The following is a 288358-nucleotide window of genomic DNA, read 5'->3' as shown; positions in this document are numbered from 1 at the left end:
AGAAGCAGGAAAATTGAAGTGTTTCTTTTCTTTCTCTGCCCTCCATGATATAAACTTCAAATTCATTCATGCAAAATATGAAAATCTGCAAAAGTAGGACCTTGTATCTCAGCTTATCCACATTTTGACTTTTGAACTGCATTGTTCTTTTCATCTTGCTGGCAACCTAAACATAAAAAAAATGATAAACACATAATTCTGGATAAACTTCTTGTATTTTTTTTTGTTGGTACAAACAATTTTTTCCAACTTTAAACGAAAACATCATCATTAGAAAGGACGTCATACTAACCTCCGAAATATTTAAACAAACCAAAATTAATACTTGATTAAGATCTTGTCATAAATGTATAGCATGGATACCTCTTATTTTTGAAGACCATATGTCTATTGCATACTTATATTCCTTTGTACAAGAGTATGCATATTAATATTAAAGATTGATTCTGAGGACTTTAAAATCAAAGACGTAGTGCCATTATCCCCTGAATTCATTACACTATACAATGCCATAAGGCTACTCCAAGTTGTATGCCAATCTTTAACATGTTTAATTAGCATGATTAATTTAAGTTTCATAACTCCATGTGTACACTTTGAGAATATTACAATACTTTTTATTCTGATTTTCAGAACTTATTGTGAGGTTTTTATTAATGCGACTGAGAGCTGTATTGCATTCTTATATCTAATACATATTTATGAGCTCCGGGTGCGTGACTTTCTCGCCGCGTTGAAGACCCGCAAGTGGCCTTCCGCTGTTGTCTGCTCTTTGGTTGGGTTGTTGTCTCTTTGACATATTCCCTATTTCCATTTTCAATTTCATGTATGCAGATTTTGCTTAAATCACAATAATCAATCTCACATTTTTGTCCATTATTCAAAATTAGCAAAAATTAATGCACACAAAAATTAACATTGTTAAAGCTTTTTTTTTAAATTCAAAACAGTTGCCCAAAACCATTAAATTCCTTGTTTGATTTATTTTATATTATTCAAAGCCTTTTATAGCTAGCTAGATGGTATAGCTTTTGCTCATTGTTGCATTTATATTGTTACCTATACCTAACTTGTGCATCATTTGGTCTCTGGTGGGGATAGGCCTACTGAAGAAGGTTCAACTTGGAATTTGCCGGATAATGAGTATTTATCCAAAAATGTAGAAGAAAGATATTCATAACCAAAACCAAAATTATGCTGAAATTAAAGATGTAAATTGTCTGTAACATGTTGTTTCATTTTTATAAGTGAGGTACTGGTGACCTGACGAAATTTATAAACATGAACTTTTGAACTATAGGAGTTACCCTACTGGAGTTTGGATCTAGGTCCATTCGCCCTGATTCACATTCAACCTTAATTACTTGTTAGCCTGAATAAGTTAATATCTGTTTGCCCTGGGTCCATCCGCCCTGATTTTAAATTTTATTTTGTTATCTTGATGTATAATGTTTATTTTTGAATAGAGTATGGTAAAGTTTGTAGAAATTTTGCTCAATATTTATATTGTATTGCTACTACCAGATAATTTACATTATTTTCCTGTGATTTGTACTATAGAATACAGGTATAAAATTTTTAATATAATACAACTGAAGACGATTTTACAGTGGCGGATCCAGAAATTTTCATAAGTGATTGCCTAAGAGGGGGCCGGCTCCTGTCATGCTTCAGTGATTCCCTATATAATCAACCAAATTTTTTCAAGAAAAGGGGGGCCCCGAACTCCTGTCCCCCCCACCGCCCACTAAATCCGCCTCTCCTTTAAAAAACAACTGAAAACCATTATAAACTGCATGTATTTATCTTAATTGAAAACAATTTCTTGAGTTTCTCATTTAGCGGATCCAGAACTTTTCATAAGGGAGGGCCGGCTCCAGTCATGCTTTAGTGATTCCCTAAATAATCAACCAAATTTTTCCAAAGAAAGGGGGGCCCGGGCCCCCAACCTCCCCCCCCGGATCAGCCTATGATATATGTGTTTATATATCTCTCTGATATCCCATTTCAAATCAAATGTGTATTAATAAAACTTTACACTAGAAAAGTAAGGGATATTTACTCATTTGGGAAACTTTCAAATTCACAGCATGCCGGTGCCCGTGTTTTCATCACCCTCGTTGTATTGCGGAATAACGATTTAGGCAAATTGAGAAAAACATCATGTCTGTGGTTGATAGTAGTGTGTGTGCATTAATTTTCTATACCTTCTTATTTAATATTTTTCCAATTCTGAGTACTGACGGCAAGTGTTGTAACGTATAGTGTACGTGCTATTTACAAGTGCGATCGAGGAATGCAGGGGAAAGAAACTTATCAATTATGTTTATTCTTAAGACAAAAATGAGCCGCCGTAAAATGTACCGTGTCGAGGAGGTTACTGACACGTAATAGGGCAGAGACATATATACACATATGTGTATATATGTCTCTGTAATAGGGTCATCTCTCGAGAACATTAACTAGTACATTGATAATTTACTATGCAGTCAGTATCCCGAAAAAAAAAACGTATGGATGCAAAACGCTTCAGTAGTGGTTTCGGCTGACTACTAATACGTGCACTTTGTCTCAAAATATCCCGGCAGCGTTAAAGTTGAAGTCAGGATCTTGGGAGGGGGGTCTTCTTTTTCTGTGTTCTTTATTTTTTTTAGCTATATTTCTACAAACTTACACTTTTTGATCATTACTCTATTTCCTCATATTTTAGCATTTCATTATTCTTTAATCTTTATTGTTTGCCCGTTATTCTCTATTCTGTTATCCCCCATCCATACCCTCTTATGTGGACTTAAGCTTTCGGTAGTTTATTTTATCCTATTTCTGTCTATGTGAATGTAAATACTTTATTTATCACAAAACAAAAACTTACTAAATATTTTTTTATGAAGTCCTCACCAGTTGCGGATCCAAAAAATGTCATAAGGAGGCACTAACTGTCATGCATGAAGAGGGGGCCCGCTTTAGTGATTCTCCAAATAATAAACCAATTTTTTCCAAAAAAGGGACGGGCCCCCATGTCCTCACCTTAATCCACCTCTACCCCTTCCCACTTCGTATCATTGAATTCAGATTCAAGATCTCTCTGATTAAAGTAAGTAAGTAAGTCACATTTGCTTATATCAGGTTTTTGAATTGAACTGGCGGATAGTTGTTTCATTACCAATCATACCACATCTCCTTATTTTTTATATATACGAAAGCTTTAATCATATTTTTAGGTGTATTGATGAATGTGTAAAGATGCAGCAGTTGTGTAGATACATTTTAACATACAGCACAAGAGATGCAGATTATATAAAACTTATAAGTCGAAGACATACTGACAACGCCATGACAAAAACTTAAAAACGACCAAATGACGTACAACAGTCTATAAAACTTAACTATAGCATACAAAACGCAAACATTTAAAACACATAAGAAGCACCCAGACAGTCAAATAGAATTTAAAGAATAAATAATTTGTAAAGATTTTCAACTAGGCCTACAGCTATATTTTCTTATCATCTAACAGTAAACATAGGTTCTGGTACTATGTGATAAGTCATTTTTCATGCAGACCCAGTTTCATTGATACCTTGAACTTAAAGTGGTTTTATGCATATCAGCCCAGATTGTGTGTGTAATTTTATTAAACAATTCTACAATACACGTTCTAAACTGGTTAAATTCAATTTACAAATTTACAAATTCAGATCTACTGGCATTCAACACCCAATTACTTACTTGCTGTATATTGTCAATCCCTCAACATCGTGAATACGCCATGCGAGGTGTTGGCTATGTTTGATACAGGGTGGCGGCTTCGAAGCGTAGAAAAAAATCCAGGTAAATGAAAGTGTAAAATTTTGTTGTTGAAAATTTTAAGTACTAAATTCCTAAATTTGTACTTAACTCCGGTAACTTTACTGGTAACATGGTTGTTTGATATGAAAATAGGATAAAAAGCATCCGGAAAAATTATCACATTATAAGTATTCGTAAATGGATATGAAAAAACTTAACAAGGAATAAGTATCGGTAAACGGACAGAAAGTGGCAGTACAAAAGTTTAAATTAATTATTTTACAATTGTTTAAATATATGAGAGAAAGTTCTTGACGAATTGACTTTATTTATAGATGGTATTTAGTTGAGGAAATGATTAATTCGCTTTCAAATAGTTTTTTTTTTTATCATTAACTTATAAAAAGGAGACATTTTTGACAGCATGAAGCCAGTTAATTACCAAACCACTTTGGCAGATTGTTTTCTTAACAATCATTGTTCAATATTAATATTCAAAAATAAATTTTGTTTACAAGTCCGTTTCCTTTTAAAAAATTTTCAGAAAAATACTGAAACGTTTTTAAAACTAAGTTTATTCAAAGAAAAAAATATCCCAAAACTAAATCGTGACTCAAAATTTCCTAATGAAATTGTTAGATTCCAAATATTTAGGAGAAGATTGTATTTGTACTTTATGTAATGGTGGTGATATTGGAGACGCGATTCATTATATTATAGCAAGGATTTGTACAAATCCTTGATTATAGAATGTTCGGCATTGACGAAAGTAGACAAACCCTATTTAAACGGGGTTTTGATCTCCAAGGACCCCACATTTTACATCGAATAAGATCTATATTTTTTAACGTTTTCAAATGAAATAACTTGAATTGAAAATTTTGTGACTATGTGAAGATTTCTTATATTTCTAAATGGCTTCAATTATTACATACAAAACGAAAATTTTTTTTTTGTAAAAACAATATTCACATGTATTATTATAATTTTTCCAAGGAAACACTTTCTTTTTTTTTTTTTTTTGCAAAGTTTACTTGTATGTGTTTATAACCATCACCAATCAGTCCTAATTATTAAAGATCACAAGACCTAATCAAAATGATGATTGGTATTGAATATGATCATCGGTTATGCATGACGTATCCCAAATAACTTCTTTAATGTTGGTTTGATTTTATCAAAACCAAAATTATAAGATCAACAAACAGCATGCGCCATGATCGCATGATACGCCCGTCGTCTTGTGTGTGAATTTTCATGCAATAAGCATAAATAGTTTCTGACATACGGCGTGACATGCGAAAACCCCCCTTTTTTTTACAAAAAACTCAATATCTCTAAAATAAAACAACGCTCACTAAAACCAGAAGTCCATTACTAGACGTAAAACATATATACATGTCCTGAGTGACTTTTTATGTCCTGTCTGCACTCAGGAGATCCTGAGCGGTTTTTAGACGTACCGTTAATTTATAGGCATATATTTGAAGCTGTTCTTAATTATGTACATTATCTATAGGTATACATGTATCAGACAAAAAACTTTCCAAAGAACTTAGTTCTAGTTATCTTAGGTCCTAGTCACAGGCACTTGTCTCAGAAAAAAAATTTCCTATATACTTTTAATGTTATATTAAGGTATATAGGAAACAAAATTCTGAGATAAGTGCCTGTGGTCCTAGTGTGAAATAAATCCACTGGGAATTGGCCTTTTTAAACACAACTATATACACGATTTCGCAAGGGTTTGTACATGAAAAGTGAAATTATGTTTACTAAATGCGTAGTTACATAAGTTTATTTGCTACCTTTTTCTTCTTTATTTTATATAAATGATTTTTTTTTTTTAATTTTAACATTTTTTTCTACGAAAAATTTGTAGTGTTGCAATAGGGAATGGACACAGATACTTAACTACATTTAATGAAAGAACTTTTGTGTAATGTCATCAATCTGTATTACACATAGACAGGATGTTCTCTAGATAACTATGGTATTTCTAATACGTTATACACACCCCAGGGTACACGCACTGTCGTAATGGAAAATTACTGCATGCTTTAATTACCTGTAATCAGCCATGTAACAAATCAGTTGACTGACCATGTCATTACAGTCAGAGACATATAATACATGTATTATATGTCTCTGTTACAGTTTAAAAAGTTTTTCCTCAGATCAAAACGGAATATTCATTTTAACTTTAAAATTAAAACTTTAAAAGTATACTTTGACATAATTATGAAGTAAAAGAATTTAACAATTGACCAATCGGATTTTTCCAAAGATTAAGATACAATTATATTTAATATTCTGGGACTGACAGATATATCACAGGCACTTGTCTCAGAATTTTATTTCCTATATACCTTTATTAAAGTATATAGGATTTTTTTTCTGAGACAAGTGCCTGTGAGACATATACATGCATAAGTCCAAGACATATATAATTGTAAATCAAAATGATTTACCTAATTACTGGGAAATAATATAATGTTTCAGTTATGTTTATGTCACAAATACACATGAATTATTTGATGATGCATGCTGGAATTTCTTATCTAAATGCATGACGGTGACCACAGACATATATATATATATATATATACATTTACTGATTCTATAATTTCTTGAGAAAAAAATATCAGGAGGGAAGTCAGAGGGAAGTGAAACAAACATTTTAAGCTTTTATTAAAAATTGTTGGGAAGACAATAAAATACGACACTGAGTTTTGAAAAAAAAGTTTATGATTGGTCTTGGGTTTTTTTTTAATAAAGATGCCCCCTTTTTAGCCACACCGACGAATGGAGAATTCCAAATAGGGTCACAAGGTCACATTTTAAAACTTTTTCAGTCGCCCAGTCTCAAAAAGCAATTTTGACTGGCATTGTTTTTAGTCGAATTATATTTTTGCAGGTCAGGTTGCAAAGTGGCAGGTAGGATTTGACTATGTTGACAACGGTCCTAAAAAATATCCGAAAAAACGTTGAATCAAACGATATGAACCTACGCACTTCAATATTTTTAAAATTGATATAGGGGGTGTCGCTGGGGTTCTGTTACCCCACCCTTTTCATATAATTTAAATCTTAAAAATGTATACCTTTTCATATATTGCGTGGGTAAAATTGTAACCTTCTCCCATATTGATTGGGTTTCGTGGTTGTGTTGGAAAAGTGGAATATTTAAGGCTAAGATTCTGTGTGTAATGTTTACTTACGGCGAGACTTTCGGCTGTGAAAAAATGGCAGGGCTTTTCATATACAAGTAATTGGAACTTTATCGACCTTATCATATATTTCTGATAGTTTTCCCCTGCACCTATTCCCATATTTTCAAGCAGGAAAAAGTGACCTATTCCAGCGGCACGTCCTATCATCTTGTATATAGGAAGTGCCCCCCCCCCCCCCCCCCCCCCCCCCGAGTAAAATACACAAATGTATAATACCTTATTTCAGGAGCACAGTCTCTCTTTACCGTAAATAACTTCGAGATTAATATGTAAGTTTACTTTGCTAATCGATGTTCCTGTAATTCAGATTTATATTTATTTGTGAGACCCCCGTCACTATTTATATTCACTCAAAGAAAGGGGTTCTCCGTTACTGGGAAAATCTTATCTGATTCAGGATCAATTTATCGGTTACACTCCCCTATCACCAGTGATTCTTTGTTGTGTAAGCTGACATTCTGAAAAAAGGTATACTGTTGACTATCAATTTGCACGATTAGTTACAGATGTCGACTCGGACTACTGCAAAAGACAATAATTCAGTTCACTAATTTAGATTGAATAGTGGTTCGGTTAATCCCCTCTTCCCCAAACAAGTAAGAATTAGGTTACATCTTTTGGTAGTCCAAATAATTATGACGTCTTGCAAGGCTATTTTAATTTTTTTTTCTATCTATCTATCTTCATATTTCCGCACTCAGTCACAACTTTGACTATCACATGCCCAGAAAAAAGTTAAAATAGCCTTGCAAGACGTCATAATTATTTGGACTAATCTTTTGGCAAATATTTTGTTTATTTTCTTTGGTTACATCTTCTGACAACAGACTCGGACTTCTCTTGAACTGAATTTTAATGTGCATATTGTTATGCGTTTACTTTTCTACATTGGCTAGAGGTATAGGGGGAGGGTTGAGATCTCATAAACATGTTTAAAGCCGCCGCATTTTTGCGCCTGTCCCAAGTCAGGATTATTTTTAATTTTAGTTTCTTGTGTACAATTTGGAGTTTAGTATGGCGTTCATTATCACTGAACTAGTATATATATTTGTTTAGGGGCCAGCTGAAGGACACCTCCGGGTGCGGGAATTTCTCACTGCATTGAAGACCTGTTGGTGACCTTCTGCTGTTGTCTGTTCTATGGTCGGGTTGTTGTCTCTTTGACACATTCCCCATTTCCATTCTCAATTTTATGGTCGTACCACAGGGGTTTGTTACAATTTACCAGGTTTTCTATCCTTACGAATCCGGAAAAACTAACCAGGCCAGGTTTAAAAAAATCTGTCTCCCCTTTTTATCCCACCAGAATATCAAAAGGTTGTCTCCTTACACCTACATGACAAAATATATACAAATATGGTATCATGACAATGTGACGGCTCCAACAGAAACTAAAGACGTAGAAGTTAACAACTACATAGGTCACCGTACAGATTTCAACAATGGGCTAAAAAGGCAAACTGCGTAATAAGCTACAAAAGGCCAAAATAGATAGACAATATCTGACAAGGGTAGAAATGTCCAGAATGTTGAAAAAAAAAAATCTACTGTCCATTTTAGATCTTGGGTAAACTCCTTATATTATACTGCCTGGTCTGGTGGTAGCGTGTTCACCTCAAGTGCAGAAGGTTGTTTATTTTGAACCCAACCAGGTAAAACCAAAGACTTTAAAGTTGGTATTTGCTGCTTCTCCCTTAAGCACGCTGTATTATTAAGGTGTAAGAGCAAATACTGGTTTGTTCAGAGTCGGAATAATGTGTCAAGGTAAGGTGACATGTCTCTCAGAGAACTAGTGTAAGAGATAAATTAGTCCTGGTAAAAATAATGAAAATTGTCTGGTCAGACAAATATAACTAGTATTAAAAGTCCATGGATACAGAATTTACTAGTATATTTAGTCCGATGTCAGTAATTTATGTCCCCAGACTAATTTTCCTAGTCCATGACATCACTATTCCGAGGTAAAAATGTCCAGTTTTTCTAATACTGTATGCATCATGTCAAGTATATTTGGTGTATGAAAATTTTTAAGGATGTATGTTTGTCATGTTTGCATGTCTGGCATGTTTTATTCAACCTTGACCTCATTTTTATGGTTCATTGCTCAATGTTATTTTTTTTGTTTGTTTTTTGGTCACTTTTTCTATTTCCTTATTTTCAAATTAGCAATAGGTCAACTATATTTGGTGTATGGAATGATTGTAAGGTGCATATGTCTGACTGAGAAGTTTCATCTTACCTTGACTTTATTTTCATAGTACATTGGACAATGTTTAGTTTTTGTGGGTTGATCTATTTTTTCGGATACTGTTAGCAATAAGGCCCCTATATTTGGTGAATGGAATGATTGTAAGATGCACATGTCTGTCTGGCATGTTTTATATGACCTTGACCTCATTTTCATGGTTCATTGGTCAATGAAAAGTTTGCATTGTTTTGTCAGTTTATCATATGCTTTAAGCAACTGGTAAATTATATTTGGTGGATGTAACGATTGTAAGGTATGCATGTCTGTCTGGCAGATTCATATAACCATGACCGCATTTTATGGTTCTTTGGTCAATGCTAAGTTTTTTTGGTTTTTTCATTTTATCAGATATTATAAGCATATGTCTACTTGTTGGTGTATGGAATGACTGCAAGGTGTCATATAAAAATAACAAGATGTCTGTCTGCCAAGGTTAATATTGCTGTGACCTCATTTTCATAGAATATTGATAATATTAAACAGCAAAAATGATGAGCAAGACAAGATATACAAATGATCCAAAATTGTCAGTTGCCTACTAGGACTAATTATGTGATAGTAGTTATTGTCATTAAATGATAATGTTTACCCTTTTATGTGTAAGGCAAGGACATTAAAGATAAAGGGAAACTATAAACAAAAGAAATTATCAACAAAAATAGATTTACAGATGTCAACAAAGCCTAAATGGTAAGTCCACTTCTTTAAAAGTTATTGCCCTTGAATAATGATTATTATGAAAATAAGATGTGGTATGATAAATAAGAAAACTATCCACCAGAGTTCAATTAAGTGGATGTAAGCAATGCAATTACTTATTAGAGGCCAATGATGACCTGTAAATAATGAGAAAACCCATACCCTATACATGATATAGTCATCTATAAAAGACACCACAAACAAAATTTGGAACAAAACATCAATTCAAACTTCAAATATACCAGACTAATTTATAAAAAAAAACAAGTTATGAAAAAACAAATATGACGGACTTGAACCAACATCAACCACTGAACTATGTACAGGCTCCTCATTTTGGACAGGCAAAATATGGCAGGGTTGATATAAAAATAAGAAGCGGTATGATTGCCAATGAGACTTTTCTCCAACAGAGATCAAATGACATTAAATTTAACAAAATTAGTTCACTGTACAGCCTTCGACAATGAGCAAACCCTATACTGCATAGTAATCTATAAAAGGCCATGAAATAACAAATGTAAAACAATTTAAAAAGGGCATGGTGTCTATCCATGCTAAACATGCTTGGGGGAAACACCACAAAGGCGAAAGCTAAGTGCCTGATTTTTGCACAAAACAAAAAATAAAAAACAAATATGATATATAGCAACAATTGACAACCACTGAATAACAGGCCCCTGACTTGGGACAGCCACTTACAAAATGTGGCATGGTTTAACATGTTTGCTGGCGCCAAATCCTCCTCTAATTATGGACAGTGGTGTAAGTGTCAGTTCATTTAAATATAAAAACTATAAAATCAGTTAAAAAGGGCTATTTTCTGCTCTTTGGTCAGGTTATTTTGATACATTCCCATTTTCATTTTCAATTTTATTAACTCGTTAGAATGCAACAAAGCAGAAAAACAGCTACCAAAAACACAGACCGGATGTGGCTGGAAATTTATTCTTTCCCTTTAACAAAAACGACTCAACATACAGATCTTTTAGTACTGACAGTTACTGACAGCTAATTCAAAGCAAATATCAACTAATAAAATAAACATTTTGTGAGCACCCAACCCACCCCTAACCTGGGACAGTGGTTTTAATAACAGCACAACATTTGAACAAACTGTAAACATTTGTTGCAATTGGCTTAACTCAAAAGACTGCAACAAGGCACAAAAAACAACTAATATGAAAACCATAGACACAAAGCACTGAAATAAGAGTTCTTACAATTTTAAATATTCAAATGAAAGTTTTATCAAAATGTACATAAACATGATAAAATAGCCATTTTATTGCTGTATTTCGCTTCATTTATAATTTTTGAGTTTTGTGTATTTGTAGGTCAGACATCTTGGTTTTCATGATCATCATTCAACAAGTCAATACTGAACAGAAAACTTAAAGTTGATATTTTTCTACATAGTGTGACTTTTTTATTAATTTGAAATGGAATGTGTTTTTTTCCTACATAAGAAAGAGGAAATTTCATCATAATGACTATAAACAAAAAGGCGTCATATTATCATGATCATAGATGCACAAGAACTTAATCATGTAAATGCAACAACGTAATTATCAATTGAAAGAAGGGAGGAATGAAAAAATATATTAGTATTTTGTTGTCCAAATGAACTTGCTTTGTCCACTCATTTAAATCGCTCCATTCAATAAAGATGTACGGTGGAAGATTTTTGAAGAACAGATTGCAAAAGAGGTTTTGTCTTCGAATTGTAGGAATATTCTAGTGGATGAAATAATTTATTTACTTGACTCTTATATAGTGGACTGAATAATTGTACATAGCAAGCTGAAACAAGAAAAACTAAAACTTAACAGGAAAAGTGTTTATTTTATAAATTTGCAAATATAAACGTAATATTATGAACACCACAAAGGTATAAGATTCAAATCGTTTGCATATTCATGTATTGCAATGGAACTATAACAAAGAAACTTTAACTCATGAAAAGAGTAAACTATTAACTGTGCTTTGTCAATTTATTCAGTCAGAATATGAAATATTTTTTTCAGGTCTATTTTTCATAATAAAACAAACAAGACAAAGATTTCAAATCAATATTTTTTTCTTTTATTAAGACATGTCATCATTTTATTTCAGTTAAAAGGATTTTATTTTTTGACTTTAAATAGTATTATAATTTCCAAAATAATAATAATCTTTATTGTCATATAAACAAATTAAAAACATGTTTGTGACAAAATGAAAAAAACCAAAAAAAACTCATACATGTCATATATATATTATAAACTTTTTACTACCAAACAGAATTCATTGTAACATACACATTACTGTATATTTATAATTGAAATCCATAGGATTTTATTTTGTCCCATGGGATATTAAAAATCCCATGGGATAATTATAGTCCCATGGGATTTTTTTTGTCCCATGGGACAACAAATATCCCATGGGACTACAATTATCCCATGGGACCCAAAAAAATCCTATGGGATTTAACCAAAATCCCATGGGATAATGGTCAATCCCATGGGATTTGCCTTATCCCATGGGATATTGAAAATCCCATGTTTTTCTAAATCAAATTACAGAATATATATAATAATAACAGTAGAAAAGCAATGAAATTATTGAATCCCATGTAATTCCGCACATTTTGGTTATATACACGACATTGTAGGTCTAAGGAGAGGCGGCGGCGGATTTGCAAATGAGTGTTTTGCAAATTAAAAGTGTCCAGTGTTTCAGTATTTTCAGAAGAAAAGAAGATCTTTGAAAAAGTTTACGATGGACCACGGATAACGGACAACGGACACAGGACGACGGACGACAAATAAACGCAAAATCTCATATGGCTTTTAGGCATAGTGAATCAAAAAGTTAAGCAGAAATTACCAAAAATATTGAACAGTATAAAAGACCACACCACGCACTCGCAACTGATTCCTGCAGGAAAATAGACGCACAAACAAACACAACGAACATCACAAAACACGTCAGTGTATGATGGGAATAGTTTACGGAATAAGATCAAATTTTGAGAAAATGCATGCGCCTGATCAAAAAGTGCATATGTAACTTGAAAAATTATTGAGGTTGAATGAAAATTTTTGTATGAAAACTGTCAAATAATCAATACTATAGTAGTATTTGTAATGTATTTTAGCTATTTGCATGATACCGAAAATAACATCAAGCAAACCTTGTGCTTTACTAATTATGACAAAGAACTGAACAGGAAAATTTATATTGTGTTTTTAATAATTCAAGTTATATAGGGCTCGGCAGGTTGGTGTTAAACTTGGTGTGGTGATTTTTATTACATTATACACTAGTAGGCATTAATGTTATAATTTGTTTTTACAATTTCACAAAAATGAAGAATCTTAAACATCAAAATAAGAAGATGTGGTATGATTGCCAATGAGACAGCTCTCGACCAGAGACCAAATGATGCAAAAATTAACAAGTTTAGGTCACCGTACGGCCTTAAATGTTTGTCAAAAAATTCAAATGCAGTGTCTCAAGGTTCTTTTTAATTCCAAGGACGGAGAGGACGGATATAGCAGGACTTTATCCCTTTGAACATGACTCTTGACCAGCTTGAGACTGCAATTTGTAGAATAATATGGCACGTTAAATTCATTGGTACATTAGTGACACAATCATATATATGTATCTTTTTTTAATGTACAAATACATAAATTTCGTTTACGGATGAGTGTTTTCTCACAGAACATGTTTTATTGTCAAATTACAGAATTTCTTACAGATCGAATCTTTTGCAAATATAAAAAAAAGATGTTTTTTCTTTCAAAAACTAAGAAAACATAACAAGTATTTTATAATATTTTCGAATATAACTTTTTAAACTATATGGTATGAAATTATGAAAGGAAAAGTAGGGGTTAGCAGGCAAAATTTTTAATGGCACTACATGGATAAAACCAGAGGATTCCGAATATCTGGCATAAATTCAAAAACAAGAGGAGCGAACATACTAAACAGTCCCTCTTGATCTGCTTACCCTTTCTGAGCACATGAGATCACCTCCAGTATTGTTTTTTTTTGGGGGGGGGGGGGGGGGAGGGAGGGGGGGGGAGTCATTTTCAGTCTTTAGTTTTTAATGTAAGGATAATTATGCACACTTGTTTTTCCTTTTGACGTTTTCGTTTCTCTTCTACTAAAGAGATTTGAATGTCCGATTGGTATCTTCACCTCTCCTCTATTAATAAAACTATCATCATGGGTTTTTGTATCCTTAAATAAGAATAATGTATTAAAAATCAAAGAAGAAAATGGTTAACTACAGAGAAAAATACACTATTGATCAAGATCAATATGTTTATTACAGAACATTTAGTGAGCTCAACAATAGCAAAGCGCTCCATTTAAAAAAAATAATAAACGAGTCTGTATATATTTACGGGAAAACGTTCCTTCTTTTTTATCCAAAGCAATTTGTGAGCAGGGTTGTTTATTGTTATGAAAAGTGTGATTAATGTTTATACTTACCATTGTGAAGACTTTGTAGATCACTCCTTGTACTGAATGATTTTGATAAGAAGGTTAAACCAAATCTTAGACAATGTAGATATACTAAAATCATGAAGTTCATGACCATGTGTGGTGCATTGGAGATATCGTTTATATGAATGAATTAAATGAAGAGCTATATTTTCCCAAGAAATATATATATTTTGTTGTTGTTGAATAAAGTGCTATTAGTTATTGTTTAGGGCGTATTAATCAAGGTTCGTTTTAAATAATTTTCAAGGCTTTGGCAAATATATGAATAAGCTTCAGTCATGTGTGTTACTTTGGGCGCTTTCCAATACTTTTTTAAACTAGAAAACAAGTTATAGTTTTCCCCTGAAATATACCCACTTTCAAATATAAGTGTGCTACTCGTAGACTCAACGCATCTTTATTCTTAGATAAATCATCACATTTTCCATATTTATACTTGGGGAAAGGAACAGCTTTTTTTAGCCAGCCTCCCCCTATTTTTCAAAATCCGTTATTGTTTTTCTTTGAATTTCAATTATTTTCGCGTTTTTCTGTGATATATTAACATACATATACTAGAAATAACATGTATTTACGATTTACCATCAATTCCTAGTTCACTTTCCATAGCGGTCACTGATACTCTCTCTAGATATTATCAGTGACCGCTGTGATAGTTAACTAAGTAACTTCCAGGTACCTATGGGTTCGGCATGATTAGATTGATATTTTTACCTTCAAAAAGGTTCTGCAAATTTCTCCTCAATTTATTATTTTCAAACAAGGGGCATTTAAAGACTAAAATACTTGTGCGAGTTTGTTTTCCTGTCTGCGCAATAGAAATCAGTATTATCATTGCGGTTTGAAAAAGGATCAGACTGAGTCATTAAATCTTCAAAAATCTTTCAAATTGCAGTTTGGAGCTATCCTTAGACATTGATAATTTGTTTATGACATTTTGTAAACAATAAACGCTAGCACGTCACAGACAAACAGTTGAGTAATCTACGTTTTAAAATTGATAATGAAAATCTCTGTGATAAAGTCTGTGAACAAAAATTGTGGTTTTATTTGCCACAAAATCCCCGTTTTTCTATTAAATGCAATGAAACAATAAATAGTATTGCGTTGATCTACTTTTCCCATTGGTATATGCACAAAAAAGCATGTCACTTTTATTCTGCATTTTTGCTGTATTGATGTTATAGCACTTTGAAAATTTGGTAATACACAGGCCTACATAAGAGTCATAAACCTTAAGTACTTGTTTGTAACTGAGCTATTTTTGAGTTTATGTCATATAAATGAGGGTCTAGATGGGGTCCTCCATTTCTGTATTCTTTAATTTTTAGGCCATTTTTCTCTTTTCTTTATACTTTTTAATAATTTTTCATTATCTTTTATATTTTAGCACCTCGTTATTCTCTATTCTTTATTTTTTGGTCCATTTTCTGTATCCTTTTTATTTTTTATCCATTATTCTCTATTCTGTAAATGAGGATCCACACCCTCATAAATAGGTAAATAACTTAATTCATAATAATATTATTATAATCATTTTTATTCAATATAAAGTTTCTTCCATAAATATTCATAATAAATACCACGTTTTAATATCTAGTTTTATGTACACTTAGCCTACACAAGGTCAACATTAACTATCGAATGCATGTCAAATCGGATTTAAACTACTGTAACATATAAACATTGATTTTTATCAATGGGAACGTAGCAGAGTTTAGTTTAATACATAACACCGTGTTAAGCTCAATGGGAACACGGCCTTAATCTGTACACCCTCACCAGATAACAAACATAAAGTAAACATATGCACTAAATGGTGCGCCTACCGTTGATGCAAGACAATAGGATTGATTGTTGTTTAACGCCACTTTCAGCACTATTCAAGACGATAGAAAGAGGTATGATAAGTGCCATTATTTGGCTTTTGAAATTGAAAAAAATAATAATAAAGATGTCCTTAATTATTCCAAATTTTGTTAGTTTATTGATAAATGAATAGGATTATACAAATTGGTCACTTTAGTCCAGAAATGTCAAAGAAAATGTCAGGAAAACTGACAATCCTTGTGAATTAAGATTGGAGTCGAGCCACGTGCGGGGTTCGAACTTACAACCTCGGTGTTGACAGGCTAGTGATACAATAGTTGAACTAGTATTACTTAGACCTCTCAGCCACTGAGGCCACTATAAATCGTATACTTTCGGCTTTTTATAAAATTTGTTGTGTTGTACACAAAATTATCTTTAGTTACCGAGTGCTAGTATTCTAACGTATAAAAATAAGAAGAGGTGGTATGATTGCCAATGAGAAAACTCGCCAACATAGACCAAGTGACTCAGACGTAATTAACTAGGTCAACGTAAGGTCTTCAACGATGAACACCAATTCATACTGTACCTGACTACGCAATATATGACTGATTTCACATTGCGTAATTCTTATCTTATTCAATATTCAATATGACCAAATAGGTTCAATCTCGCTCGATTTATTGCGTGTTCTCATTCAATATAACCTCGAGGTACTGAAGAATCTAAATCGCTAACCTTGGACTGTAGAGAATAATAAAACAAAATTTCTTTGGTTTACGAATCTTTTCAATCATGATTGATTGAATGTTGCTTGCTTAATGTCCGTTGTCCGGTGGCAATAATTATTTTATGCATATTCATGAAGGTATTAACGATTTTAATTTTAATTTTAATACAATATAGGTAAGTTCTGCCAAGTGCGCACGACACTTTTACTACCGGAAACACATATGGACTCATCAAAGAGTTGCTGCAAGGGTTCTTTAACGTGCAGAGACCGTGGTCATCTTTCTACACGAGGCATCGTATATAATGTTCCAATTCTGACCGGCCGTGGCTTCGAATTTATACATCTCATACTGCCTTTCTTTGGTAAGGGTTTACTGCCGGTCGAAGAAGACTTTGGTTACCATATTTCTATACCCCAGTCATTTCGAAGTCTTTTTCTAGCGAAAAAAAGATCTACAAAGGTCTGCTCATTTTCACAAATAATTTTTTCTCTTGAATATCATACTTTTCAAGATAATAGCTTATAATGTAAAATGGGTAAAATTCGTGATTTAACAGCAAATCTATAAACATTTTAGTCAAATTCACCTATTTGTAAATCTTGCTTGTTGATCATTATTGCTTATCAAATATAAAGATAAGAAGATGTGGTAAGATTGCCAATGAGACAACTCTCCACCAGAGAACAAATGACATAGAAACTAACAACAAAGTTCATATCTATCTATCATACTTTTCAAGATAAACATCGAAAGACAACATAAAAACACTTCATGTTATTTATCGTTTTTTTTTTTTTTTTTTGTGTTTTTTTTAATTTCTCTGTATCAACTATAGATTCTGCCAGAAACGCAAAATATTTTTAACAATAGATAATAATGGAAAAAATTATCATTCAGTAATTGTTATTGGTGGATGTCTGTCATATTAGATTTTCGTTTATTGATTTGCCATTTATTTTATCATTTGAATTACGGAAAGAAATTTGCTCATGGTTGATGGTAATACGCGTACGGTGACCTATAGCTGCTTACACGTACTTCATGTTGGATCCTCGTGCAAAGTTTTCTCATTTGCAATCATAAAACATCTCCTTTAACAATTTTAAATAACTCATATATGGAGTCGATAGAACGTTTCCGTCTTGACTTATTTTCAGATATTATTTGGTTGATATTTTAACTGTTTAAAGGTTCTTTTAATCTGTTACAGTATTTGATGAATATTGATAAAAACGCAAATAGGCTGAAAAGGGCAACTACTCGTATTACTCATAGTTAAATGACAATTACGGCCAATATAACTTATTTGTAGACATTGTATTCATAATTTTGATGATAATGTTTTTTTCTTTTTCTAATATAATTTTCGATAAAACACAAAACAGTAAAACACATCATTGAAGGGCAACAATTCCTAATAGAGTCGACTTAAAATTTCGGTCAATTCCATATACTTCGTAGATCTTATTTTACAGGTCTTCACCTTTTATGTTGCAATTTTCCCTTGCTTCCTTTGTACTTCTCCCTATTTGTCGTGAGTATAACTACTAGTCAAACTGTAAAATGTCTAAAATACCCATTGAGAGTTAAACCTCGATATGGTGTCGACTGACAATTTCAACCAGGCTGATTTGAAGATCCTATTTTTTAAGTTTAACGTTTATCTCTCTCTGATATAGTTTTCTTTGAGATTATAGCTAGCCAAAACACCCAAAAATGAAACGTCTTCTAACCAGTCGACTGACAATTGTTATGTTATTTTGACTTATTTGTAAATTTTATTTGTACTGGTCATTTTTGTAGTTAATATTTTCTCTCTGCATGGTTAATATTTATTCAATAATGTCTTTTAGAACAAACGACAGCCTATGAAATACATGGAATACAGACACGTGACTAGAGATATACACATGTGAACATGGTGGTGACTAAATGTATCAAACGAAAGCCTATAAAATACATGGAATACAGGTACCTGACTAGAAAGATACAAATTTACGCATGGCGATGTGTTAATGTATCAAACGACAGCCTATGAAATACTCAAAATACGGGCATGTGACTAGAGATATTCACACGTGAGCATAGTGATATCTAATAGTTTCTTTATTTTCAATATTGTGGTCTGTGGTCTCATTACCCTTTATATCATATTTCACTTCGTTCACATTTACATCCCTTCCTCCTGTGCCGAAAAGTAGGGTACATAAAATGAATCACTTTCTTGTAATCTTAGGACACGATGACATGATTGACGTTTGCAAAACTGAAAAAAAAAGATATGTAAAAATAAAATGTTAAAATCATTACACTTGGTATAAACAAGACAATAAACAATGCAAAAGTTTTTAAACTAGCTCATCATGAGTTGATTAAGAAGTGAGAACTATTGAAACTGATTTTTAAAACTTTGTGAATTCTTCCCATGTGGCGATTAAAGACTCTCCATCATATCCATGAGCACTAAGATAGTATTTCATTTGACTAGCGGAACGAGATTGTTTTGAAAACCTTCTTTCGTCAATCAATTCAATTCCTAAAAGATGAGCAGCTATTCCTACATACGTATCATCAATGCTGATTCTTTTAATATATGGAATTGCACTTGATATTCCTTTAACCACATCCATTGTGGTTAATATTGTTCCGCCTAATAAATAGTCCGGCCAATAATCGTACTGATATTCATCCAGTGAAATGTAAGTTTTTTCATGAAAACATAATCGGATAGGTTTCCAGCATTGACCTCGATATCCATACATCTTATTTGAAATGTTAAATTTTGATAACATTCGTACATAAGATAATATTCCTTTCATATTGAGGAAATAGTCATCGTCGATGAATAAAACGTATTGAAGATGAGAACAATGAACATGTACCCATCTGAAGTTCAAAGATGTTTTATATATATTATTTCTGTACACGTCATCAAATGATCCTTGAATGATGTCATTATGCGCATGAATTTCTTCATTAATCTCATCTTGTACTTCTGGTAGGTACCCAAGTGAAAAGTAAACATAAATATCTGAATTTTCGCCATTTCCCCAGGTTCTTCTTATTGCTGATCTATGGCCATGGTTACTACATTTCGATTTTACAATTACCAACAAAGAAACAGGTTTATTGCAGGCATTTATAGGCGAATTTATTATTCTATGTAATCGATAGACATCATTGATTTCTTTTGTATGTGTAGTACCTTTCTGTTTTAGTTCTTGAACAATACTACTGACATTTCCGAAAGGATACAGGTATAAAAATGAATCTTTGAATTCTTCGCATTTAAGATAATCAAAGTAAAGGTATGTTCCAACAAATGTTATAACTACACATGTACACAACGTCAAATTTTTCACCAATCGAAAAAGACGCAAGAAACTAATATCGATCCTTTTCATCCTGTACACACCGCGTGATACAAACATCAGATGTTGCGTAGATAACCTGTAAAGTTAATAAGGAATCATAAAAAGTAATGTTTATTCACCGTTTATATATGTATGACTCTAAAGCGCGATGGTACTCTAAAGTGCGATGGTCACGCTAAAGTGCGATGGTCTACGGTAAAGTACGATGGTGTCTCACGCTACAGTGCAATGGTTGTTTGTTTGCAAAAGTACGATGGTATATCACGCTAAAATGCAATTGACCAATAGGATAAGGTTTGAGGGATTCATGTATTTAAAAAAAAAATAGTCTTTTTGCAAAAGCTAGTATGCTAATGTATAGCATATGTGTGATAGGCTTTATAATTTACCGGTAGGCTTGAGTGATTGTTTCTAAATTTATATGACCGACCACGTAATAATTGCTAAAAAGATAATTTAGGTGTCACAAAATACTGTATTTCCTGTTAATTGAAAGAAATTTTAACAATTTGGGCGTATTAAATATTTGGATAATTGGTGTAGCTTGCCGTTCACACAGTCTATCAAGAATCTGAACACCCCTTACAGTCGTTATTGTAAATTACAAATACAAAATGCGTTCATTGTCGGAATAAGTAAAATTTATTTGTACAAGGCTTGAAGCTTTAATCTAAATGCGAGAAAAATGCGATATTCGCCGAGCTTTCTCCTTTTTTGTAACGAGTACAAATACATGTTATATTTTCCTACACTGTACAAACTATGTTTTAGCCGACTATTTATAATTTACGCTTAAAAACATGTACCTTTGTTTTACCGACGTTATTTTCAATAAAATCGACAATATTTAAACGGGGACCGCAAAGTAAACTGCAACGTAAACAATGATTAAAATGTTTCCGTTCGCTTCTAATAGAAGCAGGATACAGGATACCTATGCGTATACAATTTTGTATCTATATAGTAAAAATGTCGACTGTAGGACACAAGTCCTTCTTCCAGCACCCAAAAACACATTTGCTTCAGCCGACAAAGCAGGGATTAGGTCTGAAATTAAGTCATGGACATTTGGTTTAAAAGTTGTTAATCAAATATTCTTAATTTATCTGCCGGCATATTCATTTTTGGTCTGTATTATAAATGACTGTTAACGTCATAATCCAACTACGTTTCTTACGTCTATACTTTCCCGGACCATCGGACTTTAGCGTATGGAGACATCGCACTTTAGCGCAGACCATCACACTTTAGCGTGACCATCGTACTTTAGCATCGGATTATCCCCATCGCACTTTACAGTCCTTCATATATATATGCAAGACAAAATAAATGTGGGTTTTTGCTATGATGTTGTCTGTTCTTTATCTGTGAGTGAGTTTTACCATGGTTGTTGGCCTTATTTGAATTTGGATAATCTTTTTATGGCTCTTTTGATGAATACGGTTTTTTTTACACTACTGACTTTCAAATGTTTAGGCTTGCCCATTCCTGATGAAGTATAAGCATAAGCGCTTGCGACGCACGAAATTTATTAAATGTTATTGTCATTGTCTATTTTATCATCTCTTTCTATATTTATGTATATGAGTTGTTCAGTTCGGGGCAAAGGCATATCTATATATATATATATATATATACATTTCAAAAAGTTTATTTGTGATTACTTTTGATTATTTACGTTGTAGGGGAATGCAAATGGTGATGCCAATAAATGGTGGTATGCCATTAATCAGTGGCCAAAAAATGGTGATATGCCATTAATCAGTTGCCAATAAGTGGTGGTATGCCATTAATCAGTGGCCAATAAATGGTGGTATGCCATTAATCAGTTGCCAATAAGTGGTGGTATGCCATTAATCAGTGGCCAATAAGTGGTTGTGTGCCATTAATTAGTGGCCAATAAATGGTGGTATGCCATTAATCAGTGGCCAATAAGTGGTGGTATGCCATCAATCAGTGGCCAATAAATGGTGGTATGCCATCAATCAGTGGCCAATAAATAGTGGTATGCCATTAATCAGTGGCCAATAAATGGTGGTATGCCATTAATCAGTGGCCAATAAATGGTGGTATGCCATTAATCAGTGGCCAATAAATGGTAGTATGCCATTAATCAGTGGCCAATAAATGGTGATATGCCATTAATCAGTGGCCAATAAATGGTGGTATGCCATTAATCAGTGGCCAATAAGTGGTGGTATGCCATTAATCAGTGGCCAAAAAATGGTGGTATGCCATTAATCAGTGGCCAAAAAATGGTGGTATGCCATTAATCAGTGGCCAATAAGTGGTGGTATGCCATTAATCAGTGGCCAATAAGTGGTGGTATGCCATTAATCAGTGGCCAATAAATGGTGATAGGCCATAAATCAGTGGCCAATAAGTGGTGGTAGGCCATAAATCAGTGGTCCATAAATGGTGGTATGCCATTAATCAGTGGCCAATAAGTGGTGGCATGCCATTAATCAGTGGCCAATAAATGGTGATAGGCCATTAATCAGTGGCCAATAAGTGGTGGTAGGCCATAAATCAGTGGTCAATAAATGGTGGTAGGCCATAAATCAGTAGCCAATAAGTGGTGTTCGGCGGATGCCACATGTGGAGTAGAATCTGCTTACCCTTCAGGAGCACCTGAGATCCCCGGTTTTTGGTGGGGTTCCGGTTGCTCAGTCTTTAGTTTTATATGTTGTGTTTTGTGAACTGTTGTTTGTCTTTCCGTGGTTTTTCGCCAGATTGACATTTTCAGTTTGTTTTTCGACTTTTGAGTTTGCATCTCCCTTTGGTATCTCTCGCCTCTCTTTGATATTTTATCATATTGTACGCAATTCGTAAATTTTACTGTTTAGTCATAGCAACACGTTTCCAAATTAAATTTCCTTGATGGTTAGTCCAGTCATAAAAACAGCTATGCTCTTCGAATAAAGATAGGTATTGATTGTAAATAATGCATTCTAAACATATTGACTTGTAATCAGTTTGTTTTCAGGTTGAACCTTTACCAATTGGTATAATTGCATTTGCGCTAATGTAATTTGAAAAAAAAAATATAAATTCAAAATTAAGATGATTTTCTATGATCGCCATTGAGACAACTGTATATATATTCATCACAGACCAAATGACGTGGATGTAATCAACAATAAGTCATCGTGCAGCCTTCAACAATAAGCAAAACCCATACCGCATAGTACTTTATAACAGCCCCCGAAATGACAAATTGTAAAACAATTCAAGCGAGAAAAAAAACAACGGTTAGTCAGATTTATGCACAAATCAATACGTGAACAAAATAGACAGCGACCGACGACAACCACTGATTTACAGGCTCCGGACTGAAAACTGGTACATACAGAATCAGTCAGGAGCCTGTTATTCAGTGGTTGTCGTTTATTGTTGTACATAAAAATTTGTTTTTCGTTCATCAATTTATACATAAATCAGGCCGTTAGTTTTCTCGTTTGAATTGTTTTACATTTGTCATTTTGGAGGCTTTTTGTAGCTGATTCTGCGGTATGGGTTTTTGTTCATTGTTGAAGGCCGTACGGTGATCTATAGTAGTTATTTCTATGTCATTCGGTCCCTTGCGGAGAGTTGTCACATTGGCAATCATACCACATTTTCTTATTTTTATAAATACAGAATGTGGCGGTTATTGTCAATAAAGTTTCATACTCTGTGCTTAATTTCCAAATCCTTCTGACACCCCTTTGAAAACTTCAACAAACATTTCATTGTATATTAGGAAATATTAGAAAATAACTTACCCGGAAGTTGGTTGAACGAAGTTTTCCTTCTTCTATTTTAATTTTGTGGCAAAAGTGGAACTGTAACTTCAAAAGACACATAGTTTGTGTACAACTGATAAATACAAATAGAAATATGTCTTCCTATGTCCAAAACCATATCCTTCACATGGAATACTTTCTTTTGATTAGAAGTGTTTGGTCAATTGTACACAACTGCAGTGTGCAATGTTCGGATTTCATAGTTTAACACCTACCATCAAAATCCTTGGTTGTTAATAATGTACAAGAGAAGGTACTGCTATATTGATCTGGTAACTATGTAATATGTACATTTTTGACTGTTCATGATCCTACCCTACTCTCAACCTCAAACTATAAAACTATGTGTTTCTTTGATCGTTTACCCTTATTCAGTTGATAAATATAAAGTACCTTGATTTATTATACCTCATAAAAGCTGGTCGATAACTGTTTATGATACATAATTGTGTTTACACTGTACACCATTGACGATTGGAAGATGTCTTTTATCGTGAGAGTTCATTGAAAATAAGACAGAAAACCATACAATTTTAAGAATGACAAATGTTTTCAATTACTAAATTAATATGTCACCGTAAAAGACCATATGGATTGACAAAAAATGTGAGCAATTACAAAGAGAAAATCAACGGCCTAATGGGCTAAAAGCAATATGAAAAAAAAATTGTTGGCAGACAGCAACAAAAGATAACAAACCTTTTTTGGGGTAATGCAAAATTGAGTGGCAGTAGGTGGGATATTGGTAAAAGAAAGTTTTGAAAAATTGAAAAGCTGAAGTCCTCTCTTTGTCGTTAAGGTTTGTTCTCAACTGACCCTCATTGTCAAATACTAGATGTAAGTCTATATAGAAGGCAGACTTAACTATGTCTTAGTACTTTTTATTTCTAATTCGATGGGATATGCATTAGTGATTCCCTTTAAACCGACATAATCACAAACTTTTTAAAAATTTAATTAAACTATGCAAATTACAGTTTCAAAGTCAATAGATCATTATCAAGGGAACGGGGCCAAATAATCGATACATGGTAATCAGATGTGTCAACGCCAATTCAACTGCTCTCAGAAATGCAAGACAACAGCATACATTTTGCTAGTAAGTTCTGTAATAGGTTGTGGGGCGACATTATAGGACTTCTACAACACTGAAAAAATTTAACAAATATATCATTTTATTGATACTCGTTCTACATAATATAACAGATTCAATACACTTGACTCTCTGTCATCCATTTTATTGATACTCATTCTACATAATATAACAGATTCAATACACTTGACTCTCTGTCATCTATTTTATTGATACTCATTCTACATAATATGACAGATTCCGTACACTTGACTCTCTGTCATCTATTTTATTGATACTCATTCTATATAATATGACAGATTCCGTACACTTGACTCTCTGTCATCTATTTTATTGATACTCATTCTACATAATATGACAGATTCCGTACACTTGACTCTCTGTCATCAATTTTATTGATACTCATTCTACATAATATGACAGATTCCGTACACTTGACTCTCTGTCATCAATTTTATTGATACTCATTCTACATAATATAAAAGATTCCGAACACTTGAATCTCTGATATCAATTTTATTGATACTGATTCTACATAATATGACAGATTCCGTACACTTGACTCTCTGACATCAATTTTATTGATACTCATTCTACATAATATAAAAGATTCCGAACACTTGAATCTCTGATATCAATTTTATTGATACTCATTCTACATAATTTGACAGATTCCGTACACTTGACTCTCTGACATCCATTTTATTGATACTCATTCTACATAATATGAAAGATTCCGTAAACTTGACTCTCTGACATCCATTTTATTGATACTCATTCTACATAATATAACAGATTCCGTACACTTGACTCTCTGACATCCATTTTATTGATAATCATTCTACATAATATGACAGATTCCGTACACTTGACTCTCTGACATCCATTTTATTGCTAATCATTCTACATAATATGACAGATTCCGTACTCTTGACTCTCTGACATCCATTTTATTGATACTCATTCTACATAATATAACAGATTCCGTACACTAGACTCTCTGATATCCATTTTGTTGATACTCATTCTACATAATATGACAGATTCCGTACACTTGACTCTCTGACATCTATTTTATTGATCCTCATTCTACATCATATAACAGATTTCGTACACTTGACTCTCTGACATCCATTTTATTGATACTCATTCTACATAATACGACAGATTCCGTACACTTGAATCTCTGACATCAATTTTATTGATACTCATTCTACATGATATGACAGATTCCAGTCACTTGACTCTCTGACATCCAATTTTATTGATACTCATTCTACATAATATGACAGATTCCGTACACTTGACTCTCTGTCATCTATTTTATTGATACTCATTCTACATAATATGACAGATTCCGTACACTTGACTCTCTGTCATCAATTTTATTGATACTCATTCTACATAATATGACAGATTCCGTACACTTGACTCTCTGTCATCAATTTTATTGATACTCATTCTACATAATATAAAAGATTCCGAACACTTGAATCTCTGATATCAATTTTATTGATACTGATTCTACATAATATGACAGATTCCGTACACTTGACTCTCTGTCATCAATTTTATTGATACTCATTCTACATAATTTGACAGATTCCGTACACTTGACTCTCTGACATCCATTTTATTGATACTCATTCTACATAATATGAAAGATTCCGTAAACTTGACTCTCTGACATCCATTTTATTGATACTCATTCTACATAATATAACAGATTCCGTACACTTGACTCTCTGACATCCATTTTATTGATAATCATTCTACATAATATGACAGATTCCGTACACTTAACTCTCTGACATCCATTTTATTGCTAATCATTCTACATAATATGACAGATTCCGTACACTTGACTCTCTGACATCCATTTTATTGATACTCATTCTACATAATATAACAGATTCCGTACACTTGACTCTCTGACATCCATTTTATTGATACTCATTCTAAATAATATGACAGATTCCTTACACTTGACTCTCTGACATCCATTTTATTGATCCTCATTCTACATCATATAACAGATTCAATACAGTTGACTCTCTGACATCCATTTTATTGAAAATCATTCTACATAATATAACATATTCAATACACTTGACTCTCTGACATCCATTTTATTGATACTCATTCTACATAATCTAACAGATTCAATACACTTGACTCTCTGACATCCATTTTATTGATACTCATTCTACATAATATGAGAGATTCAATACACATGACTCTGTGACATCCATTTTATTGATACTCATTCTACATAATATGAGAGATTCCGTACACTTGACTCTCTGACATCCATTTTATTGATACTCATTCTACATAATATGAAAGATTCCGTACACTTGAATCTCTGACATCAATTTTATTGATACTCATTCTATATGATATGACAGATTCCGTTCACTTGACTCTCTGACATCCATTTTATTGATACTCATTCTACATAATATAACAGATTCCATACACTTGACTCTCTGACATCCATTTTATTGATACTCATTCTACATAATATGACAGATTCCGTACACTTGACTCTCTGACATCCATTTTATTGATACTCATTCTACATGATATGACAGATTCCGTACACTTGACTCTCTGACATCCATTTTATTGATACTCATTCTATATAATATAACAGATTCCGTACACTTTAATCTCTGATATCCATTTTATTGATACTCATTCTACATAATATGACAGATTCCGTACACTTAACTCTCTGACATCCAATTTTATTGATACTCATTCTACATAATATGACAGATTCCGTACACTTGACTCTCTGACAACCATTTTATTGAAACTCATTCTACATAATATGACAGACTCCGTACACTTGACTCTCTGACATCCATTTTATTGATACTCATTCTACATAATATGACAGATTCCGTACACTTGAATTTCTGACATCAATTTTATTGACACTCATTTTACATGATATGACAGATTCCGTACACTTGACTCTCTGACATCAATTTTATTGATACTCATTCTACATGATATGACAGATTCCGTACACTTGAATCTCTGACAACCATTTTATTGATACTCATTCTACAAAATATAACTGATTCCGTACACTTGACTCTCTGACATCTATTTTATTGATACTCATTCTACATAATATAACTGATTCAATACACTGGACTCTCTGACATCCATTTTATTGATAATCTTTCTACATAATATGACAGATTCCGTACACTTGACTCTCTGACATCCATTTTATTGATACTCATTCTACATAATATAACAGATTCAATACACTTGACTCTCTGACATCAATTTTATTGATACTCATTCTACATTATATGACAGTTTCCGTACACTTGACTCTCTGACATCCATTTTATTGATAATCATTCTACATAATATGACATATTCCGTACACTTGACTCTCTGACATCCATTTCATTGATACTGATTCTACATAATATGACAGATTCCGTACACTTGACTCTCTGACATCCATTTCATTGATACTTTTCTACATAATAAAACAGATTTAATTCACTTGTCTCTGACATCCATTTTATTGATACTCATTCTACATAATATAACAGATTCAATTCATTTGACTCTCTGACATCTATTTTCTTGATACTCATTCTACACAATATAACGGATTCAATACACTTGACTCTCTGACATCCATTTTATTGATACTCAATCTACATAATATAACAAATTCAATTCACTTGACTCTCTGACATCTTTTTTCTTGATACTCATTCTACATACTATAACAGATTCAATACACTTGACTATCTGACATCCATTTTATTCATACTCATTTTACATAATATAACAGATTCAATACACTTGACTCTCTGACATCCATTTTATTGATACTCATTCTACATAATATAACAGAAGCCGTACACTTGACTCTCTGACATCCGTTTTATTTATACTCATTCTACATTATATGACAAATTCAGTACACTTGACTCTCTGACATCCATTTTATTGAAACTCATTCTACATAATATAACAGATTCAATTCACTTGACTCTCTGACATCCATTTTATTGATACTCATTCTACATAATATAACAGATTCCGTACACTTGACTCTCTGACACCCATTTTCTTGATACTCATTCTACATCATATAACAGATTCAATACACTTGATTCTCTTACATCCATTATATTGATACTCATTCTACATCATATAACAGTTTCAATACATTTGACTCTCTGACATCAATTTTCTTGATACTCATTCTATATAATATTACTAATTCCGTACACTTGACTCTCTGACATCCATTTTATTGATACTCATTGTACATAATATAACAGATTCAATACACTTGACTCTCTGACATCCATTTTCTGGACACTCATTCTACATAATATAGCAGACTCCGTACACTTGACTCTCCGACATCTATTTCGTGTTTTCTAGTATAAGTCACATTTAAAATATTTGATGTATTAATGTATTTGATACATTCATACGCTGACGTACATCCGACTTTTTTTTATACGTTATTACCTTTCGTGAATGTGTTTGCTTTTTTTTAATTGTTTTTTATTACTAAAATGTAATCTCTTATTTAAACAGTAATTGTACATTGTAAAATTAACAGTAAGTAGATGTGATTATAACAAATTAAAAGGTTATCAGGTCAAAATTAAGCAGTATATTTATCAGAACATGTTATGTGGTTCCTGCTTATTACGAAGACTTTAATCTAAGTACTGGTTACACATTTGTGCTTTACTGAATAGTTATCAAGAATGGATAAAATTCCATCAATCAGATTTTGGTTTCTATGTGCGATATTGTTGAACGCCGTTCGTTGTCAGAGTAAATCAAATATAAAACAGTTATATAGTGATGTGTTTTCAAATTACCAAAAATCTATAGTTCCAAATTCTGATTTTTCCTCGCCTTTAAATATTACTTTGAATATATATTTGGTTACCATAATTAGATTTCAAGAAGTGGACCAGACTCTTGAAATATCAGCTGGATTAGGTGCGACATGGACAGATGAGGACTTAACGTGGACTCCGTCGTCATATGGTAATGCACAAGACATAGTAGTACCTGTTACCGATATTTGGACCCCAAAGTTTGCACTTGTAAATTCAGTTGAAACATATGAACCATTGGGAGGAGATAACTTTGCAACAATCAATTATACTGGTGGGGTGAATATATTCACTGCCGACGTATTGGCATCCAAATGTACAACAAATATATATAAGTTTCCGTTTGATTCTCAGACGTGTTATCTGATATTTAATGTGTTGGGAATGGCAGCAAATAAAGTAACAATGAATTCAGTTTCTGATCCTGTTGACCTATCCTTTTTCTCACCAAATTCGGACTGGTCATTACAATCATATAAAGGTGAAACGTCAGTTTGGAATGGATATTCAGTTTTTACACTCACAATAACAATACAACGTGCACCTTTATATTACACAGTATTAGTAGGTGTACCAACAATATTATTTGGATTACTCAATCCCTTGGTTTTTCTTCTTCCCGTAGATTCTGGAGAACGTATAGGACTTTCAATAACTGTATTATTATCCTATGCAATATTTTTGTCTATGGTCCAAACGGCTATACCAGCAACGTCCAATCCAATGAGTCTTCTCTTAATCATAATGATTGTTACCATAGCATTAAGTGGAATAATTCTGGCTGTAACAATTTACATATCGTCGCTTTATCATAGAGATCCACAGACTAAAATGAACGTTCTCTGGAAGTATATTGGAACAAGGAGAAAAACAACCGTGCAGCCATTTACAAAAGATTGTGAAGGAGAGAAAACATGGACAGAGATAAGTCCATCTTGGAAAGATGTCTGTGACGGATTAGATACAATTGTGATGGTTATATCATACTGTGTCTTAATCATTGTCAACTGTGCATATTTCATAGTTATATTGGTGTGATATCATTTCAGAAAAGAGAATGATATTCGGATAAATTTTCTTTGGTTCAACCATTTTTATATGAGCCACATTTTAAGCTTTATAACAAAGTTAAAAGATACTAAAATAAATTTGACGCAACGTATGAGCTTTTCGAAACATTATTTTTTTTTCACAATTAAAACTCTAGACTATGCATGTCATTGAAAATCCAAAAGCTAAATAAAAAAAAAATCAAATACATTTTTGATAATCCAAAAGTTTGTTTTCAGTATATCATACCGACTATTTTTCCGAATAAATTCATCGGGTATGCTGTAAGTTGGAAAACTGAAAAGCGAAAAGGCGAAAACAGAAAAGTCAAAACCAAAATCAAGCCAATCGAGCTAAAAAATTATCGAACTTTAAACTTATTGCAATCAAAGGTTTCGTTGCTATTATTTGATTTACTGACACATCCTATTGGTCATTAAAAGTTGACAGAAATCAATAAGCTGATTTCTGTTAATTTCTGGGTTAAAATATGGAATTTTTGCACAAAAATCGCTGAAAATATTAAATTTGTAGATTTATTATTGCGACAAAGCAGTAAGAATTGAGTTTAAATATAGGACACGGTAAAGTTAACTTTCTATAAAGGAGACAATATTAGAATAGCTGTTATTATTGGGATAAAAACTGCATTTTGTGACAAAAATCGACAAAAACTGACAATCAATCATTATTGATAGCCAACGTATTAACATCGATTTTCCACTCTTTTAGACATTATACAATTATAGCCTTTGTATGAGGTCGATATGAGGATGGATATCGACCTGAAAAAAACGTATATCGATTGAAGAATAATTCTGAGTTCGATATACTTCTTTGTGTGCAGATATCCTCAGATCGACCTTATACAAAGGCTATGATTGTTACAATATTATTGTGTACAGAAAGAAAAAAGGGTGTCTTCTTTCATGAGATAGATTATGCTTTTCTAAGAGCCTGATATTATTTTAGCAAAATATAAAGGAAGTAATTCATAAGTTGTATTAAATTATGAAATTTAAAAGGTTATTTATTCAAGGCCACACGTTATAAATCTCTTTTGAAAAAGATTTAATGTATGATTAAAAAGTGAACATGGTAAAGCGAAGGCAATCATGAATACTTCAAGGGTCAGATCAAGTGATTAACATGAAATATGCTACAAATAAATATTGATTATTAAAATAATAACATTAGAAAGAATTAATATATACACCAAATGTTATGTACCAGATTCAGGATAAATGTTTTACTATAGTCTTTCCACGTTATATATTTAGTATTTCCACGTTATACATTCAATCTTTCCACGTTATACATTCAGTCTTTCCACGTTGTACATTCAGTCTTTCCACGTTATACATTCAGTCTTTCCACGTTATATATTTAGTCTTTCCACGTTATACATTCAGTCTTTCCACGCTATAAGTCTTTCCACGTTATACATTCAGTCTTTCCACGTTATACATTCAGTCATTCCACGTTATACATTTACAAAACAACACAAACAATTAAAACAATAACAATGCATGTACCAATCTCAAATGATTTATTATAGACTTGTAAGACATACATGTAAAATACAGCTGACTGTCATTATATAAAACTCTTTGATTAAAAAAAATGTATCCGCTCTTTTGAGTAGTGACTAGTCTTGAAAGAATTCACTGAAAAATATATGAGCAAAAAAATAACATTGATGTGGTATGATTACCAATGAGACAACTATCTACCAGCGACCAAGTGAAGTGGATATAAGGAATCATATGCCACCGTATAGCCTTCAACAATTAGAAAATCCAATACCGTAAAGTCGGCTTTGAAGTTGATATAAACAAATATATAGGTCACCGTATGGCCTTCAACAATGAGAATCAAAGCGTGAATGCGTTGTAAAGGCAGTCACCTTCAGGTTTTGTGATTTTATAATCAAGATTGATTATATTTAAACATATTACTTTGATGAAAGGCTAACAATATCAGATATAGACATTTTCTATTATTATGATAAAATTCAGAATGGAAACAGGGAATGTGTCAAAGAGATAACAACCCGACCCAAGAGCAAAAAACAGCCAAGGACACCAATGGGTCTTCAACAACCCCGCACCCGGAACCAGGCTTCAGCTTGGCCCTAAACAATAATGTATACTATTTCAGCGAAATGGACATCACACTAAACTCCAAAACATATAAATGAATCCAAATTAAAAAACATACAAGACAAAGGCCAGAGGTTCATGACCTGGTACAAGCGCAAAAAAGCGGCGGCGTTAAACATGTTTTGTAAGATCTCAACCCTCCCCTATTATGGCATGGAAATGGCAATGCTACATTGTATTTTCAAAGAACATATTATTGCATGTGTATATTAATGCACTAATATCTTTTAAATTAAAATATTACTGGCTACAGAGCAACTTAGAATTGACATTTCCAGAAACAAATTTTTTTTATTCATATTTAACAAAGTGCAATTGAATATTTAGGGTCAATTTTGGTTTTCACTGTTAGTGGTTATGTATATAAGTCAGGTAACTTCAGAAGGATGTAATCTTACTAATGATGTGTGGATGCAATATAATGTGTCCCCGAGCATGTAGTTTATGCCCTTATATTTTACAGTTAGGGTTTGTTTGCTTGTGAGAGAGCTGTCTACATATTCAGGTAACTTTAGAAGGATGTAAACTTACTACTGCTGTGTGTGGATGCAGTATAATGTGTCCCCGTGCATGTAGTGTATGCCCTTATATTTTACAGTTAGGGTGTTTTTGCTTGTGAGAGAACTGTCTACATATTCCATTTTTTTATGTTCTAATTTCTTTCATTTGGTCTCTTGTGGAGAGTTGTCTCATTGGCAATCATACCACATCTTCTTATTTTTATATTGCTTCAAATAGTTATTCAAACTACAGTTGGATTATGAGAAGTTCTATATTTGTACTAGTGGTTGTATTACTTAGGATTTTACCGTGTACGTAGGTTTATTTAGAAATATATGAATATCAACTTCAATGTTCCAGCCAAATTACAGTGATGTATTTTTGGTGGATTAGATAAAATTAAACAATTTCAGCTAAATGTATACAAGGTTTGAGCATGTTTTCAGAAATATTTACTTTATTTGAAAGATGGTTCAAATATCCGTAATTTGAATAACGGATACATGCATGTACCTGCTAACTTGATATGCAAATTAATACCTAGTAAAACACTTCAATTTGCCTTTGAGATATTTGTGTCTATTTGATTTATGTTCTATTATGAAAATGCAATTACAGAAGTACTGACTAATGGGCTTGTGATACCCTTGGGGACAAACAGTCCACCTGCAGAGGTTTCTACCAAGTGATAGTAATAACATGAACGGTACAAATTTTACTGTATCAGAATTTCGAAATTTAATGACCCTTCAGTTATTTTCGAGGCCTACATATTTGAAAATCAAAGACCTATTTATAATACAATCGTTTAAGATAGGAACGTAAAATCAGCTTTGTTTTATCGACATATTGCACAAGATTTTAAAGGAACATTGTTACAGTCTACAACAGTATTTGAGCAAACTGTTGAATCGACAAGTGATCAAACCCATGACCTCTAACATTCGAAGCGAGCATGTTTCCATGGCGTGGGGTGATTCAATCTATGTGAAGTTCAGCCTAAACGGATCTTTAATATTACGGAAGTTTAACCTTCTTCGTACATTAGATGATTATAATCGAGTGATTGTGTTACATACGCCACCTATATATTCAGACGTGTTATACTTTTATCTTTTTCTTATCGGACACATTACCTTTTTCGAGTAATATTATGCGTGTATTCAGACCACAAGTATTTGCTTAACACTCCATGGCGGAAATCTCTACTTGATTTAACGGGAATTCATATTGCTGTATAAGTTTAACATTTTTTTTAGGTCAATATAGGTCTGAATTCTTTTTATTTGTTTGATGTATAATTCTCTGCTTTATTGAATATTGAGTCAAAATGTCTGTATTAAAACTTGTTAGTAAATTATATGGCCTTCCAAATACCGTTTCGATTCTTAACATCACTGAAGAGACATTAATTGTCGAAATCCGGATATGGTGTACTAATTTTTTGCACCTTTTGTTTGCGGTATACCACCTTTTCCGCAAGTTTATTGCTTTCTGTTTGGTCTTTTTGGTCTTTTAGAAAATGTTGTTTGTGCTGTATTTAGACCCCTTTACCAAGAAATTCGTTTTGCATGCACACGTATAAAAATTGCGGTTTTTATCCAACGCAATCATAGGTTTGAACGTTGTTTTCAATTTAGACTTATATATATATATATTAATATTATCAATGAAATTTCATGAAAATATTTTTTTTTTTAAGAACATTTATTTGTAATCAACCTGTTTTGTCTAGAGAAATATATATCAGTAAAAAAATCATGAATATCATTATAAAGAACAGGTACCTAGAAAGCGATAATAGATCATCTAAGTACCCATAATGCAGGCGGATGAATTATAAGAATTGTATGGATGTTCCTTGTATAATAATATGACGGACGTAATTATAGAGTTATATACCTTTTGAATTATATCACTACTTTTGTTACATCATCAATCGATCCGGTTTCACTTCTTATCAACATAACTGGTAACGCTTAACTATTATGGTTAACACGGGATTAAAACATGAGACTGAATGCATTTATTTGTGCAATAGCTCTAGACTTATAGAATATTTGTTTCAAAGGCATTATTATGTGTGCGTCCGTATTTTTAAGTTATCATTGTAAGCCTATATGAAAAACAAAGAATACAGGCACCTGACTAGAGAAAAACACATGTTAGCATGGCGATGACTAAATGTATCTAACAGCAGGTCCTGAAATACAAAGAATACAGGCATCTGACTACAGATCTGCACATGTCAGCATGGCGATGACCAAATGTATCAAACGGCAGTCTATGAAATACAGGGATACAGACACATGACTAAAGATATACACATGTAAGTAGGATGATAACTATATGTATCAAACGACAGCCTATGAAATTTATGAGATACAGGCATCTGACTAGAGATATACACATGCCAGCATGGCGATGACTAAATGTATCAAACGACATCCTATGAAATACATGGAATACAGGCATCTGTCTAGAGATACACGCATGTTATCATGGAGATGACTAAATGTATCAAACGTCAGTCTATGAAATACGTGGAATACAGGCATCTGTCTAGAGATATACACATGTGAGCATGGTGAAGACTAAATGTATCAAACGACAGCCTATGAAATACGTGGAATATAGGCATCTGTCTGGAGATATATCCATGTGAGCATGGAGATGACTTAATGTATCAAACGAGTCTATGAAATACGTCGAATAAAGGCATCTGTCTAGAGATACACCCATGTGATCATGGAGATGACTAAATATATCAAGCGACAGTCTATGAAATACGTGGAATATTGCCAAATGTCTAGAGATACACCCATGTGAGCATGGAGATGACTAAATGTATCAAACGACAGCCTATGAAATACACGAAATACGGGCACGTGACTAGAGATATACACATGTGAGCATAATGATGTTCTAACGTATTAAACGACAGCCTATGAAATGCACGAAATACGAGCACGTTAGTAGAGATATACATACGTGAGTATGGTGATGTCTAAGAGTTTCTTTATTTTCAATATTGTGGTCTTTTATCTCATTACCGTTTACATTATATTTTACTTCGTTCACATTTACATCCCTCAATACTGTGCTGAAACGAAGAGTCCATAAAAGGAATAACTTTCTTGTAATCCTTGGACATGATTGAAGTTTGCAAAACTGAGAAAAAAAAGATATGTAAAAATAAAATATACAAATCATTACACATGGTAAATGCAAAAGTGTTTAAATTAGCTCATTATGTTTCGATTAAACAGTGAGAACAATTGAAACTGTGTTTTTAAAACTTTGTGAATTCTTCCCATGTGGCGATAAAAGATTCTTCATCATATCCATGAGCACTTAGATAATATTTCATTTGACTAGCGGAACGAGATTGTTTTGAAAACATTCTTTCATCAATCAATTTAATTCCTTAAAGATGAGCAGCAATTCCTACATACGTATCATCGATGCTGATCATTTTAATATATGGAATTGCACTTGATATTCTTATAACCACATCCATTGTGGTAAATATTGTTCCGCCTAATAAATAGTCCGGCCAATAATCGTACTGATATTTATCCAGGGAAATGTAAGTTTTTTCATGAAAACATAATCGGATAGGATTCCAGCATTGACCTCGATATCCATACATTTTATTAGAAATGTTAAATTTTGATAACATTCGTACATAAGATAATATTTCTTTCACATTGAGGAAATAATCATCGTCGATGAATAAAACGTATTGAAGATGAGAACAATGAACATGTACCCATCTGATGTTCAAAGTTGTTTTATATATATTATTTCTGTACACTTCATCGAATGATCCTTGGATTATGTCATTATGCACATGAATTTCTTCATTAATCTCATCTTGTACCTCCGGTTCGTACCCAAGTGAAAAGTAAACATAAATATCCGGATTTCCGCCATTTCCCCAGGTTCTTCTTATTGCTGATCTATGACTATGGTTACTACATTTTGATTTTACAATTACCAACAAAGAAAAAGGTTTATTGCAGGCATTTATAGGTACAATTGAGAATGGAAATGGGGAATGTGTCAAAGAGACAACAACCCGACCATAGAGCAGACAACAGCCGAAGGCCACCAATGGGTCTTCAATGCAGCGAGAAACTCCCGCACCCGGAGGCGTCCTTCAGCTGGCCCCTAAACAAATATGTATACTAGTTCAGTGATAATGGACGTCATACTAAACTCCACATTAATTGATTATACACAAGAAACTAAAATTAAAAATAATACAAGACTAACAAAGGCCAGAGGCTCCTGACTTGGGACAGGCGCAAAAGTGCGGCGGGGTTAAACATGTTTTTTGAGATCTCAACCATCCCCTATACCTCTAGCCAATGTAGAAAAAACAAACGTACAACAGTACGCACAGTAAAACTCAGTTATGGAGAAGTCCGTGTCCGATATCAGAATAGGAAACTTGGTGAATTCATTATTTTATATAACCGATAGACATCATTGATTTCTTTTGTATGTGTAATACCTTTCAGTTTCAGTACTTGAACAATACTACTGACATTGCCGAAAGGATACTGGTATAAAAATATATCTTTAAATTCTTCGCATTTAAGAAAATCAAATAAAAAGTATGTTCAAACAAATGTCATTACTACACATGTAAACAAGGTTAAGGTTTTCACCAATCGAAAAAGACGCAAGAAACTAATATCGATTCTTTTTATCATAATTTACAAACACAGACCTGTAAAGTAAAAAAAATAATAATTTAAGGAATTATAAAAAGTTATATTTATTCACCGGTTTATATATATATATATACAAGATAACATAAATGTGGGTTTTTTGCTATGTTGTTGTCTGTTCTTTATCTAGGAGGGAGATGTTACCATGATTGGTGACCTTAAATAAATTTGGCTATTCTTTTTATGTCTGTTTTGGTCGTATAGCGCATAAAGTAACTACGTTTGTTTACATCACTGGCTTCTTTATGATTGATTATTCCTGATGGAGGTTAATACAGAAAAGCGCTTCAGACTCACAGGTAAATACAGACAATCGCTTCAGACTCACAGGTAAATACAGACAAGCGCTTCAGACTCACAGGTAAATACAGACAAGCGCTTCAGACTCACAGGTAAATACAGACAAGCGCTTCAGACTCACATGTAAATACAGACAAGCGCTTCAGACTCACATGTAAATACAGACAAGCGCTTCAGACTCACATGTAAATACAGACAAGCGCTTCAGACTCACATGTAAATACAGACAAGCGCTTCAGACTCACAGGTAAATACAGACAAGCGCTTCAGACTCACAGGTAAATACAGACAAGCGCTTCAGACTCACAGGTAAATACAGACAAGCGCTTCAGACTCACATGTAAATACAGACAAGCGCTTAGACTCACAGGTAAATACAGACAATCGCTTCAGACTCACAGGTAAATACAGACAAGCGCTTCAGACTCATAGGTAAATACAGACAAGCGCTTCAGACTCACATGTAAATACAGACAAGCGCTTCAGACTCACATGTAAATACAGACAAGCGCTTCAGACTCGCAGGTAAATACAGACAATCGCTTCAGACTCACAGGTAAATACAGACAAGCGCTTCAGACTCACAGGTAAATACAGACAAGCGCTTCAGACTCACGACATTTATAAAGTGTTATTTTCATTTTCTAGTTTAACCTTTTTTTTTCTATATTGACGTGCATGAGTCGATCAATTCAGTGCAATGGCAAAGATATTTTTTAAAGTTTATTTGTGAATACTTTTAATTATTTATGTTGTAAGGGAATGTCCATTGTGATGCCAATAAGTGGTGTTAGGCCATTCATCAGTGGCAAATAAGTGGTGGTCGGCAATAAACCAGGGGCCAATAAGTGGTGGTGGTTGGAAATCAGTGGTCAATAAGTGGTGGTCGGCCATAAATTAGTGGCCAATAAGTGGTTGTAAGAGTTCAAACAACGTGTATGGAATCAACTATAGGTCAACAATGAAGGCCATACGGTGACCTAGTAACAACTATCCACCAGAGTCCGAATGACGTGGATGGAAGCCACTATAGGTCAACAATGAAGGCCATACGATGACCTAGTGACAACTACCCATCAAAATCCAAATGAAATGGATGGTATAGACTACAATGATGACCATACGGTGACCTAGTGACAACTATCCACCAAAGTCCAGATGACTTGGTTGGAAGCAACTAAAGGTCAACAATGATGGCTATACGGTGACCTAGTGACAACTATTATCCAGAGTCCAGATGACTTGGTTGGTAGCAACTATAGGTCAACAATGATGGCTATACGGTGACCTAGTGACAACAATTATCCAGAGTCCAGATGACTTGGTTGGAAGCAACTATAGGTCAACAATGACGATCGAACGGAGACCTAATGAAACATGAAATTTTTCCTTGTCTGTATGATCAACATGTGTTTTTATAAACTTTTTACAAAATATTTAAGTATGAGGAGGGGATTATGAGGTCCTTTATTTCTGTATTCTTTAAATGATTAGGCATTTTTTATTTATCTCTAAAATTTCTCTTTATTCTGTACATTCATTTTTGTAATCGGTATTGTTTTACCTAATTTGTTTTCATTTTCCACAGTTATTCTTTATACGTTTGCACCCCATTATTCTAAATTGTTAATATTTTTGCTCATGTTTCTCTATTAATTATTTTTTGCCATTATTTCTTATTCTGTAAACCCCAATTTGACCCTCATGAGTGCATTTTTACAGAGGTCAATGTATGATTTCATTTAAATTGTATGCCTTGGTGGGTTTTAAATTCATTATTTTTTGTACAGCCTTTAACAATTTACCATAAAATCTTGCCCATGCTATCTATTTGACCTATATGTAATAGGCATTGATACATATATATATATAATATAATTATAAATAAGTCTAAATTGAAAACAACGTTCAAACCTATGATTGCGTTGGATAAAAACCGCAATTTTTATACGTGTGCATGCAAAACAAATTTCTTGGTAGAGGGGTTTAAATACAGCACAAACAACATTTTCCAAAAGACCGAAAAATTGATAAAGTATATTTAAACAAAACGCATTTAACTAACAAGTAGAACAACGGATTTTCTTAAACCTTGCTGACTGCCATTGGCGATTGCCAAATAAACGGATCACAAGATGTAATAAAATGGATCTTTATTATTAATTTAATACCAAACAGAAAATAATAAACTTGGGGAAAAGATGGTATACTGCAAACATGAGGTGCAAAATTTTGTACACCATATCCGGATATCGACAATTTATGTCTCTTCAGTGGAGTGAGGAATCGAAACGGTATTTGGAAGGCCATATGATTTACCTCAATTTAGGATAGACTCTTGAATTTTGAAAGAGTCGAAATAGGATGAACGGATCATAGAAACCCGAAGGAAAATATAATACAAGCCCAAAGGAAAAAATATAAATAAGTCTCAATTGAAAACAACGTTCAAACCTATCATTGCGTCGGATAAAACCGCAATTTTTATACGTGTGCCTGCAAAACAAATTGTTTTGTAGAGGGGTCTATATACAGCACAAACAACATTTCCCAAAAGACCAAAAAGTGAAAAAGTATATTTAAACAAAACGCATTTGACTAACAGGTCGAACAACGGATGTTCTTAAACCCTGCTGACTGCCATTGGCGATTACCAAATAAACGGATCGCCAGATGTAACAAAATGAATCTTAACTATTAATTTAATACCAAACAGAAAATAATAAACTTGCTGAAAAGATGGTAAACCGCAAACAAGAGGTGCAAAAATTAGTACACCATATCCGGATTTCGACAATTAATGTCTCTTCTCCCCATCCTGCTGTTTTAGTAGACTTTTAAAAAAATGAAGATGTAAGAGCATATTTCCACTATTAGTTTTTTTCAGCAGCAATGGAATGATCTCATCTGGGTTGGATGTTTTTGTTTTTTTTTTTTTTTAGTTCTGCAATAATATTTGTATGTTCTCAGTATTTATAATCATTGATTTTCAAGACTAATCCAATTAATCTTGTAAATTATACTGTTTAGTCATAGCAGCATATTCCCAAATAAAACGTATCAAAATTTCCTAAGGGGTTAGCCCTTTCACAAAAAAAGCGGAAATCTTCGATTCTTTTTTCTAATTTAAAAAAGACGATTTTCTATGATCGCCAATGAGGCTACATGTATATAGTCATCAGACACCAAATGACGTGGATGTAATCATTAATAGGTCATCGAACGGCTTTCAACAATGAGCAAAACCCATACCACACATTACGTTATAACAGTCCCCGAAATGACAAATTGTAAAACAATTCATGCAAGAAAACCAACTGATTTATGTACGAATCAATAAGCGAAAAACAAAAAAGGCAGCGACCAATAACAACCAGTGATTTACAAGCTCCGGACTCAGAACAGGCACATACAGAGTTTGGCGGTTATTGTCAATAAAGTTACATAATCCTTGCATTTATTGCAAATCCTCCTGACACCCCTGTAAAAATTTCTACAAATATTTTATGGCATATTAGGAAATATTAGGAAGTAACTTACCCGAGAGTTGTTTGAACAAAATTTTCCTCCTGTTTTAATTTTCTGTGGCAAAAATAGAACTTTAACCTCAAAATACACAAAGTTTGTATACAAATAAGATATTGAAAATAGAAAGACGTCTTTCCATGTCCAAAACGTCAGTCTTCACACGGAATACTTTCTTTTGATTTGAAATGTATGGTCAAATGTACACAACTGCAGTATGCAATGATTGCAGATGGAATTGGAATTTCATATTTTTACATCTACCATCAAAATCCTTGGTAATTGACAATATGCAATAGAAGGCATTGCCTTATTGATCTGGTAACTATGTCAAAAAGACGGTTTGTACATTATTGACTGTTCATGATTTCATTATCTTACCCCACACTCAAGCTCAAACTATAAAATTATGTGCTTCTTTGATTGTTTACCTAATATTTATTTTACTGATAACCACCCATTTGTCCAACTTCAATATAAAAGATGCAAGAATTTTGTTTGGTGTAAATGTATCAATATTGAGTGGCAGGAGGTGGGATATTCGTCAAAGAAAGGTATCAAATGTTCAAAATTGAAAAGCTGAAATCCTCTCTTTGCCGTTAAGGTTTGTTCTCAACCGACCCTCATTATCAAATACTAGATGTAAGTCAAGATATAAGGCAGACTTAACTGTGTCTTAGTATCCTTTATTTCTAATTCGATGGGATATCCATTAGGGATTCCAGTTCAAACCGACATAATCTAAAACTTTAACATTTATTTAAACTGTGCAAATTTAAGTTTCAAAGTCAATAGATCATCATTTAGGGGACGGGGCCAAATAATCGATACATGATAATGTGATGTGTCAACGCCGATTCAACTGCCCTCATAAATGCAAAACAAGAGCATACATTTTGCTAGTAAGATCTGTAGTTGATTGTGGGGCGACAGAATGGCACTCCTTCAACACTAGTAAAATGTAACAGATACCAACAAACTGGATATCGTTTACGGAAAGCAGTACTAATCATCACAATATTTTTTTTTAATTTTTACCACCGTTGTTGATGAATGATTTATGTTGTAGGTCAGACGGATTTTAAAATACCAATGACGTCACAAGCTCTATAGCTGCCGTATCGTAATCAATCGTTTCATAGTTTGCATAGGTTGAAAGGTTCGCATAAAACGTCCACACCAATTTGAATTTTCAAATATTTAGGCCTCGACATCACTGAAGAAACATTTTTTATCGAAATGTTGAACTGGTGCAGTCAAATTGGTACCGTTTATGTTATATAAATAACATTTATGTCATAAACCTTGGATATATATTATAGATTGTGTTTGAAAGAGAATCAAGAGTTTCTAGTGTAGATATAGACACATGTACGTCTGATTTGTCATTGCAATTATTGAAACATTAATGTAAATTGTATGGAAAATTTGAGGATATTTGATTTGTATTTTTCTATTGATACTCATTCTAGATAATATAACACTGATTCCGTACAATTGACACTCTGACGTCCATTACTTGTTTTCTAGTATAAGTCACTGATTCCGTACAATTGACACTCTGACGTCCATTACTTGTTTTCTAGTATAAGTCACTGATTCCGTACAATTGACACTCTGACGTCCATTACTTGTTTTTCTAGTATAAGTCACTGATTCCGTACAATTGACACTCTGACGTCCATTACTTGTTTTTCTAGTATAAGTCACTGATTCCGTACAATTGACACTCGGACGTCCATTACTTGTTTTCTAGTATAAGTCACATTTTAATATATTTGTTGTATTAATGAATTTGATACATTCATACGCTGACGCTCATCCGGCTTTTCCTTTTATTCGTTATTACCTTTCGGTTATGTATTTCCTTATATTTTTATTATTGTTTGTCAATTACTTAAATATAATCTCTAATTAAAACAATAATTGTACATTGTTGATTTAACAGTAAGTAGATGTGATTAAAACAAATTAAAAGGTTATAAGGTTATAATTAAGAACAGTATATTTATCAGAACATGTTATGTGCTTCCTGCTCATTACGAAGACTTTAATCTAAGTACTGGTTATACATTTGTGCTCTACTGAATAGTTACCTAGAATGGATAAAATTCCATCAATCAGATTTTGGTTTCTATGTGCGATATTGTTGAACGCCGTTCGTTGTCAGAGTAAATCAAATATAAAACAGTTATATAGTGATGTGTTTTCAAATTACCAAAAATCTATAGTTCCAAATTCTGATTTTTCGTCACCTTTAAATATTACTTTGACTATATATTTGGTTACCATAATTAGATTTCAAGAAGTGGACCAGACTCTTGAATTAACAGCTGGATTAGGTGCGACATGGACAGATGAAGACTTAACGTGGACTCCGTCGTCATATGGTAATGCACAAGACATAGTAGTACCTGTTACCGATATTTGGACCCCAAAGTTTGCACTTGTAAATTCAGTTGAAACATATGAACCATTGGGAGGAGACAACGCTAACTTTGCAACAATCAATTATACTGGTGGGGTGAATATATTCACTGCCGACGTATTGGCATCCAAATGTACAACAAATATATATAAGTTTCCGTTTGATTCTCAGACGTGTTATCTGATATTTAATGTGGTGGGAATGCCAGTGAATATAGTAACATTGAATTCAGTTTCTGATCCTGTTGAACTATCCTTTTTCACACCAAATTCGGACTGGTCATTACAATCATATAAAGGTGAAACGTCAAATTGGAATGGCTATTCCATTTTTACCTTCACACTAACAATACAACGTGCACCTTTATATTACACAGTATTAGTGTGTGTACCTACTATATTGTTTGGATTACTCAATCCCTTGGTTTTTCTTCTTCCCGTAGAATCCGGAGAACGTATAGGACTTTCAATAACTGTATTATTATCCTATGCAATATTTTTGTCTATGGTCCAAACTGCTATACCAGCAACGTCCAATCCAATGAGTCTTCTCTTAATCATAATGATTGTTACCATAGCAATAAGTGGAATGATTCTTGCTGTAACAATTTACATATCTTTGCTTTATAATAAAGATCCACAGACTAAAATGAACGTTCTCTGGAGGTATATTGGAACAAGGAGAAATACAGTAACAAGAGTGCATCCGTTTACAAACGATTGTGAAGGAGAGAAAACTTGGACAGAGATAAGTCCATCTTGGAAGGATGTCTGCGACGGATTAGATACTATTGTGATGGTTATATCATATTGTGTCTTATTCATTATCAACTGTGCATATTTCATAGCTGTATTGACATGATATCATTTCATTTAGGTTATATTATACTGTGTCTTAATCATTGTCAACTGTGCATATTTTATAGCTATATTGGTGGGATATCATTTCAATGATTATTTCCTTTAGTTCGTGTTTTCTTTTCTTTGGTGTTATTTTTCATACCACTCCCTAAACTTGTAGTATCATAGACGTATACTGTGGTTGCAATGTAACCCCTCTCCCCCTAGGAAAATATTAAAGTCCAATGTAGTTTGAAGATTTTATTAAGTCTCCCTTTAGCGTAAAAAATAGTTTTTTGTTGTTTGAAGTCTACAAAGCCCTTTTCTCATTAACCTACGAAATATTCCAGTTTTCTTTTCACAGAAATAAATCCGGATATATTGTCTTTGAATCAACCATTTTTATAAAAGTCACATTTTAAGCTTTATAACAAAATTAAAAGTTATTGAAATAAATTTGATGTTACATGTTTTTTTTACAGTTGAAATCAAGACCATGCAAATCATTGAAAATCCAAAAGATAAATAAAAAAAAAGTATCAAATAGATGTCTTTGTGATCGAAATGTATATTTTCTTACATTTTTGATCATCCTAAAGTTTGTTTTCAGTATATTATACTGGTTTCTGTGACTTTCAAGAATAAAATTCATCAGGTATGCTGTAAGTTGGAAAAAATGAAAAACGAAAAATGTCAAAACCAAATAGTTCAGTCATTCTAGTTAAAGAATTATCCAACAAAAGGTTTCTTGGTATTATTTGATTTACTGGCACAACCTATTGGTCATTAAAAAGTTGAAAGAATTCAATAAGCTGATTTCTGTTAATTTCTGGGTCAAAATATGGATTTTTGCACAAAAATCGCTGAAAATATTAAAATTCGTAATTCATCATTGCGACAAAGCAGTAAAATATAGGATACAGTAAGCTCAACGTTCTATAAAGGAGACAATATTAAAATATTTAAAGGCTATAATTGTTATAATATTATTATGTACACGAAAAAAAAGTGAGTCTTCTTTCATGTCAATTGTGTAGTGGAACATAACGTTGATTGCTGGAGAGTAAATACGATTTTCTAAGAGCCAGACATTATTTTAGCAAAAGATAAAAGAAGTAATTTATTAGGTTGTATTAAATTATTAAATTTGGAAGGTAATTAATTGAAGGCCACTTGTTATAAACCTCTTTTGAAAAAAGTTTAATGCAGGAATAAAGAGTAAAAATACCTAAAGGGTCCGGTCAGGGGATTAACATGCAATTTGCTACAAATAAATATTAATTATTAAGATAACAATGACATTAGAAAGAATTAATATACACCAAATGGTATGTACCAGATTCAGGATAAATGTTTTATTATAGTCTTTCCACGTTATACATTCACAAAACAACAATTAAAGCAGTTACTACGTATGTACCAATCTAAAATGATTAAGTTTACCCTCTTGCTGCCGCTTATTTAATATGGTTGCATTTCGTGTGCCAGAAAATACTGCAGCTTGACGTCTGTAGCTGCACATGCCCAACTACGACGTCATTTGATATATATATATATATATATATATGACGTCACGCACTAATGACATTACATTAGAGACCCATCGAAGAAACATATTACGCTGTATAATCGTCGATGTTTTTTTGAAAGTGATACATTGATGAACAGATGCTTGCATATATAAAACGTATTGACATATGTGTCTCTCCGGCAGCAAGAGAGTTAATGATCGACTAGTCTGTTTGGGTTGCTCACCCAATTTTGTCAATATAACGAACTATAAACAACTGTCAAACAAGGGAGAGTTTTAGCTAGCTATAAAACCAGGTTTATCCCACCCCTTTCTTCGGAAAATGCCAGTACCAAGTTTGGAATATGGCAGTTGTTTTTCACTTGTTCTGTTGATTAATAGCGTTCGATTTTGTCAGTTTTATGGACTTCCCATTTTTGAATTTGCCTTGGAGTTCGGTATTTTTCTTATACTTTTTTCTAGTAAGACATATTGCAATATAACGCCATTCAAACGCTTTGGATCTACATTTAACTACGTCCAAACCAGTCTAAGTATGTTATTGTAAATCGTTTAAGCATGTCACTAATTCAGTTTTCTTTGTCTTTTACGTTAATATTAATAGTGTGTTTAATTACGGGAACAGCAAATATTTGCCTTCACCTAGAGCGCTTCGATCCAAAAGAATTGCCGTATTTTTCCTATTAGAATAGAAATAATTCATGGGGACTTGAATTTATACTGATTTTACCACGGTTTGCCCTTGATGCCAATATTTTACCCCTCGCTATTGCTCGAGGTAAAATAATAAGCATAAAGGACCAACTCAAGTTGAAATCAGTATAAATTCAAGCCCCAGCCCACATGAATTATTTCTGATATTATTACGTGACTATTTCTGTATTGGGCTGGCCTTGTCCAATGCAACTGGTCGATGACAAATAACAAGGTCAATACAGAAATAATCATGTAAGGATATATTTATTAATTAACTACAATGTTACCTGTTTTTTTTTTTTTTTTTTTTTTTTGGTGTTTTATTTCATTTCACAAGAATTTACCATTTTTTTACCTTGAAAATGAAACTCTCCAAATCTGAATTTCCTTTTATAAGCTGCAATGTCAAATGATTTGGTGCTGTTTCGATGTGTCTTATAAATTTTCTGATGATTTGTTCACCCTTTTCAGTCACTATAAAGTGTTGCAATTCATATTTAGACACAACGCATAAATTGTAATTGGACAGGTACTGCCATTGCATGAGAGATGCAGAAACAAAGGATTAAATAAAACTAGGAGTTGAATATAATTGACAATGAGACAACTATCCATACACCAATTAATCAAAGAACAAAGACTTGATCTGTTGCAGGTCACCCTTCAACAATTCATATGCCTGGTTCGGGTTGAAAAATAAATGACACTTACAAAAAAAAAAAACCACTAGGATAGAAAATAAATAGAAAATCGATTTGTACCTATTAAATTGATAAAAAAAATTTAATAGTTGTGAGGTCGACAAGAAATGAGATTTGTGATATAATCTACAGATTCGTTGCCCAAATCTGAAATAATTAAATTTTCTGCTTACAAACACTTTTAATTGAATGTGGTCGTCTTCAGCCTGAAATATTTGCCAAACTGAAAGTTTCGGTATGTTTATTGCGTATAAAAAAAAAGAAAACAGCGTCTTCCAAACGACAGTTAAATTTACATTAAGTTGGTGTTCATCATGACGTTTGATCTAAAAGTCAAAGACGTTCCGAAATCCTGTATTAGCCGGATCAGAACTCGGCCAATACGAAAAAAAGTCAATATTAGCCAAGTTATTCTTATTGGCCGAGTTGACACTTTTGTATAGTGTCACACATTATTGTTATACTAAATTTTATATTCAAAACTTTTTAATTATGTTGATTTTTATTACAGTTTATTAACGTGTACATTTCGTATGCACCAGGCATATTAAATTTATTCAATAGTAATGATCTCGAAATTCATAATGAGTTTAAATGTCCGAAATATGTGATTACACCTGAAACATGTTAGATTGTAAATTTATATTTGTCAATACTTATGGTCAAGATTGCACTTACATCTTACGGTTATTCAATATTTCTATTTGATCAATTATGTTTAATTCAATACACAAGCGTGTAAATAATTTCTCTTTGATAAACGGAATCAATCTGTTATCTAATTTCTGTTGACAAAATGACCATTACAAACTTTGTTGTTAGCAACGCTATATTTGGTATTTAAAGAAAGATAATTTGTATGATGGGACTCCGTTTGGATATGCCAACGACAGCACATGAACTGCGTTAGGATTTTCCAATGTAATCAGATATGTTGTTTTTGGTTTAAATTACTGATTTGTATAACACTGTTATTTTATATTTGGACTCTATCAAATGAATTTGGACTTTACCAATTTGTTTATGTTTATTGAATTGGACTGCCGATTTAGATGTGAATGAACTGTGATATATTCGAATCCATTATTTAAAAACCCAATATCTCATATATTGGTACCAAAACATTTAACCTGATATTACAGACTACGTATACAAAAGCTAGTTTCACCAGCTTTAACACCATCCCACAGATGGGATCCCACTCAAAGCCATTCCGGCAAGTTTTATCTGGAAACGTATTAAATTCTTTCCTGATAAAAGCACAGGCAGTTATCATCATATTAAGTCCAATAACAGAGTAGTTAATAAATAATGTACAGCTGACTATCATTTGATCGACGATTTGTACATTTCTCCATTGATCTTACTGTCATATTTTTTAAGATCATGGACAGGACCTGATACTCGAAAATATTAGGCAATGACGATATGTATCAGTGCAGCAACGTCACGTGTTCATGTCCATCCGCGTCAATTCATTAATGAAACCCACGCGACTTCATTCATACAACCGAACAATTATCACGACGTGTAGTATGCGTGAACATAGTTTTACTTACTATTTCTTGTAACTTGGCCAAATGGAATTAAACTTAGCCACTTAGCTTTCAGCATACTTATATATGGTGAATGCCCCCCAAACCCCTGCCCAAATTTTTATTGAAAGGTGTTCCAAAAAAGATTTAAATATTTCCAGCATAATACAGGCCCTGGGTGGAACAACTTTATTTCTCATTTTAAGGAAATTACCTTAATACATGTATCTTTATAGATTAAAATATACTGTAAACGGCAAAAATATCAAGAAAAAAAGATCTACACATAAGTCAACATAAGCAAAATTGTCAATTGACATCTTGTTGGAGTTATTGTCCGTATAAAGTCATTTCTACAATTTCAATGAATTTATTGGTAATTTCTGTAAACTTTACAAAAGTGGTCTGCTTTTGATTAAATTACGGGGCCAATATTAAACCAAATTTGGCCTCAATCATTATTAGGTATCTGTTATGATTTTAATCTATTTTTACATGATTTCCAAAACCAAAGTAGAATCAGGTGAGCGACACAGGCTCTTGAGAGCCTCTGGTTCTTTTTATCGTCAATTTATCTTTTACTGTAAAAGAAAAGAAATATTTTGATTCGGCACAAGTTAAGATACAAACACAAGCTCTAAGGAGCTTTTGACCGAAAAATGTATGTTTTAATTGGGTTGAGAATACGAAATAAAAAAAAAACTGCCCCCCCCCCCCCTTTTCTCAAAAAAAATTCTTTCCCTCAAGATATGGTTATAATCTCAATTCAAATTACCAATGAAGTTTGCAACCATAATTACCCATTTAAATACATCATAAAAGTCTTAAATAGATAATTTAAAAGCAGTTTAAGGGAGGTATTCCAACATTGTACAATTTTGTTTTTAGATTACCTCCCTTACACTGCTTTTACATTGTCCATTAACCAGAAAACCCTTGTTTCCCCCTTTTTTGCCCCTAATTCCTAAACGGTTTGAGCCATTACCCCCCAAAGTCAATCCTAACCATCCCTTTGTGGTATGGAAACTTGTGGTATAATTTCAGAGAGATCCATACACTTAAACACAAGTTATTGTCCTGAAAATAGAAAAATGCTTATTTTCGGCCCCTTTTTGGCCCCTAATTCCTTAACTGTTGGTACCATTCAAAAATTTTGAAGAAAAAAAAATGACACCCCTTTCCCAAAAAAAATATTGGAAAAAAAAATCCCCCCAACTTTTTGAACCCCCACCACCCCTTTTGGAGTAATTACCCCCAAACGCAATTGCAGCCTTCTTTTTATGGTATGGAACCTTGAAGTACAATTTTAGAGAGATCCATATACTTAAACACAAGTTGTTGTCTGGAAACTAGAAACATGCTTGTTTTTGGCCCCTTTTTTTCCCCTAATTCCTGAACGTCTGGGGCAATTAACCCCAAACTCAATCCCAGCTTTCCATTTGTGATCTGGAACCTTGTGGTACAATTTCAGAGAGATCCATACACTTGCACCCAAATTGATGTCTGGAAACTACAAAAATGCTTGTTTATGCCCCTTTTTGGCCCCTAATTCCTAAACTGTTGGTACCATCACCCCCAAAATCAATCCCAACCTTCCTTTTTGTGGTATTGAAAAAAAATTTGTGGTCGTATAAAAACTGCAAAATTTCCATAAAATTACCAATTCAGGGGCAGCAACCCAATAACGGGTTTTCTGATTAGTCTGAAAATTGCAGGGCAGATAAATTTTGACCCGATTAACATTTTTACCCAATGTCAGATTTTCTGTTAATGCTTTAGTTTCAGTGATATAAGCCAAAATCTGTATTTAACTCGTTAGTTCTATTTCTAACCATGGCGGCCATATTAGTTGGTTAGCAGGGTCTTTGGATACAATTTTTAAACAAGGCACTCCAATGATGATTTAGGCCAAGTTAGTTCAATTTGGCCCAGTAGTTATAGAGAATTTTGTAAAAGTTAACAGACGACAACGCCAAGTGATGAGAAACAGGTTAACTAAAAACTGCAAAATTTCCTTCAAATTGCCAATTTAGCGGCAGCAACCCAACAATGGGTTATTTGATTCATCTGAAAGATAGATCTTGATTTAATAAACATTTCTTCCCCATGTCAGATTTGCTCTAAATGCTTTAGTTTTTAAAATATAAGCCAAAAACTGCATTTTACCCACAGGCACTTGTCTCAGAAAAAAAATGTCCTATATACCTTAATATAACATGAAGGTATATAGGAAATTTTGTCTCAGAAAAAAAATTTCCTATATACCTTAATATAACATAAAGGTATGGAGTTTAGTATGGCGTTCATTATCACTGAACTAGTATATATATTTGTTTAGGGGCCAGCTGAAGGACGCCTCCGGGTGCGGGAATTTCTCGCTGCATTGAAGACCTGTTGGTGACCTTCTGCTGTTGTCTGTTCTATGGTCGGGTTGTTGTCTCTTTGACACATTCCCCATTTCCATTCTCAATTTTATATAGGAAAATTTTTTCTGAGACAAGTGCCTGAGATTTTACCACTATGTTCTATTTTAAGCCATGGCAGCCATGTTTTGTGACAAAAATAAAATAAAACACAAAACTTTAATCTGGATAGCCTAAGGATCATTCAGCTTAAATTTGCGTGGAATTGGTTCAGTAGTTTCAGAGAAGATCTTTGAAATGGGTACACCAGACAACAGACAACGACAAAGCGATGGACGCCAAGTGATGGCAAAAGCTCACATTTCCTAAAAATTGCGGAAAACCTCATTTGCGTGAATTTTCTGTTAATGGACCATAACTCTGCAAAACAAAATCAGACAAACAAAATTCAAACATGATATGTATCTGCTCATGACCAAGTTATATACCAAATATCCAATCAAGATCTTCAAGCATAACTTAAAGCACCTGATTTCACTCCCGGTTTTTAGTGGAGTTCGTGTTGTTTCTTATTTATTTTTTACTGTTGTTGTAAATGTCTTTTGGTTTTATGAGTTTTTGTTTACTCCTTGGTTTTGATTGTTATTTTCTTAAACAAGTATGACAAGTATGGAAAAGTGATTTATGTGAATCTTTCATGTTCAATGATAATGTGGCAAAAAATCATCAGATGGAACAAAATTCAAAAATTGAATTTAAACTGGTCATGATAAAGTTATATTAAAATCACTGCAAAGTCGAACTCTCAAATAAATGTTGGACTCCGGCTTCTCTTGAACTGGTTTTTAATTGTATCTATCACTAGGCGTTTATTTATTCTACATTGTACAGTGAAGGGGGAGGTTGAGATCTCACGAAACATGTTTAACCCTGCAGCATTTTTGCACCTGTCCTAAGTCAGTAACCTATAGCCTTTGTTAGTCGTGTTGTTTTCACTTTTGGTTCATCTCTGTGTTTCAAAGTGTAGGTTTGTGTCCTTCTAGGATAACAAATCGTCAACAGAGTAACAACACTAATTGGTTCGCACCTAATAATGAACATTCATGCCATATTTGATTTCATTCGATTCAGTGGTTCATATAAGAAAAAATGTTTATGTAATTCCTATAACCAGGTCTCCTGTTGGTTGACATCTTGGGTGACAAATCAGTAACAAAGTTACAAAACTTGGTAAGTACCAGGTAAGCACTTCATAAGGAAGATTAATACCATGTTTGGTTTCAATTCATTCAAAGGTTCTTTAGAAGAAGACATTGGTTACATATTTCCCCATAGTGTTCTATTTTTAAACTAAGGTCTCCCTGTTGGCCATCTTGAACAGTAAATCGGCAACAAAGTAGCAACACTTCATCAGCACCTTCATCAGGAACATTTATGCCATGTTTGGTTTCATTCCATTCAGTGCTCCTCTAGAAGAGGCATTTGTATGTATTTTCCATATGGTCTTATGTGAAACTAAGTCCCCTGCTGGCGGTCACCTTGGATGATGGTTTGGCTACGAAATTACAACACTTGGTCAGCACCTCAATAGGAACATTCATGCCATGTTTGGTTTCATTCTGTTCAGTGGTTCTCTAGAAGAAAACATTTGTATGTATTTCCCATAGGGACCTATGTTAAACTTACTCCCTGTACTGGCAGCCATCTTGGATTACAAATCAGCTACAAAGTAACAACACTTGGTCAGCACCTCAAAAGAAACATTCAGACCGTGTTTGGTTTCAATCCATTAAGCAGTTTTCTAGAAGAAGACCTTTGTATATATTTCCCATAGGGTCCTTTGTTAAACTAAGTCCCCCGTTGGCAGCCATCTTGGTTGATGGATTTGCTACAAAGTAAAAACACTTGGTCAGCACCTCATAAGGAACATTCATGCCATGTTTGGTTTCATTGCATTTAGTGGTTCTTCAAAAGAAGACTTTTGTATGTATTTCACAAAGGGTCCTTTGTTAGACTAATTTCCCCCTTGGCAGTCACCATGGATGATTGATTGGCTACAACGAAACAACACTTGGTCAGCACCTCGATAGGAACATTCATGCCATGTTTGGTTTAATTCCATTCAGCGGTTCTCTAAAAGAAAACATTTGTATGTATTTCTCATAGGGTCCTATGTTAAACTAGGTCCCCGCTGGCGGCCATCTTGGATGATTGATCGCCTACAAAGTTACAACACTTGGTCAGCACCTCATAAGTAACATTCATGCTAAGTTTTATTTCATTCTATTTAGTTGTTCTCTAAAAGAAGACATTAGTATGTATTTCCTATAGGGTCCTATGTTAAACTAAGTCCCTCTCTGGCGGCCATCTTGGATGATGGATCGGCTTCAAAGTAACAGCTCTTGGTCAGCACCTCATAAGGAACATTCGTGCCATGTTTGTTTTCATTCCATTCAGTGGTTCTCTAAAAGAACACATTTGTATGTATTGTTCATAGGTCCTATGTTAAAGGAAGTCCCCAACTGGTGGCCATCTTGGATGATAGATCCGCTACAAAATAACAACACTTGGTCAGCACCTCATTAGGAATATTCATGCAATGTTTGGTTTCATTCCATTCAGTGGTTCTCTAGGAGAAGTTAAAAATGTAAAAAGTTAACTGACAACAGATGACGGACACCAAGTGATGAGAAAATCTCACTTGACCAAAGGTCAGGTACACTAAAAATGGCATTTTGTTTTTTGATACTGACATCATCAGCTTGATTATTGGCTCGTCCTAGCAGGCTCGCTTGATATTCTTGCTGATAAAGTCAGTATCAACTAGCATTCTGTGAGTATTGCCTACCGGTTAAAAATTCATTGTTCTGGAACAAAATGCTAACTTGATTTATAACTTGTCATGGTGTAAACTATATAACAAATATCAAGTCAATATCTTCAAGCATGACGGAAAATAATATATGGAAAATTGATTATTTGAGTGAATTTTCTAAGTCCAAGGACCATAACTCTGCACAAAATCATTAGACAGGGAAAAAAATTGAACATGATCTGTAACGTGTCATGATAAATCTATATACCAATTATCAAATCAATATCTTCAAGCATGACAAAAAAAGTGAGGAAAACTGATTATTTGAGTGAATTTTTTAAGTTAAAGGACCATAACTCTGCACAAAATCGTCAGATCGGAACAAAATTCGAACTTGATCTGTAACTTGTCATGATAAAACTATACACTAAATATAAAATCAATATTTCGAAGTATAAAGAAAAGTGTGGAAAACTGATTTGCCGGACTGACGGATGGACAGACAGACAGACTGATGGAGTGCAAACCTAAAGTCCCCTTCCACTTCGTCGGTAGGAGACTAAAACAAAAGTGTCATTATTCCATATACATCCAACTCTTTGATTCAAAAAATTGTCCACACTTTGGAGCAGCGGTTCGCCAGTCTTGATAGAAATCACTGCAAAATATATTTAAAAATAACAAGCTTTTTAAAAGACTGTTATAAATTGATAGTATATAAATAACGGAACTTAAAAACTAGAACGAACAGAACGAGCTGATATTCAAGCTAATGATTGCAAAGACCAATCCGAATTTGGTGAGAAAAAAGATAGGTCAACAAGATCAGAAACTGTGCTATTGCCCAATATTTCTTGCTATTGCAAAAGACTGTACAATTGAAGATTTCTTGCTATTGTGCAATACTGTGCTATTGCCCAATATTGTACAATTGAAGATTTCTTGCTATTGCGCAATACTGTGATATTGCACAATACTGTGCTATTGCGCAATACTGTGCAATTGAAGATTTCTTGCTATTGCGCAATACTGTGCTATTGTGCAATTGAAGATTTCTTGCTTTTGCCAATACTGTGCTATTGCGCAATACTGTGCTATTGAAGATTTCAAAAATTTGAAATTTCAAAAATTTTGAAGAAAAAAAAATGACCCCCCCCAAAAAAAATTGGAAAAAAAAATCCCACCAATTTTTTGAACCCACACCACCACTTTTGGAGTAATTACCCCCAAACTCAATCGCAGCCTTCCCTTTATGGTATGGAACCTTGAAGTACAATTTTAGAGAGATCCATATACTTAAACACAAGTTATTGTCTGGAAACTAGAAAAATGCTTGTTTTTGGCCCCTTTTTTGCCCCTAATTCCTAAACTGTTGGTACCATCACCCCAAAAATCAATCCCAACCTTCCTTTTGTGGTATTGAACCATCTAGTAATAAAAAATTGGGAATGTGGCCATGGGACACAGATGATGCCACTGCTAGCATATAACGTTATAAAGGGATATAACTCAAGATCTGCAATAGCCTTTTGTGGTATTGAACCTTCTGGTAATAAAAAATGGGGAATGTGTCCATGGGACACAGATGATGCCACCGCTTGCATATAACGTTATAAATGGATATAACTCAAGATAAGTAATAGTGACCCTACCCAAATTTGTACTTGATCTGAGTTTTGTGGTAATAAGCATTGTGTGTAAGTCTCATAACATTTGGTTGAGGCTAACTTAAGTAGAGAACAGAAACAAATATTTCAGGAATTTTTCCATTTTTAAAGGGGCATAACTCTAGAATGGTATAAGTGACGCCACCAAAATTCAAACTTCATCTGTGTTTTGTGGTAATAAGCATTGTGTATAAGTTTCATAACATTTGGTTGAGGCAAACTAAAGTTAGAGAATGGAACCGAAAAATTAATCAATTTTTCCATTTGCAAAGGGGCATAACTCTAGAACGGTAAAAGTGACACCACCAAAATTGAAATTGATCTGTGTTTTGTGGTAATAAGCATTGTGTATAAGTTTCATAACATTTGGTTGAGGCAAACTTAAGTTAGAGAACAGAAACGAAAAATTCAGCAATTTTTCCATTTGTATAGGGGAATTACTCTTGAACGGTTAAAGTGACGCCACCAAAATTCAAAGTTGATCTGTGTTTTGTGGTAATAAGCATTGTGTATAAGTTTCAGAACATTTGGTTGAAGCAAACTAAAGTAAGAGAATGGAAATGAAAAATTCAGCACTTTTTCCATTTGTAAAGGGGCATAACTCTAGAACGGTAAAAGTGACACCACCAAACTTAAATCTTGATCTGTCTTTTGTGGTAATATGCATTTTGTATAAGTTTCATAACATTTGGTTGAGGCAAACTAAAGTTAGAAAAGGAAACCAAATTTGGGACGTACGTATGTACGCTACGGTAGGGGCATAAAAATACCTTATATGTTGCTTTTGACCAATTTATATGAAACATGGTAAATAATAAGCTTCAATCAGGAAAACATGTGAAATTAAAATTGATAAACAGTTGCACAAAAATTACCATTTACCATTGCTTTGAAAAATAAACAATAGCTTGGCGTTGTTAAGTCCATGTGGCAACATCATGCAATTTCAACTTTGTTTTAGTCAGCAATACTTTATTGAAGGCCGATATAAAACAAAGGAGTTTGGTAACCCCATAAAAATTATACACCAATAGAAAGGAAATTTCCTTCATAACAACATTTCCTTTTTATAGAAAAATCGTAGGAATGTTTTTTACAGCAGAATAAATTAACCATTAAATTTTTGAGGTACATTTGACATTATGTCTATGTACTTGATAGTGGTTTCCTCATATTTTCAAATGGCTGTAACTCCAAAAGTAGATCAGTTAGACACATAAATTTTACAATTTTTCATTGTATTTTTTAAAGTTCCAATTGTATATATATATTTTTTTTAAATCACTGCACAAGCCATTTATGTACCTGTTACCTTAAAGTTCTGAAAATCTGGAAAAATTAGAAAAATATTTCTATTAATTTCTTATACCAGGTGCACAATTTCAAAATGTGTGAAATCTTCTGGAGAAGTTTCAAGCATCTGGTTTGAAAAATGTAGGAGTTGATTACACAAATATTTAATAAGATATCCACTTTCCTCACCCACCCATTATCACAATAATGTTATTAGCAGGTTTTGGACTTCGTCAAACCCTGTCAAAAATGTAAAATATTTCAAACAGAATGAGTATGCCAACTTGTCATTTTTGGTTTATAGCTCTTCAACTTTTTAAGCTTTGAATTTTCAAATATTTTGGCCTTGAGCATCACGGAAGAGACATTGATTGTCGAAATGCGCATCTGGTGCAGAAAAATTGGTACAGTTCATGTTATTAAACCTTTTTTTTTTTTGACCCAAAGGTCTGGTGAGAGAATTTTTTTTTGTGTTGGTAAAAATTGGTGGAGTTTTCTTGATATACTAAATAATGTATGACTTTCTCATCATAAGAGAACTGGGGAAATAAATGCACAAGAAAATCTTTAATAAAATGAGGCGATACAAAAATAAAATTCAGACACAAATCTCAATGCGGTCTTTTCCACTGTATTTTAATATTTATGTTCATTTCATACATAACAAAGTTTTTAATACTAAAACTATAAAACATTTTGGCACAGTGACTGACCAAACAATACTATTACTTTCTTTTCTTTCCTTTCTTGGTCATTTTCTTAATTGTTCGATCTAATCCATCTTTCTCTTGTTCAATTTGAGCTGCTATTAATGTCAAGGTCGTCTTATGTCTCTCCTGAAACATAAATGAAATTACTGTGGATTCATTATTATTCGTAGGATATCAATGTTCTTGGATATTGTGAGTACAGTGGAACCACGATTCTAAATGTTCAAATGAATTAAATATTTTCTATAGGAATGAACGCAAGACTTTGTCAAAAGCACAAAATGAAAGTTTTTCTCAATCCACGAAAAATTAGTACACATGAAAATATATGAATCTACAAAATAGTCAATATGCACAGTGTAAAATTTTGAAGCTTTAACAGACTACATGAGTAGGTAGAACTAAGTACTATTACTCACACAATATGTGATTGATTGATTGTCACTTTTGGCTATAACATGGCAGCTATTTTTTATTGGTGGAGGATCGATCCTGGAGGCAATAGTAACCTTAAGGAACCATGACATTCAGCAAGAGCAATCCTATTCAATTATGATGAGGGTTGATCACACCTGCTTCAAGCAGGGTTTGAATTCACAACCTGAGTGTTGACAGGCTAGTAATTACTGGAGGTGACCTACTTAGACCACTCTTCACCTACGCCCTCCTCTCACACATTATATTCTTAATGATATGCATAATGAGATTTAAAAAGAACTTATTATTATAATATATAGGAGTTGGTATATAAGAAGCTCTAACAATGAGGCAAAAAACGAACTGTTCAGGTAAGCAGTTGAATTCTTTAATTTTATCATTTCCTCTCTTTTTATTGCAGAAGTATTCCTCAACAGAACTCAATAAACTCTTTCCAGTAAACCATCCAACTGACATACAACAGGTAGAGAATCAGTACATGTGAATCATTTCCAAATAGTCTGTTCAGACTGGCTATAACTATCTCTTTGGAACAATGTTTAACATATTTTACCGCTGTGTATTCATTATTATTCGTGGGATACCAATTTTTATGGATATCTTTGGTATAGGTAAACCATGAATATAAATGTTCAACGAAGTACACATTTTCTTAAGGATGTTCGCTCCTCATGTTTTTGAATTTTTGCCAGATATTCTGATTCCTCTGGTTTCATCCATATAGTGCCATTAAAAATTTAGCCCGCTAACCCCAATTTTTCTTTTCATAATTTTATTAGATATAGTTTATAAAGCCATATTTGAAAATCTTATAAAATCCTTTTTATTTTTTTAAAGTTTTTGATAGGAAAAAGGTGCCAATGTTAAATGTATGAAAAATCTAGAGAGAATCGTTTCCTGCCAAATTTTCAATCGCTTACATCTCAAAAACAAGCAGATGGACCCTTTATTTTTTTCTGCTTTTTTAGTTTCTTTATTTACGTACTATCAATTTATAAAAGTCTTTTAAAAAGCTTGTTATTTTGAAATAGAGTAGCGAAACATCCTTAAGGCTTGTGTACAGCTTTTAGCAAAACCATGAAATCAAATATCCATAAATATTAAAGTTTTTCTCAATCCTTGAAAATTAGTATCCAACGAAAATATATGATTCTACATTAAGACTTTTTTTAATATCAGACAGATAGTCATGTACTCCTAGAATATCATTAAAAATTTATTTTTAAAAAGCAAAATTCCAAAATGGTTTTAAAATTCAGTATATGACAAACCATGTAATCAAATTACACTAAAACTTCAACACAAATTATTTGCAATATACTATTTTTATCAAACATTAAACTGATAAGACAGGCTTTGTGAAAATTATAGGGACCCACATTTTGATAGTTACATATAACTCCAATACTTACCAATTCATCCCTGGTTTGTTGTTCTCTATGCTGCTCATCTTCAATTCTCTTCTTTTTATCGTCTTCTTGTTTCTGTAAAAAAGACTTTCTAAGTATAACAGATCTATAGCACACATTCAACAGATTTAGTGTAAAGACTTCACAGTCTGAAAAAAATCATGACTATGTGCCATATAAATGAATTAGTCTCTGTCAGTTAACAGAACCAACATCAAAATATGAAGTAACCATTATCTGGTGTTGTGTTCCTGGCCCTTGATTCCCTTTATAGTTACCTTGATTCCCTTTATAGTTACCTTGATTCCCTTTATAGTTACCTTGATTCCCTTTATAGTTATTTATAGTTACCTTGATTTCCTTTATAGTTACCTTGATTCCCTTTATAGTTAACTTGATTCCCTTTATAGTTACCTTGATTCCCTTTATAGTTACTGTGATTCACTTTATAGTTACCTTGATTCCCTTTATAGTTAATTTGATTCCCTTTATAGTTAACTTGATTTCCTTTATAGTTATTTATAGTTACCTTGATTTCCTTTATAGTTATTTATAGTTACCTTGATTTCCTTTATAGTTACCTTAATTCCCTTTATAGTTACTGTGATTCCCTTTATAGTTACCTTGATTCCCTTTATAGTTACCTTGATTCCCTTTAAAGTTACCTTGATTCCCTTTATAGTTACTGTGATTCCCTTTATAGTTACCTTGATTCCCTTTAAAGTTACCTTGATTCCCTTTAAAGTTACCTTGATTCCCTTTATAGTTACTGTGATTCACTTTATAGTTACCTTGATTCCCTTTATAGTTAATTTGATTCCCTTTATAGTTACCTTGATTCCCTTTATAGTTACTGTGATTCACTTTATAGTTACCTTGATTCCCTTTATAGTTAATTTGATTCCCTTTATAGTTAACTTGATTTCCTTTATAGTTATTTATAGTTACCTTGATTTCCTTTATAGTTATTTATAGTTACCTTGATTTCCTTTATAGTTACCTTAATTCCCTTTATAGTTACTGTGATTCCCTTTATAGTTACCTTGATTCCCTTTATAGTTACCTTGATTCCCTTTAAAGTTACCTTGATTCCCTTTATAGTTACTGTGATTCCCTTTATAGTTACCTTGATTCCCTTTAAAGTTACCTTGATTCCCTTTATAGTTACCTTGATTTCCTTTATAGTTACCTTAATTCCCTTTATAGTTACTGTGATTCCCTTTATAGTTACCTTGATTCCCTTTATAGTTACCTTGATTCCCTTTAAAGTTACCTTGATTCCCTTTATAGTTACTGTGATTCCCTTTATAGTTACCTTGATTCCCTTTATAGTTACTGTGATTCCCTTTATAGTTACTGTGATTCCCTTTATAGTTACCTTGATTCCCTTTATAGTTACCTTGATTCCCTTTATAGTTACTGTGATTCCCTTTATAGTTACCTTGATTCCCTTTAAAGTTACCGTGATTCACTTTATAGTTACTGTGATTCCCTTTATAGTTACCTTGGTTCACTTTATAGTTACTGTGATTCCCTTTATAGTTACCTTGATTCCCTTTATAGTTAACTTGATTCCCTTTATAGTTATTTATAGTTACCTTGATTTCCTTTATAGTTATTTATAGTTACCTTGATTTCCTTTATAGTTATTTATAGTTACCTTGATTCCCTTTATAGTTACCTTGATTTCCTTTATAGTTATTTATAGTTACCTTGATTCCCTTTATAGTTACCTTGATTTCCTTTATAGTTACCTTGATTCCCTTTATAGTTACTGTGATTCCCTTTATAGTTACCTTGATTCCCTTTATAGTTACTGTGATTCCCTTTATAGTTACTGTGATTCCCTTTATAGTTACCTTGATTCCCTTTATAGTTACCTTGCTTCCCTTTATAGTTACTGTGATTCCCTTTATAGTTACCTTGATTCCCTTTATAGTTACCTTGATTCCCTTTATAGTTACTGTGATTCCCTTTATAGTTACCTTGATTCCCTTTATAGTTACCTTGATTTCCTTTATAGTTACCTTGATTCCCTTTATAGTTACTGTGATTTCCTTTATAGTTACTGTGATTCCCTTTATAGTTACCTTAATTCCCTTTATAGTTACTGTGATTCCCTTTATAGTTACTGTGATTCCCTTTATAGTTACCTTGATTCCCTTTATAGTTACTGTGATTCCCTTTATAGTTACCTTGATTCCCTTTATAGTTACCTTGATTGGCCCTTATATCTTAAGAAAGGCAAGCAAAAGATATTAATATCAGATTGAAAATAAAAGAAGAATGTGTCCATGTCTGCTTGTAAACATATGTCAATTTCAGCAATTGTTTATAAAGGGACATAACTTAAGAAAGATGTAAGTGACACCACCCAAATTATAGCTTGATCTGTGTTTAGTGGTAATAAGCATTGTGTATCAGTTTCATAACATTTGGTTGGGGAAAACTAAAGTTACAGTGTGGAAACAACAAATTTAGCAATTTTTAATTTATAAAGGGACATAACTCTAGAACAGTGATGCCACCTAAATTAGAACTTGATATGTGTTTGGTGGTAATAAGCATTGCGTATAAGTTTCATAACATTTGTTTGAGGCAAAGTAAAGGTAGATTGCAGAAACAGCAAATTTGCCAGTTTTTTTCATTTATAAAGGGACATAACTCGAGAATGGTGAAAATGATGCCACCCATATTCGAAATTGAACTGTGTTTGATGGTAATAAGCATTGTGTATAAGTACATAACATTTGTTTGATGGAAACTAAAGTTAGAGAACAGACTCTAACTTTGGGAGATATAGACAGACTCACAGACAGACAAGGGTAAAGCTTAATGACCAATTTGCAGCAGCTGGGGCATAAAAATGTCATGACTGATTCGTAATTGTTCAATTCTGTTACCGACGTACCTGTCTGCGTTGAGTCTCTTCATACGAGTGATAGTTTGGACATTGTGGCCACTTCCTGTTGTGACCCTTTTGATGACAGTTTCCGCATGTAACATTTGCCATATTGCCACTGATCTGACTAGAAGAAGTTGATGACGAAATACTCGGACTAGAATCGAAAGCTGAATGTTTAAATGGTGATGATGTATTTTGGTTGATATATGATGTTCCTGCTATAGGCTGACTGCTGTGTGGATTTCCTGCTGCAGAAGAGGATGATGGGAAGGAAAAAGGCTTCTTCTTCTCTACAGGACTGTGTGGTGGTGATATAGTAATGGCATTATTATCACTCAAGCTTGGCAGAGAATCTAAAAATGATTGAAATAAATGTTAAGTAATGGCATCATTATCACTCACACACACAAAAAAATATTACTGAGTAATTATATTTTACTTAAATTAAGTATTCTTTTTTATTACTTATTACTAGGAATTACTTACCAATTACTCACAATTACAACAATTACTTATATTTTACTAGATATGAACATAGTTACTTGAAACAAGTAATTGTTTTATTGAAAATGTGTGTGTATTAAAAAAAATACTTAAATAAAAAAAAAATACTTATAAAATGTTTTACTAACTTGAGTAAATAAATTGCTTAGTCCTTATTTAAGTAATAACTTACTGTTTTAAATAAAAAGAAATTACTTGAATTTAGTAAAATATTTAAAGGACTACACATATTTATTTTTTCTTACTAAAATGCAGTATGAAAGTTACTGGAATTACTTCTGATAACTTGGAAATAAAACTTCTTATTACTAAGTAGGCTTAAGCACTACATAATGGCGTTTACTTGTATAAGGTTTAATAATTTTTAATAATAAATGCTTCCTATGACATTTGACTTCATAATTTTACAATTTCAACATATGTAGGTTTCACAGTCTGAAAATTGCATAAGTTTGGATAACTAGCAATTTTAATACTTTGAAATACTTAAAAATTTGCTTTGAATTACTTGGTATTACTTAGCATTTTACTTTAAATTACTAAAAATAATAACTTTAAATCACTAGCCATTACTTAAATTATTTTCATATCAAAATATCATCAAGCTATCATTTGTCATTTTTGATATAATTTTTATAATGTTAACTTGGTCTTACTAAAATTGAAGCCTATTGACTATCTATTATAAATGTACAAAATTGTATCATATTTCCAGTATTTAATAAGTAGTTTTTGATTTGAGACTGAAACATTTTTCAGCCAATCAGAATTAAGCTTTCATTGGACGTTGGTAAGCTATTTTTGAAAATGTCTGGAACACATTCAGATTTGAATTTGAACAAAAAATACACTGAGTTTGTTGAAATACTTGCATGATTTACAAGCATTAAAGGAAAGGAGAAATTTACATAAAGGACAATTTGTGGGTATTAATGTTTCTGGCTACTCTCTGTGTACTATTTCAATTAAATGAAAATGTAGCACAAAGAGTTGCTGGGGAGGTAGCCCATGTTAACTTACAACAAACAAGCAAGAATAGAAATGGATTAATACAAAGGATATACAATGTAGTATATGATCATTCTTTGAAAGTTATGTTACTTTTTAAAATTATATGCATTTATAATAAAACAGTGTAGAATTTTTATTCTAATCTGTATATATCGATATATGTAAAAGAATTACTCAAAACCTACAAATAAATTTACTGATTCAAGTAATAATTTTTTCCAGAAATTACTTGCCATAAGTAAAAGAATGGCTTACAAGTGATAAAAGAATTACTGAGAATATTAAAATAAATACTCCATATATATTAGAAGAATTACTTACTATTATTAAAAGAAATACTTAATGTGTATTTATAAAAGATTTACTTACCATAATTAAAAGAAATACTTAATGTGTATTAAAAGAATTACTTACTATAAAAAAGGAATACTTAATGTGTATTAAAAGAATTACTTATTATATATGAAAAAAAATACTTAGTATTTATTAAAAGAATTACTTCAGAAACATTGAAAAATTACTTGCATTTAATTACTAGCGAATTACTTACAATTACTTGGAATAACTAGTAATTAATCATTTTTTGACAAACATTTTTACTTGTTTTTTTACTTGATTTGAGTAAAAACAATACTTGTTTTAAGTAAAATCTAGTAATTTATTTTTTTGAGAGCAAGCTTGGCAGAGAATCTAAAAATGATAGAAATAAATGTAGAATAAAACAATGCAGTTTAATTTTGAACAAAGATGTTTGTCAATAAAAATGCCCAACCTAAGGAATATTTATCAAAGATGATTTATAAAATTAGTCTAATATATTGTGGAACCCTAAGTTCATCTGACCAGCTGTTTTGGAGACTGGTTGCGGACAAGTTCAAATTTTAAAGTGGCGGAAGAAGAAGAAGAATAATAATAATACTAATAGCTGATCAAATCCAATAAGTCTCCAAACTTCGCTTTGGAGACTTAACAAGAATGCATGCCTTGTTGAGCTAAGCATTCCACACCTTGTTGTGCTAAGCATGTCTCTGCTTATATTCAAAGTATCTGAATACAGGAAGTAGGTATCTGACAGATCAGACAAGTAATCACATTATAAAATTGAGAATGGAAATGGGGAATATGTCAAAAAGACAACAACCCGACCATAGAGCAGACAACAGCCATATAGCTTCTTACCAAATATAAAGCCATTCTGTTTAATAGCAGTGGACAGAAAAGTTGATTGCAATATGAGCTGGGTATAATAAAAAATTTGTAAGGGTTCCGCGGAACCCAGTGTCTCACCTACTTTTGCTGTTATCTATGTTTTCAGTGTGATAGGGGAATGCACATAATAGATTTACAGTTAATGAAATAAAACTTTTGAAATGTATGAAAAAAGTTATGCTCGTAAAAATGAATACAGTATGCAATCAAATCTATAGATTTATAAAAGAGTTGAAACATAAATTCATTGAATGAACAAATGATAAAGAAGATAATTTTTATATTGTTTGATGATTTATCCCTTAATTCAGATGACGGAATGTAGGATCGCTATGTCAACAAAAATGGGGAAAAAATTATTAAAAATTTTCCTCTTGCATGATACTATCTTTTGATTGAAAGAAGCTTCTGTCCAAGTTTGGTAAAAATCCAGGATGGTTTATGAATCTAATAAATGTTTTAAAAACTTTAACTGCAGACTGTATGTAATGTTAACTGGAAGAAAAACTAAGTCCATTTATAAGTAATATACGGAAAAACAGGAATAAATTTTTACAAAATTTCCTTCTAGATACTAGCTTTTGATCATAAACAAGCTTCTGCCCAAGTTTGGTAAAATTCCTGGATAGTTTAAGAAAGTTATTAAAATTTTAAAAACTTTAACCACTTAGAGAATGTAATGTTAACTGGCAGAAAAACAAAGTCCATTTAAAAGTAAAATACGGAAAAACAGGATTTTTTTTTTACAAAATTTACTTCTGGATACTATCTTATGATCATAAACAAGCCTCGGTCCAAGTTTGGTAGAAATCCAGGATAGTTTAAGAAAGTTATTAAAATTTCAAAAACTTTAACCACAGAGTGAATATTTGTGGACGCCGCTGCCGACGGAATGTAGGATCGCTATGTCTCGCTTTTTCTACAAAAGTCGAAGGCTTGACAAAAACAAAACAAGAATGTGTCCATAGTAAACAGATGCCCCACTCTCACTATCATTTCCTATATTTAGTGGACCGTGAAATTGGGGTCAAAACTCAAGTTCATGTTTTGCCCTGAACAACTCCAAAAATAAATTTAAGGATATTCCCTACTCTGTTCAAAATAACAAGCTTTTTTAAAGACTGTTATTGATTGATAGTATAGAAATAAAGGAACTAAAAAAGCAGAAAAAAATTAATGGTTCATGTGCTTGTTTTCGAGCTATTTGCCATTGAAAATTTGGTGGGAAATGATTCTCTCTAGATTTTTCATACATTTAACATTGGCACCTTTTTTCTTTCAAAAACTATGAAAAAATAACAAGGCTTTTATAAGATTTTCAAATATGGCTTTTTAAAACTATATGTAATAATATTATGAAAAGAAAAATTAGGGTTAGTGGGCAAAATTTTTTAATGGCACTACATGGATAAAACCAGAGGCTTCCGAATATCTGGCAAAAAATCAAAAACAAGAGGAGCGAACATCCTTAAGCAGACCTAAACTTGCAATTCAAAGCATTTACTAACAGGAAGTACATGTTTGACAAATCTTAAAAGTATTCACACATTACAACTCATCACTGTCAAGTTTATGACTAAATATGAAATCATTCTGTTCAGAAGTATGGAGGAAAGTGCAAAAGAAACAATGCAATTTCCAAGGGGCATAACTCGAACTTGTCTGAAACATTGCTGATATAAACCTATGATATAAGTTTATAAAAATCTGGAAAGAATTGTAAACATGAGAGCGCTAACAAGACAGGATGGACGCCCGGTATTTCTATGTCCTCTGCAACGCATCATGAGGGAGACAATTAAAAAGAGTCAAAGCCTCAATGACCTGATTGGAACTCATAAATTTCTAAAATTAGTTGAAATTGAGTGGAACAGACTTAATCATTTAACTTATACAAGGATTGAGTATGACAACATATATTTTGAATGCATGAAATACAGAATGAAGTTTGTGTAAACTAGATATTTTAAACAGTGTGCCTTTTTTCAATATGACAATTTATGATTGTGTATTCAAGCTCCATATTTTTGTGTGTATCATCTCTCTGCAAATAAAAATGTGAACTAATTTAACGTAGTATGACCCCATGCCTTCACTAGTTTTTTTAATTTAACATTGTGAAATATAAGAATGAACTCTTGTGGTCATGCAACCCCTTTAATAACACATTAAGATTATTTTCATAACTAATTTTTATTTTCACAGATTAAAAAGACCAACTCATAATTATTGTAAAGTTGTCATAATTGTCTTAATCCTTTTCATTATTATAATAAACGAATTTTAATTCTAACATTTCATTTAATCTTGGCTTTGGTCATTTAAATTTGTAATCAGGTGAAATTTGTTCACCACACTTAAGTTCCAATTCGTCGATCAACAAAGGTGTTAATGATCTGACACCATAAACATGTTCTATCTGTTTTGCAAACAAGTGTGTCTACACCACTTAAATCACTTATGAAAATGATAAGGTTACACAAGAAAAACATCTGATATGAATTATTATTTCACAGTCTTTATTTCTTTTAATTTCTTACTTCGATTGGAGACTTCAGGGTTAATTTATATTTATCTATATCAACAGGACTATTAAATTTACTCCACTTAACCAAGAATTTAAATCAACCAAGTTCAACTAATCAAAGATTAAAATGCAATTATCAAAATAGAATTTTTGCACAAATGGTTAACAATCTAATATTATAGCAATTTGTTTTACGTAAAAGATTACCATCATCAACGGAGAAAACAGACTTCTGCAAAGATGAACTACCAGTTTTGAGAGCTTTTTTCGTTGAATTGTGAAATGTTCCTGTGACTGAAGTTATTCCTAAAGACTTAGTTGCTTCAGAGAAGGATGCATTGCTTGATGATTGTGCCAAGAGCGTTTTTTGTGATGGTGTATTATATGAGCCTTCAAATCTTTCTACTGTTTCTGCAGCTGCTCTGACAGGCGTTTTGACATATGACGTTTCTGGGATGGACTGTTCTGTTGGCATGGTATAGCTTGACCCTGTATGACCTCTGTACCTGACATTTTGACTTTGCCTAACTTCCTGTAACTATAAAACAGATAGATTTTAAAATACCATGGCAGATTATTTTTAAAAATGCAACTTGAAAATAAAAATTAAACATGATAAGTTTCCAGATTTAATATTTTGTAAAAGATTTGATTATTGCCATGTATGTGAGTTTCAAAGTGCCAAAACTACAGCTACTGAATTAGTTCTTAACCAGTCTTTGTGAGACTCTCTGTAAGTACTAATTGATTTATCTATATATGACAAAAATTTCTTGATAAACTACCTTAAACCAAAACTTTAACCTGAGAGTTTTTAGTATCATGCTATTACATTTTTATGTTCATTGAACTATGAAATTGGGTCCAAAACAATAATTTAGCATAAAATTTTAAATGTTCACATCATAATGAACAGGTGTATTTACTTGTTACTGGATCCTTATAATTATTCAATTGTATTAATATGCATTTGAATGTATGTATGGTGGATCAAACCAGCAGGGCCTAATCTAGGATTTTGAAGAGGGAGGAGTGACTTCTCCTTCCAAGAGAGAGAAGGGAGAAGTGGTCAATTTCTTGGAGAAGTGAGATTCCATTACCGTTTCGGTTGCATCGTGTTTTCGTGCTTATCACTAAGGAAATTGTTTTATATTCAATAAAAGATATACTTGCAGTTTTTTCATATGTTATTGTACACAATGTATATATAGAAAGTTCTTAATAAAAAGGTTTAGACAATATATAGTTGTTATTTATTTATTTATTGATACCATTGTGTTCTATAAAATAAAATTTGTTGATTGGGACATGAGGGAGTAGCCTAGTAATATTATCATGATTATGATGCATTAAATTCATGTGCATCTGCCTCAATTTATTTTTAAAATTCCAGAAAAAATATAACTCCCAGTTTTCCTGTTGAATTGCACATGACTGGGAATTTAATTTATATCACCACTTGTCATTATTTTGTAAAACATTATTGAATGTCCAGGACATTATGTTAGTTGTAAATTGAGATTATCGTTAAAGATTGTAAGTCTATAAATGAAAATATTTTTCAATCGCATATTAATTATCCGACAAAGAGCTAATTACTATCATTTTTTAAAAATATCATCCATATCAACGAAATGGTCGTGAGAAACAATCCACTGCTGATCATAACCTGGTCGAGTGTCGTACGTTTGCCATCACATTATCCATCAGCAGTCTTTCTACCTTTTATATTTCAATTTTTATTCAATCAATATAATAAATCTACCGTTAATTCCAACCTTTTACCTACCGAATAGTAAAATTGATCGATTCGTGTAAATTGTAAAAATAAAACAAATCAGCTGAGTGATTACGCAACATCCTCAGATGAAAATTATCGTAATATGATAACTTAAACAGACGGTCAGTTTTCCGTTTGAACAGTTTTGAAAGTTATATCCGAGGATGTTCAAAGTCGCCGTTGTATTTATTTAATTTGATCGTTGACAGTATTAGTCCTGGGTCGTTTCGAAAATCTCGAGTTTCCTTGTCAGCCGCCATTTTTTTTACCTGTGAGACTTGTCAATCACAAGTTGTCTCCCTTTTACCGATTTTGATAGCGATTTGACTTCGCTATGAAGTCAGTCGGCCGGCGAGATTTAGCGATTTTCAAAATTCTTTGGCGACTTAAATCGTCATTTCGCCGGCAAGATTATGGCCTGAACCAGAAACACATAATGTCATTATACAAGTATAATTCCATACCATATTATATATATATACATGACATTCATTGAGGAAGAGCAAACTTAAATACTTTTAATAACCTGTGTCTGAAGATCTGTCTTTGACCTTTGTATGGCCTTTAACCTTCTATCCCAAATCTGTTCCACAGCAGCCTGTGTATTAAGCAATGGATAATTTTCTTGCTCATGCTGGGAAAATTGTGGTTGGCTGCTCACTGAAAAAAAAGCTTCAAATAATTTTTCGTAGGAGGCACTGCAGTAGCTGTTGCAAACCACTGTAAACTTCTTCCTTGTTTCTTTTAAAAGCATATTTAATGAAACATCTAAACCAATACCATGTGCAAAACAAAATCCTCCATCAATTATATTTATCAATTACCAAAATGAATTATGCAAAAGTGAATTGGCTCAAGTAGTTCAACTTGAGTAAAGCAAGCACCTGTCTAATTTGAACAAAATTTTTAGTCCTAACAAATAAATGGAAAAGAGATGGGTATGAAATGCATCACAAATTTTAAACTTACTTGGTATCAAGAACCTTTAATTTTCTATGGTTGTAGTTGTTGAGTAAAACACAGTGAAAAAGCATGATGGACACATACAAACACTTTATATATCATTTTGTGAAGAAAAAAAATTTATATTTCATACTGACCTGAGTTAGTAGCTATTTCTTTCTTATCATTGTCTGCTAGTTTACGAGCCAGTTCCTCATCAGCTTTCTCCTGTTGAATTCTCCATTCATCATTATCATCACTGTTTACTAAATCTGAACAAAACTTATCCCTGCCATTCTTGTGTATTTTCTGAGCAAGTTCAAGATCTCTCTTTTCTTGAATTTCTTTATCAGTAAAAGTTCCAATCTGATCCTGATCTTGCTCCTGCATATTTTGAGCAAGTTCAAGATCTTCCTGCTCCCTCCTCAACTTTATCCTGATATTTTCTTCCACGTCATGCTGACTAATGACCTCTTGAAGTGAGATTAATGTTTCTAATGGCTCATGTGTTTCATTATTAGAAGTGCTAATCACGTTGTGTTTTCTTTTTCTTAAGTTTCTTTTCTCTGTTATTTCATCCAGATCTGCAGAGTAATCTCCCTTGTTTAGTCTTTCCTGGAGTTGCCTTGCCATTTCTTCATCTATTTGTTCAAATGACTGAGCATTGTCAGACTGTGTTTCAACATTTAATATTTCATTCTCAATCTGTTTTGGCACAAAAACTGAGTCTGGATTTTGATTGTCCCACTTATTAACCCTCTTTTCTATTTTCTGACCCAATGAAGTCTGACACCTTCTTAATTCATGTTTCAAAACCTCTTCTTGCTCTAGTTCTCTGTTAATTTGTTCTTGTATCTTCCTTGCAAACTCTTCATCATCAATGTGTGAAACAATGGCTGCAGATTTAATTTCACCACTGTCCACACTTGGATGATCATTAAATATTTTCTCAGACTTTATTCTCCCACTGAGAGAACTTTTTAGTAGTTTATTTTTATCACCATGTACAAAATCTACATTATGATTACAAAGTTCTTTTTCTACTTTCACTTTTGTTTCACATGCTTCGCCAGAATTATTATTTGGCTCTTTTTTAACATTAACAATTTCATCATCATTTTTAACCTTGAGCTCGCAGGCATTCACATTTTCACTGAAATAATCCCCATCCGGAGGTTCATTTTCTGATTTACAACCACTCTGAATTCTATATTGTGATTCACAACCCTCACCCTCATTTGAGTGTTCTGTTTCCATGGCATCAACAAAGCCTAAAAGCAAGCTCACAGACTGACTTGGTTGTATACGTTCTTCAAATGTAGCAGTTTGAAGGTCACTAGCATGACTAGTGTCAAGGTCACTATCATGACGAATATCTTTTTGCTTACTGTTTCCATAATTCATATTTTTGCCTATCATTTTCAAACTTTGTTTTGGTGTTATTCCTGTTGAAAGTCTTTTTGATGTCATCGGACATTCATTATCGGGAGAAGGCGGTATAACATCAATATCATCATCTTCCGTACAGATGTCATTTAATCCTATAGATTCAGGTACATCTGTATAAGGAAACAAGTCCTCATTATCAGAGTCTTCCTGAGAATCTTCAACAAGAACATTACCATGCTGCAAGTCATTAACCTGAACATTGTCAAGTCCTTTCAATTCACAGCCATACAGATTATCCTTTTTACATTCCTGTAAGATTGTCTCCCCTGGTTCCTCATTGCTGACATTGGTTTCTGTAAGCTGCGAACTGTTTTCAGTCTGAATTGTACCTTGATGATTAACATTTTCATCTTCATTACAAGAAATACTTTCAACTTGACAACCTTCACTTTGAATTTCCTGTGACACATCTTCATATTGTTCATGACTTGGTGACTGATGTATTGGCACCCCATCATCACAGTACGATTCCAGCTGACTATCAGTTTCCAATATCTCTACACAACTGTCACTATAGTCTGTACCTTGTGAATCTATTAAAATCACATCTTCCTTTATCTTGTTGTCCGATACACAATCAGATCCTAAATTTGTCTGCTTTGTTTTCTTACTCTCTATACTATTTGTGTTAAGCAGATATTTCAATTTTGCTCTGTTCAATTGCTAATTGTAGTTGTTCTTCCTCTGACAAAGCCTCCACATTTATGCCTATTCTATGGCATTGACTACTTGGAAAACTCTGTGTCAAAGCCAATCTCATTTCCTCAGCACCATCTAATACATGTTGATTAACTTTACCTTCAAAAGTTTCATTCCTGACTGTTTTATCAACATTATACCTAGTATCAAACTCATATTGGTCTGAAGGATTATTAACAAATGACTGTTCAAGACTGCTCAATTTTAAAATATTCTGCAGTTCCTCATTTTTACAATCATTTGTCACAGATGTTCTATTGATACCTTGATTACATATTGGCACATTATTTCCATGACTGATAGATGATTGTTCAAGTGTACTTAATTCTAAAGCCCTTTGAAGTTCTCCATCTTGACTGTCACTGGATAAAATAGTCTGCTTTTCTTTTAAGTCCTTTTTACTCATTTCAAGAATTTTCTGCAGTTCTTCATCTTGACTGTCAGACATTCCTACATTTGTTGAAATGATTGTGTTAGTGTTGGGTTCATTACCTGAATGTATTGTAGTACATGGGTTCATATTTTTATCGGATCTAGAACCTCTAGGCTGATCAAGTTCAAGATCATAGGCACACTGTCTACTAAGCTCCAGAGCTCTTTTCAAATCTTCATCTTCACTATCTTCCCTCTCTGTCTCTCCTCTAATACTACTTCCTGTATTTACATGCTTTGAATTCTGTTTTGATGTCTTCGGTGATCTTTTTCTAGAAGTTGTTGCACTAGGAACACCTTTCTTTGGAGTTTTCCTTAAAGAACCACCTGTACAAGTAGAAAGACCAGGCTCTTCTTGTCTACTTTTAGCTAATGCCTGAAAATTATTTCTTTGAAAGTTAACAAGTTGGAATGTGGCCTATAGCTCATTAATGATACCCCCGCTATAAGTATTTGATAAACAGGAAGTTGATAAGTGACGGATGTGAAAACACACCTCACAGTAAGGCATGCTCACATAAAGCTTGATTCCAAATATCAGAAAGCCTTGATTATTTTTTCCTGAGAAAAATGCGATTGAAATTTCATACATTGCCATTATGTGTAAGAATACACAAGTATTCGGTAAAAAAAAGTTGATAAGCAACGAATCTGAAAATGTACCTCAACGTATAGCAGCTTAATACCAAATTTTAAGAAGCTCTAATGTGTGGTTCCTTACAAAAGGTGACCAAAATTTAATAGGATACTTGCTCTTTCATGATATTGGTCTTGTATCTCTTTTTGTCTTTATGAAATAAGGTCTTATGGTAATATATAATAACCTGTTGCATCATGAATTCTTCTGTATCAACATCAGCAGGCTGATGATCAGTCTCGTCTGCTCTTCTACTGATATTCACATCTGTAATTTTCATAGAAATTTAGTAATCATCTTTAAGGCTTATATTATACAAAATAATTTTTACTCAATCATCTCATATAATAAACCTTTATTTACAGGAACTGAATCAAATCATGAGGGTGACGATTACTTTAAAGTAGTAGATTTTTGCAGCATCAACATTTTGTAACAGTGTTACAAATTTCTACCTTCTATATATGGTATTGTGCATAGCATTTGTGGTGTTGCCTACACTTGAACTTTCCGACTTTTGAAAAAAACATTAAGGTTATCATCTTTCCAATTCATACATGTAATTTCTAAAATAGGAATAAAATGCCAATTGTGTTATGAGGTTGCTACTTGTATGTACCAGTAATTTCAATAATAGACGAAAACTGTCCTCAATACACATGAAATATTTGAAACTGGCAGTTAAGCACCCAAAGCTATAACAGTATATTTGATCATCAGGGTGATGTGTCCCTATAAAGGACTAATTGCAGATAATTAGTGACATACCATTATTATTGTTCATTTGGTCCCTGATTTTCTTTGTATCTTGGTTATTTTCTGTCCTAACTATGTAAACATGTGCAAATACCTATAATAAAAGAAAGCATAGCCATAAAATAAATATTAAAATTTGAAAAGCTTTGGATGAACTGTTCATGAGTAAATGCACTGACACTGTTTGGCAGCCGCCTGCCCAGATGGCAGCCCGCCCACAGTACATCCCCAAACCAATAACCAATGTTTCCTTTGTAAATTCGGTTAAAAACATCAAGCTTTTAAAAAAACTTAAAATAAAAAGAGAAAAGAATACAGATTCAGAGTCAAGGCTAAAAAGTGCACACACTTTACAACTCAGTACTGTCAAGCTGCTCACCAAATAGGAAGTCATTCTGTTCAGTAGTTTCTGAGAAAAATGTAACGAGAATTTTTGTTGGTTGACAAGGTAATTGCAATATAGCCCTGACTTTTAGAATGAGGGTACACTAATCGCTATCCTACCTGTATCTGTAGCTGTCTGTAGCACATTATGTCATAATGAACCATATTGTATGCATTAGTTGTAAATCTATCTTGTACCAAATCTGTAAAATATAATTGTTATAATGAACCATATTGTATGCATAATTGTTAACTTTTTATACATTGTGACTTGGATGGAGAGTTGTCTCATTGGCATTCATACCACATCTTCTTATTTCTATGACATCTTGGATGGAGAGTTGTCTCATTGGCACTCATACCACATCTTCTTATTTATATTAGTTGTAAATCTAAGTCTGTAAAATATAAACAGCCGTCTAAACATTCAGTCCTAGATATCAAAACCTAAACTGATAAAAGAAGTTTTTTTTTCTTTCCAAACAGTAAATTTACATAATGTTTACAACATACAACAGCATTTTTGAATCTGCAGTCAGAAGCACTGTTCAGTCACCTTTTATTTCCTTTAAGTTACCACAAGTAACTGTCTATGATTTGTTAGAAGTAAATCTACGATTCTTGGAAATCTTACACTGCTTATTTGTTGAAACTTGGTGAAAGTGTAGGATATATTTATTTTCAATTTTGACTACCTATATGTCAATAATAAACCTTGTATTGCCAACTACAGTGACATGAAAGTTCTGAAAAAAATAATCATTTCTGCTGATATCATGCTGAGAACTCTTCTGTAAATCATGAAATGGAAGTTTGTATTCCACTATAATTGGATACTACCACTGTATTTTCCTCAGACACTGGTTCTGTCGGTGTATATTTGTTCCACCTAACAAAAGTTCCTCATGAGACTTTGTTATAAATAATGCCATAATATCTGTTCCTGCTGGTACAAATATTCTATACCCTTTATTCAGTAAGGAAATAAATGTGGTTAGTGTCCACATGTGGACACAGATGATGCCCCCGCTTGCATATCATATAGTTATAAAGGGACATAACTGAAGAACGGTAAAAGTGACGCTACCCAAATTTGAACTTGATCTGAGTTTTGTGGTAATAAGCTTTGTGTGTAAGTCTCATAACATTTGGTTGAGGCTAACTTAAGTAGAGAACAGAAACTCAAAATTCAGCAGTTTTTCTATTTGTAAACACGCAAAACTCTAGAACGGTTGTGTATAAGTTTTATAACATTTGGTTGAGACAAACTAAAGTTAGAGAATGGAAACGAAAAATTCAGCAATTTTTATGTTTATAAAGGGACATAACTAAAGAATGGTAAAAGTGTCGCCACCAAATTTTGTACTAAATCTGTATTATGTAGTAATAAGCATTGTGTATAAGTTTCATAACATTTGGTTGAGGCAAACTAAAGTTAGAAAACGGAAACAAAAAAATTGTACTTGATCTTTGTTTTGTGGTAATGAATATTGTGTATAGGTTTCATAATGTTTGGTTGGGGCAAACTTTAGTTACAGAATGGAAACTAAAAATTTTCGCTACGGCGGGGGCATAAAAATACTGTAATATTACAGAATATTTCTTCCACTTGGAACTTAGATTATGTAGGAACTTCTATTTCATGACAGTTCTACACTGTCAACATTTCAGTTCTCATATACATGTGTGTGTGGTAAACTGGCATTTAAAAATTAAGAAAATTTAGTGAACTCAGGTGTAAAAATGTCACATACTAATTGATTCCGTCAGTGTTAGTGTCTACATTTCAGGCTTATAAATCAAATATCAGCTTACCTTCTGTATTTTTGAGATCATCACACGTATCTACCAAACATTTATTCTGTAAAGTCTGTCTTTTCTGTAATGATATATCAATTATTTAAAAAATAACATTCATAAATCATTAAAAATCTGGAAACCAGTGTCTATAAAATATGATAAGATTGTTTTGACTCAAGCTTTATCTACACACGCCATGATAGTGTATGCTTATTGTAAGCATGTCTTTACTTTGGAACTATGTAGATTAGATGAATATACATTTTACCTACATAGTTCAAGTGATGTAGCATATTCTTAGGAATCTCTGCCTATACGTTCTATATTCTTAGGAAGCATGGAAATACCTCTTGCTCAATATTGTTACATCGTTTACTTTCTTATTGCTTAAAATAAAAACATAACCAACCAACCAGCTTGGCTTTCGAAATAACAGAAAATTAAAGAGCAAGCTTATATTCCAAACTTCCAATATATCAATGGAAGATTAAAGTCTATCCCCTCTAAGGGATCATAGATTTATTCTGACGAGGAAGCTCCAAGCATGCTCGGAGGATGCTCGGAGCTTTTTTAGTAGGCTCTTCTCTGCAGTTTATGTGACAATAATTATCATGATCCATTAAGATGTCAATCAAATCTACACAACTTCTATAATAAGGAAAGTAGAGCATTATAGAGGAAGCTCAATTAATACCTGTGTAAACATCTGGTCTATTCAAATACATTTTGCATGAAATTTTACAAAACTATAAAATTATAAGATTAGAAATTCTTCAACAGTACTGCGTATTAATGCTTGGAAAGAAATCTCATGTCTCCACTAAAAGTGAAAGTCATATAAATATATAAATATTATATTTAATAATCACTCCTTTTTTATGATAAAAAATTCTCAAATTTTATAATAAGATGATATGATTTAAATAAAGTAAATATTATATAATATGCTACACAAAAGTTATCAAGACACAAACAACAGTGAGGGGGCGATACTAAACAAGTTATTTTTTTTAGTTACTTATATTAACAGGTTTTTTTGTTTTTATAAATTATTTAATAAAAACTCAATAGTTATTTTAAATGTCAAAAGTGGACTAAATGTATACATAGTTTTTAATAATTTTTATATCATTTCATTATGTAAAATTAAGTATTTATCCAACTTGAGATGAGTATTGAAAGGTAACTGTAAAAATAATGACAAAAATATTACTTTTATAAACTATTTCATACATCTTTGAAAAACTTAGTACTTACAATTATTTAAGGAACATATGTAATTGTTTTTGATAAAGATTACAAATTATAAATAACTTCAAGTCTTAATTAAATCACAAGGTTCTATCTATTTAGATTTGTCTATCTCTAAGATTTTAAGGGAAAGTGATATTTTGATAGCCCCAAGAGACCAATCTTTGACCAAGAAGTGTGGCATCAGAAAGGCAATTAGTGTTTCAGGAGGGTTTAAATAGTTTTATATTGCATGGAAAAAATAACCAGATGTCTGTGAAAATTTGTTAAAGCTAGTAAAACCTGTATGAATGGACACCTATACAAATAATATTAACAGAATTTACTTATTCATGATATAGAAGTAATATTTGAAACAACCTCGTTTTCAACATAATTTGTATAGGTGATTTTGAAAATTACTTGTTCAAGAAATGCCCCTAACTAAACAATGGTAATATGTTTTTTTTTTTATATAAAATAGCAAACTTTGTTCTTTTATAGAAAATTATGGCTACTTTATGAAAATTTGAGGGGTAATACCACCATTGTTTTCCCTCTAGTACGCCTCTCTTTAATTGACATTTTTTTTTTAAATTGTGCTGATTTGGCTTTGTTTTAAATAAGAAAATACTTGGCATGAGTAAAGTTTTATCCTGTCCTGTACTTCAGTGAAAATCTAACATAAAATTGTTTTCCCCCTATCAGTCTTTGTTTAATTGGTATTTAAAAAAAAAAAGCATAGAATTTATCAATGATTTAAATAAAGAAATACTTGACAAGAGTAAAGTTTTTTCCTGTTCTGTACTATAGTATTAATACAACATAACTTTTCAGTACATATAAGAAAGTAAACATCACCAGAAGTAAGCCAATCAAATTATCCCCCCCTTTTTTCCCGTTTTCAAGTTTTAGTAGCCATGTCCCCTAAAATTACCAAAATATTTTATAGAACACCAAATATTTTTTTTGTATTGCTTTGAAACACCCAAGATACATCAGGTCTCAAAAACACTTTTCTGCAATGAAATGGAGGGTCAATTTCCAACAACTGTCAAATTAAATGGAATATAAACAAAAATCAACACTTTTTTGCATGAAACTGAATGTACTATGTTTTGGTAGTATGGTTATTAATTAATAACCATAGTTTGTGTCTTTGATGACTTTTATATTTCATTTTATATAGTATAAATTTTAAATTTATTTATATTTTAAGTATAAAATTTGAGTATTTTTTTGTATTTTTGAAAAAGGATAATTATTAAGAAAATGAAAAACATTTTCTTTCTGTGTAGACTTGATATTTCTTTCCAAGCATTGTACAGTACTATTGCAGAATTTCTCATCTATTTTAAAGTTTTGTAAAATTTCATGCAAAATGTATTTGAATAGACCAGATGTTTACACAGGTGTTAATTGAGCTTCCTCTATAATGCTCTACTTTCCTTATCATAGAAGTGGTGTAGATTTGATTGACATCTTAATGGATCATGATAATCATTGTCACATAAACTGCAGAGATGAGCCTACTTAAAAAGCTCTGAGCATCCTCCGAGCATGCTCGGAGCTTCCTCGTAAGAATAAATCTATGATCCCTAACATTAACCTTATTTGTTTTTTTAAATAATCAAATTTAAAAAATATAAGTTAATGCATTAAACTTGAAGAAACAATAAATGTGGTATCCATGCAACACAATAATCAGTCAGTATTCAAAGGAAGAGAAAGGATATAAATCATACGAAAATCCCCAAAAAATCTTATGAAAAACAATAAGGCAACAAAAACAAGAAGGCACGGCATGATGCATTTTCTTGCTAAGCATACCCCATCTCGTAATTCTGATTGTCTGAAAGCAGGAAGAAGGTGTCAGACAGGTCCAAAAGCACATACAATAGGCCACTTGTTATTGCAGCCATATTGAATAAGGGGCATACTTTATGGATGGAGTGTGAAATAGTAAGAAAGGAAGAGAAAACCTATGCATGTTTCCAAGCAACTGTTCTGTATAAATGTTTTCCTTTGTTTTTCAAAGCATTTTCACTTCCATTATGAAAATCTGCACCTATTCAATATGGCTGCAATAACCGTGAAAGGGCCTATTTATCTCATCACTATTGAGGTACGTAGCTTATATGAATTCATTCTGCTAAGAAGTTTTGGAGAATGTTTGGCAAAAAGATAAATGAATATATTGAATAATTCAACATATTGGCAAGCAGGCAGTATCTGACAGATTTCAAAAATGCAATAGGTCTGTAATGATTAAACACTTACCTTGTTAAAAGCAATTTAACCCCTGCAATATTAACAGTTTTTTCCATGTTGGTGTGTGTATGTTGGTGTGTACACTCACCTTGTTATACAACTCTAACCCCTGCAGTATTAACAGTTGTTTACATGTTGGTGTGTACACTCACCTTGTTATAGGCCTCTAACCCCTGCAGTATTAACAGTTGTTTATATGTTGGTGTGTACACTCACCTTGTTATAGGCCTCTAATCTCTGCAGTATTAACAGTTGGTTAAATGTTGGGTTGTATATCTTGGTGTGTATATGTTGATGTGTACACTCACCTTGTTATACACCTCTAACCCCTGCAGTATTAACAGTTGTTTACATGTTGGTCTGTACACTCACCTTGTTATAGGCCTCTAACCCCTGCAGTATTAACAGTTGTTTATATGCTGGTGTGTACACTCACCTTGTTATAGGCCTCTAACCCCTGCAGTATTAACAGTTGTTTACATGTTGGTGTGTACACTCACCTTGTTATAGGCTTCCAACCCCTGCAGTATTAACAGTTGTTTATATGTTGGTGCGGACACTCACCTTGTTATAGGCCTCCAACCCCTGCAGTATTAACAGTTGTTTATATGTTGGTGTGTACTCACCTTGTTATAGGCCTCTAACCCCTGCAGTATTAACAGTTGTTTACATGTTGGTGTGTGTATGTTTGTGTGTATATGTTGGTGTGTACACTCACCTTGTTATACGCCTCTAACCCCTGCAGTATTAACAGTTGTTTACATGTTGATGTGTGGAGTTCTTCTTTCACACTATCCACTGTTGTCTGTAAACCTCTACTTTCTCTATAATGTACAATATGCAAGAGGAACTTTATGGTTCATATTCCATTCTTTCTTATAAGTTTTAATGTTAATTGAAATGCTGAAGCAAAAATCCAAATAAATTTGAAAGGAAAACTGACCAAAATTAAACTGACCACATTTCAGAGGAATTGGAGCTGAAGTTGTAAATACAACAATGGTGAACAAATACTACAGGTTAAAATAATTGACAAAAAAAAACAAGGTATCCACTTCAGGGTCTTATCTAAATGATTCACACAAGCGTTGGTTCACCAAAAAAAATGATGATTAGATAATCAAATTGATTTTTACCCTTTACAGCCATGAATAAAAATCATATGGACTGTACTTTTTCACCCTTTTATAAACTTTTCTGGAATAGCCTTTGGCTAAAACTTTTTCTTTCTTATAAGTTAACAATATATATAAACTGTTATCACAGAGATATGTCTCGCCTTTTTGTAATTTTGATAATGCAAATGTTCAAATTAAAATAGCAATACTTTAACATGTAAGTTATGCAAATATTCAAAGTCGATGAACCATGACTGAAGGTACATGGCTAAACAATCTCCATGGAAATGAAATGTGCCAATGCTAATACAACTGCATACCAAATACCATTGACTTATTATAAGTCGTTCCCTTTAAACAGACCTAAACACAAACATTAACTTGTAAACTATGTAAAAGTTTCAAAGTCAATGAACCATGATGAGAGGGTGGGGCTATATAATATCCATGGAAACAATACTTGCAAATGCCAATAAATTTGCATACCAAATATCATTGACTTAACATAAGCAGTTCATCTTAAACTGATCTAATCAAAAACTAATACATGTAAACTAAGCAAAAGTTTCAAAGTCATTAGGCCATGACTGAGGAGGCCGGGCCAACTATTCTTCATGGAAATGAGATGTGCTAATGCTTATACAACTGAACACCAATTATCATTGGCCTACCACTAATGGTTCCCCTTGAACTGACTTAATCACAAACTAATACATGTAAACTAAGCAAAATTTTCAAAGTCAATAGACCATGATTAAGGGGGCGGAGCCAAATATCTCCATGGAAATGAGATATACCAATGCTTATACAACTGCACACCAAATATCATTGACCTACCACTAGTGGTTCCCTATAAACTGACCTAATCACAAACTAATACATGTAAACTAAGCAAATGTTTCAAAGTCAATAGACCATGACTGAGGGGGCAGGGCCAAATCATCTCCATGGAAATGAGATGTGCCAATGCTAATACAACTGCATACCAAATATCATTGACCTACCACTAGTGGTCCACTATAAACTGACCTAATCACAAACTAATACATGTAAACTAAGCAAAAGTTTCACAGTCAATAGACCATGACTGAGGGGGCAGGGCCAAATCATCTCCATGGAAATAAGATGTGCCAATGCTAATACAACTGCATACCAAATATCATTGACCTACCACTTGTGGTTCACCATAAACTAGACCTAATCACATTTTGACTCCGTCAAGGCGAGACAAAAATTGATTTGAAAACACAACAAATACCTGAATATGTTGTCAATAAATTGTTGATCAGACCACACTGTATTTGTTGTCTGTCTGAAGTCGGTCTGTGTTATAACTGTTGATTTAGGTTGTACATTAGCTCTTCTTACAAACTCATTATACATCTGGAAATGATCTCTGAACAATCCTAAGAAAAGAAGGTAACTATAATATTTCACTACAACACTTTCAAAGGCAATGAATAAATTGGCATGGTGTGAGGTTACTAATTTGTTTTATCCATTCCTATGTTCTGTATACATGGTATAGGGAGAGCTCCAATGAAAAGTTCCCCATATGTAGAAATGGTCAACTTTTGCTATGGGAAATACAAAAAATTAATATTGATGGAAAAAATAGTGGTGCGAAAGAACATACATGGGTACTATCAAGTGTCAATCCATCCATCCAACTAGACACACACACAGACTGACAGACATACAGAGTAAATTGTTCAATCAATATTCTCTTTAAATCTTTGAACTTGAAAATTAAGTAACCATTACCTTTATTCACTGCAGCAGATAACAGTACTGTAAACCATTTAAGCCAAGTTGCTGACTTAAACCAGGACGCTGTGTAGTTAATGTAAAATCCATTGTGCAGAAAAATATTCTCAAGCTCATCCTAAAACAGATCAAATGTTAAAACTCAATCAGTCTATAATAAAAATATATGTCCATTGGACACCATGACCTGCTTGCAATATCATATTTCCATATAAAGTAAATTGCAAAATTAAAATTTTGTACATACTTGAGAATTCACATCATAATGTACAAGTTTATTTGGATATTATTTTTTATTTCTTGATTTTCCTTGTTTTACATCAACTTTTAGGTATATTTGACACTTGCATTAATGAAAGTTTTATAATTGTTTACATTGACATTTAGTTTTCAGAAGTCATCTGTATGTATTATATCAACAAGACTGTTGAAAATTATTTCAGTTCCAATGTCGTGTATCATATATATTTGTGTCAGACCTATCAAAATTTTGTTTACAACAGAATATAATATCAATACTTGTGAACCTCCCAACGCAAGTACAATACTCTCGTTTCCAGGGGTCTCCTATTGCGGACATTAAAGGACCTTCAGCATGCTCAAGAAGATCACTAGTTTAGGTACAAAATAAGCTAAAAATAATGATAGGTTATGGAACTCCTTTTCAAGATATTTAATTTTTAAACAAGAGTGCACACGCTGAAATGTCTCACCTTCTTTACTAACCATTGATATTATGTTGATAGTCCTAAATGAAAGCTTTACTACAACTATGACATAAACTTAACATGATCCAAGAAAATGAAGTCAAGGTCATATAAACCAAACGAGAAATACATGTACACCTTACAATCATTCAATACACTAAATATAGTTGACCTATTGCTTATAGTTTCTAAGAAACAGACTTCGTGAAAATGAGGTCAACAGACGGAAACTTCGTCACATAAGGCATCTATATACAAAGTATGAAGCATCCAGGTCTTCCACCTTCTAAAACAAGGGCGGATCCAGGATTTTGGAAAGAGGGGGCGTAGTATTAAAGAATTTTTTTTTGACCTTTTTTTGGCTAAAAAACATGAAATATGTAAAATGCATTTTGTAGCTAAAGTGTAGGGGTTGGACATTTTTGGTGCCGTATTCTCTCCATCAATTGTCTATTATGAAATGATTGGATGGATCCAAAGCTATGTACTAATTAATATATTTGATGTGGGATTTGTCAGTAAAAAATGGACATGGAAAATTATCGTTTGTTGTATGGTTAGTTAGCATAACCTCACAGATTTCTTGTTGTAAACAAGATATACGGCTATTCAATGAAATTTACAATACGACCGACACGAAGAAAGACAAGCAATTTTCATCCAAATGTTTGGTTGAAATGTTTTACCCAACAAGGGAAGTGAGGGGTTCCAAATCAACCAAAGGCTACGAATTAGTCGGAAATGACAATGAAGTTGTGAATGACGGTCGACACATGGAGACATATAGGCCACACCCAGCAGGCAGGTTGCAGTCGGGCCTTGAAAAAAGTATTCAGTATATCAGTTCGGCGAAACAGACATTCCGGTCAGATATGGGATTTACATGCAACCCACCCTCCCCCCCCCCCCCCCCCAAAAAAAAAAAAAATACGCCCGTTTTTTATTCATCATGTTCATTTAATGCTAAATAATTCTGTTGAAAATATTTTTTTCTAATAGCAAAAAAGTGGACAAGATTATTGTTTTCAATTCAGATACGGCCAGAATTTTTGTTTAAGGCAAAAATCAGGGTAAGAATTTTTTCTCTAAAATATCTCAGACTGCCCCCTCAGATCAAATGGTCTGTACCTTAGCTTTAAATCTATATCTAGAGCTTACTGACTGGGGATCACTATTCAGCCAGGTTATTAATGGGCTGGGGCCTGTGGGGTTAAACATGTTTTCGTAGGTAAATAATATTGCTGTGGAACTTTTTTTTTCATGAGAGTGTAATAGAGTATTACTTTCTGTTGGGTGGAATTGTGAAATAGAAGTCAATACATTCTTGCTCAATACTTTGTCGCTTTGAAGGCGTCATGCTTGTCATCCTCAGCCTAAGCAATGTGTTACTGTAATATGAATTTCAAAATGACTGAGTGACGCTTTTTTCGACGAACTGGTCAACTCCACCGTAGAGAATCACATGACTTTGACATAATCAATAATATATTACAGTAAATACGAGCGAAAAATATCTTTATAAGTAAAGAATTGTCGCATAAAAATTAAATACACGGGAAATGGCAAATTTCACGAAGTCTAGTCTGATTAATCATTTAACAAAAAAAAAAAAAAGTGCAAGCAAAGGGGGGCGTACGCCCTCTACGCCCCCCTCTGGATCCGCCACTGTAAAATATAAAGCTTTTAAGAAGTTAGCAAACGCCGCTGCCGGATCACTATCCCTATGTCGAGCTTTCTGCGACAAAAGTCGCAGGATCGACAAAAATGGCAGGAAAAGGCTGACACAGACTTTTCCTGTGTATATTTAGCATTGGCATTGTTTGGGTCTCAAATCATAAGAAAGAAAATCTAGAATCTACTTAAATTTTGGAAAATGACCTTTTATGAGCTATTTAAGTATTATATGAAAAGAAAAGGGGGGTGATATGGGTGATATGGGGCAAAATATTTTACCCTGTATCGTAGGAAAAAACCCAAGGAGTCTGAACATCTGACAAAAATTCCTAAACCTGACATGACATCCTTAAAAGACAATTTTTACACCAGATGGTTACATTTATGACAAAACTTATGTAGATAAAAAACCTCCTGATCTGAGGTCTAAACTCCTGACCAAAACTTTCCATTCTCCTGATCTGAGTTTCACAGTCCATCACATGTATAATTGAGAATGGAAATGGGGAATGTGTCAAAGAGACAACAACCCGACCATAGAACAGACAACAGCAGAAGGTCACCAACAGGTCTTCAATGCAGCGAGAAATTCCCGCACCCGGAGGCATCCTTCAGCTGGCCCCAAAACAAATATATATACTAGTTCAGTGATAATGAACGCCATACTAAACTCCAAATTGTACACAAAAAAACTAAAATTAAAAATAATACAAGACTAACAAAGGCTAGAGGCTCCTGACTTGGGACAGGCGCAAAAATGTGGCGGGGTTAAACATGTTGATGAGATCTCAACCCTCCCCCTATACCTCTAGCCAATGTAGAAAAGTAAACGCATAACAATACGCACATTAAAATTCAGTTCAAGAGAAGTCTGAGTCTGATGTCAGAAGATGTAACTTATGTATGTATATCATCCAAAAAAGCAGGCGTACAGACTTATATTTCAAAATGTAATTACCACCATCCACTAGAATTAATAAGAGTATCAATACCTACCTTTAATTTTTGTTGTTGTTGGTCTGTTCTGTACCTCAGTGATGATATACTTCCCTCCATCAGATAAAAACAATATGGTAAACCACAACCCTGAAACATTCATAGATTAATATTCTATTGCAATTCAGTAGTACTGTATAGAAATATGTGATGAAAACATTTTAGGTTACATATTGAAAAATTCAAAGTATCTACAAACAGGTATTTGGCATATTTTTAAAGTGCCCACATGTTACAACTCGTCACTATTAAGCTACTGACCAATTGTGAAGTCATTCTGTTATTAAGTAGTTTCTGAGAAAAGTTCCAGGAAAATATTTGTAGGCTAAACAGATGGACACTATCTTGCAGACATAAAGACAAGGTTATTGTAATATAACCTCAACTTCTATTAAGGTAATAAAACTTCATGAATTATATTCTGAGAGTTAAAGTCAATTCTTACCAACATTCTCAAAACTTGTTTATGAAATCTTTTAGTTCTAACACTGTCATCTAAATCTTCCCATCCTTTTCTTTCAACAATAAATGGAAGTACCTGGGGAAAAAATCATATACACGATTGCTGCTATGTATGTAGAAATTTCATAAACAAAGTAATTTAGTTTTCATTTCATATTTGTCAATGTAAAAAATGCATTGATATGAATTATTTTTGTTGTCAAGAGGATAAAATTGTTATTTCATGGTTCTCCTTCTTAGTTCAATCAAAGTTGTTCCACTATTTTAATTCTTAAAATCATACTTCAAAGATAACCATGAATTTATCAAACACCATAACACATAAAGAATTCACATTATATTCATAATTTAAGTTGAAACTGATGAACTTATAGCAGCCCAATAAATTAGTTCCATGTTCAACTGTTTGATTATTGTTTGGTAGCTGTCTCAAATGAAGAATACCCCCACACGCCTTTTTTAATTCCTATAAATAGAACTGGCCACTATGTAATTATATACTGTGGATTCGTTATTATTGTGAAAACAAATCAAATTCATTTCAACTAGTGGCAGTACATGAATATTTGACACTATGAATCTAAAAACAATTTAACTTGATTTCAAAAATACCTAATACCTTTTCTAATGAAGGTTTTCTTTGATCATATTTTACATCTGGTCCTTGTAAAGGAGGGGTCAATATCCAAATGTAGTCCCCAGCAGGCAGGGACCTTACTTGAGCATCTATTCCCCATTGGTCTGCTAGCTGTAGAAACCTGCCTTTGTCTCTCTCCTGCTCATCTATAATCAAACATACTTTTCTTGTGCCACAAACTGTACTAAAAATTTAAGATTAAAACTCTGGTTATTTCTAATTAATCTTCACCTTTTTACTGACATACAATGTAGAAACATATTGTTGTAAATTCCTTTAGATCTGATGAAAGCAGGACCAGTTTGGAAATTAAAACAAGATTATAAAGTTAATACCATGAATAAATGGAGAATGTGTCCATGGGACACAGATGGTGCTTCCCCTTGCATATAACATTATAAAGGGATATAACTCAAGAATGGTAAAAGTGACGCCATCCAAATTTGAACTTAATCTGAGTTTTGTGGTGATAAGCATTGTGTATAAGTTTCATAACATTTAGTCGATGCAAACTTAAGTTAGAAAACAGGAACAAATAATTCAGCAAGTTTTCCATTTGTAAAGGGGCATAACTCTAGAACGGTAAAAGTGACACCACCCAAATTCAAACTTGATCTGTGTTTTGTGGTAATAAGCATTTTGTATAAGTTTCATAACATTTGGTCGAGGAAAACAAAAGTTAAAGAACAGAAACCAATTTGGGATTTACATACATACAGACGGACAAGACGTACAGACCGATATAGAAACATGTTGTTGTAACACTTAGTGCCCTCTCCACTGCAGCAGGGGCATAAAAACTATATGTTCAGTGAATCATGAGCTTACGAATGGCACCAATGTAGTTTCAGCAGAGCTATGTAACACATGGTGTTAGCCTATCTAATAGAATGATAGAAACTTATAAATGGATATGAACCAAAATCAAATATCCCTTTGTAGAACTGCAGGCAGAAACAAATTAGTGCTTAACTGCAATAATTATAGGTTATAACTTGTTGTTTTTCATATTGGACCATACCATTAAACTGTTTATTCAATAAAAAATTAAGTAAATATCGTTACCGAATGAAATCAATACCATAACTAAATGTATACATAGAAATAAGAAGATGTGGTATGAGTGCCAATGAGACAACTCTCCATCCAAGTCACAATGTATAAGATAATGTTTATATATATGAGTGATTAAAAGTGAGTGTTACACAAGATCTGAATAATACCTAGCATCATGTGGAACTGTTGGGAAGTCATGTGACCTTAAGAATCTCTGTACAGACTGTTGATATCTAAACAACTTTGTAGCCAACTGATGTCCTGATTCTGTTAAAGCATATCTTAAATAAAATAAAAAAATATTCAATATATTTACATTGCAGGAAAATGTATTATTTATTTGTTCAAGTTTCAGAAACAGAACGAAAAGTGAGGCACACCGAGAACAAATACAATTTTATATTATCTGGCAAATTGCATACACCCATTTTATCCTGCAATTTAATTTTGACACTTTTAAGTTTAGTTTTTTTACTTCGCAACCTTTGGACCCAAAAATTAACTATGATGCAAATATTATAAAATTGTCGCACACTTAACATGGAGGCAGGTTAACAGATTATTTGTACAATAGTTTGCTGACTGCAAGACAAAAGTCTTTAATGTATATATCATTTATCAGGGCAGTTGTAAACTTGATTATTTATGGTCTGTTCTTTTCTGCTCAAGACCAGTATTATGTCTCTCTCAACACTTCTGATGTTATAGTGTGTTGTACAGTGATTCCATGCATTGTCAGACCAAAGTTGACAATAAGTGTTCATGTGCTTGACTTCTTAAATCCTATAGTTTGGTAGTATCCTGTAATCCTTCGTGTATTAATGAAATAAATCAATGCCTTAAATAAACCTATCAAGTTTTCAAATAAAGAAACTAATCAAAATTATTTGTGACTTTTTAACTTAATGTTAGTCTAAATTTGTCCAGTAGCTCCAATTGCAGAGTTTTGTAAATCTAAAAAAAGTCCTGTTAAAGGAGGACACCATTTTACTGTGAAATAATATAAAAATATCGCAGATGTCCCAATATCTTTTATTTCAAACATTACAAACAACTTACGTGGGATTAGCTGAATCTTCTCTCTGAACAAAATGTTTTGCTATCAAACAGTTCTCTATACATTCAAATCCTCCCACATATCTCCCTAAAAAATCAATATAAGACATCTACTGTTGATTTATTATTATTCGTGGGATATCAATTTTTGTGGATTTCGTTGGTAAAGCAGAACCACTAATATAAACGTTCAGATAAGTACTTAGTCAAATCCCCAAAATAAAATATCCACAAAAATGCAAATTTTACTCAATTTTTGAAAATACATGAATCCACAGTATCCACAGTATATCTTAAAATGCTTTCTGCTTCTAGATTGAAAATGTGAAACGTAACAAACAAAACAATTAAATATCACATTGACCAATACACATTTAATTCAACCATTTAAATTTAAACTGTTGCGTGGTGTCTGTCCATTTCTATTCAACAGTAATTGTTTGGGTCTAATTAATGTTCTTCATAAATGTTTTAGATTTGGTTTCTTGTTATTTTTAGATCTTCAGCTAAGCATACATAATGTGTTGACTTATAATACGATAGCGTGCAACTGAAAAATTATAGAACACTTTGGTAACTTATAATAATGTCAAAACTGAATTTCAACAAATGAAAAGTAAAGAAAAATCAATACACATGTTATGTATTCAAAAAGAAACAATTAACAAAGAATAATATAAAATTAGTTTCCTACCATTCTGTTTATCACTAAGATCTGTATCAGTTAATGGCTGACCCCTGTTCTTGATCTGATCCTCCGTCATACTCAACACACGTGGTGTCTCAGTCATACCACTATATCATAAAATAGAGGGATAATTATTTATTATATAAAATAAGGAGAATATATATGTGTTTCATGGTGTAATTTCAGAGAAATAAATTATCATCAAATACGAGGAGGTTTTTTTTTTTAATGAACTTGACTACCCATGAGGGTCTTGCACAGTCGGTATCATCAAATAGAATAATCAGACAGCCATAATTTTAAATATCAGATAATCAATAAGTCAAGACCCCTTGCTAAATATGTCTATATAAACAAAGTCTATAAAACCAAAAACAAGCTTGGTAAGCCTAAATCAACCCTTGTTTTTCCTCCTCCTTCACATATTCTAGTCCATATAAAATCTTCAGATGAAAGTTAATATGGAAGCAATCAAATAATCCACTAAATGGGAATTTTCACAAGTATTTTTTAAATGCTCATTAACCTTTTTCATTCACAAGTTTGAAATGAATTTTCTAGAAATAACCATTTTCCCATGACCACGAACGGTCCAGAAGAATATTTGAAATCAGATGTATCAAAAGAAATGAAAAACTTGTTTTATTCTATATCATCTTTATATATATCCAAGTCTAAATTGAAAACAACGTTCAAACCTATGATTGTGTTGGATAAAAACCACAATTTTTATATGTGTGCATGTAAAACAAATTTCTTGGTAGAGGGGTCTAAATTCAGCACAAACAACATTTTCCAAAAGACCAAAAAAGTGAAAAAGTATATTTTATCTTTATATATATCTACATACCTGTACAATGCTAACAGTATGGAAAATGGAGCTTTAAATGCCTAAAAATAAATCAGTCAAAGATGAAGAGGAATACTTGTACCTGACAATAACTGTGAACAAAATATATTGAGAAAAATCAGTTTTAGTGGTATTACATTATGGGGTTTCAGTTAAGTACCCTTAGGTCACATTTAAAAATTGCCTCAGGTCACCAGGTCACTTTTAAGCAAACTGAAGTTTTAAACTGATCTGATTTTTGGTTTTGAACATTTTTAAAGGTCACAGGTACATGTAAATGAGAGGTCAGGTGGCAAGGCCACTCACTAAACCCCACAAGGTCGCCAGGTAAAATTTTACCATGTTGGAGCCACATTTATGTGATTGGAGTAAACAAAAAAATTTAGAAATAAAGCTACCACAGATTAATTGTTTCTACATAATAATCGAAATTTTACCACTGTTTTAAAAGAGAGAAAATATAAAATGAATAAAGGCAAGTGTATAATTTACAGTGTATTAAATCTAAATTTCAAAATTGATGTGTCTCATGTTTATAAAAATCTACAATAACAACAATACAGCACAACATCATGTCTGACTGCAGACTGCAACAGTAAACAAAATTTGACATTCTTACACAAATTTCCTCAATACATTTAATTTCTCATTAAGACATCTTGTAACTGATCGTCCTGTTGTATAGACAATGGATATGAAACACCTTTAGACACACATGGTAAATTAAAACACCCCATCAGTATACTCAAATATGTTCTCTTAATTAGTTTAAGAAATAAGAACAAGTAACATACATTTATTTTGTTCTATAACCTGCCATAAAGTCCTGTTTCAGTATAAGGTTCAAATTTTTTGTATTATACATTTACCATATAAAATATACTTACATGGGGTACATAAGGTTTGTTCACTCTGGGTGCAACATCAATGTCTGAAAATTTTTAAAAATAGATATAAGAAGATGTGGTATGAGTGCCAATGGGACAACTCTCCATCCAAGTCACAATTTGTAAAAGTAAACCATTATAGGTCAAAGTACGGTCTTCAACACGGAGCCTTGGCTCACACCAAACAGCAAGCTATAAAGGGCCCCAAAAATGACTAGTGTAAAACCATTCAAACAGGAAAACCAACGGTCTAATCTATATTAAAAAATCGAAAGGGTTCCATGGAACCCAGTGTCTCGCCTACTTTTGCTGCTAGTCACAGGCTCAACAACTAGAGGCTCTCAAGAGCCTGTGTCGCTCACCTGACTCTACTTTGGTTTTAGAAATCATGTAAAGATAGATAAAAATCATAACAGATACCCAATTAATGATTGAGGCCAAATTTGGTTTAATATTGGTCCCCATTATTTAATAAAATATCCTGGTGGCCATCTTGAACAGTAAATCGGCAACAAAGAAGCAACACTTGGTCAGCACCTCATAAGGAACATTCATGCCATGTTTGGTTTCATTCCATTCAGTGGTACTCGAAAAGAAGACATTTGTATGTATTTCCCATAGGGTCCTATGTTAAACTAAGTCCCCTCTGGCGGCCATCTTGGATGATGGATCCGCTGCAATGTAACAACACTTTGTCAGCACCTCATAAGGAACATTCATGCCATGTTTGGTTTCATTCCATTCAGTGATTCTCTAAAAGAAGACATTTGTATGTAATTCCCAAAGGGTCCTATGTTAAACTAAGCCCCCCCCCTGGCAGCCCTCTTGGATGATGGACCCACTGTCAAGTAACAACACTTGGTCAGCACCTCATAAGGAACATTCATGCCATGTTAGGTTCCATTCCATTAACTGGCTCTCTAAAAGAAGACATTTGTATGTATTTCCCGTAGGGTCCTATGTTAAACTAAGTCCCCCACTGGCGGCCATCTTGGATGATGGACCAACTGCAAAGTAACAACACTTGGTCAACACCTCATAAGGAACATTCATGCCATGTTTGGTTCCATTCCATTCAGTGGTTCTCTAAAAGAAGACATTTGTATGTAATTCCCTTAGGGTCCTATGTTAAACTAAGTCCCCCCTTGGCGACCATCTTGGATGATGGACCGACTGCAAAGTAACAACACTTGGTCAGAACCTCATAAGGAACATTCATGCCATGTTTGGTTCCATTCCATTCAGTGGTTCTCTAAAAGAAGACATTTGTATGTATTTCCCATAGGGTCCTATGTTAAACTAAGTCCCCCGCTGGCGGCCATCTTGGATGATGGATTGGCTACAAAGTAACAACACTTGGTCAGCACCTCATAAGGAACATTCATACCATGTTTGGTTTCATTCCATTCACTGGTTCTCTAAAAGAAGACATTTGTATGTATTTCCCATAGGGTCCTATGTTAAACTAAGTCACCCGCTGGCGGCCATCTTGGATGATGGACTGACTGCAAAGTAACAACACTTGGTCAGCACCTCATAAGGAACATTCATGCCATGTTTTGTTTCATTCCATTCAGTGGTTCTCTAAAAGAAGACATTTTCATGTATTTCCCATAGGGTCCTATGTTAAACTAAGTCCCCCGCTGGCGGCCATCTTGGATTATGGATCGGCTACAAAGTAACAACACTTGGTCAGCACCTCATAAGGAACATTCATGCAATGTTTGGTTTCATTCCATTCAGTGCTTCTCTAGAAGAAGTTCAAAATGTAAAAAGTTAACGACGACGACGGACGACGGACGCCAAGTGATGAGAAAAGCTCACTTGGCCCTTCGGGCCAGGTGAGCTAAAAATGGGGAAAAAATTATTAAAAATTTTCCTATAGATACTATCTTTTGATTGTAAGAAGCTTCTGTTTAAGTTTGGTAAAAATCCAGAATGGTTTATGAATCTAATACATGTTTTAAAAATTTTAACTACAGACTGTATGTAATGTTAACTGGAAGAAAAACTAAGTCCATTTATAAGTTAGGGCTATTCCATTAAAAAGGAGGTACTAGGGTCGGAAGGCAATTTTTAAGTACCCCCACGACCAAGAGGAATGTACCATGTATCTTAACACCAACCAACAGAAAGTCGTTTTATAATAATACAAGAACCAACTGGAATATATCTAACTTATTTTATTCTAATTTACCACAACCAAAGGAATTGTTATTTAAACATTATAGTTGCTGGACAATTTAGAGGGGGTGGACAGGGTCAAGGAGCTACAATGTTTGGTTATTACTATGATATAAAGGGCTATTTGTATCTCTTTAATTTTATATTGTTCAATTCATACCCGAGTATACAATTAAAGTAATAGTTCAAATTCAAAGCTGTTTAAATGTATCATATCTAGTTGCACTATTATATTAGCTCTGTAAAAATAAAGTAAGAAACTTCCAGATTTTTACTGGCCGTTCAAAATTGAGAAGAAATGACCTCTTGGAATTGTAGATATATGTATACTCTATAAAAACATCTACATGTAATATCAACATTTATTAATGATAAAGAAAATTACTGTCACATTTCATTGGATTTTGACATGAAAATTTGTGAACTAAAAGTTATTTTGAGTTTCTGTATAAAATATTTCATACTTTTTCTGTCTTTTCCATATATCTTTTGGTTTTCAATTGGAGTGTTTATATTTCATCATCATAGATGTATTTTGTCACCTTCCTGGAATTATTATTTTTTTCTATTGTATTTGATCGGCAAACCTGGAATTACCCTTACCCGACCCCGGAATCTAATCGGGTATTGTAATCGTCTTCATTTCCGGTTTATGGCATCCATTGTTTTTCAATGTTGTTTTTGTCAGTCGGATATGATTTTACTCGTATTTACACATTACTTGTTGGCAATTTTCAGTATAAAGCTAGCGGTTGAACAAACTGAGCATCGCTGTCATGAATAATAAAGATAAAAATAAATTTTGAGATCGTTTTGAAGTTTTGGTCCCAAATTCATGAAATTGAAAATTGGGGAAAAACGTAGGGTATTTGCCATTGCCAATAGGAATGGGACCGGTATTTGGACCCTGTGGAATGCTAGAAAAATCCCTGGAGGGGTGTACGATCTCAATAGTAATATGGCTTTAAAATGACCATACTGATGGTTAAAAAGGTCGTCAAAGTTAATTTTTGTTTTCTTTCAAATCGAAGGTCCGTTGGGCCTAGCTAGTAACCAAACGAAAGTCCGATTGCAATAGTGGAAGGTCGCGGACCTCGGACCACCGCTAATTTGAACATCCGAATATTATTTTCAATAGAATTTGACATCGTTCGCCATGTGCTTGTCATTAAAGGGAAGTAACTCTTGCACTTCCTGAACTGGTACCATAGGTAGAATACAACGTTGTGCCTGTCGCTGCGTAAGTCACGGGAACAGTTATGTTTTCCAAAATATCACGATAAGAGTAGGAGACAAAAACAATCGGTTATATAAGGCCTTGCAAAAACAAATAATAATAAAAAACTTAAAATTACACATTGAAACCGACAGTCACGAAAAATGACTGTCAAAGAAAACCACAACCAACAATACTTCGTTTCTCTAAACACCAAGGGCCACTGGCCATACACGCTTCAACACATCAACAACCAACAGGATTTTTTATAATTGCCGTCCGACCCTGGTACATTCTTTTTAATGGAATAGCCCTTATATATACGGAAAAAACAGGAAATAACTTATTACAAAAATGTACTGATATATATATATAGATAAGTAAGGGTATTTATAACTTACCCCTTTACACCCTACAACTTTTAACAATTTTATTCAAAACTTGTCAAATCTATTTCATTTTCAGAATAAGCTGTTTTAAAATCAATATATAATGGTGAAACTAGAATGTCTCAGTTCTCATATCTGTTTGCAGGGTACAACAAGTTTTAAAATTTAGTATGCAAACTTAAAAATATATGACTGAACCAAATTCTTCTTATTGAAATTATACTGAAAAGTTTACGCTTTTGTCAAGTTTATACCTTGCAACTGATGGCCTCTCCTAGCAGCACCTCTGTGAACTGTATTTGAACAATTCTGACACAAAGACAGGCCCTGACCACCAGTAGCATTCTGACATTCTGGACAGTATACCTCTGCCTCTCTTTCTTCACAGTCATCACATAGCCTTGCCTAAATAAAGAATGCATAGAAAAGTACTTTAAATTTTACACATAAAAAATTATACCACTAACTGTAAGAACATTTATATATACACAAAATGTAAATTATATATATATATATACCTTACTTGTAAAGTACGCACTGGACATGTGGTATTGTCCGCAACCCCCTTTTGCCCACCAAGAAACCAGGAAAATTTTTTTTCACTTGTTAAAGTCTATGGGAACTCTGGTAATTTAAAAGCATGTGTGATTGTTTTGCGGTATTTACACGGAAAACAACACTGTTTTCCATCATCAATTAGAAGTTGAAAATGCTGGTAAATGATTCAAGAATACTTTACTGGTGTTGAAATAAGTCAAAATCACAAGATAAATAACTGAAAAAGTTGTATATGACTTTAACCTGATATCTGAATAGAATGTGTAAATACCAAACAAATATGGTGAGTGTGTGCGGAAAATCACTACTTTACCCTTTCGCCGACAAATCCCAGTTTACAGGGATTCACACTTAAGACAGCTGACAATGAGTCCCTGTTTACCGGGATCAGCATACCTCTTTTATATTTCCCGCTGAAAAATATTGTGAACACAAGTTATCTTTCTTTGTTTATTGCCCGATTGAAAGTATTAACATGGTGATTCCTTTTGATGAAAACTGTGTCAAAATCAACTGAAATTTACAGATTTTACTGGAATTTGAAATAAGGGAATATTTGTTTTGAAAGAATTTGGAAGAATTGAAGCCAGACTAGTATTCTATTTTGATGTAAAATGTCGTTTTTTGTACAGAAACACTTGGAATGGATATCATTCCATGTAAGGAATTGGAACAACCATGCAACCTCGTAAAGATTTTCTAACTTTTAGGTTAAAAATCTTCGATTTTGGGTCCAAAAGATGAATTTCGTGAATTTTATGTATTTCAATGCCGAAAATTAGCAGATTTGATTTTTTTCTGACAAAAAAAATATTAAAACATAATCAAAACTGTGTCCGTGGTGTAAGTGAATAAAATAAAGACATAAATAACTACAGATAAGTTTTTTATCGAGTAGTTCTCCCACTTGTGTCACAATAGCCAGGGAAGCTATCGTCTCAAGAGTACCTTCTGTCAGGGCAGCTATTGGTGAAAGGGTTAATAGATATCACTAAAGAATACGACTTTGAAACTAAAACAGTTCCCTTCTTTAGTGAAATACTGTGAGATATATTCATCACATTTATGTTTGACGGACCTTTAGCTAATATTAAACACATGCAGCAGTATGAAACACAAATACAGAATAACCGATACATCTTTATGTTTAGCTTGTTCCCAGCTAACTTATTTACTTTTTTCATAGCACTGTCAACAAGTGGATTCCAGTTTGAGTTGTGCAATGCTATGAAAAGAAATGAGAAATTTGTAAAGAAGCATTTGATTTTGATAAGTATCAGTTAATATTGGATTTTTAAACTAGATGTATCGGAACGACACAAATGACCCCGTTCGCAATAAAAATTGAAGCCATTTTTAGAAGTGAAAATTTGAAAATGAACTCTGTATAACTACCATTTTCACGAAATATTCAAAGTCCAAAGCCCCTAATTTCAGCAAAAATCAATGGAGAAGAACCAAACGTAAACTTGATCTGTAACTCATCATAGTAGACTCACATACTAAAAATCAGCTCAATATGTGAAGGCGTTGAGAAAAAAGTCTGTATATTACTGCTATTTTCTTGAAATTTTCAAAGTCCAAAGCCAGTAGTTTCAACAAAAATCAGTGTGAACCAAACGTAAACTTGATCTGTAACTCATCATAGATGACTCACATACTCAAAATCGGCTCAATATGTAAAGGCATTTAGAAAAAAAGTCTGTATACCCTACCTGGCAATCTTAATTTGAGAGGAAAAATAAAACACAATACACGACCAAATTCGGTAACCAAGGCAAGTTACTATTTATGAAGTTGATATCAATTTGGAAAATATATAGTCTTGCACATCTTTTATGAATATAAATATGTAAAAGTTGAAATATTAAAAATCACCATGTGCAAAATCATGCGAGTATTTACATTTATGAATAGAAAATTTTGAAATTAATGGAAAACAGCATCCTTCAGAATGATGTTACTTTAGTTTCTACATATATAATACCTTTTTTCTCCTACCACCACGGTTGTTGTTTGCTGGTTTCTGTCCAGGATTGTCAATAGGATTATTTACATTTCTAGCTAGTCCTGGATTATTCATATTTCCAACAGGTTTTGGATTATTTCTTGCTGTGTTCAATGCTCTGTTATTTAAAGGAACTGGAAACCCTGTCCACATTAAAAACAAAATATTCTAATTAGCTACTTACTTACAAATGTGCTCCCTTTCTACAAATGTAATTATTTGTGAATTATATCTTATATGTATTTAACTTATAAAGTCTTGGAATTTTCAGATCATGCCTGGTAATTTGGATTTTAATTTGCAGTACTGTAAGTGTAATAATATTGAAGGTTTTTAATTACAACTGTTTAGTCAAGTAATGATGGTTTTATTTTTTCTGTATTACAAGATATTTATGAATAAAATTCTTGGAGTTTGATGATACATTTTTCAAGCATTTGCATTAATCCAGGGGTCACCAAACTTCAGAATTTAAAAACAATACTTAATTCTGACACATCTATTGCATAACAGTCACATGTCATTGCATGCTTATTTTGACCGGTCATGGAGGTAAATTTCAGTGGATTGTGCAACTGACATACATGACCATAATGAATCAGTTTATCTAAGTTGAAAATTCAGGCAGGTGTATTGAACTGCTTTGAAGGTAAAATTATGTTTGAGTTGGCATTAAACAACTGAAGCCTGATTTTTACAATATGTTGTTATGTTGTGCTTAACACTTCAATCCTGAGGTTTGAGAGGACATGGTTGAGTGTTTGTAAATATGTTTAACCCAGCCACATTCTATATGTGCCTGTCAAAAGTCAGGAGCTTTTTATTCAGTGATAGTCATTGCTTGGTATCTTTCATAATATTTTTGTTTCTTTTATCATAAACTAGGCCAATGGTTTTTCTTGTCTGAATAGATTTACATTTTGTCATGTTGTGGGCTTTTTTTAAGCCAACTACACGTATGGGTTTTGCTCATTGTTGATGGGCATACAGTTTCAAAGAAGTTGTAGGGTGTAAGGAGTCTCAATAAATCATACCACATCTTCTTATTATATTATTAGTCTGACCCGTATCCAGGATGTCTCTGAAGGGGGTATTTGGAATCATGATGCTCTGATTTAAATAGTCAAACATCAATGTGAACATGGGTTTCAGTAGTGGTGTGTGTTAGTACTTTGAATATTCAATCCTTGCCTTTGATAAGTTTGTACATGCTGTCATACAATATTGTTCTAATGTAATCTACACATATCAAAACAAATTCCTTCACCAATGAAATCATATCAGATAAAATATACCTGGCTGCTTAAGTCCCAACCTAACAGCATGTTGTTGGATAAATGTCCCTAATGGATCATTTGATTGGTCAATGAAATTACTGACAAAGTCATCATGCATATCCTGTAAGTCTCTCTGCGTATATAAGGGGTTCATCCGAGCACCTTTCTTGTTCAGCCTTTCCAAAAAGATAACAAAATCATCAAGGGTTGGAAAATGTGGAGGTTGACCTTGAAACTCACTGGAAATAAAAAGTTACTGACCTTGATGCATGATTTTACAGGCACAAGTAAACAGTCACTGTTAAAATAGAAAAGTGATTAAATACTTTCAAAATTATATTTCTACTGATAAATGAAACGTTTACAAATGGTATTTTACCTAAAAAAAAGTTCAGAAAAGTCAGTTGTGATGTCAATGTGGGGCCATGAACTTTTTGCAATTAATGTATTTGACCAAAAAATGCCATTTCACACATAGTTTTGGTAACATTAATTATGTGCATAATATACTTCATATTATCATCTTTTTATAAAACCTTGGCTCATGACTAGATCCTAAAACAAGACTATTTTGGCAGGACTTGATGTTTTGCAAGAGGTTTTGATAGCTTTACAATACATTTTGATTTTTGATATCTTTTCTTTAATAACATAAAAGAACAGAGTTCTGATGTCCCCGCGTTCCATATATTTTATCTGTCCAAGGTCCAAGGGCAATAACTAAAAAAAAACTTTTTCTTTTTGTTTTTTAAAACCTTTTATAAATATCTTAGAGAAATGAAGGCTTGAGAGCAAATGCAATGCAATTTCCAATACAATTACTATTTCCAAGGGGCATAAATCGTTAAGAATATTTGATCAGCACTTATTTTCAAATTGTCAGAGACATTGCCGATATAAACCTATGATATAAGTTTCATACAAATCTGGCAAGAATTGTACACATGATAGCGCTAACAATGCAATTTTCCATATAATCAATATTTCCAAGGGGCATAACTCTTAAAAATAATTGATCAGCACTGATTGCTGATATGAAGCTATGATATAAGTTTCATAAAAATCTGGCAAGAATTGAAGACATGAGAGTGCTAACAAGACCGAACCGACGTACGCACAGACAGAAGGATGGACAGACGCCCGGTATTTCTATGTCCCCCGCACAGGTTATGCGGTGGACATTAACAGATGGTTCTATGGTAGTATTAATAACTCCATAAATGTTGCAAACTTACTTTTTTGAATTGAGCAACACTGAAAGCAGGGTTTTCTTCCTGTTGAAAGACTTGGTGGTCCAGCCCTGAATAGCTTTATCATTAGGGTTGTTAAGTTTGGTCTGTTCTACTTCATACTGCTTTATAAATAGACAGGTGACCCAGAAAGGGTTGGATGCTGACTCTAATATGGTACCGTCTTCTAAGTTATAATGGGCTACAGACCTGAAAAAGGATCATCAAGTACGATTAAAACATTTCAAAACCATTAAGTCCTAAGACTAACACAATTTAAAAGCCAAATATCTGTTCCTTTATGGTCTTAATGCCTGGTATTATTCTGGTTGTGTTAGTATGAGGTCAGTGACTCTAGATAGTATACAAGTACATCTTTAATATTAGGAGTCCTAAGTACTGTAAATTCTCCAGACAGGTAAAATTTCTACAGCTTTTTTTTATACAAAATTTACATAAAATCTCACAGTTTTATTCATTGTTTAACAAACATAATATAAGAATTGAGTTCCAATGTCCCCCGCGTTGCACATATTTTATATTTCCAAGGGGTATAACTCTTTTAAAAAAAAAATCAATCGTCCACCATTATATAACTTGTCCGAGATATTGCTGATATTAACCTACACTGCATAGTATAAGTTTTATAAAAATCGGGCAAGAATTGAACCAGTGAGAGCGCTAACAAGGCCATTTTCCATAAATTTAATATTTCCAAGGGGCATAACTCTTTTAAAAAAAGTCGATCGTCAACCATTACAAAACTTGTCCAAGATATTGCTGATATTAACCTATAGAACAAGTTTTATAAAAATCTGGCAAGATTTGTACATGTAAGAGCGCTAACGAGGCCATTTCCCATAAATTTAATATTTCCAAGGGCATAACTCTTTTAAACAAGTCGATCGGCCACCATTATAGAACTTGGCCGAGATATTGCTGATATTAACCTATAGTATAAGATTTATAAAAATCTGGCAAGAATTGTACCCGTGAGAGCACTAACAAGACCATTTTCCATAAATTTAATATTTCCAAAGGGCATATCTCTTTTAAAAAAAGTCGATCGGCCACCATTATATAACTTGTCCGAGATATTGCTGATATTAACCTATAGTATAAGTTTTATAAAAATCTGGCAAGAATTGTACCTGAGAGAGCGTTAACGAGGCCATGTTCCATAAATTTAATATTTCCAAGGGGCATAACTCTTTTTAAAAAAGTCGATCAGCCACAATTATACATCTTGTGTGAGATATTGCTAATATTAACCTATAGTATAAGTTTAATAAAAATCTGGCAAGAATTGTACCTGTGAGCGCGTTAACAAGACTGAACGGATAGACGGACACATGGACGGACAGAAGGACAGACGCCAGGTATTTCCATGTCCCCCACAACGCGTTACGCAAAAAAGCTATATTGAAAAGACAGCTTGAATTTACCTACACCAAATGCTGATAAAGGCCACAAGCCACTTATTTAAATACCTTTCATCAGATAACTTCTCATTATTAAGAAATAGGTCATCCAATTTTAAACTGTTTCTGCACTGTTTTTTGACGTTCTGAAAAAAAAAGATACAGAAGTTATATATATGTACAGAGAGTCTAGTTATCTTGAAACTGTAGGGACAGTGATAGAATTTTGAGTCAAGAGAAGAGCTTACCTTAAAAAATTCAAGGCGTTGCAACTCAAATTTTAACAAGGTAAAACTAGTATGGCTACTGTGGATTAATTGTTATTCCCGGAGAAACCAATTTTTGTGGATTTCATAGGCATGGGTTGATCACAAATTTAAACATGTTAAATGTTCAGCGAGGTACAAATTTTCTATAGACTTGTATGCAGACTAGGGCAAAACCAGGAAATCAATTATCTATAAAAATGTGAATTTTCTTCCAATTCTTAAACTTGTATCCACGAAATCAATTGAATCCTTAGTAATCTTGTTAATCTAATCATGCTTTGAACCAGTGAATATCGATCTGGTGGAAGTTCAGCTTTGAAGTGTAAAAATACAATGTTTGAAGTCTACTTGCTTTATTCTGACCCATGCTTAACATAATTTTTCCATTATTCGCATGACCTTTCATGACATGTGATTAAAACAATCACTTTGAAGATAAAAAGATGATTATATTAAACTGGTAATCATGTGCTTTATAAAGGTAAACAAATTTCGGATTTCCTCTGGTTTTATGACCATAGCATAATCATTTTATGTGATGAATTACAAATTTTTTTACACATCTCTTAAATTTTACCTTTACTCATTCAAGACATGCATGAAAACAGGGGTCAATTTCCAGTAAATGACAAGAAGCATAGTACTGGATTCTTTTTAACAGCTTAATGATAGTTTATATGATGATAGGACTCAGCTAATCTAACCAGGGTGCCTCCCACAGGTTTCTAATATGGCATGTCCAGAAAGCATTTATATGCCTTGATGTAATGATAAGAATGGTGAAGACTTTTAATCCCCAAAGTTATTTTCTGAAAGTGCGAAACATTTTGACATATCAAACAAAATTAAAATATCTTATTATACTATCTGATCACAGATTTAGTTGGACCAGAGACATAAATACACAATATGTCTCTGGTTGGATTCATGAAAATTTAAACATTTAAAGCAAATATTTTAAATAAAATATAAAAGAAAAAGTAATATACTAGTGGACTTTTTCTTTTACAACAGTTGCACTTGCACATTCTTGCTGTAGACGGAATGTTGCCATGTTGTAAAGCATGTACAAATGTACTTTTTGCTGCAAATTGCAATTAATTTGTACATATATATATCTTTGATTATCAAAGAGAATCACAAAAGTGATCCATATTTCATCCTCTTCCACAGGTAACACATGCCTCATATTATAAATTATTGTATTTTTAAATCAGAATGCAGAAATATTTCCAGCTGACTGTTTAACCTTTTCTATGTTATACGGCCTATCCGGCCTATTGAAAAACACTACCGTTGAGTGCCACGGTGAGGCCCAAAGGGCAACGGAATTTTGACTTTACGTAATAATAAGCATTACGTCATAATGCTAGAGTGCTTGATTTGGAAGATGGCCGGCGTCACCAAATTCCAACTATGCGGTTTCGGGTTTTGCCACCAGAAGAAGATGAAGAACCAGAGTTAACATTAACCAGCGGGGACCAATGAGAATGCCGGATAAAAACTTGCCGCCAATAGCATATTTTTATTTATTGTTTTCTGTAGAGTTAATGAAAGAATTTGTGAGACAAACGAACAGGTTGGTTTCAGGAAAAAAGCTGTAGTTTTACAAATATTAATTATGTTCAGCATCAAAACTACTTTATCTGTATTAAAAGAAATAATCTTACGAAAAAGAAAACAAAAAAGAAGACTTGCTTTCGTTTAAGTCCAAAAATATATTCTTACAATTTCTCAGTTTCATAAACATACCCTTTTAGCAAGCGAGAGCACCTGATAGATAGGTACATGTTTGAAACTTTCTATTTTTGGATTATAAAAGAAAAATGATGTCGCATTGTTGTTTGGTTAAGGAAAGCCTTTTTTATTTTACTAAAATAAATCATCAGAAACTTTAAATTTCCCCGTATCAACTTTTAGAATTGTGTGTCCAATGTCTTATCTTGATATTTGTTGATACATTTCTGTGGTGTTTCTGTTTCCATGCACTACAAGTTTACTGAATGAATATGAATTTATGTAAAAAGTGTCATTAGCTGAACAAAACAAACGTACTTACAAACTAGCAAACAAAAATTTGAAGCACAATCATGTTCCGATTACATTTATATGGTATCAGGAAAAAAACAGAAATTATTACGACTACGACTGGAACAGTAAATAACGTAGAAACAAATTATCTTTAAATCAGACAATAAACTTAATAATAAAATTTCGAACACGATACATATATTAAGATCTATAATACTTATTTTCAGTTATGCCAATGATATGTGTAACACAACTCGACACTATATTGGAAGGGAATCAAGGAAACTTAGGTGGGGGAGAAATGGAAAACTTACGATGTTTGAATTTAAAGGTTTTCTTTCTGTAATTTTTTAATATGGGTCTGATCCGAAAAGTATCAATTAGTGAGTACTGGAATCCAAACTCAGTTTTGCAGTTAACGCCTTGGTTCAGGTGTATGTTTTCAAGAAACCGCTTTCAAAACATCTTGAAATTTCTCCGACTTGTTTGTGATAACAGACTACCAAATCATAAAAACCAAAACTATCGTCCTGCACAAAGATTTCAACCACTTATAGATTTTGTGAACCGCAATTTTCTGTTTTATTACTGCCCAAGAAAGGAAATTTCAATCGCTAGTAGGTACGAAAGGGAGAACAGCCATGCTACAGTATATATACCTAGTAAACGTTCTAGATTCGGAATAAAATTTAGGATGTTGGTCAAGGCTGTAACTGACTACATACAACAAATAAAAGTTTACGAAGGGAAAAAATGTGATACATGTACTGTACCTAATGGTACACTTCAAGGTACTAATGTCGTGGTGAATTATCTGAGCTCCACTTCCCTATTGGGAAAAGGTTACCACGAATTTGTTGATAGTTTTTTCACCTCGATTTCTCTTGTTAAAACACTATTAAGACATAACACCTATCTAACTGGAACTATAAGGAAATCAGGACAAATTCCTAAAATGATAAAGGATGCCAAACCTAATGTCGATCAGCCTGTTTTTGCTAGGCAAGGACCACTCCTTGTATTTTCTTATAAACAAAATGAAAGTCGACAAAAACCAGTAATAGTTGTTTCATCTAATTATACAAATGTAATGCACTTGAATACACGGGTAAACCAAAAGTTCTGTGTACATGTGCATACAACACTTTCATATGATTGTGATATACACAATAAAAGAGAGAGTTGCAGAGTTTGGACAAAAGTTCTTATTCATATATTACATCGCATTTTATTTAATTCTTATATTTTATATTATCAGAACACCGATGAACACACTCCTTTGTCTAGACTTCAGTTCATTCAATGTGTTATTGACAGTAATTAGCACTTGAACATCTCCAACAGAAAAGTAATCCGTTGATCGCACAGCCAGGTATCAGGAAGCTTCAGCACTGTAAGCAAAAGGACTGCATTGTGTAACATGTCAAAAATTACATTCGAAACTTTTTAGTTATCTCTCTTTGTATAGAGTTCAGCAATTGAAGTTTTGTAATATGTCAAAAACTACATTAGAAGTTTTTGAGTTATCTCTCTTTGTATAGAGTTCAGCAATTGAAGTAAAATTTGGAAATTAAATAAAATTAAGAAAAAACAGAAAAGATAATTTTTATATTAGCATTTATATATTTTATTAAATCATATTTATGATACAGTTTGATTATTTTGTCCAAATATTATTTAAAGGTATTTCAAAATATTATTTACTTCATTCTAGTAATTAGTGTACAGGTAAAAACTGTTCACTACATTGTATGTTTTTACTATTGATAAATAACTGATCGACAGGTGTAGTTGTGTCTCAGTTTTGTGAACAAGAATATTTGAAGATTTAAGGTTGGTGTATTTTGTAAATATTTATAATGATTTTGAATATGACTGTTTTATATAAAAGAGTTTTATAAAATACAAAAAGAACAAAAATATGACATGTGCATGTAAATAACATTCTATATTTTTATCTGAAGTTTTGCAAATGCAAATATGATTTCGAAATTTGTATAATCATTTGAAAAATATAATTATAGTTTTATTGAAATAATTGATAGGCATTGTTGAGAAATATTTATACTATGAAAGATTTGTTTTACATTTTAAATATAAAAGGTTCTGATAAAGTCAATATTGTTCACAGGTAGATCTATGTGTTTTTCCTACTAGAGGATGATATTTTGAGGTGAAACTGTCTACCATTTCCTTATTTAGGGTATGTATTTTGAATTGTAATTATGTGCCCTTGATTGATATTATGATTATGTTTAGTTAATTTTTGATATTTCTAATTGAAACATTATTGATTATTCATAAAAAAAATGTTGTTTACTTTGAAGACTTTCTCTTGTGTTCATATTTTGATTTGAGAAATGTTAAGAATTGTAATATTCAGAAAGGGAGATAATCGTGTTCTTATAGCTTTTATATAGCTTTGGATAAATTAATAGTTCTGATGTATTTAATTGATATTTGAAAAAGCAATCTTTATTTCAAGTTAAATTTAATTGAATTTATATCTGCATATTAATAGACTTATGATGTTTTGTGTTTTTCCATTTTTTTCACAAATATTGAACTATTCAGCGTTGCCAATAATTAATGTTATTTTTCGATATATGTATAATGTGAATATATGAATACAGTACAATAAATTCATGAACCTTACATTTGTGCTTTCGTAAGCCAGTTTTATCGTTTTCGGAGGTTACAAAAATGGCGTCGTCGACAGGATAACTATATATATATATAAAAAATTGGCAACGTTGGTTAGACAATATTTTCTAGGGGTTAAAGTGCTAGATATTACAAGCAAGATGGAAACTAAAGAAGAAAAGTTACAGAAAGAGGTAGACGAATTGAGTAAGAAATTATACCATATGCACAAAGAAAAAGGTGAAAACTTACAATTAAAGCAACAATTAGAACATAATAACAAAATCATTGAACAACTACAAAAATCAACAAAAACTGTATATGTTGCAAAAGAGAGACCGTTTACAAAATTATCCGGTAGGCCCGAAAAAGACAAAGATCCGATAATAAGTGATTGGTTGGAAGATGCCCGAGAACATCTCGTTACAATACCAGACGAAAAAGCCAAAATTGACTTTCTTATGCAAAATCTAATATCTCCAGCTAAAGATGAGATAAGACTAAGACCGTTATTAGAAAGAGATTCTGCTGATAAAATTTTGCTTTTGATTCATAGTATTTATGATGGTGATGATTCCGTAAGTCAATTACAACAGCTATTTTTTCAAAGAAATCAAAAAGATGATGAAACTTTGCAAGACTATTCTTTGAATCTGATGAAAATATTTGACCAAATAAACAAGCGAGATAACACAGTTTTGGGTGATAAAGATAAAGTTCTTAAAGATCGATTTATTGAAGGTATTAAAGAACCACACTTGAAACGAGAAGTAAAACGATTCAGTTATGAGCACAAAACAATGAAATTTCTTGAGTTTAGACAAGAAGTGCTACTTTGGGTGAATGAAAATACACAAAGTTGGAAAGTAAAACTACAAATGCAAGATGCCGAAGTTGTTAGCAATCAAGCAATAAAATCTGAACACACATCGAAAGACAATTCCGAAATATTAAAACTTCTCACAAAACAACAGGAAATGTTAGAAAAACAACAACAGCAAATTGATAGGTTGTCTAATGTTAAAAACTATAGTGATTCAACAAACAATGATGTATATAATAGCCATAAACCAATTATTTGTTATAATTGTGGTGGTAAGGGTCATAAACGTCCGGAATGTCCATCAGTTTTTCAAGCACAAAGAAGTGACGAAGATACACAGAAAACACATACGCATGGACAGTTTAGAGGTAGAGGAAGAGGTTATCGTGGTAGATATAACCAAAGAGGTAACAGATATCAAGGTCGAGGAGCTGTTGTTCCTAGTGACTCAGAAGAGGTAAAAGAGTAGCTTCTACTGCGGTGAGTCGATCAGTAGAAGATACTACAGTACAAGTAGACTCCAATTCATTTCAAAGTAATATTTTTAAAAACATTGCTAGTAAAAGTCCAGAGACAGAAATTGTTGTTGAAAATCAATCAGTTATAGCACTTATAGATACTGGTTCCCAGGTTTCAACAGTTACTGAAACATATTTTAATACATTATTAGAAACGAAACCAATACTACACGATATAACAAGATGGATGAAAGTCACTGGAGCCAATGATTTACCTATCCCATATTTAGGTTATATTGAACTTAACATTTCAGTAGTGAAAACAATGATTCCGAATGTTGGTTTTCTTGTTGTGAAAGACACTGATAACAATAGTAAAAGTAGATTACCATTTTTACTAGGAAGCAATTTTTTTATGAAGATGAAAGAAACCTTAGAAGTTTATAATGAAACTGAAAAAAACACTCTTATTGGGAAGCAATTGTCAGGTATCTTAACTTTATACAATAATTCTTTTGACTGTGAAATAGATTCTCCAAAGATATCTTTTGTTAAGATAGCAGGTAGCAGTCCAGTACATATACCTGGAAATTCAATGAAGACAGTAATGTGTACAACCAGACAAAAAGACAATAATGAAAAGCATTGTGCAGTTGTTCAGTCATTACAAGGTAACCAAGGCTCTTTACCAAGAAACATTATGGTAGTTGATAGTTATGCTGAGATAAGTCAAGGAACAGTACCGGTACGTATGATTAATATAGGATTAGAAGATGTATGGATTAATCAGAAAACAAGAGTTGGTACATTACATTCAGCTTCACTAATACACGAGGTGTCACAGGACAATATTGACATTGATATAGATGAGACTCAAATTAACGTTCAAATAAAGAAAATAGATATTGCTGTTTGTAAGCAAGCTACAACAAATATAGAGAACAATAAGAAAATACAATTGAATGACCTCGACATAGAACAGGAAAACCTTACGCATGAACAAATAGAAAAAGTTAAAGACTTGTTAAACAAGAATACCGATATATTTTGTAAAAATGATTTAGATTTAGGATACACAGATATTGTAAAGCACAGAATTCTTACGACAGACGAGAAACCAATTGCGATTCCGCATAGACGTATTCCGCCTAATCAAATGGAAGAAGTTAGAGCACATATCAAACAATTGTTAAATCAAAATATTATTCGTAAGAGTTGTAGTCCTTATGCTGCGCCCGTAGTAATAGTCCGTAAGCATGACAAGTCTATTAGGCTGTGTGTTGACTATAGATTATTGAATAAAAAGACAATACGCGACGCTTATCCACTTCCAAGGATCGAAGAGGCATTAGACACTTTGCACGGAACAAAATTTTATACAACGTTAGATTTATCCCAAGGTTATTATCAAGTGGCGACCGATGAAAGGGATATTCATAAGACTGCATTTCGTGTTGGAACGGGAGGTCTTTATGAGTACCTAAGAATGCCGATGGGACTTTCTAATAGTGCGGCTACATTTCAAAAAATAATGGAAGCATGTTTCAATGACAAAAATTTTGAAATATTACTAATTTATTTAGATGATATTCTTATCTTTTCAAAGACAGTAGAAGAACAGTTAGAACGCCTGGAGTTTGTGTTTCAGCGACTAAGACAGCATGGTTTGAAATTAAAATTGTCTAAATGTCATTTCTTCAAGAAGGAGGTAAGATACTTAGGCCACGTTATTTCACAAGATGGCATTAAAACAAACCCAGACAAAACAAAATCAATTCAAGATTGGAAAGTACCTACCACTGAAAAAGAACTCCGATCATTTCTAGGACTATGCAGTTACTATAGGAAGTTTGTTCCAAAGTTCAGTAAGATAGCTGCTCCGTTACATTCACTCATTACAAAAACAAATGGAAAGAAGGGAAAATCAAAACAATTGAAGTTACTAAGCGCTAAAGAGTTTCAAGAAAAATGGGATGCGAAATGTTTAGAGTCGTTTGAAGAGTTAAAACAGAAATTAGTAAGTTCGCCTATTTTAGGTTTTCCTGATTTCAAAAAGCCATTTCGTTTAGAAACCGATGCGTGTATAGAAGGTTTAGGCGCTGTTCTATCGCAAGAACAAGAACAAGGAACTGTTGTCATAGCGTATGCATCACGCAGCTTACATCCGAATGAAAAGAATATGGATAACTATAGTTCGATGAAACTTGAAATGTTGGCTCTAAAATGGGCTGTGACCGAAAAATTCAGAGACTATTTGATAGGAAGTAAATTTATAGTTTATACTGATAACAATCCTTTGTGTTACCTGCAAACTGCAAAACTGGGTGCGACTGAAATGAGATGGGTTTCTCAACTTGCACAATTTGACTTCGAGGTCAAATATAGATCAGGACGATCTAATGTCAATGCAGATGTATTGAGCAGGAATCCATTAGATGTTGAGACAAATATCAGACAAATAGTACAAAGTTCTTCTTTAAACAAATTGCGAGAGTGTAAAAACAACAATGTACAACACATGCATATCAACCAAATAAATTTGACTGATCAAATAGAGACAATGTCAACATTTCCAGAGTATACTGTAGATGAAATAAAACAATTACAAAGTAGTGATAATGTTCTCTCTGTTGTTTTAAATTTTGTAGAGCAGGGTAAACTGACTACACAGATGCTGATGAAACAAACGAAACCAGTGAAGAAGTTACTGAGGAAATTTGATTCATTGGTGATAGACAATGGTATTTTATACAGAAAAATCAGTGACATAGAATGTGGTGAGAGTAAACAGTTAGTAATACCAGAAACATTGAAACACTACGTTCTTGAAACACTACACAATTTATCCGGACACCAAGGTACAGAACGAACATTAGCGCTATTGCATAAACGATGTTACTGGTCAGATATGATAAACGATGTAAAACATTGGATAAAAACATGTGAACGTTGTTTAGTTGCTAAAAATCCTTTACCAAAAGTTCGTCCATCAATGGGTTCGTTAATAGCATGTAAACCATTAGATATTCTAGCTATGGATTTTACAGTTTTGGAGAAATCTTCAGATGGTAGAGAAAACGTTTTAGTACTAACTGATGTGTTTACTAAATTTACACAAGCATTTCCAACGAGAGACCAGAAAGCAACAACTGTCGCTAAAGTTTTGGTTAAGGATTGGTTTTTGAAACTAGGGATACCAAAACGGTTACACAGTGATCAGGGTAGGAATTTTGAGGGTGTAGTGATACGTGAACTCTGTAGAATATATGACATTAAAAAATCACGGACAACACCGTACAAACCAGAAGGAAACGCCCAAACTGAGAGATTTAATAGGACAATGCATGACAGATTAAGAACATTAATGCCCGAAAAGAAAGCTAAATGGCCTGAGTATCTGCCAGAACTAACTTTCATGTACAATGCAACACCGCATTCTTCAACTGGATATACTCCATATTTCCTGATGTTTGGTCATGAGCCAAGACTCCCTATTGACAATCTTTTTCATAATGATATGACGGAAATAGACACCGATTTAGATATTTATTTAGCTAATCATCAAAAGCGAATGACTGAAGCCTTGAAGACAGCTAATGAGAACATTCACAAGAAAGCGAGTGAAAGACAAGAAGTTATGAATAGAGGAACAGATGACAAGACTATAGAAATTGGTTCGAACATCTTATTGAAGAAACATGTACAGGGACGAAACAAAATGCAGGACAATTGGCATCCAACACCGTACAGAGTTGTTCACCGTTTTAAAGACAATGTGTATGGGATTCAGTTAGCGGATGGTAGTGGTCCCGTTAGGAATGTCACTAGAAGAGAAATATGTGACACAGGAAAATTAGACATGATGCAAAACTCAAGTTCAGATATTACTGAGGACAGTAATTCGAGTTTTGGAGGATGGAATGTGACCATTGTTGACCCGATTCCGTTACCAATTCAAATAGAACATCAGGAATCTGGCGAAGATGAACAAGATGTTACAACAGCTAGCATAGATATGACACCACCGGTAGATGATGACAATTCAAGAAGGAGATCAAAACGAACAAACGCTGGAAAACATTCAAATCCTTTTAACTTGCCAACGTCTGTCTTGTTAAAAGAAGCATCTGTTCATGCAAACATAGAACCAGTGAAATTTGAACAATTGGGTGAAGCAATTGCTGCATTAGGAACTAGTCTTGGACAGAGTTTAGGACAAACGCTTCAAGAAGGATGGTTAAAGCATAATATGTCAAACAATTAGATTTATGTTGAAAAATGTTAATTTTGAGAGAAAGTATATTTTATGTGTATAGTCAAACGATCACAATATTTTTATGCTAGATCATTATAATAACAAAGATAATGATATTGAATATGTAGTTGTGTATTTTTATATTGTTTGTTGAGGGCAACAAAAAGAAAACTAGGCAGATTTGTAACATGTCAAAAATTACATTCGAAACTTTTTAGTTATCTCTCTTTGTATAGAGTTCAGCAATTGAAGTTTTGTAATATGTCAAAAACTACATTAGAAGTTTTTGAGTTATCTCTCTTTGTATAGAGTTCAGCAATTGAAGTAAAATTTGGAAATTAAATAAAATTAAGAAAAAACAGAAAAGATAATTTTTATATTAGCATTTATATATTTTATTAAATCATATTTATGATACAGTTTGATTATTTTGTCCAAATATTATTTAAAGGTATTTCAAAATATTATTTACTTCATTCTAGTAATTAGTGTACAGGTAAAAACTGTTCACTACATTGTATGTTTTTACTATTGATAAATAACTGATCGACAGGTGTAGTTGTGTCTCAGTTTTGTGAACAAGAATATTTGAAGATTTAAGGTTGGTGTATTTTGTAAATATTTATAATGATTTTGAATATGACTGTTTTATATAAAAGAGTTTTATAAAATACAAAAAGAACAAAAATATGACATGTGCATGTAAATAACATTCTATATTTTTATCTGAAGTTTTGCAAATGCAAATATGATTTCGAAATTTGTATAATCATTTGAAAAATATAATTATAGTTTTATTGAAATAATTGATAGGCATTGTTGAGAAATATTTATACTATGAAAGATTTGTTTTACATTTTAAATATAAAAGGTTCTGATAAAGTCAATATTGTTCACAGGTAGATCTATGTGTTTTTCCTACTAGAGGATGATATTTTGAGGTGAAACTGTCTACCATTTCCTTATTTAGGGTATGTATTTTGAATTGTAATTATGTGCCCTTGATTGATATTATGATTATGTTTAGTTAATTTTTGATATTTCTAATTGAAACATTATTGATTATTCATAAAAAAAATGTTGTTTACTTTGAAGACTTTCTCTTGTGTTCATATTTTGATTTGAGAAATGTTAAGAATTGTAATATTCAGAAAGGGAGATAATCGTGTTCTTATAGCTTTTATATAGCTTTGGATAAATTAATAGTTCTGATGTATTTAATTGATATTTGAAAAAGCAATCTTTATTTCAAGTTAAATTTAATTGAATTTATATCTGCATATTAATAGACTTATGATGTTTTGTGTTTTTCCATTTTTTTCACAAATATTGAACTATTCAGCGTTGCCAATAATTAATGTTATTTTTCGATATATGTATAATGTGAATATATGAATACAGTACAATAAATTCATGAACCTTACATTTGTGCTTTCGTAAGCCAGTTTTATCGTTTTCGGAGGTTACAATTGTTTGCTCTGACCAGAAAAATGGGATTAGGCATAGAGCTATAACTGAATGCATTCGTTGTCAAAAGGGATTGCATAAACAATGCAAGAGGAGACATAATAGTTAAAATATCATCAATGAGGAGTGTTTCTAAAATAAATATATATAGATATATATTTATTATCTTCAAAACGGTGTTGTTTTATATGAATAAATTACCTTGAATAATAATTCAACCGTAATTTAAGCTGTAAAGATCCCGACATAACAAAATATAAAACAATTCAAGCCAAAAACCTGATGAATATACAAAATAATAAACGAAAACCAAATATGATAGACTGTAACAAACGACAACAACACAGATTGATTTCTTTTTTTCACTATTCAATTTGACCATTTACACATGATATACGTCAATTAAGGTAACAGGTACGTAAATTGTAGATATCAGAGATTTGAATTAAATTTTGCCTGAAACTAGAGTTCAGAATAACTGCATGATGGATATCAAAAAAAGGAATTCTTAATTTCAATGTTTTTATATATAACATAAACATGTTGAAAAGGATTCATACAGTAAACACAAAGTCGGTTACCCCCTGTAAATTTCTGTATCAATAAACGGAAAAATTAGTGACATTGTAATATAATAAAGATATGAATAAATTTTGTAGGACAGTTTTTGCACAAAAAAAAAGAATTGCTTCCAGACAAAATTGAAAAACAATCGCATGACTTTTCCGTTGAAATATAACATCTAGGGCAGTATATTACCAAAAAAAACGTGGCTCTCTTACTCTTAGGGTTATACAGATAGAGCAGACACAATTTATTTACTTGAAAAAAATGTAAGACATTTATTTATAGTATTCTACGGTATAATAAGTATGTTTCTGAGTAAAAAGCATTCTTTTTAAATCGATTTTTGGATTCTTTTTACAACGATAGGCATAGCCATATTAATTATTACAAACCCACACTAGCACATGGGTTTGTTTACAAACATTGTCATTTCCGGTTTAAAATATTAACCTCCTTGATGTTTCCTATAGTCGTTCCTGCATAGTTAGCTACATCAACGTGAAGAAATCCGTATTCCTTAGATGCTGGGTTGTACCGTGCTTTGTTTCTTACAAAAATTCGTATCTTTTTGTTCTGAAACATCTCCTCAGCATCCTAACAATTTTTCTCCGGACGAAAAGCGCGCGTCCTAATTTGATTAGTTAGAAGAATGAATAAGAAAAAAATATAATATAAAATAGTGATATATATGAATGGATTCACAGTTTTATTCTAATGATCCACGCAATGTAGAGTCTGCATGAGGGCTATTTTTCTTTCTATTTCGTTAATTTATTTTGCCTGAGTTATTTCGTCCCATTTACGTTTCGGTCCATCTTCATTTCGAGCTCGCAAGGCAAAGTAAATTTGGAGATTCTTTTTCCCTTTGGTTGTAAAGGTGTCCCCCACCCCAGCCCAATAAAAAGGGACAGTGAGTGGTGTAAAATTATAAACTATAAAATTCAACGAACTGACTAAATAGCTTAGCTAAAAATGCTATTCGTCTGGCTAGCCGGCAGACAAATAACCATGCACGGCCTTTTACTGACTATTTGTCCAACAAAATTCAATTAGTAATGGTTTTCCTGCCATATTACCACGAAGCACAAATTAATTGACATAAATACAAAAGACTCAAACATGTAAAAAAAAACCGACTGAGATACAGATTCAGATAGTTTTATTGATCAGCCAAGGTGCCCTTTGAAAAGCAGACTAATTACAATTAGTGACATATAATTTTGTTTTGTATGTCTCTGTTGCAATGTTAGTATTCACAACATAATAAACAGACTAAACATTAAACTTATAAGACAATAATGATTCAGTATAATAATATATTTAATTGTATTGATTTAATTTTTTAAAAAAACTTTGAAACTTTTAATTTGATAATAAAAATAGAAATGTCAACAATAAATGTGTTTTGAATTGAGGACATCCATTTAGTGTGGAGCAGGATCTGCTTACCCTTCCGGAGCACCTGAGATCACCCCCAGTTTTTGGTGGGGTTCGTGTTGCTTAGTCTTTAGTTTTCTATGTTGTGTCATCTGTACTATTATTTGTCTGTTTGTCTTTTTATTTTTGGCCATGACGTTGTCAGTTTGTTTTCGATCTATGAGTTTGACTGTCCCTCTGGTATCTTTCGTCCCTCTTTTAGTTCTTTATGCTAAAGGATAATAGGAATTGCTCGCAGTTATTGAAAGTTAATTCAACGCGAATCACAACTAAATGAATCAATAATGTTCTATATAATTGTAAAATATCAATCTGTACATTCCAACGGCTATAAACCGTATTGGAAAAGCATGACCCACAGGCACTTGTCTCAGAAAAATGTTTTCCTATATACCTTAATGTTATAATGTTATATTAAGGTATATAGGGGAAAAAACTTCTGAGACAAGTGCCTGTGGCATGACCCTGTGCATGCAATGCCAAATTTCAGAATATTTAGCACTGTCGATTTATTGATTATAAAAGCATCTGAGCGCATGCATTTCTTCACTTTTTCTTTTAAAAAAAGTGTAGTTACTACTTGTTTCTAAATCACACATAATTATTTTTGTTTCGGTCTTTGTACATGTTGTAAAATAACATCTATAAGGACGCCCAAATTGGCAATACAGAATTTGCTTGTTTTAAAAAATGTTGTCATTCACCTAAAAAGCTATCCAAACGTTTATTAAACAGACTTATTCAGAGTCATTAATCATGGCATTTTTTTTTTTCGGAATTAATATTGAATCACTCATACAGTCTTATTTGCATCGGAAATAAACACATTTATTCCAAAACCATGCAGTTGTTGGCATGATACGGTTATGCTTTTCTCGTATAATTTATGATGGCATGATGCTAAACCCCTAACGGGAGGGATTGTGCTTGATTTTCATATGAAGGAGACATACTCTTTCGATCAGTTTAATTGAGGTCTGGCGATGGCATGTCAGTAACTGCATGTAGTCCTTTTTTGATTTATGTTGATCATTGTCATTTGCTTAGTTTCTTCTGTTGCCTATTCTAACATTGGACTAGGACTTCTTTTAAACTGAGTTTTACTGTGCGTATTGCTGTGTGTTTGTTTATTCCACATTGGCTAGAGGTATGTGCATGGGGAGGTTTAGATCTCACAAAAACATGTTTAACCCCGCCGCATTTTTGCGCCGAACCTCTAGCCTTTGTTGGTCTTGTGTGTGTTTTTTAAATTTTGGTTCATTTATTTGTTTCGGAGTTTAGTGTGGCGTGACCGTCCATTTCATTGAACTAGTATACATTATTGTTTAGGGCCAGCTAAAGCCCGCCTCCGGGTGCGGGATTTTCTCACTGCGTGAATATAACTTCGATGATGCAAGAAAGAAAACTTAAAAAATGAAAACACCGGCAAAGCTCCTCTGAGAAGCGAAGGCACCTTACACTCAAATCCGTATAATAATGCATATACTAAAATTTCAGTCATCTTATACATCTGATGCTAACACTGTTATTCCAGAAAAGCCCCTAGTACATAACCAAAAAATTGAACCTATCACTATCGTTATGTACGAAGTATACAAACTTATTAAAACATATGTGTAACCCTTATAAGCTATTGGCCATCTGAGACAGAGTACTAAAACAAAACAAAACAAAACATTAAAATATATATTTGCTGTTATTCTCACTTAAATATTTACTAGATCTTAGGAAACAAAATAATTATATATAATGAAAATGAGGAGATGTGGTACGATTACCAATGGGACAACTATGTGGTATGATTACCAATGGGACAACTATCCACCAGAGTTTTGGCTATAAAGTGTACCGACAGGTTGTAGATATTCTTATGAGCACCAATTGCGCCCCTTTGATAACATACTTGTTCCTGTATTATTATGAATCGTGTATGACCAAAATCAACAAAATGCGTCTATGTTACATTTTAATGGATAAATTTAAAAGCATTTAAGTTACCTTGATGCTATTTTTGCTTTAAATAATCAACAGTTTTGGAATTTTACTGTAGAAATTTAACTAAGTGAACTGACTTTAATCAAATGTAATACAGACAACAATAATTATCTGTTTATATCTTCTAGTTTTGGATATTACTGATTCTCTCGGGGAACTATATTCAAGAGATTACGGAGAAAGAGACGATTTTCCGTGCCCTTTTGATACTGAATTTCCCTTTTTGGACGTGTTCCTTTTACCGTTCATACGGTGTGTATATTTCCCAACGTGTACGCTATGTCCTTTCTGTAGTCGCCTTTTAGATTTCAATGAACGTAATATATGTACAATTGGTAAATATTCAAGTCAGGAATTTCGTTACCACAAATGAAATTAAATCTTCAACAAAATTCTTTCATAGATGCAAAGATTTGGTTAGGAAGTTTGGCTGTACATGTAAAATTCTTAACCAAATCGGGATATAACATTCTAATTTTAGGGTGATGATGTTCATAAAGCCCGAAAATGTAGATACGTTTCATGTCAACTAATTAAACCTTTAAATAAACATCAATTTAACACCGTACTACATTTTTTTAATGTTGTTTTCATCGGTTCTAATATTGTTTTTCAAAAATTAAAACATACTAGTACCTAAATATATATTGCTTTCTATGTAGAGTTATGAGTACTCAGTGTTTTATCTCCTATTCGTACTGTTTATTTATATTTTAGCATTTTACAAGATCAAGAGTGTCTCAAACTGCATGTTTATGACGTCTTTACACTAAATTCGTTGGATGTGTTCTGATTGATACTTTAGTCTGGGATAAAATTACTAATTCATTAGTTTTAATTGGCTTTAAACTAAATTTCGGTTACTGCGAGTACTTTGTGTCTATTAATTATTATTTAATTTTTGTGCATTGTACCGATTTATTGAGGTAAGCCATTTGCAACTTATTTTTACAGATTGTTCTTATGTTGTGCTGTTACACCTATGGTCCCGCTTAGTGGAAGGGTTGAGCGCTCATAAATTTGTTTAACGCCTTCACATTTCAGTTTATGCTCCTGACCCAAGACTGTAATGAAGTGGTTGTCGTTGGTTCTTGTCTGTCATATTTGTTTTTCATAAATTGTATTATAATAAATTAACCGTTAGTTCTTCTTGTTTGAATTCTTTCACAATTTTCATGTCGGGGCCTGTTATAGCTGACTATAAGGTATGGTGTTTTCTCATTGTTGAAGGCCGTATGGTGACCTATACTTGCTTATGTCTTCGTTATTTTAAAATTTAACTCTGATGGATAGTTGTCTAATTGGCGATAATACCATATCTCCTTTTTTGTATACTTGGTCTTCCTAGAAAACAACATCATCTAGAATACAAAGTTACATCAGTTGTTCATCAGGGTATGCTCGGACCAACACTTTTCAAAATTTATATAAATGACCTACTGGACCACATAGCTGAAAAGACTCTTCAAAGGTGAAAGTATAAACTATCGTCTACTGGTTCTTGTCATTCCACTTTCACAAGTATAATTTCATGAGCAAGGAGGTTGTATGAGATAGTCTCTCTTGAAGGACGTGTGGTGACCTATAGTTGTTAACTTCTGTGTCATTTTGGTCTCTGGTTGAGAGTTTTCAAATTGGCAATTATACCACATTTTTTTAATTTTTATATATCATACAACCTCCTTGTTATGAGAAAAGCAACTATGAAAAATCCTGTTTATTTCTACTTCAACATATTAAATGGCCATGGTATATGAATCAGTTCAAAATGCAAAATATCTAGCTAGGTATGACACTTTCATCAGACCTAATAAGGAAACCATACATCCAGCAAACTATAACCAAAGCAAATAATTGAATTGATCTTCATGTTTCATCCAATCAAATCTGCATGTACAACAATGTACAACCAATCAAATCTGCATGTACAACAATGTACAACCAATCAAATCTGCATGTACAACAATGTACTACCAATCAAATCTGCATGCACAACAATGTACAACCAATCAAATCTGCATGTACAACAATGTACATCCAATCAAATCTGCATGTACAACTATGTACAACCAAGAACAAATAGAGAGAGACTAACAAACCGTAATATCACACCTAAATTACAATATTGCTGCAATGTTTGGTACCTACATAAAAACGAAAACATTAGATCACCAGAGCAAGTACGGTGTCTTGCAGCAAGATACTGCTGTAAGACACTGTACTTGTTCTAGTGATCTAATGTTTTGCTGCAATGTTTGGGACCTACACAAAAACGAAAACATTAGATCACTAGAACAAGTACAGTGTCTTGCAGCAAGATACCTATGTAACAGACATCACAACACCAGCAGTATGACTAACATACATGACACACTAAACCGGCAAACATTACAAGAGTTACATAAAATTGGGAACGGAAATTAAGCTATTCCAATAAAAAAAAACAGAGAGCTGACATATACAGTACTATATAAAACATTCTTCTCAAACGTCAGTCTAGAACAAGATCTCCTCATAAAGATTTCTACTGTAACAAACAATGTAACAAGAAATATAGCTTTTAATTTCATTTTTCTATCAAAACGTTTAAAGACTTGCATGAACAAACTACACCCAGACATCTAAAAAAATACCTCTGCATACATAACATTTCAAAAGAGGGACGAAAGATACCAGAGGGACAGTCAAAGGAAGGATGCACAATTACTGCTAAGGTGCTCATGTTTGATACCTACCCACACCTGCTGAAATAAATAGACTACATGTTTTATCTTAATAAATGGAAAGGAAAAAAAAATAATAAATGCATAATCTCAAATGAAAAGAAAAATTGTGAAATATTTATGTATATTGAGGATTTGTATAATAAGATCATTCAGTATGCCTTTTAAACTGGGAAAATATTATGCCCTGATACGAATATAACTGAAAACAGTTTTTCTCATTTCAGAGTTTGCTTCATCCTGGAATGGTTCAATCTGTCGTTGCTCAGCCTGCAGATAGTTAAAATCTGCGTATGTTTGCTTTCTGTTCAAGCTGTCAAATCTGGTTTCTATGTGCATAGTAAGTAATAAGCGGAGACTCAGAGAGGCGATTGCCAAATGGGTCCCGGCCGCTTGGATATATGTTCAGCTCACCAAATTTTTCAAAGTTCACAAATTTGCGGTCTGGCTTCGCATATATATTTATTTTTTGCTTGCTGCAGACGCTGTGTTTACAGTTTAATGCTTGGGCTTCATCTTTATCTAGCCGGTTTTTAATTATCACACAGATCTTCAATTTTAGGTTTTTTCATCATGTTTCAAGTGGCTCATACTTTTATTTGTTATTTTTTAGTGCTAATCAATAAATTTCTTTGTCAGTTATAAATATCAAATTTTTTTCACGATTTTTACTATAGTATATGCGTAATTTTCTTAATTAGCCTATTCCAAATTTTTTAGTAGATCTATATTTCGCTCAGACGTGTTAAACCAAGTCATTCACATTTAAATGCCAAATGTTGTGTATGTAGTGATATGTAGTGCACGTTGTTATTATTTTGTTATGTTGTCTATGTGTTTTTATATTCGGTCAAAAGCTTTTTCGTTTTTAAAAATTCCGAATCAAAATAAAATTTTCTTATCTTATCTCAGAAACTAAAATAAATTAATCCATCGAATAGAACTTATTTGATTGATCTACCACTTTTGTTTAGTAAACATCAGTATGTTCCAAATAATGATATTCGAAAGGGGACGATTTGATTAATAAGGGTCGAAATTAACAGGTTCTTGTAAATGAGGTAAATAATTTTTACTTGTGTGATTGGCTAATGAGTAGTTCAGCGGGACATGTGAATTTTTGCGCCAAATTTGATGTAAACAAAGAACCATCAACAGTGATCAACTTCATGTACAGGACCAACAGACAAGATGATTGGGTTACAACACTTAAATCTAGGTTTTTTTCATGATTTCTAAATATTTGATATACACGGTATTTTACAAATAACTGTTAGTGTGCATGTATCATTATCAAGAAATCAATAGATCAAGAGAAGATACGTTTTTTAAACATTTTAAAAAACTTACTGATAAAACTGGACTAAAAAGGGGTTCCGTTTGAGAAGTCGGATCTCTTGTCAAGATTTTATTGCTGCTTGCCTATCAAGACATTATTTATTCTGTGAAGTAACAAAGTTACAATTTGATTATCCTATCTTCCGAAAACAAATTAATGAATTATGATAAAACTAAGTTGTCATGTAAAAGGGAAAGAGGGGGGGGGGGGGGGGGTTGACTATAGTATACTGGGAATAATATGTCAATTTCACAATTAACGAAAAATTTGAACAATAGTTTTTAAAATTGTGTTTTGTTTGTTTTCAGTTAAGATGATACTTAATGGTCTGAATTTTTTATAGAGAAGTTCATATTTTTAATATTAAATGAAAGTGTGATTGTTTTGCTTCAAATGACTCCTAACACAACTCATACAGATGGCTTTGTAAATCAATGTATTTGGTGTAAACAAAAAAGCATAACTTTGTAGGTTTGATGTCAAGTTTTTTTGTCAACTGATTTAAAGCAAAAATGTTTATTCTTGGGTGAACATATCATGCATATGTGCACTTGTTACAAAATGTACCTGCAATCCAGATATGTTATAATTAACTCATGTAAATTAAAAGAAAATTATACAATTGTAAACAAATATCCCCAATGTCAGCTCAGTGAAATGGCCTCACTCTCTCACTGTCTGTTAAAAGAGGTCTTTTATTCTGAGTGGTCAGTATAACATGAAAATTGTATCTATGAAAAACATTCCCTGTAAATGCAGGGAGAGACAATTGTTCTACTTAGTTTCTAGTTGGATAGTTCATGCAAATTTGATCTTTATCTACATGTTCAACAATAATATTACCTATAGCTATGGTAAACTGTTAAAGAGGCAGCAATCAAACAATACAAAACCAGAAAATTTGTGGCATGGTGAAAGTAGACAAAAATGATAGACCAATGACTATACAATATGTCTGGCTAAGAGTTGCCTTAACAAGTTGAGAATGAATATTACAGGGAACAACATAAAAGTGCAAACATTGTCATAATTTGATATAAAATATTAGAAACCAAAACTAACTACTGATTTTGCAGAGAACTCAAATCAATGCCAAATTCCTTAGTGGATATAAAAAAAATTATATGAAAGCAAGAACTACTTTATGTCGGTTAAAAGCTCATTAGAGCTTATGTTATGTTCTTGTTTGTATACTATGCCGACTCTAAATAAAGCTTTTTTATTATTATTTATTTACTGCTGACTTGCAGAGCAGGATTGCTTTGATTTTCAAAAGTTGACTTTACAAATGTATGTAGAACCAACTTGGTTGGTTTCATGGAGAACAAATGGTCAGTACACTTCAATACAGACTGTTTTTCTATATACACACAACTTGGTTGGTTTTATGGAGAACAAATGGTCACTACACTTCAATACAGACTGTTTTTCTATATACACATATTAAATGTAAAGTTTAACTTTCTTTTATTTCCAGAAAATGTTAAGAAACATTCTAGTAAAGATAAAGGTTTCACAGTAAGTACAATCTGTAAAATATTAAACTTAGAGTTATCTACCCTGGCAGACTACACGAAATTCGTCGGACAAATCCGGTGAATAATGGAGCGGTCTGGTAAAATTTTGTTGAATTCCGGTCCGAATGTCCGGTGTTGTTTTTTTCTTGGATTTTTCTAAAAACCCTACATTTTTCCCAATTTTGGGAGCAAAATTCTAAAAATGATTTCAAAATTCATTTTCATCTTTATTATTCATGACAGCCATGTTTATTTTGTTCAACCGCTAGCTTTATGCCGAAAATCTCCAACAAGTAATGTGTAAATCCGGGTAAAAACATATCTGCATGACTGACAAAAACAACAATGGCTGCCATCAACCGGAAATATAGACAAAACCGAATCAGATTCCGGGAACGGATAAGGCCAATTCCGGATTTGCCGATCAAATACAATAAAAAATCCAAGCAGGTTCACAAAATACAGCTATGAAATATAAACACTAGAATTGAAAACCAAAAGATATATGAAAAAGAAAGAAGATACAGGAAATATTTTATACAGAAACTCTAAATTATTTTTAGTTCACAAATAATTTTCCTGTCAAAATCCAATAAAATGTGACATTACTTTTCTTTATCATTGAAATGCATTCAAGCAATTGTGCACAACTTTCATCAAAATATACACTCTTGTCACATGATTTTGTTTTTGTGCATTTTGGAGTGCAGTAGGGCACAACAAGTCATAGGTTTGTTGGTATTTTGTCGGATAATATACAATTAGATGTAAAAAAAATTGGTCTGGTAAAATTTCATTCGGTCTGGTAAAGCTAGGTTGTTTACCAGACCGAATGTCCGGAAAAAATAAAATTCATTCGTGTAGTCTGCCTTGGGGTAAAACTTTATAAATCGATTATTTGCCATAAAATGGAAAACAATTAAATATGTTACTTCAAACTATACAATCAGATTTGTCCAGATATTTTGCAACTGCTTTTAGCTATTGAACAATAAAAAGTGGCAGAATATTCTAAAGGGACAAAAAAATAAGTTGAAAAAATCCCATAGCTATATTAAAAAGAAAAATGAATAAGATAACAAATTAAATCATGTTTCCTTGTTTACATATTGACAGTGCATACCTGCCAACTTTAGTAAATGTCTGTGGGGGTTTAATGCTTGACAACATTTTGAAGGGTTATTATTTTTGCAGCGCTTGTGCATTTACATGTACTTGGAATAACCTACTTGCATCTCAATTTACTTATTTACATGCTGTGAGGCTCTCTGTGATGACTCTCATTACTAACCTTTAGTTAATATTTTAATTTTTGACAGGTTGCAGTTGAAGGAAATATTGGAAGTGGGAAGAGTACCTTTTTACAGTATTTTAAAAATTTTCCAGAAGTTGAAGTAAGAATTACATGCCTCTTTTTTACAAACATTATTAAAATTGGTTTTGATGGAAAGTATGAAAATCAGTAAATGAATATAAATGTGAAATTTGTAATCTTGCAACACTTAGATATGGTAGAACTAAGTCAGCTTCAGCTTTAAAACATTTTATTATTGAACTTTTCCCTACATGTATCTAGAACTGTTTACATGCATATGAAAAAGGACAGATACAATTTAATTGTTGTTTTATTTTACTGCAATGAGGCTTAGCATGAGTAAAAACTGCTGGTACTTGAGGAACCTATTTCTATTTGATTGGGGTCTGGAGATATAACTAAACACAATTTTGTACTAATGTCTTGAGACTTATTTAGAGAACAGAATATATAGTTAGATTAAATGACATATAACTGTTGTAAAACACTTCTTGCTATGGTTTTAGAATAACATTTTTCACTTCCTTAAGGTAATTATATCCATAATTTAGTACTGTAAATTCAGAAATTATTGTGAGGTTTTTATTAATGTGAATAATGCAACTGGTTAAGTATGACAATAATAAGAACTCACATTCTCATAACTGATATATATATCTGTATGCAGATTTTCATGAAATCGCATTGATTAATAGTTTTGTCCTTTCCTCAATATGGAAGCTATATAATAAACATTTGTATGTATTTGTAGTTGATACCAGAACCTGTCAGTAAATGGAAGGATGTTAATGGCTTTAATACTTTGGTATGTATTCTATTGGTGATTTGAAATGAAGGTTTCACAATAATAACTGTTTGCTGGCTAATGGTTAAGGAGTTGACTTTCACTGTTGTTTGGCTTTGTTCTAATCATCCCTAACTGAGCTCACCTGGCCAATTTGAGCTATAATCGTCAATTAACATCTGTTGCTATCTGATTACCTCTAAATAATCTCCTCTGCAGCTCCTCAGCCAACTGAAACAAAATTTAGCCACAATCAACTTAAGAATATTTTGTTTAAAAGACGTGTCTGATGATCCCACTAACAACCAACATAGCTGCCATAGCTGTAAAATGCAAGTATTGTCTAATATCTTCAAAATTTCCATCACACCTTATTTATAAAGTATGGAATTACTGTTATAAATTTAGAACAAATTGGCCTCAACCCTGATAGACTTCTGCTAAATATAAACTTTCAAATGTTTTGAGATATGCTGTCTTGCATAAAAGACAGCCAATAAATAACAAAAAAAAAACATAGGCTGAGAGATTTCTAATTGTCTAAATGTTAAATGTTAATTTTTACAAGTATTTCACTTATGACTTGTGGTTGAATTTGAATACTGCACTATTTTATAGAGTTCAGACATTTATTCAGTAAGGGCAAGTGGACTGCCTGTATTGTTTATTGAATTCCATTACATTTTATCAACATTCCCAAAAATGAATATTCTGATACGCTCTCTATGGCTTCATTCTCATAGTAAATATGTGATGTTTCACCATTTTGTTTGGACTGACTGAAAATCATGGATTTTGTTTTGCTTGTATTTTAAGAGAGTTGCCATTTGTTGCAATATAATTTAAACTGTTTTGAAGACCCTCTTTCGATTCTGACAGGATCAAAAGATCATCTGCAAAAAGGAGGTATCCCACCTTACTATTTATAAGCTTAAGGGGACTTGAATCATTTCCCTCAAAATTTTTTACAATATCATTTATGAAGACATTAAATAAAGTGGGGCTCAGGGTGTCTCCTTGTTTAACCCCTCTAGCAATATTAAAACATTCTGATACATAATCTTTGTATTTCAAAGATGATTTAATATTTAAGTATTGTTGTTTTATAACTCTGTAAAAAAATATGTTGTTGCAATATGTTGATAACCATTATTCTCTTTTAAAAGAATGTTCCAGTTACCAGTAAATATAATGTTCTATAGACAGTATAGTCATGCAACTTTACCCATCTTCATAGTTTTTCTGTACAGCAAATATTGATTTCTTTGTCAAAGAATTTTAAGAAATTACAATTTATTATAGGAAACTAAGCTAAAAGGTTTCACAGCTAATCTTCATTCTTTAATCGAACTTTTTATCTCAAATTTACATCCATCATATATTAGTTGATTATTTTCTGCAGGAAATGATGTATAAAGATGCCAGCAGATGGAGTCTGGCTTTCCAGTCCTATGTACAGCTTACAATGGCAGAGGGACACAGAAAAGATGTAAAAGATAAGGTAAAAACTGAAATAATAACTACTCTTAAATGAGCTGTCCTTCTGGGAAAGGTATTCTTCGTGAGAAAATGTAATATGATACACAGGCCTATTAGTAAGAAGTGGTATCTGGTACTTTTACTCTTCTATACAATTGATTAGTGCCATCTGTGGAATTTATATGTGTTGTTCAGAAGTAATCACTCTAAATGAAAGAAAAAAAGACTCCCTTGATAATGATCTGACAGATATAAAAGTGTTGATTTGAATTTTTTGACTGAGACAGAGGACATTTTGAAGATTATCTTCTTTTTAGGTTAATATTTCTGGTTTAGTTGAAGAACCATATTTACTGTATCGTTTAACAAATCTCCACTGAACCCTCAGAGACCAGTCTTTCTTTATTTTTCAGCACAAGTCTATAAAGATGATGGAAAGAAGTATATTTAGTGCCAGATACTGTTTTGTAGAGAATCTCAGGAGACAGTAAGTCCCCCCCACCACACACACACTTGCAATGAACTTTTTGTGAGCTAAAAATGCATGCAGTACCTCTAGTTTATTTTTTGTTAAATTTAAAATTTGCGACTTAATTTCTTATGGCTGCAGTCTGGGCAAAAGTGGTCAAATGTAAACCCTTTCATGCAATTGTTACTCCATATCAGCAATATTTTTGTCAGACCTGCAACAAACATCATTGAAATCGAGATAAAGATTAAGCTTTTCCAGAGGAGGGAACAATATCAAGTTTGTGATATGACAAATTTGAAAATAAATCACTAATGGTCTTTTGATTAGTCTGTGATATTTGGAATAACAATGCATATCTAATTAATTAAAGAATAACTAATCAGAGAATTCAAATATAGAAAAATATTAATCAGTGACCTAACAACACATTAATTCAGGAATGTGCGTAGCACATGAGTTAATTATCTCTGTTGTTCCGTCACGAAATTTGAATTCTTTGATCGGTTATTCTTTTTATAACATTGACAACAGGCTTTTTAATGGAAATAAAGTAGAAAATGCAAGGAACTATATCTGTTTCTACTCTATCACAATTTGCTTTGATGCAACATCTTGACAACACCTATTGTTGTATGACGTCAGAAGAGTTAAATAATCCAGTTTATTTCTCAAGTGAAATGACCGGTTTTTATTTCACTGGGAAATCACGGTACTTCATTGCAACCAATGTAATAAATTTGTTAACTTACATCTGCTCATTTATGTAGATTGACTATCAAAACGTTACAAGTTCGATGAAGTCTGCAAATAAACTCTTATGTCTATATACATTTTTGTTGTAATTTGATTAATATCAATAATTTATATTAAATATGCAGCCAATATCTCGATAAGATGATGAAAATGTTGTTTTTTATAAGAATACAGTTTCCTTAGCTCATAGCCATACAGATAACTCATCAAATTTCATTAATATCAAGCACATTGAAAACACAAAAATATGTTTCATGTATTTATGTGAAAGCACTTGTTGAAGTAATCATACATTTGAGAATTACAAATATTTCTTTTTTTCTTTAAGCTTACTAAAACTATACGTAATAAATAGTAATGTATTGAAAACAGTGTATTCTTTTTTTTAGAGATCTGATGGCAGAAGTAGATTACTGTATTTTATCAGAATTTTACAAATGGATTTTAAACCATGAGGATACAAATATGGATCTCATTGGTAAGTTTTATCTAAATAATGGTCTGATGGTAGCAAAAGTAATATTTACCTTTGAAATTTTGTCATTTGAATGCAGATTTTTATGACCCCCCTGCACCGGAGGGGACATTAAGTGTTACCCTTGTCCATATGTCCCAAAATTAGTTTCCTTTCTCTAACTTTAGTTTTCCTTAACCAAATGTTATTCTTTTTAAATTTCTTTTTTTGTACTTTAAAAGACAGATGTTCTTTTGAGCTGTGTGAATAACTGTTCATCTTTGAAAACATGAAAAGTTTCTAAATCGAAATAGAAAAATGGTCAAAAAAATTATAAAAAGAATAAAGAAAGGAAGGACCCCATCCAGACCCTCATCTATCTATTAAAGATGATTCCCATAAATCTATGTTGCTAAACTCATACATAGTTTTTTCATATAATACTTTGTTGTTGTCTTGTGTTACATCCAGACCCTCATCTATCTATTAAAGATGATTCCCATAAATCTCTGTTGCTAAACTCATACATAGTTATTTCATATAATACTTTATTGTTGTCTTGTGTTAACAGTTTACCTTAGAGCAGATCCACACATTTGTCAAGAGAGGATCAGGAAGAGAAACAGACATGAAGAAAAAGACGTGCCAATTGTAAGACTGATTTTGTAGGGTTGTTGAAGAAAATATCAGTGAAGAATTTTAAAATGTTTTTCAATACAATTAAGATTATAAAAAGTTTTAGCTTTGAAATATAAAAAAGAAATGAACTTGATTTATTATAAATAAAGTTTTAAGTTTAAGTCTTTTTTTTCTTAAGTTGAAAACTGACAATAGAATTGTCCTCTTGCAGTTCCACAAATTAAATTCAGGACAGACAACAATTTTAGATCTTAGCTGTGAGGTACAGACTTTATCTCACATATACGTATATGTCACAAACACATGTCTACTGATGGAGACTATATGTTGCCCTCTATCAGTTATTTGTTTAGATGGGTTGCTGTCTCATTATCTTGTATCCCAAATCAGCTTTTATTTGTAGTATAAGATCAAAAACATGCAAAAGATGCAACAACCCATGAATATTATAATACAACTTGTATGAATTATACTTATAGGAATATTTACGTATGAATTATACTTATAGGAATATTTACAGTCTTTGCATGACCTACATGAAGATTGGTTGATGCATCAGAAACAGTTTGAACTTCCTGCTCCAGTAATTGTAAGTATAAAGGTGTTAACCATGTGGGGTCATTCATGTTATTAGATAAAAGGTTCGGACACAGCTTTTACACACACCTTAACAGAAAATGAACATTTATCTTATATCTATTTATGGCCTATTGGCATATACATTTCTACCCATTGTTAGACTGCCTCCGTGAAATTGCACCCAATTGATATATTTGACATTTCAAGAAGGTGACTATACTAGGGCACATTGGGTGCACCTTTATATAGGAAGAGATCCTTTTTGATAAAAGTATGGTATGTGTACAGTCAATCTTAATGTGACAGCAATCTGTTAACAAAAAAAAAAACTACTTACATAAATCTGGAAAATTCTATAATTTGTTTTCACACTATTGGCTTTTTTTATTATGTCCGCATTGCGGCGGAGGGGGCATTAAGTGTTACCCTTGTCCGTCTGTACGTCCTTCCTTACATCCAAAAATTAGTTTCAATTCCCTTAAGTTTGCCTCAACCAAATTTTATGAAACTTATACACAATGCTTATTACCACAAAACAAAGATCAACATTGAATTTGTGTGGCATCACTTTTACTGTTCAAGAGTTATGCCTCTCTACAAATGAAAAAATTGCTGAATTTTTCTTTTTCGTTTTCACTTTAATAGTTCTAGAGTTATATTCTTTTATAACATTATATGTAAGCGGGGGCATCATCTGTGTCCCATGGACACATTCTCCATTTATTAATCTTGATGAGTTAACGTAACGAATCTTCTGACCAAAACGATATCAGCTAATACATCTTAGGTCATTGCGCAAAACTTTGATTGTTTGGTGTTTAATGCCACTTTCAGCACTTGGCTATTTTCAAAAATTTTAAGCTTTGGACATCAATCAAAAATCGTTCATTAAAATAGTATAGTAGAAAAAACCATTTCAAATCTCTCTTTACAGGTGATAGAAGCTAATGATGATATATCTAAGTTGTACCCAAAGTTTAATCAATGTAAAGAAGAAATTTTCTCCAAAATTCAATCTTTACCATCGATGGAAGAATTGGAGAAAGACATTTTCAAAGAAGTAAACCTGTCATAGCATTAAGGATCATCGGGGAAAGTAAATTTTATGTAAACGTACAGATAAATAGATGTATCTACATAGTGTTGATGTGTAAGAACCAGTTATCTACATTTATACAAACATACATGTCAGTGTCTATATACCATGATTACAGATATTTGTAAGTAAATTGTTTTTAGTCTCCATCATGTGGTTGAGAGTAAGAATTTAAAATTATTTCAAGTAGTTAAAACCTCCTAGATTTTCTTTCTACTGTAAATTCAGAACATTTTTCGATGATTTTATTATTATAAAAATTGTGGCCGGATATGTTGGAGAAAAAATAAAATCTCTCATTTAAAAGTTTGTTAGCAATATTTGTATGCAACATTGTCTGCAATAGTTAATTTCTTATTTTTGTCCATTGTTTAACAATAGTAATAAGGGCTATTCCATTAAAATGTATGTGGGAGGAGGGTAGGAAGGGAAGTTTAATTATTGAATGTGGGTCATGGGTCTTTTTTTTAGTATGCGTCTAATACCATTATGCAAAATTATCTAAAAAAAGGTTCTTGGTTTAGGGATATTTTGAAAGTCCCTTCATACCCTCCCACATACATTTTAATAGAATAGCCCTAATGAATTTCTGAATTTACAGTACATGTATGATTTTTACAGGTCTACTGTCTTTAAATTTTGTCTCTCTATTAATTTTTATGGAAACTCAAATTATTTTGAAGTAATGTTAAGACTTAATCATTTTTTAACGACTATAATTGTAAAGGACAGTAAGTAGTTTTAAGAACCCTATTTTATAAGTTCATTTTCTGAAATAAAACAACATACTTTCTTTGTCATTTGATTAGTTTTGCATACGTAACATACATATCCTTCCCAACTTCCTCATTTTTTCCTGCATTAATTTTAATGGAATAACCCATGATAAATAATATAATTATGATTGTTTTAGATAATTGGCATTGAAATGGTAAGGGCTGTTCCAGAATTAAATGCATGGTGGGCATGGAAGGCCCTGTTAAATTTTACTTATAATTCTTGCAAAGTTCTAAAGAAAATGCAAACCACCCATATTTAATTAAAATTTGTGCCTTCAATCTCCCAACTCGATAAATTTTGGAACAGCCCTTACACACACTATACTGTTCCTAATTACATTTTAGATAAATTATTCTTTTTTTTCTGAAAGTTTATACCAAGTAAGATGGAAAAATAATGTAAGGTAACTATTATATTTTGGGAAACTTTTACTTTAGCCTCTTGAAATATGTATTTGTCTTCATTTTTATAACCTGACCTAGAATTTAACACTTATTCTGATATTCAAATATAAGCAATTTTTTTTCACACTCATTATAGATCATTGCTTTAACACACCTTTATCTCCATTTAAATGAAATTTTATGGTTATTTAAGTTTTATTAGTATTTAATTGTTGTCAGCAGTTTGTTAAAGATAAAATACATTTATTGTTAGTGATTATATTATACTGATTATTACACCTTTAGAAGGATGTATTTTAATGTAAATGTTTTTAAAATTTGTAACACAGGGATATTTTATTGAGTAATTCATCCAGGTGTGGTACTTTGAAAATTTGTCACTCATGCTTGAAAAGTATTTACATTTCAAACAAATTGTAATGAAAGTCAATTTCATGGTTCCTTTTGTTAGCCAGTTTTCATCAATATTGTTCACTATTTTAACTATGAATCTGTTTATGCCTTTTCTGGGGGCCATGTAGTTTTGATAGAACAGTTTTAAATGCAAGACCTTTAAAACAGTTATGTAATTAACAGGTAAGCCTATCTACTTGTATAACTTTAGGTTATAATTCTAATTTTAAAGCTTTGGTTAACAAACAAATTGCTCCGATTTCACTTTATTTTAAATTTAGAACTATGAATCTGTTTATATATGTAGGACTCAAATCTATGGTGGGTTCCAAATCTATGGCAGATTCCTAATCTATTGTAAATGTGACGTCATGCCATCCCAAATCTATGGCAGATTGTTTTACAATCCTAATCTATGGCAAGTTTTGTAATTTCCTAATCTATGGCAAGTTTTGTAATTTCCTAATCTATGGCAAGTTTTGTAATTTCCTAATCTATGGCAAGTTTTGTAATTTCCTAATCTATGGCAGGTTTTTTGTTGTTTTCAAATCTATGGCAAATTTTGAGCAAATGGAAAACAATGCAGTACATATATGACCAATGACTTGTCTTAAGCAAGTGGACATGTACGACGGGAGCATGTATATAAATATTTGTGAAATAAACATTTCATAATGGTCAACCAAATCGTGTTGGCAACCAATCAAATTCGTAAATGATGAAATCATATACCTTAATACAGACTTCAAGATTGAAATGATGTGCACCGTAAAAATAAACATTTTTTAATCTGTGCATGTTACCTATTTAACCCATTCATTAAACCAACTAGTAAGCTCCTTATAAACAAAAAAAGGGGATAGTTTCTTTTTATAAAACAAAAATGATAAATAAAAATGAACAGTTTGAATTTTCAAATAATATTTACTTCATCGTTAATATCATTTTTATTTGATGACGATTTAAATCAAATTGGTATCCGGTAATTTTATCTTTCACTTTATAAAATATTTACTATAACTCCTTTTCTAAAATATGCGGTACTGAAAAAAGCTGTGTCCTTGTTCATCGCGGGTTTCGGCCGGTACAGCACATTTTGTCCCACTTCCCGATAATAGGTCATATCTTCCTTTAAACCATCCGCAAATTGTTGTCGAGGGAAATACCTTCATCTGGAATCGTGTTCAAATCTATGAGTTCCGCCAACGTTTGCGGGGCGACGATGTAATATTGCGTTATTCTATTGTGACGTAATTTAAAGATTTGATTTGTTTGACGTTTGTTACATCACATTTGCCATAGATTAGGAATCTGCCATAGATTTGGAACCCGCCATAGATTTGAGTCCTACATATATTATACTGATTATTACACCTTTAGAAGGATGTATTTTAATGTAAATGTTTTTAAAATTTGAAACACAGGGATATTTTATATTTCTTATTTAAACTTCTGTTTAACTTTCATTCATAGATATATTGATTTGGCCACTAAGTCACATCATCCATCAGCTTATTCATTTTTGTCACACAATCCAAGCCACACATTGTACCATTCCGTCATACATCACACTTTCACATTAATAGCCATATATCAGACCATCCACATCCGCACATTCATACCCACACATAACACGGTGTATAGCCATACATCACACCATTTATTGGGTACATCACATCATTTATAGTCATATCACACCATCCACATATTTATACCCACACATAACACAGTTTATAGCCATACATCACACCATTTATCGCATACATCACATCATTTATAGTCATATATCACACCATAAATAGCCATTCATCAAACCATCCACATCCACAAACCATTCACATACACACTCCTTCCACATCGACACAAACTATTCACATCAACACATACCATCCACATCAACACATATCATCCACATCCACACAAACCATTCACATCAACACATATCATCCACATCCACACAAACCCAAACATTATGATGACCAACATCTACCAATCCTACCATTTATAGCCACACTTCACAGCATCTGCATTCACCCATCATACCATGCACATCCACATATCTCCTCAATCAAACCCATTCATTTGTATATCACACATCTGAAGCCATTCATTTGTACATAACACCATCCACCATCATCCATTTGTACATCACACCATCCACAGCCATTCATTTGTATATCACACATCTGAAGCCATTCATTTGTACACAACACCATCCACAGACATCCATTTGTAAATCACACCATCTACAGTCATTCTTTTTTACATCATGCCATCCACAGTCATGCATTTGTAATTTCGCACCATTACATCATACCATCCACAGCCATTCATTTGTATATCACACCATCTACAATTATTCATATGTACATCACACAATCTACAGTCATTCATTTATACATCATACCATCTACAATCAACCATTTATACATCACACCTTCCACAGCCATTCATTTTTACAAAACACCATCCACAGCCATTCATTTGTACAAAACACCTTCACATCCATTCATTTGTATAACACACAGCTAAAGCTATTCATTTGTACATCACATCATCCAGTCATTTATTTGTACAATGTACATCACACCATCCAGTAATTCATTTGTACATCACATCATCTTCTGCCATTCATTTGTACATCACCATCTACTCCCATTCATTTGTACATTATAGATGTAGGAAGATGTGGTATGAGTGCCAATGAGACAACTCTCCATCCAAGTCAAAATTTATAAAAGTTAACCATTATAGGTTAAAGTACAGTCTTCAACACAGAGCCTTGGCTCACACCATCTACAGCAGTTCATATGTACATCACACCATCTACAGCCATTCATATGTAAATCACACCATATACAGACATTCATTTGTACATCATACCATCCACAACCATTCATTTGTACAAAACACCATCCACAGCCATTCATTTGTACATCACACATCTAAAGCCATTTATTTCTACATCACACCATCCTGTAATTCATTTCTACAGCACACCATCGAGTCATTCATATGTACATCACACCATCTACTGCCATTCATATGTACATCACACCATCTACAGCCTTTCATATGTACATCACTCCATCTACAGCCGTTCATATGTACATCACACCATCTACAGCTGTTCATTTGGACATCACACCATCTAAAATCATTCATTTGTACCTCAAACCATCTACAGCCATTCATTTGTACATAACACCATCCACAGTCATTCATTTGTACATCATACCATCTACAATCAACCACATTTGTGCATCATACTATCCACAGCCATTCATTTGTACATAACACCATCCACAGTCATTCATTTGTACATTATACCATCTAAATCAACCACATTTGTGCATCATACTATCCACAGCCATTCATTTGTACAAAACACCATAAACAGCTATTCATGTGTACATAACATTATCCACACCCATTCATTTGTACAACACACATCTTAAGCCATTCATTTCTTCATCACACCATCCACAGTCATTCATTTCAACATCACACCATCCAGTCATTCATTTGTACAATGTACATCACACCATCCAGTCATTCATTTGTACAATGTACATCACGCCATCCAGTAATTCATAAGTACATCACACCATCTACTGCCATTCATTTGTACATCACCATCTATTCTCATTCATTTGTACATCACACCAACTACAGTAGTTCATATGTACATCACACCATCAACAGCTGTTCATATGTACATCACACCATCTACAGTCATTCATTTTTACACCACACTATCTACAGTCATTCATTTCTACATCACACCATCTATGGTCATTCATTTGTACATAACACCATCCACCATCATCCATTTGTACATCACACCATCCACAGCCATTCATTTGTATATAGCACATCTGAAGCCATTCATTTGTACACCACACCATCCACAGACATCCATTTGTACATCACACCATCTACAGTCATTCATTTTTACATCATGCCATCCACAGTCATTCATTTGTAACTTCGCAACATTACATCATACCATCCACAGCCATTCAATAGTATATCACACCATCTACAATTATTCATATGTTTATCACTCAATCTACAGTCATTCATTTATACATCATACCATCTACAATCAACCAATTATACATCACACCTTCCACAGCCATTTATTTGTACAAAACACCATCCACAGCCATTCATTTGTACAAAACACCATCCACAGCAATTCATTTGTACATAACACCATCCACAGCCATTCATTTGTACAACACACCTTCACATCCATTCATTTGTATAACACATCTAAAGCCATTCATTTGTACATCACATCATCCAGTCATTTATTTGTACAATGTACATCACACCATCCAGTAATTCATTTGTACATCACACCATCTTCTGCCATTCATTTGTATATCACCATCTACTCCCATTCATTTGTACATCACAACATCTACAGCAGTTCATATGTAAATCACACCATATACAGACTTTCATTTGTACATCATACCATCTACAATCATTCATTTGTACATCACACCATCCACAACCATTCATTTGTACAAAACACCATCCACAGCCATTCATTTGTACATCACACATCTAAAGTCATTTATTTCTAGATCACACCATCCTGTAATTCATTTCTACAGCACACCATCGAGTCATTCATATGTACATAGCACCATCAACTGCCATTCATTTGTACATCACACTATCTACAGTAGTTCATAAGTACATCACACCATCTACAGCCCTTCATATGTACATCACACCATCTACAGCTCTTTATATGTACATCACACCATCTACAGCTCTTCATATGTACATCATACCATCTTCAGCCCTTCATATGTACATCACTCAATCTTCAGTCGTTCATATGTACATCACACCATCTACAGCTGTTCATTTGTACATCACACCATCTAAATTCATTCATTTGTACCTCACACCATCTACAGCCATTCATTTGTACATAACACCATCCAGAGTCATTCATTTGTACATCATACCATCTACAATCAACCACATTTGTGCATCATACTATCCACAGCCATTCATTTGTACAAAACGCCATAAACTTCCATTCATGTGTACATAACATTATCCACACCCATTCATTTGTACAACACACATCTAAAGCCATTCATTTCTACATCACACCATCCACAGTCTTTCATTTTTACATCACACCATCCAGTAATTCATTAGTACATCACACCATCTACTGCCATTCATTTGTACATCACCATCTATTCCCAGTCATTTGTTATTTGTGATTTGTTCAGAATGGTCAAAAATGCAAGATTAATTATTGCGATTTCAAAAAAAAATATTCATATGGATATATGTACCAGATATCAGGAGTTCTTATTATTGTGATACTCGCCCAGTCGCATAATTTGCATTAAAAAAAAACTCACAATAATTTCTGAATTTACAGTATTCCTTTGTACATCACACCATCCACAGCCATTCGTATGTACATCCCACTATCTACAGCCAGTCCATTCTACATCACACCATCCACATCGCCTCATAGCCATATATCGCATCATTCAAATTCGCACAAGTGTAGCCATACATTGCACCATACACATTCACACAAGTGTAGCCATACATTCATAACACCATTCACATTCACACAAGTGTAGTCATACATCACACCACTCACATTTGCACAAGTGTAGTCATACATCGCACCAAATACATTCATAAATTCATAGCCATACATTACACTATCCACATCTTACTATTCTTAGCCAAACATCACATGATCCACATTCCCACATCACACCATTCACATCTACACATCACACTTTTCATAATCATACATCAAGCAATTTCATAATCATACATCAAGCAAGCCTGCTTGTCTTAAGTGCAGGAGGTCATTGGTTTGAACAAAAGCTGGGTCAAACCAGAGACTTGAAAATTGGTATTAAATACTTCACTCAGCACTGAGAATTTAGGAGTAAGAGCAATGACTTGTCAGCTTAGAGTCGGAATAATTCATCACACTATTCACATCCACACAACACTCCACTCATAGCAATTCTTCATGCTATTGACATTTACTCAAATTATTCATAGCAACACATCACACCATCTACATCTACACATGGTACTATTCAAAGCCATACATTACACCATCCATTTCCATACTTCAAACTATTGACATTTACACAAAATATTTGTAGCATTACTTAACACTACATTCATAGCCATACATCACATCATCCGTTTCCTCACATCACACCATCCATATTTATTCATCACCCTATTCATTTGTACATTTTACAATGTTTTAATCTTCACAACACATACCATCCATTAAAGCTACACTTTACCCATTTACATCCCCACATCAACATATTCATATCCACACATAGAACCATCCACATTTTACATCATCCCATTCATGCTCTCATCATTTATGTACTCAAATCACCATTTTCCAACCCCCATCACACCATGTTCATATCCATACATTATACCTCAGCATTCATATTCAAACAGGAATTGATTTTCATCTACACACCTTTTCATAATGTTGCCATGTTATTATTATACCCCACGCAAATTTTTGTCTGTCAGTCCTGTTCTTGTCATCGCAACTCCTCTGAAACCACACAACAGAATTTCATGAAACTTTGTAGATAATAAGGACATACTATGTAGATGTGCATATCGACAGGAAATTATGATTCAATTTTTTCCCCAGGAGTTATGCCCCTTTGAACTTATTGGCCTCAATATACTACTGCAACAGTTTGTCATCGCAACTCCTCTGAAACCACACAACAGAATTTCATGAAACGTTGTAGATAATAAGGACATACTATATAGATGTGCATATCCACAAGAAATTATGATTCAATTTTTTTTCTTGGAGTTATGCCCCTTTGAACTTATTGGCCTCAATATACTACAGTCCGTCAGTCCTGTTCTTTTCATCGAAACTCTTCTGAAACCACACACAGAATTTCATGAAACTTTGAAGATAATAAGGACATAATATGTAAATGTGCATATCCACAAGAAATTTTTATCAATTGACTTTTGTAGGAGTTATGAGTCTGTGACACTTTGGCATCTCGTGAGATTTTGTTTGCTCAGTGTCAATGTGGGGGTGTGGGGTATATGAGCGTGCTCACAAAGGTTCTATAATTATAACAGAATCAATGTCCCATTAATAAGAGTTTACATTTTAAATTGATTTTGATTGAATGCAGGATTTCCTAACTTGGAATAAATTAATTACATATTTTTTTGTCATTAATAGTCAATGGCAGTAATAAGTGAACACAAAAAAATTATGAACTTACAGTTTTCATTTGTATATATCCCACCATTCATTCCTACACTTCACACCATTCATTTCAAAACTTCACACCATTCATTTCCACACTTCACACCATTCATTTCCACACATCACACCATTCATTTCAACACATCATACCATTTATTTCCACACTTCACACCATTCATTTCCACACATAGCACCATTCATTTCCATACATCACGTCAGTCATACCAACACACAGTAAACATTTCATTTCAACACATATAACTAATTATTTCTTACACATCAGACAATTCATTTAAACACATCACACCATTCATTGACACACTTTACATCATTTATTTCATACATATCACACAATTATATCCAAACATCACACCATTCATTTCCAAACTTCACATTATTCATTTCTAATCATCTCACCATTTATTTCTTACACATCACATCATTTGTTCAAACACATTTTAACAATTATTTTCAAACGTTACACAAATCATTTCTTCACATCCCAACATTAATTTCTACACACCACCCTCATTCATTTTCAAGTATCACACCATTCATTTCAGAACTTTTATTTCTTACACATTACATGATTTATTTCCACACATTACACCATTCATTTCTCTTCAACTTCCTACTTTATTTTGCCTTTAAGTTTTTTTTTTATTCAAGCGTCACTGAAACGTTCCCCCCCCCCCCCCCCCCTGCAACACATCACAATAATTTCTACTCATCAAATTGTTCAATTCTACATGTCACAACATTCAAAGCTGAATATGTTAATCAAAAGACTTACAAATGGGTATTTGCTGCTTCTATGCTAAACACCTGGCATTTAGGAGTAAGAGCAAAGACTAGTCTGCTTGGAGTCAGAAAAGTGTGTTCCGGTTTTAGTGAGGGTGACATATCTTCCTGTGGTGTGTTACCTTTTGAGTCTAATTCATCATTTTTGTCTTATTAGGGTTCATTTTCATATCACGTTAACATGATCTCTTTCTGATATACATATAATATCACACCATTCATTTCAACACATCACACCATTCATTTCCACACATCACAACATTTATTTTGACACATTACACCATTCAGTTTTACACATCGCACAACAGGCCATTTATTTCAAAACATTACCAAATATCATCATTTACTTTTACACATCACACATACATTTCCACATGTTACACCATTTATTTTTACACATCACACAATGCAACATTTGGTTCTACACATCACACTACTCCCATACATTTCCACACCCATTCATTTTCACACATCACAACATTTATTTCCACACCTTACACCATTCAGTTTTACACATCACACCATTCAGTTTTACACACATCACACCATTTATTTACACACATCACACCATTCAGTTTTACACACATTACATTATTTATTTTGACACATACATTTATTTCCACACATTACACCTGTCCGTGAGGATATAACCAGCTTAGTAGCATTAGTATCTAAATTTCCCTTGATAATTCTTCACCAGGGCATAAATATTCAGCTGCAGTCATTTTACATTTCATCAAAGTCATGATTATTCATTACTGCAGTTCATTCAAACGTGATTATTCATAATTGCAGTTTATCAAAACATGATTATTCATTATTGCAGTTCAAACATGATTATGCATTATTGCAGTTCATCCAAACATGATAATTCATTATTGCAGTTCATCCAAACATGATTATTCATTATTGCAGTTCATCCAAACATGATTATTCATTATTGCAGTTCATCCAAACATGATTATTCATTATTGCACTTCATCCAAACATGATTATTCATTATTGTAGTTAATCCTAATCATGATTATCCATTACTGTAGTTCATTCTCACCATGATTGTTCATTATGCAATCCATCCATTGCATGATTATTCATTACTGATATCATCCTAATCATAACATTCATTATGCAATTCATCAAAACATAATTATGCATTACTGCAGTTCAGTCTCATCAGGATTATTCATTACTGCAGTTCATTCTTATCATAATTATTCATTATTCAGTTCATTATTCATTATTGCAGTTCATTGTTATCATGATTATTCATTACTGCAGTTCATTCTCATCATGATTATTCATTACTGCAGTTCATTCTTATCATGATTATTCATTACTGCAGTTCATTCTCATCATGATTATTCATTACTGCAGTTCATTGTTATCATGATTATTCATTACTGCAGTTCATTGTTATCATGATTATTCATTACTGCAGTTCATTCTCATCATGATTATTCATTACTGCAGTTCATTCTTATCATGATTATTCATTACTGCAGTTCATTCTCATCATGATTATTCATTACTGCAGTTCATTGTTATCATGATTATTCATTACTGCAGTTCATTCTTATCATGATTATTCATTACTGCAGTTCATTCTCATCATGATTATTCATTACTGCAGTTCATTGTTATCATGATTATTCATTATTGCAGTTCATTGTTATCATGATTATTCATTACTGCAGTTCATTCTCATCATGATTATTCATTATTGCAGTTCATTGTTATCATGATTATTCATTACTGCAGTTCATTCTCATCATGATTATTCATTATTGCAGTTCATTCTCATCATGATTATTCATTATTCAGTTCATTATTCATTAAAGCAGCTCATCCATACATGATTATTCATTACTCATTACTGCAGATTATTCGAACTATGGTTATTCATTTATGCAAATCATTCTATTCCTGATTTTTTTCATTAATACAGATTATCCCAGTCAGGATAATTCATATTTTTTTCTGACCCTTCATAGGTATTGTTGGTATATTATTTCTTGCCACCATCAGATATTTATCTTACACTAAAAGAGAGAGAACATCTATGCATCCAATTAGATATTACACTCTTCATAGTGCTCCACCACATGAATTAGGACATTACTTTTTCACCACAGTCATGATCTATAATTTTCTTCTCTTGTCCTGAATATGTATGAATTAATTCCAATTTGAGATTAGGCAGACTGGTCATTTTAAGATTAAAATAAGTTTTATCAAGTCATCTTCTCACACCAATTATAAGTATTCATTTACATTTCACACCAATCATTAACCTTCATTTACATTAACCCCATTTCTACACATTATTTTTCACTTCACGCTACTTTCCACAGAGTTAAAGGCATTCATTACATTTCACTCTAATCATAAACATTCGTTTACATTTCATTAGCATTCATTTACACTTCATGCCAGTCATAAGCTTTCATTTACACTTAACACCAATCATTATCATTTACACCACACCAATCATTAGCCTTCATTTACACTTCATACCAATCAGTGTCATTCATTTACAATTCCCCACAGTCATTTAGGCATTTATTAAACTTCATTTTAATCATAACAATTCATATACACTTCACACCAATCATTAGCATTCATTTTCTCTTCACAACAATCTTAAGCATTTACACTTCAAACCAACAATCACTCATTTTCACTTCACACCAATCATTAACTTTGATTCACACTTCATATCAATTCTTGGCATTCGTTAGCATTTCACACCAATCAGATGCATTAATCTACACATAAGCATTCATTTTCATTTCCCCACAGTCATAGGTATTTATTACCTTTGCTTTAATCATAAGCATTTCATTACACTTCACACCAATCATTAGAATTCATTTGCCATTCACATCAATCCTAGGCATTCAGTTATACTTTGCACCAATCATCAGTCATTTGCACTTCACACCATTCATCAGTCGTTTAAACTTTACATCAATCATAAGCATGCATTTGCACTTGACTTACCATCATTCTTTTCCACTAGACACCAATCAATATCATTCATTTCCTCTTGACACCAATCAACGTCATCCATTTCCACTTGACACCAATCAATATCATTCATTTACTCTTCATACTTATCAATATCATTCATTTTCACTTGGCACCAATCAATATCATTCATTTACTATTCACACTTACTAATATCAATCATTTCCACTCGACACCAATCAATATCATTCATTTACACTTCACACTTGTCATTATCATTCGTTTCCACTCAACACCAATCAATATCATTCATTTACTCTTCACACTTATCAATATCATTCATTTCCACTTGACACCAATCAATATCATTCATTTACTCTTCATACTTATCAATATCATTCATTTCAACTTGACACCAATCAAAATCATTCATTTCCACTTGACACCAATCAATATCATTCATTTACACTTTACACTTGTCATTATCATTCGTTTCCACTCAACACCAATCAATATCATTCATTTACTCTTCACACTTATCAATATCATTCATTTCCACTTGACACCAATCAAAATCATTCATTTCCACTTGACAACAATCAATATCATTCATTTACTCTTCATACTTATCAATATCATTCATTTACACTTCACACTTATCATTCATTTACACTTGACACCAATCAGTATCATTCGTTACTACTTGACACCAATCAACGTCATCCATTTCCACTTGACACCAATCTATCATTCATTTACTCTTCATACTTATCAATATCATTCATTTCCACTCGATACCAATCAATATCATTCATTTACACTTCATACTTATCATTATCATTCGTTTCCACTCAACACCAATCAAAATCATTCATTTACTCTTCACACTTATCAATATCATTCATTTCCACTTGACACCAATCAATATCATTCATTTACTCTTCACACCAATCAATATCATTCATTTACACTTCATTCTTATGATTCATTTACACTTCAAATCAATTCTTAGAATTTGTTTAAATGTCACACTTATCATCATCATTCATTCCCAATTGAAATTAACTTTTATCAATCATGACAGTTGTAGGCACTTACTTTTACTTCATATCAATTATAAGCATTCATTTACATGTCATACCAAGCATAAGCGTTAATTTACACTTCACACTAATCATAAGCTTCAATTTACACTTCACACCAATCATTAGCATTTATTTACAGTTCACATCAATCCTGCACATTCATTTGCTCTTCAAATCAATCCTTAGCATTCATTCGCTCTTCCATATCAACCCTAGGCATTATTTTACACTTCATCAGCATTCAACTGTAGTTCACTTCAGTCATAATAATCTTTGAAATATACTTACAGACATTTATTGGTCCCCAGAAGTCAAAACTTACAAATCATGTTTTAAAATAAAAACATAATTATTTAATTTTAATCTTTTGTTGGATCTCTTTATAGGATTTCTTTTTAATAAACAATCAGCAAAACCTCATTGTTTATGTACATTACCTTAGGTATTTTATTCTCTTTAACTTTGAAATAGTAACACCATGATTTTTGTCATATTCTGTGGAGTGTATTTATTTATGTATAAGAACTGGAATGATTTGGCCATACTTGTAAAAAAAATAGATATATAATGTTTAGAAAATTTGGTTAGATTTTGAGTGTTTGTAAAACCTATCTAGGAACATATAAATACTGCAGCAGGAAGACTAGTTATGTTTACGACCATGAGGGATTATTCACAATGTCATATTTTATTTGGTAATAATTACTAGTATTTCTAATATATATTCAATTTAATATTTTATTGCCATTAAACACAATGATAAGGTTTGTAACAAAAAAAATCAAGAAAATATATCAAATAAAATAAAACTAACATCTATATAACTAGTTTAACAAATAACTATCAGTCAATGTTAAAAAAGTTTGTCTCACGACCTCAGTTCAAAGGCCTGCTTTCTGAAGGAAGCTTGTTTTAATTTGAATATGGGGTCAAGTATTAATTTTAGTTGATTTGTTTAATTTTTTTCTCAAAATTTAAGAAGTCTTTGTTTATAGTTTTCATTACTTTTAAATACTTCTCTTGATTTTTTAAATATTTTTGGCAATTTAGGAAGAAATGTTTTTCATCTTCCAACATATTGCAAAATTTGCAGTCTCTTATCTCTTACATTGCATTAACCGTAATATTTTAACAAGAGACTAAATAGGAGCATTTAAGATACCGCAAGTAAAACAAAATGGGAGTGGGGAAATGTCCCTTAATTTGAAGTCATACATAGATTAATCTGTTATAGGAGTATTTGATGTGTTTCATCTTATCAATACTGATAGTCAGACTCTTACTAGGTATCTTCAATATTAATCCTCTGTTATAAACTTTGATATAATAGTAAATGAATAAATCTGCTTCATTCCAGTCTACATAACAGACCATCCCTCATAAGAATATAATTCAATAAGTGTTTATTTCAATTAAGGTCCCTCAGGGGACAGTTACAAAGATACAACCATAATTCAGTTATTCAAACAATACAGTATAATAATACAATGTATAAAACAAGTAATACATATAGTTGTTTTAAATTGGAGGAATTGCTGTAACTTACATTGGTTACCAAAATATTAATTCTTTCAAGATTAACTGCATTTCTGAATGGCAAAATAATTCATATTCCTGAATGGCAAAATAATTCATATTCCTCTAAATTTGTTTTGACAAAGCATTATTTTGTGGGAATGTTTTTATTTTGTTGTTTAAAAACATAGTATCTATCCCACATGACATATAAATGCTAATGAAGCAATATTCAAATAATGTTTTAACCAAAATAAATTGCTTTTATACCTGATTTTGTGTTTTGATTTTTTAATATATGTACTTTTGTGCAATAAACCTCTTAGTTCTTCAGAAATTTTGTTTTGCTTTTAAATATGCCTTGATGGAAATTTTTGTTATTAAATCTTTGTTGCGGAAATAGTGATATAAGAATACGAAGATGTGATATAATTGCCAATGAGACAACTGTTTTTCCTCCTTCCAGTTGTCAAGCTGCTTATTTTCACAAACTATGTCTTTTCTGTATATTAATTTCCACTTGGAGATAATAGTAGATGATTGTTGGTCAGGGTTAGGAATCAAAACTTTACACCACCTGTACTGCTTGTAGTTCAATAGTTATCCTTTGTAAGATTGTTCTTAACCACTTTAAGATGTGTCCTAGATAAGGCTTAAATTGCAGGTTAAATATCCAGGAAAAAAAACAGGTTCATGTTAATAGATCATGTCCAGTATTTATCTTGAAATGTGTATGGAGATCAGTGATGGTTTCTCCCTTATTTTTACCCAATTCATACATTTTTGTCGAGCCTGCAACTTTTGTCGCAGAAAGCTCGACATAGGGATAGTGATCCGGTAGAGGCGGCGTTAGCTAACTTCTTAAAAGCTTTATATTTTAGAAGGTGGAAGACCTGGATGCTTCATACTTTATATATGGATGCCTCATGTTACGAAGTTTCCGTCAGTCACATGTCCAATGTCCTTGACCTCATTTTCATGGTTCAGTGACTACTTGAAAAAAAAGTTAACATTTTTTGTAATGTTAATTTCTCTCTTATTATAAGTAGTAGGATAACTATATTTGGTATGTGCGTACCTTGCAAGGTCCTCATGCCCGTCAGACAGTTTTCACTTGACCTCAACCTCATTTCATGGATCAGTGAACAAGGTTAAGTTTTGGTGGTCAAGTCCATATCTCAGATACTATAAGCAATAGGTCAAGTATGATCGGTGTATGGAAGGACTGTAAGGTGTACATGTCCAACTGGCAGGTGTCATCTGACCTTGACCTCATTTTCATGGTTCAGTGGTTATAGCTAAGTTTTTGTGTTTTGATCTGTTTTTCTTATACAGTATGCAATAGGTCTACTATATTTGGTGTATGGAATGATTGTAAGGTGTACATGTCTAGCTTGCAGGTGTCATTTGACCTTGACCTCATTTTCATGGTTCAGTGGTCAAAGTTAAGATTTTGAGTTTTGGCCTTTTTTCTAACACTATATGCAATAAGTCAACTATATTTGATGTATGGAAATATTTTATGATCTATATGTCAGTCGTGCAGGTTTTATTTGACCTTGACCTCATTTTCACAGTTCATTGCTCAGTGTTAAGTTTTTGTGTTTTGGTCTGTTTTTCTTAAACTATAAGCAATAGGTCAACTATATTTGTTGTATGGAAGAATTATTAGCCGTACATGCCTGCCTGGCATGGTTCATCTGACCTTGGTCTCATTTTCATGGTTCATTGGTCAATGTTTAGTTTACTTGGTTAATGTTAAGTTTATGTGACAGTTGAAATAAAGCTTTATATTTAGGACTATCAACACAATATCAATGATTAGTAAAGAAGGCGAGACATTTCAGCGTGTGCACTCTTGTTATACAAAATTCAGTTATAAGAACTAATGTTCTTGCTTTCCTCTGAATTTCCTACAAGGACATCACATCAAGCCTCATGTTTTGAAAATGAAAATTTAGCCGTCTTGAGTGGAGAAATATCGTATAATATATATATATAAAATTGTGAACATAAGGAGGGCTAATATGAGATAACTTCTATATGAGGAAATAATCTAATGAGAGATAGTCTCCATATCAAAGGCGCTTACTTGTTTTGATGTATCTCTGCCAGTTTTATACATCAGGGGCAGATTATTTGATCCGACTTGCTAACAACTACACTTAAATGTGGCAAGCATGCAGATTATGCAGACAAAACAACTAACAACCACTAACCATTAGGTTGAATTGCGGATTAGAAACCTCAAAATCCCGTTTTTAAGCGTTCCTAATAAAGGTCAATACAGAAAAGAGGTTCAAATGCACCAAATAAAAAGTATTCTTTTCATTTTCTAGCACTAGGTCTATATTACTGCTGCTGGACTGTTAGTCCCCGAGGGTATCATCAGCACTGTAGTCAGGGACTTGGGGAGTGATTTAGTACTTAAGGGTATCAGCAGTTCAAATAGTCGGCCTTGGAAAGTGATTTATTACAGACTTTTCCATCAATTATCTGTTGATTTATTTAACACAGTTGACTTAAGGTTATTCTTTGTAGGTCACTTTTGGTTATTTAGCTGCTAACATTTCTATGTTTTCATACATGCCTAGCGTTCAAATATGGGTTAAACAGAGGGAAGGGGTCGTTGATGAAAAAAAAAGTTTTGAAAGATATTTGCATTATCTCTTCTGGCAAAACGTTTTTTTTGTTTAATAGTGAACAATTGAAGAAATAAAATTTCAATAGACGAAGTGGATCAGGATCAATTTATCCAAAACTATTATGCAGTGTAACAATTGAGTTGTGTCAGATAAAAACCGACCTTATGCAAATGAATATAAATACATCTGTTAACCTATTTCGGGGTTAAAAAATTTTAACGGAAAGTCTGTAACTTTGAAAATTGAGTTGTTATAAGAACCATACAAAACAAGCAAAAACTCGTCTTTCATTTCGTATTTGAATATTCCAAAATCAATCAAAATCTTACACATTCATGCATACGTGCACTTGCATAAGGTCGATAAGGTCGATTTCTATCCGATGAGACTCAATTATGTTATTGGGGCATCTTCAAGTATATATGCTTTGCTATGTCTTGAACTGACATTTCCTTAAAAAACTTCTATATAGAACATTTCAACATATATAACAATATTACACAAAGACTTTTCTATTTATTATGTTATATTAACGAACCTTGTGATTTCTGTCACTGACCTTCGATACCTTAAATGTTTCATTCAAGCTAAATAAATTTTGTGGAGAAATCAATACTTATAATAAATAGTTTTGGAAAAACAACAATAATTCCTCTGTTAGAGGATTTTAATCTGAGGTCCTCTACTCTGCATATATAGTTGAACATTATTACTTGCCTTTGTTAGGGTCAAAATAGAGTTGAGTTTTAGTATGATTACAACTCAATGAAAGAAGGGCAGAAGAAAAAGAAAAAAAATATATTGCCCACCAATCACGAAACAGCTGAAAACTACAGACAAAGCAACACAAACAACAGCAATTACCGATGCTTAACCTGTGTGTCCCGTAAGAGAGAATAGTTTTAAGGACACCAGTCGCCTTTCCCGTTATTCAAGAATAGAAGATAAAAATTTTCTAATTTGCGAACCAAATAGTCACGCCTGGAACAATATCCTATTCTATTAGCATAAATTTAAATAGGAGAAAGACGAAATATTTTGAATCGAACATCGGTCAATTAAAAGAGAAAAACTGAATTTACTATTTAATATATATTCAAACTCCAGTTCTAGTGTGAACTATTGTGACTACTTACCGGGCCCCTAACACTCCCTTTGTGTGGGATGGAAATTGTCCTAGTCGCGGGTTGTACTAAAGTTAGTGATACATCTCCATTAATCCTAAAACGGTGTGCACTTAGTTTTCACTGTACTTTCGAGGGGTTCTTCAAAAATTGGATGCATTTCATTACAGAATCTACATTTTTACATACTTGAAAACCTAACCGATTTTGTGCAATGCCTTAACCTGTATAATAATTTACATTTAGCATACCAGTATGCATAAGAGTAAAACACAGACAGATTCCCGATCGTGTGTAGACTCGCTTGGTTCTAATCTTTGGTCGTTGAATTAAAAAAGAACATTTTGTAAATTGGGTAATTAATTTCTTGACTTGATTTTACGTCGCTGAAGTCATGCTCTTTATATCCTCACAACTCTTGAACCTCAGCTGTGGTTGCAAGACCCCAGAATGTTCTGTGGGTATTCTATAGCTTTCTTTTGTTTAGATGGTGCACTGGGTCCTTCAATTTCAAAACGAAATGTCTTGTGTTGCCAATGGAAGAGCATAGAAGCACATTCGTACGCAGCTTTTCTCTAGATCACTTTTATTTGCCGAAATAACCGGCGTTATACGAACTAGAACTGTACATCGCCAACGATCGGATTGGTCTTCCCTTTATTTGCCTTTCATTGGCATTGATCAATCTAGAATCCCACAGAACCTGCCACCTTTAGAAACGGCAACTCTCGGTAGTCCCATCCTTGATTTTTACACCACTCTATTTCATTCTCACGAAAAGCAAAGGAATTGTACACAACACTCAGGGTTTTTTTTACTCATAAAACAGTTTATATGGCAGGGATCAATCGAGAATAGCAAGCAGTGGCGTCGGACTGGACTGAAAAGCCGATAGACAATCATCTGAAAGTGACGAGAAAAATAGAGCTTCAATTTGGTCTCAGAGTGCAAAAAAAAAAAGAGACTTTCAAAGGCTAACCGACAATGCCATGGTAAAAATCAAAATCCGACAAAAAAAACCCAACAGTATACATAACACAATATACAAAACCAAAGACTGAGCCACACGAATTTCTAAGAGTTATTCATGTCTTCTCATTTGTGTTTAACATTAATAGCCTTATATATAGACGTCTATCTATATTTTATCAAACACAATTTATAAATTCCTCCGTGGGAAATAAGATAGCATTCAGATTGAACTTTAAACTAGATAATCACGTGACAATAACTTCCTCTTCCTTACTATTAAATATGTGTTTTTGTAAATGGTGTTTTCAAAATTAAAATATTTATGTTATCTATATTTGTTTTAATATTCGACTGTCCGAAAATATAAGCAATATCATACCTTAAATAGATGATATATGTTTTCGTAAATTTAAAATAATTACGTTATTACTTTCTTATTATTTTGCTGTTCTATAATTGGTGCAATTTAATAAGTCATTACAATTTTCGTTGTTTTTCTTCTTCAACAAATTATTGGAAAAGATAGAAAAACTTCAGCCTTGATAATCCAACATTTAACATACATTATACAGAACGATCAATATAATTTTTATTTGTTAATTATGACGCCCCAAATGAGTAGAGCAATTGCAAGCATAATTGCAGTAGACACATTATTATTACATTTCAACAATCAAGTAAACTAATAAAAATCTTTTAAAAGGGCTAAGATCTTGAAGGCCACTCATATCTTATTAAATAACTTGGCTCTTCTAGTCTTAATCAAAGTTGAGGTATTTAACTATCAACCATCATTAAAGTAAAGTGCAGTAAGACGCCCAGTCGTGTGTAGACTCGCTTAGTTCTAATCTTTGGTCGTTGAAATATTCTGAAGGAGGATTGTGTAAAATTTGTTTCCATTTTGGATAACTTATTTCTGGATTTGATTTTACGTTGCTGAAATCATACTCTTTATATCCACACAACTCTTGAACTTCAGCTGTGGTTGCAATACCAGAAAGTTTTTCCGGGAATACTATGTTTTTGGTTTGTTCATGCGGTGCACTTGATCCTTGAATATCAAAACGGATGTCTTGTGATGGCCAATGGGAAAGCATGACAGCACTTTTGTACGCAGCTTTTCTTTTCTCTAAATCGCTTTTATTAGCCCAGCAAGCTGGTGTCATACAGACTAAAACCGTAAATCGCCAACGACCGGGATTTTTTCTACCCTTTACTGGCCTTGCATTGGCATGGATCAGTCTAGAATCCCACAGAACCATGCCACCTTTAGGAACGGCAACTCTGAGTAGTTCACATCCTTTAGATTTAAACCAATCTAAATCATTCTCACGAATATCAAAGAAATTATGCTGTGCACTCTGTTCGGCACCTTTCTTATTATTGACGTACAATTCATCTAGAAATTTGTGGGATTTTTTTAGAACATAGAATGTCCAATCATCTTCCTCAGCCGCCTCAAGGTAAACGCCTCCCTGATAAGCATGAAGACCAAATTTCTCTGCACCTTGATCACAGTGGAGCCAATGTTTGCCCTCAACTGCAAATTCCTCCTCCCCTTCCTCTGGTGGTCGTCCAATTGCCACCGTTTCAATACTTGATAATAATCTTGGTGTTTTCCATAACTCCTCATAAACTGGTTTAACAGCTAACCGAACCTTCCATGTTGTTTCTAAGTTTCCTGCATTATAACCCCTAATTAGGGAATTTAAAGATTTGGGCCACTCGCCTGGACCTCGGAATTGCTGTAGCCATATTTTGTATTCTTCAATTCTTTCCTCGCACTCTTCCTCTGTCAAAACGTTCTCAATAACAACGAAACCGTTTTGAGCTAGCTCTGTTCTATGTCGATCAGTTATCATCTATAGAAATCGAAAGATAAAGGAAAAAAGAATCGGATTAATGTCAAAATTGTTACAAATTGTATTAATTCACCACTTAACATTGTCGATTTTGTTTTATTTGGGTTAGTAGGTAATTAATAATGGTTTGCAATTCCAACAATGTGTATTTGCACGAGTCCTAAATGAATATGGTAACACTAAATAATTTTGTAACGTGCATAAAAAGAGATAATAAATATATACAAATGCTGGAGAAAAACAATGAAAACGTTGTTCCTTTGCTTGTTGGGTTTTTGGCTGTGCATATACTGATTTTTTGTCATTGATGGAAACCCCATTTCTTTTTTTCTATTAAATGATACAGAACCCCATCGACAACCACTACCAAAAAGCAATAAAAGCTATTTTGCGGTCAACCATGAGTCTTCAACAATAGACAAGTGTCTCTATGATATGTCAGGCTCTGTATCTTTCATAGAAACTATCAATAATATGTCATCAATACATAAACAAGAAAATCAGAAGAAGGTTACTTAAGACAATTGTTAATATGCCACCTGACAAACTTGGGACAGTCACAAGAAATATGCATGTTGCTTGATTAAGCTATTTTTTAATCCTCTCCATTTTAATCACAATAAATAAAATGTCAATAGATAGAATAAGGTACAATTAAAGTAAGGAAACAGATAACCCTCTATAATACCTGTATAAATTTTGTACTTGAGCAAAATGATACTAAATGACAGGGTATTGATTAATGCTCACTGTAACTGAAAGCAACAACATCATATTACATAACTTGGTGGGGTTCGTGTTGCTTAGTCTTTAGTTTTCTATGTTGTGTCATCTGTACTATTATTTGTCTGTTTGTCTTTTTATTTTTGGCCATGGCGTTGTCAGTTTGTTTTCGATCTATGAGTTTGACTGTCCCTCTGGTATCTTTCGTCCCTCTGGTATCTTTCGTCCCTCTTTTGATGATACGGATAATATGCTGTCCTGGACTCTAACGATCTTTAACGGCTATACTTTGGTGTAGATTTCATAAAGTAACGTCATGAAGAGTGTACGAAAACTCAACGTGACTGTGCAATGTCCAAAAGAAAAACTGTACAACATTGTAATACAGAAAATAATAAATGTTATAAAATCGCTTTAACATAATAATCTCATTTCAAATCGCAAATTAAAACTCTATAAATTTTGATGTATAGAGTTAAAGCACAATTCCTAAACATGTTTGCTTTGTAAATAATATTACAGAGAAAGGCTTTCAAAAATTATTTCTTTTCAAGCAATTAATCAAAACCATATAATACATATGTATTAATTATAATGTCGTGAAATTTCAAAGTGGGACAAATAGTCACTCCGATATATCTATCCTTGATATGGTCCTTGGGTCAGTCATCTTTAAATAAGCATTAATATTGGTATCTATATAAATTTTATGAAGGACCACCATCTTACGCCAATTAATATAACGACTTCTTTCTCGAATAGATCTTCACAAGCAACAACAGCAAACAGACAAACAAGGAAAATAGACAAACAAAGAAAATAGACAAACAAAGCAAATAGGCAAACGAAGAAAATAGAAAAACGAAGAAAGATACCATTAAACGAGCATACAAAAATATAGATTTTTAACAAAACTAATATCTACATTATTACTGTTTGGAAAATGTATGGTAAGGTAATAAACAAAAAACGTTTATACGAACTTAAATTGTAACAAGTAGTCTTAACATTTTATTAAGGAATTATTTTAATTACTAGACTGAATAGATTGGTGGTTGTGATATTAATATCATGTTCAGCCACAATGGTATCCAATAGATTGGCGGTTGTGATATTAGTATCAAGTTCAGCCACAATGGTATCCAAAAGGTTGGTGATTGCGATATTAATATCAAGTTCAGCCACAATGGTATCCAATAGATTGGCGGTTGTGATATCAGTATCAAGTTCAGCCACAATGGTATCCAATAGATTGGCGGTTGTGATATTAGTATCAAGTTCAACCACAATGGTATCCAATAGGTTGTATCATGTATACGAAATTTATACTTGAATAAAAAAAAGTTTAGGACAGTGATCGATCAGGGATAGCAAACAGTGGCGTGGTAGTGGACTGAGTGGGGGGAACAGTTAAATAATTATTAGTTAGTGTCCTTCCCCTCCTTTACTCTAGGCTCTTACGCCACTGGTCAATAAGAAACTATACTTTATAAAACAAAGCTAGCAAAATAAATAATTGGGGTTCCAAATTATATGACGACGAGAACTAAAAAAAAATGAGAAACTAAAGTTTACCGTGAATGATCTTTCTGGGTTGTAATATTCTGTTTTTGACATTTAATATAAATAGCCTTATATATAGACGTCTATTATTAGTTAGATAGCATTCAGATTGAAATTTTAAAAGAGATAATCACGTGACAATTACTTCCTCTTCCTTAATACTAAAGTTTTGTTTCCGTAAATGGTGTTTTCAAAATTAAACCATTTATCATGTTTATGTTATTTATATATATTTATTATTTGACTGTCCTATAATATATGCAATATCTTACCTTAGACGAATGATTATAATTTTCTTCAATATGTTGTTTTTCATCTGGAATAATAGAATAACCGAAGACTGGATAGAATCGACCCGTGTATCAAGTTATAAATAAACATTATCCAGACATTCGTCATTCTATAAATAAATACATGGTTCAATACATATATTTTTAAATTCAATTAAAGTCATCCAGACATTCGTCATTCTCTATATATAAGTGTGAAAAGAGATAGTGTGAGGGAATTATATGGTCCATTTTAAAACACTTGATGCCGATACCACTGAACCAATCAGAATAAACTTTTTGCGGGGTTTTAGGAAATGCTTTTACTTTGTATCTGTGTGTGTTTTGCAATGAAGTTTGAATAGAGCAAATTTTCATATAAAGCCAATGATTATGTAGACTTTTAGATATTTCAGATGTTGTTGGGTAAGTCCCATTTGTTGTTTCTAAGAACCTCGTTTAAGTTGGAACTATTGAAGCGTCTGCATGTAATGTTTGGTCTTCATTGCTAGTTAGTGTCTCAATTTCAGTTTCAATTTCTGTCAGTATTTATCCATATTTTACATGGTTAGCTGCTTTAAAGGCTTCCGAAATCAGTGAAATACTAAACCCAACATTTGATTCTCCCTGCCCTTTTTGTTTCCGTATAACGATTTATTAAGCCTAATGTTTTTTTTTCAAACTGACACTGCAGTGTGGCTGATTCGTACTTTGTTTTCAATTCATGTAAAACAGTTTGTCGAGTTGCATTTTGAATGAAAAAATCAACATGTCTTTTTATTTCCATTTTATGAAAAACTGCACCGTAGGAAATGGCTACGCCCGGGTAAAAAAGTAAGATTAATGTATTGGCTTTGCCAAAAAATCATTTTCAACCTGCAGTTATGCCGGTCCATTAACGTCTTAAAATAAGCACCTTTTTCTTGATTTGTACGTCACTCCACTATTTACCCTTATTAAATGTAATGATTTGGACTGGTCATTGTTATTGAACCTTACACATTTTGATTGGATAAAGTTATTTAAATTGATTCATCTGAAATATAACACTATATTTATGTTTATAAAAGCTGGGATGGTAAGGGAGCTACCATTTGATTTTTATGGGGGGGGGGGGGGATTTTGTCCTGCATTTTTTGTTGTTGTAATCTCTGTCCTGCCTTTTTATTTTTCACTCTATTCGGTCCTGCCTTTTTTTTAAAGTTTATCCTGACTTTTTTTATCTAAATTGTCATCCTGACTTTTTTTTTGCTCCAAACTCCTGTCCTGCCTATTTTTTTCAAATTTCATCCTAGCCCCCCCCCCCCCCCCCCCCTAAAAATCAAATGGTAGCTCCCTAACCTTGAAGTAAAACAAAATATTTAAGAAATAATCAAATTACAAAATAACACTTGATTTAAAGTTCGATTATTTTTTCTATGCGTTTAACCGATTCACAGACAGCAAACACTTGATTTAAAGTTTGATTATTTTTTTAACGTTTAACCAATTCACAATCAGCAAACATTACAATACTAATACTACTGCAAAAATAATGATAATAAAGCCAATAATCGAACAAATCGATAGAACCAGTATAAATCTGCGATGGCGTGCACTAGAAAAAAAAACTAGGTCAGACTATATTCCCTAAATTCTTTGTTTGAATGATAGATGAGTGTTTGTTGCTAAACGTCCAGTGGCAATTATTTCATGCATGTTCAGGACGAGAATTTAGAATTGAAACTTATTTTATACTTCAAACACATCATAGCAGTATATATTACTGCACATAAATATTAAGCATTCATTTTCATTTCGATCGTGTCAATCATTAGTATTCTTGCATTCACTTACATCAATCATTTGGATTCATTTTAAATTCGTTCATTCTTACTCACATAAAAATAAGATGTGGTATGATTGCCAATGAGACAACTCTTCACAAAAGACCAAATAACACAGAAATTAACAACTATAGGTCACCGTACAGCCTTCAACAATGAGCAAAGCCCATATCGCATAGTCAGCTATAAAAGGCCCCGAAATGAAATGCAAAAGAATTCAAACGGGAAAAACTAACGGCCTAATGTATGTACAAAATAATGAACGAAAAACAAATATGTTACACAGCAACAAACGACAACCACTGATTTACAGGCTCTGGACTGGGACAGGCACATACAGAATGTGGCGGGGTTAAACTCGTTTGAAGGCGCCAACCCTCGCCGGTAATAGGCATTAATTTACACTTCATACTAATGCAAGTCATCCCTTTTCAATACTTATCATCTAATCAGTAGTATTCATCTTTTTGATTTATCATAATCATACTGAACTGTTTTATGGATCAGATAACTAATACATACAGTTAAGTCACATACATTTATCATAATCCCAATGCACTATTTGATCAATGTTGGTTCACTAATACATACAGTTAGTCACATAAATCTTATCCACACATTAATCAACAGTCTACTACTGTAATTCGCTTTAGTCATAGCTTTTGAACTATGTACTTACATACATTTAAATGGTCCCACGAAGTCGAAACTTACAAATCATGGAGATTCATCTTTATTTTTAGAAAAACAACAACTATTATTCTAATTGAAACCAATAGTGGATATCAACCTTAACTGTTTCCTTGGCAACTGCAGCCATCATTATTCTTCCCAAAGTAAGACGACACACAACACATGACAGACACATTGCTGTAAAATTTCATAAAGAAAGCAATAATTTTCAAATTTTCTTATCTTTGTGATACTCGCTATTGTTGTACTGTTGTAATCTGATACAAACAGGCAATAGAAAAAAAGAAAAGAAAAGACCACATATTGCTCTCAACACACTTCACGGAAAACGCAAGATTAACATACAATACCAACAGTTCGAGGGACATCATTAGCGTAGAATTCATCTAAACATTTGTGGTATTTCTTTAACACACAGTTTTGTTTTAAGCTTAGAAGATAAAATTGCGCTTTTCAGCGATCAAGACAAGTCACGCGTGCATCAATCGACTACTTTATCAATGATTTTCATAGACGTAAGATGAAATGTTTTAAATTGAGACTTTGTCAATTAGATAGGATAAATGGAATTTACTATTTATAAATAAATGAAATAAACAAACTGTCAAGTACCGGTAGAGACATATCCGTGGTAACAGTATGCACTACTGTGACAGAATTCCCGGTGTACTAACACTCCCTTGATGTTGGGTCAGAGACATATCCCTGGTAACAGTATGCACTATTGTTACACAATTCCAGGTGTACTAACACTCCCTTGATGTTTGTTCAGAGACATATCTCTGGTTACAGTATACACTAGTGTTACATAATTCCCGACGTACTAACACTCCATTGATGTTAGGTCAGAGACATATCTCTGGTAACAGTATGCACTATTGTGACATAATTCCCGACGTACTAACACTCCCTTGATGTTGGGTCAGAGACATATGTCTGCTTACAGTATGCACTATTGTGACAGAATTCCTAATGTACTAACACTCCCTTGATGTTGGGTCAGAGACATATCTCTGGTAACAGTATGCAATATTTTGACAGAATTCCCGGTGTACTAACACTTCCTTGGTGTCGGGATGTGGACTGTCCTGTGGTGGATTATATACAAGTAAGGGAGACATCTCCAATAATCCTAATTGAGAGTGTACTAAGATTCTACTTTATTCTCGCATCCTTTGAGGGGCATTTCGAACAACGGAGGAATTGCCTTGCATATAAATTAAACAAGATCTATATTTGTTGCTTACAATTCAACATTTAACATACATTATACAGAACAATCAATAGAATAGTTTTATTTGTTAATTATGGCGCCCACAATGAGCAGAGCAATTGCAAGTATAATTACACTGTACACATTATTATTATTGAGGGGCCTGGTGGGTTATTTTCGTTCTTCGTGATCGGCTAAGATCTGGAAAGCCACTCATATCTAATTAATTAACTTGGCTCTTCTAGACTTAATCAAAGTTAAGGTATTTAACAATTGTATTACCATATTATCAACCATCATTAAAGTAAAATGCAGTAAGACGCCCAGTCGTGTGTAGACTCGCTTGGTTCTAATCTTTGGTCGTTGAAATATTCTGAAGGAGGATTGTGTAAAATTTGTTTCCATTTTGGATAACTTATTTCTGGATTTGATTTTACGTTGCTGAAATCATACTCTTTATATCCACACAACTCTTGAACTTCAGCTGTGGTTGCAATACCAGAAAGTTTTTCTGGGAATACTATGTTTTTGGTTTGTTCATGCGGTGCACTTGATCCTTGAATATCAACAAGGATGTCTTGTGATGGCCAATGGGAAAGCATGGCAGTACTTTTGTACACAGCTTTTCTTTTCTCTAAATCGCTTTTATTAGCCCAGCAAGCTGGTGTCATACACACTAAAACCGTAAATCGCCAACGACCGGGATTTTTTCTACCCTGTACTGGCCTTGCATTGGCATGGATCAGTCTAGAATCCCACAGAACCATGCCATCTTTAGGAACGGCAACTCTTAATAGTTCACATCCTTTAGATTTAAACCACTCTAAATCATTCTCACGAATAGAAAAGAAATGCTCTTGAGCACTCTGTTCGGCAACTTTCTTATCATTGGCGTAAAAGTCATCTAGAAACTTGTGGGACTTTTTTAGAACACAGAATGTCCAATCATCTTCCTCAGCCGCCTCCAGGTAAACGCCTCCCTGATAAGCATGAAGTCCAAATTTCTCTGCACCTTGATCACAGTGGAGCCAATGTTGGCCCTCAACTACAAATTCCTCCTCTCCTTCCTCTGGTGGTCGTCCAATTGCCACCGTTTCAATACTTGATAATAATCTTTGTGTTTTCCATAACTCCTCATAAACTGGTTTCACAGCTAACCGAACCTTCCATGTTGTTTCTAAGTTTCCTGCATTATAAACCCGAATTAGGGAATTTAAAGATTTGGGCCACTCGCCTGGACCTCGGAATTGCTGTAGCCACGTTTTGTATTCTCCAATTCTTTCCTCGCACTCTTCCTCTGTCAAAACTTTCTCAATAACGACGAAACCGTTTTGAGCTAGCTCTGTTCTATGTCGATCAGTTATCATCTATAGAAATAGAAAGATAAAAGAAAAAAGAATCGGGTTAATGTCAAAATTGTTACAAATTGTATTAATTCACCACTTAAAATTGTCTATTTTGTTTTATTTGGGTTAATAGGTAATTTATAACGGTTTGTTTGCAATTCTAACAATGTGTATTTGCACGAGTCTTAAATGGATATGGTAACACTAAATATTTTCTATCGTGCTAAAAAAGATATTGATTGATTGGTGTTTAACGCCAATTTCAACACTATTGTGCTAAAAAAAAAAGAGATAATAAGTATATACAAATGATGGAGAACAGCAATAAAAACGTTGTTCCTTTGCTTTTGGGGTTTTTGGCTGTGCATATACTGATTTTTTGTCATTTATGGAAACCCCATTTCCTTTTTCTATCAAATGATACAGAACCCCATCGACAAACACTACCAAAGAGCAATAAAAGCTATGTTGCGGTCAACTATTAGACAAATGTCTCTATGATATACTAAACTCTGTATCTTTCATAGAAACTATCAATTATAATATGTCAGCAATACATAAACGAGAAAAGCAGTAGAAGGTTACTTAATAGAAAAATTATTAATATGCCACCTGACTGACTTGGGACAGTCACAAGAAATATGTATGTTGCTTGGTTAAGGTAGTTTTTAATCCTCTCCATTTTAATCACAATCAGTAAAATGTCAATAGATGGAATAAGGTACAATTACAGTAAGGACACAGATAGCCCTCTATAATACCTGTATAAATATACTATTTGAGCTAAATGATACTAAATGATGGGTTTTGAGGAATGATTACTGTAACTGAAAGCAATATCAAATTATATTCCTCCACAAACAACAACAGCAAACAGACAAACAAAGAAAATTGAAAAACGAAGAAAAAACGAACAAGAAAGATACCATTATTAAAACGAACATATTTTTTTATATTTTTTTTTAACAAAAATAGTATCTACATTTTTACTGGTTGGAGAATTTATGTTAGGATATAAACAAAAAAGAACGTTTATACGAATTTAATTGTAACAATTAGTCTTAACATTTGTATAAAGGAATTATTTTAATTGCCAAACTGAATAAATGGTGGTAGCGAATTTAATATCAAGTTCAGCCACAATGGTATCCAATAGGTTGTTTCATGTATAAGAAATTTATACTTGAATGATAAAAAAGTTTCAGTTGTTGATTTATAAAACAGGGATTGATCAGAGAACAAACAGTGGCGTAATAGTGGACTGAGTTGGGGACAATCTAGGAATCAGTCAGTGTCCTCCCCCCTCTTTTACACTAGGCTCTTATATTGATTTGTGTGAATTTTTATTTGTTTTTGTTTTTAAATGTTACCATTGTATTATAAATCATGTTTATTATTGTATATTTACCTCATGTTACACATATATGTGTCTGAGCGTTGCTTTACAATAAATAGTTAGTTAGTTAGTTAGTTAGCCACTGGTCAGTTAGAAACTATACGTTACGAAATATTCTAGAAAATAAATAATTGTCCTCAAAAATTATATGACGAAGAGAACTGAAGAAAATAAGAAACTAAAGTTTACCGTTCTTTCTGGGTTGTTCTGTTTTTGCCATTAAATAAGAAAATAGTCTTATATATAGACGTCTATCTTTTTATCGAACACAATTTATAGACAGATATTCAGATTGAACTTTAAACAGAGATAACTAAGTGACTATTACGTCCTCTTCCTTGTTTCCGTACATGTGTTTTCAAAATTTAAAACATTTATGTTATCTATATATTTTTATTATTTGACTGTCCTTTAATATAATTTAGATAATTGATTATAATTGTCTTAACGTTGTTTTTTTTCTTCTTCAACAAATTAGTGGAGAAATAGAATAACCACAGCCTGAGTAGAATCGAATGTATCAATTTATAAATAAACATTCGTCATTCTATAAATAAATACATGGTTCAATATATTTTATTTTTAAATTCAATTAAAAGTCATTCAGACATTCGTCATTCTTTATATATAAGTGTGCGTGTGAAAAGAGATTGTGTGAGGGAATTCAATGTTTGCTATACCAAGGTCCATTTTAAAACACTTTATGACGATATCATTGACCAATCAGAATAAAACTTTTTGCAGTGTTTTAGGAAATTATTTTACTTTATATCCGTGTATTATTTGCTATGAAGTTTAAATAGAGCAAATTTTTATATAAAGCCAATAATTATGTAGACTTTTGACCCAAAACTTTCTAGTGCTTAAAATACGCAAATAAAAGATCTGAAAATTATGCCAATGTTGTCGGTCTAACACACATCTTTATATAATGTGATGTTCAACTAATAGAATAAAAGACACATCGTAATAGGGTTTCAGAAACAACATGATGTACAAAAATACAAGTTCCTCAAATTTCAATAAATAGAGGGGGCGGGGAAATATTCGGATGGCACAAAATCATCTAACGCCAAACAAGAAAAAGTCCGACGAATGACGGACACTGATAACACGACATACTCCGTATATTGGTTTTAATGTAAAAACGCCCACCCTATTGTTACTTATTTATTATTCTCTCTTTGTATATAACTGTTAATAAAATTATTTCAATTAAGTTCTATTTTCTATTGGCGCCGGTCATTCACGTTTATTGGAGCACGGCTAAATTTCTTAAAAATAACAAATATTTGTTTCAGAAGGGTAGGGATTGTTAAAAAAAAATCAATACAACATGTATGTCCTTAAATAATTTATTGTTCCTGCATGTAATTGAAAACAATGGTCAGTGAAGTATAAAAAAAATGAAGAAAAACATGCCCCAATAGATGAACGGCCGTTCAGTGAGTAATATTTTCTTTACATTTCAGATATAATTATATCCTGTATAATAAAATGTTTTTTTTTTCAAAAATTTTATTTCTTTTCTGAATTATTTTTAGCAATGAAAACAAAAGATATGAGCGGTATGAATAGCGAGTTTTTATATTTCACAATGAAGAGCAGATACCTCATATTTAAATACCCTTTTCCCATGAAAAGGCAGGAAATTTACAGATTATGAGTTTTATTCCTTTAAACAAGTCTTATTTCGAAGGGAAATTCCGAAATAAGTTTATGCACGAACACGTCAAGTTAAACAGTTGTGTATCTTTCTATAAACATATCCCCCCCCCCCCCCCCAAAAAAAAAAATAATTAGTCTTATCATGGTGTTATAGTTCCAATTAAACCCAAACAAATCAGCTAGTCAATGAAGCCAAAATTTGACCGATCTGTCTACTTTCGGACATCAAAACATAATGTGATTGTTATACGAACGATTTTCGTCTACCCACAAATTCTTGATGATCTTTTAGGTATAATTACTTCCCCTTAAAACAGTCGATACCTATCCACCAGGTGGCCTATTGTTTACCTTGTTGCTACCTGACAGGTAAATAGGAAGTTTAATTGAGAAGCACGTGTGACAACTTGTACCGGCTTGGGTTGACATGATCTCACGATTAATTAAATAATTAAGTAGACGATTGAATCATTTGACAAGAGAACAGAAGCGTTCACGGTAGGTTTTGAATTTTTCTGATAAATATATATGCATGCCTTATTGTTTTCACTAACTGCATCATTACTAAGCATAATGTGAAACTGTTACTGAAATAGATGTAGAAAGAACTTTGTTTGAAGGGATAGTTTCTAATGAATAGATCACTGAATTGCGAAAAATATAGATAAATGTAGCATTTTTGTCATCAATTTGGCATTAGTGAGTGAATCGTACAGGGAAAGTTCTAACGCCTCAGTGTTTCATTTGCCGGTCCCATGGGGTTGAAGAGTGACTAACAAGTTTCTCTTAAATACTGCTTTATATAGATATAAGAAGATGTGGTATGAATGCCAATGAGACAACTCTCCATCCAAGCCACAATTTGTAAAAGTAATCCATTATTGTCTAGTTTTATTGCAGCACATCTTATATACATGTTAGCATGCTTCATTGCAAATCTTTATTGTCTGATGATGTATTATCTTGTCCACTCTGCATTGCCATATATATACACAAATGGTCGTCCGTTCAGCTGTCCAACTGTTGTCATTTGGTATATCGAGAAAATGATTGTGAAAATAAGTAACGATAGTATTGCGATAAATTAGTAAAAGATCTGGTATCGGATCGTGAAGGAAACCTTAAGCTTATTGAGAAAGACGCATGCATGGTCAATATATAACAAAAATATATTGTTTTTTTTTTTGAGAAATCGGGGGGGGGGGGGGGGGGGGGTGGGGGGTAAAACTGTCTGTTCAACGTTATTATCAGTATCTGCGAAAAATCAGAGTATAAACGTTCACCGTTTTCACAAAATATAAATAAACACATTTCAATGGCATTATAGTGTAGACAAAGATGATTTGTTTTTTATTAAATGTATTCATGACTAAATAAAATTGAGAATAGAAATGGGGAATGTGTCAAAGAGACAACAACCCGACCAAAGAGCAGAAAGCTGCCAAAGGCCACCAATGGGTCTTCAACATAGCAAGAAAATCCTGCACTCGGAGGCGGGCTTCAGCTGGCCCATAAACAAAAATGTGAACTAGTTCAGTAAAATGGACGTCATACTAAACTCAAAAACATATAAATGTTAAAAGTTAAAATCATACAAGATCCAACAAAGGCCAGATGCTCCTGGGACATGCGCAAAGATGCGGAGGGGTTAAACATGTTTAGTGAGATCTCAACCCTCCCCTATACCTCTAGTCAATGTAGAAAAAACAAACACAGCAATACACATAAAGTAGCATTCTCTGAACAATGTCGTTTTAAATTTAATGATTCAAATGGCTCTTTCTATTATTTTGTAGTAAATTTTGTAGGGGAAAATTGGAATATTTATATATTTGAAATTTATTTCGTGAAACATCTGGTACCTATTTTCGTGATCGTGGTAAGGATCTCTAAAGATCCGGTGTCGCTTTTGTTGCAAAATTAATTGCAAGTGTGCAAATAATTCTGTACTTATATGATAATTTATTGTAAATTTTTTGTGCAGCTAAAGACAAGACGTCCATGTCCTTTTCTAGTTCACTTATGTTGGGTTATAATGGTTCAGTGTCATTTGATCTGGGTTTTTTTTATAGTCCGTATTGCCTTAAAACAATTACTATCTGTCAGATCGTCCGTCAATATATTTATGCAGTATTACAAGTCAAGATTGTCCCATATAATATGAATCCTTTTTATGCACATTCTGTATATCTTTCAGGGGAATGTTCTTGTTAATTTCTATAACAAAAAATATGGGAAGATTGTGATAAAAATCTTTTTGGTTAAAAAAACTAACAAATTTTGAGAACAATATCTTTTAGTTAAAATTTCTATGGATGATCAAATAAAATATGCTATTCCGTATTGATTATGGTCTCATTTTAATGTGAAAATTGTAGGAAAATGTGGTTAAAACGTGGTTTTATTTAGAAAATAATAATTTATGATTTTCATCTTATGTGCTAACTTTCAGCAACAATTCACATGTACATGTAGGTGTATTATCGATATCAAAACTGATTCCCAGTGTCAAATTTTCGATGAAAAATGATATTAATAAAGTAAATCACACATTTTAAGAACTTCCCTCTGTTCTAGGATTTGAACGAAATTAAATAAGGCGTGTTCTGTTATCCTAAATTTGATTAGCGGTGTTCAATGCTCTAAATGAGCTTGTACAAAAAAGTCACAAAATTTGAGAATCCTCTTTTTGTGCTAGGAATATTTATCAAGAATTGAATCATATGTATAATTTGTCATTCCAAATTGATTCACAAACCGTCAATCTGCAGGCATAAAAAAACGTTGTCCGTTGACTGCCATCTTCGTTATGGCCGTCAATATGAATGAACAAAGGTATTTAAAACTGTATATGTATATTTTTTTTCCGTTCAAACGTAAAAAAATCAGCTTGGGTCGGATCCTCGGCTGCTTTAATCATACTCGAAAGATACAACGAGCCTCGGTTAGCCGTGGATTCGTGTTCAGTCAATTGTTCCTCAACCGCTATTTAGCCATTGCGTGCCACTGCAAATTTTAAACACAACAAATTTAATGCAGGAATATTTAGGGATAAGGGATGCCTCATACCTTATATACAGATGTCTTGTGTTAAAAAATCCATAAGCATCCTCATAAACTCGTCATTAAAGTGATTTTAATATCTTTCACTGATCTTTAAACAGCCACGATCTATCTTAATCTTTTATAGATGTATAGAACCTATTATGGGCATCGAATGTCATTGAAAAATCATTAGTTTTCAGATACTCTAACCCATAAAGAAACTACTAACTATTCCTATGCAAGTTGCAATAAGGAAATGACATACTTTGTTGAGAGCTGTATTATTCTGAAAGACTGGCCACTGGCCATAGAAAGTTGATTTTAGAGAATGCCGCGCTTCTTGCACCTTAAAGGTCCTATATGTAGATATCGTCCGAATTCAATTCTCGGTGGGGACTTCTTCATCGGTTATCTGTATACTTTCCGCGCAACAGTCGAAGAGATCGCATATTGTGTCCCATTTCTCTGAAGACAACGTGCAATTTTATAGATTGCTAATCGTGTTAAAGATTCTTGAAGTATTTTTTCACTTGATTTAAAAAAAAATCGCCATTTTATAATCATTTAATTGAGAATCACTAAACAATGCTAAATATTTCTTTACTATTTCAGATGAATCGACAAGGTCAACCAGCAGGGGGAGATAAGAGGCAGCAACAACTGGATCAGATATCAAAGGGGTTCAGACAGTTTCCACTTAGTCCATACATGTTATTAGCTTCTATGGCTTTCTGGACGTTGCTTACTTATGCTAGTTTCAAGGGCATTCAGTATTTTGGCGTCCATCGTCGATTGGATGATACTGACCTTGTTCCAAATTGCCCGGTCAAGTTTGGTGCAACCGTGGACGAAAACATTATAGTGGTAGAAAATTACACAGGTGGAGAATCAACGCCGTATGTAAAACGAATTGGGTCTCAAAAGTTTTCTGATTCATTTATCGGCGACGAAGCACCTGTAGAACTGAAAGAAATCCCGCCAATTGTAACGGCTGTGACGTCAGCAGACTTTTACAACCTCCAGAGAATTATAGAACAAACAGCTTCTATAGCGCCTAAGAAAAACATAAAGCTGAACTTGATAGTCTATGATCTTGGACTGTATTCAAAAGAAGCAGCACTGGTAAGCTAAACAATCTTTAAGGAAATGGAAAATTAATACGCATGCGCATATACAATGTATAATTGTTCGGTAACAGTAAATGAAACACATTTTTATTATTATACATACGTGACACATGGAACTAATCTAAAAAATCATTTAACATTTCGTTGCCTTAATATGAGTGAAAAAGAAACTCTCATTAAATACAAACGGAACAATATATAAAAATTATAAGATGGAACACATGGAACTAAAAACAGCATATTTAGGAAATTCATGATTGCATTAGGGAAACCAATGATGTACAGAGTAGTTCAAACATGGAGGCACTGGTAGCGTGTAGTTGGACTTCGTGGGTGTGAGTGCAATAATTTGAAATTGGCCTTCATCCGCTTAGCACGTGACATTCATGAGTAAAAGTAATGATTGTTGTCCGGCTAGGGGGCATGCCTTTCGCTTGACTGTTTGTTATTTTGTAGCTTGCACGATCAAAATCCGACTCTATGCGTCGATCTTGTACACAGCAATGCATGCCATATCTCAGTAACATGTTACTGACCTGATTATGTAATACTTGCCGCTAGACAATGAGCAGCATCAATTAATCAGTCTATATTGTAACAATTAAACAACAGACAAAATCTTGGTTTAGTAAATCTGCATTAGTCTTACACGTACGAATGTGAGTAAAATAGAGTAACCGACATAGTATATGTTTTCTATATAAATATGTTAAACTAATTTCATTTAATCTTATCATTTTTCCCCTTAAATTTCAGATAAAGAAACACTGTAATTGTGAATTCCGTACATTTGAATGGTCCGTTTACCCATACCACGTGTCTGACATGAATATAAGAGCATGGATGCCTATTATCTTACAGGTATGATTTTTTATTAGAAGCAAAGAAGACGATGTGAGGATGTTATGCTTGTTTATAGGTCTCATTTTCAAAATATGTCTCCACTTATTTTGTTTGTTATTTATGAAATCATTTATGAAGTTTCAATTGTCTTGTTGCGATGTTTCTTTTCAATTTTAAAGGTTGAAAATTTGTCATCCTTTTCCTGTTAATGAGAAATAATATTGTTCCAACAAAAGACATGGCATTTTCATAATTTCCAGAGTTAAGATAACTTTTTTTCTATAGTAAAAGAGCACAAGCAACGTACTTTGTGTTTTTTGGGAAAGATCTATAGTTTAAGATGACCACCACAATAGTTTATGATGCAGTTACATATTATTGGCTCAAAACGTGCGAAAAATTTATCATAAATGTGTGATTATAAAAAAAACAACAAAATAATAAACATAATGTATGAGTCTTCTTAAAGCTGTTTTCTACGAGGCGCGGATTTAGTCAAAATGATTGTATTTCAGGATGTCGAGAAATCGAATTAGGTAGGTCCTGAAATATTTCAGGATCTCTTAAAATACATGTACAATAATTTTGATTTAATCCGCGCCTCATACTTTCCAAGGAATAATGAATTAGCATAGTGTGAAGCTAACGACGATTGAAGGGATCTGAATGTGTCACCAGGTGTGACACTGACGAAGACTGACGTGCTCTGCATTTGTCACTAGGTGTGACACTGACGAAGACTGACGTGCTCTGCATGTGTCACTAGGTGTGAAACTGACAAAGACTGGCGTTCTCTGCATGTGTCACTAGGTGTCACACTGACGAAGACTGACGTGATCTGCATGTGTCACTAGGTGTGAAACTGACAAAGACTGACGTGCTCTGCATGTGTCACTAGGTGTCACACTGACGAAGACTGACGTGATCTGCATGTGTCACTAGATGAGACACTGACAAAGACTGACGTGATCTGCATGTGCCACTAGGTGTGACACTGACAACGACTGACGTGATCTGCATGTGTCGCTAGATGTGACACAAACGACGATTGATGTGCTCTGCATATGTCACTAGGTGTGACACTGACGAAGACTGACGAGATCTGCATGTGCCACTAGGTGTGACACTGACGAGGACTGACGTGATCTGCATGTGCCACTAAGTGTGACACTGACAACTGACGTGATCTGCATGTGTCGCTAGGTGTGACACTGACGCCGACGATTGAAGTGATCTGCATGTGCCACTAGGTGAATAACTGACGAAAACTGACGTGATCTGCATGTGTCGCTAGATGTGACACAAACGACGATTGACGTGCTCTGCATGTGTCAGTAGGTGTGACACTGACGAAGACTGACGTGCTCTGCATGTGCCACTAGGTGTGACACTAACGACGATTGACGTGATCTGCATGTGCCACTAGGTGTATCACTGACGAAAACTGACGTGATCTGCATGTATCACTACGTGTAACACTGACGAAGACTGACGTGATCCGCATCTGCCACTAGGTGTGACACTGACGAAGACTGACGTGCTCTGCATGTGCCACTAGGTGTGACACTAACGACGATTGACGTGATCTGCATGTGCCACTAGGTGTATCACTGACGAAGACTGACGTGATCCGCATCTGCCACTAGGTGTGACACTGACGAAGACTGACGTGCTCTGCATGTGCCACTAGGTGTGACACTGACGAAGACTCACGTGATCTGCATGTGTCAATAGGTGTGACACTGACGAAGACTGACGTGCTCTGCATTTGTCACTAGGTGTGACACTGACGACGACTGACGTGCTCTGCATTTGTCTCTAGGTGTGACACTGACGGAGACTGACGTGCTCTGCATGTGCCACTAGGTGTGACACTGACGGAGACTGACGTGCTCTGCATGTGCCACTAGGTGTGACACTGACGAAGACTGACGTGCTCTGCATGTGTCACTAGGTGTGACACTGACGAAGACTGACGTGCTCTGCATTTGTCTCTAGGTGTGACACTGACAGAGACTGACGTGCTCTGCATGTGCCACTAGGTGTGACACTGACGAAGACTGACGTGCTCTGCATGTTTCACTAGGTGTGACACTGACGGAGAACGACGTGCTCTGCATGTGCCACTAGGTGTGACACTGACGAAGACTGACGTGCTCTGCATTTGCCACTAGTTGTGACACTGACAAAGACTGACGTGATCTGCATATGTCACTAGCAAATGTTGGATGCTGTTAGGCGATACAATAGTAAGAATTCTGTATATTTTTGATAGATTTATCTATTATATAATAAATGCAATATTGTTTTTCTACTTTCAGATGATACTTGAAGAATTTGGTTCTGCAATGTGGATTGACCCGTCAGCTTCTATAAATAATGTTCAGGAATTGAACCAGTTTAAATACAGAGCTGATCGAAGTTTTTTCCTTTACGAATATCCGATTTTCACTGCAATAAACGCATACACAAACCCGAAAATGTTTAAACATCTGAACGAAAAGCGTTGTACGTTTGTTGACCTTGGAATGATGGATACTCGGGTCATGGTGTTATACCGGACAAAACAAACATGGTATGGAATTATGAAACCATGGTTAAAGTGTGCTCTTACAAAAGATTGTATTGCTCCCGATGGCGCGAGGAGGACCGAATGTTTCCATTACAAGCGTCCGAAATCGACAGGATGTCATTGGTATGAACAGTCCATCTTTAGTATTATTATAAATAGAGTATTTCAGTTTACTTATAATTCTGACAAATTCAAGGCACCACATGCTGTGCATTTTGATGATACTGAACTTGTATATTATTTTCCCGAACAGCCATGGACATACACACAAATATTTCTTATCTTCACGTTACCTCCTATGGTTCTTGTTACATTGTGGTACTTGAAAAAACGAAGAGATGCAAGCAAAAGAAATAAATTTTACAACCGATAGTGTTCAGAAAACAAACTTGTGTTCATAGACATTCCAAAAAGGCATCTACCATTCACTGAGACTATTGGCTCAGAGAAGCAATTTTTCTAAATACCAATACGAGCATAGCAATATACAGGGTACAATTATATCTGACGAAATCCATGAGCAATTGTCAAACCTAGACTCGAAAAATATCAGGTTTTTATACAATTTTGCTTACATGAAGCGCTCTATGACACAAAATTAAGCCTAGACATAGTCAAGATTACTCTTTTAAGGCCCATTCTTGTATCTTTCAATGTTACTTAAACATCTTGGAATATGAAAATTTTTGTCGAGAGTTTCAGATGAAAGTTCATCTAGAGAAACACTAGAAACGAGTCAAATGCAACATATTGACTTGATTTATTCAATAGCTGAAATGTTTCAACAATAAATCAGAGAATGTTTGCAAAATTTCCAAAAATATATGAGCAACTGAAGAAACATGAACAATTTACACATTGCCGTAATTTCTTCTCTATTAGATCCATACTAGGAAACTTAAAATTTGATACTGTAATATTTTTATATGCAATCTAAGAGAAAAAAAAACCTGAAAACTTCGTTAGTGTTGAATTGATAAAACCATGTCTGTCTTCTATATAAGATGCAACACCTTGTGCTTAACTTTATATCCCTTACCTATATATTGGATATTGACAGTATAGCTGTTAAAGCACTAACTGTTATTAATCTATCTTTACCCTGATTACATTGTACTTTCTTATTTAAAGAAACACGTTGATTGTTCAATTGATGGTGCATTTGTTACTCACTTTTCGTTACTTTATTCCTGTGTACTTTACTTCAGTTTTATTCCCATGTTAAGTTTTCATCACTGCATCTTGTTGAATAATTGTCCCGCAGCAACAAGTCACGCGGGAACGAGACTCGGGTGCTGGTTCCGATGTCGGTGTCGTTAAAAATATCGTTAAAGTTTACGGTGACTGTCATATTTCAAAGTGTGCAATTTATTCCTTTTTGTCTGTGAAAAATCTTCACTTTTGTTGTACTCATATAATACACATTCAGCCTTCATCAGAAGTGCTTTGCACATTCATTTGTGCAAGAAATTTCTACCATTACTTATCATTTTACGGCATAATATAAAATGATGGGCGTGATATTACTATTTATATTGTTTGTATTTTTATACATTTATATGTTTACTTGTTTGCACTGTAAGTTATTTTTGAAATAAATTGATATGAAACATATACATTGTTTATTCTTTCGATATCAGTTCACATACTACAGAAATGGTACATACATGTAGCAAGAATGCGCGCGCTGAAATGTCTCATCTGCTTTACAGACCATTGATTTTATGTTGAAAGTCTTACAAATAGAGGTTTAACTGCAAGAGTATCACATAAACTTAACAAAAGATCGATGAGGTCAAGGTCAGCTAAATCCTGTCAAACAGGCAGGCACATCTTACAATTATTGCATACACCAAATATAGTTTACCTATTGCTTATGGTAATTGAAAAACAGACCAAAACACGAAAATAAACATTGACCAAAGAAGCATTAAAATGAGGTCAAAGTAAGATGATACCTGCCATACATTTATATACACTGCTAATAGTATTTGAAAACACAAACCATAACAAAAAAACTAGACACTGAACACTGAGCCATGGAAATGAGTCCAAGGTCAGAGTGATACCTACCAGACAGGCATGTGCACCTTGCAATCATTCCATATACCAAAATAGATGACCCGCTCGTTAATAGTACAATGTACTTGAAAAAAACCAAGACCAAAAACACAAAAACTTAACATTGACCATTTCAATGACCCATACAATGAGGTCAAAGTCAGACGAAACCTGCCAGACTGACATACCATTTACAGTCATTCCAAACACCACACATAGCTGACCTGCTGCTTATAATATCTGTGAAACGGACATAATCAAGTGACTTTTACCTTTATCAATGATCCAGGAAATGAGATCGAGGTTAGGTGAGCAGTGTCTCACAGACATGTAAACGTTGCAAGAAAATCCATTTATTGAATAAAGTTATACTTTTACTCATAATAAGTAAGAAATTCACATGACAAAAAAAAACTAGAAAAACAAAATTCAAGCCGACGCTGAACCATGATAATGAGGCCAAGGATGCTTCGTGAGACGAACTTGAAATCACATATCATATAAACATTTGATTTGCTACATACCAGAAGCCTAAACCGTACGGAACACTTTGTTTTCCATATAATAAATTTGCGTCGACAGTGTTTAAATCTAATAGATACTAGAACACACACGCGAAATTGCGGGCATTTAGAGCGTCTTTGAAAGTAAGTAAACTGTTGTAGGATGAATTTTTGTAAAAGATTTTATGACTGTAGAATTTCAGGAAAGGTATCAAAAGTCATAGGTACTTGGGGACAGGACAATTTCTTTAGCCCTCCCCCGTTTTTCAAAATCCGTTATTTTGTTTTGTTTTCTATTAATTTCAATTATTTTCGCGTTTTTCTGTATACTATGAACAAACATGTACTATTTAATCTCTATATAATATATATGACCGCCGTTGATAGTAAACTTGGAATTGATAGTAAATAGCAAATACAATTTATTTATAGTACATTGTATATGTATAATCTTAGTATACAGAAAAAAGCAAAAATAAATATACTGTCCACAAGTACCTATGAAAATTATGTGTAATTTTAAACAGTCATACTGTTGTCTATGACTTAAAAGTCCGTCCAATGACGGAAACAATATCCGGACGTCTTAATTTTCGTTTTCCTCCCAAAATAACCCAAACGGAATAATCATAAGCAAGGATGACAAATGCGACTATGCATGATACCTATAGGACACAAAGGCATGCCGATTAATTTACAGCCTTCAACACGGAGCCTTGGCTACACCAAACAGCATGCTATAAAGGGCCCCAAAAATGGCTAGTGTAAAACCATTCAAACAGAAAAACCAATGGTCTAATCTATATACAAAAAAACGAGAAACGAGAAACACTGAACATCAGGTTCCTGACTTAGGACAGGTGCAAACAAATGCAGCGGGTTTAAACGTTTCCATAGGTACCAACCTTCGCCCTAACCTGAAACAATAGTGTAACATCACAATATAGAAAGACACACTATAAAATATAATTGAAATGGCTTAACTCAATCAAAAGTCATATTAACACAAACAAGTGAACATACACTGAACGAAGTCTTTTCAGTACCATGCGCTCTAAAACATTCATTATACAAAATTCCATCAAAATACCTAACAAGAATCTACAAACTTGATATTCTTAAATGTAGGCGTTGGTAACCCTTTAAAGCGGAAACAATTTATTCAATTTTACCACCTATCCGAATAAAATCGTTAACGTTATATTTCTGTATTATCCTATCTGATCTAAATTGAAAATTTTATATTTCATTAAATTCTACCACCGCCTTTATAAACAAATCAAGAAATTGTTTTTCAGTCACGACAAAACATATACCATAGACTACAAGATTACAAACAATATGAGGTAGAGGAAATTTGTATCAAACATGCTTCCCGGTAACATTGATAACAGTTGTTATTAAATTCTAAAATAGATTTTTTAAGTGAGAGATACATCATTTTTTTTTATCAATGTCCTCATGTAAAATTAATTTTTATGAGTATGACACATTGGTCATGTGTTATGTCTTAAGACTCTGCAAGCCGAATTATCACGTGTCCTATTTTTTCCTATATATATATATATAAAGCTTTCGTGAAAACAATACTTAAATACATATCATAGATTACAGAAACTTAAATAAGGAAGACAATGGATACTCTATGCTTTGTCGTTGTATTTTTGGCTGCTGTACATCAAGCTAGCGCTGATTGTTGTTGTTTTCCTAACCAGTTACAAGGAATTCAGAGTTTGTCAACTAAACAGGATACAAATAAATCCTGCACAACAGTCACGGTCAGTATTCATTAACTTGTCATCACCCGCCTGTATTTCTAAGTAAGACATTTCAATATAAAATAAGGAGATATGGTATGATTGCCAATGTGACAAATATCCACCAGAGACCATCGAACGTGGTTGATACCAACTATAGGACACCGTACGCATAGAAAACCATAAAAGTCACCGACATAAAAAAAAATGTAAAACAATTCAAACGAGAAAATCAATCCTGATTTATGTATAAAACAACAAATAAAAAAGAAATAAGATATAAAGCAACAAACGACAACCACTGAATAACAGGCCCCTGTCTTGGATAGGCACATACATAATGTGGCGAGGTTGAACATGTAAGCGAACGTCAAATCCTCACCCTAATCTTCGACAGTGATGCGACAACACAACACAAGAACAAAATGTACAAAAGATTAAACATAAAGCAAATATGATAAACAGCAACAAACGAAAACCACTGATATACAGGGTCCTGTATTGGGAGAGTCACGTGTTTGATGATTCCTAAACCTCCCCTATTCTGGGACAGTGGTGTAACAGCACAGTATAAGGACAAACTATAAATGAATTAAGTATGAAAAAGAAGAAGATATTGTATGACTGCTAATGAAACAAATCTATACAAGACACCAAAATGACCGTAGAAGTTAGCAACTATAGGTCACCGTACGGCATTCAACCATGATCAAAACTCATACTGCATATCAAGCTATAAAAGGCCCCAAAATGACAAATGTAAAAAAAATCAAACGAAAATACTGACGGCCTGACGTATATAAGACATGGGACAAGAACACACTGAAATTGAAGCGAACGAATTGAAATATGAGTTCGAACCCCGCGTTCGAATTCGATCATGATTTATTAGAAATACCAGGTTCTGGCCCTCCGGCTTCTTCCACCAATTAAAACTTGCCGCCACGATTTGTAGACAAGAGTGCTGAACGTGGCGTTAAACACAACAACCGATCAATGAATCTAAAACGCAAAAAAATACGAAACAACACTATCTGATAATCACTGACAACTAGATTCAATATTTTATTTGTATAACATTACACATTCAAATACATATATATAAAACATATCGTATATTAAAACTAACAGTAAAATATCATTAGCTTAAATACTAAAACATATATAAGCGGCATTCTATTAAATATTACGAGAGTCTATTAAATGATTAATTATATACAATATTTTACATAATTTTAAAACTATGTATATCTAAGATTTGAAATACATTAACAGCTATATATAAATAAGAAATTTGTTCTTCTACATAAAATATTAAAGCAGGTTTTAGCAACTACCTGACATAGTTCTTCATTTCTGAATAAAAATACAAACTTTTCGTCAATAGACAAATTATAAAATTGATCATTATGTTTTACTGCTTCACTATAAATATATTTCGAAGGTCTGCATATAAAGGACATAAAGTAAATACATGTTTTTCATCTTCAATTTCATTTTTACACATAAAACAAGATCTTTCATTTATTGGTTTATTAAAAATAATGAATGGTACAATTATGCATAAGAATAGATATCAAATAAAGGATTCGGAAATAGGTTTTGAAAAACTTTTATAAATCTGTCTTCAAAAATTATATACACATATATGAAACACGATTGTGTAAAACAATATGACGAATCAACAGTATTTTATACAATTAAGTTTCACATTTTTATAGCGGAGTAACAGGAGACTTTACTTGTACAGGTACAAATAAAGCAAAACATTATTTGTGTACTTGTTATTTGTACAATAGTTGACTGATTGCAGGAAAAATAAATTTCATTTTTATAATAAAAAAAAAGAAAAACAAAAAAGCCACGAAGCGGTTCCTGTATTTTTTTCGTAGAGACAGCCATTAAATACAACTTATATGTCCGATTAAGTCACGGATTTGAAACTGTATTTGAAAGACATGTCAATAATTTACCTTTTTAAAAAAGTATTTGAATTAATACGGTTAAGCATTGTTCATCAATATGATACTATTAGAATAACAAAAACATTGAAAAATCTCATTTTCTATATGAATGACATGTCTTTCTAGCCTTTTAGAAGCGACAAAGCTAGCCCTTTAAAACTTGTTATATTTGGGAACTGAAACTTGTATATTTTTGTAAAATTGTTGTGATCTAACCATGACTAATGTTATATGAATAACATTCATATTTGCTTTCACGTAGAAGAATACAATATCTTCCAGTGCACATCAATCTAGGACTGCCTATCACTTTGTATTTGAACAGTTTGAGCAAAAACAAATAATAGTATGAATTGCTTATCAGTTTTGTTATAGTTATATTTTTCTACGTTATACTCTATCTGATATTTTGCATCATGAAAAGAATGTAAACTAAGCCATAAAGTAAAGCAAACGTCATTTAATTTATTTAAGGATGACTGTAATATTTTTTCTGTCTATGAAGAAATAACATAAAAATGTGGTGCACACTTAATTAAAAGTGTGCACCACATTTTTTAGGTTATTTCGAATAGACAGAAAAAAATGTTACAGTCTTTCCTTATAATTTAATTCTAAATTCCATTTTTAAGGAATACATCATGAAAAAAACATTGATCACAGTCACCTGATAAAATTATGTCTATAAACTTATAGACAAAAAACTTTCAGCCAATCAGAAGACGTGTTACATCCAAAATTAAATTGTTTTGAATTAATAAAGATAGCTTTCTGCTTTCTCTAATTTAAGGGATTATATCAGTTTTCGTTTGACCTGATGAAGGAGGAAGTTTACTTAGAAGGAACAGTGTACATCAAAGGCAAACCACTCAAGCAACAGGTTCTTCAAAGCTATGCCACTGTAAGTTACTATTTCGCTGTAGCAGCCGGTAGTCTGTAATAATGTCGGATTAATTCTGTATGTTGGAATTTAGGCAGTTGTTCTCCGGCGAAACAGGATACTAACGAAACTTAAGTATAGAAAAAGAAATATCTTTAAAATTAAGTTTGGAAATCATTTGAAAGTTTTAAACTTTTCGAAGCATCGTAAATAATTCCTCGATAAATTAATTTTCAAAAATAAACTTATTTTGCTTTTATATAAATTGCCTGCTTTCGGAAGTCTTGCCTCAGGAAAATATAAAAGTCTGGAAAATAAGAAATGCCAAAGATATAACTTGACACATGGTGGTAAAAACTAATTGCCAAAGATACAACTTGACACATGGTGGTAAATTATTTAAATGTCAAAGATACAATTTGACACATGGTGATTAATTAGTTAAATCTCAATGATACAATTTGACACATGGTGGTAAATTAGTTAAATGTCAAAGATACAATTTGACACATGGTGGTAAATTAGTTAAATGCCAAAGATACAACTTGACACATGATGGTAAAAACTAATTGCCAAAGATACAACTTGACACATGGTGGTAAATTAGTTAAATCTCAAAAGATCCAATTTGACACATGGTGGTAAATTAGTTAAATCTCAAAAGATACAATTTGACACATAGTGGTAAATTAGTTAAATGTCAAAGATACAATTTGACACATAGTGGTAAATTAGTTAAATCTCAAAAGATCCAATTTGACACATGGTGGTAAATTAGTTAAATCTCAAAAGATACAATTTGACACATGGTGGTAAATTAGTTAAATGTCAAAGATACAATTTGACACATAGTGGTAAATTAGTTAAATGTCAAAGATACAACTTCAACTTTTGTGAAATTTTGGTTGGTATATCCGCTCATCAACCACCCAAATCCATCAATAAAATAGTGCGAAAAAAGTCAGTATTGTCTACGCCATACTTTAATTTAGCCTGAAAGATGTAGTTTATCACACAAACTACAACTGGAATAAATAGCTTACAAATCACCCCATCTTGGCTTTGGACACAGTATTTCAAGATAGAACTTGTCTTGTATACATTGCTCAGTTATGCTATATATATATTTTTATAGTATAAAGGAACGGAAATATTATTTTCGTCCTGAATATGCATGACATAAGTCCCACCTGACGGTGCAAATCTCATATTTTTATAGGGAAAGACGTATTATGTTGCCAATGGAAGATGTATTGTTGTTCCTCTAAAGAAAAGATTGTTAAGATGTGTTCCATGTAAGTTTCAATATTTTTCAGTATGTCAATATTTATAATTTTGATAACAATAAAATAAAAATGTTTGCATAACCACAAAAATAGATACAAAAATAAGTTTTCCTTTCTGTAGTAACGTACCTGTACTAATACCGGTAAATGGACACCGATATGAAGATACAAAATGTGTATACTACTTAGCAAACAAAATATGTAAATATAGGGGAAGAAGTACATCAGACAATGTAATGTCTTTGTACACGCATTTATAGCTATAAAAGTTCATTTTACTTCAAGGCAGGGTTCAAAGCTTACGGTCTCTAAAAACACCGCAAAGGACCTCCTTTGTGCACAAAGGAGCACAAAGGAGCACAAAGGAGTATGATAAGTGCACAAAGGACCTGAAATTGTTTGTTAAATGGGGGGAAAGCCATTTCTCACGAAAAAAACGTGTTCATATGAGCATAATGATAAATGTTTCCGAGGTCCTACATCTAACAAATTCTGTCTATTTCTTGACGGTTGTAGCAGATTAAACTCCTTTTTTTTTGGAATGTTTTCTAAATTCAATGAAAATTTTATTCCCACTTGTACACTAACAAAACATTTTATTTGGATCAACTAAAAACTTTACAGTCGGTCACATGTTGATCATGGGTTAATACAGATGACGTACTTCCATCTTGTGTCCTTGACCTTATCCTTCGTCTTCAGTTTGTGCGTTTTTATTATGAAAATATAAACTACTGCGTCCGTTGTTCTCTCAGTACATGTACACTACGTATGCCGGCGAAGACCGCGGAAGTTGTAATACTGACTTCACTACGACTGTTAAATGTTTCAAGAAAACGATTCATGACAAGTTTTTGATATCATTTCAAATGTTTTTATAATATTTATGGTATTTGTTCTCTCTCTTATTCTCTCCATATTTATATCGTTATATTCATTCGTTTATTGATGGACGATCATGTTTATATTCAGGCCTCAAATAGGTTTTAAAAAATGTTATATCCAACCATAAAAAACACGAATACAAACAAAATAGAAAACAAATTGAAATTACCCTCCCCAAAAAATATAAAAAAAAAAAATAAAGAAGAAAATTAGAAGAATAAAAAAGAATAACATATAAATAAAATAAAAACTGGTGGAAAATACTTATACAAGATGATTGATATTACTATGGAAGAAGCTAACGAAAATTCTCTAAGTTATAGTTCGTCGAAGTCAGTTCAGTTCGATTGCCTTCTTAACATATTCTTTAAAACCTTTCATATCGATGTTTTTTTTTAAAGTTTTAATTGAAATATCATTATGAGCCAGTTTCTGCTAACCCTTCCGGAAGACCTGAGATCAAACCCGGTTTTTGGTGGGATTCGTGTCTTTAGTCTTCAGTCTTCAGTTTTCCATGTTGTGTTTTTTGTACTGTTGTATGTCTTTTTGTCGTTTTTTTGCCATGGAATTGTCAGTTGTTTTTCAACTTATGAGTTTGAATGTCCATTTAGTATCTTTCGCCTCACTTAACAAACAATATGAACGTTTTTATTTGAATTTTAATATTGTAGCTAACGCCAAACCGATATTGTCAACATATTCTGGTATAGAGAAAGATGTTTTTGGGGTTGACATGTATTACTTCAAAGAAGATGGAGTACAGACAACTCTTACTGTGATGAGAAGGGGGTGTGTCCCTATAGCGGAACACCTTGAATCATGTAATGCGGACACTGATGTTAATTATTATGGACTTAGTCTTGGTATAAGGAATGCCACACAATTTGCCATTCCTAAAGCATGTAAGAAGGCAACCGAAATGTCTATAATACCAGAAGTAAGCTCAGTTAAGATGATTAATAGCATTTCTTATATATTTATGATGTCTAATGTGTTTCATAAATTATTTTGTATTTTTTTGTATAAATCTGACTAAAAGTAGATGAGGGGTATAGACCAATTAGACAGAAAACTAACGACATACAAAAAACCAATAGAGGTTAACACAGAGTCTTCAATAATGTCTTCGGTTTGAAATTGTTTGATACTATCAAGATGAAACACCCATTATGTGTGTGACCTTATCTAATTAAAAGTATGCAAATGACAATTTAGTTTTATGTGTCCGCAGAACTGGATTACCTTCATGTTTTGTTTTCTTTTGTAGGAAATGGACCATCTGAAGTATTTGAGGTTTTCATCTATCTTCTAGTAGAAACAACAAATAATGACTAATTTTTGTTTTGAATATATTAACTTTGAACTACATATCAAAATAATCAATTGATTATACAGATAGATACTTTTGTTTCAAACCACTTACTTTAAAGGAGCAAGGTCGTGCTAAATGATTATAAATATATGAAATACATTATAATTGCATTTTATAGCATTTTTAATTCTTACATTTGAAAGGATGCTAACTTCATGTGATTGTTTGTCGATTTGATTAAAAAATATTATTTTTAAATATATTAATTCATTCAATTTGATTAACTGGAAGTTTAACAGGTCGAATAATAATTCCTTATGGTAATATTCTAGAATAAAGAATTTGTTTCAAATAGATATGATTATAAACACAAAAATTGCAATTAGGCGTGGTACATAAATTTGACACAAGTCAAGTTCACCAAAATAAGGAATAATGATGGCACTATCATGTGACGAGGGAAAAAACGCTTATATGACACAAGCTCAAAATAACTAGGTGGGAAAAAAACAATATTAATAAACTATTACAGGAAAATAGACCGATGGATGTTTTACGTCCAATCACAAATTAAGGTCATTGACAGTAATTTTATTCGGTATGAATCTTATTTCTGTTTAGCTTAAAACCTACACTTTGAGCATGGTGTTGTATATCTTTTACAAAGAACTGTTTTATTAGACAATTTATGTAAGCTGGATTTAATGACACGTATGGTGATAAATTACATTCCAATTTTCAAAGAAATCCATTTGCGGGTTTGAAAGTAGCTTAAATTTTTGAATGCATGAGTATTCACTCGTACCGTTTTTTAAAATGTTACTTTATTTGGGTAATTTTATATTTATAAGGTTTACATTTATAGGCAATGTAGTGTATCAAAACTTGTGTATTTTTATATCAAATAAAATAAATAATTTATGCGGGTTTTGTTTCAGAAATGTTTCATGTAATATTATTTTATTATTATTTTACGTACTTTGATTTATTCTTGTTCTAGAAATTGAGTTGTTTCCCTTTTATCACAGTCCGATATGATTTGTGTAAACCCCATATTATTTTAGTAGTTTTATGTATGAGAATACAAGTTAAACGCTGTTGATTTTTGTTATTCCATTTACGGGTCAAAGAGTATTACATTTGATATGTTTGATATTATGCTGATAATGGTATAGTGTTTTTGACTATTTCAGTTCAGAAATGTTTCATAACTGATTACTGATAAAAATTTCACTAGCAGTAAGAATTGATGAAGTTAAATCTGAACCAGTAGTGAAAAATATAGAATTGCGTACATTTACAGCACATGATAAGACCTTTAATTACTTTTCAGTGGATTAACATATTATGTCCATTACAAAAGCATTTAAACGTAGATGCCATTTTTTCATGTATCTATAATAATTTCCAGCAAATACGAAATTGACAAAAAAGTACGAATACATTTGTAATGGCAAAGTATTTTGTCCTGCTTTTCCTTTACGGCATTGATAGAGTATGTTCTTGGTAATTGCTTGCTTTTGACATGTAGAGAGAAAACATACATCAGTACAAGAATTAAGAAACTCGATCTCTATTAAAAAAAAAGACATAACTCTGTAAACTATCAATTCACTAACATAGCATTTTGACACATATTATTTAAGGGTTTAGTTTCTGACACAAAAAGCATTACTTTGAAAGCAAAATATGTACTCAAATACTGACAATTATATAGGCATTATACGATCATAGTTTAGGTACTGTAGACAAACTAGGGTAACATTAAACCTGATATAAGGAGGAGACATTTCTTATAATATATTTTTTTATATCGACCTTGTCAAAAACCTTTATACATGTAAACAAATGTAACATTTCCGAGTAGACAAATTACGTTGTTTGGGTTTTGCAAACTTTTCCGTTATCTGTTTAACACTTTCCGGACTTAACACTATAAAATGTGGTGCTTAATTATGTCATAGTTTAACGTTTACAATGGAGAAGTATCTTGTCCTTCTTTCTTTCGCTGCTTTGATAGCGTCTGTTTTTGGCTGCTGTTGGCCGTCAGAATTCGAGGGATTCAGTGGGTCCAGTCTAAAAGCTGACAATTCACCGGCTATATCGGTATGTATTTTACCATATTTTTTATAAAGTATAAGACCGTTCTGTAAAATGTTTTTGAGTCTGCATTCCTTTAATTTAAAACAAAAAATAAGAATTGCACCAACGGTTTCCTGTACTTAAACACAACTGCAAGTTGTTTTCGAACTTTTTTAGATAACCTTTCACCAGGAACGCACCGAGCAAAAAAACAGGCAGAAAATTCGAAAAGCCTTATACTCTAAAAATATGGAATAATTGGAATTGTCCAAGGTAAACTTTGTGTGAGTGATTTAGAAAATAAGTATTAAGTAAACATTCAAATTGTATCAACTGAACGTTTTACAGAAGGGACATAATAACACAAACATTAAGGGCCCTTTTGATCCTTAGATCACAATAAAATATTAATTTCGCTATGTTATGTATTTTTGACAGGGTTTCTATGCAATTGCCGTCAGCAAAACGAAGAAGAAAATTTATTCATCTGGAAAAGTGTTCGCCAATGGCAAACAGTATTCAGTAACAACATTGTTTGATTATACCAAGGTAAGTTAAACAGCAAAGCAATTAGCGAGGAATAAGGGTTATCATAAAGACATTCACGAATATCTCAACGTGCAACAATTAAATAGAGTTGGTAATCATACCACATCTTCTTATTTTTATATTTACACTCTGGACCATACACACTTCACCTCTTTAATGTAATTTTTGTGTTTCCTTGACCATTTCAAAAGTAGAAACCGGACAAGGTAGAACTAATTTTGGAAAACAGAAATGATCATCATATCCCATTTTTAACTAATCAAGGACTTCATAAGCCGATTATCCATTGCTAAACATTTGCACGATATCAGTCGAAGTGTTGCTATATAATATTCATTATATAAATTCAATTGTTAAATTATGTATATATTATTCAGAAACTACTTAATTTTTCTTATTACCTGAGTTTACCCGTCCATTTGTTTTTGCCTTCATTTTCAGAGGTGCATTGTGTCCTTTTTGCATTGTTGTTGCTCTACTGAAATATTGTAAATAACGAAATGCATCTCTTTGATGCATAGTTCTGATTTGTTTTAGTGTTTGACTTTACTTTCGTCCTGTTTGGTTTTATCAGCTATTCAACATTCTTTAAGGATTGAATTTTCTAACATTTTGACCTCGGGCATCACCGAAGAGATATTAATTGACAAATGCGCATCTGGGGCAGTAAAATTGGTTTAGTTAATGTTATTAATACAACTTGGTCGATATTGTAGCTAGTGGACTATAAGCCGTGGAGGCTATCAACAGCCCAGTTACCAGAACTTCGGTGCTGGCATGAACATACGGATAATGTTTTATCATGATTCGGTGTTAAACTAGGAAATGCATCTCACTCGTTGTATGTCTCTGATTCCTTGACGAAATTGACTTTACTTTTGATCTTTTATGGTTTTAACAGCACTACAATGTTTTTTTTTGATGTTTGATTTTCATGCAGTATGGCCTCGAGTGTCACTGAAAAGGCATAAGTTGTCGAAATGCGCATCTTGGTACCTCTAATGGTGTCATTATAAGTTTTTTATTTTGCACTAAATTGTTCCATCCATATTTCCGATAAACTTGAAAGTTCTTACAAATGTTACATAGTTACTCTGTACACTAATTTGATTGATAATTCAATTTTTCTTTGGTTACAAGCTTTTGTTATTAAAACCTTTTGAATAAACATTTTTTTTTTATCTTTGCAACAGGGCAAGAAGTACTTAGTGGTAGATAACAGATGCTTCACATCAGCTATTTCTAGTAGTATGACAGGATGTTTGAATCGTAAGTAAATGTACATTTACGAATTATAACTAAAATTAATAATGGTTATAACCATCTACACGATCGGAATCATCGTTTCGTTGTGTAATTTTGTTAACTTTTTGAATGCTGGTCTGTGATTTCAACTGTGAATTATATATAATAAACACATTGACGCTTTTAGGTTCTTGCCGAATGGTAATTCTACTGTTAGTTCAAACGGCGAGAATTAACTATTGATATATAAGGGTTGAAAATTACGTCTCATTTAGAAAGATCTGTTTGGTATATATAGACTTAATTCAAGTCGCAAATACACATATACAAGTGTGTAGAAATGCCGATTGTAAAGAATGGGAAAATATTGGCAATATATATTTGTTCTTATATATTAGTCATCGCTATCCAATATCTTGGCTTTCTAACAGCAATGCACATTCTTTGTTGTATATGTTGAAACTATTTTAAACTCTGATATGCCTCTACCCCAGGCTAATGTGGCCATAGCAAGATTTGGAACAACCTAAAACTCTTTGGTTAGCAATGCTATTCAACTGATTTGTATAAATATAAGGAGATTTGGTATGATTGGCAATGAGACAACTATACGACCTTCAACAATTAGCAAAACCCATACCGTATAGTCAGCTGTAAAAGGCCTTGACATAAAAAAAAATACAAGCCAATTCAAACGTAAAAACTAACAACCTTAGGTAGAACAATACAATTTACGAAAAACAAATAAATGACAGACATGAACCAGCGACCACCACTAAAAATTGACCTTATGCAAATGAATATCAATAATCTGTTAACCTATTTCGGGTTGAAAAAATATCTATGCAGTCTGTTTGAAAATTGAGTTGCTATAAGTACCCTACACAACAGACAAACATTCATTTTTTATTTCGTATTTGAATGTTCCAAAATCAATCAAAGTCTTAAACATGCACATATATACATGTACTTGCATAATGTCGATTTCTATCCGACGCAGCTCATATGATATTCATCGTTGAGCCCGGATCACAATATAAAAAAGATGGTGATGAAGATTTGAAAAAAACCAACCCATTTAGTGAAACATTCATTTTAATTAAACATTGTTATATAGGTATGTTTTCTATCCAAAAATGAACACTTGCGTCGGTTTGTGGTAAATCATGTTTTTAATGCAAAAATCACAAATTAAAAAAAAACAAAAAAAACCCAATTTCATTACTAAAATTTCAACGACAATTGTCCGTCGGCCACAAACAAAAACAACAAAACAATCACAGCGATCAGATTTATATGGAAACTTTTATCTACTGACAATTTATTACCTGTTAATATTTAATAAAATTGAAACCCAATGAACATTTTCTGCTATTTGTTTAAATCTGTTATAGTTATTGATTGTGTGCCTCACACAAGTATGTATACGTTGGGTCTTTGCTGTCTTGTCAATTGTCTATTTATTCCTGCTTCTTGTAAATTATAAGCCTGATATAATTGGTGTTTTAAACAATGTAATCGCTTTCCGTGTCGTGAATCTTATTGTGTAACATTTCCCCTAAAACCAATAGCAATATTAAATTTAACTTAATCAATGATAATTTAATCTGGTAAAAAGTAAAATAACAAAAAAAACCGAACTCCAAGTAAAATTCAAAACGGAAAGTCCCTTATCAAATGGCAAAATCAAAAGCTCAAACACATCAAACGAATGAAAAACAACTGTCATATTCCTGACTTGGTACAGTCATTTCCTTATGTAGAATATGGTGGATTAAACCTGGTTTTATAGCTAGCTAAATCTATCACTTGTATGACAGTCGTTGTAAATTGTAACTGTTTTTTTCCTTATGCAGAAAAAGGAGAAAAAGAGAAGGCCAGTTTTGACCCCTTGAATTCGACAATCAACAAGTATAACAACATATAATAAATCAAGTCTGCTATCTTAGATGAGTTGTTTTCTACTAAACAACATTCTTCAAAATTTTACAAGAAACTAGTCTGTTGAACATTTACATTTTTGTTTTGAAACCTCTTTTATTTAGTGTACACCATAAATAAACTGCCATCGTAGCCTAATTTTGAGATATTGTTATTAATATCCAGATATGAGCAAGAGCTTGACCCTAACAATATTTTACTTAAAACACAAAATCTTGACATCCCCCCCCCAATAAAAACTCCAAAAACTAACCAAAAAAACAAAAAATGACAAAAACTGAACTTAATATTACTCTGAAAGATTGAGCAACACTTATCCCACAAGAAACTACAATGTCTGGAACTTACTGTTAAGTTAATGTCCACGTATCTTTTTGATTCAGGTCCCCAAATCAATCTATTTATTTAGTGTATTTAAGATTTGAATAGTTTGGAATCATCTGCCTATATCAAGTATAAAGATTTTATTAGAAAGATGTTAGATATATATCTAAAAATAGTTGCCAAAAAATCTCATGTTTAGCTTATAATTTCTTACTGAAGTTATCAGTCGTTGTTCAGATATTCTTACAATGCATGCACGTTTTAGTGGTTCTACCTGGAAAAAAGGTTAAGGGTGGTTTTCTAGCTTACCTGTCACCAATATTTATAAATGATAACAAAAAAGTATGTATAAATTACTGTCATTTTAAGAAAAGTTTTAAACATATGGAATATACATATAACATTTTATTATATTATATTTTTATAGCCAAGGCAAAGTTCACAGTTTCATCGCATTATGGAATTGCTTCCAGTCCCAAGCTTTCAGTAAAGATATATTCATGGTCAGATGCTTTGGACTACAAAACTGCGATTGTAGTAGATATAGGTTCTGGACAGTGTGTACTTCAAGCAATATCCGGTTTTTCAACTAGTGCTCTCAGTAATACTGGCTATATTGGCCTGAAAAGAGGAGTCTCCAACCCTGCAGTCTTTAATATCCCTGCTCCTTGTCCAAAGACAGAAGGCTATATGAATGAGGTAAGCTATGAATTTCATTTAAAGTTTTGAATAACATCGAAGCATCTTGACATAATAACCAGAAAGAACAATAGGATAAGTAAAAAAAAAATAACAAATCAAAACAAGCATTATATATTGTGACAGACTTTGTACTCGCAACTAAAATATTATGATATCATTTAACTTAAAAAAAATATAATAGATAATAAATGAGAAGATGTGGTATAATTTCCAATAAGACAACTCTTCACCAGAGACCAAATAACATAGAAGTTAACAACTATGGGTCACCGTAAGGACATCAACAATGAGCAAAACCCATACCGCATAGTCAGCTATAAAATGCCTTGAAATGACAAATGTAAAACAATTCAAACGAGAAAACTAACGGCCTGATTTATGTAAAAAAGAAACAATGAACGAAATACAAATATGATATACAGCAACAAACGACAACTACTGAATTACAGGCTCCTGACTTCGGACAGGCGCATACAAAATGTGGCGGGGTTAAACATGTTAACGGGCGCTCAACCTCTTCTAACCTTGGACAGCGGTGTAGCAGTACAACATATGAACAAACTATAAAAATCAGTTGATAAGGGATTAACTCATCAGATCACAAAAATTGCTACCAAAGGTACCAGGATTATAATTTAATACGCCAGACGCGCGTTTCGTCTACATAAGACTCATCAGTGACGCTCAGATCAAAATAGTTATAAAGCCAAACAAGTACAAAGTTGAAGAGCATTGAGGACCCAAAACACAGACAGGACGTGGCAGGGTATTTATACATCTTTACCGTTACAAAAGACAACAGCATTTCTGAAACTTTGTTGATGGATGGGTACCATTATCTCTTAAAATATAAATGACCTTTATGTGTTCTGATATGTGGTAAAGTTTATTTTGCACCAATGATTACTGATTTTTATTTTGAATGAAAGACAGAAGATACCAAACGGGACATTAAAACTCACAAGTCGAAGACAAACTGACGATGCCATGACAAAAACGAAAAACAAACAACGATCTACAAAACACAACATTTACACAATACTTGTTATAATGCTTGCGTACCTTATACATATGTTTTCTTATTTTAGGAACCAGACCACCTGAAATTTGTTCCACATCACAATTGGCTATAAGAATCAGAGTTTAAATAGTTGACAATCTTTATCTAAAAAGAATTGGATTTAAATAAAGTCAATGTTAACCGAATTAATTTTTTACCAGCATTTCTTTAAAAAAGTCATGAAGTCAAAGATATGTTCAAAGTGTCAGCAAAATAACAACAAATACATGTCGATGTATTTTTTCTTTGTCGTTCGGTTAATCTCCCTTTGACTTATACCCCTACATATAAAAGATTATTGATTTTCAGTTGCATCCCAACGGAAACGTCAATTTATAATGTATTTGAAACGAAACAATATTCACATTTACTAAATCAAATATATAATGAATGCTGCATGTATAATGTGCGTTTGACAGTTGAAATGTAACGACATAGAGTGCAGCAATTGGAATAATCTCTTTATGATACTACCGCGTTATCTTTTTAAAGGAAATACTAACATTCTACTTAATAAAATAATATTTCCAAATATGTTGAAAAGAAATTGTACTTTTCGTTTTCGTGACAATTTCCTTTTTAGCAGCTCACAAACTGAAGACCCCTAACAGCCTGAATCGCCCAACTGAGAAATTTAACCCCTCATTGCCTAAGGACTTAGGATAAATTATGTCTCTTAAACTTGGTCAAATTGGCCAAATATTTCGAGAGAAGATCCAAATGTGATTATATTATATCCCATTTTAATTGGAAATTTTCCACTAATGCCGATAAATGCCGAGGATCGTTTGTAGAGGGTTCTCCCAGCATCAATCATCTAACGTTTCAAGCCTTTAGTATCAGAGAAGAATATATTTCAATATTGACCAAAATTAGATAGTTTGAATTGAAAGAAGACGGACAACAAGATTGCCTATTTTGGTTTATATTTTTTACCCTACTGAAACCAATTGCAAAAGACAATAGATTAAAGACAAGCATACATCACCATAAATGAACAGAAAAACAAAACATCACAAAACGCCAATCGGGAAATTAAAGATTGAACAACACGAACCCCACCAGATCCCGAGGTAAACATTTATTCGTCATTCCTACAAAGTTTGATATAGTTGTTGACCTGTTCGCCAGTCCGTCAGTCAGTACACCAGTCATTTTGGTCTCCGGATACTAAGTCAAATACTTTTGAACCTTACTTAGATAATTAGAGGAAAGTCTAAATTGATTTGGAGGTCACCACGTCAAAGGTCAATTTCACAGATACTCACAAACAGACCGAAATTTGTGTAGAAAAGTGTTTTCTAGCTGCTAAGTAAAATACTACGAAAGGGATTGCAAACTTACGTGACTATATATTCCCTATTGATTTCGGGTTTAATACATCAAATGTCAAGGTCAAATATACTAAGAATAGACCAACATTTATGGAGAAAACTCGTTTCTTTATTTTTAATCAATAACCTCATATTTGGTTGCAACCACACTTTCTTGTTATTTATATTTGTTGTTGAAGACTCGAGTTTACATTAGTTTTTTGGACATTGATATCCGTCTTGGAAAGACTGTTTGTCGGTCTCTCGATATTTTTTGTATATCGTTTGGTTGTTGTCTCATTTTCATATATCCCATATTATCAGTCATCAAATGGAAGAATATATCATGATTCTGATGGGATCATCTATCATGGCGAGCAAATTTTAACTGCTTTCCAAATTATGTGCCATTTACAATTGTTTTTTCTCAAGTAAGCAGACATCCTGTTGGTACTACATAGACAAAAAGAGAGATTTGTGCGCACGAAATACTGGTTAAACTTTAGCATATTTTGTGCATGTACAAAGGTTATCTGGACCATGGTTTGTACGTTGCTTGTATTTTGTATGTCTGTTATTTCCCCAAAGAATACGGGTCGTTGTTGTTTAGTGTGGTCCGTTGTACTGTGTGGTATTTGTGATTTTCGTTATCAGTGATTTTGCATTAAAATATTTAAAGAAAAATATATGTCAAAAAGCTCTAAACATTGAAAGACATGTATTTATGACTTGTTTAAAGAACTGTCATTCCAAAAAATATGACAATAATCCATTTATGGATAACAAAAGTCACACCAGTCAAACACTTTAGTGTTGTCGCAATATAAGGATAAAATAACAAGTCTTTCAATAAAACCGGACAAGCAAATTCATTGCTGTGGGAACAGCGCTGGCAGTTGTTTCCGGTCTCACATTTCGCTAATGTAAATGTTTCAGGCCAAATATGTTATTTGTAATAAAATATACTTGCCTATTAACATTAGCAGATGTGGCAAATTAGCCTACTTGGCTGCATTACAATGTTAAAGTCAAATATAACATGTATAAAATAAAGTTTACAAAATCTCGGAGCAGGAAATGAAACACACACATATAGTGTGTGTTTAAATTTAAGATCCATAATGAACGCGTACATACTAAACAAACTGTGAAATGTACATTACATTAGAAGCATCAGCAAAAAATCATCCCAAAGAAAAGAAAAAGAAATGACTAAAGCACAAAAGTACAAAAACAGATGTGTCATTAGTCCTAAATGATAAGGGTATGAAGAAAACAAAACAAAACAAAAACTATAATATCAAAAACAGCAATCGCATAACATTGGTCAACTATTTTCATTGGTTTATCTAGAAAGATGTTGATTTGGAGAGATAATGTCGTTATTCTTCACACTGTGTAACTAATAATATCCACCCACATCTATCCAATAGTGATTCGATTGATCTATTTGAATTGAGACATACACTGATGTTGATATAATGAGGCTGTCATTCTCGTTTTTTTCCCGCGATTACTGAAATAAACGAAACAAGAATGTGTCCATAGTACACGGATGCCCCACTCGCACTATCATTTTCTATGTTCAGTGGACCATGAAATTGGGGTCAAAACTCTAATTTGACATTAAAATTAGAAGGATCATATCATAGGGAACATGTGTACTAAGTTTCAAGTTGATTGGACTTCAACTTCATCAAAAACTACCTTGACCAAAAACTTTAATTGAAAGCGGGACAGACGGACGGACGGACAAATGGACCCATTTAGTCTAAAAATATGTTGATTTTTTTTTATTTCTGTAAAAATAATATAATTTTTCTCACTTAAATTAGTGAGATTCAAAGTGAATTAAGTTTTCAAATGTAGTACTTGAAGATTAAAATTTCGGTTTATTTCATTTTTTTCAACACGGTCGATATTTATTTCAGTTGCTTCTCGTCAATATAAAACGTGGGAGAAACCATTCCTCATTTTGACATGTGTTTGAATGTTTTTATAAAATCAATATTTAATAGAAAATAATTTTATTTAACAGAATGGGTGAAATCTTAATAGCGCATAGTAAATCAAAAGGCGTGCTTTACCTAAACAGGCGGATTATGATCAATTCATCTGTAAATTGATTAATGTTATAGAGAGATTTATCTCGACGTTGGCAATGTGAAACCGTTACTCCATTGCGTTGAAATGTTAAAATTCTCTCTCATCCTTGTTTCAAACCCCCCTTTTCTACATCATTTTCATGTTTATTCTAAATCATTCGTATTAAAAAGATGCCAACGGGACAACCAAATTTTTTCGCGATATATCAGTTTTGTGCAGGTTCTCATAACTGTCAATTAATCTAGTAACTAGTTTTTGTGATTAAACTCAATCAATGAAATGAAAACAAAATATGAAGATTCTTACTATAGATTTTGGACAAAAAAGATATTAAATTACTTATATAATAGTTGTTATGGTTCTAAAATCCATAAGAACATAAGAAGCATTACTGCCTATTGAAATGGTTTAAAATCAAGTATTAAAATCCTATTTAAAACTTCGAAGAGGAAAGAATAAAATTGAGAATGGAAATGGGGAATGTGTCAAAGAGACAACAACCCGACCAAAGAGCAGAAAATACTTCAGTACAAGACTTAATTTCCGATCAATGAAACACTATCGCCATACACTTTTTTCCACGGAGAAAAAAACAAAACTAAACTCTTTAAGCTATTAATTGTCTAACACTGCAAGGAAGAAAAACATGTTGTTTTAATTTTTGGTTTCCTGTACACTAAGCATTTTCAAAGTAAACATGAAATAAATAACACTTCTAATATGACGTCTTTTCTATCAACCATTTTTTAACCTTTGTTAAAATTTGTTTTGCAGACTTGACGTTATTTTTATTTCACTTTCCGGGCCTGGAAATATATAATGACATGCTTATAATTTCACACAGTGTAACGTCTACAATGGAAAAGTATAATGTCCTTGTTTTCCCTGCTTAGATAGTATATGTTTTTGGCTGTTGTGTTGTTGGTGGCCAGAATTCGAAGGATACATAGTATCATTCAATAAGAAAACTAACAATATACCTGCTGTATCGGTTTTTTATTTTACCATATTTTTCTTAAAGTATAAGATCATTCTGTAAAAAGTAAAAAAATAATACCAGGAGATGCGGCATGAATGTCAATGAGACAACTATCAAACTGAGAGCAATAAACATGGATATAAGCTGGTATAGGGTATCATACGACCCTTATAAATGAGCAAAACCAGTACTATAAGCTATAATGACAAAATGTGAAAAATATAATGCATTTCATGACTTTCATTTGATTGTTTTTTAAGATGAAATAAGTTTAATACAAGTGGCGTTGCAAGTTCTGTATCAAGACAAGACTGCAAATGAGTTCTTCGTCAAAAATTATGTGGATAAATTTTCAACAGGGAGACCCTGGGTCAAAACCCAGGAATAAAAATGTTCGATAACTTTAAAAGCCATATTTTCAACAAATAATCACAGCTAGAGAATTATTGCAAGGTCTGCTTTGTTTGAGTAATTTGGAACATAGGCATTTGTTAAATATGTAAACTGCATCAGCTAAAAATTAAATAAAAAAAATGTACAGAACAACGCTGATTGTGAAAAAAAAAGAATCTTTTAATAATGAAATGTTGATTTACTTTCATGTTAGTGTTTTTGACAGGGTTTCTATAATTTGGCTCCAGCCAACATAGGCAGAAATCGTATATATCTGGAATTTATAGCCATGGTCGCCAATACTCTGTTGAAATTTTGCAAGATTATGCACAGGTTAGTTCAACAACAAATTAAATCTCAGAGTTATAAGAACCTATATCTAATACCTAGCTACACTATGTAATGGCAGTTTCTTGAATCGTTAAGTCAATGTAAAATTGAGAATAATATGAAAGTTCAAATGATTTCTATTGTCCAGCTTCAAATTAAAGGCAAACAAAACTATATGTTTTATTTGAGAGTAAAAGTAATAAAAAATTTAACTTTGCGAAAACAGTCAAGATTTATCTAAGTAGTGAACACTAAAATAAAGTTTTGAAATCAACAGTACAAATATTTTTAAAAACAAAGTATATAATAATATCCCAGACCAAAAACCACTATTGGAATAAATCAGAGTCGTCAAAAACCAGAGTGTGTGTCAATTGGACAGAAGAAGCAAACAACCCGTCACGTTTTGAAGTCTTAGAATCAATACGAAAAAAGTCGAAAAAAAACCAGAAAATAGTCATTACAAATACGATATGGATGGAATATTAAAGGATCAGGTTAAATTTTATTCATGTTATGTTATTAAAATCATTAGCTCTCAATTTGCCAAGAATACGTGACAAAAGACGAAAAGCTTTGAAATCACCACATGTACAGAGGAAACGATATAAGTTTTGAAAAGTTCTCGAGTTCTATACTTTTACTTTGCCTTTTATTCTACTTATTTTTCTTGAAAACTTTCATCAAATTATTAAATTTTGGTTTTCCAATAAGTATTAAGCGTATAGAGAACTAGTATGTTGCGTTTTCAAATACACTAGATCATCAAGTAGATGTGCAAATGTAAAAACTAAACCTAACGTCAAACTATGGCAAGCCGTTTTACTATTTATTCTAATTTCAAGATATTTCATATAGTTTATGAGATATCTTATATAGTTTATAAGATATCTCATATAGTTTATAATATATCTCATATAGTTTATAAGATATCTTATATAGCTTATAAGATATCACATAAAGTTTAAAAGATATCTTATATAGTTTATAAGATATCTTATATAGTTTATAAGATAACTAATAAAAACTTGATTATATAAGATATCTTATATATCATATGACACATCTGATATATTATATGAGATATCTCATATATTAAATGAGATATCGTGCAGTTAGAATAAAAAGTAAAACGGCTTGCCATATCAAACAATCGAACATAACTTATATTTTTGTATTTCACAGAAGAGTGCAAGAAAACAACAATCGTATGTCAAACTAATCGTCTGACATACATGAGGTGTCTGATATTTTCAGAAAAATATCCCTGATATTGTTTTTCAAAATGAACAGGATACACTTCAACTTTCAGATATATACGTCAAACGTTGTTTTCCTTTATATAGAACTTCATGTAATCTTAATGTTTAATACTGACTTCATGATCGCCCACTTTTTAGTACAATAAGATGGTGAGTTTAATTGTAGAGGAAAGACTATAGTTGGTTTTCTCGTTTTATGAAATATTTATCTTTAAAACAGGATAAGAAGAACTTAGTTGTAAATAATCGATGCTACACTATCAATGTTTCTGGCACTTTGGTAGGATGTTTGAATCGTAAGTAAAAAGTAAAATCACAAAAATACTGAACTCCGAGGAAAATTCAATCGGAAAGTCCCTAATCACATGGCAAAATCAAATGACAAAACACATCAAACGAATGGACAACAACTGTCATATTCCTGACTTGGTACAGGCATTTTCAAATGTAGAAAATGGTGGATTGAACCTGGTTTTAAATGAACAATCAGATTGCAAATTTATTTGCTGCAACACATATAAAGCCTTCTTCTGTAATTAGAAAAAATAAATATGCTAGATTTACTTACTGGAGGTGTGATGAGATGATTAAAGCTCTAAATCGTCTCCTTGACAACATTTATGTACGTTTCGTAAAGTTTATCGACAGGTGTAGGTATTCTTATGCACACCAATTGTGCCCTTTATTAGCAGACTTGTTCCTGTACTGTTATGAATCTCAGTTTATGGCCAAGGTAGGTAAAGACTCTTCTAAATTCCATTTAATTGATAAATTCAATAACACTTGTCTTGATGACATTTTTTTGTTATATAATCAAGAATTCATTCTCTAAATATATCCATATGTGTATGACCTAAGTCTGGATCCTGTAATTCAGTGGACGTCGTTTGTTGCTGTATATCATATTTGTTTTTCGGTTTTTGCTTTGTACGTAAATCAGGCCATTCGATTTATTGTTTTACATTTTTTAAATGTTACTAGAGTGATCGTTTGTTTTTGTTTCTAGAATTATCATGTATAAAAGTACATCTATGATTGCATTTTATTGATAAAAATCTATATTTCATAAGTCAAATATGCGATTTACATTAGGGTTTATATTCGACGACAACGAGAATTTACGACAGCTTGAAGGGGTCTTAAAGCGATTTCCTACATATCGTTTTACTCCTTTTAACTATGACTATCATCCTTTAAATGTTATCAAATATTTAAATTTTTATTATTTTCAAGTAAGAAATTTGAATATCGAACCGACTGCTAGCAGCCGGTTGGATATTGAATATTGAATAACGAACCGGCCGCTAACTTCACATCCATCTTTTTTTTAGCTTACTTTGCGTTATGGGTTTTGCTCATTGTTGAAGGCAGTACGGTGACCTATAGCTGTTAACTTTTACGTCATTTTGTCTCTGGGTCTCATTGGTTATTATATCACATCTTATCTTTATAATGTTATAAATCATTATGACAATATACAATGTCGGCATCGTCGTCCGGTCGCTGGTCCTCGATTTCCACTATGGATTAAGTGTAAACATACAATCAAATGAAACGTTTGGTTCTTTTTAAGAATTTCGACTGAACTGATAAGGATGAGAATAAATTATTGATATACGATTTCAAAAGACCATTTTTTTTTCAACCGCAACGGATAAACCTGTGTCTATCGAAAGATAGATTCATCGTTAGCGATGGCTCATGTCATAACTAAATAATGTTTTTCGTTGTTTAGATATATGGTTTATGTGGTAGATATATGAAAATTTCTATTACTTGTTTAACTTATAGTCGTATTTTTTGTAATTCTATATGATTGAGAGCTCGATACATTGTATGGAAACTTGTTTATTGTTGAGGATCTCTATATTTCCTGAGGATGTTAGAATAATTGCTGCGTTGCTGTTTAATCGAGGAATTCGTCTTATCACTTTTCATTCGAATAAGGTGCATTAAGCCTGATAAAAAGATGATAAAAAACACTTTACAAGCAATTAAATTACGCAAGACAACATTACTTACAGCTTTCAACTGAGGTAACACATTAGGGGTCACATAGCATAACGTATCATTTCTGCTTATATCAGTTTCTAGATGGTCGTCGACACACGTCAAAATTGTGAAACTCATCTTTTTTCTTCTCCAAAGTAAGGATCCTCTAATAATATAACATGATAACATGATCAAAATGACCTAAACGCTGACAAATGCTTTACAAGTTAGTTATTAGAATGTAATCTATAATTGATCATGTAAATGTTTGAACATTGAGCCGATAGTTATTTAAAGTCTGTTTTCAGAGACAAATAAGCCGTGCAATGTCTTTCATCTCTTCACGATAAATATGTTGTTGTTCCTGCGGACAAAAACTTCAAATAATATTTTCTTCAATGTAAATCGTACTACTACGAGTGTCTTGTAAAAGAATTAGGAATAAATGATCACTCAGGTAATCCCACATAAAAAAAAACATATCATTTGACAAGGATAAGATTTTGGCAAATCAGAAGTCCCGCATGTCTTCAATGAATATCACATTAAACAGCAAATTTGAGGACTTACCTTGTTTGTTTTGGATACCTAAACTTCACAAAATTCCGTACAAACAACGGTACATTGCCGGCTCATCTGCATGTTCTACAAATGAATTGTCCATTAGGTTGACAAAAATTCTGTCCACAGTGAAAGAGGGTTTTCAGAAATACTGTGAAACTGTTTACTCGCGTAGTGGTATTAACCATATGTGGATTATAAAAAACTCCAAAGATCTTCTGAATAATTCTAAATCTCAATCTTTCTCTGAAATTAAGTCTATCAAAACTTTTGACTTTTCAACCCTGTAAACCACCATTCTCCATGTGAAATTGAAAAATCGTCTAAAAGAAATAATCCACAATGCTTTTCAATATAAAAATGGTAGCATACGCAATAGATGTATTACTTTGGGATACCATACGGCATATTTTGTTAATAGTGAACAAAAAGGTAAAACATGCTACACAGAGGAACAAGTGATCAGTATGCTGGAGTTTCTTATTGACAACATATTTGTTGAATTTGGAGGTAGACTTTTTCAACAAATTGTCAGCATTCCTATGGAAACGAACTGTACGCCTCTCCTTGCCGACCTCTTCTTATTTTCATATGAGTCGGAATACCTTCAGACACTTGTCAAAAACAAGAAGATCAAAAAAGCAAGATCATTTAATTTAACATTCAGATATATTGATGATGTTTTTTCCATTAACAATCCAAACTTTTCTGATTGGTTTCCATTAGTATATCCCCCAGAACTAGAAATTAAAGAAACAACAGACACGGCTTCCTCTGCCTCATTTTTAGACTTATACCTCGCATTTGACATAAGCGATCATCTCAGTACTAGAATCTATGACAAACGAGACGATTTTAATTTTGAAATTATCAATTTCCCCCTCCTTAGTAGCAATATACCAACTTCACCTGCATATGGGATATACATTTCCCAACTCATTCGATATTCAAGAGTTTGCAGCTGCTACCTAGGCTTTATAAAGCGTCACCAGTGTCTGAGCAGAAAGTTGATGAACCAGGGTTATGTCAAAGAACGTCTCGTCCTTTTTTCTAAAAAAAGTTCATCGGAAGATACCAAGACCTTTTTAATAAATATTCCGTATCATCTTCACAAATAAAGCATGATGGTCTTGAAGTACAGATTCTAGGTACTGACGTTTTTTATCATCTTAATTACGTGTTATATTGTTCTTTTATTTGTCTTTGTAAATTATTAACCTTTACTGTTTAGTCCATTTTTGGTAATATCCTTTTGGCGTGGCTTGGCATCCCACCAATGTGTTGTTGTGATGTGGTCATTTTTGTAGTCTTGTCTTTCATTTTTGCTTATGTGCTTTGTCTATATGCCATTTTCTTTTTTCTTTGTTGACATATTGGTTTGTTTTTATAGTGAATAAGGTTATAACACAATGTTGACTGCTGTACCCCTATTTTTGAAATTACATATTATGTCTGTTTGTTTTGTTCAAACATTCTTGTCAATATAATGGAATTTTAAGCGACTGTCATACAAATGAGAGGTTCAGCTATCTATAAAACCAGGTTTATACATGTTCTACATAAGGAAATGCCTGTACCAAGTCAGGAATATAACAGTTGTTTTCCATTCGTTTGGTGTTTTAGGGCTTTTGACTTTGTCATTTGATAAGGGACTTTCCGATTTGAACTTTCCTTGGAGTTCGGTATTTTTGTTCTTTTGCTTTTTCATATCATGTATCTTGAAAAGGATCATCGTTTTTAAGGATACCTAATTTCAAATACTCCGTAAAAACCTATTGTTATCGGTTCGCCTGTCAGTCCGTCATTACTTGAATGTCAAAAGATTAGTTAAGATTGTCATAATCGATTTAAATATTTTGTTTGCACAGCATTTAATACTCTTAAAAAAGGTCCGTTTCGATTTTTAGAGGAAACAAAAAAAAATGGCAAATCATGCCGTAGAAGTGGTAAAAACTTTTGTTATAAAATTCTGATGTTTTGAAAATTTGTTTGTTAGTATTTCAACGACTTTTGAAATGTATGTCTTACATTCTTTTCAAGTTGGTTCCCGGTGAGCTAATGCATAAGTGAAATTTTGTCATCGCTGACATAATTGGTAAATAGAAAAAAACATATTTAAAGTTTTAGAAAAAAATCTTTGATCTTCGTTAAATAATTTCGAAAATACTTAAAAACAACTGAAAGCAACTAACATGAGCGTAAACTGGGTATGCGAGCTTAAAACGTGGAATAAATAAACGACTTAGAGAATAGATTAATTATAAATTAAGGAAATGCTGCGAAAGAACTGTGATTCATACAGTAATAACTGAAGAGCGGTAGCACATATGCAATAAACATGTATATGTACTGAAGTTTTAGATTAAACGAATGCAATCTATGTATATTGTAAAATATTGAATTAAGACAGCAGTAGTTTACAAATGTTCAAACCCAAAACTCAATTGAGAAAACAAATTAAAGTAAGTTAAAAAAAAAAGAAAAAAAAAAGAAAAAAAAAGAGGGAATCGCATGAACACTAAAAGGAGCGGGACTGGAATAAGCATATTGCTATACAGCCATCACCCTGTAGATACTATCTACTTATATTGTGGCATTGCACACTACCATGCTTTTCGCAGACTGTTAATGACGTCTTAACAATAAATCTGCTGATTTTGTATTGTGTATTTATGTTATTTTTTTAAGGCTTCTTGCTTACAGATGAGTCGGAACATTTCGATCTGATTTTTTTTTATAGTTTTACCGTTACACCACTGTTTAAGATGAGGGTTGAGTGCTCCGACAGGTAGCCCCTTTGCCATGTTGATGTGCTGTAATTCAGTAGTTGTTGTTAGTGATGTTGTCATGTGCTGTTTGTTTTACGTTTATGGTTTCGTCACATATCAAGCCGTTGGTTTTCTCGTTTAATTTGTATCACATTTTGTCATAAAGGAGCCTTTTAAAGCAAACGATCGGGTACGAGGTTTGTTCATTGTTGACAAACATACGGTGACCTATAGTCTCTAACATCTACGTCATATTTTACTCTAATGGTTAGTTGTATCACTGGCAATTATACCACATATTTTATTTAATTATTTTTAATTATAGCCAATGTAACTTTGATATTCTCGTCGTATTATGGAAGTACTCCTAACAAAGTTTTTGTGAAGATATTTTCTTTGACAGAGGGTTCTGACTACATTACTGCAATGGTAGTGAATACAGGTGATGGAAAGTGTGCACTTCAGTGGATGTCAACTATCAACTTTGGTATTACGTATATGCGGTTCTTTGGATTAAGAAAAGGAGTCGCCAATCCTGCAGTGTTTAATATCCCTGCTCCTTGTCAAAGGTCAGAAGGCTATATGAATGAGGTAACTCTAAACTGCAAGTAAAATTGAAGAGTATCGAAGAGTTATGTTACTAACAACTAGAAAGAATTCAAAGAACATAACAGAAATATTCACAAAAAGTACAATATATACAAGGAAGTCAAGCTTATGTGAAACAAACTAAAAAAACTGTACCTTTATGCGTTAGTTGTCGTAACATTAAAGATTGTATACAAATAAATTAGGATCAGATGACACGATACATTTCCTTCGCCTCTGCGTATCTTTTCATAATCTTCTAAAAGCGTCATATTGTGACCAATGATATATCAATAGACAGGAAACTTAGTAATCGGTATTTTTTTGTGGGGTCGTGTTGCTCAGTTTTAAGTTTTCTATGTTGAGTGTTGTAGTCTGTTGTTTGTGTTTTTGGTCGTTTTTTTTTGCCATGGCATTGTTAGTTTGTTTTCGACATGATTTGCATATCTCATTTATATCTTCCGCCTCTCTTTTGATATTCTATCAATGGGAGACAATACAACTGAATGACATAAATGCGCTTTGATATAATCTAAATCTTATTAGACGCCAATGAATAATGACTTCTATTATAATATGTATACACACTTATGTTTATGTACCTTATGTTTGTGTATTTTAGGAACCAGACAAGCGGTTGTTTGTTCCAGATCATCTTAGGTTATAAGAATGAAAGATTACATGAAAGAGTTCCCAGTTTTTAAATAGTTTACCATCTCGATCTAACCAATCAACATGTTTTTAAGTATAATAAAATTAAGAAAACCACGTCTATTTTTTATCTGCACTGATCAAAAACAAATAAAGCTATTGAATAGGTTCAATGAGTCAGAAAAAAAACCCCAAAAACAATAAATCCCTACAAATGTCTGTGTTTTCTGTAGAAATAAGAAGATGTGGTATAATTGCCAATGATACAACTCTCCACCAGAGACCAAATGACATAGAAGTTAACAATTATAGGTCACCGTATGGCCTTCACCAACGAGAAAAACGTATACCGCATAGACTGCTGTAAAAGGCCCCGAAATGACAAATGTAGAACAATTCAAACGAGAAAAATAACGACCTGATTTATGTAAAAAAATGAACGAAATACAAATGTGATATACAGCAACAAACGACAACCACTGAATTACAACCCCCCCCCCCCCCCCTTACCTGGGACAGCGGTGTAGCAGTACAATATATGAACAAACTATAAAAATCAGTTGATAAGGGATTAATTCATCAGATCACAAAAAACACAGACAGGACGTGGCAGGGTATTTATACATCTTTACCGTTACAAAAGAGAACAGCATTTCTGAAACTTTGTTGATGGATGGGTACCATTATCTCTTAAAATATAAATGACCTTTATGTGTTCTGAAGTGTGGTAAAGTTTATTTTGCACCAATGATTACTGATTTTTATTTTGAATGAAAGACAGAAGATACCAAACGGGACATTAAAACTCACAAGTCGAAGACAAACTGACGATGCCATGACAAAAACGAAAAACAAACAACGATCTAAAAAACACAACATTTACACAATACTTGGTATAATGCTTGCGTACCTTATACAGATGTTTTCTTATTTTAGGAACCAAACCACCTGAAATTTGTTCCACATCACAATTGGCTATAAGAATCAGAGTTTAAATAGTTGACAATCTTTATCTAAAAAGAATTGGATTTAGATATAGTCAATGTTAACCGAATAAACTTTTTACCAGCATTTCTTTAAAAAAGTCATAAAGTCATAGATATGTTCAAAGTGTCAGCAAAACAACAACAAATACATGTTGATGTATTTTTTTCTTTGTCGTTCGGTTAATCTCCCTTTGACTTATACCCCTACACATAAAATATACTTGATTTTCAGTTGCATCCCAACGGAAACGTCAATTTATAATGTATTTGAAACGAAACAGTATTCACATTTACTAAATCAAATATATAATGAATGCTGCATGTATGATGTGCGTTTGACAATTGAAATGTAACGACAAAGAGTGCAGCAATTGGAATAATCTCTTTATGATACTACCGCGTTATCTTTTTAAAGGAAATACTAACATTCTCCTTAATAAAATAATATTTCCAAATATGTTGAAAAGAAATTGTACTTTTCGTTTTCGTGACAATTTCCTTTTTAGCAGCTCACAAACTGAAGACCCCTAACAGCCTGAATCGCCCAACTGAGAAATTTAACCCCTCATTGCCTAAGGACCTAGGATAAATTATGTCTCTTAAACTTGGTCAAATTGGCCAAATATTTCGAGAGAAGATCCAAATGTGATTATATTACATCCAATTTTAATTGGAAATTTTCCACTAATGCCGATATATGCCGAGGATCGTTTGTAGAGGGTTCTCCCAGCATCAATCATCTAACGTTTCAAGCCTTTAGTATTAGAGAAGAATATATTTCAATATTGACCAAAATTAGATAGTTTGAATTGAAAGAAGACGGACAACAAGATTGCCTATTTTGGTTTATATTTTTTTATCCTACTGAAACCAATTGCAAAAGACAATAGATTAAAGACAAGCATACACCACCATAAATGAACAGAAAAACAAAAAATCACAAAACGCCAATCGGGAAATTAAAGATTGAGCAACACGAACCCCACCAGATCCCGAGGTAAACATTTATTCGTCATTCCTACAAAGTTTGATATAGTTGTTGACCTGTTCGTCAGTCCGTCAGTCAGTACGCCAGTCATTTTAGTCTCCGGATACTTAGTCAAATACTTTTGAACCTTACTTAGATAATTAGAGGAAAGTCTAAATTGATTTGGAGGTCACCACGTCAAAGGTCAATTTCAAAGATACTCACAAACAGACCGAAATTTGTGTAGAAAAGTGTTTTCTAGCTGCTAAGTAAAATACTACGAAAGGGATTGCAAACTTACGTGATTATATATTCCCTATTGATTTCGGGTTTAATACATCAAATGTCAAGGTCAAATATACTAAGAATAGACCAACATTTATGGAGAAAACTGGTTTCTTTATTTTTAATCAATAACCTCATATTTGGTTGCAACCACACTTTCTTATTATTTATATTTGTTGTTGAAGACTCGAGTTTACATTAGTTTTTTGGACATTGCTATCTGTCTTGGAAAGACTGTTTGTCGGACTCTCGATATTTTTTGTATATCGTTTGGTTGTTGTCTCATTTTCATATATCCCATATTATCAGTCATCAAATGGAAGAATATATCATGATTCTGATGGGATCATCTATCATGGCGAGCAAATTTGAACTGCTTTCCAAATTATGTGCCATTTACAATTGTTTTTTCTCAAGTAAGCAGACATCCTGTTGGTACTACATAGACAAAAAGAGAGATTTGTGCGCACGAAATACTGGTTAAACTTTAGCATATTTTGTGCATGTACAAAGGTTATCTGGACCATGGTTTGTACGTTGCTTGTATTTTGTATGTCTGTTATTTCCCCAAAGGATACGGGTCGTTGTTGTTTAGTGTGGTCCGTTGTACTGTGTGGTATTAGTGATTTTCGTTATCAGTGATTTTGAATTAAAATATATAAAGAAAAATATATGTCAAAAAGCTCTAAACATTGAAAGACATGTATTTATGACTTGTTTAAAGAACTGTCATTCCAAAAAATATGACAATAATCCATTTATGGATAACAAAAGTCACACCAGTCAAACACTTTAGTGTTGTCGCAATATAAGGATAAAATAACAAGTCTTTCAATAAAACCGGACAAGCAAATTCATTGCTGTGGGAACAGCGCTGGCAGTTGTTTCAGGTCTCACATTTCGCTAATGTAAATGTTTCAGGCCAAATATGTTATTTGTAATTAAATATACTTGCCTATTAACATTAGCAGATGTGGCAAATTAGCCTTCTTGGCTGTATTACAGTGTTAAAGTCAAATATAACATGTATGAAATAATTTACAAAATCTTGGAGCAGGAATTGAAACACACACATATATTGTTTGTTTAAATTTAAGATTCATTATGAGCGCGAAAACTACTAAACAAACTGTGAAATGTACATTACATTAGAAGCATCCTCACATAATCATCCCAAAGAAAAGAAAAAGAAATGACTAAAGAACAAAAGTACAAAAACAGATGTTTCATTAGTTCTAAGTGATAAGGGTATAAACAAAAGTACAAAAACAGATGTTTCATTAGTCCTAAGTGATAAGGGTATAAACAAAAGTACAAAAACAGATGTTTCATTAGTCCTAAGTGATAAGGGTATAAACAAAAGTACAAAAACAGATGTTTCATTAGTCCTAAGTGATAAGGGTATAAACAAAAGTACAAAAACAGATGTTTCATTAGTCCTAAGTGATAAGGGTATAAACAAAAGTACAAAAACAGATGTTTCATTAGTCCTAAGTGATAAGGGTATAAACAAAAGTACAAAAACAGATGTTTCATTAGTCCTAAGTGATAAGGGTATAAACAAAAGTACAAAAACAGATGTTTCATTAGTCCTAAGTGATAAGGGTATAAACAAAAGTACAAAAACAGATGTTTCATTAGTCCTAAGTGATAAGGGTATAAACAAAAGTACAAAAACAGATGTTTCATTAGTCCTAAGTGATAAGGGTATAAAGAAAACAACACAAACACTCTAATGAACAGCAATCGCATAACATTGGTCAACTATTTTCATCGGTTTATCTAGATGTCAACGAAGAGTTTAGCCACCAAAATACACCTTTGAATTGCTATAAAAAAACGAAAAATGTCAAGAAGAGTATTGATGCAGATAGATACATGATTCCATGTTGAATCACTTGATTACAAGGGACAAAGTTTGAAACATGATTATAGATACAATATTGTATTATACTTTTCTGGTTTTTATGATTCTTGTTTACTAATAGTGTCAAGTTCGTATGATTTTTGTCGATTTGATAAATTTTATAACGTAAAACGTACTTTGTCCTTGTACAGACAGAAACCAAAATGATAATCTTTCCCTTAATCAGGATATAAAAATAAGCACGCAATTGAAAAAAGCGTAATTAGTTTTAACCTTGGTTTGTATGTTCTTAACTGATTTTAATATTGATTAACTACTGTGGCCTACATTAAAGTACGATATTATATCCAATCTGGATAGTGTGAATCTTAATAAGTTAAATTATCCCATATGGCAACGAGTCATAATCATAAAAGAAGCATTTTCAAAAACAAATGTTTACAAATTAAAGACTATGGTGATCGTTAAACATAAATTTAACTTGTTCAAAACAAATTAATCTCAATTTTGTGCTACATATAAGGAAGAATACATTTCAAGTTTTATATAGTAAAAATTGAAATTTCCTCCTTTTAGCTTTACCATTAATACCTTGGTGTATTGAGATTAATGCAGTTCTAAAAAATACTTTAAAAAAAATAAGAAGATGTACTACTACAGCCAATAAGACAACTTTCAATCAGAGACCAATTTGAAATCGACACCAACTGTTTTAAAAGAGTATATTACCGGAGAGTTGCGAATGTTGAGTAAATAATGGATTTCTCAAAGAAATGGTGGATTATCAATGCAAATCCCTTTAGGTCATTGTGAAGATCAGGATTAATAGTTCAATCCCAATATGTCAGTAGTGGTGTGTTTGGAATGTTTTTAGTTTCGCTAAGTTAAAAACGTCATCTCGAAAGAACGCGATTGGTAGTTAAAAAATTTCTACAAAAAACCTCGTGCCATTTTAACATAACGGCGACTATAGTATCATATAGTTGAAAGATTTAATTTTGATATGCATTGTCCTATATGTATATGAAACTTTAGTTACTTCACTAATAACGACCCAAAGAGGGAGGTTTGAGTTCTTCAAAAAATACTTTTACATGTTTTTCCTGTCCCTAGTCAGAACCGCAAAGTATTTGAGAGGTATAGGGGGAGGTTGAGATCTCACAAAACATGTTTAACCCCGCCTCATTTTTGCGCCTGTCCCAAGTTAGGAGCCTCTGGCCTTTGTTAGTCTTGTATGTTCTTTTCATTTTAGTCCCGTTATATGTTTTGGAGTTTAGTGTGACGTCCATTTTCACTGAACCAGTACACAATTTTATTTAGGGTCCAGCTGAGGACCACCTCCATGTGCGGGATTTTCTCGCTGCGTTGAAGACCCATTAGTGGCCTTCGGTTGTTGTCTGCTCTTTGGTTGGGTTGTTGTCTCTTTGACATATTCCCCATTTCCATTCTCAATTTTATTTGACTTTATTTTTAATACATCAAGTTTTCTTTTGTTTACAGAATTCGCAGTTGACAGCAGATCATTGATATTATTTGTGAATTTATGCAGTCATTACTGAAGACCCATTGGTGGCCTTCGGTTGTTGTCTGATCTTTGTTCGGGTTGTTGTCTCTTTGACATATTCCCCATTTCCATTCTCAATTTTATTTGACTTTATTTTTAATACATCAAGTTTTCTTTTGTTTACAGAATTCGCTTTTGACAGCAGATCATTGATATTATTTGTAAATTTATGCAGTCATTACTGAAGACTCGAGGTATTTTTTTGTATATAAGAAGTTGACATTGATATTTGTCTTTGAAGATAGTATGTTGATCTCCCGATATATTCAGATATTTTAAACGTGAAGTTGCTGTCTCATTGAAAATTTATATAATCCTCATCAAGAGTACAGTACCTGAAATGGAACATTCTGTGATCGTCTTAATACGCTCGCCATGCTAGATGATTTTATCAGATACTGCTCTGATACTTACGCCTGTCATGACATCTACCCGGCCTTGATTCTATTTTACAAATTACAACATGTGAGCTATCTTATATGTTCAAGAGAGGTGAAGATAACAAAAGAGATATGCAAACTCCTCAGCCGAAAATTAACTGACTCGTTTCTCGTTTTTTATATAGATAAGACCGTTGGTTTTCCCGTTTGAATGGTTTTACACTAGTAATTTTTGAGGCCCTTTATAGCTTGCTGTTCGGTCTCAGCCAAGGCGCCGTGTTAAAGGCCGTACCTTGACCTATAATGGTTTACTTTTATAAATTGTAACTTGGATGGAGAGTTGTCTCATTGGCACTCATACCACATCTTCCTATATCTATTGACAACGCCATGGCAAAAAACAGAAAATGGTCAACGACAGTGAATAAAACACACATATAAAACTAAAGACTGAGCAAAACGAACCCTACTAAAAACCTTGGTTGATCTCAGATGCTCACGAAGGGTAAGCAGATCCTGCTCCGTCATGATGTTCATGTAAGTACAAACCCGGTGATAAGTTTAATTCGGTAGGTCACATTAGAACAAAAAGAGAACGGGATTGCAGTTAAAACGATCGGAACATATCCGTCGTCATCTGAAATCAGATGTTCCATAACGGCTAACCAAATTGTTATGGCTTCCGTAAAATTTTCGAAGGGATGATTTCAACTTCACCATTTGGAATTCTTGATTTAATAGCTTCCTTGTGAGGTAGCAGTCATCTTTTTGGTAACTACACTCTGCAGATATGTAAGTGTGTGTATTAGTTTGGTAACTACACTCTGCAGATATGTAAGTGTGTGTATTAGTTTGGTAACTACACTCTGCAGATATGTAAGTGTGTGTATTAGTTTGGTAACTACACTCTGCAGATATGTAAGTGTGTGTATCAGTTTGGTAACTACACTCTGCAGATATGTAAGTGTGTGTATCAGTTTGGTAACTACACTCTGCAGATATGTAAGTGTGTGTATTAGTTTGGTAACTACACTCTGCAGATATGTAAATGTGTGTATTAGTTTGGTAACTACACTCTGCAGATATGTAAGTGTGTGTATCAGTTTGGTAACTACACTCTGCAGATATGTAAGTATGTGTATCAGTTTGGTAATTACACTCTGCAGATATGTAAGTGTGTGTATCAGTTTGGTAACTACACTCTGCATATATGTAAGTGTGTGTATCAGTTTGGTAACTACACTCTGCAGATATGTAAGTGTGTGTATTAGTTCGGCGATAAATGGGCTTTTCAACTGAGTCGTATAGTGTGCTTTTATGTTGAACTGTTACTGTTACACCACTGTCTCAGGTTAGGGTGTAGATTTGGTCCCACCCCTTTTTGAATGCGCCTGTCCCAAGTCAGAAGCCTATAATTTAGTGGTTATCGTTTGTTCATGTATCTCATCTTTGTTTTTCGTTTATTGTTTTCTACATAAATCAGGCCGTTAGTTTTCTAGTTTGAATTTTTTTTACAATTGTCATTTCGGGGTTTATATAGGTTTCTGTGCGGTATGGGTTTTGCTCATTGTTGAAGGACATACGATGACCTATAGCTGTTAACTTCTACATGTCTGTTGGCCTCTCCAAAATTTATAAAAAAAACATAAAACCAGGTTCAACCCACCATTTTTTCTTAAAATGTCCTGTACCAAGTTAGGAATATGGCACTTGTTATCACGTAGTCCATTTTTATGTATGTTGGCGTTTGTTTTTGTAGCAGTTCAGTATTTCTTTTGTTCCGTTTTGTTTCCTCTTATAGTTGATGTGTTTCCCTCAGTTTTGGTTTGTGACCCAAATTTGTTTCAGTTAAATCGATTTATGACTATTGAACAGCGGTATATACTACTATTGCCTTTATATATCGTCTTTTCTCAGTTCATCGTGCCATTTTAATCTTTTCTCGCTGTTATCCTTAAACAAGATCACTGTGTAAAGAGTTTCATTTCGCAGTTTCCTTGTACTTTCCTGTCTGTGTAACGCTTTTTTTTTTATAAAAATTTAAATAAATATAAAAAGAAGTTACTAATATTATAGTAGTAAACTTTACAATCATGGCAGTCTATTGGTACAGTTGCTTGATATTTGCAATATTCATAAATGAAGGAATTGCCTGTTGTTTTCCTGAGAAAGGCGAAGGTTACTTTAGATTTACCAACAAAAAAGGAGCTGATCCAGTATCTTCGGTAAGGAAGCATTTCATATGATACTATTTGGGACATTGTTTTAGTTATTTAAGGTACATATTTTTATAATCTAAAGTGATTGGTAACTTATGCAATAACATATATTTATTACCAGTACAATTTTCAAACATCTTTTATTTGTTAAAGCAAGTTAGATCAGCCTAATAATTAAGTGCTCATTCATTCATTGCTTCCTGTAGCAGCGAGTACATTTTGATCTTGCTTTCCATATAAAATTCTCTTTAAATCCCGTTTTTTAAACAAGCAGTCACCCTGTTAGAAGCTGCTCTGTAACAGTTTTTTAATTGTTTGTTTGTTTTACTTTAGTAGTTTTACGTCATATGGTCTAGATATTCATTAAAATTAACGGTACAAATTTTACTGCTCCAGACCCTCATTTTGAGAATAGAAGTGTTTTCAGTGATGTTCGATGACGAAATTTTTAAAACTCCAAAATCTAATACAAACTTTGTTGAGCTGATAAAACCAAAAAGGACCTAACTTTTTAATATAGATTAGACCGTTGGTTTTTCCCGTTTGAATGGTTTTACACTAGTAATTTTTGGGGCCCTTTATAGCTTACTGTTCGGTGTGAGCCAAGGCTCCGTGTTGAAGACCGTACTGGTTTACTTTTATAAATTGTGACTTGGATGGAGAGTTGTCTCATTGGCACTGATACCACATCTTCTTATATCTACTAACGTATAGACAAAATCAAGACAAGGAATCAGAGATTTGGATGAGGGAGATATATTCCTTAATTTGAAATGGTAAGATTTGTACGCACATGTAACTGGTTTTATCCCTACTAACATGTGCCTGTACCAACTCAAATTGTCGAAACCATATGTTGTTCGTTCTTCTTCTTTGTCTTTATTATATACCTGGTTTTTTTATGAGCAGACGGGTGTTGGTGATTGATACATTGATCATATAGCTCGTTTCTATGTATGTTAATTGGCGTTTGTTTTTGTTGCACTTCAGTGTTGTTCCTTTGTTTCCCTCTTATACTTGATGTGTTTCCCTCGGTTTTAGTTTGTAACCCGGATTTATTTCTCTCAATCGATTTATGATTTTTGAACACCGGTATATTACTGTTGCCTTTATATAGTCTGTTGTATTGTGTGCTATTTTTTGCGAATTATGTTATATTAATTGAAATGAGTAAAATAGAAAAAAGTTTTAAAGTGGTTGTGTTTCTGAACTTCAAAATGGAACATTTATTTCGGTTTAAACTAAAGAGATTGCCAATGAGACAACTATGCACTTAAGTCCAAATTACGTTTTTGTAAGCATTTATTGATCAGCGTATGGCGTATGAGCAAAATCCATACCGTATAATCAGCTATAAAACGACAAAATGTAAACAATTGAAATGAGAAAACTATCAGCCTGACCTATAATTCATGACAAAACCATAAAAGAAAAACGAAAATGACAGCAACCAAACGCCATCTTCTGAATTACAGCCTCATTCGAGTCGTCTGTTATATGTAGTTTGTTTCTGGTAAAACGGTATATATTTTAAATCTAAATGTTTTTCCATCGACCATGAGAAATGCTTTATACATATGATCGGTAATTCGGATACTTGCGTTAAAAAAAGGGATAATACGAAGGGGCAAAACACCAAAATCGTAGAAAATGTTGGTGTTAATAAATATAAACACAAGCGTAAAATCATATTTTCTATGATTCTAATTTCAGGGCTGGTATAAATTTTCTTCGGATACTACTATAGAGAAGGCTTACTATAACGGGAAGATGTACAATGGAGAAATGCATGATGTTCATATTTTATTTGATTATAGAAATGTAAGATATATTAAAGAAAAACCTTTAAAATATTCCAGTTTTAATTTCTATTTTCTTCAATTTTTTTAATGTGAAATTGTTTGTCTCTTCGTCGTGTTTTAGTTCTTTGTCAGTTTCTCTCGATTTATGTGATTTGAATGCTTCTTGGTATCTTACGCTTCTATTTTAATTGACACTTTAATTTTCTAGGTCAAAATATAAAACTTAGTTCTATGGGCGTATATGAAGACCCACCCTTAGAAACAACCTCATCTGTCATTAGTAGTCAGATCACGCTTGCAGTAAACTTACATTACATATTTAAAATAAAATAAGCATCCAGTTAAATTTAAAGCTAGGTTGTTGTTTAAAGTATGATAGACACTGCAATTCAAAATCTCATCAGTGATATTAATGAAATCCTTTCAGTTGAAAAAGAAAAACAAAATTTCAAGATGCATTTCTTTCAACATTTGACAAATAAGAATATATTTTGAAAATGCATGTATAGGAACTAGTAATAATTGCATTTTGGAAAACAGAAGAAATAATTACAAAACGTTGGAAATATTGTCAGAAGAGGTTATGAAATGTATGCTTATAAAATATATAGAATTCAAGGACTGCGTTGCATTGCCTTGGAAAAGACATGAGGAGTGACACAATGTTATGGAAAAGTTAAAACAATTTGTTGCGAATACTATTATCCATAGACAGTATCTGTCGTTCTGAAAGAAACGCACTACCCGTTTTTAATTGATTATGTTTTTTGATAAAACAAATATCTATATTTGGTTTTATGTTAAATATTTCGTTCTATTTGTCAGATATCTTATATAAAGATGCTAACCGTTTAAAAATTCACCTTTTAATTTGATAAATTCTGAAAACAATATTTTTTTCAATTCTCAAATTGTTCTATTTCTGGCCTCTGATATGCGATGTGTTTAGAGGAAATCTGTCGGTATTCGTTCAAATGTTAGTTTTTTGTCCATACGTTTGAAAAGGATTACCGTGTAATGCACAAAATGATTCCAGTTTTATACTTGTTATGATTTAAACTAGAGATTACTTGACCTGCAAAAAGTAAAATAACAAAAATACCGAACTCCGAGGAAAATTCTTAACGGAAAGTCCATAAGCAAATTGCAAAATCAAAAGCTCAATCACATCAAACAAATGGATAACAACTGTCATATTCCTGACTTGGTACAGGCATTTTCTAATGTAGAAAAAAAATAGATGCATTTGTTTTGTGTCGTTAAGAATGTGTCTGATTGCTGATTTCATATCATTTGATTCCAGGATAAGTTATACAACGTAACAGATGGCCTATGTATCGTTTCTAATTTATCTAAACCGCTTGTCAAATGTATTCCAGGTAAGCATGTACTTTCTAATTTATCTAAACCGCTTGTCAAATGTATTCCAGGTAAGCATATACTTTCGAATTTATCAAAAGCGCTTGTCAAATATGTTACAGGTGGGCATTTACTTTCCAATTTATCTAAACCACTTTTCAAATGTGTTCTAGTTAAGCCTTTACTTTCTAATTTATCAAAACCGCTTGTCAAATGTGCTCCAGATAAGCATTTACTTTCTAATTTATCTAAACCGCTTATCAAATATGTTCCAAGTAAGCCTTTACTTTCTAATTTATCTATACCGCTTGTCAAACGAGTTCCAGGCAAGCATTTACTTTCTGATTTATCTAAACCGCTTTTCAAATGTGTTCCAGGTAAGCCTTTACTTTCTTATTTATCTTAACCGCTTGTCAAATGTGTTCCAGGTAAGCATTTACTTTCTAATTTATCTAAACCGCTTGTCAAATGTGTTCCAGGTAAGCATTTACTTAATTATGTACCTTAACCGCTTGTCAAATTTGTTCCAGGTAAGCATATATTTTCTAATTTATCTAAAACGCTTTTCAAATGTGTTCCAGGTAAGCCTTTACTTTCTAATTTATCTATACCGCTTGTCAAACGAGTTCCAGGCAAGCATTTACTTTCTGATTTATCTAAACCGCTTTTCAAATGTGTTCCAGGTAAGCCTTTACTTTCTTATTTATCTTAACCGCTTGTCAAATGTGTTCCAGGTAAGCATTTACTTTCTAATTTATCTAAACCGCTTGTCAAATGTGTTCCAGGTAAGCATTTACTTAATTATGTACCTTAACCGCTTGTCAAATTTGTTCCAGGTAAGCATATATTTTCTAATTTATCTAAAACGCTTTTCAAATGTGTTCCAGGTAAGCATTTACTTTCTTATTTATCTATACCGCTTGTCAAATGTGTTCCAGGTCAGCATTTACTTTCTGACTTATCTGAATCGCTTGTAAAACGTGTTCCAGGTAAGCAGTTACTTTCTAATTTGATATCAGCTATCGTTTTTGTTGCATTTGTTTTGAAAAGGAAGATTTTTTAAAGTTTCGCAAACTTAACTTTTGAGATATTCCGAAAACAAACAGTTTTCACAATTTTAGTCACTCAAATAAGTATGCTTTGTAGTATAACAAGATATATTGCAAATGCATACATATCTACACAGAAACTAACTTAAAATATATAAATTTGCATATGAACGAACAATCAAAAATCAAATAAATGGATCACTCTATTCAAATAAAAAATTGTTTAAATGTAGTATCAACCAAAATGAATGTATGTCCGTATGCTTGTTTTGGAGATACTTGTCGAGAACTGCAGTTCTTTTCAATTTTGAATATCCTGTTAAGAGACGTTTCAATATCGAAATCTTTTCAAGCTCATAATGATTGAAATTTTGAGGATCATTGGATATCTTTAAATATTGCAATTATCACTTCTACTTTGATGTTATTTATAAAAGTCATAACAAGGCTTTATACAGATAATTGATTTGTCTACAATCTTTGTCGATTCAGAAGAAGCTGAGCTTAAAGTGTCATCTTATTATGGAACTGGGAACGACACAGTGAAAGTTGACATATACTTTGTCAAGTTTCAAAACTGGTACGTAACTTTGACAGTGGAAAAAACAAGCTGTGCGGTCCTTGCGGAGACTGACTATTCAACTGACGAAGTCCAAAATAGTCATTTCTTTGGTTTAACACTTGGCGTGAGGAATTTTACCGTATTTGACATTCCGGCTGCTTGTCTACAAAACACGAGCAGAGAAAAGGTTAGTTTTAAATCATAGGAAAACATTACAATACAAATAAATATTAACTTGTGAAAAAAATTAAAGTAAATTAAATTAATGTAGAAAACTATCTTTTTTTATTAGATTGTACAATTGTATTGTGAGAATTTTGACAGTATATTGGTTATTTCATATCACGTGTCTAATATATATATATTGTTTTCAATTTAGACTTGTATATATATATAACAAATAAAAAAAACATTGCAGCGAGGCAATTCTTAATATATATTATTCTCTGAAATATATATATTTTTTTTTAGATAACTTCAAACGGTGAATGCTTTTTTCTCTTCCTACAATTGTCCTAAATGTGTGATAATTATTATTGGGATGTTTAAATAAAAATTGATATATATATTGATATTGACGGTTACTGGAATAACAAACAAATTTCTTACTAATGCTAGTTGTTTATGTTTTCCAAGAAAATATTGTACAATTTGATAGCTTTGACCTGATCAACGATGTCGGCAAATAATTCGAAATTCAAATATTTTCAAATGTCTGTATCCTTTGACTTTTATTCATTTTATCATAGGAAGATGATTCCATGAGATTCACATCACATCTAGTGAAGTTGTAACTTGATTGGTTCAGCGTTTCATCCGATGCCCCTCAGTTATACACGATTATATACATTGTGGTGATGTCTGATGTTAACAGATTGGTTTATTTGTAACGATCATCTATCAGGAATATCTTTAGATTTTAACTTTTGAATTAAAAACTTTATGTTTTTTGTGTTTCATTTTTGTTTTTCAAGCCGGCCTCTTATTTTTGTTTAACTAGACACTTTTATTTTTTAGGTCCTTAACTATTACAGTATTCCTTGATTCCACTGCTTTTCATATTGAGGCTTCCAGTCTTCGAAACGTTTATTAATTTTTCCACAAATATAATTTTCCAATTCGGATAATCTTTTATGATATTTTGTAGAAAAAAAAACGGTGAAACACTTATCTTGAATAAAAGACTCGGAAGATACCAAAGGGACGGTCGAATTCATAAGTCGAAAAGAAACCGAAAAGAATAACAGGCAAATAAGAGTATACAACACACTTTACAGAAAACTAAAGACAGAGCAAAACGAAATCCACCCTAGACCGGGGATGATCTCAGATGCTCCGGAAAGGTTAGAAAATCCAGTTCCACATCGTCGTGCTGCGCATGATAATTCGCTGATAAGTCTTTTTTATGTGATGTCACAATTGAACAACAAATTTGCAGATTTTACATTATTGTGCTGATATTTAGAGTAATTATGTATGTATATATATATATATATATATATATATAAACGCCTAAAAAGTGTACAAAAAAACACCAATAATAAATAAAAAGGAAACATTAAATGTAATTATCTGTAAATATTTCGGATAACAGATATCCTTCATCATTATGATTATGATGTAAGATGAATCATATCAATCTTTTATGATTTAACTATAACAATCTTGAAATTTATACAATGAAAACAATTAAAACCGAACACAAAAACGCTTGTACAATTCTAAAATTTCCGTAGGCCCAAAAGCCTTAAAATACTTTCAAAATAACAGAAATGTTCTCTTTACGAGAACAGTTTATAGTGTTTTCAATGATATGAATAGTCTGTAAATCGAGATCTGCGCAAATATGCTCATGACCTCTATAGATACAAAATGTATATATAAATAAGAAGATGTGGTATGATTGCCAATGAGACAACCCTCCACAAGAAACCATATAACACAGAAATTAACAACTATAGGTCACCGTACGACCTTCAACAATGAGTAAAACCCATACCGCATAGTCAGCTATAAAAGGCCCCGAAATGAAAAATGTAAAACAATTCAAACGAGGAAACCAACGGCCCGATTTATGTACAAAATAATGAACGAAAAACAAAAATGATATACAGCAACAAACGACAACCACTGAATTACAGGCTCCTGGCTTGGGACAGACACATTCAGAATGTGACGGGGTTAAACTAGTTTGCTGGTGCCAAACCCTCCCCTTACCTGGGACAATGGTGCAACGGCACAACACAAGAACAAACTATACAACACAATAAACGAAAAAAAAATATGTAAAGAATGATTGAAAGGACGGTCTCATACTTGCTCCATCGCTGGTTAACGTGCCTCACTGGTTAACTTTAAGCGACCATATATATGTACCTTTTGTTTTCCCATTGGAGGGTTGATATCACAATATCTAGTTATTATCGTTTTGCTTTTAGTTTTGTTTATGAAACCGTTATTTTAAAGTAAAGTGATTTTCCAGCACTGATTGTTATTGGTATTGTACGTATGTATTCTATATATTCTATATACAGTGAAAAGGCAACCCTAATATGAATTTCTCACATGAAGACCTTACGATGCCTAATTACAAATTTTGGTTTCATTGAACTGATCACGAAATACATTTTTTTCTATACAATAGCCATTTTTTGTTTAGTTAAAAGGGAATTCCACTTCAACGAATCGGATCCACATAAATATACACGATGGTATCCTTATTGAAAGAAAAGGTAAATTTTATGCGGTAAAAATGGAATTCATTGATATCGCATGATAGACGTTTGTAAAATAACATTGCGTCGCTTCCTATTTATTCTCAAATATTGATGATACTCAATCTCCGGCGCAGAGTTCATATCCGTTCCGTACATGCTCCGCAATACTACACTTAATATGAGTGTAGTGTTACGTAGTATTGAACGGAACGGATATGATCTCTGCGCCGGAGATTGGATGATACTGATGTTTGTCAGGTATATAAACTGTAACAGGAGAGCATGATTTTTCTTACAAAATCACCTGTCTCCTCCGGGGCTCGAACCCGTGACCTCTGTGTTACAAGGCAGCACGTATATCGACTGAGCTAAAGAAGATTTCCTAAGCTCAACCGCTTACGGCTGACTACATCCACTGTTTTGTCGTATAAATAATAGAAGAATATAAACTGTGCAGTCCGATTTTGATGATGCTTTGTATCGTCTGTTTTGTTAACTTTACTAATTTGCTGCCGTATTTTTACAATACATCGCACTTAAGAACATTTCGCTGTTTTTTATGCACGTATAACGAAATATGAAAACACAAGAAATATTTAGCATGTTATGCTCTTAATCGTTTAATACAGGTATAAAATTAAAATAATGGTGTTAAGCAGCAAAACAGTGCATTTATTTCAAATCTATTAAACAATCAAGGCTTTTGTGGAAAATGTCGTACTTTATATACCAGTCCCATTCAATTCTACACATAAAAATAATTCAAGTTAAGTCTGTAGTTTACACAGATTATTTTTATACAAAAAGCGCTTCCCATTTTAAGATAGGACTATCACTAAAAAAAAGCCGTCTATATTTATCACGTTAACGTCGTCTATTTTTATCTTAAAAAGCGAAAAAGAAAGTATAGCATTTATCAGGTAAATTTCGAACCTTACAGGAAAGCATGGTCACAGGAGCTTGCTTTCCTTACTAAGAATAATAAGTATTATTGCATATGAAAGCAACAGCTTGATATACAATGCTTCTTTTTATACAAAACATCTGCATACTTCTTTTATTACTAAAAATATTTCTCTAATTCTTACTCGATTTATACTTTTCCTGACCTATTGATTATTTTTTATTTAATCAACGTGTGGTTCGTTTGATCTCAGTTTGCCATTGGTCAAAATTCGATTATGACGTCTAATTTCTTGCTTTCCTCTGAAATTCTCATTGTGACGTCATGAAAAAAGGCAACCATGCCTGATGACGTCAAATAGAAAGAAATCATCTTTTTACAGATCATTCGAAAAGAAGGATAATGATTGTCTGCATATCGTCTAAAAATTATTGTAACATGAATGGTAATTTTTCCTTTGATCTTCGAGTGATGTTAACTTCGGTTATTTTTAGAGGAGTGCGTTAACTGAATGATTTTTTAGTTATTGCACTCTCCAGTCTCGCCGTGTGTCGCTTGCCATAGGAAAAGCAAAGAATAGGAGGAGCTTAGACCAGTGCTCTAACTTCCATCTCAAAAGTTGTTATTTCACTGTCTAGCTCCGCCTCCTTGGCCTAGTAAACCATGAAATCAATGACCATAAAACGTCCTAATAAATGTAAACAAAATGCATACACAACAATTTATCAAAAGCTTGTAAACCTAACCTAAGTTAAAAATGGTTCCCTATACATTGTACTTGAAACAAATGATAAAAAAGAATAACGTGATCTATAAACGAAGAGGCGATATTGATAAATTGGTTGACATTTGTTTTTATCGTGACAATATAAATATTCTAAAAAAATTGTCTCTGGAATTTTAGTCGTTTAATATCCTCCACTTAATGAAAGAATAAAACAAAATGTAATAAAAAATGACTATAAGTTTTCCTACTGTTATTTTGGTTGGATACCTGTTCTTATCGTGTCGAAATTAATGAAAAAATATATGTCACTTGATGTTTAGTTATTTTCTTCATTCTATAAAGGCCTATCTCCGTGAATTGATTATGCTTCAAATATTTGTCCCTGGATCTCTTACACGCATTCAACATGCAACCATTGCAATCAATTAACCGATCGTTTTCCAGTTCTTGGGAATGGAAGAATAGTATTAATTACCTTCATTTAATTGGTATTATAAAATGTTTCCTCAAACTACACGTCATTTTCGAGTTGGAGGGCAGATTAACATCGAATAAAATTTTGCATCTGAAGAAAAACAGATTGAGAAATAAAATGCGTTGTTTTAACATAGGCAACAAAGAATTTGAGTCTTTGTGATGCACATTTTTAAAAACTTTCCCCATCTTTCGTTTAGAAGCTAGAAATGTGTGAATAAAATTTTATCAAAATATTATTGTGGTAGCCTTTTTGCGTTGTACGTAAATTAGGAGATTTTTGCTGATTTTAGTAATGGGATGGACAAAAATGCAATATTAGTTTTAAATATAAATGTAACTGCTGGATACAAACAATGCTATAATCATAATATAAAATGCAAGTTTTTATTTTTGTGAAACTAAAATGTACCTCGTTGCTATTATCCCAATACTAAAAAATCGCAACAACTTCTGATAGCAGTTAATTGTTATTTGTACTATATTTGTTATGAATTTAAAACGTTATTAGTTTATATAATTATTATCTACTCGCGAAAAGTAGCAAGTATTAATCCCAAATCGGCTCTGGATAAATAAAAGCCACGAAATCTATTTTTATTTTTCCTATTTATAGCTTCTTTACGACTATTTTGTGATAATTTTTTTAAAGAAAATTATTCATTTGCACGATCCCTTTTTTGTCAATTTCGTAATGTATACAAGTCGATGCTAATTCTTAACGACAAAGATAAAGAAAAAAAAAGAGAGAAGTGGTAATGCTTATTCCTTAAAAAAAGAATACACACAAATTGTGTTTTCTTTAATATACAAAATAAACAAATATTCGTTTATCGTTTTTTCCTTCTATTTCTTTTACATTTTTTTGTAGTTTCAGGAGAGATATTCAACATTTTTTAAGAATCAGATCGAATAAGAACGTGGTAAATTGCCAAGGCTCATCTGTACAATGGAAGACCTTTGTTGAACTATAAATCTTGTTTTTGTTATTGGGTTGATGTCTCATTTACGTGTACAATACTTCTCCTTTAATTCATATCAAAAGAACCAGGGCTGATATGCATAAAACCACTTAAGTTAAGATATCCAATCGTAGTACTAATTTATCGTAGGACATGTAGAAAAATCAGTCCGTTCGGAACAAATCTTAACTTAAGTAGTTTTATGCATATCAGCCCTGGAATAAATATAAACAAGTTGCTTTCTTTAAAAAAAGAAATGCAATCGTAAACCCAAATGCTTGTTTGGCATTAGATATAAGATAATTGTTTAAAAAAAAAGATTTATTGTATTATATCATTTTTGTTATATAAGAATTAGAAACTGACAGTGACTGTTTACTTAAAGTAAATACTGTTCAATGTGGGGTGAAATATTCTTGTTAAAGGAATATTTTTTCTCTCCTCTCTCCCAAAAGACATCATGTTAAGTCACCCACTTGATGTTCCATTCTAAGATGCTGGTTTTTGTTTTTAAATAAGAGTTAGTTTTTAGGCTAAAGTTCAAATGCAAATGTGAAGAAATTTAATCAATTAATGATTATATGTGTTTTTATTGGAATTTGAGATATGTTCATGGTTATTTGAACAATGGCTTGATATTGATCATTATTAAGATCCTTACACCTGCTCTGCAAGGTTTTTTTATGCTTAGGGTAGCAAGCATTGGCAATTTTAAGTTCTGTGCTTTGTGTATGCTCTTAAAAGTTTTAGATGACAAACCTCTTTTTTTAAAAACAAACACTTTTAAAACCTTTAACTCGCTTTGAAGATATTTTCCGGATGTCCCTTTTTATTTTGATGTTTTCTTATATTTTAAATTGTTGGTCATGAAAAAAGGCCTGCAAGTTTAATTGTAAATATATACAATTTGAATCGCACTGTATCCTCTTCACCTTGATGACCGAAACCAATTCATTAAAAAAGATATTTATAGCCTAGACAAAACAGCTTACACCTTGTACTTATAAACAAACAAACAAAATTGAAAACAACAAAAAAACTAACATGGTCAAACCTGAAATTACCACTGATCAGTATACCCATCACCTAAATATGAGCTTGTTTAAAGGTCACATTTATGAACTGTTGTAAGGTGTTCCTTTTTGTCGAGCCATCGACTTTAGTCGAAAAAGCGAGACAAAGCGATTCTACATTCCGTCGGTGTCGTCGGCGGTGGCGTCCACAAATATTCACTCTGTGGTTAAAGTTTTTTAAATTTTAATAAGTTTCTTATTAAACTATTCTGGATTTGTACCAAACTTGGACAGAAGCTTGTTTATGATCATAAGATAGTATCCAGAAGTAAATTTTGTAAAAATGAAATTCTATTTTCCCGTATTTTACTTATAAATGGACTTAGTTTTCTGCTGGGATACAATACATTAACTCCGAGGTTTAAGTTTTTTTTAAATTTTAATAACTTTCTTATACTATCCTGGATTTGTATTAAACTTGGACAGAAGCTTGCTTATCATGATTAAAAGCTAGTATCTAGGAGGAAATTTTTTGTTAAAATTTTGTACCTGTTTATCTGTATTTTACTTATAAACGGACTTAGTTTTTCTTCAGTTAAAATTACATACAGTCTGAAGTTAAATTTTTTAGATTTATAAACTATCCTGGATTTTTACCAAACTTGGACAGAAGCTTCTTAAAATAAAAAAAAATAGAATTGAGAGGAATATTTTTATTGATGTTTTTCCTCATTTTTGTTGAGCCTGCGATTTACAGCAAAAGTAGGCGAGACACTGGGTTCCGCGGAACCCTTACGATTTTTTTTATCTGAACACGATTTTTTCATTAATTATTAAAGGGTGTCTTTTACATGGTAAAATTACACCACTGTCTTATGGTATGTATGTAAATTCTTTTAAACCATGTGTATTCATAAGCACATGTGCCAAGTCCGAAGCATGTTGTTTAGTGGTTGTCTTTTTTTGGTGCAGTTCATATTTGCTTTTTGTTTCTGGTTTGAAGTTAAATTAGATCGGTTTGTTTTTTCCTGTTTAAATTGTTTTATAACAGTGTTTTGGGGCCCTCGGTAGGATGCTGTCCAATGTGAGCCAAGCTTTTGTGTTGAAGGCTGAATTATAACCTATAATTGCTAATATTGACTACACTGTGTTTTGACGGAGAGTTGTCTTCCTTCCACATTTAAAAAGATATTCCCTGACATTTGACAAATCCATTAGAATAATCGAGATATTGAAATTGAACTGAAGTTGCCTAGTAGGTTTCTTACATTGACCCGGCTAATCTTTTTCTCTCTTGCTGGATAGTTTTATACTGGTCATTTGCGGGCACTATGTAGCCTACTGATCAGTGAAATGGCTCAAAATCTTCTTTAACTATTTTACATTTTCGTACTTAATATATTAAAACCGAAAATTCATCATCTGATCGTCTTTATGAAATAATAATTATTTATTTTTATTTTGACGAACATTTTGAAGAGCATTAATCACTACAGGCCGAAAATATAGTTAGATAATCTGTTCCCTGACCAAGATAACTATAAATAGAAATTAATTTTTCTTATCTCTGCCTGCATCTGTCATCAATCGGTGTCTATTAATTAATAGACATTTGATAAGGAAATAACGTTGCAATATTTAAACAAAGAAAATTGCAATTTTAAAGAAAATAAAAACTATTCAAGGACGTATATCAATTTAGATTATATACGTCCTTGGTCTATCCTAGACGTAAAATTTCAATAAAGTGCAAGAAAGACTTCATTTTAATTTCAGTATTGTCCTTTAGTTAGTCCCACAATGCCGTTGAGGTATGAAAATTATGAAATAGCCTGCTTCGTACATTATGTACATTTTCCCTAGACTCGGAATCTTAAGTGAAATGCTAGTAATACTTCTTTTATAGATTTTAGTTTTAACAAATCTCGTTTCGAATATAAATCGCATTGTTTACGTGAAAATTAATCTTATCTCATATCTAAACACAGCTGGTTTCAACGTCTGACTCTAATTAGAATAACTACGCGTACCCGTATATGTAAGGTAAATATTAGCAGCTTGTAATTGCGTGCAAGGACGTATTCAAATGCTTATTAAAGTAGCTTGCGTCATAATAAATTTCGCATCATATGTAACATATCTCTATAGGTTGCAATTCTGTAAATATAGACAATGCAATTTCCCATAGGAACTCCCTTTGCAGCTAAAACTGAGACACTTTTACTATGAAGTTTCGTGAAAAATAATATCCTAGAAAGGAAAGTTTATATGCACTACTATTTTATTCAAAGGTCAAAATATAGGGCTGTGCGGCATATTTTCAACATTTATATGTCCTGGACTTCTAAGAGTTTAAACTTGTACTAAAATTCTATACTACCCTTACCTCCATTTTTGGACCTCCTAAGAATTAAAATTTAGGCGCTACCATGTTTTTCTATACTGGTTACATTCCCAAGTGATGTCTCTATGAAATGAAACACAGAGATCATAAATGGGAACCAGTACGTTAACAAATTAACATATCTATGAATATTATATATCTCCCCAAAAGAGGCGTGGTTTGAGAAACAGCTGTATTTACAAAGTGCAACCTATACAAACATTTATTCAAATAGAAAACTCTCTAAAAACACTTTTTCTCAAAACAATACTTATTTATCAGAATAATAGCCTTAAAGAAATCACTGCATATACTATAAGTTTCCTTTTACAGTACATTTTATACCCCTACCCCTGTTTCAATTTTTTAAAGAATTTGAAAACAAGACTTTAATAATTGCCAGCTTACCCTATGTGCATGTTTTCTGACATTAACTGTCTAAAACCTGTTTGAAACTATTCTGATAACAAATTGAAAGCATTTTAAAATACTATAAATGTAATGTTTAGTAGTTAATCATTCCAACATTCAAGATTATACAAAGTATCCAATCCTGCCTGTGTCTCCAGTCCACATCTTTCTGTATGCCTATTTGTCAATGAAAGTTCACAATTTCTGCCTCAAATGGTCAGTTTAGAATTCATGTTACAACAGTATCATCCCTAACCATATATCTAACATAAGTTAGTTAATATATGAACTACAAGTGTTTAAACAAAGCCATATTAGCAAAAGTTGTATTTATGAAGATATCAGTCTGGTGCATAAATTCACTAAAAGTTTGATAGAAATGACTGCTTACATCTGATTTTTGCATAACTTCCTAGCACAGTTATTGTTTTCCTTACAAAAGACCTTTAAAATAATAAAAGCATAGCATTTAGAAGTTAAATTATCTGTTTTATGACCCAGGGGGAGGCATTATTCTCTGTTTTTTGCCCCTGGGGCCTCACATTTCCTAATTTTTTTCCTGTTTCTAGCAATGTGGAATAATTGGTACATATTTAGGATAGAACACACTATTGGTAGTTTTATTGAGGTCTTTTTGTAATTCTAGCTTGTACTTTTTATGCCGCAGTCACAAAAAAGCACATTTAGGTGTTACGGCTTACTTTTGGGTTATCGACAGGACAAAAACACCCCACCAAAAATATTTAAGAAGGATCAATGAGTTGCAATGACTGCGAAGAGTAAATATAAGCACTTCTAAACAATTTAAATTACAAATAGGCATATATCATAAATTTATTTTTTATTCAGGGCTTTAAGTAAACAATGCATACTGTAAACTGTGAATTTATGCTGACTCATCATAGTTTAGGCCCAGGATTTTTTCAATCTTCATGAAATATTTATAAAACTTCATATTTGAGTTAAATCCTTAAAAATCTCTGAGATAAACAAGATTTTGTGAAATTCTGTATGTTCTAATTTTTACCCCTATATAGGTTGCAATTCTGTAAATATAGACAATGCAATTTCCCATAGGAACTCCCTTTGCAGCTAAAACTGTAACACTTTTACTATGAAGTTTCGTGAAAAATAATATCCTAGAAAGGAAAGTTTATATGCACTACTATTTTATTCAAAGGTCAAAATATAGGGCTGTGCGGCATATTTTCAACATTTATATGCCCTGAACTTCTAAGAGTTTAAACTTGTACTAAAATTCTATACTACCCTTACCTCCATTTTTGGACCTCCTAAGAATTAAAATTTAGGCGCTACCATGTTTTTCTATACTGGTTACATTCCCAAGTGATGTCTCTATGAAATGAAACACAGAGATCATAAATGGGAACCAGTACGTTAACAAATTAACATATCTATGAATATTATATATCTCCCCAAAAGAGGCGTGGTTTGAGAAACAGCTGTATTTACAAAGTGCAACCTATAGCAACTGTAAGATGCTAATGATTCAACAGGTCAAATGATAAGCTATTGCGCATGTATATGAAAGGTGACCATAGAAAGAAACAGATGTATTCCGAATAACATCCGGTGTTCCGAAAGACTACGGACATCGCCCAATATATACTGCGTAAACCCTCGGGGGTTTACGCAATTATAGATAAATAAAACCTGTCATAGCTTCCATTCAAGAAAAATATACACAGAGTACAACACCTTGTCACGGATAAATCTTGCTGTCACAATAAAAGCCCCTATACTGGCTTCATACAGAACAATGCATAGATTACAGAACAGTGATCTGGTGGTTTGATATCAATAGGACAAAAAACTTAATTCACATAGTTTTTTTCACTGTAGTATCGTGTTCTCCCCGAGTGCGGGAGGTCGTAGGTTCAGACCTCGGCCGGATCAAAACAAAGACTTTAAACTGGTATCTGTTGCTTCTCCGCTAGACACGCGGCATTGGGGAGTAAGTGCAAAGGCTTATCATCTCGGAATCAGAATAATGAGTCCAGGTTAGGTGACATGTCTCCCAGCGGAATGTCACCTTTTGAACTGGCACGTGAAAAATCAGCAGGCTAAATATTTATATTACATTAACATGTTCTCGTCCTGAATACGCATTTAATTTGCCACTAGACGTTAGAGACCCATGCACCCATCACCATCAACATCATCATCATATCTGCACTAAAACACCTTAGCAAAGCTTCTAGGGCCGTGAATCGTTTGATGAGGAAAAATGTAATATTGTTTTGTGTTAAGTGGTAACCAGAGACCAGTGATACAATAATGATAACTATGTGATTGATCAATCATTGTTTAATGTCAGCATTAAAGATTAAAGTTAAATTTGCAATTTTCCCCATACAACTTTCATCTAATTAACATTGTCAATCATCATCAGACGCCATGGTTTTCCATTTCTTTTTAGATAATTTTTAAATCTTGTTTTTTAGAGACATTTTTGACTTAATATCATGGTTTAAAGGATATTCGCCATGTAAAATCTGTTTGTATATCTGACCATGCTGCAATATGATCATATAAAACATGTGACATATTGACATTTTATTCTACAAGGCCAATAACTCATCCTAAACCATCAAAATCACATTTTTTTCCGCCAAAATATTTTTTTCAGTTTTGCTTCAATTTATCTTTTAAAATGCTTCTCTGGACTTACCTTCATCGCGATTGATCAAACCCGAAACCTTGATTCTTCAACATTTATAAATTGATCGGAGAATTCAAAAAAGGTATGTTATAAATCATGTCCGAAGCCTTAACTACTGAGCCGTTGATACCCTCGGGGATTAGCAGTCATCCAGCTGAGGTGTTCTAAGAAGCGAAGGGGCCTCGGTGGCCGAGTGGTCTAGGTAGTAACTACTGTAATCACTAGCCAGTCAACACTGAGGTTGTGAGTTCGAACCCCGCTCGTGCGGGTGCACTCGACTCCAATCTTAATTGACTAGGATTGTCAGTTTTCCTATCGAAGGTCGGTGGTTTTCTCCGGGCACTCCGGCTTCCTCCACCAATAAAAACTGGCCGCCACGAAATAGCCCAAAAGCGGTGCTTAAAAGTGGCGTTAAAACACCAAAAATCCAAATCCAAATCTAAGAAGCGATTTAACTTATATATTGTACTTAAGTTTAGGAATTATAAGACATACGTATAATGCATTTGCAATTGCCAAATATCTCACATGTGACTTTTTTCGATGGCAAGCAGGAGACAAATATTTTGAATTGAATCATGTCATGTGCCTTTGTCCATTGCAATTGCTGCCTGTGTCTCCAGTCCACATCTTACTGTATGCCTATTTGTCAATGAAAGTTCACAATTTCTGCCTCAAATGGTCAGTTTAGAATTCATGTTACAACAGTATCATCCCTAACCATATATCTAACATAAGTTAGTTAATATATGAACTACAAGTGTTTAAACAAAGCCATATTTGCAAAAGTTGTATCTATGAAGATATCAGTCTGGTGCATAAATTCACTAAAAGTTTGATAGAAATGACTGCTTACATCTGATTTTTGCATAACTTCCTAGCACAGTTATTGTTTTCCTTACAAAAGACCTTTAAAATAATAAAAGCATAGCATTTAGAAGTTAAATTATCTGTTTTATGACCCAGGGGGAGGCATTTTTCTCTGTTTTTTGCCCCTGGGGCCTCACATTTCCTAATTTTTTCCCCTGTTCCTAGCAATGTGGAATAATTGGTACATATTTAGGATAGAACACACTATTGGTAGTTTTATTGAGGTCTTTTTGTAATTCTAGCTTGTACTTTTTATGCCGCAGTCACAAAAAAGCACATTTAGGTGTTACGGCTTACTTTTGGGTTATCGACAGGACAAAAACACCCCACCAAAAATATTTAAGAAGGATCAATGAGTTGCAATGACCGCGAAGAGTAAATATAAGCACTTCTAAACAATTTAAATTACAAATAGGCATATATCATAAATTTATTTTTTATTCAGGGCTTTAAGTAAACAATGCATACTGTAAACTGTGAATTTATGCTGACTCATCATAGTTTAGGCCCAGGATTTTTTCAATCTTCATGAAATATTTATAAAACTTCATATTTGAAATAAATCCTTAAAAATCTCTGAGATAAACAAGATTTTGTGAAATTCTGTATGTTCTAATTTTTACCCCTATATAGGTTGCAATTCTGTAAATATAGACAATGCAATTTCCCATAGGAATTCCCTTGGCAGCTAAAACTGTGACACTTTTACTATGAAGTTTCGTGAAAAATAATATCCTAGAAAGGAAAGTTTATATGCACTACTATTTTATTCAAAGGTCAAAATATAGGGCTGTGCGGCATATTTTCAACATTTATATGCCCTGAACTTCTAAGAGTTTAAACTTGTACTAAAATTCTATACTACCCTTACCTCCATTTTTGGACCTCCTAAGAATTAAAATTTAGGCGCTACCATGTTTTTCTATACTGGTTACATTCCCAAGTGATGTCTCTATGAAATGAAACACAGAGATCATAAATGGGAACCAGTACGTTAACAAATTAACATATCTATGAATATTATATATCTCCCCAAAAGAGGCGTGGTTTGAGAAACAGCTGTATTTACAAAGTGCAACCTATAGCAACTGTAAGATGCTAATGATTCAACAGGTCAAATGATAAGCTATTGCGCATGTATATGAAAGGTGACCATAGAAAGAAACAGATGTATTCCGAATAACATCCGGTGTTCCGAAAGACTACGGACATCGCCCAATATATACTGCGTAAACCCTCGGGGGTTTACGCAATTATAGATAAATAAAACCTGTCATAGCTTCCATTCAAGAAAAATATACACAGAGTACAACACCTTGTCACGGATAAATCTTGCTGTCACAATAAAAGCCCCTATACTGGCTTCATACAGAACAATGCATAGATTACAGAACAGTGATCTGGTGGTTTGATATCAATAGGACAAAAAACTTAATTCACATAGTTTTTTTCACTGTAGTATCGTGTTCTCCCCGAGTGCGGGAGGTCGTAGGTTCAGACCTCGGCCGGATCAAAACAAAGACTTTAAACTGGTATCTGTTGCTTCTCCGCTAGACACGCGGCATTGGGGAGTAAGTGCAAAGGCTTATCATCTCGGAATCAGAATAATTAGTCCAGGTTAGGTGACATGTCTCCCAGCGGAATGTCACCTTTTGAACTGGCACGTGAAAAATCAGCAGGCTAAATATTTATATTACATTAACATGTTCTCGTCCTGAATACGCATTTAATTTGCCACTAGACGTTAGAGACCCATGCACCCATCACCATCAACATCATCATCATATCTGCACTAAAACACCTTAGCAAAGCTTCTAGGGCCGTGAATCGTTTGATGAGGAAAAATGTAATATTGTTTTGTGTTAAGTGGTAACCAGAGACCAGTGATACAATAATGATAACTATGTGATTGATCAATCATTGTTTAATGTCAGCATTAAAGATTAAAGTTAAATTTGCAATTTTCCCCATTCAACTTTCATCTAATTAACATTGTCAATCATCATCAGAGGCCATGGTTTTCCATTTCTTTTTAGATAATTTTTAAATCTTGTTTTTTAGAGACATTTTTGACTTAATATCATGGTTTAAAGGATATTCGCCATGTAAAATCTGTTTGTATATCTGACCATGCTGCAATATGATCATATAAAAAATGTGACATATTGACATTTTATTCTACAAGGCCAATAACTCATCCTAAACCATCAAAATCACATTTTTTTCCGCCAAAATATTTTTTTCAGTTTTGCTTCAATTTATCTTTTAAAATGCTTCTCTGGACTTACCTTCATCGCGATTGATCAAACCCGAAACCTTGATTCTTCAACATTTATAAATTGATCGGAGAATTCAAAAAAGGTATGTTATAAATCATGTCCGAAGCCTTAACTACTGAGCCGTTGATACCCTCGGGGATTAGCAGTCATCCAGCTGAGGTGTTCTAAGAAGCGAAGGGGCCTCGGTGGCCGAGTGGTCTAGGTAGTAACTACTGTAATCACTAGCCAGTCAACACTGAGGTTGTGAGTTCGAACCCCGCTCGTGCGGGTGCACTCGACTCCAATCTTAATTGACTAGGATTGTCAGTTTTCCTATCGAAGGTCGGTGGTTTTCTCCGGGCACTCCGGCTTCCTCCACCAATAAAAACTGGCCGCCACGAAATAGCCCAAAAGCGGTGCTTAAAAGTGGCGTTAAAACACCAAAAATCCAAATCCAAATCTAAGAAGCGATTTAACTTATATATTGTACTTAAGTTTAGGAATTATAAGACATACGTATAATGCATTTGCAATTGCCAAATATCTCACATGTGACTTTTTTCGATGGCAAGCAGGAGACAAATATTTTGAATTGAATCATGTCATGTGCCTTTGTCCATTGCAATTGCTGCCTGTGTCTCCAGTCCACATCTTACTGTATGCCTATTTGTCAATGAAAGTTCACAATTTCTGCCTCAAATGGTCAGTTTAGAATTCATGTTACAACAGTATCATCCCTAACCATATATCTAACATAAGTTAGTTAATATATGAACTACAAGTGTTTAAACAAAGCCATATTTGCAAAAGTTGTATTTATGAAGATATCAGTCTGGTGCATAAATTCACTAAAAGTTTGATAGAAATGACTGCTTACATCTGATTTTTGCATAACTTCCTAGCACAGTTATTGTTTTCCTTACAAAAGACCTTTAAAATAATAAAAGCATAGCATTTAGAAGTTAAATTATCTGTTTTATGACCCAGGGGGAGGCATTTTTCTCTGTTTTTTGCCCCTGGGGCCTCACATTTCCTAATTTTTTCCCCTGTTCCTAGCAATGTGGAATAATTGGTACATATTTAGGATAGAACACACTATTGGTAGTTTTATTGAGGTCTTTTTGTAATTCTAGCTTGTACTTTTTATGCCGCAGTCACAAAAAAGCACATTTAGGTGTTACGGCTTACTTTTGGGTTATCGACAGGACAAAAACACCCCACCAAAAATATTTAAGAAGGATCAATGAGTTGCAATGACTGCGAAGAGTAAATATAAGCACTTCTAAACAATTTAAATTACAAATAGGCATATATCATAAATTTATTTTTTATTCAGGGCTTTAAGTAAACAATGCATACTGTAAACTGTGAATTTATGCTGACTCATCATAGTTTAGGCCCAGGATTTTTTCAATCTTCATGAAATATTTATAAAACTTCATATTTGAAATAAATCCTTAAAAATCTCTGAGATAAACAAGATTTTGTGAAATTCTGTATGTTCTAATTTTTAACCCTATATAGGTTGCAATTCTGTAAATATAGACAATGCAATTTCCCATAGGAATTCCCTTGGCAGCTAAAACTGTGACACTTTTACTATGAAGTTTCGTGAAAAATAATATCCTAGAAAGGAAAGTTTATATGCACTACTATTTTATTCAAAGGTCAAAATATAGGGCTGTGCGGCATATTTTCAACATTTATATGCCCTGAACTTCTAAGAGTTTAAACTTGTACTAAAATTCTATACTACCCTTACCTCCATTTTTGGACCTCCTAAGAATTAAAATTTAGGCGCTACCATGTTTTTCTATACTGGTTACATTCCCAAGTGATGTCTCTATGAAATGAAACACAGAGATCATAAATGGGAACCAGTACGTTAACAAATTAACATATCTATGAATATTATATATCTCCCCAAAAGAGGCGTGGTTTGAGAAACAGCTGTATTTACAAAGTGCAACCTATAGCAACTGTAAGATGCTAATGATTCAACAGGTCAAATGATAAGCTATTGCGCATGTATATGAAAGGTGACCATAGAAAGAAACAGATGTATTCCGAATAACATCCGGTGTTCCGAAAGACTACGGACATCGCCCAATATATACTGCGTAAACCCTCAGGGGTTTACGCAATTATAGATAAATAAAACCTGTCATAGCTTCCATTCAAAAAAAATATACACAGAGTACAACACCTTGTCACGGATAAATCTTGCTGTCACAATAAAAGCCCCTATACTGGCTTCATACAGAACAATGCATAGATTACAGAACAGTGATCTGGTGGTTTGATATCAATAGGATAAAAAACTTAATTCACATAGTTTTTTTCACTGTAGTATCGTGTTCTCCCCGAGTGCGGGAGGTCGTAGGTTCAGACCTCGGCCGGATCAAAACAAAGACTTTAAACTGGTATCTGTTGCTTCTCCGCTAGACACGCGGCATTGGGGAGTAAGTGCAAAGGCTTATCATCTCGGAATCAGAATAATGAGTCCAGGTTAGGTGACATGTCTCCCAGCGGAATGTCACCTTTTGAACTGGCACGTGAAAAATCAGCAGGCTAAATATTTATATTACATTAACATGTTCTCGTCCTGAATACGCATTTAATTTGCCACTAGACGTTAGAGACCCATGCACCCATCACCATCAACATCATCATCATATCTGCACTAAAACACCTTAGCAAAGCTTCTAGGGCCGTGAATCGTTTGATGAGGAAAAATGTAATATTGTTTTGTGTTAAGTGGTAACCAGAGACCAGTGATACAATAATGATAACTATGTGATTGATCAATCATTGTTTAATGTCAGCATTAAAGATTAAAGTTAAATTTGCAATTTTCCCCATACAACTTTCATCTAATTAACATTGTCAATCATCATCAGAGGCCATGGTTTTCCATTTCTTTTTAGATAATTTTTAAATCTTGTTTTTTAGAGACATATTTGACTTAATATCATGGTTTAAAGGATATTCGCCATGTAAAATCTGTTTGTATATCTGACCATGCTGCAATATGATCATATAAAAAATGTGACATATTGACATTTTATTCTACAAGGCCAATAACTCATCCTAAACCATCAAAATCACATTTTTTTCCGCCAAAATATTTTTTTCAGTTTTGCTTCAATTTATCTTTTAAAATGCTTCTCTGGACTTACCTTCATCGCGATTGATCAAACCCGTAACCTTGATTCTTCAACATTTATAAATTGATCGGAGAATTCAAAAAAGGTATGTTATAAATCATGTCCGAAGCCTTAACTACTGAGCCGTTGATACCCTCGGGGATTAGCAGTCATCCAGCTGAGGTGTTCTAAGAAGCGAAGGGGCCTCGGTGGCCGAGTGGTCTAGGTAGTTACTACTGTAATCACTAGCCAGTCAACACTGAGGTTGTGAGTTCGAACCCCGCTCGTGCGGGTGCACTCGACTCCAATCTGAATTGACTAGGACTGTCAGTTTTCCTATCGAAGGTCGGTGGTTTTCTCCGGGCACTCCGGCTTCCTCCACCAATAAAAACTGGCCGCCACGAAATAGCCCAAAAGCGGTGCTTAAAAGTGGCGTTAAAACACCAAAAATCCAAATCCAAATCTAAGAAGCGATTTAACTTATATATTGTACTTAAGTTTAGGAATTATAAGACATACGTATAATGCATTTGCAATTGCCAAATATCTCACATGTGACTTTTTTCGATGGCAAGCAGGAGACAAATATTTTGAATTGAATCATGTCATGTGCCTTTGTCCATTGCAATTGCTGCCTGTGTCTCCAGTCCACATCTTACTGTATGCCTATTTGTCAATGAAAGTTCACAATTTCTGCCTCAAATGGTCAGTTTAGAATTCATGTTACAACAGTATCATCCCTAACCATATATCTAACATAAGTTAGTTAATATATGAACTACAAGTGTTTAAACAAAGCCATATTTGCAAAAGTTGTATTTATGAAGATATCAGTCTGGTGCATAAATTCACTAAAAGTTTGATAGAAATGACTGCTTACATCTGATTTTTGCATAACTTCCTAGCACAGTTATTGTTTTCCTTACAAAAGACCTTTAAAAAAATAAAAGCATAGCATTTAGAAGTTAAATTATCTGTTTTATGACCCAGGGGGAGGCATTTTTCTCTGTTTTTTGCCCCTGGGGCCTCACATTTCCTAATTTTTTTCCCTGTTTCTAGCAATGTGGAATAATTGGTACATATTTAGGATAGAACACACTATTGGTAGTTTTATTGAGGTCTTTTTGTAATTCTAGCTTGTACTTTTTATGCCGCAGTCACAAAAAAGCACATTTAGGTGTTACGGCTTACTTTTGGGTTATCGACAGGACAAAAACACCCCACCAAAAATATTTGAGAAGGATCAATGAGTTGCAATGACTGCGAAGAGTAAATATAAGCACTTCTAAACAATTTAAATTACAAATAGGCATATATCATAAATTTATTTTTTATTCAGGGCTTTAAGTAAACAATGCATACTGTAAACTGTGAATTTATGCTGACTCATCATAGTTTAGGCCCAGGATTTTTTCAATCTTCATGAAATATTTATAAAACTTCATATTTGAAATAAATCCTTAAAAATCTCTGAGATAAACAAGATTTTGTGAAATTCTGTATGTTCTAATTTTTAACCCTATATAGGTTGCAATTCTGTAAATATAGACAATGCAATTTCCCATAGGAATTCCCTTGGCAGCTAAAACTGTGACACTTTTACTATGAAGTTTCGTGAAAAATAATATCCTAGAAAGGAAAGTTTATATGCACTACTATTTTATTCAAAGGTCAAAATATAGGGCTGTGCGGCATATTTTCAACATTTATATGCCCTGAACTTCTAAGAGTTTAAACTTGTACTAAAATTCTATACTACCCTTACCTCCATTTTTGGACCTCCTAAGAATTAAAATTTAGGCGCTACCATGTTTTTCTATACTGGTTACATTCCCAAGTGATGTCTCTATGAAATGAAACACAGAGATCATAAATGGGAACCAGTACGTTAACAAATTAACATATCTATGAATATTATATATCTCCCCAAAAGAGGCGTGGTTTGAGAAACAGCTGTATTTACAAAGTGCAACCTATAGCAACTGTAAGATGCTAATGATTCAACAGGTCAAATGATAAGCTATTGCGCATGTATATGAAAGGTGACCATAGAAAGAAACAGATGTATTCCGAATAACATCCGGTGTTCCGAAAGACTACGGACATCGCCCAATATACTGCGTAAACCCTCAGGGGTTTACGCAATTATAGATAAATAAAACCTGTCATAGCTTCCATTCAAGAAAAATATACACAGAGTACAACACCTTGTCACGGATAAATCTTGCTGTCACAATAAAAGCCCCTATACTGGCTTCATACAGAACAATGCATAGATTACAGAACAGTGATCTGGTGGTTTGATATCAATAGGATAAAAAACTTAATTCACATAGTTTTTTTCACTGTAGTATCGTGTTCTCCCCGAGTGCGGGAGGTCGTAGGTTCAGACCTCGGCCGGATCAAAACAAAGACTTTAAACTGGTATCTGTTGCTTCTCCGCTAGACACGCGGCATTGGGGAGTAAGTGCAAAGGCTTATCATCTCGGAATCAGAATAATGAGTCCAGGTTAGGTGACATGTCTCCCAGCGGAATGTCACCTTTTGAACTGGCACGTGAAAAATCAGCAGGCTAAATATTTATATTACATTAACATGTTCTCGTCCTGAATACGCATTTAATTTGCCACTAGACGTTAGAGACCCATGCACCCATCACCATCAACATCATCATCATATCTGCACTAAAACACCTTAGCAAAGCTTCTAGGGCCGTGAATCGTTTGATGAGGAAAAATGTAATATTGTTTTGTGTTAAGTGGTAACCAGAGACCAGTGATACAATAATGATAACTATGTGATTGATCAATCATTGTTTAATGTCAGCATTAAAGATTAAAGTTAAATTTGCAATTTTCCCCATACAACTTTCATCTAATTAACATTGTCAATCATCATCAGAGGCCATGGTTTTCCATTTCTTTTTAGATAATTTTTAAATCTTGTTTTTTAGAGACATATTTGACTTAATATCATGGTTTAAAGGATATTCGCCATGTAAAATCTGTTTGTATATCTGACCATGCTGCAATATGATCATATAAAAAATGTGACATATTGACATTTTATTCTACAAGGCCAATAACTCATCCTAAACCATCAAAATCACATTTTTTTCCGCCAAAATATTTTTTTCAGTTTTGCTTCAATTTATCTTTTAAAATGCTTCTCTGGACTTACCTTCATCGCGATTGATCAAACCCGAAACCTTGATTCTTCAACATTTATAAATTGATCGGAGAATTCAAAAAAGGTATGTTATAAATCATGTCCGAAGCCTTAACTACTGAGCCGTTGATACCCTCGGGGATTAGCAGTCATCCAGCTGAGGTGTTCTAAGAAGCGAAGGGGCCTCGGTGGCCGAGTGGTCTAGGTAGTTACTACTGTAATCACTAGCCAGTCAACACTGAGGTTGTGAGTTCGAACCCCGCTCGTGCGGGTGCACTCGACTCCAATCTTAATTGACTAGGACTGTCAGTTTTCCTATCGAAGGTCGGTGGTTTTCTCCGGGCACTCCGGCTTCCTCCACCAATAAAAACTGGCCGCCACGAAATAGCCCAAAAGCGGTGCTTAAAAGTGGCGTTAAAACACCAAAAATCCAAATCCAAATCTAAGAAGCGATTTAACTTATATATTGTACTTAAGTTTAGGAATTATAAGACATACGTATAATGCATTTGCAATTGCCAAATATCTCACATGTGACTTTTTTCGATGGCAAGCAGGAGACAAATATTTTGAATTGAATCATGTCATGTGCCTTTGTCCATTGCAATTGCTGCCTGTGTCTCCAGTCCACATCTTACTGTATGCCTATTTGTCAATGAAAGTTCACAATTTCTGCCTCAAATGGTCAGTTTAGAATTCATGTTACAACAGTATCATCCCTAACCATATATCTAACATAAGTTAGTTAATATATGAACTACAAGTGTTTAAACAAAGCCATATTTGCAAAAGTTGTATTTATGAAGATATCAGTCTGGTGCATAAATTCACTAAAAGTTTGATAGAAATGACTGCTTACATCTGATTTTTGCATAACTTCCTAGCACAGTTATTGTTTTCCTTACAAAAGACCTTTAAAAAAATAAAAGCATAGCATTTAGAAGTTAAATTATCTGTTTTATGACCCAGGGGGAGGCATTTTTCTCTGTTTTTTGCCCCTGGGGCCTCACATTTCCTAATTTTTTTCCCTGTTTCTAGCAATGTGGAATAATTGGTACATATTTAGGATAGAACACACTATTGGTAGTTTTATTGAGGTCTTTTTGTAATTCTAGCTTGTACTTTTTATGCCGCAGTCACAAAAAAGCACATTTATGTGTTACGGCTTACTTTTGGGTTATCGACAGGACAAAAACACCCCACCAAAAATATTTGAGAAGGATCAATGAGTTGCAATGACTGCGAAGAGTAAATATAAGCACTTCTAAACAATTTAAATTACAAATAGGCATATATCATAAATTTATTTTTTATTCAGGGCTTTAAGTAAACAATGCATACTGTAAACTGTGAATTTATGCTGACTCATCATAGTTTAGGCCCAGGATTTTTTCAATCTTCATGAAATATTTATAAAACTTCATATTTGAGTCAAATCCTTAAAAATCTCTGAGATAAACAAGATTTTGTGAAATTCTGTATGTTCTAATTTTTAACCCTATATAGGTTGCAATTCTGTAAATATAGATAATGCAATTTCCCATAGGAACTCCCTTTGCAGCTAAAACTGTGACACTTTTACTATGAAGTTTCGTGAAAAATAATATCCTAGAAAGGAAAGTTTATATGCACTACTATTTTATTCAAAGGTCAAAATATAGGGCTGTGCGGCATATTTTCAACATTTATATGCCCTGAACTTCTAAGAGTTTAAACTTGTACTAAAATTCTATACTACCCTTACCTCCATTTTTGGACCTCCTAAGAATTAAAATTTAGGCGCTACCATGTTTTTCTATACTGGTTACATTCCCAAGTGATGTCTCTATGAAAGGAAACACAGAGATCATAAATGGGAACCAGTACGTTAACAAATTAACATATCTATTAATATTATATATCTCCCCAAAAGAGGCGTGGTTTGAGAAACAGCTGTATTTACAAAGTGCAACCTATAGCAACTGTAAGATGCTAATGATTCAACAGGTCAAATGATAAGCTATTGCGCATGTATATGAAAGGTGACCATAGAAAGAAACAGATGTATTCCGAATAACATCCGGTGTTCCGAAAGACTACGGACATCGCCCAATATATACTGCGTAAACCCTCAGGGGTTTACGCAATTATAGATAAATAAAACCTGTCATAGCTTCCATTCAAGAAAAATATACACAGAGTACAACACCTTGTCACGGATAAATCTTGCTGTCACAATAAAAGCCCCTATACTGGCTTCATACAGAACAATGCATAGATTACAGAACAGTGATCTGGTGGTTTGATATCAATAGGATAAAAAACTTAATTCACATAGTTTTTTTCACTGTAGTATCGTGTTCTCCCCGAGTGCGGGAGGTCGTAGGTTCAGACCTCGGCCGGATCAAAACAAAGACTTTAAACTGGTATCTGTTGCTTCTCCGCTAGACACGCGGCATTGGGGAGTAAGTGCAAAGGCTTATCATCTCGGAATCAGAATAATGAGTCCAGGTTAGGTGACATGTCTCCCAGCGGAATGTCACCTTTTGAACTGGCACGTGAAAAATCAGCAGGCTAAATATTTATATTACATTAACATGTTCTCGTCCTGAATACGCATTTAATTTGCCACTAGACGTTAGAGACCCATGCACCCATCACCATCAACATCATCATCATATCTGCACTAAAACACCTTAGCAAAGCTTCTAGGGCCGTGAATCGTTTGATGAGGAAAAATGTAATATTGTTTTGTGTTAAGTGGTAACCAGAGACCAGTGATACAATAATGATAACTATGTGATTGATCAATCATTGTTTAATGTCAGCATTAAAGATTAAAGTTAAATTTGCAATTTTCCCCATACAACTTTCATCTAATTAACATTGTCAATCATCATCAGAGGACATGGTTTTCCATTTCTTTTTAGATAATTTTTAAATCTTGTTTTTAGAGACATATTTGACTTAATATCATGGTTTAAAGGATATTCGCCATGTAAAATCTGTTTGTATATCTGACCATGCTGCAATATGATCATATAAAAAATGTGACATATTGACATTTTATTCTACAAGGCCAATAACTCATCCTAAACCATCAAAATCACATTTTTTTCCGCCAAAATATTTTTTTCAGTTTTGCTTCAATTTATCTTTTAAAATGCTTCTCTGGACTTACCTTCATCGCGATTGATCAAACCCGAAACCTTGATTCTTCAACATTTATAAATTGATCGGAGAATTAAAAAAAGGTATGTTATAAATCATGTCCGAAGCCTTAACTACTGAGCCGTTGATACCCTCGGGGATTAGCAGTCATCCAGCTGAGGTGTTCTAAGAAGCGAAGGGGCCTCGGTGGCCGAGTGGTCTAGGTAGTTACTACTGTAATCACTAGCCAGTCAACACTGAGGTTGTGAGTTCGAACCCCGCTCGTGCGGGTGCACTCGACTCCAATCTTAATTGACTAGGACTGTCAGTTTTCCTATCGAAGGTCGGTGGTTTTCTCCGGGCACTCCGGCTTCCTCCACCAATAAAAACTGGCCGCCACGAAATAGCCCAAAAGCGGTGCTTAAAAGTGGCGTTAAAACACCAAAAATCCAAATCCAAATCTAAGAAGCGATTTAACTTATATATTGTACTTAAGTTTAGGAATTATAAGACATACGTATAATGCATTTGCAATTGCCAAATATCTCACATGTGACTTTTTTCGATGGCAAGCAGGAGACAAATATTTTGAATTGAATCATGTCATGTGCCTTTGTCCATTGCAATTGCTGCCTGTGTCTCCAGTCCACATCTTACTGTATGCCTATTTGTCAATGAAAGTTCACAATTTCTGCCTCAAATGGTCAGTTTAGAATTCATGTTACAACAGTATCATCCCTAACCATATATCTAACATAAGTTAGTTAATATATGAACTACAAGTGTTTAAACAAAGCCATATTTGCAAAAGTTGTATTTATGAAGATATCAGTCTGGTGCATAAATTCACTAAAAGTTTGATAGAAATGACTGCTTACATCTGATTTTTGCATAACTTCCTAGCACAGTTATTGTTTTCCTTACAAAAGACCTTTAAAAAAATAAAAGCATAGCATTTAGAAGTTAAATTATCTGTTTTATGACCCAGGGGGAGGCATTTTTCTCTGTTTTTTGCCCCTGGGGCCTCACATTTCCTAATTTTTTTCCCTGTTTCTAGCAATGTGGAATAATTGGTACATATTTAGGATAGAACACACTATTGGTAGTTTTATTGAGGTCTTTTTGTAATTCTAGCTTGTACTTTTTATGCCGCAGTCACAAAAAAGCACATTTAGGTGTTACGGCTTACTTTTGGGTTATCGACAGGACAAAAACACCCCACCAAAAATATTTAAGAAGGATCAATGAGTTGCAATGACTGCGAAGAGTAAATATAAGCACTTCTAAACAATTTAAATTACAAATAGGCATATATCATAAATTTATTTTTTATTCAGGGCTTTAAGTAAACAATGCATACTGTAAACTGTGAATTTATGCTGACTCATCATAGTTTAGGCCCAGGATTTTTTCAATCTTCATGAAATATTTATAAAACTTCATATTTGAGTTAAATCCTTAAAAATCTCTGAGATAAACAAGATTTTGTGAAATTCTGTATGTTCTAATTTTTAACCCTATATAGGTTGCAATTCTGTAAATATAGACAATGCAATTTCCCATAGGAACTCCCTTTGCAGCTAAAACTGTGACACTTTTACTATGAAGTTTCGTGAAAAATAATATCCTAGAAAGGAAAGTTTATATGCACTACTATTTTATTCAAAGGTCAAAATATAGGGCTGTGCGGCATATTTTCAACATTTATATGCCCTGAACTTCTAAGAGTTTAAACTTGTACTAAAATTCTATACTACCCTTACCTCCATTTTTGGACCTCCTAAGAATTAAAATTTAGGCGCTACCATGTTTTTCTATACTGGTTACATTCCCAAGTGATGTCTCTATGAAATGAAACACAGAGATCATAAATGGGAACCAGTACGTTAACAAATTAACATATCTATGAATATTATATATCTCCCCAAAAGAGGCGTGGTTTGAGAAACAGCTGTATTTACAAAGTGCAACCTATAGCAACTGTAAGATGCTAATGATTCAACAGGTCAAATGATAAGCTATTGCGCATGTATATGAAAGGTGACCATAGAAAGAAACAGATGTATTCCGAATAACATCCGGTGTTCCGAAAGACTACGGACATCGCCCAATATATACTGCGTAAACCCTCAGGGGTTTACGCAATTATAGATAAATAAAACCTGTCATAGCTTCCATTCAAGAAAAATATACACAGAGTACAACACCTTGTCACGGATAAATCTTGCTGTCATAATAAAAGCCCCTATACTGGCTTCATACAGAACAATGCATAGATTACAGAACAGTGATCTGGTGGTTTGATATCAATAGGATAAAAAACTTAATTCACATAGTTTTTTTTCACTGTAGTATCGTGTTCTCCCCGAGTGCGGGAGGTCGTAGGTTCAGACCTCGGCCGGATCAAAACAAAGACTTTAAACTGGTATCTGTTGCTTCTCCGCTAGACACGCGGCATTGGGGAGTAAGTGCAAAGGCTTATCATCTCGGAATCAGAATAATGAGTCCAGGTTAGGTGACATGTCTCCCAGCGGAATGTCACCTTTTGAACTGGCACGTGAAAAATCAGCAGGCTAAATATTTATATTACATTAACATGTTCTCGTCCTGAATACGCATTTAATTTGCCACTAGACGTTAGAGACCCATGCACCCATCACCATCAACATCATCATCATATCTGCACTAAAACACCTTAGCAAAGCTTCTAGGGCCGTGAATCGTTTGATGAGGAAAAATGTAATATTGTTTTGTGTTAAGTGGTAACCAGAGACCAGTGATACAATAATGATAACTATGTGATTGATCAATCATTGTTTAATGTCAGCATTAAAGATTAAAGTTAAATTTGCAATTTTCCCCATACAACTTTCATCTAATTAACATTGTCAATCATCATCAGAGGCCATGGTTTTCCATTTCTTTTTAGATAATTTTTAAATCTTGTTTTTTAGAGACATATTTGACTTAATATCATGGTTTAAAGGATATTCGCCATGTAAAATCTGTTTGTATATCTGACCATGCTGCAATATGATCATATAAAAAATGTGACATATTGACATTTTATTCTACAAGGCCAATAACTCATCCTAAACCATCAAAATCACATTTTTTTCCGCCAAAATATTTTTTTCAGTTTTGCTTCAATTTATCTTTTAAAATGCTTCTCTGGAAATACCTTCATCGCGATTGATCAAACCCGAAACCTTGATTCTTCAACATTTATAAATTGATCGGAGAATTCAAAAAAGGTATGTTATAAATCATGTCCGAAGCCTTAACTACTGAGCCGTTGATACCCTCGGGGATTAGCAGTCATCCAGCTGAGGTGTTCTAAGAAGCGAAGGGGCCTCGGTGGCCGAGTGGTCTAGGTAGTTACTACTGTAATCACTAGCCAGTCAACACTGAGGTTGTGAGTTCGAACCCCGCTCGTGCGGGTGCACTCGACTCCAATCTTAATTGACTAGGACTGTCAGTTTTCCTATCGAAGGTCGGTGGTTTTCTCCGGGCACTCCGGCTTCCTCCACCAATAAAAACTGGCCGCCACGAAATAGCCCAAAAGCGGTGCTTAAAAGTGGCGTTAAAACACCAAAAATCCAAATCCAAATCTAAGAAGCGATTTAACTTATATATTGTACTTAAGTTTAGGAATTATAAGACATACGTATAATGCATTTGCAATTGCCAAATATCTCACATGTGACTTTTTTCGATGGCAAGCAGGAGACAAATATTTTGAATTGAATCATGTCATGTGCCTTTGTCCATTGCAATTGCTGCCTGTGTCTCCAGTCCACATCTTACTGTATGCCTATTTGTCAATGAAAGTTCACAATTTCTGCCTCAAATGGTCAGTTTAGAATTCATGTTACAACAGTATCATCCCTAACCATATATCTAACATAAGTTAGTTAATATATGAACTACAAGTGTTTAAACAAAGCCATATTTGCAAAAGTTGTATTTATGAAGATATCAGTCTGGTGCATAAATTCACTAAAAGTTTGATAGAAATGACTGCTTACATCTGATTTTTGCATAACTTCCTAGCACAGTTATTGTTTTCCTTACAAAAGACCTTTAAAAAAATAAAAGCATAGCATTTAGAAGTTAAATTATCTGTTTTATGACCCAGGGGGAGGCATTTTTCTCTGTTTTTTGCCCCTGGGGCCTCACATTTCCTAATTTTTTTCCCTGTTTCTAGCAATGTGGAATAATTGGTACATATTTAGGATAGAACACACTATTGGTAGTTTTATTGAGGTCTTTTTGTAATTCTAGCTTGTACTTTTTATGCCGCAGTCACAAAAAAGCACATTTAGGTGTTACGGCTTACTTTTGGGTTATCGACAGGACAAAAACACCCCACCAAAAATATTTAAGAAGGATCAATGAGTTGCAATGACTGCGAAGAGTAAATATAAGCACTTCTAAACAATTTAAATTACAAATAGGCATATATCATAAATTTATTTTTTATTCAGGGCTTTAAGTAAACAATGCATACTGTAAACTGTGAATTTATGCTGACTCATCATAGTTTAGGCCCAGGATTTTTTCAATCTTCATGAAATATTTATAAAACTTCATATTTGAGTTAAATCCTTAAAAATCTCTGAGATAAACAAGATTTTGTGAAATTCTGTATGTTCTAATTTTTAACCCTATATAGGTTGCAATTCTGTAAAGATAGACAATGCAATTTCCCATAGGAACTCCCTTTGCAGCTAAAACTGTGACACTTTTACTATGAAGTTTCGTGAAAAATAATATCCTAGAAAGGAAAGTTTATATGCACTACTATTTTATTCAAAGGTCAAAATATAGGGCTGTGCGGCATATTTTCAACATTTATATGCCCTGAACTTCTAAGAGTTTAAACTTGTACTAAAATTCTATACTACCCTTACCTCCATTTTTGGACCTCCTAAGAATTAAAATTTAGGCGCTACCATGTTTTTCTATACTGGTTACATTCCCAAGTGATGTCTCTATGAAATGAAACACAGAGATCATAAATGGGAACCAGTACGTTAACAAATTAACATATCTATGAATATTATATATCTCCCCAAAAGAGGCGTGGTTTGAGAAACAGCTGTATTTACAAAGTGCAACCTATAGCAACTGTAAGATGCTAATGATTCAACAGGTCAAATGATAAGCTATTGCGCATGTATATGAAAGGTGACCATAGAAAGAAACAGATGTATTCCGAATAACATCCGGTGTTCCGAAAGACTACGGACATCGCCCAATATATACTGCGTAAACCCTCAGGGGTTTACGCAATTATAGATAAATAAAACCTGTCATAGCTTCCATTCAAGAAAAATATACACAGAGTACAACACCTTGTCACGGATAAATCTTGCTGTCATAATAAAAGCCCCTATACTGGCTTCATACAGAACAATGCATAGATTACAGAACAGTGATCTGGTGGTTTGATATCAATAGGATAAAAAACTTAATTCACATAGTTTTTTTTCACTGTAGTATCGTGTTCTCCCCGAGTGCGGGAGGTCGTAGGTTCAGACCTCGGCCGGATCAAAACAAAGACTTTAAACTGGTATCTGTTGCTTCTCCGCTAGACACGCGGCATTGGGGAGTAAGTGCAAAGGCTTATCATCTCGGAATCAGAATAATGAGTCCAGGTTAGGTGACATGTCTCCCAGCGGAATGTCACCTTTTGAACTGGCACGTGAAAAATCAGCAGGCTAAATATTTATATTACATTAACATGTTCTCGTCCTGAATACGCATTTAATTTGCCACTAGACGTTAGAGACCCATGCACCCATCACCATCAACATCATCATCATATCTGCACTAAAACACCTTAGCAAAGCTTCTAGGGCCGTGAATCGTTTGATGAGGAAAAATGTAATATTGTTTTGTGTTAAGTGGTAACCAGAGACCAGTGATACAATAATGATAACTATGTGATTGATCAATCATTGTTTAATGTCAGCATTAAAGATTAAAGTTAAATTTGCAATTTTCCCCATACAACTTTCATCTAATTAACATTGTCAATCATCATCAGAGGCCATGGTTTTCCATTTCTTTTTAGATAATTTTTAAATCTTGTTTTTTAGAGACATATTTGACTTAATATCATGGTTTAAAGGATATTCGCCATGTAAAATCTGTTTGTATATCTGACCATGCTGCAATATGATCATATAAAAAATGTGACATATTGACATTTTATTCTACAAGGCCAATAACTCATCCTAAACCATCAAAATCACATTTTTTTCCGCCAAAATATTTTTTTCAGTTTTGCTTCAATTTATCTTTTAAAATGCTTCTCTGGAAATACCTTCATCGCGATTGATCAAACCCGAAACCTTGATTCTTCAACATTTATAAATTGATCGGAGAATTCAAAAAAGGTATGTTATAAATCATGTCCGAAGCCTTAACTACTGAGCCGTTGATACCCTCGGGGATTAGCAGTCATCCAGCTGAGGTGTTCTAAGAAGCGAAGGGGCCTCGGTGGCCGAGTGGTCTAGGTAGTTACTACTGTAATCACTAGCCAGTCAACACTGAGGTTGTGAGTTCGAACCCCGCTCGTGCGGGTGCACTCGACTCCAATCTTAATTGACTAGGACTGTCAGTTTTCCTATCGAAGGTCGGTGGTTTTCTCCGGGCACTCCGGCTTCCTCCACCAATAAAAACTGGCCGCCACGAAATAGCCCAAAAGCGGTGCTTAAAAGTGGCGTTAAAACACCAAAAATCCAAATCCAAATCAAAGAAGCGATTTAACTTATATATTGTACTTAAGTTTAGGAATTATAAGACATACGTATAATGCATTTGCAATTGCCAAATATCTCACATGTGACTTTTTTCGATGGCAAGCAGGAGACAAATATTTTGAATTGAATCATGTCATGTGCCTTTGTCCATTGCAATTGCAGTTTTCAAGTATGTCTGACAAGTCTCATCGTGTTGAGTAAAATCTATGTCGCTTCTACTGAAACTTCCAGGTAGGTGAATGTGGTAAATTTATTTAGCAATGTAAATGTTTGCATATAACTTTTTTTAATTAACATTGATGGTGATTTTAATGCATTTCGGAATAAGTTGAAAAGAAAATTAAAGAAGAAGATAAAAAAATCTATGGAATTTTAGAAATCTAAATTGACGAAGCTGTGTTAAAGACAGAACTGATTATTTATTTTCATATAGCAACGACATGTTTCTTAATTAATTAAACAATATTATCACTTTATCCCTGGAATATGCAACCATCCTGTTGGTAATGAGTGAAATGTCGTCGTCTGTAGCTTGGAATAATAGCCTGTAAAACCTGTTAAATATAATAGATAGACAATTCTAAAACGGTAATGATTTATTCAGATAAGGGATAATAATAATAATATCAAGTTTAAATAAATGATAACAAACTTAGTTTACGCGTTAACTTACTTTCTTTCTTCACAATCTTTCCCATATATATCCCACTTGACCACTATTGTTTATATTACATTATAACCAATTTTGACATGCCTTTTGTTTTGAAGCTTGCAACAGAAGCCACTAATAACAGATTTCTGTAAACTAAACGACAGGAAATATAATTTGGTAACATTATCTGAATGTATATATAATCGAATGTAGTTTAGCATTGATTCCTATGGTTTTTGTCTTACATTCTGTAAGATTAAGGTTGTTACAGAAAAGCACTTATATAACCCATACTATGCGATGATTTTAAGAACTGTCTCATTTATGACTAGTGTATAAAGAAAAGCTACGATGAACTGTTTTAGTAGATTAAATCGAATGTCTCCACTTCATTTAAGAAGTCTCTCCGGTAATGGAAAGGAACAACAAACACACTCAGGGCAAATATCTTTATAGAAAATAAGAATATATATGATTAATTGGTGGGGACCTTTTTTCCATAAATTTAACCATTTGACATCGGCCGCAACTATAAGAACAATGCTTCTTATACATCAATGAAGATACACCTGGTTCTTAATTGGTGGGGAACTTTTTCCCATATATTTAACAATTTATGATATGGGTCAATGATTAAGGTCACATACAGCTCATGATGATACTGGATACATCGTCTTATTGTTAACCATAATCATGCAAATTTAATAAGTAATTATCAAAAGATTAAAAAAATATTTGTCCTAAACAAGATTAACCCCGCCACATTCTCCCATGCTCATCCAAAGTCAGGAGCCTGTCATTCAGTGGTTGTCGTTGGTTGCTGTCTGTCATATTTGTTTTTCGTGTATCGTTTTGTCATAAATCAGGCCGTTGGTTTTCTCGTTTGAATTGTTTCACTTTTTGACATGTCAGAGCCTTTTATAGCTTGGTATACGGTATGGGTTTTGCTCATTGTTGAGTTCCTATAGTTGCTTACATCCACGTCATTTGGATTTTGGTGAATAGTTGTCTCATTGGCAATCATACTACATCTCCTTATGTGTATATTGTATGAGAACACGAATTAGAAGAAGAATACGAAATACTACTGAAACATTGTGTCTCCGATTCCTCCAAAGGGTTCGTCGAAGTGGAGACTTTAATATGTAAAGTTATGAAAAAAGCTGTTTTTGTCGTTATTTTTTTAATTCATGGAAATGTTCCTATTCTATAATAATTATTTCATCATTGAGTGGATACGGAACAAATAGAAATACAAAACATACAAACCACGTCCGCCGTAACTATGAGAACAATGCTTCTTGTACATCGACGAAGATACACCTGTGTCCTGACAGTTGAAGAATTTATTATCCAAACAAGGATTCCCGACAGACCCTGAACTTTTATAACATAATAGATTATAAAACAAAAATTATCAATTTTTAGTATTTCAATATTTTCTCTTTATGTATGTACAAATTACATGATTAAATACATACGTAAATCCAACAATTTCCTTTATATCATAGGCGAATAAATTCAGAATTCAAGGCCAGATATACTGTAGTTTGTGTTGTTTTGTGGATTGTTTTTTTTTTTGGTCTTTTTCTCTTCATTTCATTTCGTCATATTATCTGTTTTTCCTCGACTTTTTTTATTTTTGATTGCTTTGAATTATTTTTTTAATTATTTACATTGCCTTTCTTGTTTTCCTCTGATAAAACTTGCTTCTTACAAGAACATCACTGATTCAAGTGATCTTAGTAGTAAAGTTGAAGTAATGTGTTCGCAGGATTAACAATCGCCATGATGCCTTGACTGATCTGTACTGAATATCTACGTCAGAGATTAAATTGTAGAAAACAAATAGGCGGAATATACCAAAGTAAGAAACAAAACTAATTAGTCGAAGAGACAGTATTATATATAGTTCATCTACATAAGTGTGAATCCCGTTCTTCTTTCATCGTTCATTAAGAAACCCGGTGTTTGTAATTGTTTTGAGAACACCTAGTGTTGCCTAGAGTATAAACTCCTTAAAGAAACAAGGCTTATAATTGGGAACTGAAGACGCGCATAAACCAGTAACTGGTTCCAGTTGTACTGCACCAGATGAGAATTTCCTAGAAACATAAAAATAGTCAGTATTATAACCGCGGACGCCAATATCATATCACCAACTAGGATACTGTTCTACACTCATATACACAATTCACAGTGCACAAATAACAATCAAAGTACTGAAGTACTGAACATCGGATGACCACAAGTTATTGAGGATGGTCAAAAGCACTTGTCTCAGAAAAAAAACAACATATCTCTTTACCTGAAACTGAGGTTAATGTACAGAGATATATTTTTTTCTAGACAAGTGCGTGCGAGTATGATGAATAAATGACAGGAAATTCAACTTCACCGTAATAACTATTATATCGTAGTGATACAAATCAGTATACACTGATTTGTTGTTATATATTATATTAAAATAACAGTTACATATATATATGATTTGCATCCGTTTGTATATCATTCTATTCTACTGTTCTAATAATAGTGCAATGCAAGTGCATGGTAGACACTTTTCTGTAAAAATTCGATTTTTCTAAGGTTGGATACGAGTAGGCATTCATATTTTCCCGCAAAAACAATTACAGAGTTACCGGTCCTGTCGCAAAACGTTCTTTGAGATATTCTTCCGCATGCTTTAACACAATTTTTCGGTACGTATGCATTGATATTATCAATGATTTTTTACTTATATATATATATCTAACTACAAAACATTTTCACATTATTAATTTATGTTGTAAACAAAAATATTTTTATCAGTATTCATTGAAGAGAAGTATTTATATCAAATGACAAGGAATGTTATTTTGCACTCGTTTATGTGCGCATATTTATCATGTTTATAGATCGGTTACAAACCCAAAACTAATTTACATAATGGAAATCTAGGCGATAGCAATACATCGGAATGACCTCAAGGTCATCGCGATGTAAAAATTATTTGAAACACATATTTACCTCACTCGTTCCTTCACACACACATGATTAGGATATGTTCCACACAGGTGACATGACACATATGTGTCACATGTGTTTTTAGACATCATCTGTGTGACAGGTGTTAAATACGCATGTGAAACGGATGTTAGCCACAAATTGTTCACACCTACGACAAGAAACGAATGTAAAACATGTGTGTCATAAATGTTACAAAGGTGTGAATAAATACATGTGTGAAACATGTGTAGTACTTTTACTCCAGTATGATACGGCGAACTTTAGTAAAGATTGAAGGACTGTAAAAAAAATGGCGCTGGTGTTAAATAAATTCAGGGGAAATTGGCTCTACCTCTTTGTGTAGAATTTCCATTGTTGTTACCCAGTCATTATGTGTTGTTGTACGCTTTTTTTCAAAATGCATTAGATTCTGAGACAGTGAATTGCATATAGTGCAATTGTATATTTCATATAACTCAAAGATTATCTCTTATAACCTGAACGCAACTTCCGAATTTAATTCGAACTGTGTTTTGTACTTAAAATCGCTAATAAAACCCACTTTGGATCATTCTGCAATTAAAACATGACAAGTATATTTTGAATGGTGACAAGTACTCTAATTTTATTAAATGTCAAAAATGACATCTAATTTTGCAGTCCTCATAATTAAAAAACATTCTCTATTTTAATCGTACGTTGACATCGAATGTCAAGTAGGTTATTCTCATTATTTAGGTTATTTATCAACTTTGGTCATGACTTAATCCTCCATTAGATATGTTAATGTTGTTCGATAAACATTTATACTTGATGTTAAAAATTTTAAGAAAATCCAAATTAGAAATCTACGTCATTTTTCTTCAAAGTGTTTTGGTTAGATTATGAAAACGTAACCGTTACTTTTTTTTTTGGGGGGGGGGGGGAGATTTAATCTTGTACACTGTTATATATGTGTCCTAGATGAAATGCCTGTTTTCTTTCAAGTTAGTGCAAAATGGAAATATATTCTAATTTCTACGTCTTCAAAGAACGACGTTACGTAAATTAAAAAACAAAAGAAAATATAAAAAAAAGAAAAACACCTATTTCCTATTTAGTCATTGTTTTAACTATGATACATTGTGATGATGGCAATTAAATCGTTATAAGAATGTAAGCTAGAAAAAGGTTGCGTTATCGAACCTACTCCTTTGTCAATTAAATATTAGTATTTTTACAAAAACATTTCAAAGGCTTGAGGCAATAGTAAATGACGAAATCCTTGGTTTAGTTTCAATTAATACACAAATATTGCTTATTTGCATTCAAAACGCAAGGTATAGCAAACGAGTTAAGAAATATGTATACACTGTGAAATATGTATACACTGTGGAATATGCTCTTCTTCAAAAGGAAATCTAAATTTTGGAACAAAAATTCCTCTGTTTTTGGTATTAACCTAAAAAAGGGTTTCCCTGTGAGACAAAATATTCTAAATCCATATCAAATTTCTTCAAAGCAACTTTCTATTATACTTTCCTGTAATTAAATTCAAGAGGACTGACTATTTAAAGGGGAAAAAATATCAGCAAATTAACGATTTTATTGAATGATCTGGGGAAAAAATATATTTAATCTTGTGTCCCATATCAAACCCTTTTCGATTTTTGTTCATTTCATTTCTTCCATTTATATTTATCGCTCCTTTATAGACTTTATATGCTGCTACAGCGTAAAACATAATTAATTTTTAATCTTAACTCATAATAATACCGAATTATTTTCAGTACTTAAGGCGATCAATTATAAACTTGGATGATATAAACAGAAATGGATATCTATTTATATTATGGTAGGATTGACACAAAGGTTTTTTTTTGCGCCGAGGTAAATTTTATCATTATAAGTAAAAAAAATACCGAGGTAAAATTAGAATATGTGGTGTACTAACAAAATAATAAAAGTAAATATACATATAAGTCATATGTGAATAAAAATCATATTGGAGACATATGTGACTCTCGTATATGTTGAATACATACATGTATGATCTACATTAGTATAAATACAAAAACAGATGTACAGGTGATTGTGAACTATGATGTTAAGGGAAAATAAACATTTTCCCCGATATCATGCTTACTACCACTCTTGGTTGAAAAACTACATTTTCGAGATCATTAAATTTCATATATATATATATATGCGAAATTTAGTATACAAATATAAGAGTTACATGTATCAAAAACGGAGATATATCTACGGAAACACAACAAGGAGTATATAATTATGTTTTTATGTATTTAAAAACTAATAAGGCACATATGTCGTAGATTCATGATTAATTTACATATGTGCCATATGAAACTTTATAAAAGGAGAACGATAATACCAAGGGGTCAATCTACAATCATAAGTCCAATAAATACAGACAACGTCAAAAATAAAAACGAATAAAAGACTAACAACAATAAAACAACACAATACTAAAAAAACTGAAGATAAGGCAACACAAACCCATCAAGTACCGGGGTGAACTCAGGTGCTCCGAAAGAGTAAGCTGTTCCTGTTCTACATGTGACATCTTTCGTGTTGCTCATGCAAGTACAAATCCGTTTATAAGTCGCATTTGGTAATGTCAAAATTCGAAAAAAGGAGGACGAGATTGTGGTCATATCGTATCAACTGGGAGATACATGTATATACTCCATGTACAGGCGCTGCTGAAATGTTGCATCACAGAAATGGAAAGTTCATAATGTGAAAATTTAAATCATCTCTTTTGTCGTAAAGTTTTGTTCTGAACAGACCCTCATTTTCAACTTCTAAGTATAAGTTAAGATATGAGACAGACTTAAATGTATTTGTGGTATCCTATATTTAAAGTTCAATGGGATAGATGCAGTCGTAGTCAGCAAACTTTGAATTATTCAGTGTAAGGGCATCTATAGAACGGATAGTGAAGTAAACTATATGTAATGCCGGCCTCTTTTCATTTGTCTTGAGAAGCTTCTGTATGAAGTCTGCCTCATTAAAATAAAGAAACAAGTCGGTCAGCAGAAGTACAGGGTTGTTTCCTTGAATACAGATTGTCCGCCAAACGTAACAAATATGTTGTCAATAAAACAAATCTAGCAGTTTGATGATGTGTTTCAGTGAACTTCTTTATCCAATCATTATTTTGTTACTAAGTATAATTTGTCCCTTCCTAAAACTAGATATTTGTATTTGCGTTGGCCATTCTGTTTCATGAATCAAAGTTGGACCCATTCCTATTAGTTGTAACTGGCTTTGAACTAGATTTCAGTAACTGCGAGTACTCTCAGATCTGTACTTCGTGTCTTTTGTGTTTTTGTAAGGGTGTTTATGTGCTTTGTATCGATCAGATGAGTTAAACCCTTTTTAACTGATTTTTTATCTTGTTCTTATGTCGTTCTGTTACACCACTATCCCAGAGGGTTTGGCGCCAGCAAACATGTTTAAGCCCGCCACATTCTGTATGTGCCTGTTCCAAGTCAGGAGCGTGTAATTCAGTGGTTGTCGTTTGTTTCTGTATGTCATATTTGTTTTTCGTTTATTGTTTTATACATAAATCAGACCGTTATTTTTATCGTTTAAATTGTTTGACATTTGGTGGCCTTTTAAAGCTTACTATGCGGTATTGGTTTTGCTTATTGTTCAAGGTCGTACAGTGACCTATAGTTGTTAACTTCTATGTCATTTTTACTCTGGTATAGAGTTGTTTCATTGGCAATCATACCACATCTTCTTGTTTTTATATTTAAGTTTGAACGAGGAATACTAGTGAAATGAGTAGAGAAGTCAAATGTTCTTTTTATACTATTGCATGATGAGTGGGACTTAAGGTGGTACCCAACACCTTGACTAATATTAATTTGGCTCGTCACAGTTAATTTTCATAAAATTTTGACCAAATGTTTACTTTGACCCTTTGACAAAAATATAAAAATTTCAAAAAATTTGAACCAACCACTTTATCAGAAAAATTTCATTGGTTATATAGCAGTTTGACAAACACCAATTTTGATCATTGAGAAGCTTAATATTTCCTTAACAATACAACGTAATTAAAACGTTTAGCTGATTTTTACAGAGTTATCTCCCTGTAGTGTTAGGTACCACCTTAAATTATAAGAACTCTAACACATCTTTTGAATTTTCTTGTATCCACATCTGATTCACACCATCCATAGAGTGGGTAGTTTCACAGTAACTCTAAAGCTCGGGTTTCCTTACTGATAAAATAGATCATAATAATTTGGAAAGAGGTTTTGTGGAGCATTTAGCAGAACCTGCAAGATAACGTTGTTTGTAAGGACACTTATTTAATTTAGGTTTCCAGTAAGCTTCCAACTTGGCCTAATTCATTATAATTATGTGACTACTTTTATAGATATGGAAAATCCAACCAGGTTTTGTTTTCTGAAAATTGAACTCAATCAAAATTGCCCTTTCCTTCGTTCATCCTGTTCTCCTTCGAAAGTGACTAATTAAAGTTTAATAACTTACTTACATAAAATATGGGGCATTTCGTGCGTGGGTTGATCATGACAGGTCGTTGAAAATTTCTTTGTCAAAAGTGTATATGTATATAGGCATAACATAGAAGAGGGTGCCATCCATTATTCAAAATGTTTTTGAATGTGATCTTGATTACTCATATATTTTGTATTAGCAAAGCACTACTGGTAGAGGGTAAGTAAATATTTATTTAAGAATTGAATGCTTCTTTTTGCAATTCTATTGGGCTGTAAATGCAAAAGTGTTGTCCGAAGCACATTTTGTATCAAGTACTTATATGTAATGTAATTATTGATTTGTATGAACTAATGCGTCACCGTGATATCGATACATTTTGAATTGATGTAAAGAAATCTAATTCTAGTATGTTAAAACAATTTCTCGTTTTGAATCATCATGATTAAAACCATCCGTATTTTTGTTTTAAAACTTCGGGTGTGTGCCTTATGATACAAAACATTTGATTTCTCTACCCTTAACACCAGTATTCCTTATTCTAGACTCAAAGACAAGTTAAAAGAATTAGTTCAACTTTGTTTTATTAAAAAGAGTTGCCAACGTAGATACACATATCTTGTTCTATGAAAGGATTATCAATCGAAGTTTGGAGACTATGTTAAACGCATCTATCCCTTCGAACTTGAAATAAAGGATACCACAGATACAACTAAGTCTGCCTCATATCTTAACTTACATCGAGAAATTGACAATAAGTGTCGTTTGAAAACAAAACTTTATGACAAAGGAGATGATTTTAGCTTTCCAATTGTGTGAACTTTCCATTTCTATGTAGCAACATTCCAGCAGCGCCTGTACATGGAGAATATATCTCCCAGTTGATTCGATATTACAGAGCTTGCGTTTCCTATTGTTACGGCCAGAAATCACCTTTAAATTGTAGCCAACAAAAGACACAAATCAATAATAAAGTTTAACCAGATTTATTATACACAAGTTTGTAAGAAGTATTACACAAATAGAAATGTCAACTTAACTGTCAAAATATATGTCCGATCATTTGTCTTTTCTTTATCCGGAATTCTTCTCTTCACTGTTGCGGGAACCAAACAGAATATTACACCCAATAAGTCACAATCTAGTATGTTATTACCGTAAATAAAAATGTCAATCCAACTGAGAGAACTTCTGAGAATACAAGAATGTTAATGTTTATCTGTAATTTTGGTAACTGTATATATAGTTGTCACGGAAACTGTTTGATGAAAACGTTCTAAGGCACTTTGAGATTCTGGATGATAAGCACTGGACCTATACTGAGCAGTCCCTATCCTGGTTCCCGGTACTACGTTCCAGGTATTAGCTAATAGCCATACGCTGTCACATTGGTATATGTGTAACATACTGAATATTGCGATCGGGAACCAGTCTAAGCAGTCCCTAGCAGGTACAAGACTTGCTGTAATAAACCTGACATAAAATTTGAACCCTGGTCGGACTTTGTAGACTTAGGAAGTCCTACTAACGTGAAAAATTTAATTAGAGCTTTGACAATAGTTGGTGTCTTGATATTTCTTAACGGAATAATCTCAGGAAAGCGCGGGGATGTACACATGATCGTCAATAAATACGCATTTCCAGTCTTGGTCTTTGGTAAAGGTCCAACGCAGTCAATTAGTACTCTGCTAGAATGTTCTTCAAAGGCTGGAATTGGCAGAAGTGGTGTTAGTGCTATTTTCTGGTTAGTCTTACCAACAACTTGGCATATATGGCATGATTTACAGTATTCTGTGACATCATTTCTAAGTCTGGTCCAGTAGAAATGCAGCAATATCTTTAGGCAAGTCTTCCTTATATTTAAGTGTCTAGCCAAGAGGGTGTCATGGGCAAGACCAATAATGTCTTGTCTTTAGACTTTAGGCGCCACCACTTGGTATACCACTCTCCATTCCTCATCTGGGATAGCAGCAAGGGGCCTCCACTTCCTCATTGAAATGCCGTCTTGATGGTAATAGCATTCAGCCACTTTGTCTGCTTCCTTCTGTGGTTGAGCCCTGTTGCGGAGCTGAAGAACCTCAGGGTCTTTATTCTGTTCTTCAACAAATTTCCTTCGGTCTAATGAATGGCTGTTTACGTCTGGCCATGGCATAATTACATTCTTGTTAGTACTAGGTGGTATTACTATGGCCTTCTCTGAGCTACCGGGATCTTCAATGTCGGCAATCTTCAGGTGATTTAACATCCATCACCGGTTCACTGGTAACAACTGGTTCAGGAACCACTTTGTTCCTAACTAGATCATTTCCTAATAATAATGAAACACCCTCAACAGGAAGATTAGGATGATTACCCACAACAACTGGTCCAGGAATCAAATCTGACTTCAGATAAATACGATGGAGGGGGAAATCTATACAACCTAACTCTACACCTTGTAACAAAACGGAGGCACCAACAGAAGTCTCCTCGGACAAAGGCAACACACCTTCTAACAATAAAGTCTGAGAAGCTCCAGTGTCCCGTAAAATCTTAATAGGCTGAGGAGTAGTATTATCAACAATAGAAACAAACCCATCAGACATAAAGGGTTTATAATCCTCCATGTAATCACAAAAACTGGACTTATAAGCCCGACTCGCAGGACATTCCAACTTATTGGTAACAAGGGGTGTCGTACAAGCACTGGACTTTGGCTTATTATCTCATTCATTCTTCTTCAGTGACTTCTTCTCTGAAGTATCAAATTTTGGACCAGACATATAATAATTAGACTGACTCTTATTCTATGCAAAAGGCTTACTATCAATACGCTCAGTACTTTGATTTTAGCAATTTCCGTTTGAAGTATTAAAATTTTGACCGTTGAAACTTTTTTATGTGAATTGGTATAATTATCGGAAACAACAGCTGCATCTTCCAATGTCTCAACAGTTTTTTCATCTAAATGTGATTTTAAGTCTAAATGAACACACTGCTTGAACTCTTTTAATAGCATTAATTGTCTTATTTTATCAAAATTGTTATCTATTTTCTTTGAGGTAGGCCATTTATCAAATATATCTTTTTTTTTCCCTAGCAAATTCAACATAGGTTTGTAAATCTCACTTTTTATAAGATCTAAATTTCTGTCTATAAGCTTCTCTTTCAAAACTTCCTGTTTTACCGTGTCATAATCAGAACTACTTTCTGATGAAAGTGCAGAGTAAACTTCAGCGGCCGTACCCCCAAAAACACTTTGCAGCATTGTAGACCAATAAGGCTTTGGCCATTCAAATTTTGAGCATTTTTCTCAAACTGTGGAAAATATTTATCAACTTTTTCACAAAATTTGGGAACCAAACGTATGTTTTTTGCTGCATCAAAATATAAATGTTCTGATTTCGACACTACTTTAGTGTTGCTTTCTTCTTTGACCATTTCAATTTTTATTTTCTCCATCTCTAAACTTTCCCTCATTTCAAGTTCTGCCTGTCTTTCTTCTTTTTCCAATTGTTTTAATTATCTTCGTTTTCCAATTGTTTTAATTTAAATTCATCTTCCTTTTCTAATTGTTTTAATTAAGGTTCATGTTCCTATTCAAGCTGTTTTAATTTGATAGCATCAACATTTTCGACCTTTTTCTTTTTTATTTGCCCTAAGTACAATGATGTTAGACAGATTTTACTTGATTCTATATTCAATTGTTGATAATGTTGACATAAATATTGACTTATTACTTTTTGGAAACAGATTATTGTCATATGATATGAATATTACTATTTTAAAATCTGTTCAGAATATATCAGTGACACTCACCGTTTTGTTTGAAATTTTCTTTATTTTTGCTTTATTTAGAGTTTATTTATTATTATTCTTTTTTCATTTCTTTCCTTTTTCCCTTCAACAATATTTCATTTATTCCACTAAGTAAGCTTAGTATCTCTACCAAACCTTATATATATTTTTCTAATGACTTATTAAGGATATTTACATGTCTCAAGGTACTTGAATAAATGATGATTAATTGCCTACATACTTAAATGTACTAAACATTTAGTAATTAACACTGTAAATATATATTTGCTTGTGTGTGCTCATAAGTAGCATGCATTTTCCACTATATTGTATTATTTTAAATACAGATGTTAAAATTTGATTTATACCTTGTACATGTAATATGGAGAGAGCTTTTATATGCTGTGCCTGTTGCTCAATCCTTTTCATATCTTTATGAATAAAATATGTTTAAAATCAATTTTTCGACCTTGAGTTCAAGAGCCTCTTCACCAAAAATTTCTGAGTCAACTAAATTGTCTATTACCATTTTTTTTATAATTTGTTTTCTCCTAGATTCTCTTAAACCTATGTGTAGATGTTAAACAAGCAACACTAATTCTTCTTTCTTTAGTTTATCGAACCCTTTCAGGTCTGGCGTTTTCAAAAATTTACCAGCATCAAATGCCATTTTGTTGAATTATGTTGGCTAATTATAATTCAATAAAAATACTGAAAACAAAATTTAATCTGATATTAACGTTCTCTCGGACGAGCCCCCAATTTCTTTAAATTGTAGCCAACAAAAGACACAAATCAATAATAAAGTTTAACAAGATTTATTATACACAAGTTTGCAAGAAGTAGTCAGGGGCGGATCCAGAACCTCGATGTCTGGGGGGGCACCATGAAACCAAAATTAAAGATTTTTTTTTATATATGTATATAAGCGAGTGTGGTGGTGTCATGTATTGGGGGTGATTGTGGTCGTTGCCCGGGAGGGGGGGTGGTGGTGGTGGTGGTGTCATGTATTGGGGGTGATGGTGGTCGTTGCCCGGCGGGGGGGGGGGGGGGTGATGTCGGGTCTTCATTTTTATATCTATTCATTATTTTTAGGTCCATTTCTTTCTAGTCTTTTATTTGCTGCCAATTGTCCTCTATTCCTTACAGTTCATCATAGCTTTAATCTGTTTTCTATATTGTTTGTGCCCATTTTTTTTTAGCCTTAACTTTTTGACCATTATTCTCTTATCTGTAAACCCCATTCATACCCTCATTCAAGGTAAACCATTCATACCCTCATTCACGGTAACCGATTCATACCCTCATACATGGTAATTAAAACAAGAAAAAATATACACAAATTACTGTACTATAATAGAAAAACAAAGGATATGGGGTATCCATCCGAGACACAAAATCAGTACAGGCACAGCAAAAAAACACACAATATAAGCTTTTATTACTGTTCTTCATCTCAAATATAAGTAGGTTTTCTAAGATACAATATCATTTTATTAATGATTATATATAAGGCACAGACCATTCATGTTTTGTGGAGGGGGAGGTTCTGTTTCCATAAAAAAAATAAGGGGGGAAAAACACGACATATTCAGTTTAAAAAAAAATTGCTGTATGCATTGAAAAAATCGTTTGTTGTTTAATAAAGTCCGAAAAAGACTGTTCTGAGACAGGCACATTCCCCAGGAGCCGTATACAATATGAGTGTTTGGTAAAAAAGACGTATCTCATATCGATACTAAACATCTATTTTTACAGTTCTTTTAAGACCGATTTTAGTTGGTAATTTCTTTCCTGATCAGAAGATTTCACTTGTTAATCGATCTTGATCCTGTAATATTGTATTAGAAACCAATAAATATATTCGTATTAATTCCAATCAGCATGTACATGTACATGTAGTTTACATAAATGCTTTTGGATATAGACATTACACAAAGGTGTCAATATTTACACACCCATCGATAAGTTGTCATAAATCACACATGTTGAAGCTGGGGTTAATTAATGACCAGTTTAGGAAGTCAAATCAAGCTGTGTCTTGATTTTCGATCTAGATATCTAGATAAGCAGATACTGTAGCAATAAAACTATGTTAGAAATTTTTTTGGTGACCCTGACTGGGGGGGCACGTGCCCCCTGTGCCCCCCCGGTAAATCCGCCACTGAGTAGTATACAAATAGAAATGTCAACTTAACTGTCAAAATATATGTCCGATCTTTTGTCTTTTCTTTATCCGGAATTCTTCTCATCACTGTTGCGGGAACCAAACAGAATATTACGTCCAATAAGTCACAATCTAGTATGTTATTAACAAATCAAATCAAATCAAATATTTTATTGTCGTATAAACTTTACAGTTTGTGACCAACATGTATTAAAGGAGACGTGACACAATTTTTTTTTTAAATATTTTTTTAATTAATTAATTAATATTGGTCAAAAAACATATTTTAATAAATTTTCTTGTCAAAACCTCATTAAACGGCCTTTTTATGGTCAAATAATCCAGCGCTAGTCGTAATCTTTGATTTTTAATTAGATACCGGTCACGTGATCGTGATGACGTCAGTGGATACAAGCTGAGAAAATGTCTCAATATGGACCCTCGTGTGGGAGAAAATCGGACACGGAAAGGGCTTGAATTATTCGAGTTAGACAACTCTCAAACTTTAGATATTCGACCATATCAGTTTGAGCCGTTACTTGTTGAAAATAATCAAGTAGAAGATATGAATTCGTCATCCGAAGAGTCCGACATTGACGATCTTTCAAGCAATATGCAAGCTGTAGGATCTGCAAAGAATAAATGTTTGTTGTTAATTTAGTTTTACAGAACTTTAATTACTGTGATAATTAATTAAGACATATAAATACGTCTTGGGTCACACAATGGTCAATTGCATTTCTGAATAATTATGTGGTCTTAAATTACAATTATAATGAAATCAAAAACAGAGAAATATACCTAACTTCTTAACTCCATTTTATTTGAGCTTTCATGAATAGTTGTCTGATTAGCAATCAAATTTACCACTAATAAATTGGTTCTTAGATATTAATTTAATAATTTAAATTAGTTAGTTTGCTAAATGTAGCGTTCAAGTTCAAAAGTTTATTATAGTTTATTATAGTCGCACCACATACATACACGTATAAACACAATATGAAATATAATGCACATTTTAAAATTTAGAATGCATATATAGAGATCTGTTTAGAAATATATCAGTACTATAACAATTATTTCACCATAAATCAAGATATATTTCTTAAAAATGTTTGAGTTTAACAGGTAATTGAATTACATTAAATAAGACAAAAAGAGAGGTAATAAATTACCTATCACCTAACCAAGTATGTTGGGTGTGAAATTTGAATTACTGAAGCAGCCCCCAATACATGTGTAATAAGTATGACATAACAGGGGGAGTATTAAAAGTAATATTTAAAGAAGTTTTGAAACAGTAAAATATATTCATGTATTTGTCTCCTCCATAATCATCCCATTGAAAATGTTCTAGGAGTACTGATTTTTTGTTGTTGTGATATTTGTTATAATGTGTATATCTTCAGTCTATACTTATACATTATCTACTACGCCCAGGTCTGTATCAATTGGATTTATTTCTATTATTTAAGTTAAAACTATATTATTCAGCTTCATGTCTTATGCAATATAAAGGCCTGCATACATACACTAGCCAAAATATTTGTTTTTCATTCAAGTCACCTTTTGCATATTTCACCTCAATAACCTTGCATCAATGGTCTATCATTTTGATAGTATGACTTGGCATCTCTTCACAATTTTTTTTATAAAGAAATAAAATGATTTTCCATAAATAAATAAAATAATAAGGGTAAATAATAAAAACTTAATTGCAATACACCTTTTATACATGCCTAATTTTTATTAGAATCTATGTACCTACTGCAGGTTATGTTTTAGTTATGGAGACTGACAGGGATTTAAATTTTTAATTTTCCAGGGTTTTTTTTAATTCTTTTCTTACTTTAAAAACATTTCTTCTTTATTGTCTATTCATTTTGCTTATTATACTCCATTCTTTACAAAGTAAATTCAGCAACCCATTATTTCCTATCCCTCCCTTTTTAAGCTGCACTGTCAGTCCTTTTTTCTCTATTCTGTAAAACCCCATAACCGACAGTCGGGTATTGTTTATTCCAACAGGTAAAACAGATATGCATTACGTAACTTATGTCTGTAACATTTGCTCTAGTCTATTTTCCAACCTCACCTGTGCACCCAGCAGGTGATCATGGATGTACACAGATTCGACGCATGTTACGCAATATTGCGTATTACCTATGTCTTATCTATCATCACCTGGGGGCATGACACCTGTAGCTTTCAACTTCAAAAGGTAACCCAGCATTGCGGATAAAGTGTGAGTATACCTGTAACTTCTGATCGATGTTTATGGATGTATGTCCAATTTCAGTGTACACACCTGCACACGTGAACAGGTAGTGAGGTACAGTAAGGAGGTACACGATACCAAATTTTAAACACTGAGATATATTGGGCTATACACAAATATGACGAAATTATAAAAAATAATATTATTAAAAAGGGACGCAAAAAAATATTTGCGAAGATAAAAAAAAAAAATATTTACGTCAGCCTTTCTCCGCTTCTCATAAGCTCCCCGCTTAGGTATAGGTGGCCTTGGCTCAGCTGTTGTTGGTTGTGTCAATGGAATGTCAGGTACCGCATTTGGACGGAGTTTTGGCTTCATGGTAGGACAGCCCTCGAGATTCTTCATAACTTCTGGGTCACGATCGTAACATGCATTTGTAAAGTGGGCGGAACAAAGTCTATGACCAGTGCTTGGTAGGAAGTCCCATCTCTTACAATAGTGTGTCCACGCCTTCCTGGTTTGCGGGTTACTCGGAAAACGGAAAAAACTAATTAAACTGTCCTTCTTATGCTTATTGTTGCATCCACTGGCAGCACACAGAACCATTTTTAATCACTGTCATGGGTTTTGTTGGAAGATATTCGAAAATGAAATTGCGCTAATTAGGGGACGACCATTTGATATTCTGGGGGGGCCAGGAGGATTTGTTTTGGATCGGTTATTTATTTTTGTAAACTAAGAGGACAGATTATCTATTTTCTGCACTATTGAAGCAAGATTTTTCATTTTCATTAAAGCAAGGGACTGATTATTTATTTTCACAACTATATTTATATATTCGAAAACATACAATTTTTAAATTATTTGTTTATTATAAATAATTCATGTATAGTCAAGTCATTATGTACCATTTAATCAGAATTAATTATTATCCTCTGCAGAAATGAATCTCCTATATTCCCCAATGCATATACATGTATTGCATACATACACAGTATTAAAGTTTGTTTGTAACTAAGGCTCTTTTAAAAGTATTGGCAAACATGTTTTGCCGAGCGGAGCGAGGCAAAATTTTTTTTGAAGGGTTTTTGAACCGCTGAAGGCCCAAGAAGCTATAGAACAAATGATGCAAAATCATGCCTTCTGGGTGTTCCCCAGACCCTTTCTTAAACTGAAAATGCAAGTTCTGTTTTAATAATTTTATGACAATATTTTGGTCTCAAAGCAAAATCACCTTATAGATTCAGTGTAAGACTTAAGTTTCTAGGAACAACATCAAAAGACAAATATGCATGATAAAGCAAAAATGTAATTCACATAGTTAAGTATGTGGCTGCTGTGTTTTTTTAAACTCATGATCAAGTTAATAATAAAATTACTAAATTACAAAATGAATGCAACACTAACAGAATACAGAAGGGCAATCAATGAACAAAAGACAAATAAATAAGAAACATTGATCCCGAAAAGTCAGGGGCTACGTCTGAGGGAGAACAGAACTTGCTTCTTGCAAGGCCTCACGGTGAACACAATTTGATATGGAGACAAGCGTTTGGTTTTGAAATTTCCTACATGAGGCATTTGTCTCAATGTAGTTACGGCCCTGATTTAATAAAAGTGAGGTAAGTGTTCCTGAGACAATTAACCTCAAGTTAAATGAAACCAATTTTCTGACATTTCAATAGATATAAGAAGATGTGGTATGAATGCCAATGAGACAACTCTCCATCCAAGTCAAAATTTATAAAAGTAAACCATTATAGGTCACAGCAAGTATATTTAAATAATATTTATACTTTTATTATTAATTTAAAAGATATGGGAAGTGTTTCTCGATTTTTTTTTTGGAAAAAAGATGAATTTATGAAGAATCTGGTGCCATCTCATACTTTCGATTAGACCTGCTGAGTTATTTATTTTCAATACATTGCAAGTCAGGTAATTTTTTTTCAAACTACCACAGAACAAACCATTTATTTTTGTGATTATCAAGGCTGAGTTATTTATTTTCAAAATCCTCCTGCCCCCCCCCCCCCCCCCCCCCCCCCCCCAGAATATCAAATGGTCGTCCCCTTATGCCTATACACCCGTCAGTCAAATATGATTGATGAAACCACTGACGTCACAGCTTCGTTCTGAGTGACTTCCGGGATTGAAATATGCATAATTAGTATGTCCACAGATCGATACATTTAAATTCATATTTTATCCATTTAAACGATAATTATATTGCTTTCGATGTTTTTTGGGGGTAATTATGTATAAATAAATATTTATTTCAAAAAAAAAAAAAAAAAAAAAATCATGTCACATCTCCTTTAATACAATAAACATATATACATACATATCAAACAAACACAATAAAAACAGCATCAAAATTTATAAAAACAAACAAGCTGTTAAGAGTCCCCTGCCCCCCGTTCTAATGACTTTTTCAAGAAGGATCCTAACTTATTTGTTTGTAAAGGCGTTGGTGGATTTAGTAAATAATGAATTTTTTCTTCTTCATTTAAATTATTTACATTTCTTAGTGTTTTATTATAATCACAATAGAGTAAAAAATGTTTCTCATTCTCTAGTATTTTACATTTATGACAAAGTCGTTCCTCTCTTGGGATTTTAAAATATCTCCCCTTTTCAATTAAGAGGGAGTGATCACTTAGTCTAAATTAAGTGATCAATCTCCTTATCTGAAAATTAGATATATTTAGATAAGATTCTAGTTTGCAATCCTTTTTAAGTTTTTTTATATAGATAAAATTTACTTTTATCATCAATGTTTTCAAATTTAGTTTCAATTAAATCTTCATATCTATTTTTCATTTTTAACTTTATATCGTTTTTTATTTTATTTACATCTTTTATGTCCTTACAATTAGAAAAAAATATTAAGGTCTCTTCAACAATAATTTTTGCATTAGTACACCATGAATAAGTTCCAGTCAAATCTAGAGACTGTGCTAGAGAAAAAGCTTCCTTTATCAATGGATTAATATTATTATTATATAGTCTAGCTAAATATAAAAGGGTTTGTGTTTTAATAAAACATTCTATAGGCAATCTTCCTAATTCAACTCTTGCTCCTAAATTGGATACATTTTTTCTTATTCCTAGAGTAGATTTACAAAATTTAAGATGCATATTTTCAATAGGGGTTTTGTCTGTAAAATCAAGTTGATTAATTTGTTTTCCTGAAGATAAGGCTCTGTTTTTTGGCTCTATGAAAAGAAATCTATGTATCCAAATATGTTACTTCTGAATTATAGGTCATATTTGGTTTTACTAAAGAATCAAAAAGGTTATTTGCTACTTTTATAGGTAGATTATTCAATGATTTAGTATAGGATTTTATTGCAAAAAATACTTTTTTTGCCTTTTTTGTCAGCTCTAAGGTACTTTGTGATAAATTTCCATTTCATTTTATCAACATTCCCAAAAATGAATATTCTGATACGCTCTCTATGGCTTCATTCTCATAGTAAATATGTGATGTTTCACCATTTTGTTTGGACTGACAGAAAATCATGGATTTTGTTTTGTTTGTATTTATAGAGAGTTTCCATTTGTTGCTATATAATTTAACATTATTTAAACTGTTTTGAAGACCCTCTTTCGATTCTGACTGGATCAAAAGATCATCTGCAAACAGGAGGCATCCCACCTTACTATTTATAAGCTTAAGGGGACTTGAATCATTTCCCTCAAAATTTTTTACAATATCATTTATGAAGACATTAAATAAAGTGGGGCTCAGGGTGTCTCCTTGTTTAACCCCTCTAGCAATATTAAAAAAATCTGTATTTCAAAGATGATTTAGTATATAAGTATTGTTGTTTTATAACTCTGTAAAAAGACCTGCCAACTCCCATTTTGCATAATTTATAAAGTAAAGCAGTTCTCCATACTGAATCAAAAGCTAAAATTTTCAGATCTATAAAATTAAGCAGGCATAAATCATTTTTTTCTCTTTATGTAGATATTTATTAATCAAGGACTTCAATAAAAAGATGCTATCGGCTGTTCTGTGATTTTCTCTGAAACTAAACTGACAATCACTTAATTGTTTGTCAACAATCTTGATTAGCCTATTATTCAATATGACATTACAATTTTTTGGTAGATTACATAAGAGACATTCCACTATAATTATAAGGGTCTAACTTGTCACCTTTTTTATGTAAAGGGATCATGAAAGATAATTTCCATGAATTTGGATAATTACCTGTCTTTAAAATCAAATTAAAAACTTTTACAATAGAATTAATTATCACAGGTTGTGAATGTTTGAGTATTTCATTCACAATTCTATCTGGACCTGCTGATTTGTTTACTTTAAGGTTTGAAATGACCAGTTTTACCTCAGCAAATGTAATTGGTGCATCAGTTTCCATATTCAATTCAATATTATCCTCTAGAATGTTTAATTCACGTTCCAGTTTATTTACAAAGGATTTATCATATGATGCTGGTGTACCCTGATCCTGAAAATGTTTTATGATTTTATTTTCATTCATTAAAATTTCAGGAATATCTTCTTCAATATTTGGTTTCTTTCTTATTGCCTTTAGAACATTCCAATATTCTTTTGGATTATTTTTAAAATTATCTGAAAGTGATTTATAAAGTTTTTGGTGATATTCAATTTTTTTCTGTTTAATCATTTTTTTTTTTTAGTTTTTTACATAATTCAAAATATTTAGGTTTTAAACTTTTGTCATTTAAGTTATTCTTGATTTTATTTCCTATATAGTTTATTTGTCTTTTTGTTTCATATACTGTATTATCTGACCATACTTGTTTCATTTTTTTCTTTTTCTTTTTAGTTGGATTAGATATGCCTTTACATAAACGTAAATAAAAATGTCAATCCAACTGAGAGGATTTTGATAATACAAGATTGTTAATGTCTATCTGTAATTTTGGTAACTGTATATAAAGTTATCACGGAAACTTCTAGAACAATATAGAAGTTTAAATTACACATCGTAGATTATGATCATTCCAGAATTATTATGTAAGTCATATAGAAAGTTCTAATCATTCCATCTGTATCTATGATTGTTCCAGTGATTTCTAAACTGCACAGATGTAAACAACTATAATTATTATGTAAACATATTATACATGTTATAAGGCCACACAAAACAAATTAAGCCAATATAAATAAATATAATAATCACAATATCATAACAATGTCATTATTTCCTTGATAGAGGGTTGCTGTTTACAAGGAAGCTTTTGAACCAAGGTTTCCTTGCGATAAAGTTGAAGTCATTCATTTAAAAGTTTTACGGACGTCACCATGATTTTAGTTGACTGTGATGGAATAACTGTCATAGATGACATATGATATGTCCCAATTGTCGTATTCACAATCTCGTCATTTTTTCTGTGATTATAACATCATCGAATGAAACTTATCACCGAATTTTTACTTACCGTAAGCAACACGACAGGTGCCACATGTCGACCAGGCTCTGATTAACCTTCCGGAACACCTGAGATCACCTCCGGGTTTTGTTGGGGTTCGTTTTGCTCTGTCTTCAGTTTTCTATGTAATGTTCCTTAGACTGTTGTTTGTCTTTTCGTCGTTTTTGTCGAGCCTGCGACTTTTGTCGCAGAAAGCTCGACATAGGGATAGTGATCCGGCGGCGGCGGCGGCGGCGTTAGCTAACTTCTTAAAAGCTTTATATTTTAGAAGGTGGAAGGTCTGGATGCTTCATACTTTGTATATGAATGCCTCATGTTACGAAGTTTCCATCAGTCACATGTTCAATGTCCTTGACCTCATTTTCATGGTTCAGTGACTACTTGAAAAAAAAGTTAAGAATTATTGTAATGTTAAATTCTCTCTTATTATAAGTAATAGGATAACTATATTTGGTATGTGCGTACCTTGCAAGGTCTTCATGCTCGTCAGACAGTTTTCACTTGACCTCAACCTCATTTCATGGATCAGTGCACAAGGTTAAGTTTTGGTGGTCAAGTCCATATCTGAGATACTATAAGCAATAGGTCTAGTATATTCGGTGTATGGAAGGACTGTAAGGTGTACATGTCCAACTGGCAGGTGTCATCTGACCTTGACCTCATTTTCATGGTTCAGTGGTTATAGTTAAGTTTTTGTGTTTTGGTCTGTTTTTCTTATACTGTATGCAATAGGTCTACTATATTTGGTGTATGGAATGATTGTAAGGTGTACATGTGTAGCGGGCAGGTGTCATCTGACCTTGACCTCATTTTCATGGTTAAGTGGTCAAAGATAAGTTTTTGAGTTTTGGTCTTTTTTTCTAATACTATATGCAATAGTTCAACTATATTTGGTGTTTGGAAATATTTTATGATCTATTTGTCAGTCACGCAGGTTTTATTTGACCTTGACCTCATTTTCAAGGTTCATTGCTCAGTGTTAAGTTTTTGTGTTTTGGTCTGTTTTTCTTAAACTATAAGCAATAGGTCAACTATATTTGTTGTATGGAAGAATTGTTAGCTGTACATGCTTGCCTAGCATGGTTCATCTGACCTTGACCTCATTTTCATGGTTCATTGGTCAATGTTTAGTTTACTTGGTTAATGTTAAGTTTATGTGACAGTTGTAATAAAGCTTTATATTTAGGACTATCAACATAATATCAATGATTAGTAAAGAAGGCGAGACATTTCAGCGTGTGCACTCTTGTTTCGTTTATGCCATGGTTATTTCGGTCTCTCTTCGACTTATGAGTTTGATTGTCCTTTTGGTATCTACCGCCTTTTTTTAATCAGTTTTAAATAATGTTGACTATTTTAGTTTCTTGTGTATAATTTGGAGTTTAGTATGACGTCCATTATCACTGAACTAGTATACATATTTGTTTAGGGGCCAGCAGAAGGACGCCTTCGCGTGCGGGAGTTTCTCGCTGCATTGAAGACCCATTGGTGGCCTTCGGCTGTTGTCTGCTCTATGGTCGGGTTGTTGTCTCTTTGACACATTCCCCATTTCCATTCTCAATTTTATATAATATATTAATAATGAATAGGATGAAATACATTTGTAATCTGGGCACTTAATTGCAGATAAATCATTGTGATGTCACTATAATGTCATAAACCTGTCGAACTTGATATATCATGTGGGGGCCTTTTAAAGCTTGCTATGCGGTATGGGTTTTGCTCATTGCTGAAAGCTATACGGTGACCTATAGTAGCTAAAGTTACGTCATTTGGTCTCTGGTGAAAAGTTGTCTCATTGGCAATCATACCACAAATTTATATTCTTATATGACCATTTACACGTGATAACTTGACAAAATTAAGCATGCACCGCAGCCTTTAGTAAAAAAAAGGATACTAGTATTCAAAATTGATAACCAACATAAATATATTTGTTTATGGCAACTCATTTTGGGTAAGACTGTTTCTCATATCTAAATATGAATGACAACATATTTAAACGGGGCTTTTTTGCACTGTGTTTGCGGTTTTTGTTTTTATAAATTCAAATAGTTTTAAGACAAAAGCAAAGTTTAACTTATTAAATTGATGTAACTGACATTGAATGAATATCTGAGCGGGTATCTACTTTCCTGAAACTTAAGACACATCTTCTGATTAATAGAATATTGTGTATGCTATTATTTTATTTTATATATTATAATGTGGTATTGCAGAACAAAAGTAAAATAGATTTGTATTTCATGTGAGATTTTTTTAACGAATTAACTCTACACAATTATATGAAACAAATTTCATTTTAACATCTAGCGTATTACACACTGTGAAACTACAAAGGGATAGCCTTCGTCGTCCAAATATTTCAAAATCAATCACATGCTTGGTTTGTCTGTAAATTGCGTTATAATCAGGGATTTTCCCATTATTATCATATAAGAGGGTCTGGATGGGGGTCCTTCATTTCTGTACACTTTGATTTTAGGACCATTTTTCTCTATTCTTTATTTATTTATTTTGGCGCTCTTTCTCTATTCTTTCCGATTATTCTCTATTCTTTATTTGTTTGCCTTTTTCTCTCTGTTCTTTATTTGTTTGGCTTTCTTCTCTATTCTATATTTGTTAGCCCTTTATTCTGCACTTTTTGCCTATTATTCTCTATTCTGTAAACCCCAACCAGACCCTCATATAAATATTTCATCGTATTGTGTCATGTAATTCCACCACGAATAAAATTGGTTACCTGAAACAACAAATGATCACATAAATAAAGTTCGTGTCTGGATTATTTCAATATCTCTTGCTTTTTACACTTTTTCTTTATTTACCTTCCGGTTATATATGTCTTACGTAATCTGGACCTATGATATTTCAACCTCAATGACATTCTGTATGATAAAAATAAAATCTAAGAACCTATCCATAAGCATGAAAAATTTGCTGCACTGAGTTCTGTGGAGAGTGCAGCGTAGTTACCACCATTACAGTGTAGATGTACAATCGATTGTTCTTTCGAACACATATAGAAATAAGAAGATGTGGTATGATTGCCAACGAGACAACTTTACACAAGAGACTAAAGGACGTAGATGTTAGCAACTATTGGTCACCTTATGGTCTGCCACAATGAGCATTCCATTTTTACAAACATCGGTATTTAGATAAAATATGTGTCCTTGTTTAGAAAACTAAATAAAAATGAATAAATGGTCTTAGAGAATTTAATTCGTAAAAATCTCACGTAAACATACAAATATATTTTACTTTTGTTCTGACATACCACATTATATCATAAAAAATGATAGCAAACAAAATAATTTATTTATCCGAAAATGTATCTCAATTTTAATTTGCTTAGATATTTATTCAGTTCCAGTTTCGTCAAGTTAATAAATTTACTTATACTCCAGTAAGAGTAATAGATATTCATTCAATTTTAGTTTTGCCAAATTAATAAATTAACCTATATCTCAAGGAAGAGTAAAAGATATTCATTCTATTTCAGTTTTGCAAAATTAATAAATTAACCTATATATCTCATGAAAGAGTAAAAGATATTCATTCAATTTCAGTTTTGCAAAATTAATAAACTAACCTATATATCTCAAGAAAGAGTAAAAGATATTCATTCAATTTCAGTTTTGCCAAATTAATAAATTAACCTGTATATCTCAAGAAAGAGTAACAGATTTTCATTCGATTTCAATTTCGTCAAGTTAATAAATTTACTTATATCCAGGGACCTCATATTTCTTTTTATTAACATTTTGCGAAATTTCTTTCGACAAATTTAATTTGCCATCGCAAAAATGTAGCATACTTTTTTTTTCGAAGAGTAGAAATAAAGAAAGGAATATTTTAAAGCTTTTTTGCATCCAATAAGAAATGTATATATTTTCAAAAAAGTGAATTTTGACATCTTCCATAATATTTAAAGCTAATTTTACAATGAATTTGAATCATGGGTCAACGCTTTTACTTTTCCTTGAAAGTATTTTTGTTTGAATAGAATGTATAATATTAATCAAAATCTTTCAAAAATCAAGAAACATGTATTCACTTGTTTATTTCAGACACAAATGAGTGCAGCTCACATCCTTGTAAAAACGGAGGTGTTTGCAACAACCTTACAGAGGAATACACATGCTCGTGCAGTCAGCGTTACACGGGATTAAGATGTGAAACAGGTAAACTTTTAGTATATAACACTTCCGAAATGACAACGTTTTCAATTTTCTTTATATGTATATACCGTGTATTCGTGATGTCGGACAGCAGGGTCGTGCTGAAGGCGCGTTTGAATAATATCAATCACAATCTTTCAGAAGTATTGCTTGATGTATTCATTTGTTATTTCAGACACTATCATACTATCGAAATGGCATATGGAAATATTTAATTAATCTTTATTATAATTTATTGTTCCTTGTAACAACAAAAGACGAATGTGGCGATGAATGTTGATGTTGTTTTTCTTTATATCGGTCGAAACATGTAATTTGCAACTTTTTTGTTTCGCATTAAATTGAAATCCCCATTGTGAATGTTCTTTTCTATGTTTAAGAATTGATCAAAATTTCTGACATACGTTTTTTTATGAAACGTACAAGAAGTACATGTACATTTTGAAGATTATACACGAAATAGGTGTCATTCGCAGTTGAAGTTATACGTTTAAAATGAAATATTTTAGTTTGGTGAAGTAATCTTCGTTTATTACTACTTTCAGACACTTGTGAAGGACATTTCACGAGTCTCATGGGAAGTTTTGGGACTCCAAGATATCGAAATCCATTTCGAAGAAGGCAACTGTGTCGTTATTACATCAGTGTTCCAGCCGGATACACAATAAAACTGACATTAACTGAACTCAAAATACATAGCTATTTGGAATTTTTATTTGTATGTATTTTTGGTGGATATTTTCCGTTTCTTCTTTTTTCTTTCTTTTTGTAAACTAAATGTGTACGTTCTTTAGCAAACACTACACATACATTGTTTGGCATGTACTGTAAATCGGATAAAATAAATCAATGTATCGGTTCATTGCTAGAGTTAGGGGATATAATTTTTCTAATACATCATGTCCATTTTTATACCGCTTCTTTCTTTAATCTATATGCTAACTAACATTTTCATATTTAAACTGTAAACATGTGTAAAGTTTAAAGTTAAAAAAATATGTCTGACAGTTATTCCTTTTCGTCATACATTTATTTCAATCGGCAATCCTCGGGTGAAATTCGCTACCCTCCGTTAGATGGAGGTACGGAATCGGCAAATTTAGACAAGTGACCTTTATTTGTCTTATATTTATATAATTAATGCCTTAAAGTGTTGATAGTCAAATATGAAATAACGATATTGTAAAACATGATCCATGTCCTTATCACTAATAGATGAATAGATTTCAATTAATACTAAAATTGAAAACGAACAATGTTAAAATATAATTCAACCCAAATTTGAAAAAGGGAAAATAGGTCCGTGTGCTCGTTTTAGAGGGAAAAGCATATGGGCAAAATGGATTTTCGTGCGCTAAAAAATGGCACTGGATTTTTGATCTGAAATGTAAAAGAAGAAATTTCTTCTTAACTGTATGAAAAAATAAATAAATAAAAAAAATGCTTATTATTTAATTAGAGGTGCATTTGATGTATGGATTTAAAAAAATGTTGCTTAGAAAATAGTTTCAATGCAAATGCAAATGCAAAAAAGAGTGATTATGAAATATTTAGGAAAAGTAAGTAAAGTGAGATACTAACATTCCTTAGGCGTGAGCACTGTTTAGATGATTAACGAGCAGTCGTCTTGATACAGTTTGCACCCTTCCTACAAAAATAAGCTAAGAATGCATGACCAACTAGTGTCGACCGTCATGCAACTCATTTTAGATTCAGTTGATGAGTCGTAGTCGTATACGATCATATGAATTGCATATTGATTGATGTCTCTAGTATAATCTTAAGACATTACACAATGTATACAGCATAGATACAAATAAATTCTCCAACTTTCAGACTAACTACCAATTGAACAGTTTATAGCTATAGATATGAGATTCTTATAAAGAGTTTAGTGCATGAATTTTAGTTAAGAAACTTAAACAGGCAATTCACAAAACCTTGTAAAACTGAAAAACGATAAAAAGGGTGTAACATTAGTACTCGGACTATTATTTAAAGAGTGTTTCTAACTCATGTGCTTGCATTTATAATAGGTTTATGATGGCACACGTACATCCGACGTAATGATTTTAGGTTTGGGCAATTATGATGAGCCAAGAACAGTAGAGACGAGAGGAAACAACATGTTGGTTACATTTAAATCCGATTTTGAGAATTTACGGTCTGGCTTCCAGGCCAGTTACACTACAAGAAGTTTTGGTAAGAATGAGATTTACAATTATCTACTTATTTGTCAACTGTTCTCTCAGTTTTTATACTGAAATGGTGCAAAGATGATTGAATCGCTGTACCGGCTAAGAGTGATGGTAAGGAGAAATTAACACAATGAGAAAATCTCCACGACACAGGACAGAAGAAAAGAAACTAATATAAGGGTCTAATTTCGAGCTCCGTTCCAAATCAATATAGTGGAGTTTAAGCTATGAAAAATGCTTTAATTCGAGCATATAATAATTTGCATGTATCAAATCATGGACACTGTCTGTGACTGTTGTAGATTGCATCAAAATACTTTTCCTTGGTGGAGATTTTTGGTAGTCTTTAATACATTCATTCATTTATTGGTGATTAATTCAACTTTAGCTGAGCGTTCAAGCTTAACTAATGGTATAGACACTTGCCTATAATTGAAAATTGTATGTGTAAATCGATATTCTCGTATTGGTTTTATTGTTTTGTTGGGTTGCTGTCTAAGTGACGTATACCACATATCCGTTAATTCATATATATATATAAATAAATTTCTTTAGATGTGTGCAATGATACTGATGTAAGATAGTACTATCTCAAATCAGTATCTTTACACAAATCTTTAGACATTTCTGATTTTTTACTGTTTGTGTAGCATCGCCAATTCTAAACGATTCAATACCTATTAAATTTGCTGTTTGGTCGTTTTTATAGACTTCCATATATATACTACTCTAAATATCAGCACAACAATATTAATTCTGCAAATTTGCGGAAGCAAATTTTTGTTCTTCCCTCGCCGGGATTCAAACTCATGCTATTGGGATATCGAGACAACACCGCCTGCACTGTGCCCATCGCTCTAGACCACTCGGCCACCTAGACTGAACTAATAATTGAGCTTTCGTTGGCCTAGTGTTACCTTTCCTCGTCAGTAGAAAGTAGCAGGGTATAAGATAAGAAAGTGCTGCAGTAACTCCAGTACGTAATAATAACCAAGAACAAAATGTCAGAAGAAAGCATAAAACATTTAAAAAAACAAAAATAAAATAATATTGAAAATGACATCATACATGACCTATAGTTTTGGGTTATTGTTTGCTTTCTTAAACATATGTTTAGATAATTTTAGAGATTCTTTGTCATAGGTCAATATTTGAAGAAGAAAAAAACATTCGACAAGAGGAAATTTTCGCCAATATCAAGTATGGTACTAATTCCTCAGTACGCATTTTCAAATACAACGATACAAATTTGCTGAATACTCGTCTTTCACGTATATATTTCAATGGTACTCTGCTGTGAATACATGAATTGCCATCCTAAAGTTGCAATGTAAAAATGCACTGTAAATTATACATTTCAGTTGTATAAAAAGTTAATCCTGATTTATTGCATACAACAACAGCTAAAAAAAGAAGAAATAAGTCCTAAATATAAAAATAAGAAGATGTGGTGTGATTGCCAACGAGACAACTCTCCACAAGAGACAAATGACACATCAACTATAGGTCACCGTACGGCCTTCAACAATGAGAAAAGCCCATACCGCATAGTCAGCTATAAAAGGCCCCGACCTGACAAATGTAAAAAAAATCAAACGAGAAAACTAACGGCCTAATTTATGTACAAAATAATGAACAAAAAACAAATATATTACAGCAACAAACGACAACCACTGAATTACAGGCTCCTGACTTGGGACAGGCACATACAGAATCTGGAGGGGTTAAACTCGTTTGAAGGCGCCAACCCTCCCCTAACCTAAAGTTTTCATTTTGATGCATAGTTATTCATTTATATATTGTTAGACTGTCCTCCCGGACAGGTAAGATGTACTGCCGACAGATCAAATGGTTGTATATCGCCACACAAATTCTGTGATGAATCTTCGGACTGTCCATATGGATATGATGAACGAAACTGCCAATACAGTAAGTTAATTAAATAAGCTCTTATGTGTTGTCTGGCCAAGAAGTTCTCCGATCTACGAGTTTTCCATCATGGAAACATTTCACTTCAAAATATTTTGTTAATCTTAATAAAAAGGTACGTCCGGAAAAGCGACATAACTTATACATTATGTTACATTAGAGTTAGTATCAGATGTATAATGCTTTTGTAATGGGCAATGAAACATTGTTCAAATGGGATAATCTCCTGTTGACAAGAAAAATAAATCAACCCAGTTACTAAATATAACTCTAATGTGCATACTTTTCATTCCCTTTTACAAAGGCAGTACTTGTTTTTGTGATAGGTCCTATACTTAAGTAAAGAAAAGCCCATTTCAGTCCTCCAGACATATCTATCAACCAAAAAATAATGTTAGTACATTCAACGTACAAGTTTCATAAACCATTTCTTTATAATTCGTCAAATATTAGCACCTGAATGTTTAGCAACCAACAATTTTAAACTAAATAAACGATAGATTATTAACCATAAGAAATAGAAAAAACTTGAACCACACTTTATCAGAAAAATTTCATTGGATATATAGCAGTTTGACAAACACTTATTTTGATTATTGAGAAGCTTACTTTAACATTTCCTTAACAATAGAACGTAATTAAAACGTTCAGCTGATTTTTAAAGAGTTATCTCCCTGTAGTGTTATGACTTTTCTGTATACCCACTTGTTGTTATTTTTATGTTTATGTTTTGATATTTAAACACATTTGTGCTTCAAAGCTCTATTTCACTTGTAATAATTAGTCTGAGTAACAGTTCTCTGCATAGCAATAAGTGTTTTAACATAGTTACAATATATGTTTTTATTTTTTTGGCAAGGTTTTGTAAAGAAACAACAAAATGTAAGATGTAAGAACTTATATTTTCGAGTATGCTTTACAAATTCTATAACAATGTTAGATAATTTGAAAACAAAAATTGACAATTTGTATCAATGACATTGATGATTAACCCATTCAATTAAAACACGTCTTTGCCAATCTATAGCAAACAGTATTTCAAAACGTAATTGAAGTAAAAGTTTTGCATATCGTAAGATCAGAATATACTTGAGATGGCTAACTTTGTAAGAAAAACAACCCAGATGATTTAAAAAGTTTGGAAACTTTTTTTTACGTTTTCTTTCTGAATTTATGAATTCCCAACTGAATGAAAGCATGTATCATAATTGTTTGATGTCTGTTTAGAAAAATATAACATATAGAGAGAAATAAATCAATGTCCATGATACAGTCATCCAGGATTTTTCAAACAGGATGATGTGTTCCTTAAATTCAAAGACTATATTTTCTGTGATGCCGCCTATTGAGACATATTTTCCATAAGATAAATCTATGTTTTGACTCTGAACTTAAGGAGGTGTTCCCTGTGCATCTGAGCTAGATCCGCATTCGAAACACACAAGGTCATAAAGCACATCATACTTTTTACCCAGTTTTTGTTAGAAAATTGTAATAATTGTTACAATAACTTAATTATGTGTGTTTTGTTTTTAGTTAAGTGTATACAGAATGAGATAGGAAAAACAATTGAAAACCAGCATTTTTTCATCTTATCTTTACCACCTTAAAGGGAGATAATTCAAAGATCTAATACTCATTTGATGATATTTGTACACCTTTTATATGTAAATCTTGAGACACAAAGGAAAAAGTTCAAAAATTGAGGAATAAATATCAGTATGTGTTTATACAATTCGTGTAATTTGTATTCTTGCAACAAAAGTTTAAATCTAGAAACGGAATGTAAAATTTATTTTGAAAATTCAAGTTTGATTCAAGTAAATTTAACATTAACATTTGCATGTGAATTTCGCATTAACTTTGATTTATGTTAAGTTAACGTGAAATTTTCACATGACAATCACAATTAATCCGATTCACATAAATTCAACGTGAACATTTTGGCGTGCATTTCATGTTAAAATATTCAGTTCTTAAGTTAACAATCACTTTTAAAGGTGGATATGAAACAAGTATCACACAGTATTACATTTTTGAAAAGCTGAAGTTTGCTGTTATCCTTTTCTATAATTAGAAACAATTAATATTTTTCACGTACATTTCACATGAAAAGTGTCACGTGTAATTATTCACGCGCACAATTTCTCTCAAATTTTACGTGAAGTGAAATTCACCAAGAAATCAACGTTACATTAGGTTAGCGTGACATGCAGGTGAACAAAATTTGGCTGTGTATAAGATACATCATTATGAATGAAAAGTGCTTCTTTTTGTGAGAAAAATTGTACATCTAACATACGGACATTTGTAAAAAGGTAAGCTAAAATTGTCTACTGGTTTCCCTTACAATGTACCAATTAATTTTAACCAGGACCGAATTACATGCTCCTGAAAGATTCATACTCGCAGAGAGTCCTTTTCATAAGCAGCGATACTGATCTAGTGGTAGTAAACCGATTTCCCTGCGGTAGTCAAATTTTTAATTAATTGAAAATGTTATGAATTTTTGTTTTTTCTAACTGCATTGAACGATTTGCGTTTTTCATACCATCTTCTTACATTGCTTCTTTTTTCTGAGAGCAATGATGAAAGGTGAGTTTCTATGAAAAAAAGTTATTATTCAGACGAGTATTTTTTTTTATTAAAAATTATAAAGTCATTAGATATCATGCAAAATTAAGTCTAGTTGGTTTTCAGGAAAAAACATAATTTTGAAAACTTATGTGACCAAGATTGTTAAACCCATTTTTTTATTGTTCTAGATAACACATGCGGTACAAATCAGTTCCGTTGTAGATCAGGACAGTGTATTCACAATCAATGGAAATGTGATGGACATAGAACGTGTATAGATGGTTCTGATGAATTAGCCTCAATCTGTACAGGTAAGTGACAATAAAACTGACCAAACTGTCTGTTCTGGTTTGTAAAATTTAGGAAAATTCTCTTATGGCTGTAGCCTGTTATCAATTTCTCGCTTGAAGAGATATTTCTTGTATCACACTGCATGAAATCATTTTTTCCCCATCTCAGTTATAATCTACGTTTTCCACAGCTCAGCTCTCACCACACATATTGATTATTTATTATTATTATTTTTTTTGTTTACTCAAAATAAAGTTGCACATTTAAAAAAGCTTCAATTTAAATTTTTAGACCTCTAACCATCTCTGCAGTTTAACGAAGTCTCTCCAGTTTAGATTTTCTTCTTTTAACTCCGTATCTTTTCAATATTCGGGAATTGTGTCCAAATTACATTGATGTCCTTGGATAGCAGTTTTGATTTTTTTTTGGCCCTCCAGCAGAAACCCGACATCTGCATTCGTTTGGAACCCCATTATTTATTTTGATTTTGTCATAGACCTAACTGACGTTACTGTGAACATCTTAGCGTTAAAAGTATCGAAAATTTGTGGCGTCTTAAAGTGGACACCTTTCGGCGGATAAAAATTTCGGACACGTTTGGGCGAGAAAAAAATCGGACACGTTTGAGCGAAGTAAATAATCGGACATGTTTGGGGGAAGAGAAATTGGACATGTCTGGACGATATATGAGTTTGCGGACACGATTGGGCGAAATGGACACGTTTAAGGAATTGGACACGTTTGGGTGGATGGACACGTTTGGGGTGTTACATATATATATGATCATGCCTGTTAACCACTTCTTGATGCTGATTGTATTTTGAGATTAACATAACTGATTCTATCCTCAATGTGTTTCAATAAGCAGATATCATTTCTCTCAAACACATGGGAGAAACATTGGTACTAAAATAAGCCTTCTTTTTTGTTGGTTGAATGTTGTTTGTGTTAAGGGTTCTATTGTCAAAGCCTTTTAAACGGTTCACCTCAAGGATATCTCAACATTTAGTGAATAGGAACTTAAATCCTTCCTGCACTTTGTCCTCACGATGACCCTTTCACCCAGTACGCTTTTTTGTTTTTGGTAGTGCCTTGTGGTGTATTATTATCTCGATATAATAGAAACCTAAAAAAGGCTGAATTTAGATTTATTTTTTTCTGCACACCCACTGAAGCTCGATGTGTTTTGTGACTACAGGCCTTGACATCATGTGTCCTGTTAAACTGGCATAAAAAAAATCTGAATTAATGGGTTTTCTGCACATATATGTGAGTTTCCATTATCTTTGTTTTATATTTCAGATCCCTCGTGGAACACTTGCACAAATTGGTGGGAGTTTGAATGTTCTACTGACAGGCAGTGTATCCATAAGAAATTGAAATGTGATGGATTCGAAGATTGCTTTGACGGATCTGACGAAAGCAATTGCCTCTAGGGTTTCACATGAAATCACGCGTGTATAGACTTATTATATTCATGTTTTCAGTTGCTTATGGCAAAAGTCAAATTTTTAGAGCGTAAAATGAACAGAATTATATTATTTAAATAGTTCTGAAAATGCAAGTATAATGTACACTACATTTAAAATAAAAAAATATTATAAACCTGAAATAAACAAATATAGTGTTTTGTCCGAATATTATAGTTGTATTCAGGAAAGATATTTATACAATTAAAAATGTTGTATTTTTTCTTCACAGAAAAAAATGTAGGAAACTTGTTTATAAAGAAATAAAGTTCGGAATTCTAGGTAAATGTCATAGAAATAAAGATGATCCATGAATGGTGTCTTTCCGAGTTGGAAAAAAAGTATAAAAAGCAAAAGGGAAGAATTCCCCCGATTCTGTTAACAAATAAGATTGGCAACGGAAAAAACAGCTAAACCTCATATTGCATAAATCTTCTACTCCTGACCAATTTTAATTGTTTTTTTTTTTCACGCAATGTCAGTTAGGATCTATCAAGTCCGTAATATTACTCAATAAAGCAAATTGATTCATTGTGTTCTTTTATATATTTATATGACGCTAACATTCTTACATACTACATGTAGATATATAATAAAAAATAGATGGTGTATGATTACCAATGAAACAAAAATTACTTCAAGTCCAAAGGACAAAAATGGGATCAATTACAGGTCATCATACGGGCGTCAACAATGAGCAAAACTTATACCGTATTGTAGGTTGTAAAAGACCCCGGTATGACAAATGTGACATAATTCAAACGAAGAAACCAAATCCATGATTTATACTACAATGAATGAAATACAAATATGGCAAATAGCCAGCAAGCAACGGAAACCACTGATTTAAAATGTTTATTTTCTTCTATCCTATATTTTGTCATATATCTTTAAGAATTAATAATAATCATTGTAATAAATTGTTTGCAATTATACTGCCCTCTTTTTTTTTTATCTTTATTTATACTGCCCTCTAAGGGCGTCCTTGATTGACAATAAAAATATTGTATATTGTATATTGTATATATACGTAAACTTAGCATGTTCCAGAGAGGTATACAGACAATAAAAAAAAATGAAGTTGATACTCCAAAAGGATAACATTGAGTGGAAGTTTTTTTTATTTCAATCTATTTCCATTTTTACTATTTACCAGAACGTTTTTTCCGTGAATCAATAATTGATAGCGTCCTTGCTAAAATGAGACAAACATTGAGAAGATCTAGTTTTCAATGTTTACAGGGGAGGTAATATTTTGTCACTAGATTTCCCACTGCTAATGCCATGCTATGTGCTAACTTCCTGCCTTTCACAGGTAAAATTTCATTGATGAACAATTTGATAATAGTCATTTAATGACTAATGGAATGGCGGAAAAGAAACAGAGTAATCTTTAAGTCTTTGTCTTAATGTTAATTTAACAAAAGTTATATGCAAACTTTTACATTGGTAAATAGATTTACCACATTCATCAACTTAGAAGTTTCAGGAGAAGCGACATAGCTTTAACTTAACACGATTGGACTTTTCAGACGTACTGAAACTACAATTGTAATGGCCAATGTCACCTGATTCAATTCAAAAGGGTTGTCGTCTGCTTACCAGGGGAAAACAGTCAAATGTAAAATATGTACGAATTACATATGCATCATACGTTTGTCTGACGGTTCTAAAACTTTACTACAATATATAATTTGAATTGCTCCTCAGAGTACCTCAGCTATTCACAGCTCAGTTTTCAAGGTTTCGACGTGAGTATGATTTATAACATACCTTTGTTGAATTATCCGTTGATCAATTTATAAATTTTGAATAAATTAAGCGTAAACCAACACATTTTCGAGAGTAGAAAAATAAAGCGAATATAAATCGTTGCGAAATCATGAAAGTTGATTAACAAAAATTAAAATAGAAAAAATACCGAACTCCATGGAAAGTTCAATACAAAACGTCCTTTACTAAATGGTAAAATCAAAAGCTCAAACGAATTGAAAACAACTGTCATATTCCTGACTTGGTACAGGCATTTCCTTATATAGAAAATAGTGGATTAAACCTGGTTTTATAGCTAGCTAAACCTCTCACTTGTATTACAGATGCATAGAATTCCCTTATATTGACAACAATTTGTGAGCAAAATAAACAGACATAATAGGTAAAATTGTCTATAATATATTGTATTGCAGAATCCTGACTGTTTCTAAAAGCAAGATTTTAGTACTCATTCTGTTGATAAGAAATCGTTGTGTCGCAAAAAATCAATATATATTGAATAAATACGCACAATTGTAGACCCTTTACAATTAAGTATTACTAAATACTGCACAGAAAACGTTAAACAACACAAGGTGTTGAAGGAAATCATTTGTCTGGAAAGGGTAAGCAGTTTCAAAACTGCCAACAAAATCAAAATTGCAACTGAAACCTGGAGACTTATAGCTGGAGTACAACAGAAAATCCAGGATTCAATCAACAAATGCCTGCGACAAGTTTGTAAATTTTGGTGGCCAAAAACAATAAATAATAAAAGCTTATGGGAACGTACCAACAAGGAACCAGCAATTAAACAGCTAAAGAGAAGAACATTGCAATAGATTGGCCACACCTTGAGGAAACCTTTTGATACCATCACTAGACAGGCTTTAGAATAGAACCCTCAAGGATATCGGAGACAGGGAAGACCATTACTCAGCTGGAGAAGACTGAAGGAGCTGGCGGAGATCGGATATACCTGGAGCGAAGCGAGAAGAACAGTCCAAAACAGAGTAAGGTGGATAGCGACTGTGGCAGCCCTATGTTCCACAAGGAATGAAGAAGACTAAAGTCTTGGTCATATGCAAGAAAAAAAATTCAACGGTATTTTTTCTATAAGCATTTTTTTGGCGAGAAAATTGCCTATAGTTTTTTTATCATAAATAATTGTATGATTTCAAAAAAAACTTAATCCCATTTATCCTTCATTTAAGGGCCTATTAATTGAGGACACTTTGCAAAATAACGGATAAAAATATTTCTTTCCGTTTCGGAAAGTTCTTTGTCTACTTCGATAGTGCATATCATAATTGACTTTGTGTCAAAATGTGAAGGAAAAATCAACGAGAAATCTTTTCTGTATCGTATGCCCTTAAGGAAAAAGGTATGATATGCAAAGGTCGGGGTGACTATTGACATTGACGATTGTCCTTATCACATTACAAGGAGGCCTATGATAAAAACCTGAGTTCCCTACAACATATATGTTTCGAGTAATCGCTATGACATTTCTCAAACCTTAGTTGGGATTATCACACTTTTCCAATTTTTAGTTTTTCTCTAACTTAAACAGTTTGTGAGTTCATTCCATGACAAAGCCTACAGTGAAAAGGTTACGGTGACCTTAACCTTTGACCTTTGGATCTTTGTCAAGGTTTGGTGTCAAGAAAACCAATTGTGAAGATGAAGATCGTAGGTCTCCATGACTTTAGTTTTCGAGTTTCGACGTTTTATAGAGACGGTTCAGATTTCAAGCGTAGTTACTTTTAATACGGATTCGCCGAATTGTTAGGACAAAAGACAATGAAGAACCTCAACGAGTTATGGAACATTACCCTTCCTTTGTTTTTTCATAACCTATTACGTTTTTTGTGTATAACCTATCACAAGGCTTTCGGTTTTCAGGGAGATAACTTTGTAAGGAAAGATATTTCGGTCTACCATAGTCGATTTTAAATAGCTTATAGCTGCCCGATACATCAAACAATTAATTTCGATATGTCGCTTATATTTTTCCTGTCGAGGTTTCTAACATTGGCGGAAAATAAAAAAATATATTTGTTTTTACTAAAATACAGAAAGATTTTTCCGTTGGTAACAAGAAAGACCATCAATGATTAAATGCTATTCATCAATACTTAAAAAAAAAAACTACGCACGTCCAGAATTCGCAACACTTTTTGAAACTTAAACAGTTTACATATTGGCAAATTGCTGTAAATTTTTAAATGTTGCATTCGAATATTTGGCAGTTTGCTGATTCTCTAATATTCATTCTTAATCCCGAATATTTTAATTCATTTTTTGTCCAAAGTCATTTTCAATTTTCAAGATGGTGTTTTTTCTTTTTGCACAAAAGATGATCAGTAACAAGGGACAATAACCAAAAATATTAACAATACAAAAACAAAACTGAAGAACAGTACTCAAAACTGAACCCAGCAAGCTACAGACCGTATAACAAAACCGGGAATTAACCCAAGTGCCTTGGAAAAGAACCATTTCCTTCTCAAACTGGCATTCGTCGTGTGACTTATATGCAGGTTTTTTTTTTTTCTGTAGAACTGGCAAATCATTTGCTTTTAAATCAGTCATGTATGCAACAAACAATGCATACACATTTCTTCTCAGTCTACTTTTCAAATGCGAAAGTTTTTTTTTCATTAAACACTAGTCTCGTTGAAATGATATTTGAGAATCCTTGTAGAGGAAATACAACGAAGTGGGCTGAACCAGTCGAAATCTCATAAAAATGGGATATCACATCCTAAATTTATTGTTTATAGGGCTAATAAGTTAAGGTACAATCCATATAAAATATCTATTCCTTTCAATTGACTAATTATTAAATGCTATCAATTAACCACTATTAAGATTTGTGAATATTGTAATTTTAGGTGCTTACATGTTTTATAGTTTAATACACAACTAAAGATGTATTGCTATTCAGGTATTATAGAACACTTATGGTGATACATCCTGTCCATACTTATATTTTGGCATTGCACAAGGTGATATTTTTCTCAAACTGCTTATGACGTCTTCAGACTTAATTTGGTGGATGTGTAGTGATTGCTATTTTAGAATGGGAGACTATGGTATACTAATTAGTTGATATTGACCTTTTAACTTACCTTCAATACCTTTTATGCATTTTATGTCGTTACTTTGTTTCTTATGCCATTACTTTGTCTCTTATTACATTACTTTGTGTCTCATGTTATTACATTGTCTCTTATTACATTACTTTGTGTCTTATGTCATTACTTTGTGTCTTATGTC

General features: G+C 32.9%; 10 protein-coding genes and 2 long non-coding RNA genes across 15 annotated transcripts in view; 8 read left to right on the top strand and 4 right to left on the bottom strand.

Annotated features, from left to right (window-relative positions):
* LOC127719441 (uncharacterized) overlaps positions 1 to 3891 on the bottom strand; it is a 7972-nt gene extending 4081 nt beyond the window's left edge. Inside the window, exons 1-2 of one of the 3 annotated variants that reach the window (XR_007990309.1) lie at positions 3730 to 3891; positions 1 to 166 (exon numbers count right to left, since the gene is read on the bottom strand). The exon at positions 1 to 166 is cut by the window's left edge and continues 28 nt beyond it. This is a non-coding gene — a long non-coding RNA (uncharacterized LOC127719441). Of the gene's footprint in view, positions 699 to 1065; positions 1542 to 3729 lie in introns of those variants that run through there. The other 2 variants (XR_007990308.1, XR_007990307.1) reach the window with 2 other exon arrangements.
* Positions 3892 to 16038: 12147 nt separating this feature from the next.
* LOC127720763 (beta-1,3-galactosyltransferase brn-like) lies at positions 16039 to 20843 on the bottom strand (the record flags this gene model as incomplete). The annotated part of the gene is made up of 2 exons (XM_052227517.1): positions 16039 to 20471; positions 20785 to 20843. Coding segments are annotated over 2 exons (1107 nt in total), but the record flags the coding sequence as incomplete, so codon positions are not given.
* Positions 20844 to 44558: 23715 nt separating this feature from the next.
* On the top strand, positions 44559 to 45850 carry LOC127720762 (acetylcholine receptor subunit alpha-1-B-like). Its single transcript, XM_052227516.1, has one exon. It carries the CDS (start codon positions 44559 to 44561, stop codon positions 45744 to 45746), a length of 1188 nt encoding a protein of 395 aa, XP_052083476.1. The 3' UTR covers positions 45747 to 45850.
* Positions 45851 to 58940: 13090 nt separating this feature from the next.
* LOC127720761 (uncharacterized) lies at positions 58941 to 116729 on the bottom strand. The gene is made up of 28 exons (XM_052227515.1): positions 116562 to 116729; positions 103668 to 103744; positions 102184 to 102387; positions 100967 to 101187; positions 99651 to 99814; positions 97360 to 97510; positions 93317 to 93360; positions 92430 to 92470; positions 91586 to 91686; positions 90895 to 90979; positions 90003 to 90116; positions 88762 to 88963; positions 88126 to 88218; positions 87681 to 87770; positions 84301 to 84421; positions 83795 to 83942; positions 82137 to 82242; positions 77933 to 77996; positions 76238 to 76320; positions 75746 to 75827; positions 75165 to 75244; positions 73844 to 74716; positions 71919 to 73809; positions 71345 to 71478; positions 69246 to 69576; positions 63794 to 64140; positions 60886 to 60957; positions 58941 to 59161 (listed from the first exon to the last, which is right to left on the bottom strand). Exons 1-28 carry the CDS (start codon positions 116691 to 116693, stop codon positions 59051 to 59053), a joined length of 6162 nt encoding a protein of 2053 aa, XP_052083475.1. The 5' UTR covers positions 116694 to 116729; the 3' UTR covers positions 58941 to 59050.
* On the top strand, positions 112957 to 115500 carry LOC127719440 (uncharacterized). Its single transcript, XM_052225537.1, has 2 exons — positions 112957 to 114678; positions 114977 to 115500. The coding sequence occupies exon 1, from the start codon at positions 113163 to 113165 to the stop codon at positions 114084 to 114086; it is 924 nt and encodes a 307-aa protein (XP_052081497.1). The 5' UTR covers positions 112957 to 113162; the 3' UTR covers positions 114087 to 114678; positions 114977 to 115500.
* Positions 116730 to 125086: 8357 nt separating the features above from the next.
* Positions 125087 to 133746, top strand: LOC127719439 (thymidine kinase 2, mitochondrial-like). Its single transcript, XM_052225536.1, has 9 exons — positions 125087 to 125123; positions 126442 to 126516; positions 127189 to 127242; positions 128624 to 128722; positions 129114 to 129187; positions 130315 to 130403; positions 130951 to 131030; positions 131527 to 131607; positions 132532 to 133746. Exons 4-9 carry the CDS (start codon positions 128627 to 128629, stop codon positions 132670 to 132672), a joined length of 561 nt encoding a protein of 186 aa, XP_052081496.1. The 5' UTR covers positions 125087 to 125123; positions 126442 to 126516; positions 127189 to 127242; positions 128624 to 128626; the 3' UTR covers positions 132673 to 133746.
* Positions 133747 to 153246: 19500 nt separating this feature from the next.
* LOC127719438 (uncharacterized) lies at positions 153247 to 157278 on the bottom strand. 2 transcript variants are annotated; one of them, XM_052225535.1, is made up of 2 exons: positions 157091 to 157278; positions 153247 to 154532 (listed from the first exon to the last, which is right to left on the bottom strand). In XM_052225535.1, exon 2 carries the CDS (start codon positions 154530 to 154532, stop codon positions 153465 to 153467), a length of 1068 nt encoding a protein of 355 aa, XP_052081495.1. In that variant the 5' UTR covers positions 157091 to 157278; the 3' UTR covers positions 153247 to 153464. The 2 variants fall into 2 exon arrangements, with proteins under 2 accessions (XP_052081495.1, XP_052081494.1); XM_052225534.1 differs by lacking the exon at positions 157091 to 157278 and adding an exon at positions 156831 to 156927.
* An 8318-nt stretch (positions 157279 to 165596) lies between these two features.
* Positions 165597 to 174430, top strand: LOC127719437 (uncharacterized). Its single transcript, XM_052225533.1, has 4 exons — positions 165597 to 165727; positions 168887 to 169396; positions 170158 to 170262; positions 172566 to 174430. Exons 2-4 carry the CDS (start codon positions 168887 to 168889, stop codon positions 173187 to 173189), a joined length of 1239 nt encoding a protein of 412 aa, XP_052081493.1. The 5' UTR covers positions 165597 to 165727; the 3' UTR covers positions 173190 to 174430.
* Positions 174431 to 181200: 6770 nt separating this feature from the next.
* Positions 181201 to 183967, top strand: LOC127720936 (uncharacterized). Its single transcript, XR_007990994.1, has 3 exons — positions 181201 to 181276; positions 182824 to 183089; positions 183420 to 183967. It is a non-coding gene; the product is annotated as an uncharacterized LOC127720936 (long non-coding RNA).
* A 1421-nt stretch (positions 183968 to 185388) lies between these two features.
* LOC127719436 (uncharacterized) lies at positions 185389 to 191513 on the top strand. Its single transcript, XM_052225532.1, has 5 exons — positions 185389 to 185570; positions 185985 to 186095; positions 187289 to 187364; positions 190033 to 190304; positions 191396 to 191513. Exons 1-5 carry the CDS (start codon positions 185442 to 185444, stop codon positions 191438 to 191440), a joined length of 633 nt encoding a protein of 210 aa, XP_052081492.1. The 5' UTR covers positions 185389 to 185441; the 3' UTR covers positions 191441 to 191513.
* A 20883-nt stretch (positions 191514 to 212396) lies between these two features.
* LOC127720935 (uncharacterized) lies at positions 212397 to 218304 on the top strand. Its single transcript, XM_052227670.1, has 5 exons — positions 212397 to 212584; positions 214292 to 214399; positions 215684 to 215759; positions 217281 to 217537; positions 218100 to 218304. Exons 1-5 carry the CDS (start codon positions 212453 to 212455, stop codon positions 218142 to 218144), a joined length of 618 nt encoding a protein of 205 aa, XP_052083630.1. The 5' UTR covers positions 212397 to 212452; the 3' UTR covers positions 218145 to 218304.
* Positions 218305 to 257125: 38821 nt separating this feature from the next.
* Positions 257126 to 283547, top strand: LOC127719435 (fibropellin-1-like). Its single transcript, XM_052225531.1, has 7 exons — positions 257126 to 257303; positions 274750 to 274863; positions 275406 to 275578; positions 276897 to 277062; positions 278865 to 278987; positions 281753 to 281875; positions 283158 to 283547. Exons 1-7 carry the CDS (start codon positions 257240 to 257242, stop codon positions 283289 to 283291), a joined length of 897 nt encoding a protein of 298 aa, XP_052081491.1. The 5' UTR covers positions 257126 to 257239; the 3' UTR covers positions 283292 to 283547.
* The last annotated feature ends 4811 nt before the right edge of the window (positions 283548 to 288358 follow it).

The sequence above is a fragment of the Mytilus californianus genome, unplaced genomic scaffold (assembly GCF_021869535.1).
Source record: "Mytilus californianus isolate M0D057914Y unplaced genomic scaffold, xbMytCali1.0.p SCAF_11, whole genome shotgun sequence".
NCBI lineage: Eukaryota > Metazoa > Mollusca > Bivalvia > Mytilida > Mytilidae > Mytilus > Mytilus californianus.
The sequence above is the reverse complement of the archived record's forward strand: the minus strand, read 5'-3'. Positions and strand labels throughout refer to the sequence as shown.

What these genes read in the sequence shown, in the direction of transcription:
- LOC127720762 (XM_052227516.1), top strand. Translation starts at nt 44,559, where the DNA reads ATGGATAAAATTCCATCAATCAGATTTTGGTTTCTATGTGCGATATTG.
- LOC127719440 (XM_052225537.1), top strand. Translation starts at nt 113,163, where the DNA reads ATGCATGACAGATTAAGAACATTAATGCCCGAAAAGAAAGCTAAATGG.
- LOC127720761 (XM_052227515.1), bottom strand. Translation starts at nt 116,693, where the DNA reads ATGTTTCAGAACAAAAAGATACGAATTTTTGTAAGAAACAAAGCACGG. An exon ending in CTATAGGAAACATCAAGGAG is followed by an intron (nt 103,745 to 116,561) that starts GTTAATATTTTA and finishes TTTTTTTTTCAG; the next exon opens with AACGTCAAAAAACAGTGCAG. An exon ending in AGAGCAAAATTGAAATATCT is followed by an intron (nt 73,810 to 73,843) that starts GCTTAACACAAA and finishes AGTAAGAAAACA; the next exon opens with AAGCAGACAAATTTAGGATC.
- LOC127719439 (XM_052225536.1), top strand. Translation starts at nt 128,627, where the DNA reads ATGATGTATAAAGATGCCAGCAGATGGAGTCTGGCTTTCCAGTCCTAT. An exon ending in GTAGAGAATCTCAGGAGACA is followed by an intron (nt 129,188 to 130,314) that starts GTAAGTCCCCCC and finishes TCTTTTTTTTAG; the next exon opens with AGATCTGATGGCAGAAGTAG. An exon ending in TACAAATATGGATCTCATTG is followed by an intron (nt 130,404 to 130,950) that starts GTAAGTTTTATC and finishes TTGTGTTAACAG; the next exon opens with TTTACCTTAGAGCAGATCCA.
- LOC127719438 (XM_052225534.1), bottom strand. Translation starts at nt 156,872, where the DNA reads ATGTCAAAAACAGAATATTACAACCCAGAAAGATCATTCACG. An exon ending in ACCCAGAAAGATCATTCACG is followed by an intron (nt 154,533 to 156,830) that starts GTAAACTTTAGT and finishes CGATTTCTATAG; the next exon opens with ATGATAACTGATCGACATAG.
- LOC127719437 (XM_052225533.1), top strand. Translation starts at nt 168,887, where the DNA reads ATGAATCGACAAGGTCAACCAGCAGGGGGAGATAAGAGGCAGCAACAA. An exon ending in ATTCAAAAGAAGCAGCACTG is followed by an intron (nt 169,397 to 170,157) that starts GTAAGCTAAACA and finishes CTTAAATTTCAG; the next exon opens with ATAAAGAAACACTGTAATTG. An exon ending in GGATGCCTATTATCTTACAG is followed by an intron (nt 170,263 to 172,565) that starts GTATGATTTTTT and finishes TTCTACTTTCAG; the next exon opens with ATGATACTTGAAGAATTTGG.
- LOC127719436 (XM_052225532.1), top strand. Translation starts at nt 185,442, where the DNA reads ATGGAGAAGTATCTTGTCCTTCTTTCTTTCGCTGCTTTGATAGCGTCT. An exon ending in CATTGTTTGATTATACCAAG is followed by an intron (nt 186,096 to 187,288) that starts GTAAGTTAAACA and finishes TCTTTGCAACAG; the next exon opens with GGCAAGAAGTACTTAGTGGT. An exon ending in TATGACAGGATGTTTGAATC is followed by an intron (nt 187,365 to 190,032) that starts GTAAGTAAATGT and finishes ATATTTTTATAG; the next exon opens with CCAAGGCAAAGTTCACAGTT.
- LOC127720935 (XM_052227670.1), top strand. Translation starts at nt 212,453, where the DNA reads ATGGCAGTCTATTGGTACAGTTGCTTGATATTTGCAATATTCATAAAT. An exon ending in GAGCTGATCCAGTATCTTCG is followed by an intron (nt 212,585 to 214,291) that starts GTAAGGAAGCAT and finishes TTCTAATTTCAG; the next exon opens with GGCTGGTATAAATTTTCTTC. An exon ending in TTTTATTTGATTATAGAAAT is followed by an intron (nt 214,400 to 215,683) that starts GTAAGATATATT and finishes ATTTGATTCCAG; the next exon opens with GATAAGTTATACAACGTAAC.
- LOC127719435 (XM_052225531.1), top strand. Translation starts at nt 257,240, where the DNA reads ATGTTTTTGAATGTGATCTTGATTACTCATATATTTTGTATTAGCAAA. An exon ending in CAAAGCACTACTGGTAGAGG is followed by an intron (nt 257,304 to 274,749) that starts GTAAGTAAATAT and finishes TGTTTATTTCAG; the next exon opens with ACACAAATGAGTGCAGCTCA. An exon ending in TTACACTACAAGAAGTTTTG is followed by an intron (nt 277,063 to 278,864) that starts GTAAGAATGAGA and finishes ATATATTGTTAG; the next exon opens with ACTGTCCTCCCGGACAGGTA.